This window comes from Arvicanthis niloticus, chromosome 20 (genome assembly GCF_011762505.2).
Source record: "Arvicanthis niloticus isolate mArvNil1 chromosome 20, mArvNil1.pat.X, whole genome shotgun sequence".
NCBI lineage: Eukaryota > Metazoa > Chordata > Mammalia > Rodentia > Muridae > Arvicanthis > Arvicanthis niloticus.
This window is the reverse complement of record NC_047677.1, coordinates 27,713,340-27,982,121: the sequence shown is the minus strand read 5'-3', so window position 1 is coordinate 27,982,121 and position 268,782 is coordinate 27,713,340. Positions and strand designations below refer to the sequence as shown.

Below are 268,782 nucleotides of genomic sequence, written 5' to 3'. Positions count from 1 at the left end.
CTGGAACTTCTTGTTCTAATCCAGGAAATAATTGCTTTTTATTTATTTATTTATTTTTGAATTGCCATTTATTCCCGAAGTTGCCAAAATCATCACCAAGGATTCACCAGGGGCTCAAACACTGATGGGGGATGTCAGGAGTTTAGAGGGAGGTGGAATGGGTGGGGAAACCCCAGCTTTCCCTCCCCCATCTAATGTCACAGAAAAGAGTCCTCCTCTGGCCGGCTCCTCTCCCCATCCCCATGTTCAGTTTTTCTCAAGGGGAGGTGGGGTGGGGACTTGGGAAGAGGGTGTAGTGTGAGTGGGCCCCAGGAGGGGTAAGGGCATTGTGGGGAAGGGCCCCTCCATTTCACATGAACTCACAACACTGATCTCCCAGGGAGCAGAAATTGGGGAAGCCAGCTGAACCACGTCTCCTTCCTACCCTGGATTAATAATTGCTTTTAAATACACACACACACGTAATCATATTATACATATTAATATATAATAATTTTATAATAAGTATACAATATTGATATAGGTGATATATAATATAAAATTATATATAATTAGTAATATACAATATGATTATATATATATATATATATATATATATATATATATATATATATGAATGATATTGTAGGCTGGAGAAATGGCTCAGTGGTTAAGAACTCTGGCTGCTTTTGCAGAGAACCCAGGTTTACTTCCCAGATGTACACATAAAAAATAAATTTAAAAACCTTTTTTAAAAAAGCAAATAAAAAATAACCTCCCAGACTAAATCAATAGCCATCTGTGATTCTGTGCCCTTAACAGGGAGAATACATAGCCTAAGAATGAAGGAGCAGAAAGAAGACTTATTTGGATCATATGTAACTTGGGGAATTTGGGTTTTCCATTTCTGAAACTGTTTTTTTTTTTTTTTCCTTCAGATTTACATGTTACCATAGTTAACTTTGTCAACCTGACAAAGCCTAAGGGTCATCTGAGAAGAAAATCTCCATTGAGACATTGCCCAGATTATATTGAGCTGTGGGGGACTGTCTTGCTTATTAACTGATATAGAACATCCTCGTCCACTGTGGGTGGCATCATGACTAGGCAGGTGGTCCACAGCTATGAGAAAACTGGCCTGTGAGAGAGCCCGCAGTCAGCAATCCTTCATGCTTTCTACTTCAGACTCCTGTCAGGAGTTCCTGCTCGGACTCTGCTCAGTGATGGACTATGACCCAGAATGGTAGCCACTTCCTTTCCCCCTCAGAGTTGCTTCAGTCAGAATATTTTATACAACAGAAAGGAAACTAGAACAGATGTCATGGCTCCCTGGGTAACTGTTTCCACTAGGGTCCATTGTGAGAGTCCCACTGAACTCTAGACATGGCGTTTTAGCCATCTATGCCAAGGGATGAGAGTCTAAAACAGGACTGACCTTGGGAGTAATGGAGCTAACCACGAGACTGCTGCACAGCTGAGAAAAAGGACATGTGACACTCGGGTGACCTATGGAGGTTCCTCTTAATAGTTTTACCGTGTTTAACCAAGGATCAAACCGTCAGGAATAATATTTATGACCATTCACTATTTAGTGGTGCAAACACAAATAACTATAATATATTTTTATTATATGTGTTTTCCCCCCAAATCCACAATAATTATAACAGATCGCTAAGTCAGCAGAGAGAAGGGGTGAAAGAAGCTGTGTGTTGCTATTCTCTCAGTACATTGTCTTAGTATTTCAATCACTGTTAATTAATAAAGGGGCTGGAGAGATGGCTCAGCGGTTAAGGGCACTGAATGCTCTTCCAGAGGACTGGGGTTCAAATCCCAGGACCCACATGGCAGGTCACAACCATCTGTAATTCCAAGATCTGATATTCTCACACAGACATACATGCAGGCAAACCCACCAATGCACATAAAATAAAGGTAAATAGATTTAAAAAGATATTAATATAACTATATCTTTCGTTATTCTGCCTTTTGTCATCTATGGTGAACTAGGGTTTCTCAGTTTTTGTCATTATTGGCACTTTGAGAAGAATCTCTCTCTCTCTCTCTCTCTCTCTCTCTCTCTCTCTCTCTCTCTCTCTCTCTCTCTCTCTCTGTGGTTGAACTGGAAATTGAACTTAAGGCCCCATGTTTTCTATGCAGCCTACTGCCACTATGCTATTACCCTAAACCTTTGGACAGGATTTCTTTGTTGCAGGGGGATGCCCAGTTTATTGTGGATTTGTGGTGTGTGTGTCTGTGTGTGTGTGTATGTGTGTGTGTGTCTGTGTGTGTGTGTAATGTTTATTGTGGAATGGCCCCAATCTCTCTCCATGCGATGCTCAGTTGTTCCATTCCTCTAGATGTCAGAGAAAATACCTCCAAACACTTCCCAAACATTCGCTGGAGAGAAAAGTCTTGCCCTCTTTAGAACTGCTGTGTGGAGTTGATGATCCCTTAGGGCCCAATGGCTCATCAATAACATTGCAACCTTTACGATTGCTACCTATTGCATGAGTCATGAATGGTTTTTGGAAGATGGGCTCGGTGGCGCAGGCCGTTAATCCCAGCACTTCAGACGCAGAGGCAGGCGGGTTCCAGGCCAGTCTAGTCTAAAGAGGGAGTTCGAGGCCAGGCAGGGCTACACAGTGAGACTGTGTTTCAAAAATCAATCAATCAATAAGTACATAACAAGTAAATAAGAAAACAATAATCTACAGAAAATGAGACATTAGCAGCATAATCATTCATCCCTGATATAAAATTTCTTTTAAAAATATTTTCTTAATGTGTATGATGTTTTGCCTGCAAGCATGTATGTGTCCCTCCAGTGTACCCAGTACCCACAGAGGCCAAGGAGCACATTAGGTCCTTTGAAACTGGAGTTACAGACAGTTCTGTGTCACCATTTGTATAGTGGAACCAAAGTTGGGTCTTCTGCGAGAGCAGCAAAGGTTCTTAACTGTTGAGCCATCCCTCTAGCCTCTGATATGGACATTTTTATAGGGGAAATTAGCTCAGTGATTGATGTGAAACGCACCTTTTTTTTTTGGCTTGGATATTTGTGATTACTTGGTGTTTTGTCTTCATAAGGACAAATACTAATTAATCAACAATAAGAGCTCTTGGGAATTGAAGATATGGTGGCATATTTTCATTACTTATTGGAGTTTTTTTGGGGGGAGGGATGTTGGTTTCAAGGCAGGGTTTCTCTATGTTACAAGCTCTGGGTATCCTGGACTTATTTTGAATTTGAGGCTGGCCTCGAACTCAGGGATCCACCTGCCTTAGCCTCTTGAACACTGTGATTAAAGGTGTGTGCCACCATGTCTGGCCTTATTATTTATTACTACATAATTAATCACCTTAAAACTTTGTGGCGCTGGGCAGTGGTGGCACACGCCTTTAAGCCCAGCACTTGGGAGGCAGAGGCAGGCGGATTTCTGAGTTCAAGGCCAGCCTGGTCTACAGAGTGAGTTCCAGGACAGCCAGGGCTATACAGAGAAACCCTGTCTCGGAAAAACCAAAAAAAAAAAAAAAAAAAAAAAAAAAAAAACCTTTGTGGCTTATATATAGATTAACAAATTCCAGGCCAGCCAAGGCTAGATAATGAGACCCCACCCCCACCCCCCAAAAAACCAGAACCAAACAAAAACGCCAAACAAAACCAAAACCTTGGTGGCTTAAAACAATAAACATTTAAAAATTTTACAGTTTATGCTGGTCAGAAATTGAGAAGATTATGTGGAGATTCTATTCAGAGGGTCTTTTAAGAGAGATGGCTCAGTGGTTAAGAGCACTGGATACTCTTCCAGAAGACCTGATTCCTCATCAGGAACAGCTGCTTATGCCTTTCAAGATCAAGTAGTCTCCTTTGCTACATCATCTGCATCAGCTCAATTGGTTGAATTACATGCTGTTATTGCTGTGTTTCAAGCATTTCCAAATCAAACCATTAACATTTATACAGATAGCTCATATATAGCTCAATCTATCCCTCTGCTAGAAACTGCTGCACAAATAAAGCATTCCTCAGAAGCAGCTGATTTGTTTTTACAGTGCCAACAATTAATTTTGAGGAGAAGGTGTAAATTCTTTATAAGACACCTGAGAGCCCACACTGGGCTACCAGGTCCTCTCTCTGAGGGAAACACCAAGGCAGATCTAGCTACTGGTGTAGCTGCAGTGACTTTATCAGATCCATTATCTAACTTGGATCAGGCCATAAAGGCTCATGGGTTACATCACCTTAATTCTAAAACTTTAAAAGTTATGTTTAAAATTACCAGAGAACAAGCTAGACAAATTGTTAAACAATGTCAATCATGTGTTACACTTTTACCAGTTCCTCATTTGGGTGTAAATCCAAAGGGACTGATACCAAACAGTATCTGGCAAATGGAGGTTACTCATTATAATGAATTTGGCAATCAAAAATATATACATGTATATATAGATACATACAGTGGTTTCATTTATGCAACATTATAATCTGGAGAAACAAGCAAGCATGTGATCACTCATATGCTTGCTACAGTTGCTGTATTGGGTGTGCCTAAACAGATAAAGACTGACAATGGCCCAGGTTATACAAGCTCCAGTTTCTGCCAATTCTGTGAAAAATTAGGAATACTACATAAAACGGGTATTCCATATAATCCACAGGGCCAAGGTATGGTAGAAAGGGCGCATTGAACCATTAAATGTCAATTTGAAAAAATTAAAAAGGGTTAGAATGGTACCCTACCAAGGGATCCCCCAGAAATATCCTTCATTATATGCTCTTTATTTTAAATTTTTAAACTTTGGATTCTGAAGGAAAATCCACTGCAGATAGATTCTGGCATCCTGATACCAAAAAGAATTTTGCAACAGTCCTCTGGAAAGGCCCATTAACTGGAACCTGGAATGGGCCAGATCCAGTGCTTATCTGGGGAAGAGGTTCTGTCTGCATATATTCCCAAATTGCAGATGCCACACGCTGGCTGCCAGAGAGATTGATTAAACAAATAGACAACAATAACAAATCCAGGGAGGAGAAACCTCTTGAGAAGCATACTTTTTCCTTGCAAGAAACATGAAGATGCTTCTCAATTGCCTTCAAACTGGAACAGATCAACCAGCAAACCTGACTTGGGAAGTCCTCATTGTGGAAGGAGATATCACCACCCGTACCTCCAGGGTGGCTCTATTGGACTCGTGGTTCCACAACTTATGATTTAGTGAGGAACGTTGTTTAGACCCAGGAGAAAACCCACTACCACAGTCACTATAGTTGATTTTTGGGTTTGAGATTGACTAGAGCAGGAACAGGGATTTCCCTATTTGTTTTGTTAAGATCAAAGCTATGATCAGTTCTGTATTTCTATAGATTTAGATTCTGCTATAACACATTTGCAAACAGAATAGAAGAGGCTTATACTTTTTACTCCTCTGATAGAGGGAGTTATGTGTTGCCCTTAAAAAAGAGTGTTGCTGTTATACTGACTGTTCAGGCATTGTTAAGTCTCTTGTCTCTTGGGTCCATGCTGTTCAACAAACTGATGGCTTTTGTATGACAACAGATAGACGCTATTCAAATGAAACCCATATAGGTCCATTATTACAGGCTGGAAGTAGGGGATTGTAAAATCTCTGTCATCAAGACTAATGAGGATTATCCCCTAACTTACGCGCTAAGCCAGATAGTCAAAGATGGGTAAGAGAACACTTCAAGACCCTTGCCCCTAAAAAGGGAGGCCTCACCATTCTAAGACAGGAGCTCAACCAATGGCTGTTGAGTATCCAAAGACGGGAAAGGGAGGCTGGGGTCATTTGTTCCATCCTAAGACAGGCACAGTTTCCATAAGTTTTCACAGCCTTCCCTTTTGAAAAAAAAATTTAAAAAGGGGGAACTGTGGGGAGCCAACAGAAGGCGGCTATCATCCTTGCAGCTATCTTGAGCCATATACCCTGACAAGAGATTTGATTACATTAGCCTACAACAGCTGAGCACACTCTGATAACATCTTGTTTTAGATACCAAGGATTTTCCCTTGGGTGTGTGAGACTTAAAGGTGTGTGACTTAAGGGTGTGACTTAGAGATCAGATTTAGAGACAAGGCCTAAGGGCATGACTTAAAGGCGTGACTTAGAGGCGTGGCTTAGAAGTGAGACTTATAAAAGGTGAGAGGCAGATAGAAGAAATCAGTAGGAATTAGACACTTGAGTCTTGGCACTTGGAGGAAGAGCTTGGAATTAGACATTAAGCACTTAGCACTTGGAAGGAGTAACTTGGAACTTGGAGGCACTAGGGACTAGGAACTAGGGACTAGGAACTCAAGACTTGGGACTTGGACTAGGAAGAGACTGAAGAATAAACGGGATTGAATCACACTCTGTCTGATCTCCATTCTTCATATCTGTCCTCATTCTCTCTCTTGCTGAACCCCGACCTGCAGACTGGAGCTGCTTGGGGCAGTGCGGGCTAACAAGTTAATCCCCAAGGCTTTTGGCAGTGCAGGTCCCAACATTGACAGAACGGTCCGAGACATTTTGGCCCCCAAACGTGGGGTAGTGCAGTTCTCAACATTTTTGGCACCCACCACGGGGCAGCTCAGGCCGCAACAATTACTAGCATCCACATGGTGGCTCACAACTGTTTGTAACTCCAATTCCATGGGATCTGGCACCCTCACCCAGACCCACATACAGGTAAAACACCAAAGCACATAAAAATAAATATTTTTTAAAAAAAATACAGTTAGAATGTTCACCAGAGCTAGAGTTATCTGAAGACTTGACCATGGATGAAAAAGACTTTCCCTGTTGATATTCTCAAGTAGTTGGCAAGTTGGTACTACCATCTGTTTTCAGAGGAGACAGGAGATGACCCCCTCTGTGGGGCATGGGAGCTGATGTCTATAGAAGGAAGTGATCCAGGAGAAAGCAGGTCAGGAGCAGCTTGAGACAGCCACACCACATTATTCTGTTTGTCACACAAACCAATCAACACTAAAAGAGAAGAGAAGGCTCACTGAGAGCTATGCCAGACATTGGCTACCACTGAACAGTAACACACACACACACACACACACACACACACTCATCATCATGAAAAGTGGAACATGAGAAAACATGGTGGCTCATGATATAATCTTTGCATTCAAGGACTAATTCATGATCCAGGAGGATCATGAGTATAAGGTCAGCCTGAGATACGTACTAAGACCATTTCTGAGACAAAAAGAAAAACAAGGATAGGTGAGATAGCTCATCAGATAAAGGTGTTTGCTGACAAGCCTGAGCACCTGGGCTAAATTCCCAGAAGTGACATCTACAAATTCTGCTCTCCATGCACACAATGTAATATACACCTCCCAGAATAAAGAAACATGAAAGGTAAAAGGAAAATAACAAGAAACAGATAGTTAGAAGACAGGAAGGAAAGTAAAAATCCACTTAGGATGCTCAATCCAGGATTTCAAGAAATTCCAGGAAGAGGGCTGAGGATGTGGTTTGGTGGTACACTGTGTGATCGGGATCCACAAGGCTCTGGTTCAATCCTCAGCTCCACAAAGGGTCAAAGAAACCCAGGTAAAAACAGAGAGAGAGAGAAAAATCCTGGAACAAATCATCCAAGAAATTTAGAAAGACTGCAAGGTACACGGTCAATACAGAAAAGTTACACACATCATAATGAACAACTGAACATGAAAAATTTCAAGTTCTATTTTACAATACTGTTAAAAAAATACAGGCACGTAGAGATGAATTTAATAAAAATGTGTAACACTGGAAACCAGAAACACTGGTAAAGAACATTTAAAAAAAATCTAAAAGTTAGAAAAATGCACAATGTTCACAAATGGAAGACCCAAAATATATTCTACCTCCTTGAGTCTTTATGTGTTATGGATATTTTGCAGAACATATGTGGTGCCATGGAGACCAGAAGAGGGCATCAGATCCCCCTGGTAATGAGCCACTATTTGGGAGTCAAATCTCATTCCTCTGGAAGCACAGCCAGCAAGTGCTCTTGACTTAGCTGAGCCAGCCCCAATCGATAGATTTTTGACAAGCATACCACAACAGTTTACAGGGGAAAAGTATTTTGAGCAAATGGTGCTGGAACCAACAAACACAGTTAAGCTTTCAGATCTTAGCCTATGCACAATTGTTTCTCTCTTTTGTTTCTTTGTAACAGGGTCTCACCCTGGAGCCCAGGTCAACCAGGGGGCTAATTGGGTGATCTCCCGAGTCTTTTTATTTGTTTGTTTTTGTTTTGGTTTGGTTTTTCAAGACAGGGTTTCTCTGTATAGCCCTGGCTGTCCTGGAACTCACTCTGTAGACCAAGCTGGCCTCGAACTCTGAAATCCTCCTGCCTCTGCCTCCCAAGTGCTGGGATTAAAGGCGTGCGCCACCACTGCCCGGCTCCCGGAGTCTTTTTATTCATGGCGATTCTTCTACTTTTGTCTCCAGAGTGCTGGGATTCCAGCTGTGAACCTCTATGTTCGTCTTATCTTTATACAGTGGGTGATACTCCTTTGTCCATCTGCATCACAGATTTTTAATCAATAGTATTTTGAGCTCTAAACTCCCTTCTGTACCTATACTATTTTACCCTTTTGTAATTCTGGCATGTAACCCCTAGTACTGGGAAGGCTGAAGGTAGGACAGATGTGTTTCTTGACAGCCTTGGCTACATAGTATATTCTAGAGAAGCCTGGGACACCTAGTGAGACCCTGTCTCAACAATAAATACACACACACACACATTCATTCGTTCCAAAGCTCTCTGGCATAGCACTCTTTAAGCTTTGTTTTTAAATAGTATCATTTTAGGCTAGAGATTTCCCCTGCATGCATGCAGAAAGTGCAGTGTTCCATCTGCAGGCAACGCATAAAACCAGAAGTGACTCCTGAAATTCCAGCTTTGGGAAGGCACGTTGGAGGTGTTCACGCTCCACATGAGGCTACCCGAAGGACTCATTTCCAGTATTTCAATTCTGTCGCAGTTGGAGACCAAAGCCTTGTTTTAACCTTTAAATGTTTTAGACTTACAGATTTGACACTCGGCTTCCCAAATTGAGTTTTGTTATGATGGGACTGATGATTGGGGGGGGGGGGGTTGGGGGGAACAGGTCATGAATTTGAATGAAAGGTTCAGTTCCGAAGTCTTCGTAGTATTTGATTCATCCTCGGGTCTTCCAGGCCTCCACAACCCTCCACTTATAGTGCCTGGGTCAGAGTTCTAGGGACGCGTTTTGCATGCTTGCGAAACTTTTAGGAAGGGCTGTTACCGGGGAAGGAGGGAGGAACCGATTTGCGAGAGTCCTGCCTCTCCGGTTTGGAGGGATGGGTCACGAGCTATCGGTGAACTGCAAAGGATGTGCTCTAAAGATTAGCTTTTCTCCCTGTCAGTCTCTTCGGAGGCCAACAATTCTCTGGGCTGGGGCGGGAAACCACTTCAACCGAGATCAGGTGCAAAGGTCGGAAATGCAGCAAGCCTGCAAAGACACGCCTCCCGCACAAACCCTTGCTTCCTCACCCAGAGTCCCCCAAACTTCCCTAGGGAAAAGAAAACGGGCGTGCCGGGGGAGGAGCTCCACACTGCGTGCGTGGATAACCTGCGGTAGCTGAAGGGTTGAAGGACTAGGAAGACAGACTCTTGACCCCTCCCACCTTGCGTCACCCAAACAGACCACGCCCTCAACCGAAGGGCGGGCTGCCCCGCCCCTAAGCGGCCTTCCCGACGGGCGGGGCCTCTAGCGGGGCGGGGCTGGAGTAGGGGGAGGAAGAAGAGGAAAAGGAGTGGTCACGTGCGCCGGGTGGCCTATGGTCACGTGACGGGCGGCGGGGCGCAGGCACCCAGGCTGGGAGTTCTCCTGAGGGGAAGCGGAGTGAAGTGGGGGGACCAGGCGGCGGTGACAATGGTGAGTGCGCGGCGGCCTGCGAGGTCGTCTCTCGCGGGGCCGCGGGGCGCGCGGCGGGACTCCCAACGGCGGGCGCGGCGCCGAGCCTGCAGGGAAGGGGCACGGAGCGGTGAGGCCTGACGGCTGCCGGGTCCTGGCCAGGCCTGAGCACCTGCGGCCGGCGGCACTGCCCTGGCCATGTCAGAGCCTCTGCCCGCCTTCCTCGACCGGCTGTGGGGACCGTGGCTGGGCACCCGCAGCCCGCCCAGCCGGAGCCCCGCAGCTTCGCCTTCCAAGGTAGCCGAGGACAGTCGGTGCCCTATGTCTCCGTTCCGGACTCTGGCGAGACCTGCTCACCTTCCTCGTCCCGAGCTCGATAGAGTCCGCTTATTTTCTTTAAGCTGGAGGTGGAGACAATTCTGCGATTTCGTGACCCGGGTGGAGGCTTTTTGGCACTTGTAGAATAGGAGGGGAGGGGAGGGAAAAGGGTGTCGGAACCGAGACCCTCATTTATCCCCAGACACCGGTTTAAGCGCTTGGTTTCACTTCCTTCCCTAAGCGGTTTCTACAACTTAGCCCTTTGGGATGTTGCAGTGTCTTGGGAGCCCAGGGAAGGATGAAAATCACAGCTTTTAACCACACTTAATGGAAACACTGTTGGGCAAGCTACTGTTTAACTACGTGCCCGCAGTCTATAGATTGGAGCTCTTTTGACTCGTGCTATTTAGCATAAACTCCTTGAGAGCCTTCTGCGCGCTCCCCTTATACTACCTGCTCTTCCCAAGCTCACCACTTTTAATAAACTTCTTGAGACTTCTCAAGCTAGCCAGCCAGCCAGCTAGGTCTATTTTTAAAACGTTGCTTTGATTAAATAACTTTTAAGTCAGAAATCATGTTGCTTTCTCCACAGTTGGGGGGATGGGGAGAAGTTCATTCTGGGAACGTTGTCTTAAACACCTATTTTGGGTGAGTCCAGGGACAGATAAACAAGGCGAACTGCTTGCTCCCTTGCAGCTTAAAGGCTCAGGAGAGTTAAGCATTTGTTTAGATAAATTAGTTTAAGGTGGAAATAACTGAGAAGGAATCATTTGGCTGTTAGGGAGCTCTCCTTTCATTGCTTATAATTTGAAAAGAAAACTAAAACCTCTCTCTTACTCTTTGGTTACATTTGCAGTTAGTCCTAGTTAAGTTCAAGAGCAACTTTTTTTTATTTTTAAGGTATTTGTCGAAGCTTTTGTATGGACACACATGTATGCATGAGAATTTGCTGTTTCATTGTGTGTGGGCTCAAGTGAAATCATTGTGGAAGACTTGGCCCCTGAGCTCCTTTCTGGTTTTTTTTTTTTCTTATTGTAAAAATTCTTCATACATATTTTGATTATGTTTTTCCTTTCCCTCAAGTTCTGTTTCTTTACATCAAGCAGACTTAATACATTTTCTTAAGTGGTAGCCAAAAAGTTTGTTACATTTTTATGTATCCATGTGTAATTTTGCTGGATGGTAATGTTAAACAATGTATGTCTTGGCACCATGTGCTTGTTCGGTGCCTGAGAGGGCTTCAGGAAGGCCTCAGATCACCTGGAACTGTAGTTAAAGCCAGTTAGGAGCTGCCATGTGGATGCTGGCAATCTGAACCTGAGTCCTCTGGAAGAACAACCAGTGCTCCTAACCACTGAGCCATCTCTCCTACTCTATTATTGAAAAATATTGCAGAACTGTGTCTTCTTGTGTGTTTTGGCAGCTTTGGTGGCAATTTAATTGTGCTAAAATAGTATTTAATTTGTGACTTTACATGTAAAATTTCAAATTGGAAAAGACCATTCAGTGTGTTACATAGAGAATATATGTAGAAAAAAGTTGCTATATATCATTTTATATGTAAAACATCTTTTGTAGTTTCCAAGTCTTAATATTCCTTTAAGTAGCTTTTGGGGAGTATTCAATTGGGGGGAGAAATTAATTTTAATTTCATGCCTTTGGTTTGTAACTCAAATGAGCTAATGCTGAAACTATGGGGAGTCTGCTAGTTGCCTTTATTGAATGTATCTGACTTAGTTTTCCTGTTTAAAATAGGCAGCTGCTTGAGTATATTGCCTTCCCCCTCTTGTCAGTTCTTTCTCCCTTCCTCCCTTGCTGCCTCAGTGAGTTGCACATAGTGGAAATTACTAAATATCAAGTAGTCAATTTTGAGCTGCACATACATATCAATTTTTGGGCAAAATACACTATTTCATAATTTACTGTTTTTAAGGAGTTTCAACTTTTAAGACTTGGTGTATAGAAGGTAACTGGGACACAGGGCATAGTGTTAAACATTGCTGGGAGTTGGGACAATACGGATCTCAAATTTAAGGCCACCCTGGATAATGTAGACTCAGTGTCAAGCTGAAGGTAAGCGTCAGAGAGGGTGTTAATAGCTCAGTGGTAGAATACACTCAGGCCCTGGGTTCAGTTCTCAACGCCTCCTGGAAGCAACCCACAGCTGAGGGTCACATACTTGTCATTCTCTCTTTTCTAAATATTTAACTAATTACAAATTTTCCTGTTGAAATTAGCTTTCCAGTTAAAATTTGAGTTTGTTTGAAATGTTGCTTTAAAAAAGGATAAAAAATATTATTGCAGAAAGAAAATTTCTGTAGGTGTCTTTGGAGCATGTTAATTAAATACCCTAGATTCTAGTTAGTTATTTGAAATTGCCCCTTTTATGGGGCCTGGAGAGCTGCTCTCTGAGAGAGGACCTGGGTTCAATTCCCAGCACTCACACAGTGACTCACAGCCACCTGTGACTTCTGTTGTAAAAGATCTGATACCCTCTTTTGACCCCTATAGGGACCTAGCACACAAACGGCAAACAAATACACACTCAGGTAAAACATTCATATAATAAAAGATATACATAAATTTTAAAAAATTAGGGCTTATATGGGCTGATGAGATGGAGGTTCAGCAGTTCCAAGGCCTACGAGCAGACAGAGACCACATATATTAAAAGCAAATACATAAATAAATTTTTAAAAAGATAAAAAAAAAGAAATTGTCTCTTTTGTTAATATAGGAATAGTGAAAACAATTTGGTCATTGTGTCACCTGTGACCTACATAACCTTAGGAGGCTCCTTGGCTTGTTTACTGTCATTATCTGTCCTCCCTAGGACAGGGCTGGTGCTTAATGAGTCCCAGACTTAGACTTTGGTTTTCTGAGGAAGGGCTCATTCCACCAACAGGTACGGATTTCAGACCATTTTCTTGTGTGTAGTCACTTACTTTCTGTTACTAGAGTGGCACGTGTGACCTGAGCAGTAGCACTCTACAGGCATTTGAGGGCCTTGTAGAAAGTACTGTAAACTGTGTTCAGGCTCTTGTTGTCAGTGATGAGCAAAGATAAAATGTCTGTCCTCAGAGTGCACAGCTCAGACAGAGAGTCATATACTTCCTCAGCCTGTGAGAATAAAGTGGGGAGAATCCAGTTTGCATTAGGGTACAGGTAAAGCCCTTACAGAGGTGAGTCAGTCATCAAGGGGTTAGTGAGTCAGGTGACTCTCGGACAAGGGGGTACAGGCAAATCTGATGACTTCTGCACAAATTACTTCCATCATTTAAGGTTATTGTATCTGGAGAGCTGATATGTCTATCTGTAACCTACATCAAATAATATATTGTACATGTGTTTAAAGTAACATATTTGAAGTCAGTGTTACCTATATAGATTTTACATATTGGGGCTGGAGCAATGGCTCAGTTGTTAAGAGCACTGGCTACTTTCTCAGAGAACCCAGGTTCAATTCTTAGCACTTACATGATGGCTAACAACTGTTTATATAACTGTAGTCCCAGGGGATCTGATGCCTTCTGTGGGCTCTGCAGGCACTACGCATGTGTGTAGTGCACAGACTTATGTGCAGGCTAAAACACTCATTTATACACAATAAAATAAATGAAAAAATGTATAAATTGATGAGCTTTACCAAGTGAATGTCAAGAGCTCAGATACAATATTATTATTACATTAACACCTGGATAGGGCATGGTGGTGCTTGTCTTTACCACCAGCACTTAGGAGGCAGAGATAGGTAGGTCCCTGTGATTTTTGAGGCCAGCCTGTGCTATATGGTGAGACCCTGTCTCACAAGACCAATCTACATATCCCATATACTAGTACCTCAGCTTCAGAGTTCTTTGTTGTGTGCTTGTTCTGGTTTTAGACAAGGTCTTATTCTGTAGCCTAGGCTGTCCTGGAACTCACAGGATAGCCTAGTCTGCCTTGAGCTTTTGGTAAGCCACCTGCCTTGGCTTCTTAAGTGCTGAGATTGTAGTCATTCACCACCATGGCCAGATGCCAAACTACATTTTTTAAAAATTAATTAAATATTTACCATTATTTATTGTATGTGGGTGCTTGCCACACTGCATGTGTGGAGGTCAAAAGACAAATTGTGGGTGTGGGTTTTCTCCTTCTGTTATGGATTTTAGGGATTGAGCTCAGGCCATAAGTCTTGGTTCCAGGCACATAACTTAATGGTGCCTTCTCTCTGGCCCCAAACTACTCCCTAAAGTAGGTCCAGTTTACAAGCTTTCCAGCCTGTTGGAGTATTTAAAAGAAGTGGTCTGGTCAGGCGCGCGTGCGTGCGTGCGTCCCAGCGTCCCAATATTAGGGTTATGCACACAAGCAATCACACAGCCCTTTTTTTCTTTTCTTTTCTTTCTTTCTTTTTTTTTTTTTTTTTTAAATTCTCACATGGGTAACTGGGGATCTGAGCGCAGGTCTTTTCTCCAGCTCCTGACGTTTTTATACTTATGTATCAATATGTTTGTATTTAACTTGTTAATCCCCCTTTGTCATCATTCCCCTCCCTTTCTTGCCAGTTGTCCTCTGCTTTCATGACCCTTGTGTGCGTTCGCACACGCACACACGAGTTTGTATTATGTGTAGTTAAATAGAGATTCTATATATGAGAATTGCAGTACTTACCTTTTTGAGATTGTTTTACTTAACATGGTAATCAGATATGCATTTTTAAATGGTCTCTTTGGTTTTTGTGCAGAACAGAGTAGGAAGGGGGATGATACAGGTACTAGTGTGGAGGGGAGTGCCTGTGGGGCTAGCTGCTTGGAAGGTTGACGTTAGAGGACTGCTCGAGCTTTCTAGGAGCAGCACAGAAGAACCCCATCTAAAAGCACAGACACAGAAAGGATATAGGCCTGTGTGATGGGAAGCTGCCATCTTTATAGTTTAAAGACTAAAACATTGTCATTAGTGCTCATAGCATGTCATACCTGTGTTTAATATCAGAACTGTGACTGGGGTCTGGTCACTGTTGCTGTATTGCCAGCTAGTGTGCTTTGCCACTGGGAGGCAGTTATCTGAAATTACAGTGTATATATATTTTCTTTAGAAATATTTATGGGAATTTTATTAGCTTCTAATGTGAGTGCCAGGTTTACTCAAAAGTCTTACATGGTGTGACACATTCTGTCCAGACCTGATAGAGCAGAGGTTTTATGGCACTTAGCTCACTGTGATGACACTGCACTTGAAGGGGGGCGGAGGATGTAGTTTGGACTGTGAAAGATTTTCTCTGATGGAAGAGCCTCAAAAGGGTGTAATAAGATGCAGCTTTTCAAACTTGGATGTACAGAACTGAGTTCCTTCATTTTGGATGTTAGATTCTGATTATTATGTAGGTTGTGGAAATGGTTGAAGTTATAGCATGTTGAAGTTCTTTTTTTTTTATTTTGATAGTAAAAAATGTATAACTTGAAATCTATTCTCTGAATTGTGAATATGAGCCTCAGAATTAACTCTGTGTGTGCTGTGCTCAGTGAGAATGTTGCTTTAGTTTGCGGTTGTGCTGGGGATTGGATGTGTGTGCATGAGGCACACCCCTCAGTTCAATTTGGATATAGAATTTGGTAACTTTTTTATTTCTTGTAAACTCATATTAGTAATCTGCTTGGCTTTATGTTAAAAGTAATAAAGTTTGAATTTCAAAGTATAGTGACTGTCTACATATGATAATCATGAGTGTTTTTATTTTATTGCAGAGTTTTCTTGGAGGCTTTTTTGGTCCCATCTGTGAGATCGATGTTGCCCTTAATGATGGGGAGACCAGGAAAATGGCAGAAATGAAAACTGAGGATGGCAAAGTAGAAAAACACTATCTCTTCTATGATGGAGAATCTGTCTCAGGAAAGGTAAGCTTGTGTTTGAGAGTTTGTTTGACAGTTACTTAATTTTAGGATATTAGAATTAGTTATCAAAATAGTCTGTGTTGCATCTGAATTTGAATGGTTGTATTAGAAATAGAATTATTTCTGAAGGTCAACTAAAATCTTTGATGGATCTAAAACAGTAACAGAAGATTCTTTCCATGGAAGGGTTTTAGGAGGGGCAGAGTCTTTGAATTTCACAACATTTTTCGCTAATGACTGTATCTTAAGCTTTGGAGAATTTCTTTGACACAGAGTTGGAGAGCTGTGGAGTGGTTCTCTGGTGTGGCCTAGGATATAGCTTTCTCTTCTGTGCTGTCATTCTATGCCATTTGCTCTCTTCTCTTCATGCTGGCGGTGGGCCTCAGCACTTTAGGAATGTGTTGTATGGCTAGATACATTTATGATATCTTCTTCTGTAATGGTCACACCTCTCTTGCCCCTTCTTTACTCAATATTGTGTAAAATTCTTGTCTGCTTTCTTCTTGTCTCGGGTAGCCCAGCTTGGTCTCAAACTCCCTGTGTTTAACTTGTGGTCCTTCTCCTGTCCTCCACCTCTGAAATACTGGAGAACAGGGGTGCAGTACCATACCTGGCTAACCCTTAATTGTTTTAGATTTTCAGGAAAAAATTTGTAAAATACAAAGTTGTTTATATTGCCTCTTTTTCACCACACCCTCATATATAACATAACAATATAAAATTTGGCTATTATTATTATTACTATTATTATTATATTGAGTTAGGGTCATGTAGCTCAGGCTGACCTTAGACTGCAGTGATTTAGTCTTCCTGCTTCAGCCTCTCGAGTTCTGGAATCGAAAGCATGAACCACTATGTTCAGTTTAATTTGGCAGTAATTTAAAAGATTACTGAATTAAAGCCAGCCATGGTGGCATGTGTCCATAATCCTAGCGCTTGGGCAGTAGATGCAGGAGATGAGGAGTTTAGGGTCACCTTCAGCTACATAGGGAGCTCAAGGCCAACCTAGGTAACTTAAGACCCCATCTTTAAAAAGGAAAAAGCAAAGAATTGATGAACCAGTATTGGAAGATTGGTTCATAGCTTTAGTTGGGTTCATTCTTGCTGTTCCATGTTGTATAGATCTTGACAAACACGTACTGTTGTTATGTGTCCATCATTTGAACAGCATGCAGAATGGCTTGGTCATCCTACAGAGTGCCCTCTGCTTCATCTGTTCATGCCTCCCTGGCCTCTGTGCCCACACTGCGGTCTCCAGAGCTTGTGGCCACTGCTGATCTTTTACTCTGTGATTTGCCTTTTCTACAATGCCATGTAGTTGGAATTATGCATTAGGTAGCCTTTTTAGGTTAGTTTCTGTCGATTCGGTGTTCATCAGTATCTTTTTATGACTTACTAGCTCATTTGTCTTTAACACTAAGTAGTATTCTTTTGTACTGGCCATGCTTCATGTCTGTACTTTTCAGCATTTAGACTGCTGAAGAGGCCGGTGGGTTGATTCAACTTTGAGGCTACCCTAGGCTATATACACAGTGATTTCCAGGCTAGCCTGGGCTACAGAGCAAGACTCTCTCAAAATGTATATGTATGTCTTTTGTATGGATACCAACATATTTATTTCTTCCATTCACTTACTGAAGACTGTCTTGACTGTTTTCCAAGTTTTGCTCAGTTTGCAAAATTGACTTAATTGACTTTCTTATTGGTGTGTAGGACTTTTTATGTATTTTAAGATTTATTTGGTTTGTTTGTGAAATATGTGTGCGGGCATGCAGAGAGCACGTGGAGGTCAGTAGACAGCATTTTTGCATTTTGTTCTCCCCTCCACCTTGTTTTAGAGTCAGGGGCTTTTTCTTACCATCTTTGCTGCTGGCTGCATGTGTGAAGTCTAGCTGATTTTCCAGTTCCCACCTTCTATTCTGCTGTTACAGTGTGGGGCTACGATTACAGATAAGAGCCACATCTGGCTTTTTTACATGGGTTCTGGAACTTACATAGCAAGCACTTTTACCTGCTAAGCTACCTCACGGGCTTCTTTTTGTATGTTTTTGATGAGTGTCTTTTATAAAGGCTTGGTATGGTGGTACCCTGGGATTGTGAGTTTGACCCAGTCTGGGCTGCATTCTTATGTAGCCTGTCTAAAGAGAAAAAGGGTCCTATTTATTTAATTATAGAGTTGTCTTTCTTGCCTTTCTTTCTTCCTTTCATTGGTGTTTTTTGGTTTGTTTGATTGTTTGTTTTTTAAAGACAAGGGTTTTACTGTGTGACCTTTGTTGGACTGGAACTCAGTAAGTTAACCAGGCTATCCTCCTACTCATAGAGGTCTGCCCACCTCTGCCGCAACTCCCAAAGTGTTCAGGTTAAAGGTGTTCCAACACCATGCATGGTTTGTTTGCTTGGTTGGTTTTTATTCTGTCTATTTTTTTTTTTTTTGACCTGACTTTCCACTCAGTGTTTTCTTTCTGCCTCCTCATTAGTAGGTACCTGATGTTTCCCTTTTGTCCATTCACATCTGGTATGGACATTTTCCAGCTACAGCCAGTACACAGTTACCCTGTTCTCTGTCACCAGAGTTTTTACATCACATGTCCTGTCCTGGTCCTTAGTTCATTTAGAGTTGATTTTGCTTGTATTACATTGTAGAAGTCAAATGTGTCCCCACATGTGGATCTGTAATTAACCCGGGCATACATTGAACAAGTCATCCCTTCCTCTCATCGTGCTACAATGTCACCTTTGTCATAAAGCAAAGGTCATGTGGTCTATTCTGGCTTCCTTGTTCTGTTCTCGTGGCTTATTTGTGGCATGTACATCTTTCCTCATTCCTCTTAAATATTCTAATTAAGTTGTAATTCAGACACCATAAAACTGGCCCTAATGTAGGCCATTGCTGCTGACTGTATTTGCAGAGTTGTGTAGCCTTCACCACTGACTTCAGAACACTTATCCCTTGAACAGAACCCACCACCTGCAAGTCCCTCATCTTCAGATCTGCTGTGTTTCCTGTCTGGACATTGCCTATAAATGGAATCACACTGTGGCCTTCGAAGGTGGTTCCTTTCACCAGCGTTATCTTTTCAAGGCTTGGGTAGCTAGTATATTATCTCATTCTCTTAAGCTGTATTTTAAATTTTAAAATATTTTAGCTCCATTCAAGAAAGATCTCTTGTCCTCTTTTATAAAAGGCATTTGTTTTGCTTACCAGACATATTATTCCTAGATATTCTGAAGTCCTCTGTGGTCTTCAGATTAGTAACTTGTTGTATGGTTATTAAGAATGATTATTTATATGTTATTCTGACTTACAACAGGAACATTTTTGCCTATTTTAAATTTTGTTTTTGATGTTCTATTGAAAATATAGATAATAAGGATTTATAGGCATTTTTCATGTTAAAATTTTTAAGCCATTTATTTCATGTGGGGGTAGGGGAAAGTGCATGCCACAGCATGCGTATAGAGGTCATAGGTCAACTTGTGAAAGTTGGTTTTTCCTTCCATCATGGCAGGTTGTAGGGATCAAACTCAGGCTGACAATATTGGTGGCAAGCGCCTTCACTTAATGAACTATCTTGCCAACCCTGTTTTGTCATTTTTAACTGTACAGCCTAAAGGTATTACTTATGTTTTTTAATCTTAGCCACACTATATCTTCAAAGTTTTTATGTGACAAAACCTTTTGTCCTATTAGTATTCACTGCTCTTTCCCTAGTGACCTCTGATCTGCTTCCTGTGGCTTTACCTGCTCTAGCTATTTTGTATAAGTAGTTACATAATATTTGTCCTTTAATGACTGCATCACTGAGCATGTCATCAGGATCCCCCTACCCCATGTAATAACATGTGTTAGAAATCTATTTTATTCTGAATAATATTCCTGACATATCATGTCCAAATGGTAAAGGATATGCCAAGTTAGTTGTAGCTTACATTTGTAATTTCAGCACTCGAAAGACTGAGGCAGGAGAATTGCTACAAGCTCAGGACTAGCCTGAGTGTAACATAGTATCAGGACAGTGTGAGTTAGAGTGGAGGCCCTGCCCTGCCCTGCCTTCTCCTTGTAGCTGTGTACTTGGGAGCAGGGCTGCTGGTGTGCACCAACTCTGCCTCCCCTGGCGGGGCTGCCACCCCTATAGGGCAGCTACACCACTGCCTCCTCCAGCTCTGATGAGAACGCTAGTTTCCTCATATTTTTGATGACACTTGTATTCCTTTTTTCTATTATTATTTTTGAGACACAGTCTCTCGTAGCCCTAGCTGTCCTCAAACTCATTTCCATCCTCCTGCTTCCACCTTTCAAATGCTGGGATCACAGGTGTGCACCACCATAACTTCAAAAAATGTGAAGTTTTTCATATTGTGCTGCCAAGTGTGAAGTCTTTATCTCGTGGTTTTGAATTTCTTTTCTTTTTTGAGATGTGGTCTGTATAGCAGAGACTGACCTTGAACTGCTGGGTTTTTGGCTCCACCTCTTAAGTGCTGTGCTTATAGGTGGTTGCTACTGTGTCAGCTTTCCAGTTCTTGATGGCATCTCTGCAGCACAAAAATTTTAAATTTTGATGGAGTCCAGTTTATCTATTATTTTATTACCTGTGCTTCTGAGAAACCACAGCCTGAGTGAAGGTTGTGAAATTGCACTTGTGTCTTTTACTAAGGATGCTGTGGTGCACTCACTTGGGTCATTATCCATTTTGGTGTGAGGTAGCTGTTCTTTTGATGTTAATACCCCTTACCCCAGTACCACTTACAGAAAAGAGAACTGCTTCTTGGTTGCATTGTCTCGGTTCATTTGTGCATTTATACCTTTAAAATTGAAACACTCGATTAAAAAATTGGAGAGTTTTGAATCGATGCTAAAGTTCTTTTGTCTACAGCTTATTTTTTTGCCTCAGGCAACTAAATTTATTAGCAAGAAACTTTTTTGTCAGCCCAGTACTGACCAACAAAATACATTGTTAATAAAGGATAACAAATCTTCACTTAATTAATAAAACATCTTCAAGCAGTTATAACAAAAAATAAAGTTGGATTTCTGTTTAATTTAAAAGCCTCAAAAATAACAAGCAATATGTTTTTTAAAACATGTCATAGACACACTTGTCTATTATACAGTATACACTGTACACAATGGAGCTTGGGCAGGTAGGGTGCTGACGGCGTGAAGGGGTCAGGATGGACGGTGTTTTCATGTGAGTCCAGATTTGAGTTGAAATGTGTCATTTAGAAAAGAACTGTTAAAGTGAGAAAAAAACAAACAAACAAAAAAAGACCCTCCTATGCGCAGCATTGCCCACAAGCCCCTAAACTGAACGCACGTGAGGGGAGGCGACTAGCAAAGAAGGGAAGGGAGCAATTAAATAAATGTCTTTAAAGCACACACGTCCACAGTGTTCATCATCTGAAGTTGAGTATAAGGCAACGTTCTCCGTAGAAAAGAGGGAGGGGGAGTCCTCGGCGTCTGACCTTTCATAGGAAGTTGGAATGTCTGGAGGAGAGCCATGCAGGGCTGGGCAGTGGAGTGGAGGCAGCCTCCCACCTCCCCGGAGGTGGGTACAGGGCCCCAGGGTGTTCCTATCAGCCCAGGAGGAGTTAATTGATGGGGACAAGGAGGCATACAGCTTTTTTTTTTTTTTTATGTTCCATTCTGTATCCAGTATTCCAAATTTATAAAGAAAGGTAGGAAGTAACAACTCACTTTGAACCAAGACGCTCACTCTCCTTTATGAAGTTTTCAGGCACAGCTGTAAAAGGGAATGGCTTTTCCTTTGCATTAGTTTTATATGTAAAACCTTTCTTTTTTTAAAAAAAAAAAACAAAAAAACAACATGGTCTCTATGTAGTCCTGCCTGCCCCCAGAACCAGATATATATATGAGGCTTACCTTGAACTCAGAGATCTGCCTGCCTTTGCTTCAAAGATGTCAGGATTAAGGGTGTGCACTTAAAGACAATTCTTGTCAAAATAATTAGATATTGCAGTCAAAACTGTCAGTTCTATAAAAAAAAAAAGTGTCATAAGAGAAATTTGAGATTTTGTTAGATTTAATCAAGACAAAGCAATTATAATTACTATCATTGGCAATTGTTTCAAAGTGACATTATTATAACTTTTTGGTTTTTCTAGTGTGCTTTATTAGGGCATCTTTACTATTTTCTTTAGAAGAGGACTCGATGTTTGATGGTAGTAAAATACTTTGACCTGGTGGCTCTGGACTGCCCACACTGACCTGGTGGCTCTGGACTGCCCACACTGACCAGTGCTTTTTTCTTGTTGCATCAGTGAATAAGGTGTCTGTTTAGTCTGAGATTATAGTTATAGCTGAAATACTTAGGTGAGGGAAGTCTATCTAGTACCTGTCAGCAGTGTGGATATGGACTACCTTCTTCTGGCAGAACTTAGAAACTTGCTCTTAGATCAACACAATATTCAGTAACAAAATATATAAATGTTTTGCTGTCTTCCTGTGACACTGTAAACTGTATATGGTACATTGACACTATTTACTTGTACAGAATATCATATGCTGACATGTGAGCTTTGAGACTTCTTTATTGGTTTGAGGAAGTGTGTAAATAGACCTGTTTTCCCAACATTGGGTTTTCATCACTTTTTAAACATACAGCCTCACCTATTTCTACACAAAATCCTTATTCTCAGTAAAGGGGAAATACCAACTTTAAATTGCAGAGTAGTGGTGCACATCTTTAATCCAGCATGTGAGAGACAGAAGCAGGTGGATCTCTGTGAGTTCAAGGCCAACCTGTTCTACATAGTAAGTTTCAGGACACCTAGAACTACATAGTAGATGCTCCCCCCCCCCCCCCCCAATAGAGAACCTGGACAAATGCCCTTAACTGAGTGATTGGAATTAGCAGCACTAATGTTGAAATGAATCGACACAATGTAGCTAGGAATGGCAACACTTGTGACCCCAGCATCTGAGAGTCAGGGAAGTGTAAGGTTGTCCTTGGATTTACAGGGTGCTTAAGACCAGCCTGGACTATATGAGACTTTTCTCAAATAAACAAAAGCAGACATTATATGCTTCCTAATATGGATACACTGAGAAAAATACAACTTTATCTTTGTAATGTTCTTGCTAAAAATATAAGAGCAGAGTAGAGTCAGGAAGGATTCAGAGTTTGAAGTCGGTGTGGGCTTGTTGGAGTATCTAGTCTCCACACACTCCAGTGAGATAAACAGAGCAGCAGGGGGCTGTGGTGGTGGCCAGCTAGGGCAACTGCCTACACATTTCTTCCCACTCTGTCTCCCCTGCTGCCTCAAATCCAACTAATGCTACCACCAGAGTAGGTGATAGTGCCCTACAGTCAACAGCCAGTCTCCTCTCTTCTGCATATTTCCTGTTAGACTTAGGCCAAGAAGTATCTGTTTGCCTATCTTTTAAGTCCTATTCAGATGGCTACCAGAAGGTTAGTATTGGAAGAGGGAAACAGCTCTGCATCACTCTCTTAATCCCATGGCACATTTTCTTTCTTTCTTTTTCTTTGTTTTTTGTTTGTTTGTTTTTGTTTTTAGAGACAGGGTTTTCTGTGTAATAGCCCTAACTGTCCTGAAACTGTAGACCAGGTTGTCTTTGAACTCAGAGTTCCTCCTGCCTCTTTCTCCCCACTGTTGAGATTAAATGAGTGCACCACCCATGCCTGGTTAGCTGTAGAGATCCAACTACAGTTGATAGGCTGCATACACTTTTTTGTTTTGTTTTGTTTTCAGATTAAATATCAACGTTTAAGGGGCTGAAGGTATTTGTAGCTCAGTTGGTAGAGTGCTCACATGTACAAAGCCTTGGGTGCTTTAATCCATAGCACCACATAAATGGAACAAGGTGGGCACATGCCTGGAATCCCAGCACTTGGCCAGAGGCAGGAGAATCAGAAGGTGACAGTTATCCTTGGCTATATAGAAAGCTTGAGGGCAGCCTGCGTTAGAGACCCTGCCTTAAAAATAAACAGAGATTTAGAAGTTCAAGATTTCCACTTGGCAGGTACATTGACCTAAGAATTTTGAGATGGTGCAATTCAAAAGTAAGACTGGGATGGAGAGCTAGCTCAGTGGTTAGTGTGGGCCCTGGGCTCAGTTCTTAGTACTGAAATATGAATAAATGGGGTCATGAAAGTCAATCATACCTAAAATTAATTTAAATCTTAAGAAATTATATATTTTAACATGAATTATAAACTCAGGGTAATACATGCTGTTTTAACTTTTATTTAATTTTGTTTGTTTGTTTTTCTGAGGCTATGTCTTTTACTGACCTCAAACTCAATATGTAGCCCTGACTGGCTTCAAACTCATGATCATCTGTCTCAGGCTTCCAACCGATGATACAGATATGAGCCACTGTATTTGGTTTAATGAGCATTGTTTAAGGCTAGAGGTTATAGCAAGTATATTGTTCTTGGCTATTAAAAAAACCTGAAAATTATCTTTTAGGCTAATTCTTGGAATTAGTCACATTCACATTCAGTCAGCTATTAGTCCAAGAGCCGTTTCATTATCTGGCCAGGAAACACATACGGGGAGTTGGAGATTTCCTCTGTCTGTGAGGGGTTCCGTGTTAATAAAGCAGATGCATTCCTTGTTTGTGCAGTAATGAGTTCTTTACTGACTGCCTGTGCATTGCCCTCCCTGGTGCTGGGAGGTGTGACTTTTAACACCTCATGAACAAATGCCTCGTGTACTCACAGATTACATTCATCTGGAAGGAATCTGGTAGGCGCACTCCAAGGACTGTTAACATCTCTTACAATTTCATGTCTTGGCAGGTAAACCTAGCCTTTAAGCAGCCTGGAAAGAGGCTAGAGCACCAAGGAATTAGAATTGAATTTGTAGGTCAAATTGGTGAGTTTTAAAATAGTATTACTTTTTTCTTTGACTGAAGAGGGTTGGATTTGGCAGTTAAATAATTGAATTAGAGCTTAGCTTTATGAAAAGAAGAAACTGATTATATGTAATAAAAGAGGACCTAGTATAGTAAACCATGCATCTCAGGTGTATTTAATGATATGTGACTGGTTCTGCCTTTGTATTAGACTCTGCTAGTAAAAATTAAGCTATGTAAACTACCAGCCTTGAAAAATAATCATACTGTCTCCCATCTGCCTTCATTTTTCATCAGCCTCACTCACAACCACCACCTTCACCTCCATCTCATTCTCTGAATACCCATGGCATTTGTCTCCTGAGCTAGTGTCTGCCTGTAGCCAGACCCCCTCCTGAATAGAAAATTCCATATAAAGAGGAAAGGAATAATTTCTTCTTGGCTTAAATCAGATTGTGTACATTTCCATGTGGGAGATTCAGAGACACTCTCAAGTTAGCAGAAAGCAAAACTACATACACATCTTTTGATGTTGAAGAGTCAGGAAAGAAAGTATGTCATACTAAGACTCTCTGTAACAAGGTTTAAAAATCCAGCTGATTTTTATTGTATGTTTTTAAAGTACGAAAGCTGGAATGGTGGATATTTACATGTCTATTATGAATGAGATTGTACTCAGGGGCAAGTTACAGCAACTAACTAGCAGTTTTATTCTTTCGTGCAATGTCGCTTTATGAAGGAACATATGCTTCACTTAGGAAGGACAGCTATAGGAAAGGGATGAGAACCTTTCTGTCACAAGTTGTTACTGTGCCACAGTAGAGTTTATTAGTGCCCAAGTGGATGTAATGAGGGAATAAAATTGAGATCTTAGCCCTAGATTATTAAAGTAGAAGCGTATTTAACTAATTCTTTTTGTAAAAATTATTTGTTTAGGCGATAGAAGCTTGGGTTTCATTGAATTGGATATTAAATATAATTGGTCTTTTTGCTGTTTTAAATTTCTTAGAGCTTTTCAATGACAAGAGTAATACTCATGAATTTGTAAACCTAGTGAAAGAACTAGCCTTGCCTGGAGAACTGACTCAGAGCAGAAGCTATGACTTTGAATTTATGCAAGTTGAAAAGCCATATGAGTCATACATCGGTGCCAATGTCCGCCTGAGGTATGGGTGTGTGTGAGAGACTGCACAGAATCGAACCAGAAAACCATGCTGCTGCTGATGCCTTATACAAACTTGTAATTACAATTCTGGAATGGAAGGCTTAAAATTTAAAATATTCTGTTACAAGCTTTGTTTCACTTGACTGAGAATGATTGATTTGAAATAATCATGACTGTTAACATTACAAATTCAAAGATGTTTCAGTTTTATGATTCTGTTGTATGAATTTTATTATTATTAGTTACTTCAGATCCTTTGTTTCCTAATGATTCCCATTTAGCATGTGGTTAAGAGATATTAACCCAGAGGCTGAGTGGTCAGGGTACACAAGCAGAGGGCAGAGCTGAAGCAGGACTCCAGGTTTCTTTAACCTTTGCTCTTTTTATTTTGTGTGTGGGCACCTGTTGCCACAGTGCACATCTGAAGGTCACAAGACAACTTCCACCATATGTGGGTTCCAGGAGTTGAGCTAAGATTGCCAAGCTGGGCAGCATCCTATTGTCTAAATTCTCACTCTAGTTCTTTCCCTTAAGTTTTTATGCAGGAGGCCCTAGCTGCCTCCAAGACCAGCGTAAATATTTGAATCTTAATGTAGCAGGTCCAAGAGCCTTCTTTGTCTGTTTAATGTGGTGTTACTTATTTGGGATTGTGTTTGGCAGCACAAAAGCCTTGACAAGATTTGAAAAAATCTTGACACTCATGAGAGGCTTCCTAAACAGGGCCATTGATGGTAGTCCTCCAAGGTCATTCCAAAAGTATTTTTTTTGTAAAACTGAATTGTGTATTTTCTCAAGTTGGAGGCATTAAAAATAAAACAGAAACAAACGAAAACAAATAAACAAAATAACAACAACAACAAAAAAAAAAAAACCCAAACCATTGGGGAGCCAGAAGTGAGCATAGGTAGAGCACATGCTTAGACCACAGAAGCCTTGGGTTCATTCTCTTGTACAGAGCAGCCCAAATTAGAGTTCTTTATGAGAAAACAAATGGAGTCAGGTGACACCTGGAATCCCAGCAAGGGGAAAGCTGAGCTGGCTGACACTGGCTTGTTAAAGCACCTGAATTGAACACAGGAGGTTCACTCATCTTCTCTTTGCTTTTGTAGGTATTTTCTCAAGGTGACAATTGTGAGAAGGTTGACAGACTTAGTGAAAGAGTACGATCTTATTGTCCACCAGCTCGCCACCTACCCTGATGTCAACAACTCTATTAAAATGGAAGTGGGCATTGAAGACTGTCTGCACATAGAGTTTGAATATAATAAGTCCAAGTAAGTACTTGATGGTCACTTCTGTGTCCCTGTGACCAGCGCACCTGACAGACGGCTTAGACTAGTAAAGACTGCACACTTGTTTTCTGACCACTTAAGTGAAATGTGCATTGTTGAAAATTTAAGGTATATAAGAGTGAAAGGGGAAAATATGACATATTTGTTATCTTTACCAACCATTGAGCCACTATTAATGTCTTCTTGTGTATCTTCCCAGAGGTAAAAAGGTGTGTTAGATGTGCTTTTATATATTGTACTTTTAGAAAACAGTCTAATTTTGTTTATTGTATAATGCCTTGTTGTTGTTGTTGTTGTTGTTGTTAGTGGTGATGGTTTTCCGAGATAGGGTCTTTCTGTGTAACCATAGCTGTCCTGGAACTCACTATGTAGCCCAGACTGGCCTTGAACTCATAGAAATCCACCTGCCTCTTTTTTTGAATGCTGGAAATAAGGGTATACACCACTCCTTCTGGTCTTTTAAAATTGTATTACAGAAGCTGTGAAAGGCGGGAGGAGGCCAGGGCACATGAGTGCCGTAGTGAGCAACAGAAGACGTCTTCATTGACACATTGCCCCTCCAGTATTTTGATGGTTTGTTTTTTAAAGATTTATTTATTTATTTTCCATGAATATACTATAGCTGTCTTCAGACACGCCAGAAGAGGGCATTGGATCCCGTTACAGATGGTTGTGAGCCACCATGTGGTCCTGGGAAATGCAGGACCTCTAGAAGAGCAGTCAGTGCTCTTATCCATCGAGCCATCTCTCCACCCCTGGTTTGTTTGTTTTTGTTTTTAATGTAGGAGCGCTCTGTCTGTATTTACACTTGCATGACAGAAGAAGGTATCAGATCCCATTATAGATGAGCCACCATGTGGTTGCTGAGAATTGAACTCTAGACCTCTGAAAGAGCTACCAGTGCTCCTAACCACTGAGCCATCTCCCCAGCCCTAAGTTTGTATTTTAAGACAAAAGTTGTATAGTCCAAGCTGGCTTCAAACTCATAATGCTCCTGTCTCAACTGGGATTTTAGGCCTGGATCCACTATAGTCAGTGTTGTAGTAGTTGCTGACATGGTCTGATGTGCTTTATCAATACAGAGCTTTGCCGTTTCCATAGATTTATAATACCATCATAGCTAAAATATTAATAATTCCTTAGTATCAGTATGTCATCATGGTCAACATTCACATACTCCTACTTGTCACAGTCGTCATTGTTGTCTTCCTCCTCCTGGCCTCAAACTCACAGAAATCCACCTGTTTCTGCCTCCCAAGTGCTGGGATTTAAGGCATTCACCACCATGACCAACTCACATGGTTTGTTCACATCAGCATCCAAACACGAATACTCTTCAGTATGTCACATGTGGTCTGGGTTTGTTTTGTTTTATTTTGTTTTGAGACAGAGTTTCTTTGTGTATCCTGGCTGTCCTGGAACTTGCTCTGTAGACCAGGCTGGCCTCGAACGAAGAGATCTACCTGCCTCTGCCTCCTGAGTGTTGGGGCTAAAGGTGTGCGCCACCATGCCTATCTTTTTGTTAAAGAAGCAGTTGTGGTCTTCACCCTCTCCGTTTAGGTGATTTGTTTTTTCAAAGCAGCTGTTACTCCCAAGCTTGCATCACTGAAACTGTCCTACATATATGCCTTTGAAGTTGTCCATAAAATCATCAGGTAGTTTGGAACCTAAGAAGCTGTCATGGAAACCTTCCCTGAAATTTTTGTGTTATTCAGTGCATGGGTTCTTGTGTTAAGATCTAGTTCTGAGAGGAAGCAAAAATACTCCTGAGTATTGTAGGTATTCTCAAGTTTATGACATCATGTGTTCATGGTTTACTTACTGTTGGGGTCTGGGAATTGCCACACAGACCATGGCTCAGTTAAGCAAGTCTGAGACACCAGTCTCAGTTAAGCAAGAATAGTTATTGAATACACACTGTAATAGTGGACTTCCAGGTTCGCAAGAAGGAAAAACCTAACTGGCACGCACCAGTCTGCTCTCGGAGTAGACTTTCTATAGGAAAAAACAGGTTCAAAAGTTTAAAGGGCAAGGAGGGGCACAGGTGGCTCACTAGGAAAGTATTGTCAGCTCACCTTTAAGCTGGTTGGTCCTGAATATAAGGCAGTGGGGGGGGGGGGGTGGTGAACATGGGCATTCAGAACATTGAGATAACAGAGCAGGAGTCTCATAATCATAATCTTTGGGCTTATTAGTAGCATTATTCTGTGTCAGCCACAAAACCCACAGTGAGCTCATACATAGGTGCAGGAAGTGCTGCCCAGTGGTCAGCTCTGACTCAAGCTGTTTTAGACAGAACAATGTATATTGACCTCGGATTTGATGGGTCCTATGTAAAGCTTTGTAGAATTTTTTAAGATTAGCAAACCTCACACAGAACATTCAGAACATAAAGAACAAAACAGAGTATGTGGTGAGCATGTCCTTGAGCCACGTCAGTGACTGGCAGTCCTGTTACAGCAACAATATGAAATAGCTATAGCTAGTAGGCATGGAACGAAATGGCTACAAGCTATTTGGGGATGTGTGTGTCAGACCATAACATTTACTAAATACAGTGCAGCAGACTTAACCCCTGAGTATAGGCCCTGGATCTCTTTTTTTCTTGGCTAAATAATGGGTTCGATGTTCTGTTCAGCCCTTTTAACACTAATAATGCTGAGTCTAAGGGAGGGGTTTTAGTGCTGAAAAACATATTAGTATTTGTTAAATAGACATCAACATGAGGTCTTAATTGTCTATTCAGGTAAGTGTTTGAGTGCTCTGAGAACTAACTTTAAAGGGAGACAATTAATTGAGCTAATTAGTCTCTCAAGTATATTTGATAGTCAAGTAAAAGTTTGATTTCATATTTGCATAATACACTGATTAATACTGTTTTGAAAAAGGACATTAAGGGATGTAATAGTGTCAGTGGTATTTTGAGATAGTCATTTTCCTTGAGGTAATCCATTGAGCTAATCTATTACCCTTGCTGACTTGTCTCACTCTTTTGTTTTTGAAACTGATAATAGTATGTGACACATATTCTTTCCAAATAGGTATCATTTAAAGGATGTAATTGTTGGAAAAATTTACTTCTTATTAGTAAGAATAAAAATACAGCACATGGAGTTACAGCTGATCAAGAAAGAGATCACAGGAATTGGTAAGTTGAAGAAAAATTTTTAGTTAAAATTTCTTGTTAGTTGAAAATTTAGAAATCTTAGAATGTTAACATAAATTTGGAATTGACATTGGATATTATCTTTGCTAGTTAATGTTTTGCTGTAATTCAGTGCTTTTAAAGAACAGTTGTTGAGCTGAATAAGACTGGTAAGCCCGTGTAGCTTGAAGCCAGAGCACTACCTGAACCCAGGCATTGAGACCAACTTGATTCTTAGAGTAATTTTGTAATGGGTACTTGCAAACATCTGATTGTTTTTCTTTTAAAGACAAAGCATTGCTGGCTCTAACTTCTTGTCTGTTTCCAAATGCTGAGATGATAAAGAGGCTGAAAAAGAGGATCCTAGCCAGCCCCCGTCTTAGCAAACAAACAGAAGCAGCATGCATAGCACGTGCTCTGCTGCTGAACCGCACCCGTAGCCCTTGAGATAGGCTTGGGTTTTTTAGACTTAGAGTTGACTCGATGTTTAGATTTGAGTTAGAATTCCCTAGAGAGTTAATCCCGGAGCTTAGTGTGCACACCATTTAAGTGCTCATTCAGCTTGGTATTGTCCTAGTTAAAATTTCTATGGGAAAGTTCTTTGGAAATTTCAGAGGAAACCTTCATGTAGTGGTTAGTGGAGGTGTGAGTCACTACATTCTCTTTTAACATATAGTAGGACTGCTGGCAGGAGCTGTGTGAGGCTGACCCTGAGCTGGTGTGGCTATGGAGAGGCTGACGCATACAGGTGAGTGGTGAGTTCAGGAGTAGAGGAAAGATTAGGAAGGATGGCAGCGGAGAAAAGGCAGCACTGACGTAGTGTAGCTGAGAACAGGACACACTTGGCTTCTGGGAACAGTCAAGTGAACGCCATTCTCATTGTTATCCTAGGACCCAGCACTACAACAGAGACAGAAACAATCGCTAAGTATGAAATAATGGATGGAGCGCCAGTAAAAGGTAAATCAATCTCCTGATACAAGTCTTATTGTACTTCCCTGCTGGCTCTGGAACTTTCTCTATTGACCAGGCTGGCCTTGAACTGGTAGTGACCCTTCTACCTCTGCTTCCCAAGTGCCAAGATTACAGGTGTGCACCACTGCACCTGGTTTCATTTACCTAAATATATTTTTTATTTCATTTATTTTATTTTTTATGTGTATGGATGTTTTACTTGCATATATGTGTGTATCATGTGTGTGCCTGGTACCTGTGGAGGCCAGAAAAGGACATCAGATTCCCTGAAGTTGGAGTTACAGATGGTTGTAGATACTGGGGATCAAACCTGGATCCTTTGGAAGAGCAGCCAGTGTTCTTAAACCATTGAACTGGCTCTCCAGCCCCTAAAAATCTTGCATACATTATTTACTCATATGTGAGGAGGGACGTGCGTTTGCAAGCTGATATGCATGTGCCATGTGTACATGCACACATCACAGGACAATCTGTAGGAGATGGTTTTCTTCTGCTTCTCTGTCATCAGGCTTGGCGACAAGTGCTTTACCTGCTTAGCCTTCTTGAAGCCTTTGATTTACAACTTGTGTATGTGTGGATGGCAGTGTTTGTGGCCTTTGAACTGTTTATTTAATGTGAAGTGTAAATTATAGTGTAAAATATAGTGGCCAGACATAGTGGCACACACCTTTAATCCCAGTGCTCAGGAGCCAGCAGCAGGTAGATATTTGTGAATTCAAGGCCAGCCTGGTCCATATACAGAGTTCCAGGATAGTCAGGGCCACATAAAAAGATCCTGTCTCAAACAAACAAAAAGCAAAATACAAAAAATAGCTAAAACCAAGAAAAAGAAAAAAACTTCAATTTTTTTTTTCTTTCAGTGCTATAGTTTAAACCCAAGACCCTCATTGCAAGATCGACAAGCGCTGTACGACCGGGCTATCTATCTAGCTATCTTTTAGCTTTATTATGTGTGTGTGTGTTACTGCAGACACTTGTGCCATGGCTACATGTAGAGATGAGAGGACAACTTTCAGGGTTTGGTTGATTTTCTCCTTACCTTGGTTACATGGCTGGAGCTCAGGTCTGTCATGCTTGCCTGCCAGGCTGTCCTCTCACTCAGGTGCCATGCCTGCCAGGCCAGTCCGCCCTGCCCTCTCTCTAGCCCTTTTAATTTTGAGACACAGTCTTACTAAGTTAGTTGCCCAGGGAGTCAGTCATTTGTTGTTGTTTTACACAAGGTCAAATGGTCAAACTCACTGTGTAGCCAAGGATGACTTTGAAGTCCTGCTGCTCCTCCTCCACCCCCTGAGTGCTGGGATTGCAAGGGTGCACCACCATGAACTGCTTACATTACTTTTATTCTTTAGTGTGAGGCCAAGGAAGCCAGGATTCAGGTTGGTTTTTGTCAAGTTGCTACACACCTAGATACATTTGGAAGAGAAAAAAATATTTTTTTTTTCAGAACTGAGGACCGAACCCAGGGCCTTGCGCTTATAGGCAAGTGCTCTACCACTGAGCTAAATTCCCAACCCTGGGAAGAGAAAACCTTAATTGCAAAAAGGCCTTTGTAATTTTGGCTTGTCAGAAAGTCTTTTTTTGATGAGTGATTGGTGTGGAAAGGGCCGGCCCACTGTGGGTAGTGCCACCCCTTGGCAGGTGGTGGTCCTGGGATTTGTAAGAAAGCAAAGTGGAGCCAGCCATGGAGAGCAAGGGATAGTAAGTAGCATTCCTTTATGGTCTCTGCTTCTAGGCCTCTGCTGTGAGTTCCTCCCCTGGGTTCCCTCAGTGGTCTGTGATATGTAAACCAAGTCAGCCCTTCCTCCCTAAGCTGCTTTTGGCCTGATAATAGAGGACAACCTACGACACACTGTTTTTAGTTTTGTTTTTGTTTTCTGAGACAGGGTTTCTCTGTGTAGCCCTGGCTATACTGAAACTCACTCTGTAGACCAGGCTGGCCTCGAACTCAGAAATCTGCCTGCCTCTGCCTCCCAAGTGCTGGGATTAAAGGTGTGTGCCACCACCGCCCGGCTGACACACTGTTTTTAGGATTTCTTACTGTGTTATGAATTACTTCAAAAATGAGTTAGCATTTGTTGAGTGCCAGTTATGAGTAAGACATTGTAGTTTTTAGTGTCATGAAGTTCCTTACTATTCTTTGAACCATTTATACCTTATTTTTGAAATGAAGCTAAGTGCAGAGAACTGAAAACATTTGTTACAGCCTATAGTGAGCCACGGTAAAGTGGGCATTGTTACAGCCTATAGAGTGAGTCACAGTAGAGTGGGCATTTGGCCCAGGCCACACACATGCGCTTTTGTGCTATGCAATATCAGTTTGTAAAAATCCAGAAGCTTACATTTTTATGTAAAGCATAGACTTTATGTAAATGAAATCCCAGCCCTTAGGTTGCTGAAACAGAATGATTGCTGTGACTTCAAAGCCAACTTGGGCTGTAGTACTAGACTGCCTCAGAAACCCTTCAAAAAAACCCCTGGGGCCACACAGCTGGCTCATCAGGCAAAGGTGCCTTGGGGAGGGAGGGGCTCATGAAGGCTGCTCTTTCATCAGGATTTATGAGCAGGGAATGGCTGCTGGGGAGGGAGAAACATTTTCTTTAGTGGTGTAGTCACTGGTAAGGTGTCCATGTTTAGTGTAAACAGTGTTTGCCTATGCTCCTGAAAGTAACCCTAATTGAACACCTTGGTGTCCTGCCCTCTCACTGGAGTGTTCTCTCCCTCTCATTGGTGTGTACACACACACACACACACACACACACACACACACACACAAGATGAACAGAAGGGTGACTCACTGGGAAGAAGTGGATCTGCAGGGGTTGGGGGAGCAATAGGAGAGGGTGCTAGAGAGCAAACATGACAATGATCAATGCACAGTATATGCATCTGTGAAAGTGTTGAAATGGAACCCATCATAACTTATATATGCCAATTAAAATATTAAATACACATATGTGGCTGGGTATGGTGTTTTCATGGATTTTAACTCCAACATTTGGAAGGCAGAGACAGAAAAACGTAACAATTCAAGCCTAGTCTGTGCTATTTATGGAGACCCTATCTCAAAAAGGGGCCAGGAGAGAGAAAAAGAGGGGCAAAGGCAAGATGGGGAAAATAGAAGATATGATATTACATAACCTCAATTAACATTTCTCCCCCTGTATTGAAGATTGAGACTAGGGTCCTGAGCATACTAGGCAAGTGTTCTACCACTGAGCTATCTCTCCAGTCTATAGTCTTTTTATAATCCCCCCTCCCTCCCTTCCTCCCTCCCTCCCTTTCTCCCTCCTTCTCCCTCCCCCTCCCTCTCTCTCTCTCTCTCTCTCTCTCTCTCTCTCTCTCTCTCTCTCTCTCTCTTTCTTTCTTTCTGAGACAGGTTTCTCTGTGTATCCTTGGCTATTTTGGAACTCGCTATGTAGACCAGGCTAGCCTTGAATTCACAGAGATCAGCCTGCCTCTGCCTTCCAAGTGCTGGGATTAAAGGTACTTGTCACCAACGCCTGCCTCCAGTTCATAATCTTTTTAAATGTAGGGCTGATGAGATGGCTCAGCAGTTAAGAAGAGCATTGGCTGCTCTTCCAGAGATCCTGAGTTCAATTCCCAGCAACCACATGGTGGCTCTCAACCATCTGTAAAGAGATCTGATGCCCCTTCTGGCATGCAGGTGTACATGGAGCATAACACTCATACATTAAAAAAAAAAAAAGTACATAAATATATATAATCTTTGAAAATGAAGGAATGTCATTTGTTTTGTGTATGTTCATGTGCATGTGTATGTGTGTGTGCGTAAGTGTGTAAGCCAGAGTCAGCCATGGATATTGCACTTAAGGAGTACTATCTTGGTTTTTGAGACAGGGTCTCTTATTGGGACCTGGGGTTTGGTGCAAACTAGTAGGGAGTCCTGGGTTCCACCCACCTCTGGTTTCCCAGTGCTGGGATTAAAGTGCATGCTAGTAGGCCTGGCTTTTTACATGAGTACTGAGAATTGAGCTCAAATCCTCAGGCTTGTGCAGTAAGCGCTTTACCAGTTGAGTTGTTTCCCAGCCAAAATTATTTTGCTTTGGATGAATTAGTAATATATTTTATAGACATTATATACATTGATGAAATGATGGTAAAATTTTAAAGCAGAAATGTATCTACTTGTAAACATTTACTGGCTGGAACTGTTGTAGTTTCTATGCCTTTTAACCTCCCAGCATAGTCTACATAGACAACATGTGTCACTACAGGATGAGTGCTGTTGTCCCTGCCAGTTTCACAGATGAGAAACTTGAAACAGTGAATAAGCTTCACAAGCCAAGGACTGCTGACCAGGCCCAGGTTGCTCTAGGATAGTGCTTCTCAGTTTGACAGTTTCTTGAGAAATGCTATATTGTCTGCTGCTGGCACCTGGAGGTGTTTCGAGTGTGTAGAATTGTTCAACAAGGACATCTGTTCCCAGATGTCAGTAGTGACAGACTAGACACTGCTTATCCCAGTCACTGCCCATGACTTCTTAGTGCTAAGTTTTATGTGACTATATTTAATTAATTGAGAATTAAATGAAAATTGCTTTTCTTTCAGGAGAATCTATTCCGATAAGATTGTTCTTAGCAGGGTATGACCCAACCCCCACAATGAGAGATGTGAACAAGAAGTTTTCAGTAAGGTACTTTTTGAACCTCGTGCTTGTTGATGAGGAGGACCGAAGATACTTCAAGCAGCAGGTAGAGCTTCCCTTCTGGGGCAGGTCTGACAATGCCTTCTCTAAAGCTTGCTGTGCTGAGCAAGTGGGGTTCAAGTGTGAGTGGGAACATGGTTTGCCCCAGCCATTCCATGGACTAGAGATGAGTTATACTCTGTTAGCCCTTTTGTGTTTCTCCTGAACAAGTTTTTACCCCCTATAAAGACACCTGCTATTTATGGTATCAGGCAGTAAAGAACAGAGAATGGCTAAAAGTGAGCAGAAATGTTACCCCCACGATGATTAGTTTTAGGTACGTCTTGTATTGTCCCTTTGTCTGTTTTGGTGGTTCTGGGCTGGAATCTAGGCCCTGGGTAAGCCCTCCCTTGCTTCTGCTGTTGAGAGAGGTCTTACTCAGTTGCCCAGGCAGGCCTCGAATATTTACTTTTTCTACCATAGCACGAATCACCAGCCTTAGCATTTAAGAGTGTCTTGAATATGTTTTTATTATCAAAAAGTTCACTTCCTACCCCTGTTGCATCATTGTGTCCCAGAGCACCCCAATCCATTGACCTAAGGCTTTTACTTGCTAGGCTAGGACTCTGTGCTGAACTGAATCCTCAGCCCTCGGTGGTTTTTTGTTTTTTGGTTTGTTTGTTTGTTTGTTTTTTGTTTTTTTTTGTTTGTTTGTTTTTGTTTGTTTTTTTTAAGATTTATTTATTTTATGTATAGGAGTATACACTATAGCTGTCTTCAGACACACCAGAAGAGGACATCAGATTTCACTACAGATGGTTGTGAGCCATCATGTGGTTGCTGGGAATTGAACTCGGGACCTCTGGAAGAGCAGTCAGTGCTCTTAACCTCGGAGCCATCTCTCTAGCCCCCTTTTCTAGTTTTTTGAGACAGGGTCTTGCAGTGTATGTAGTTCAGGCTTACCTCAAATTTGCAATTCTCTTGCCTTGCTTCTTGCTGAGATTATAGGTACAAAGTATGTATGTCCCATGCCCAAGTATCAATTTTTCTAATGTCTTTAGTTGATAGATTTTTTTTTTGTTTTGTTTTTTTTGAGACAGGGTTTCTCTGTGTAGCCTTGGCTGTCCTGGAACTCACTCTGTAGACCAGGCTGGCCTCGAACTGCTGGGATTAAAGGCGTGCGCCACCACTGCCCAGCTTTAGTTGATAGATTTTTAAACTTGTCATTTTATCCTTAATAAGTAGTTGTTATGTCATTTTATCCTTAATAAGTAGTTGTTATGTCTTTTAGAACACTCAGTCCTGATACTTTTTATTAAGTGTAATATAAAACTTTTTATCTCTTGAGAATTAAATAGCCTTTGTGCATCTTGAGTAGGACTAGTTAGGATGGTCACCTACAGTGTAAAGTGGGTTAATAAGAGAATCAGTTAAGTGTCCCATAGCCAAGTTAGAAATTAACCTGTGCTAGCTAGGCTTGAGCCACCAGGAGGCATGGGGATCACAGAGTCTGAGATAGTCTGGGCTGCATAGCAAGACCTGGTCCCATAAAGACTACAGGGCTGGAGAAGCGGCTCACCAGCTAAGTACACTTGGGCTTGCAGAGAACCCAGGCTTGGTTCCTAGTACCCAGGCTGTGCTCACAAAGCTACACTAGGTACCGAGTACAGACACACATGCACACACACCACACACACACCACACCACACACACATCATACACACATGCAGACACACACATACATACCACACGTGCACACACCACACACACACACAGACACACATGTACATACCACACACACACTTGAAAACACACACATACCGCAGACACACGCACACCACACATACACACTACACATACACACCACACACCCACCACACACCCAAAATAAAACAAATACATTGAAACAAGCAAGAATCCCAATCAGTTATGACTTGAAGCAGGAATTTAGAAGAATAGAAATTTGGGGTTGATAGACAGGTCTATGACGACTGGGAAGTGGTGTAGGAGAAGAGGCAGTGGCAGTTTATTTGGCATGCATCAGAGCAGAGAATAACTCAGTTTGGGAGAGGCATTTAGGGAAGGAAGGGAGGTAGTATCTGTAAATTAGTGTAAGGAATGGCGGGCAAGGTATGGCAGGCCTCATATGTTTGGAAATTCATCCTGGAAGTAGTGGAAACTATCAAAGAGCAATACAAACAGCGCTTACCAACCAAGCAGTGAGGGTCCGGTAAGATGGCACACTGGCAGGGCAGAGGTGCTTCCTGCCCACCCAGAAGACCTGAGCTCATTCCCCAGAGCTGCCAGGTGAAGGAAAGAACCAGCTCCAGAAGTTGTCCTGTAGCCTCACACGCATGCTGTGGCATGAGTGCATACACCGACACATGAAATGTACACATTAATACACGTAACCTGCCAGTGATGTGAAGGGTGAACTAGAAATGCGTTTTTACAACAAAAGCTGAGTCCCAGGAAGCATGCTCAGTGCTCTGTGGCCACGAAGGGCATGACCTTGGATGAAAGCAGTGGGGCCCCACTGATTGGGGGCTTTTCTAGAGCACCGCTAGGATTTGTGGGGGTTGACTATGAGTATGGAGAGAGTGAAATGGCCACTCAGAAGGCTGGAGGCTTTCCTGCAGAGGAATGGGGATTGTTTTACAGCTTAAAGTTGAATTTGTAGCCAGTACCTTCATGGTGAACATCTAAGACATACCAGAGAACTCCATTTCTGTCTTGCATTTCCACAGGAGATCATCCTGTGGAGAAAAGCACCGGAGAAACTGAGAAAACAGAGGACAAACTTTCACCAGCGATTTGAATCTCCAGAATCGCAGGCATCTGCGGAACAGCCTGAGATGTAAGCGGATGGATGGGACGGAGCAGCAAGTACAGGAACCGGGCCAAGAAGAGCAGCTCAGCTGGTTAAAGACGGTCGCAGCGTGGGGATGTCCCAACTCCATGTCTGCTAGTCTTCCTTATCCTAGAGTGCTGCGTTTATTTTACAGTATGATTAAAGGTTCTTTGTGTATATACATTTTAAAAAGTGCTTCTTGGAAACACTGGAGAATTCCTAAGCTGCCTTTTTTGTTTTCTTTTTTACTGCACACTGATAAGCACTCAGAAGCATAAACATTAAGGATTTTCATGTGAGTAGACTGGTATTTGTAATTTTGCTTTCATTATGCATAATGTTGAAAATCCTTTTCTCTGTTTTCATGCTAATGATTACCTCTTATTCTATATGTGCAAAAAATTAAATATTTTTGTTCAAGTAAAATGAGAAAACCTGAGCAGCCCTTATGTCCTGCACAGTTTTAAGGCACGGCTCCTCAGTATTTTTGAGAATTGTGTTTATTTTTACATGTGTATCAGAAACCAACCTGGTGTTACATGGTAGATGCTTCTGGATCTACCATTTCACAGCCTCTTGAACTTTAATCTTTGGGGTCTCTGAGGTATGAAAATATTTCACCGCAGAGATTACATGGTATGTCATGGTGGCCCTCTTGCCCCTTATGAACCACTTTTGCTATTAGTCTCTGTATCATCATGTAGGTTCTGCAGTGTGGAGTTGACACGTTGGCATTTTAGAACTTGTTAACCCTGTATCATTTTTTCCCATAAAGACTTTGAAACATGTCTATATATTTTAATTTAAGGACTCTTTCCCACGTGTATGCAAATAGTCACCTAGCAATGAGAGAGGTGGGAGAACAGCCGAAGCGTCTACAGTCTCTGCAGCCGGACGGTTTCCTGTTAACTGGAACATTGGCTAGTTCAAACTTAACTTCATCTAGTCTGTTTAAAAAACCAAACCAAACCAAACAAAACAAAAACACTAAATTCACACCATTCTCTGAAGAAGGCCGCAGTCCGCTGAGCACAGACACACTACTGAGGCACATGGGGCAGGAGGAAGCCTGCGGTGGGGGCCACTGTCGATCAGGGCTTGTTGGTTTCTGAACCGGTTGGTATTCTTTGATACACCTCAGTACAGGTTCGTCAGTTAACCTTACTTTCTAGGAAGCTGAACAGCCCAACTTACGTTTCCTTAAACCTATTTTTTACCATGACGGCACTTTGATAAAATGGCCAGCAACCAGCCCTGGCCAAAGGTTCCACGTACCATGTCCTGGAGCAGCTATTGTAAGTGTGGATTTCTAAGACTGGCCATGTTTTCCTTCATGTAAGTGCCTGTTCAGAGTTTCAAAGTTTCAAAATGCCAAATATTTTCATGGTCACTTGCATGTATAATCTAGGAAATATTCAAAGAGATTTTGAAAAACAATTGTATTTAACCAGCCTCAAGTTGTGCAACTATGATATATAAAATAAATAATTTGAAACAGAAACTAAGCTTGTAGTTTAAGTAAAATGACTTTATCCTCAAATCTTGTTATTGTCCAATGGTTAGGAAGACACAGTCACAACAGTGAGTTTTTATAAACAGTACTACCTTCAGGTTTGTTAAGTTTTGTTTTTTTTATATTTTATTTATTTCATGTGTATTGCTGTTTTGCCTGCAAGTATGTCTGTGCAGACATGTGGGCAGTGCCCAAGGAGGGCAGAAGAAGGCATTAGATCTCTGCAGCCAAAGTCACAGACGGTTGTGAGCAGCCATGGGGTGCGGGGAACAGAACCAAGGTAGCCAGTGCAGTTGACCACTGAACCATCTTTGGGTTCACCAGCTTCAGTTTTAAGTAGTTATATGATGCTTTTAATTAATTTGCTTTAAACTCATATAAAATGCTTATTCACTCTACTTGAGACTTTTCTGGTGCATAATGAACTTAAAATTTGGGGATTTCAGTCAAAACTTGTTAAATAAAAAATAGTTAACTGTAGGCTAAATCTGTCTGACCACTGCATAGTATAGTGTCACAGAAGTTCTCAATCTTCGTCACATGTCAGATCACTTCAGGAGCTTTAGAAAGGTAGTCACACCTAGATCTCTCCTAGACAGTAAAATCAGACTCTCCCGGATGCTGTGCTGCATACTTGTAGTCCCAGCACTCGTGATACAGAGGCAGGGGGACTACCACAAGTTCAAGGACAGCCAGTAGCACATAGTGGGTTCCAGGTTAGATAGGGCTGTGTAATGAGACCCCAATCTTAAAAAGATTTTTTTCGTGTCTTGGGGCATCAACATAAAAACAGCATTATCCAGGGTTGATGAGACACTGACCTGGTCTCTTGTTTGTTTAGGATGGTCTCTACAGCTAGGTCTGGTCTCAAATCCACTATATAGCTGAGGAGGATGACCTTAAAGTACATTTTTTAAAAAATTAAGTGTTTTGAAGTGCAGGCTAGCTTTGAACTTCTTACATACCAGGATGATCTGTAACTTGTGATCCTTGTCTCTCCCTCCCCGTCTTATAGGCATGCACCACCATGCCTGGTTTACATGGTGCTTAAACTTCATGACCCACAGGCTTTGAGCATGCTAAGCAAGCACTCTGTCAACGGAGGGTAGTTCTAATGTCCCTCTACCTATACTGACCAATGGCCAGTATAAGGTTTGTTTATGTTGGCTGACTGCTGATCACTGATGAAAGCATCCTCCAGTGGCTTCTGCCTCTGTGGGAACTTTACAGATTTAAATTTTTCAGCCTTATGAAAAAGCATAGTGAGGAAAACATGCACTTTTTTTTTTTTTTTTTTAAGACTTGTATGTTCTGCCGGGCAGTGGTGGCACATGCCTTTGATCCTTGCACTTGGGAGGCAGAGGCAGGTGGATTTCTGAGTTCGAGGCCAGCCTGGTCTACAGAGTGAGTTCCAGGACAGCCAGAGCTACACAGAGAAACCCTGTCTCAAAAAAAAAGAAAAGACTTGTATGTTCTGAAAATCTTAGTACTTGGCTTCTTACATCATGGCCAGATTCCACACTGCAAAACACGGCTTCAGCCCTAGACATCCTACTCCATGCGCCTTGCTGTGTCCCACCCTTGCTCCACTCAGATTCTACTAAGGCTGTCCTGGGAACCTTGGGGTTTTGTTTGCTTGGTTGGTTGGGTTTAGACTCAGCTTGTCTAGACCAGGTTGGCCTCGACTCAGACATACTCTTGCCTCAAAGGTGTGCACCACCACCATGTGACTTTTTTTTTTGTCTGATTTTTTTAAGTTCAGCATTGGGGAAGGTGGATGAGTAGACAGAAAGGAGGAAGGGGGGAAGGATGTGGAGTTACTTGGGGAGGAGTTGGGGTAGCCTGGGAGTAGGGTGAGAATTGTAAGACAGGGAGAAAATCTTGTTTCCAAAGGGGTTACTCCAAACTAGGAGAGTGGGGTAGTGTTGGAGGGCACAGATTTTGAACCAGGCATGGGGATTTTGTATAACAGTTAGACAATGGTCAATATAAGGAAACAGATGGAGGTGTTCTCGGATCCCTGTGGCCTTAGCCAGATGGCTTGTGCAGTGGTAGGGGTCCAGGGAGCCTGCTGCTAGCCAGCTTACTCACAAAACACAGTTTTTCCTTAATGAGGGTAACACTGTAATTGTCCCTAAAACTGTGGGGAAATTTAATATTGCATTGTAGGGGAGATTTGGTTGAAACAGTTGGTCCCCATTGTGGAGAAAAGTTTAGGTAACTCCGGGAAGCAAAGGGTCAAAGGGACCAGACTGGAGAAGGCAACATTGAAGATGAAGCGACCTTCCAGGGAGATCATTGAGTCAAGGACAGGGAAGAGGAGATAGGTCCAGGAGTGTACTTGCTCATATGACTGGAGAACTCTTGTCTTAGGAAGGAAAGGGAGGGCAGGCTTACAGACAAAAGACAAAGAGGACTGAACTTACTGCAGCTGTATTATCCCAAGGAAGGGATTAACACTGTTGAGGTAACAGGTGAAGAGGGGAAGGGGTTGCTCCCTGAAAAGCCAGGCCCTGTACCCTAGGTTGGTTTCTGGTTGTCACTAAGTCAAAGACCAGCTCTCCTATCCTTGAGACAGACAACAAGAGGACTAGTGTCTACTTCTTCTCCCCTTCTCTCTCTGTCTGAAAGCCCTCCATCCCTCAATGGTGACTTCCCTGGCTTTGGTCCTCCAGGCCAGTGAACTCGCCCAAGAGCAGCTTCCCAATAAACCTGCCCTTACTATAATCTAACCTGGCTTGATTTGGCTTATTTCACTGGCAGAGAAATAACCTATCAGAACTAAGGCAATCGATTTATCAGACTGGGAGGGTCTTCAGAAAACGGCAGTTCAGCTAGATATGGTGATGTATGCTTTAATCCTAGCACTTGGCAGAGGCAGACAGGATCTCTGTGAGTTTGAAGCCAGCTCGATCTACAAAGTAACAAAGTGAGTTCCAGGAGAGCCAGAGCTACACAAGAGAACCCTGCCAACAACAACAAAGCCTAAACAAAAAGAAGAGAAAAAAGAAAGACAGGTTATGAGTTTTTCAGTTGTAAAGGTCGATGGTTGAGAAGAGCATTAACAAAGACCATCACGGTTCACCGAGGTCTCTGCTCTGTTCCCTTGTAAAGGAACAGCTTTGTGGAGGGTTAGGCAGGAAAAGGTTTGGGCAGGATTCTTCCCTGTAGTGAGTCCGGTAGCAGGTTCAAGGTGGGTAAATGAGAGAAGCAGAGGGTTCAGGATGGATGGGCTGTCCTAGAATTTAAAGGTAGGATCTGAGTACTGGAATATGGGTGTGGTTCTGCTTCTTCAGGACTCTGGTGGATAAGGTAGAGCCTGGTTACAAAACCAGGTAGTAAAGACTGAGAAGCTGAAGGCAGGGTGGAGCTTATCTCGGGGTTAGGGGGGTGGCAAGTTTTTATTTTATTTTTTTGCTTTTAGATTTACCTTTATTATTTTATGTGTATGAGTGTTTTGTCTTCATGGGTGTCTGTGTACCACAGGTACTGGTGCTTGAGAGTGTGGTGAGCCTCTATGTGGGAAGCAAACCTGGGTTCTTTTCAACAAGTGCTCTTAACCACTGAGCCAACTCTCCAGCCCAACGACAATTTTTTAAACGTTTATTTATTTTTATTTTATGTACATTGGTGCTTTGACTGCAGGTCTGTGTGAGGCTGTACATGACTTAGACAGTTGTGAGCTTGAGTCCTCTACAAAAGCAGCCAGTGCTCTTACCCACTGAACCATCTCTCCTGCCCAACGTCAAATTCTTAACCCAGGGGTTAGGCTGGGACCCATGCATTGTAAAGCCTCCCCCCCAGGCTGGGACCCATGCATTGTAAAGCCTCCCCCCCACCCCCCAACCGGATGGTGCCAAAACCGAGTTCCGGGTGGCCACAGCCTTCTGAACAACCACCAGGCACTTGAGCCATGACTTTACATGGGGAAAAAAGCCAGCTCTTGTCTGACACATAACCTTCCTCCCTTTGCCCAGGACTTAAGAACTGTTTATCATGGGTCCCTGGCCCAAGAGCTGCACCAATAAACCTGACCCTGTTCGTTGCTAATTCGGTCTGATCACTTGTTTTTGCCCATAAGCCTCTCACTAAGGACGGTTCTCAAGGAGGTCCACCCATGTAACAATATTATTACTGCAGACCCTGCGGATAGAATAAGTGCATTTGATATTGAAGGACCCTTTGGAGGGTCAATTTTAGAGAAGGCAGGCCATTCGAGTTCAGAGTCCGAACTTTGGGGGTTTTGACTCACAACCGGATGGTTTTGGAGCTTTGACTTCGAAGCCAAAAATCCCACAGTTCATTTTCTGAAATCAGAAAACTTGTCAAGAGGGGATAGAGACTTAAGAGGATTGACTGATGGTGCGGGTTGTAACGAGGACCAAGCTAATAACAAGACACAGAACAAACGAAGTTGTCACTGAGTCCAATTTTCTAAAAATCGAATGGCTCTTGGACTCAGATGGTGTTGGGGACGACTCGGCAGAGGGCTGAGGGAATGTCGCAGCAAACAGCTTCCCTCCTAGTGTCTGGCCGGCCCAGAACAGAATGGGCACTCCCAGACAGAACCGGCAACTCGGTTACCTTGCAACTCCGGTGAGACCGATCGCTGTAGTAGACAGGAATAAGATTAACCTTTAACCAGGTACACAGAACATACGTTTGCCTTGTGGTTGTGACTTTCGAGTTGCGAGGAGTACAAACTGCTCACATGAACTGAGTCCTGTAGCTCATGGTGGAGCACATGCCTGGCATGCTCATGGTCCCTACATCTAGTCCTAGTACCAAGGAGAGAAGCACGTGTATTTACACACGTGTCATATAAGGACCAATTATAGTACAACCAAACTCCTCTGCAACCCGTCTTGATCTGTTACAGGTCAAGCTATGTCCTCCAACGTTATCCTATTAGGAAACGAAAGATATTAATACAGCAACCTTCTTGGAAATGCGCTTTAGCGTTTTAAAGCCACATGATGCAGGATACTGGCTCACTGAATAGGACAGTTTGGTCACATGATGACGCTTGCAAGGTTCCCCTCGGCGCATCTGTAACATCCCTAAAGATGCCTGATTACTTTCCCTTCTTTCGAGAAAGATGCTGCCGATTGCCGCAGAAAGAGTGAGAGGATGGAAGCTTATTTCTGCCAGTGTAACCTACAGAGGCCATTCTTCCCTGAAGAGAGTGCCTTCCAGCCCTTCCATCTCCTTTTCATTCAGGCTCACGCGGGGACAACCCCATGGTTGCTCTGGGTCCTTGCGCTTCGCGGTCGCTGTCGTTTACGTCACTGAGCGGCGCCAGTCGCCGGGTTTTCCCCCCCGGCTCGTTTTGAGCCACGGCCTCGATGTCCTTGCCTCGGTGTGCCCTGCTGTGGGCTCGGCTCCCGGCGGGGCGCGGGGTTGGGTCCCGGGCGGCTCCTTGTTCCGCCCTTCGCGTTCTCGTGGGGTCGTTCCCCGGGGCTTCAGGACACGTTCCCTGCCTGGCCGCCTCCTCCTCTGCCTCTGGTGGCTCCAAAGCCCCGAACACGTCCTTGTTCGTGCCGCTGACAGTGAAACCTCAGGGTCCCAGCGCCGATGGCGACGTAGGCGCCGAGCTAACTCGGCCTCTAGACAAGAGTGAGTGCTGGAATCTCACGGCAAAGAGGCAGGGTCTGCAGCCGGGGCCTGCAGAGTGCAGTGTCTCTTCTTTCGAGCCCTCAGCACGCGGGCCTAATTCTTATTTAATCCCTTCTATAGTAACATTGACTCTTCTCTTGGGTCGATGTGGTTAAGAAATAGTTTTGTCCTTAAGTGGTGCGCCGCTTGTGCTCCTAGAGTCCTCAGAGGGCATGGAGGGATTAAACAGTGAGGACTTTGCCATTGACTGGAAGTGGATGTCTAACTATGTTAAGATTCCCTCTGGTTGCCAAGACAACGGGTCTCGGATCCTGATTTCCCAATAAATTTTCTCTCGAGGCAGACCTAAACTTAAATAAAGATAAAAACTGATAAAACTGTCTTTGCCAAAAAGTAGTATCGTCCCGGGTTCCAGAGACAATAAAACAACCTTAACATCACTGGGTTGAAGCGGGTTTTGTTTTACCCGGATTTGGGTGAATTTGACAAGCTTGTAAATGTTTTCATTGGGAGGGTGAAAGGTGTCTTTCAACCAAATGACATTCTTAAAGACTGCAAAAAACCACAGTTTTAGGCACAAGCTGTCTGGGATCTTCAGCAAGAGCTTCCTGGTGCTTCAGCAAGCAAAATTGATGCTTCCTATTGTGACTTTAAAATATAAGCCTCATGTTGGAAGTCTGAGGCAGAGGATAGCAAATTCAATACCAGCCTGGGCTACAAAATGAGTTCAAAACTAGCTAGGGCAACTTAAGAGAGGTCCGATTTAAAAATAAAAAGTTATACAGGGTTTCTCTGTGTGGCTTTGGCTGTCCTGGAACGCGCTCTGTAGACCAGGCTGGCCTCTGCCTCCCGAGTCTTGGGATCAATGGCACCTCCAGGCTGCAGAGTGTGCATGTGTGTGTGTGTTTAATGTGCTTGAGGATATAGCCCTGGGATACATGTCTTGCCAAGCATGTGCTGTGCCTGGGTTCATTCCCCAGTTCTGTATAATCAACTAATTAACAAAATAGTACTCCTTTTCTTTCTCCTTCCTTTCCCTCTACCTTTTCCCTCCTCAAAATAAACCCAAGCTGTTCTCAGATTGGAGATTGTCATTAATCACTGCACAGGCTACCGTGACTAACACTGCTCTTAGTCGTGAGTTACAGCTGCCGCTGATACAGGATTCATCTCTTCTTGGAAGTGATGGTTACTCTGGGAGCTTTGGGCACAGGTGGAGGTTTGACGGTGACTCTGTGGAGCTGGTTCTCTCCTTGTGTGTCTGTGGTCTGTCAGGATAGTGCGTTGCTGTACTCTGTCATTTTTCTTACTTCATTGCACTTCGAGAGTGCATAGCTCAAAGCTTCACACTTGAAGCAGTCCTGAGGCTGCGGCCTTTCGTGTTATGACCTCAAATTCCTTTTGTAGATTTGTCTAAATTGGAAAACAAATGTTAAAACTTTGATATTTCTCCTTTAGACGAAGTAAAGAAGATCTTAGACAGATTTTATAAGAGGCAAGAAATTCAAAAGCTGAGTGCTGACTATGGACTTGATGGTAAGGCTGACAACTTTTTTGAAAATTTAACAGTTTTTTTTTTATCATTTTATATGTGTGAGTGTTTTTCCTTCATGTATGTTTATAGCTAATTTTGTGCAGTGCCCATGGAAGAGGGTATTAGATTCCCCTGGAATTGGAGTTAGAGATGGTTGTGAGCCACCACGTGGATGCTGAGAATGGAGCTTGGTTTCCATGGAAGAGTAGCCAGTGTTCTTAACCACTGAGCTCTCTCTGCATCTTTGCCAGTAACATCTTCATAGAACCATTGCATTTTGCTTTGCACTTTGTTATGTGTACTGTAGTCTGAAGAAAGGTCTCTCTCCTTGCCCTCTGGGGGACCCACAAGCCCAGCTTGCAAGCCAGACTACATAGTACAGGAGCTGCATGTTCAGCCTGCTTACTGTCCTGTGTAGTTTCAGTTTTAGCTCAGCTTGTGAAAAACCATTTGTGCCACCAAAACGCTGATAGGGGCTGGAGTCTGCTGTGGCATTTGTTGTATGCTTTAACAGTGAGAGCAGAAGTAAAGACTAAGCCGTGTATGCTTTGATTTTGTGTTTCCACAGCTCGCCTCTTCCACCAAGCTTTCATAAGCTTCAGAAATTACATTATGCAGTCTCATTCTCTGGATGTGGACATTCACATTGTCTTGAATGATATCTGCTTCAGTGCAGGCAAGTGCTGAGAGGGGTTTTAAAGGAATTTATTTTGTGTGTGTGAGAGAGGGAGAGAGGCTGATTGAGTTGGGAGGGGGAAGAAGTGAGGGAGAAGAGAAGAGGAGCATGCGTGCATGCCGTGACACTCCTTTGGAGGTCAGAGGACAACTGGGAGGCTGTTCTTCCAGTTGTAGGTGTCAGGGATGGGATGACACTACCTTTCCTTGCTGAGCATCATCACTGGCCTGCTGAGAGGATTTTAACTCTTTTTACTTTATGTGTATGGGTGTTCTGCTTGCACATATGTCTGTGCGCCACATGCAGGAGATGCCTGCAGAGGCTAGAGGAAGGAACCAGATCCCCTGGAACCAGAGTTATAGATGGTTGTGAGCTGCCATATGGGTGCTGGGAATCAAACCTGGGTCCTCTGGAAGAGCAACTAGTGCTTTGACCACCGGGCCATCTCTCCAGCCCACTGTGAGGAGTTTTTAAAGAAATGATTGTGTGTGTCCTCACGTACACACCTTGCGTGAGTGCATGTGTGTATATGTTTTGTATGTGTTCCTGTGTGTTCCTTTGGGTGCACATGCAGAGATAGAGGAAGTCAGCAGCAGGGTCCTGCTCTACCACTGGCTCTCACTAATCCTGGAGCTGGGCTGGTGGCCAGCAAGCCTCTAAAATCCTCCTGTCTCCCTGCCCCTTCCCCTTCCAAAGCTGGGGTTAAAGATGTGCTGGCAGCCTCACCCAGCTTTTTAGGTGTGTGCTGGGAACTGAACTCAGGTCCTTGTGCTTGCACAGGGAACACTCATGTTCTCTGAGCCCTCTCAAGCCCTGACAATTCTTGGAATATTAGTGAGTGTGCTTTCTGTTGTTCACGTTTCTTTCTCTCGCCGTCAGGGCTTCCTTGCTTTCGAGTAGGTCCTGGCAGTGTACTCTAAATAAGTCACTGTGCCTTTCATCAGCTCTCTCCATTAGTTAGTAAGTCTTACATGGACAGTCTTTGATCCATCATTCTCTGTTAGCACAGTGAACAGCGTGAATGGAATAGAATTAGCACATGGTGCCTTTCATCTGTTGCTACCATTGGCTTCTGTCTCCTTCATAAAGTTTTTGTCCTAAACTAAAAACAAAGCAGTAGGCATGGTAGCTCACTTAGTCCTATCCCTCTGGAGGCTGAGGCAGGATTTCTTTGAGTTCCAGGCCAGCCTGAGCTATAGTGTGGCCCTGTCTTAAAACAGAAACAAAGTAGGAACATTATTGTTTGGCTTCCATGGGTATCCTGGTACCTTAATTATAGTGTTAAATGTGTTTGACACTTAGACCTTTGGCTTGTGCCAGGCACTGAAGGAGAACCTGATACACAGCCAAATGAGATAGATATACGCCACTGTTCTCTCAGCCACTCAAGGTGTGGAGAAAACTTAGTTGCTTCTCTGTGGTCCTTGAAATTAAAAAAAAAAAAAAAAAAAAAAAAAAGTCACTGAGTTGGGGTGGGGTAGCTCAGGGTTTGACTATGGGCTTAGTCTGCACAAATTCCTGGGTTCAAGCCCCAACAGCAACACTACCCAAAACATTTCACAAAAAGAAGTTCCCATCTCTCTAATGTATGTCCAGGCTGGTTTATTTACTTCCTGCTGTGTTAGCCTTTATGTGTTTACACTGGAGCTCAGAGCCTGATGGTTGGCAGCTACTGTTCTGTTTTGCCAGAAATGGGAGGTTTGGAGAAGGAAGGAGTAGAAAGTGGGGTCGTCAGGAAAGATGAGTCCTCTTGCTCCAGGATTACTCTATAGTCCTGGCAGCACACAGCTTCCCTCACTCAGAAGAAATGGTTTCCATAGCACGGGGGTCTGAACTGGGAGGATTGCAGGTTTGCGGTTTGGTTACGGGCATCCCACAGAGTGAGCATGCTGATGTGCTGTGCTGTCTTACAGCTCATGTGGACGACCTGTTTCCATTTTTCTTGAGACATGCCAAACAGATATTTCCTGTATTGGAATGCAAGGATGATCTACGTAAAATCAGTGACTTGAGGATACCACCCAACTGGTTAGTTCTTGTATTTACTGATAAGAAATGTCCTAATTTGGGGGAAACGAATGCTGATGCTTTTATTGTATACTAGATAACAAATTATAGATTCGAAATTTTGTTTTCCCAAAGACAAAACAAAATAACCAAGGAATTATTCTATCAGACATTTTACTGGTGTGTTCCTTTCATCCTGTTGGAGCGTGGGTTAAGGTTTTCTTCGGGTAGATTTCTGATGGAGCTGTTTTTCAAGATTGTCCTAAGTTGTAGTTCTGATACCTTAGCTGACTTAGATGTTAATCATTCTTTCCCCATGGCTGGAGCTGCAGCATCTCATAGCACTGTGGTACCTTTGAGATCTCTGCCCAAATCCTGTGTGCTGTTCTCTAGGCCCTGCCAGTTCTAACCTTACATAGGTCTAGCCCAGCCCTTGGCCAAAACTCCACAGAACACCCCCCCCCCCCCACACACACACACACAGTGACTTGGGGACTCTGCTTTCTTCACCTTTTCTGCCCCTTCACATTCAGCCATTTAAATTCCAGCTGCTTCGATTCAGATTGGAGAGTCTGCTCAGTCGATAGAGCGTTGTCTCGCAGGGACTTGATCCCTAGTACAGCATGACACAGGCATGGTGATGTGTGCCTTCAATGTCAGCATGTGGGGAGGAGAGCCAGATGCTTAAGAAACCAAAGATGCTGTTTGTGGAGGCACACACTTTAGTCCCCGCACTCAGGAGGCAGAGGAAGGAGGAGTTTTTTTTTTTTTTTTGGTTTTGGTTTTGGTTTTTCGAGACAGGGTTTCTCTGTGTAGCCCTGGCTGTCCTGGAGCTCAGCTCACTCTGTAGACCAGGCTAGCCTCCAACTCAGAAATCTGCCTGCCTCTGCCTCCCAAGTGCTGGGATTAAAGGCGTGCGCCACCACCACCCAGTGGGGAAAGAGGAGTTCTATGAGTTCAAGGCCAGCCTGGTCTATATAGAAAGTTCCAAGATAGCCAGGGCTACATAGAGAGGCCCTGTCTCAAAAAACAACAACGACAGCAGCAACAAACTACAGAAGAAAGAAGAAAGAATTATTCTTGTCTATATAGTAAGTTGGAGGCCAGCCTAGGGTACATGAAAGCCTGTCTTGAAAAACAAAATTTAAATTGAGCTACTTCAGTAAGACCATCTCCAGTGCTCCCTCCTGGAGAAGTTAGTCCTCGCTGCCTGTTGTCTCTGTCCTACACAGTTGCTGCAGTAGTTTGCTCAGTTTTGAGTTTGCATATGGTGTAGGGTATTCGTATGAGGTATTCATATGTAGGGTTTGCATATGAGGTAATCTCCTCAGCAGACAGCCCAGGTGGCCAAAAGCAGAGGCTCGGTTGCTGTATTTATTGGCACTGAAATCACAAAGCCTGGGCATATTTGCTTTGGGGTCTTTGGGTTTAGAGTTTTGGGAGTGATGAGTTTAAATCCATTAACACTGGAGATATCCAAAGCATTTATTGCATTTGAGGTTCCTGTCCTCCAGTAAAAGACTGTCTGCTGCAGTGGATTATGGGGCTAATAGAACTGGGCTCTTTGCCTGCTCATATTTTAGGTACCCAGAAGCCAGAGCCATCCGGCGGAAGATAATATTCCACTCAGGTCCCACCAACAGTGGGAAGACTTACCATGCAATCCAGAGATACCTGACAGCGGCCTCCGGCGTGTACTGCGGCCCTCTGAAACTGCTGGCACATGAGATCTTTGAGAAGAGCAATGCTGCTGTCAGTACACTACAGGGTATTTGCTCATTTCCCCGGTAACTTCTCTCTCTTGGGGTGAAGGCACACACTTTCTGTGGGGAAGGAATGCACAGTCCCTCGCTGTTGGCAGAAATGCCTGTTTCTGTGCGCAGGGAAGCCGTCGTCAGGTGTGAGAGAGAGGTGATGGTGCACACACGGCTGTGGAAGGAGGAGATGTGACAAGGCCTGGGATCCCAGCATGTGGAGCATGGGGGCAGGCCTGGGCTACTGTCTCAGAAAACAAAACAAGATCATCCAAAGGGGAAAACAGCAAGACCTAGTTCAGAGAATGAAATGAAGTATTACTGAATATTTTCTGTAGTGAGAATTGCAGAAAATCATGTGATGCCTGCTGTCAAACTTATGTGCTTCATTTCTCTGTCTTTTTTTTTTTTTTTAATTTATTTATTTTATATATGTGAGTACACTGTAGTTGTCTTCAGACACTCCAGGAAAGGGCATTAGATCCCATTACAGATGGTTGTGAGCCACCATGTGGTCCTGGGAATTGAACTCAGGACCTCTGGAAGAGCAGTCAGTGCTCTTAACCACTGAGCCATCTCTCCAGCACCTATCTTTCTTAGAATAGCGTTTGTTTGCCTTTTCAAGATAAAAGGCACGAATTAGTTGGAAGGCCCTCTGAACTGCTCCTCGGTTACATGGTGCTCTGCCAGGATGCGTATTACCAGTCTCTGTGGTCAGATTTTGGTGTGGGAAGCTGGAACTTGATCAGGATGAGAGCCACATTTCAAAACTGGGCTGAAGGCTTTTGGTCTGAGGCAGTGTGTTAGTAAACGGGCTGTCTGTCCTTGTGTAGCACAGCACAGTAGGACGTTTTCCAGTCTGCTCGTTTCTTACACATAATTCCTTATTCATACATTGTGGGTGTTTTTCTTTAGAACAAAGACCTGGTTTTTTGTTTTGTTTTTTTGTTTGTTAACATAACTATATCAAATTTATCTGAAAGGATATTTAATTGATATCTACTATTATTTACTACTTAATTCATATTCAAATTCAAGTTTTGTTGGGCCAAAGAAAACAACTGCACTGGTTAAGAGTACTTGCTACTCTTTGAGAATCCATGTAGGGTAGCTCACAAAGTGCTCTGATCCAGCTCCAGGGACCCAGCATCCTCTCCCAGCCTTTATGGGTACCACGCACATACACATACATAAAGTATAAAATACTGTAAAATGTTTGGTGTGCACTTGTCAGCTAGAAGCCTCCCTGCTCCCTCCTAGGATGCCATCTAAGTCCCCACATGCTGTGACCATTTCATTAGTTTACACTCATCTCAGAATTCCTTAGTCTGTCTTCGTCTCTTGTAACCTTTTCTTTTTTAAATACTGTAGGTTACTTGTGGGCTAGACTTTCTCAGATTGAGCACAAAACACCTTCATTCTGGAAAGCCCTGCATTCCTGTCTGAGTACCCCAGTGTACCATACCAGTGATGTTGCTTCTTCTGAGGGAGGTCAACTGAGGTCATTTTTGTCTTTGGCTTCACTCAGAGTGTTATTCTTGAGTATGGAAACAGTTTATGCTGGCTGGATTAACTCCATCAGTGCTGAAGTGTACAGAGAAGTTGAAAGATGGTAGAGTGGAAAGAGAAAGTTCAGTGGTAGAGCACCTGCCTGTCTCGAGCAAAGCCCTGGGTTACTACCCACCACTGCAAAGGAAACGAGCCAGATCCAGAGCCAGAACTATTAGCTGGACGACATGATGCATGTCTATAATCCCAGAACCTCAGAATTCTTCCTCTTCTGAGGATCAGAAGTTCAAATCATGGATGGTTATATAGTTAGTTTGAGGCCAGTCTGGGCTACATGAGTCTCTGTTCAAGAAACAGAGGAACCACTACGGTTTCTCTGCTGAGGGTTCTAATTGGACATTTCTCCAGATTTATCTAACAACAAAGTAGCTGAGTGTGAAGGCTGTGAGTATATAAGGAAAAACATTGGTCATATTTGATTCAGTTATTTGAATAAGTTTAATAGTAATGGAATGAAGCCTTCTCAGTCCTTAGCTTTTTTTTTGTTACCATTTTCAAGTCAGATGTAAGTTGGTTTCTTTTTGTCATTCCAGGGTGTGCCGTGTGACTTGGTGACAGGTGAAGAGCGGCTGACAGTTGAGCCTGAGGGGAAACAAGCTACCCATGTCTCCTGTACTGTGGAGATGTGCAGTGTTTCAACTCCTTGTATGTATATGTTGTTCAGAAGACTAGGCTTTGGAGGGTTTCAGTGTAGTTAAACACGGTATAGGACTTTATGGTGAAAAGGTGAAACATCCAGGAGACAATAGGACACTAAATACTTAGCCCTTTACAGAAAGCCTGGCTGTGTTTGTCCTTTGTCTTGGATGAAACAATCCCAGTGCTTTAACCCTAGCATTGAACAGAGGCAGGTGGGTTTCTGAATTCCAGTGCAGCTAGGGCTACATAGTGAGAAAATAAAAGTCAGACATAGTCTACTTAGAATGTATATCATATATACATTTATGACTATAGGTTTAGCCATGTAAACTGTTACATAATATTTTTTATGACAAAAATGTTTCATTCCCCTGCTAAGGAATATTTAGGTTGTTTACATTCTATAGTGGGTTGGGACTGTAGCTCAGTGGTAGAGCACTTGCCTTGCAAGTATTCAGCCCTAGGTTCAGTCCTCAGTGCTGGAAAAAAAGATCTGTATTATACATGGTGCATTAGTGAACTTCTGGCTTCATTTTTGAAAATATTGAAGTGTAAGTAAACAAAGAAAACAAATATATGTAATTTTCCAATCCCACCTGTCCCCAAACAATGACTTTTAATTAATTCCTTATATTTTCCTAACTTTGTGTGCTAGTATTCATTCAGGTTTTGATACTTACATGTAGGGTCTGCACTCAGGGGAGTATGTTAAATAGTAAGGATTGTATGGTTTCTACTAACAGTTTGCTTTTGTTTTAAAAATCAACTTTTCAAATAGTTTTAAATGTTTCTGGGTGTTATAAAAGTCATACAGTAAGTATTACAATGCAAATAGCACACAGAAGCCAAAATGTTCTCTGCTTCCTGCTTTTTAGCCTATTTGTCTTGACATGATGAGTACATTTTAATCTGGTTTTCAATATAAATTAGCTGTCTTTGATGTTCTCAGTTCCTTGGTATTTTAAAGATGGAAATGAAAATATGACTTCCAGAAATAGTGTAACATGGTTACAAGTGTTGGGGCCTTAGAAAGCAAGCTGAGGGGTTGCTTTGCTCCCTATGTGATGGGCTGAGCATGAGCAGAGCCCGGCCTGGGGGGTCCTCTCATCCACTGTGCTTGCTGCGCTTGAGGCAGTCTCAAGGAACACTTTTTGAGACTATGTAGCCTTGGCTGGTCTAGAACTTGCTATATGGACCAGGCTGGTGTCAGCCTCAGAGATCTGTCTGCCTCTGCCTGGCTACTGTTGGGATCAAAGAAATACACTACCACACTGGACTGAGATTTATTTTAAGGAGTGTGTGTGCGCGCGCACATGTATGTGTCCTTAGAGTTCAGAAGAGGACATCAGACGTAGGTCCTCCAAGCGTGCCCTCTGTTACCCATCAAGCTGGAGAATGACGATGTTGTTTCTGGTAGACGGAGTCAGCCGGGTGTGTGTGAGGTTACAGAGATGCACTGGAGGAGAGTGCTTGGAGTGTGGAGTGTGGTGTTGACAGCTAGGTAGATGGAATTTGAATCTCATCCCTATTTGTCTGGGCCTCAGTTTACTTTCCTGTCAATAACCTCAGCCTCAATACTTCTAATTATGTTACACTATAGCTACTACTTAGAACACACCACTTAGAGCAAGCCTATTAGAAAAGACACACCTAGTAAGCCCTGGTAATGACACCTAGTAAGCCCCGGTGATGAGGAGTTGGTGTTGGAGTTGAAGTGACTTTTACTCATGGTCACTCTTTTGTTCTAAGATGAAGTGGCTGTGATAGATGAAATCCAGATGATTCGAGACCCAGCCAGAGGATGGGCTTGGACCAGAGCACTGCTAGGTGAGTGGTCGTCTGCTTCAGCCAGCTGCTGCTTCTCTTCTCCAGAAAGGTTCACTGAAAAGTCACAAGTATAAGCTTACATTATTTTAATAATAAAAACTAAAGTTAGCATAACCAAATGACTAAAGTAGAAATGTTTGAGTCTGTGAAGATGTAACCCAGTGGTAGAGCACTCTCTTAGCATGGGAAGGCCCTGGGCTTAATCCTTAGCACCAAAAAATAAATCTAAAAAAATAAAAAGTTTGGGGTTGGGCACGTAGCTCATTAGTAGAGCACTTTCCAGCAGTCCATGCATGAACCTCTGGGTCTGACTCCCAGAACCACATACACAGGGCGTGGTGAGATGAATATTCCAAGTGCTGTCTCAGCACTGGGGAGGAGGAAGCAGGACCACCAGGAATGAGAGGATTATCGTGGACTCCACAGCTAGTTCCAGAGCCAACCCAGGCTACCTTAAGATTCTGCCTCAAAAGGAAACTGGAAAGAAGGTGTGTCTAGCCATAGTTGCAGTTACTGCTGATGTCTGATATGGTCCATGTCAGCCGTAGTTACAGTTGTTGATGTCTGATACGGTTCGTGTCAGCTTTTTTATGCACATGGTGTTTGAAGGACTTAGAACTACGTGTTTGCTCCTTTGCAGTTCTGTTGTTTCATAGGTATCGTTCCATTCTGTAGACGAATCCTTGAGGGAACTGTCCACTGAAAAGCACTACAGCAGTCTGTCTCATGGGCTGAAACATTCTCCCCTTTACCAACAGTGCTATAGTAGGAATTATTGGTAGATGTAGCTTTTCACTTTTGGTTTATTTTTAATAGTTTTGTAGGATGGGGTCCAAGAATAGTAATTCTTGCAGTTCACAGGCATGAATGAATGTGTATTGCCTGATTTTTTGAAGTGATTCTTTTTTTTCTTTTCCTCCCCCTGACTTCTTTCTTCCTTCCTTTCCGCCACCCCCACCCCCAAACAGGGATTCCCTATGTAGCCCAGGCTGACTTTGACCTCTGGGTCTCCATGCCCCAGCCTCTAAAGTGTTAGGGTTATAGGCTAGTCCCACCACACCTGGCTTGAAATGAGATTTGATTCAGCACTCTGTAATAGGGCGGGTGTTTTCAGATCAAAAACAAATGGCTGAGACCAGAGTTTGCCTGTTAGACAGCGTGTGAAAATGGATCTGCTCTGGCTGAGGAGCTTGGAGCCTCTTTGCTTCTAGCCCCATGCTACTGCTTATAGCACCTCGGCTTCCATAGAGTTCTGATTTAAAAAACACAGGCCTATGACTGACACCCATCACTAAGCATCACAGTGCCGGCATCCAGTCCTCCTTGGCCTCACCCTACAGTGGTGTCAGCTGTGTTCAGAGCAAGTTACGGGCCAGTGAATTGGTAAAGCTGGGCTCCACCTTTACCCATTCAAGAAGGCTTGAGTCAGAGAGTCAGAGACAGGGCAATGTAACCCCTCTGTGCATCCACAGGACTCTGTGCTGAGGAGGTCCATTTGTGCGGAGAGTCTGCTGCTATTGACCTGGTCACTGAGCTCCTGTACACCACTGGGGAGGAGGTGGAGGTAAGACATGTCCCTTCATTCTCTGGGGCTGTGCCTGTGTACTGACTTGTGAGCTCTAGCCTGGCACCGTCAGAACTTAGCTGTGGAGGGAGCACGGGAGGAACAAAGTACTGCATGTGTGTGGAGCTGGCATAAGGAGACCCCTATTTGCATGCTATCTAAAAGAGTGGTTTTATTTTTTAAGGCAGATTGAAAACAGAGAGCTTAGCAAAAAGGAAATCCTTATTTTCTTATAGCTGACTGGCTCTGTGTGTGCGTGTATTTGAGCTTCATGTGGGAGATAGTTTATTTTCCTTGTTTATTCCTTGTTTGTTTGTTTGTTTGTTTGTTTGGGGGGTGAGGCTGCTTGATTGTTTTTTGAGATGTGGTCTCACTGTACCCCAGGCTGTTTTCAAATTCATGGCAGTCTCCTGCACTGCCTCCTGAGTACTGGGATTACGGGCGTGAACTGAGTACTGGGATTACGGACTCTCGTTTTCACAAAAACCTTATGTCTACTTACTTATTTGTGCTGCTGGGAATCGAACCAAGGGCCTTAAGCATGCTCTGCCACTGAGCTCCATCCACAGCTCACAGGTGTCATCAGAACTACGTAGGCGAGGCTGTTGAGTCTGAAGCCCAGCTTGAGTCTGTCGTGTTCTCGGTCTTGGATGGCTCTGTTGGAGCTTTTGGTGTTTATCTGATTGTCAGATCTAGTTTACATCTCTTTTGCAGATATGAAGTTGCAGTTAAGAAACTGGTTCCTTCTAAAAACTGTCCTTATTTTGCCTTCCCAGAATTCCTTAATAAGACAGTAAAATTGTACATTGCTTTTCTCAGTGCTATGACAAGGTAAACGAAGTCGTTGTGAAAGGAAGGAAGGTGGGAAGGAAAGAAGGGAAGAAAGGGACAGCAGGCTTCTTTGGCTCACAGTTAGAGACAGAGAGCGGCTAACGCGGCTGCGTGGCTAGCTTTGCTTTTTATTCTCTCTTACCCCAGCCATGGGGTGTTACCACCCACATTTTAGGTGGGTCTCCTGCTGTTACACCCTTTAGGAAAGATTCTCATAAAGCACATCCAGAGATGTGTTTCCATGGTGATTCTGATCCAGTCTGCCTGACAGTGAAGATTAGCTTTTACAGAAATGAAGGAATGTCTTAAGTTGACCTATTACAATCTCACGCTCTACTTTGAGGGAGATTGAATAGAATGCATGGGAGAAATTCTGGATTCAAATCTTGGACTTTGCTGTGTTGGGCCCTGTCTGCAGCAAACCACAGAAGGCTAAAAAGATGAACTCCGGCCTCATCCTTTATTGGACTATTTTACTCTGCCATAAAATGAAAATATCAGTTAATAATCTTTTTGAAGCTGCTACTTTGTCCTGAATTAGTGTATGTTAAAGTTCTTTAAGAATGTCAGCACAGTGATTCTAACTCAGGAGAACCAAGAGTTGACAGGTAACACAGCATCCGAATGAAGGTTTCTGGTGCTGCTCCTGAAAGCTGCTGCTTAACTGACCGTTGGCCCAGGGGACGGCCTGCCCCGCAAGCTTTTCTCTGAGCAGTCCCTGGTACTGACTTGAGGAAGCTACTTTTCCATGTATGTCTTCATTGCAGGTTCAGAAGTATGAGAGGCTTACCCCCATTTCTGTGCTGGATCGTGCACTGGAGTCTTTAGACAACCTTCGGCCTGGGGACTGCATTGTCTGCTTTAGCAAGAATGACATTTATTCTGTGAGCCGACAGATTGAAATTCGGGGACTGGAGTCGGCGGTGATATATGGCAGCCTGCCACCTGGTAATCACTGACTGACACTGACTGACGTCTCACCTTTGCCATTTAGGTTGAGATGTGTATAGAGAGCACAGTAAGAAAAAATAAAATTAATGTGAACTATTCCTTCCAGGGACCAAGCTTGCTCAAGCAAAAAAGTTTAATGACCCCAACGATCCCTGCAAAATCCTGGTGGCTACAGATGCGATTGGCATGGGGCTGAATTTGTAAGTAATTTGTGTGTAATGAACAGTGGGTTGGGTGGCAGGCAGGGGGTTGTTGTTTTCACTTTTCTACTTGGTTAGGATGGAGACAATGATGTAGATTTGAGCGTTATCTTCTCACACATCTTGGGAAACAAAAGAGAATGTCACAGCCCTGGGGTTTGCAGTGCCCCCTCTACAGGGCAGACCAGTTGCCTTTGTTTTGTTTTGGGTTTCTTAGTCAGCAAGTGCCAGCGCCTCCTGTTGTAGTTCTCACTGTCTCTAGGTAGTGAAAGTGGCCAGACTGTTAAGACTCAAAACACTTGTGTGCCTGGCTTGGGCCAAGCCGCCCAGGCTCACCCTGCCTTAGCTCAGTATGGAGCCCACACTGACTCTGAGCTCTTGGCCGTCACTTGTCTTTTTAGTTTGTTTTGATTTTTTTTAAAAGTAATAATTTTTTTTTAATTCTATGTATTTAAATTCTGAGTATTTTTCCTATATGTTATGTCCATGTACCACATGTGTGCAGTTCTGAGGGGGACAGACCTCTAGAACTGGAGTCCAGGTCACTGTGAGCCACCGTGTGGGTGCTGGAAACTGAACTCAAGTCCTCTGTAAGAGCAGCCAGTTCTCCTAAACTGAGCCGTCACCCCGGTTGGTATCACTGCATGGCTCCAACTAGCTTCAGACTGTGGGTTCAGACAGTGTTTCTGCTTCAGCTTCTTAAGTATCTGGGACTCAGATATGCTGCCGTACTCAGCACAGCTAACCTGTGACACAGTATGGGAGAACTTGGTTTGGTGTCATTTTCTTTAGCTTAATAATTCCAATATCTTACAATTGGCCTTCTCAGAGGGTGATTCTTAGTAAATATACACAAGTTCAGCCATCTTGCTTCTGAGCTGGGCATTGTAGCAGATGCCTGTAACCCTAACCCCTGTTAGGCCTAGGTAGGAAAGCTACAAGTTCAAGAGGTCTGTACACTGAGCTGCAAGCCAACCAGGGCTACAGATGAGACTCAGTCTTTAAAGAGCAAAAAAAAAAGTAAAAAAAATTCACAGCAAGCCTCTTATTTAATTTAATTTATTTATTTTTAATTTTATTAGCCAGACTTGGCCTATAAATACTGTAGCCCAGTCTACCCTCAGACACACACACACACACAACAGTCCTCCTGACTCAGCTTCCTGGGTTCAAGGATTATAGGTGTGAGCCACAGTGCCTGCCTTTTTCCCATTAAGAAAAAAGTTAGCCAGGTGTGGTGGCATACCTATACTCACAGGGTAAGGAAAGGGAGGCAGAGGCAGGTGAGTCCGAGGCCACTGTGGCTCCTGGAGAGTCAGGGCTACGTAGTGAACCCTGTCTCAAAAAAAAATTATATATATGTGTGTGTGTGTGTGTATGTATGTATGTATGTATGTATGTATGTATGTATGTATGTATGTATGTATTTGTCTGATGTATTTCTGTAGAACACTTGTGCCTGGTGCCATTGGGAGATATCATATCCCCCGGGACTTGAGTCTCAAGTGGTCATGAGCCATCGTCATGTGGATGCTGGGAATAGAACTCGGGTCTCCTGGGTGAGCAGCCAGTGCTCCTGACTGCTGAGCCATCTCTCCAGCCCCACTCCCTCCTTTTTTTGAATAGTTGCAAGATTAGATGACAGCCTAACTGAGAGTTGGACTGAGTATGTCTGTAACGACTGATAACCCAAGTGACAGGGCTGTGTATAGTCTGTGGGGTCACTTTTATTTCTATTTCAGGAGCATAAGGAGAATTATTTTTTACTCCCTTATAAAGCCCACCATCAATGAAAAGGGAGAGAAGGAGCTGGAGCCCATCACCACCTCCCAAGCCCTGCAGATCGCTGGCAGAGCCGGCAGATTCAGCTCACACTTTAAAGAGGGGGAGGTTACCACAATGCACAGAGACGACTTGGCTTTATTGAAGGAGATTTTGAATAGACCTGTGGATCCTATACAGGTGAGGCTTAGCATATCACTGCTGCTGCTGCTGCTGCCGCTGCGTGCAGGATGGACATTCCTTCCCTAGTCACTTTCCTCAAATGCCCAAGGGCTGCTTGAGCTAGGGAACCATGACAAGAAAGCTCTCCTTGAGCCAGAGAGATGCCTCAGGAGTTGAGAGGGCCTGAGATGGCTTCCCAGCACCCATGCCAGCAGCCCATAACCACCTGTAACTCCAGCTTCAGGAACCATCTGCACCTACCACACCCCCGCTCAACACCCACTCAACACTGCCATCCACCTACGTAAATTAAAAGTAAATAAATAGGAGGCTTTTCTCTGTTGTTTTAGAGAGACATTGATACCTCTTAGAGAATTGTGTACAAATGAAAGCTCCAGATTCAACAGGTTTAGTTGGCCTGATTCTCCTTGCTGTGGGTACATAGAGTCATGTCAGTAAAGTGGAAAACTTACAGAAGCTTGACTAGAGAAGAATTTTAGCACTGGGTATACAGTCGCAAGCAAGTAAGAACTGACTTAAATAGGTGGTTACTGGATCATTTTAAAGCAAGCGAACTTAAGAGTTTCAGGTTTCTAGAGATCTACTTTAGTGGTTTATTTCGTAGTCAGATGATGTAAGGGAAAGTGTATGTGAAGTAATGGGGTGGAGGCTGCTGACATGATGCTGGCTGGGGGAGGGGGAGGGGTACAGGTGGGTTCCTTGCTAGCAACTGTGTAGATTATTGTCAGCCCTTCTCTGCTGTGTACCTCTGTTCTAGCCTACACATGACTTTAGGGATACATCCTTTGATTCCTCTTCCCCCACCTTTCTCTCTCGCCCCTTCTCATACTTAGCTGTGGCCATTGCTTACTTCTGCAGTATGGAAAGCCAGCTGGTCTCCAGAGAAGATGCTTTCTCATGTCCTCTCAGCCACGTAGAAGGCTTTCCTTGTCCAGTTTTATTCAGTGGAGAGAATTACAAATTAGAAACTTGTTTCATTTTTGGCATTCTGTTAGATCATGATATACTCTAGAAAGTATCAAAGAGCTACTGTGGTTAAATGATCCTCTCAGCGTTTCTATTGCAGGAAGTGGTTGAAACTGTCATGTAGTTTTTCTTTGTATTACTGAAATTCTCGGCATGGGACTAGTTTGTTAAGAACTTAGCCTAACGCAGGATGCATTTGGAAAGAAGAAAATCTTTTTGAAAAAAATGAGGGGACTAAGCTGGCGCTCGTGTTGTCCTCCTTGCCCAGGCCGCCGGTCTCCACCCGACTGCTGAGCAGATCGAGATGTTTGCCTACCATCTCCCCGAGACGACGCTGTCCAATCTCATTGTAAGCGGACTCTTTCTGGGTTTTCCCTGTTGACATGCCATGTCAGTGCTGGCTCACTGCGTGGACAGGGGTCTGCCTTTCTGCATTTGCCACTCATGAAGTGTACATTGCTGGTGAAATCTTCCTGCATCAGGGTGTGCAGGGTGTGTCAGCGCACACCTGTGGGCCCAGCTCTCAGGATGATGAGGCTGGAGGCCCTAGAGTTGGAGGCTTAGTGAGCCTCTGTTTCAAAAAGAAATTCAGGTTAGGAAGAAGGTGGGAGAAGTGCCTTAGCTTTAGAGAGCAGTGAATGAAGCACACCTCTCCTGAGGTCTGCTAGGGATTACAGAGGTTGTCCATCGTGGACTTGAGTTCCTTTTTCCTACCCACTCGGATATCCATCCAATAATTTCATGTATATTTCACCCCCAGGATATTTTTGTAGACTTTGCACAAGTTGATGGGCAGTACTTTGTCTGCAATATGGATGATTTTAAGTTCTCTGCAGAGCTGATCCAGCATATTCCACTCAGTCTCCGGGTGAGGTATGTGTTCTGCACAGCCCCCATCAATAAGAAACAGCCTTTTGTCTGCTCGTCGTTGTTACAGGTATGTCTTCAGCTCCGTGCTATTTTGAGTTGCTCCCAGTTGATCTACTTTCCTCCAAACAGCATGCTCAGAAGAGTACCCTAAATATGAGAGACTTTGTGAGAACTTAAACATAAACTGGCTTGGTAATTTTTGAAGGATAACCTGGCTTTGTATTTGGGCCTGGATGGGATGGTGTCGCCATTGTAAACTGAGACATGCAGTTAAGTAAGCGCTTGAGGGGTTAGGGCTTGGAGGTAGCGGTAGACTGTTTCCTTAATGCAAGGGCTGCACCTCTTCCTGCTCAGCCATTTGCGCTGCGCTGTGGTGTGACTTGTGGAAAGCACAGAAGAGAAGAGAGCGAACTGTATGGGGCCCTTGCATGCCTGGAGCTGCATGCTGGTCTTCTCGCCTCATGCCGCTAAACTCAGGCCTTTTCACTGGACTTGTGCCATTTCTACCATAGGCCTTAGCATTCTGTGTATCAGTTCTATTTGAATTAAATTCATTAGTGAATTTACCTTTTAAGTTACTGTAAAATTGAATAAATGATACACAAATACACAAATGCCAAATTAAAGCATTACAGATAGGTTAATTATAATCTGCCATCCCCAACTGTTAGAGTTTGTTTCACATGGCGTCTGCCTGCATTCATGAACCTGTAGGAATTACAGTTTTGTTTTGTGGATGTTTTTCTATAAATGTTAAATGAATTATTCTGCAGCTTTCTTCCTTTTTCCTTAACAGTGTGTCTTAGAGGTCCGTGTTTAGGTATTTTCCTGCAAGTATGTTATTAGTGGGAGACCCAGGATAAGGGTGGGAGTTGTGGGGCAGTCAGCCTTCATATACTGCATGCTCACATGACTGCAGCTGGTTCCTGTGGCCTTGGTTCTGTTTATACCATTCCTTAGGCAAAAATGAAGCAGGAGCCTCTGCCAGGAGGGAGGGCCTGAGAAGTGGGCGAGTCAGCAACTGCTTAGGTCTTGTGTTAAAAGCCTTGAACGTGAAGTACAGAGAGGTTCTTATTCTGGTGTCTCATCTGTCCCGAGCTGTAAGGAGCTCAGTCTTGCTGATGGCTTCTCGTACCATCCGGGACAGTGGTTTTGGGAAATCAGTTAGATTCTGGGGACCAAACTGAGGTCATCAGACTTAACAGCAGATGCCTTTACCTTTAAACAAACATTTTAAGCTTAACATGGTGACACACCCTCATAACCCCAGCGCTCAGAAGGCAGAAGCAAGAGAGTCAGGAATTCAAGGCCTCTCTTGGTTAGACAGCAATTTTGAGGCCTGCTTGGCTTATATAAGACCTTGTCTCAACTAAATAAATCCTTATAAAGTATTAACTTTTTTAAAGGAATTATTTATTTATTTTATACATGTGAGTACACTGCAGCTGTCTTCAGACACACCAGAAGAGGGCATCAGATCCCATTACAAATGGTTGTGAGCCATCATGTGGTTGCTGGGAATTGAACTCAGGACCTCTGGAAGAGCAGCCAGTGCTCTTAACCGCTGAGCCATCTCTCCAGCCTCCTATTAAATGTTTTTTTAAATATAGTAGGAAAGTATTAAGCAGCAATGAAACCAGCCTGTCTTTTGAAACAAGCATAGTTTACAAGTTACACTTCCTTTTTCTTTCTAATTACAGACCTAAGAGGGTTCTGGTTATTTTACCAAACTTTCTTCTTTCCTCTCAGTTTGCCAGGCAGTACAGCAGGAATGAGCCCCTGACCTTTGCATGGCTACGCCGGTACATCAAGTGGCCTCTGCATCCGCCTAAGAATATTAAAGACCTCATGGATCTTGAAGCTGTCCATGACGTCTTTGATCTTTACCTGTGGCTAAGGTACCAACTCTTTCTTTTCTATACTCACAGTTTCCTAACTCAGGGCAAATTAAAGGTTGTGGGAGTGGTCTTCTGTTCTTTCAAGCTAGAGGGATACTTAGTGAGTAGTCTGTATTATATTTTCCATAAGGTACTTGAGTCTTGTTTATACTCATGCCTGAAAAGACTTCAAGAGTCTCTAAGATAGCCTGATGAAAGAGTGTCCTCAACCCAAAGGCTTTGGCATACCTTGAGAGCTAGCTGGTTAGAAGAAAAGAACTTCAGCTCCATTTAGACGTAAATTCTGCATTAAACAAAATGATCACTCTGTTTGTGTGCGTGTGCGTGTGCGTGTATGTGTGTACGTACATGTGTGTACATGTTTGTATGATGTGGATGGATGAGACTGCACGTACCAGGGTGCATTTTGTTTCAGTGGAGGCCAACTTTGTGGAGTTGGTTCTTTACTTGCGTATTTTCTGTGGTCTGTGGCTCTCTCTCAGGTCAGCGGCTCTGTGACGCAGTCAACGCTATCTTCTGAGCCATCTCAGCCAGCTCAGATCCTGCATTTTCACAGGGCTTCCAGCCTGTTAACCTGTGCATTAATGATTGAGAAGCAGTCCCTGCGGTGGAGTATGTTAGAATCCCCTCAGGTGGGGTTCGGACACTGTCTCAGGAACGTGGGCAGAGATAAAGGCTGCACAAAGGCACTGCGTTAATAGAAAAGGAACGTAAAGATGGCTGTCGTCAGAGTGTGCATAGGTTGTTACAGGTGGCTCAGCTGTTGCTCTAATGCTCTCTTTTTTCTTTTCCAGCTACCGATTTATTGATATGTTTCCAGACTCCAGCCTTGTTCGATGTCTCCAGAAAGAACTGGATGTCATTATCCAAGAAGGCGTGCATAACATCACCAAGCTGATTAAAATCTCGGAGTCACACAAGCTTCTGAATCTGGAGAGCTTACCATTGGGGAGCCAGTCACGTTTGTCAGGAGCCTCCAAGAGCCCAGCGAGAAGAACACGGGGCACCAAAAGTGCAGGGAACAAAGCTACAGAGCCACCCAGCCCCAGTGACAATGAGCTGCCCCTTGCCTCTCGACTGGTACAGCAAGGACTCCTCACTGCAGACATGCTGAAGCAGCTCCAGAAGGAATGGCTAACACAGCAACCAGAGCATGGCAGAGAGAAAGTGGGGACACGGAGGAAGAAGAAGGACCCCAATGCTGATTAGGTTTTTTAATTTTGCAAATAAAAATCAATTTAAGTCCTTATGCACATGGCATTTATTGCCTGTGGCAGGATTATAACCAACTTGCACTATGTTTTTTTTGGTTTTTTGTTTTTAATTGCACAAAAAGTAAATTCCTAAAGCTACTTAAATTACTTATAACAGCCTTTAAAATAGAGTGTCTTTGAGGTGTTACTGGTTTTTGTAATGGCCATTTGTAGAGTAGCCCAAGACACTGCTGTTTGAAATTCCTCATGGCCTGCCATCAGTTAGGGAGTTGTTCGCCTGTTGAGGATGTCAAGGATGGAATTCTTTGGCATACAGTGCTGTCAGTTACACCCACTACCAGAGATTGTTCTAGAAGCTGGACATACACACTAAACAAGATGGGGTACAGCTCGACAGAGCAAGGACACTTATCTCTAGTGCACTGCGTGTAGCCACAGTGTGGACTGGAGTGGAAGCTTCTGTGTAGGAAATGGGTGATGGCAAAGTCAACTCCAGGAAGGGGTACCAAGGGGCAGCAAGATTACAGGAAGAGGCGCTCTAAGTCAACCATGTCTAAAGGCCAGTTTGTTGCATAGTGGTCTTCATTTGTCTTGGTTAAGAATGTAGTTAAAAGAAATGTAAGCATGAGCTTCGGAGTCGGACAGACATGGTTCTGCCTTGTTCTGCCTTTATCAGCCTATGCTTGTGAGTGGGCAGTCTCAGAGTCGTCAGAAGCTAAGTAATGGCAGGTTGCTGAGTCCCAATCTGCCCACCCCAAGTACTTCCTAATTGAGCCTGAAGGTTTGGGTCATTCTGGCTGACACTGGAACTCTCAGATCATTCTGAAAATTTAGCCAGTTTCCTGAGCATGTGCCAGATTGAATCTGACCCCAGAGTATAGGCTTGGGGGAACAGCCAGATGTGCCGTGGTAGTCGTGTCTGTCAGCTTTCCTTAGGGATTCTGAGTCGGGGGGCCTTTCGTTTCCCTGAGATGGCAGTGTTCATCTCCATTCTCATCTTCATGAGCACAGAGGCTACAGGGCAGCATTGTTCTCTGTGCCTGTGGGTGAAGGAATGAGACACCTAGGAGATCTGGGCAGCTCTGCTCTCTAGGATCAGCTTTTCTCTGTGACTGACATGTGCAGTCATTCTTGGCTGTGTGGTCTCATGGAATTCCCATGAACTGAGGCAGACGGGCTTTTACAGATGACAGCTCTGATGGGCGGTGGAGGTCAGGGGCTGTCAGGGATTTGCCCCTTTTTCCTTCTCAGGGACAGGAGGGCCTGTGGCTTAGCAGAAGACACTGGAGGTGTTGGATATCAAGGCACACAAACGGAAACTGATTGGAGTGGCCCTGGGTCCCTTTCAGAGAGCTTAAACTGTCACCATGAGAGCACCTTGGTCTTGTTAGAGTGTGAAGTGTCACCTTTTTGTGGGCTTGTGGTAATTCCCATGTGGGCATTTTATTTTAATTGTGACTGTGTCCTTTGCCAGATTTCAATTCTGTGGCCAGGGGGCCCTTCCCTGTGGCCTTGGAATTCAGTCCTGGATTTTCTTCTGTTCCTTTTTCTTGGTCGGAGGTTTTGTTTGTTTGTGTTTGTTTTTGTTTTGGGATTTTTGTTTTGTTTGTTTGGTTGGTTGGTTGACTAGTTTGGTTTGGTTTTGAGGCAGCTTTTAATTTTGGCTGTGTAGACCCAGCTGGCCTCTGACTCAGAGACTGACCTGCCTCTGGCTCCTGGGTATCAGGATTAAAGCCGTGGCTGCTGCTGCTCCTCTTCGCACTCCTGTTTGAAAGCCTTCTCCCACCTGCTTCCTGAGCTGTGTCAGGGCCTTCTTGCCAGCTTCATGGGGACATGGTATATGCAGGCCCTTTCCTACCGTGACCCTAACCCATCTGTCTGTCAGTCTAACTTTCTGTCTCTGTCTGACTGTCTATCAGCCTACCTATCTACAAAGTTTTTCTATATAGCCCTGGCTATCCTGGAACTCCTTATGGAGGCCAGTATGGCCTCAGTTGGAATTCTGCCTCTTGAGTGTTGGGATTAGAGGTATGCACCACCATGCTCCAAACTTATGTTAAGGTCCTTTTACCAGCATTCTTTCGTTTCTGTCCTCCTGAGTTTTTAATTTTGATTTTGGTTTTTAAAATTCTACTTGTTTATTTTATGTGTACGGATATTCTGCTTGCACATATGTCTTTGTAATACGTACATGCCTGCTGCCCTCAGAGTCCAGAAGAGGGCACCAGAATTCCTGGGATTTCCTGGACCTAGAGGTTCCTGGAACTAGTCTGCGAGCTGCCATGTGGATGCTGGGAATCGAACCTGGGTCCTCTAGAAGAGCACAATGCTTGTCAGCCTTGGGTCATTTCTCCAGCCCTGTGCTCTTGGGTCTCTGCCATGTCTAAGCAGAAGTCTCATTTGTTTTTATAATTGGTTGTCTTCTGCCTTATGAATCTCATTTCCGCATTTCCTCTTGTGGCTTGTCTCTCTGTCATCTGTTTTCAGGTGTTGTGCTGTAATCTGAAAAGAGCAGTGCATTAAAGCATTCCTTGTCTGTTAGGTGAGCAGCAAGTCTGTAGACCATGGCAGGTGGCATTCCTCAGAAAGCTGCTGGACATTGGCTTCGCTTGTGCTAGCCTCTGAAGACAAAGTCACTGTCCTGGTGTTCCTCATTGCTTTCCCTTGTATGGACATTTGTTCTCACACATTCTTGTGCAAACACAGTAACAGGAATTGTTGTTGTTCTTTTTGAGAAGGTCTCTGTGTAGCCCTGGCTGGCTGGAACTGGCTGTGTAGACCAGTCTGGCCTCAACTTGTACATATCGACCTACCTCTGCCTTTTGAGTGCTAGGACTAAAGTCATGTACCACCCTACCCAGCCAGTAGCAACATTTTGACAACATTCCTAACTGTGCCTAACTGTAATGGAACAGGTCCCTTCTCATGGTTTATGACTATGTTTTACTGAATGGATGAAAAAGGCTACACTCATTTTCTTTTCCTCTGGGACCAAGTGGGAGGAGACGCAGTAGGAATTTTAGGAGGGTCCCTAGCTGTGAGAAGAGTTCAGTAGGTGATGATGTTAGTGTGCCCAGTGAAGCCCACCGGCCTTTTGTGTGCGCTCTAATTCACCTTCACTGTCAGGGTGACCAGCAGGGTGGTTGTGAATCTGTGAGCTTGGCCTTTCACCTTGAGGGAAGGGAGAGCCAAGGGGAGAGGCTAGGGCCCATGCACTTTCCACTGCTCTCTGGGCCTGGGGCTGCATTTCCAGACAAATCCCCAGATTTCCCTGTGCTCTGGTGCAGGACTGCTTGTGTTGGAATTTCTGTTCCACCAAATACCAGTGGGAGTCTGGGGCTCTGCCCCTCCCTCCATCTGTAAAGAGGAGAGTGTGGTGTTGCTGTGGGGATTAATACTGCAAGGAAGGCACCTTGTAAGTTCCACATGCTTTCTGAGTAAATAGGAAGTATTTATTGGGCTGTCTAGACCTCCTGCCAGGCTCCCTGCCAGGCTCAGGACCTGAAGGAGAGCAGATGTTGCTATGGGCTTAGATGAGGCCATAATGGATTGAAGCAGAGCTCTATGGGAAAGAGAGAGAGAGAGAGAGAGAGAGAGAGAGAGAGAGAGAGAGAGAGAGAGAGAGAGAGAGAGAGAGAGAGAGAGACAGAGACAGAGAGAGACAGAGAGAGAGAGAGAGAGAGAGAGAGAGAGAGAGAGAGAGAGAGAGAGTTTGTATAGAGGGCTTCTCTTGCTGTGTTGGTTGAGGTCCTGGTGCTTGTGTACGGTCCAAGTGGGCGATCCGTATTAGCTATTACAACAGTGACAATACTCACGTGTCCTTAAGCAAAGCCCATGACTTCGCACCCAGACATTCTGGGCTGGCTACACAGCTTTAAGAAGGGTAAAACATACCAAGGGATAGTCTGTGAGAAAATGGCAAGCCAGTTGTTTTATCTTGCGACCCTAAAGCGGTCTGGGTCTGTCCAGATGATTCTGGATGCACGTGACTAATAGTTATTAAGCCTCGGGTTGCTGGGGTAACGCACACCTGAAGGGTAAACGCTCCTGTGCTTAACACACAGTACACTCCAACACGAAAGCCTTTGCTCTCCTTTGCCTCTGAAATCTCATAGGCAGGCTGCCTGCCTGCCGCCTCCTCACTCACTCACTCACTCACTCACTCACTCCCAGGCTACTGGAGACTGCAGAGATCTTTGATTGTGGTTGCTTTCCTTCTGCTCACTCCTTGTCATAATCTCACATCCCAGCCTGGAGTGGATGACTCGGTGCACAGGCGCTTGAGAGGGAATTAAGTTACCAGTATGGTTCTTGGACAGGCAGGCTGCCCAGGATGTTGTCTGAGACCATTCCTGCAGTCCTGAGAACCAGCAGTTCTGCATTTCTGGAACTGAGCTGAAACTGAAGGTTAACCTTTTGTTTGCTTGTGCGATAAGCAAAGGAGATAAAAGTCATAGTCTGGGGGTAAACAGATGGAATGGGTCGAGGTTTCTCCATCGGGGAGGCTCTTACCGTCTGTGGAAAGTATGTAATCATTTCATTAAGACTGGCCTAAGGCAGACTTCCGGTGCTTTCTGAAGCGGTAGCTGAGAAAGAAAGGTCCCTGACCAGACAGTGGTTAGTCATTGCTTTCATCGATAAGAGTGTGCAGCAAAAGAGCAGACAGAGCTCAGGCTATAGGCTGACCAGAATGACACAGCTTATTCAGAGGCCACCTGGTCAGTGGAAGACAGGAGACACTGGGGTGCCCATAGCCATCCAGTCCGCTGTGAATTTTACAGTGTGTTTTCTTAGTGTTTGGAAGAGTAGAATCGGGAATTTGTTTTCCAAGAAGCCCCCTTCCCTATTGGGTAGGGTCTATTGAAGAGCTGCCTGTGCTTAGCTGAAACTTCAACCTAGCAGAGTCTTCGTAATTCCCACGTGAGCACTGGGTGGAAGGAGACATGTTGGAGACTTGGCATTGAGCACTGGTCATGAGCTGGGCTCTAGGATCATAATTTCTGGCGTTGCTTCCTGGCTGAAGCGTTCGCAACCGTGATTTCAAGGAAGTCACTAAGCCTTTCAGGGCCGGCTTTCTGATCTATAAGATGGGACGAATAAAGTCCCTGACCAGACAGACCATGGCAGTGGCTGCTAATGCTAGCCTCACTGAATTCCCTAACCAGCCAGTGGCTGGGAAGATAGCAAAGGGTTTTGTCCTCACATGGCAGAAGGCTCACATCACGCATGATGAGGCTGGTGGCAAGAAAACCAGGTGTCTCAATGGCAGCACACCCTTCCTGCCCAGCACTTCCAGCAGGTCCTGGTGGCTTCCATTCTTTCTTAAGAATAGAACACACACACACACACCAGCCCCAAGCTACTCTGACATAAAAGCTGTCTGGCTTACCACTGTGGCATATTGATTGGTTTTCATTAGCGTATCTACCACAGTAGAGGGATTGTCTCAGCCTTTTTTTTTTTTTTTTTTTTTTTTTTTTTTTTGGAATTTGCAGGACCAGGAGATTTCTCAGCCTTAGGTTAAAATGGTGCCTCAGAAGCCAGGCAGTAGTGGCACACACCTTTAATCCCAGCACTCAGGAGGCAGAGGCAAGCAGGTCTCTGAGTTCGAGGCCAGCCTGGTCTACAGAACAATTCCGGGCCAGCCAAGGCTACACAGAGAAAAAAACAAAAACAAAAACAAAAAAACAGAAAAAAAGAAGGTGCCTTGGGAGACCGGGAGTCTACATTTCTGTTGTCTTGCTGAGAAGAGAGGAATCCTGGAACTGGGATTTAGTTCTTAAGGTGGCTTTGTTTTGCCCCCCAACTTCTCACAAGATTTTCCTTGGCTGAGTGGGCTTGGAGCACAGGCCTGAGCGTGTCACTTAGCAACAAGATCTTTGTGGTGTCCAGTTCTCAAATAGTCAAGTAACCCGTCAATCCCCAGCCTCCAGCTCTGCTTGCCTACAGCTCCCACCAGAGCCTCTTGTTAGACAATTGAGTGTGTGGCAGAGGGAGGGACCAAAGACAGGCGAAGTTTAATCATTGAACCGAGCAGCTGGAAGTATTTAGTCCAAGCACCCACCTCCCTGCCCGAACTAGAGGCGTGCAGCACTCAGCAGTGTACGGGAGGCTCAGCCTGTCTGGGAACAACCAAACTCGGGAACATGTTTGCAGTACACTTGCTGGCGTTTTACTTCACCAAGCTGAAGGAGGACCAGATTAAGAAGGTAAGGACTCTGGAGCTGAGGTGTCTGGCCCAGTCTATACTGACAGACCCAACAGATTCCCTCTCAACAGCAAAAGGGATTAAGGCACTGCAGGGTGGGGGACGGTTCTAGTGGTAGAGTGCTTGCAGAGCTTTTGTGAAGTCCTGGGTTCAAGCCCCAGCATGGAAAGGAAAAAGTATTTAAGAGGCTTTATTGGAAAAGATACCAGGAGCCAATACCAGTGAACGTCTCAGCAAGGAAGAGGTAGTGAGTGTCCCACGTCCCTTAATGTCCCGTGTCCTGGCTTTCAGTCAGAGCCTCTTGGCAAATAAGGGATATTGGAAGTCTTCAGAAAGTTCCAGTAACTTTGTGCCCATTCAGGACCATTTAGGGGTGAAGCCACAATGAAGGTGAGCCGTTTATAGAGAATCCAAACTTATAAAAGTGCATCTGATTATTCGCCTGTTTGAAATCACATAAAAATAAAGGCACCAAGAGAAACATGGGGTTTATTTTATTATTTTGAGACAGGGTCTTATTATATGGCCCATGCTGGTCTGGGACTACAGCCTCAGTCTCCCAGTTGTAATTTTTAGCATGTCCTATTGTCCTAGTGAGGATTTTTTGACTACTTTGCCCCAGCCACAAAATCAGGATGGGCTATAATTGACTGATGAGACCAGGATTCTCTCCTGGCAGCAAAAATGCCAGCCTGTGTCCCTGGTCACACTCACTGGCTGCTAACAGCTACAAAGAGGAGGCATGTAGCATCTCCATAGACAATAGAAGTCCTCCAGGCAACCAGACTCTGCCAAGGGCACCCGGGCACTAACAGTGAACTGAAATTGGCAGATGCCTCCTCTAGCCTTCAGAATTAGAAAGAGGAAGTGTGCCCTCTTGTAGCCCTTCTGTGCTAGTGGGTAGACATCCCCTATCTAGAGTCAGCGAGACCCAGGGCAAGCCGAAGAGTAGAAACCTATCTGCTTTAACTTTCATTCTGCCATTTGTTCACTAAATTCCCAGAGCCCCCTCTGCTGACTGCTTGGGGGGTTTAAAGTTCTCTGCAGCCCTGATTCAGAACGCATTGCTCTTTCTACCTGCTGGGCAAAGAGGCCAGCCCTAAGGGAGTTCTTTGAGACTGAAACCTTTAGTTTGCAGTTATTTTATTTCTCTGACTCTGTGGCCTTTTGTTCTAGCCTGGGATAACGCTGGAGCATGTTTGTCCACCACCCCAGGAACAGGCTCAAACAATGTATCCCAGAGCCTCTGGAAGAAGGGCCAGCCTTAGTCAATACCTGGGTTGAGTTCCTATCCTCACTGTGAAAAGCAAGGAAGTCAGGAATCCCCAGAAGCCACCCTAATCAAGGGCCCAACAGGTCCCTTGGGCTTGTGAGTAGACTGGTTTGTAACCAGTCTGAATCACAGCTTGGAGGACATTCCTCCACAGGTAGAAAACTGCTTGTCAAAAGGTGCGCTGTCTGAGTGGTAATTCAGTGGTTCCTGTCTGACAGTTTACACACTTCCTGCCCTTGGAGTTGTCAAGGTCCAAGGGACATGCTTGCCTTCAAAGATTACTCTTTAGACCCTTACTCCATGTTTAGAAATCTCAGAATGACAGGAAGACAAAAAGAAGGCCACTGTCTGACATTCATTTCCTGTTCAATATATTGATGTATTTGACCTATGGGTAATGCTGGGTTGCACCTGGTCATTGACTCTTACAGATGGTTCATTCATAAGAACAGGGCAGATTACTCTCTCTCTCTCTCTCTCTCTCTGTCTCTCTCTCTCTCTCTCTCTCTCTCTCTCTCTCTCTCTCTCTCTCTGTGTGTGTGTGTTTTCACAGTTTAGTATGTCAACATTGCAAAACTATGGAGATGTTAACTTGAGCCCACCTTTAATTTCCCTCAAGTCCCGAGCCCTCGTGTGTGCTCTGTAGGCAGCCTTGCGCTCTGCTGACGGTGTGCTGCTGTTACGGTTAGGCTGGCACGCACTCGGCATGGCCCTGATTGCCTCTACATATGTCTCCATTATCTCCACGATTAACTTCCTCGAGTCACAACAAGTAAGTGTGCCCTATGGCATCTCACTTTATCCCTCTTGTTGGTTATTAGGAAGAGTTCAAAACACTCTTTCCAACAACTAAACTATTACTATATTAAAACAGTAATACTCAGGTTCTCCCCTGAAATGACTTCCTGATTTAACCCAGCATACAAACCAAATTTCCTCAATGGGGAAAAAAAAAATTGCTACAATAGACAGCGGCATATATTTATTATTCTCCCTCCTTGGGATCGTTTTCTGAGAATAAATTTCAGAAGTGAAATCAGTAGGCCAAAGTGTGGAACCCGTTTTACGACTCAGTTCGTAGTCTGAGACCTTTGGACTGAGCGATCCTTCAGGTCCCTTCAGACTCCTTCCTTCTATGACTGAGCAGCCTTGAGCTTCAAGGCTTGCTATCTGACCCTCTAAACCTTGCCAGATCGTCTGTTCTCTTTTGGTTGGGAGACTCTAAGGAAGTGGGCTTGCGCTCCTGCCACTCACGTCCTTGTGCCTGGGACATGCGTCCTGCTCACACATGCTCCAAATCACCCGTCTGGATTGAAAATGGTGCTTTTTCATTTTTTGTCCCAACATGTCTCAGGCTCCTCCCAACTACTTTGCATCTTTAGGAAGATACAAAGAATAAAACAATGCCCCACCCCACCCCCAAGATGACATTCTTCCCTGACTAGCGCTCACCTGAAAGAGCAACTCAAGATGCTGACTGATGGTTAGTTGGCAGCTCACCTGTGACCCCTGCCTGCCCTGTCGGACACAGATGGCAGTCTGTGGGTGTCTGGAGAAGTTCTTTATGCTCAGGCTGAGCAGTGGATTCAGGCTCTGTCTGGCGTCTCTAGCAGGACAGTAAAGGATCAGGCTGAGTCCCCAAATAGGACACTCCATCCTTTCTCTGCCCTCATTACTTGGGTCACGTCCTTTCTGCCCAGTTTTCTCCATATGTGCAAGTTTGTGCCAACCAATTAGTCATCAGCTGCCGAGCAGGAAGACCTAATGAAGCCTGACCTGGTTACATCCGATCTTCTCAGATGCACTCAAAGCTCAATTGTCCTCTGTTTGTTGGTGGGCCTCTGATAGTTTTCTGGCCTCTCTCTGCCCTTCTCCCCAGGCCCCAGAGTCAGGGGGCCATTTCTCCATCTTGGGTCTCTGAGGCCTAGCTGAAGAAGACAAAGGTGATGTAAGAAAGGCCTGTGCTTTTGGTGCAGGAGCTTGTGGGTGTGCCTATGGAGTGCGGTAGTCCTGACCTGTTGAGGCTCTGATCCCTGCCTGCTTCATCTTCAGCCACAGACTGAGATTTGGCCTTATCTGGCCACCTTACAGGGTCATGGAGGGTAATGGGGCGAGGTCCACAAAGATGCTTTGAAGAATACAACATGTGTTCTCTGATTTGGATACTGTTCTTCCTCCAAGAGTGTGCCTGGACTCAGGCCTCCTTGGGATCCCCATGGGAGGAGATGATATCAAATAAATGTAGCAGGCTGTTTTCCTCACCTATCTATAATCCATCCTCATGAGTTTGAGAATCCAGACAGGCATCAGCAACTGACTGAGATACTTTCCTGCCATTCCTAATCTGTCATGTTACCATCAATGGGACAGAATTCTTCACAGAGATTTTTATAACTCCCCATATTTCTGAGCAGTGGTCCTCTGCCTCTATCCTGGTTACTTAAATGACATCTCATTTTCAATGACAATTTGACATGGTTGGCTTTTCTGGCTTGAGGCCTCCCATAGCCCAGGCTGACCTTGGCCTCCCTCTGTAGCCAAGGATGATTTTGAGTTCCTGATCCTCCTGCCTCCACCGCTGATGTGCTAGAATCACAGAAATGGGTCACCAGGCCAGGCTTTGATGTGACTTTAAAAATTAGACTTAGAGAACCTCTGTCTCAAAAAGCAAAACAAAACAAAACATCTGCATCAGGATCACGGCACTACCTTGCTCAAACTGTAATAGAGATGCAGAGAAGGATTGCAATTGGAAATCAAATTTTCTTCTAAGCTAACTAGCAGCCAATGAACAAAGGGCAATGTGTTTGGATATGTTGGTTGGGTGGAAAAAAGCTTCCGCCATAAGGCATGGCAATGCAAACCTACAATCCACCCAGGAGACAAAGGCAGAAGCATCACTAGTTTGGGGGCCACCTGGGCAACTTAGCAAGTTGTAGGCTACCCTGGTTTACATGGCTATGTAGTGAGACCCTGTCTCAAACAACAGCAAAAGCAAAACAAAATCAGACAAAGAGAAAAGTGTAGGTACCTGAGATTTGAGGTATGGCTAATCTTCACAGTGGAGAGAGAGCAGTACATGGCAACTCCCCACCTTGCCGCTCCTCCATAGAACTGGGAGTTCACAACCTCAGCTGGGAGGGCAAGCAAGCACCTGCAGCAGCCAAGCCTAGCCAACCTGACATCTGTTCCAGGTTGACAGGTTCCTGTATCATATGCGGCTCTCAGATGAGACCCTTGTGGACATCATGACACGGTTCCAGGCTGAGATGGAGAAAGGCTTAGGGAAGGACACCAACCCCACTGCCTCAGTGAAGATGCTGCCCACATTCGTCAGGGCCATTCCAGATGGCTCAGGTAAGCGGGGCTCAGGCTGACTGAGACCCCCTTCCCTCCCTTCCCATACCGGCTCCTTAGCTGCTGAGTCCCTGTTGCTTGCCTCCGTCCCTTTCCAACCTCTCACCTCCCTCTACCTCAGTCCCACTAACTGAACACTTTTGGGGTTCACATCAGAGGCCCTCAGATTTCCCTCTGCCCACAGCATCCTCGCTCATTCTGTTTGCACCCCTGCTTTGGAGTCCCCCCCCCACCCCGTTCTTGCACCTTTATTTTCCAGGTGCAGCCCAGAGATCACCCACTGCCTCTCTCTAGGAAGCCCCATACTAGGATAGGGATTTGATGCTTGTTAGAACCCTTGCCACAGTTGTGGGTGACAGTCTCCAGAAGCCAGGGCTTAGTTACCACACTGTTCTGAGCATTTACTAAATACTAGCCCCTGACACGGGTGTTGAATGATTGCTATGTGGCCTTTTCTCCTGGGCCTTTAGATCCCAGGCTAGAAACAGTAAGTACTGAAAGGACCTGTGCAGGGAAGGAATAATAAGTGGCCATCCAAGAAATCTGGGCTCCAGGCCCAGCTCTGCCACACCTTAGAGACTTCAGGCAGCCATTAGCCTCGCTTCTTCATCTGTCAAATGGGAGAAGGTGGCCCATCCATATACTAGTCTGGGTATCAAACCCAGGGCCTTGGCCATGCTCTTGGCAATGCTAGACAGATCCCTATGGCTGAGCCACACTCTCAGCTCCTATGTATCGGGTTACTGTTGCTGCTCTAGGAACTCTGAAATAGTCCACCCAGGCCCAGATGATGACCCCAAGTCTCCACTAGGACCTGGGTTCCATGTTTACCTCAGCAAAAGATCTGTCCACCCATGGTGGCTTCTAAACACAGTCCCTGGAGACTCTGGTAACATTCCCGTAGATATCATGGGTTAACACACTACTCATTCTGCTGTAGTTCACAAAGACAGAAGTTTGAAATAGGTCTCACTCAGCTAAACTTAAGTTGTCAGCAGGGCTGTATTCTTTCTGGAGACTCTGGAGGCAGTTAAGGGAAGACTGGTTTCTTGCCTTTTCCAGCATCTAGAAGCACCCACGTTCCTTGCCCAGCTTGTTTTCATCCTCAAGCCAACAGTGTATCTTCAGATCTTTCTCCAACTCTGGCCCTCTGCCTCTCTCTTCCAAATCTGAAGGCCCTGTGATTACATCAGGCCCACTGAGCTAACCCAGGCTAATCTCCCAACGTAAAGGTCAGCTGATTCTGAGTCTGCCTGCAACCTACAACCTTGATTCACCTTTGCCATGTGCCCCCATATAGACATATGACCCAGAGGTCAGGATGTGAGCCTCTGGGAAGGAGAGGGGCATTATTTGGCCCACCACCATAGTCTAGTGCTCTCTTGAAGGATTTCTGAGTTCCCACCCAGCTTACCAACTTCAGTCCTGGTAAAGCCATAAGATAAAAAAGAAGTGCTGTTTTTGGGGGGTTTTTTTGTTTTTTGTTTTTGTTTTTTTGTTTTTTTCTTGAGCACACAGTGTAGAATGCTAAGGTCTCTCCAGCATGTGTCACATCATGGGGTGACAGCTGTTGCTGGGTCTGACTAGCAAGCAAGAGGCTTCCCCAGTTTGGGGGCATCAATGCTCAAAGCCTTAGAGCTATTGAAGGAACAAAGACTGAAGCTTGGGGTACACATAGGGGACCTCCAATTGGATTAACAGGATTCTGGGGACCAATGCTTGGGGGAGGCAGGCATTCATCCTTCCTCGCAGACGGGTGCTTGTGGGTAATGTACTACCTAGAAAAACATGTGATTTGAAGAGGTGTAACCCTACTCTGAAATCTGGGCACTGCAGCTGACACTAGAAGAGCGTGCTTCAGGGACTGTGGTCCTTGACAGGTCGTCCGGGGCCATCTGACCCCTGAGTCATGGGGTGTGTGTGGGGTGGTGAAGAGCACCAGGTCTAAGTCCTCCTAACCTGTGCTGGGCGTGGCTCCAAAGCAAGGGAAAGTGGCCTTGGGTAGTCTGGTGGCTGTGGGGCTGCTTCCTAAAGTTTAGAGATCACACTCTCAAATTTTACATCTTCGTTCTCTTCGATCCAGGACACATACCTGACATCACTATCCTCTGATAGCCTCTTACTACACGATACAGGGCCATGCACGATACAGGGCACCTAGGTCCCCCGGGGCCCACGGTCTCTAATAGTCAGAATGCCTTTAGCAACCCCTAGGACCACTGAACATGGCACCAGTTTGTAGGTGTCAGTGGAAGAGCCAAGGGACTTGCTGCTTCCCATGAAGACTGGCTTTTCAAACATGTTGAATCAAACAACAGGGCCACAGGAGGAAGCTTGCAGTCTCGTCAATGTGCCCACGAGCACAGGGGCCATGTGCAACATGGAACTCTGGGCCCCTTAGTCAGGAAGCTAACACGGACCTTTCTTTATTAAGACCAAGGACTAAGAGTGAGGGCTTTGTAGCTAGAGTCTGTCTCCTTCCCAGCCACCAGGCAGTGCAAGGGCGACACCCATCTCAGATTGTAATGGGACGATTCTTTGTTCCTACAAAGCAGGCTCTCTCCTTGACCTCTGTCTCCACCCTTTGGTGGGCATCAGGGTGAGTCCTAAAGCCCGATGTACTCATACAGACCAGGGTGACAAGCCCCGGGGCCACAGGACCTGGGTTTTATATTTGCTGTGGTAGAAGATTCAAATGCACCAGGGCAATTCCTAGACATGGTTTCCACATCTTCTTCTGGGGAATATGGGTCTCCAGTAATCTCTGTATTTGGTCTCCAGGTGCCCGTAGGAGACACTGTACTAGGAGGTAGGAAAAAAGTTGAGGTATATGCCCCAGCAGTGACTTAGGGAATGTTAGGTTTCAAATCTGGGACAAATGGCTGAGTGCCATGTTAAATGGGCTAGCCACCAGGTTCCCCAGGTATCCCTCAGTCCCCACCTGTCTCAGGGCCCTCCTGGCTGACATATCCAACCCCCTACCCCAAACTCTCCAGCCCAGGGGGCTGAGCTGCTCTTTCCTGTATAATTCAACATTTTTGGTTACCTACCCTCTTTGTGCCTTTGGGTCTCCAGGCTGCTGCACCTGGTTCTCCTCTCTTCCCCTCTCCCTCCTCCTGTCCTTCTCCCACACAGTGCAGCTTAGGGTCATGTCCACTCTGGACTCTCCCGTTATCTACAATAAACCTTCCTCACCATCCCTAGAGCAGCCATGACTTTTCCTTTTTATTTATTTATTTTATTCAGGGAAGAGAACCCTTGTTCCTCCTCACCTTGGGTGGTTTTCTCTTGTGCATGTTTGTGTGCGTGTTGGTGCACATGTACATGAGTATGGGTGTGTGTATATGTGAGTGTGGAGGTCAGGGGTTACTATCAGAGATTTCCTCATTAGCTTCTCCCCTGTATTTGTCTCTTGCTGAACCTAGTGTTCACTGATTGGCTAGAACAGATGGCTGCCAAACCTAGGGGATCCTCCTCTCTGCCTTCCCAGTGATGGGACATGCACCACAGTGACTAGCCAGTAGGTTCTGGGAATTGAACTTAGATCCCTAGGTTTATGCAGCAATCCCTTAATTTACCAACGGCCTTCTCGGTAGCTCCTGCAGAGGAAGGCCAAATTTTCTTAATAATTGCTGTGAAAGGCTCTCCTTACCATGCTCTCCTGTCCTGCCTGGGCAGGGCCTCCCTCCCCCAGGGTCCAGGAAGTCATTCCTCCGAGATTAGAGTCACACCACATGGAAGGGATCATACCACATGGTTTCCATTGAGTCACACCGCTGAGCTGAGGGAGGTGTTTGCACAGTGATAAGGGAGGAAACTAACCAGTTCTCAGCTGGCTACCTCGAATCCCTGCAGTGGGACAGCACCCGCTGGCAGGAGGCCTTTTTCAAAACTCTCAATCAGATTTGCCCTTGCCTTCTTTAAACTCTCTCCATGGCTCCTTCTCACCGGTCAGTGATTCAATCCCATCCCCCGCTGGGACACACTCTCCTCTCTGCCTGACTCCCTCTGTGGGGAACTAGGGGTTTCTCACCTTTCTTGTGGGACCCTACTCCCATACTCCACTCCTCCCCCTGCCCTCCCTGCAGATGCCCCCCCCCACCCCCCCAAGCAGAACATTTGTCTGATTCAGCACTGTACTTCTGATAAGCTCCTCAGGGGTCTGTCATCTTTTCTCCCTGGCACCTGGCACTGATTATGGAGTAAGTACTCCGTGAATATTTGCATGACTCCCCCCTCCCCACAGCTCCCCCCTCCCGCCAGAATAACCAGAGTGAGAGCCTGGATAAGTGCATAGGATTTTGTGCCTGGATTCCTTGGCCCAGTAATAAACCTTAAGCCACTCCCTTGGGCTTTGTTCAGTGCTAATCTAGAGAGATAATCTCTACTTGCTTCCACTGAAACAGAATTCCAACTGGCTGGGTCTATAAATGATTGACATCTTAGCTAGCCATGGGGTGTGCTCAGGAATGCAGAGTTCCAGGCCCTTCCACTGACTCAGCCGGCTAGGTTCCCAGAGAGGTACATGTGTGACAGTTTGCACAGCACTGTTCTGGTCAGTCAAGCATCAGCCTTCTAACTCTTGGATTGCTAGAACAGAGAAACCTCTGGAACATAGCCCGGGTGTGTTTGTTGTGTAAAGACTGAGACAGAAGCACACAGATCTCAGGGAAATCCTAAAGCAGGGCCCTCTGTGCACTCAGCTTTGGGGGAACTGGGCCTGGGGACCTCCTCCCTCTGTCTTCTGCTTTTGCTGTCCACTAGAGATGTTCTTGGGCGTCACCTGTCATGGCTCAAGAGCGGCAATAGAGTGTCCAGCTGACCCTCACTATACAGGAGACGGAGGTTGCCTTGTTGTGACGTCAGACCCTGCTATTGGGGTTTGCAGGCATGGATTTCTTTTCTGTGTGCACACCTGGCCTATGAAACCACCCTGCAGGCAGATAGTTCTTTATAAACACATCTAGTGTTAGGAGGTGAACTTCCCATACATGTGACTGGCATCAAAGTGCAAGCAAATGGTCTTGCTCTCTGTGTGTGTGTGGGGGGGGGGAAGTCATGCAAATATTCACGGAGCACTTACTCCATAATCAGTGCCAGGTGCCAGGGAGAAAAGATGACAGGGTGTGAGACCCCTGAGGAGCCAGTGCAAGGGTCCTGCATAGGTGTCATCAGTGTGTGGTGCCTCTCCCAGTACATGCATCATTCTGTGTCTCCTTTTGTAGCATCCTTCTTGGGCTAGGCTGGGTGCAAGAGCATCTGCTCCTATTGGAGAAATTATGAGCCCCTACCCCTAAATTAAGTATCCTTGGCATCCTAATGTCAACCATCTGGTCCCTGCTGCTGTTCCCTCTGGAATGTTTTCCTCCAATGGCTGGGGCTTGTAGGAGGCTGGCTTCTCTTTGCTGTACCCTTCTCTGGCTCATGTCAGTGATTGGTGCAACAGCTTTCTTCCTGGATGCAGCATCTGGGTATAGGCTTTGCTCTTGAGGCATGTTCTCAGACACACACCCCTCGCTCACAAGATGGGGTCACATGTGTCTTTTCTCAGCGAGCTTGCTCATCCTCTCCAGCGTGACCAAGTGGAACAGAATCAGGCAGACCCGGGCTCACATTCCAGCTCTGCCCACTCCTGTGTGGAGCAGACTGAAGACCATACTCCCCAACCCTCAGGCTAGTGGGATGATGATACCAATCCATAGGGGGAGTGACACTGGACAGCACTTGCTGTATGTCTGGCTTTTCACCACAGGAGAATCTTCACAGAACGGTGACTGTTTTCATTTCTCGTAGAAAACGGGGAATTCCTTTCCCTGGATCTCGGAGGATCCAAGTTTCGGGTCTTGAAGGTGCAAGTCTCCCAAGAGGGCAAGCAAAATGTCCAGATGGAGAGCCAGTTCTACCCAATGCCCAATGAAATCACCCGCGGGAATGGCACGGAGGTACTGGCAGGAGGGACAGGCCTGGGTACCAGCCACGAGAGGTGGCACCTAAGCCCTGTGCCTGTGTTCTCTCTGGCAGCTCTTTGACTACGTAGCCGACTGTCTAGCAGATTTCATGAAGACCAAAAATCTGACACATAAGAAGCTGCCTCTAGGTTTCACCTTTTCTTTTCCCTGCAGACAGAATAAGTTGGAGGAGGTAAGACGAGAGGGTGGGAGCGTGTGGATGCATGCAAGAAGCAGCATGAAATTCTGCTCTGCTGGTCTTTCTGCCTTCTGCTAATGTGAGACAGAACAGGGTGACATGGACCCATGATTTCTGTGCTTCACGTGCACAGCATGAAGCGGGGGTGGAGGGGATGCTTTAGGTGGGTCTCAGGAGGGCTCAATGGGTCCTAAGTGCACATCTCAAGGCTGCCTGGAGATGCAGTGCTGGCCTCAGAGTCACGGATATCCCCCTGCCTCTGCCTCCTGGCACCTAAAGTTGGAAGCCATTTCATTTCTTCTGATGTTGCCTGAGCCTATGAAGGCAGGAGTGGCCAGCAGTGGCCTCAAGGTGGCAGTATGGCACAAAAAACCAGCTGTGGGTCTGAGTTCTGCGGTGGGTCCCATTGGAGCTCCTGGAGTATTTTCCTGTCTATTCTTCATTCATAATTTAGGGGACTAGAAGAGGGGTGTCTGGGGAGTTTGTGGGCTTGGGCTTAGCTGCTCCAGATTGGGTGGGTGGAGTTGAACAAGTCTGTTAGTCTCCAAGTTCTCTTCTCATCTGGGAAGAAAAAAAGCCTGTAATTCCTTGTGAATTCAGATGAGAAATGCCATTTATAAGTAATGATTGTTTATTCAACTTGAGAACCATTTTTCCATGTTGAAATTAAGTTCTGCAGGAAGTCCTTATAAGGTAGCACCAAGCTAGTTCTGGGGGACCTACAATTTGTGCATTCTATACACACCACCCCAGGTGTGTATAGAATATACACGTATACACCTACACTTACCCCAGGGTGTGAGAGGAGGGGTCACAGGAGTCATTCTCTTATCAGCTCCCTGTGCAGCTGGAGGTGGGGGAGGGGAAGTGTGCAAGTGCGCATGTGGGTTCTATTATATTAATAAGAAACTCTTGGCTCTCGTGTGTTGTGAGTCAGAGTTCAGGCTCTTCCACGTTTGTGTTTCTGGTGACAGAGATAAGGAGTAAAAAGGGCTGGTGAGATGGCTCAGCGGTTAAGAGCACTGACTGCTCTTCTAGAGGTCCTGAGTTCAAATCCCAGCAACCACATGGTGGCTCACAACCATCCGTAATGAGATCTGATGCCCTCTTATGGGTGTCTGAAGACAGCTACAGTGTACTTACATATAATAAATAAATAAATAAGAACCTTTGGGCCAGAGCGAGCGGGACCATAGTAAATGGGAGGGGGGGAGAGAAGGGAAAGGTATTTCTGTTCCTAAAATATTTCCCCAAGGCAACATTTAAAAAAAAATCTCTTTGTAAGAGATGGAATCAACCCAAATGTCTTTCAGCTGATGAGCAGATTAAGGAAGGGGACCCTGTACAGTGGAAGGGGACCCCTGTACAGTGGAATACTATCCCGCCATCAAAAGGAAGCCATTCTGTCATCTGTGGGAATGTGTGGGAATATTCAATTCAGTGAAATAAGTCAGGCACAGAGGACAAACTACTCGTCTCTCATTTTGTTGTTGTTTTCATTTTGCTTTCTCAAGACAGGGTTTCTCTGTGTTGTAGCCCTGACCATCCTGGAACTCACTCTGTAGACCAGGCAGGCTCACAGACATCCATCTGCCTCTACCTCTCTGCCTCTGCCCCTCTGCCCCTCTGCCTCCCAGGTCTTGTTCTTGCAATCTAGATAAGTCTCATTACAAAAAACTGTATGTAGTTTTTGTACAGGTTGCCCCAATTGGATCGCTCTGAACCTGTCTTCCATACTCCTTAAATCCATGCAATTATCAGGCGTCAATTAGAAACAAAATCAAACCCCAAATAATCAGAGTGATTGGACAGAGAGAGCAGAGCCCGTGGGGCTCAGAGCCACGGCTGTCTGCCTGCTGCAGCGCAGCCTGAACACCTCCCCCAGTACACTGACTGGAAGCATCCTCACAGGGCTTCCTGCTTTCGTGGACCAAGAAGTTCAAAGCCCGGGGAGTTCAGGACACAGACGTGGTGAGCCGCCTGGCAACCGCCATGAAAAAGCACAAGGTAAGGGGTTCACTTTGGTGTGAAGCCTCCTAGTCCTCGACTCCCTGGGCTTGGGGGCCCTTGTAGTGCATCCTCCTGGAAGGGGTCCCCTTTGTAGTGAAGATGAGCCCAGGCCTTCTGGAGAACCACAAGAGGCAGACAACTGTTTTATTTCCTGGATCCCCAGATGTCACAACCTGCCTTGGTTGGAAGGTTGACCTGAGCTGAGGCTGTGTCTAAGCCCTGCCTTGCCTCCTCTTTAGGCTGGGGTGTAATGGTGAAATCACATGCACATGCTTTGGGGACAATTCTAGTTAACCAACCAGCCAGCACACAGATTCCCAAGAGCCTGAAGAACGCTGTTCACAGCTGCCTACGCTTGCTTTTTGACAATATTTTACAATCATTTATATAGCAGCGAAAGTAAGAGAGAGAAAAAGAATCCCAAACACTTAAAAGCTGAACTGCCGCCTGATGGGAAGAGGGGCTGTTCTTACCGTTCTTGGCTGAGCTGGTGGACGCACCTCTAGAATGGGGGCTGGTGTGCCACATGGAACTCTGATCCCCTGACCCCAAAGGAAGACTTTGATGTGTCACCGTCCAATCCTTTCTTCTCAGTTTAAAACAGGTCTGAGGGAACTGTGAGGTAATGACTGGCAGGAGTAGGAAACCCATGTGGGACAGATGGGTTTTGGTCAAGGCCGTGCTTGCTGCCTGTCAGGGCCCCGTGGACTAGGAATAACATATTTTCTCTTAGAAATAACCATTATTCCCAGGACACATATGTTTTTCATTATCTCCCTGAGGGGTAAATGCCAGGGGTTGCCCATAGAGTCCCCTTCACAGAAGTCATTCCCTCAATGCAGAAGCACAAGCTCCTCGCTCCTCCCCTAGACTCTGAACCTTCACAAAGTCTGTTTCTTGCAGTCAGTGTCTAGCGATGCTGTTCCCTGTTTGGGGGGTGGGGGTGGGGAGAGTATAGCTTCCCACCACTGATACCCATGAGGCCTTCTGTTCACCAGGACCTGGACGTGGACATCCTGGCCTTGGTTAATGACACTGTGGGGACCATGATGACTTGTGCTTATGATGATCCCAACTGTGAAGTCGGCGTTATCATTGGTAAGTCAGTGGACTTAGAGGTGGGAGGGGGACGAGGTTGGGGCTGAGTTTGAGTAAAACCTAAACAAGTATGAAGAGTGCTGCCACTTTTCTGCAGAACAACATGGGGAGATGAGAAACCCGCATCTATATCATCCTCCCTCCCTCTGTCCTCCCTCTGCCTATCCATCCTCCCTCCCTTCCTCCCTCCCTCCATCCTCCCTCCCTCCCTCCTCCCTGCCTCTGTCTATCCATCCTCCCTCCCTCCATCTTCCCTCCCTCCATCCTCCCTCCCTTCATCCTCCCTCCCTCCTCCCTGCCTCTATCCATCCTCCTTCCATCCTCCCTCCATCCTCCCTCCATCCTCCCTCCATCCTCCCTCCCTCCCTCCTCCCTGCCTCTATCCATCCTCCTTCCATCCTCCCTCCATCCTCCCTCCATCCTCCCTCCATCCTCCCTCCCTCCCTCCTCCCTGCCTCTGTCTATCCATCCTCCCTCCCTCCATCCTCCCTCCCTTCATCCTCCCTCCCTCCTCCCTGCCTCTATACATCCTCCTTCCATCCTCCTTCTATCCTCCTGCCATCCTCCTGCCATCCTCCCTCCATCCTCCCTCCATCCTCCCCCCTCCTGTTGTAAAAACTATTTAATAAACCCTGGCGCAGGGCTCCTTCCCACCTTAAATGTTTATGTTCCTAGATGAAGCCACACACACCTTTATATGTTAATAAGCCTGCACAGCACAGTAGCTGAGCAACTGCCTGCCATCCATGCTGTTAGACTCTACCTTCCCATCAGTAACCCCAAATTATTATTTACTATTTACTATGTTCCATTTGGGCTGCCCTTAACCCAATTGGGCAGCCTTCTGGGCCATGCTCTCCTGGCCCTTAAACCAAGGTGACTCTCCTTGCTTCTCTAGCCTGGAAAGCTAAACCCCGCCTATGTCTCTTCTCCCCAGCCATTGGCTGCTGGCATCTTTATTTACCAATCAGAATTAACTGGGGGCGGGGTTCCTCAGGCTATATGCAAACTACATCCAAATCTTGGAGCCCAGCACTTAGCAGTACAATAAACAGTAAAGACAAAACCTCAACACCTCTCTTGTGTTCATACTCCCTCCCTCCATCTTCCATCCATCTGTCCATCCGTCTGTCCATCCATCCATCCATCCGTCTGTCCATCCTCCTCTCTCTCTTCTTCCCTCCCTCCTCCCTCTATCCTCATTCATCTTCACCCCTTTTCTTCCTCCATCCATTCTCTCTCTCCCCATCTCCATCCCCTGCTTCCTCCTTCCCTCTCTCATCTCTTCATGCTGTGATGTGCTGGCTCTGTGCTCAGTGCTGGCTCACAGCGAACCTCCCTGGACTCTCCTGTCTGTGTCTGTTGAGAAGTGCAGCTGAAGCTGGACTTAATAGTGCCCATCTGTAATTCTGGCCTTCATGGGTTGGAGGCAGGAAGACTGCTTTAACTTTGATGCCAGCCTGTGCTACTTAGTGAGTTTCAGGCTAGCCTGTGTTTAAGACTAAGCTCCCATCTTGGGCTGCAACTGAGACTGATTCCTAGGACAAGGGTAGAAGTAGACAACCTGTCCAGAGGCCACTGAACTCTTGGCAGAGGTGCAGAGAGAGCCTGACACAGGAATGTTAGAGGCCGCAGGTGTCCAGCAGCTGGGGGAGCCTATGAGAAGGCAGTTGGGGGCATGATATATTCAAGTAATATTTTGAGACAGGGTTTTATCTGTAGACCAGACTGGCCTTGAACTCACTATCCTCCTGCCTGGATTACATGGGTGTGGGGTGTGTGTGTGTGTGTGTGTGTGTGTGTGTGTTGGAGGGGTGCATGCCAGTGTGTGCCACCATTCCTGGCTCCTAGGCTGATCTCAGATAGCCATATCTCTGTCTCCCATTCCTCTGCTAGGGCTAGAGGGTACTTTCTGATTTTCTAAAAGGGGTTCCTTGGCCTGGTTTTCCTAAGCCGGGTGGGGGTGGGATTTGACCACTTGAGCAGCTTTAAGCTCCTACTGTTTCCAGGACCCCCACTTCACACTGAGACAGGCACATGCCAATCATGGCATCACCTGCTATTGTCCCATCTGTCTGTCTCTGGTCCGATCTCCAGGAACAGGCACCAACGCGTGCTACATGGAGGACATGAGTAACATCGACCTTGTGGAAGGGGACGAGGGAAGGATGTGTATCAACACGGAGTGGGGGGCCTTCGGGGACGATGGGGCTTTGGAGGACATCCGCACCGAGTTTGACAGAGAGCTGGACCTGGGCTCACTCAACCCCGGGAAGCAGCTGTAAGTGCTCCTTTGTTAGCATCCGGGTATCAGCACCTGGCAGTCCCTCGCTCACTCAGGCTCTCTCTGTACCCCAGAAGGTCAGTCCCCCGCAGCGAGTCTGTCCCCCTAGGTCCTAACCACAATTCTCACGCAGTCCATAGTTCTGGGATATGCGTGCGCATCCAAGGTTCTACTGATAAGGCTGAGAACCAAATGCCATGCTTCTGTCTTGGAGTATGTAGGTGAGTGGGCACTGAGGGAAGCCAGGCACAGAAAACGCAGGACTCTGCCCATGGCTTCCTGTGTGTGCTTCCCTGGGGCTCCCCAGCCACCTCAGGGGCATATGCACGACAGCCTCTGTTTGGCCACGCCCCTCTGAGCTTCAGCCAATGGCCTGCAGACCAGCTGATCTGGCGCCTGCTGCTGCTCTTGTCTCCTGCTGAGGTTCCTCCAGGCTGGCGACACAGCTGGCTTTGCTGTCTTTCCTACAGGTTGTGCCTTCTGCACCCTTTGCAGCTCTTCAAGTTTGCCCGGGCCTGGCCCGATCCCCGCACATAGCTCCTTCCCCGTCACTATGAGACGTTACAAGCCAAGGCAGGGATGCTCACTGGACTATGGGTTTCCACTTATCTCTGCTTCACTCGAAAGAATTCCCACTTTATCCAACCTGAATTTCATTTGCTTGTCTTCTATGTCTTCAATATTTAAGATGATTATTTTTGAAAAAAAAATTAGTTTTTATTTGTGTGTGTATATATGTACAACATGTGTACACGTGCACACATGCAGGGGTAAATGCAGGTGCCCACAGAGGCCAGAAGATGGCATTGGACGGGCCCTCTCCCCAGAGCTGGAGTTACAGGTGCTTGTGAGCTATCTGATGTTGGTGCCGGGAACTAAATTGAAGCTTTCTTGCCTCTTCAGGTCCTTTGGAAGAGCAACAAGTGCTCTTAACCACTGAGCCATCTCTCCAGCCCCAATGGAGTTTTTATATTGCAATATATAAGTCTGGTTAGAACAGATAGTTCTGGAAATTGCATCTTTCTGTATTTGAAGACTAACAATTATATTACTGTTCAGCCCAGGAAACAGTTAGTCCAGTGTAGAGGCTCAGAGGCGAGGGCCACCTCCTGGGGTCTCCCATCTGTGTCATGGTGTGCCTTCTCGGGGTTCTCCAAGCTTCATATCAGCTTTCCATTAGCGCAACAGATGTCTAAGCTAGTCAGCTTGTGAAGGTTCACCGGGCTCACAGTTTGAGAAGTTCCTCACCTACCTACTCCAAGAGCAGAAGTGTGACATCTGGATCACAGCCTTATGACCAGCTGGCGTCATTGCTTTTGGGCCCGTGGCCAGGCAACATGTTGTGGTGGATATATGTGGTGGAGGAAACCATTTGCCTCGTGGCTGGGTGTGACACAGAGAGAGGGCTGGGGTCCCACTCTCTTCTTTAGGAATATGTCCCCAATGGTGGGTGAGGTGCCACCACCTTCTGAATATAGGCTAAGGAGCAGGCCTTTGACCAATCAGCCTTCAGTGGACACTCCAGACTGAAATCTTAGCATCCGGGTTCTCTGAGACAGAAGCTCAATGTGGGGGGTTAGAAGCACCCGGGTCTTTGTTCTGATGTCACATGATGGTCGAGTGAACTTAGGAAAATAGAAGTCAGAAACACTGTGGTTCCTCGAGGCCGAAATAGGAATGACTCCCCCAGGCAATGGTGTTTGGAAGCTCGCACTGCTTAGTTTGAGGTGTCGCTCGCACTGACCCGTTCATCTCATCTCAGGTTCGAGAAGATGATCAGCGGGCTGTACATGGGGGAGCTGGTCAGGCTCATCTTGCTGAAGATGGCCAAAGTCGGTCTCCTGTTTGGGGGCGCAAAATCCTCCGCTCTCCTTACGAAGGGCAAGATTGAAACACAGCACGTGGCTGCCATGGAGATGTAAGCTGCTGAGCTGTCCCTTCTTCTTGTCTCTGTGGAGGGCTGGGGTGTCCCCCTCCTTCTTGTCTCTGTGGAGGGCTGAGGTGTCCCCCTCCTTGTCTCTGTGGAGGGCTGGGGTGTTCCCCTCCTTCTTGTCTCTGTGGAAGACTGGGGTGTCCCCCCTCCTTGTCTCTGTGGAGGGCTGGGGTGTCCCATTCCTTCTTGCCTCTGTAGAGGGCTGGGGCATCTCCTGTTCCCTGACTCTGCAGAGGGCTGGGGTTGGTGGCCACAGGGCCCTGTACTCAGGTGATTGAGCAGCAGTGGGGACCAGACCTTCTTCCCTCACAGGGAGTTTCAGTCCTGGGCTTGGCTTCAGACAAGCTAGAAGTCTCTGCTGTGGCTCAGTGTCACACCCTTGTGGGTCACTAGCCAGGGACTGCACTGGCAGAAAGCCACCTACTTGCCACGACTCCTGCCTTTTTCCTCCCTTGACTGCTGACTAGTAATAATCTGGGGGGGGGGGGGGAGGGTATCACAGATCCCTTGGGAAACTCAAGTCAAGTCCTGGATTCTTATCCCAAGTTGCGCATTTGCATATAGTTTTGCTTATGATATGGTGGTACCCTTGTACCCTGTGTGGTGCAGAGTTCCTCAGCCCTGCTGTAAAACCTGAGTCTTTTCGATGGTCTCCCAGCATGGCTGCCTTCAGATCTGCTGACTTGAGTCTTTATACCCAAAGCCCCGCAATGGTGTGATGAAGGAGCTCAACTCAATCAGGTCAGAAACCTGCTCCTCAGGCATGGAACCCCCAGCCCTGCCCTGAACTCTGCAGTCAGTCTAATGTGCAGAGTCCACGTCTGCCCAGAGCTTGGCAGGGATGAACCCTGAGCGGCAGTAGAATGTGGGGTGCTTAAAAGTGTGGCCTCTGAAATTTAACTGCTGGAGTCCAGGCCTGCAGCTCCAGGCCTGAGGAGCTTTGTGAGCAGAGAAAAGCCACTCAACCCCTGCCTCAGCCCTCTCACCTGCACCCTCTTCTAAGAAGTCCTTCCCTCAGGGTTCTTGTGAGCATCGGATGAGTTGGCTTGGGTGCCAGAGCCTTAGCAGGTGCCCGCTGTGCGGTGGCACATGGCAGCAGCTCTATCCACTGCTGATACTGTCTTCGACTATACTGTGTGCTCGTGAGATGGTGCACATCATCCCGAGAGCACACGTCCCAGGAGGATACCCACAGCATGGAGAAGTGTGGGCCTCTCATTCTTGTTCCCTGGCTAGGAGTAAAGAAGGCCTGGCCAACACGAGAGAGATCCTGGTGGATTTGGGCCTGGATCCCTCTGAGTCAGACTGCATCGCTGTCCAGCATGTATGCACCATCGTCTCTTTCCGATCGGCCAATCTCTGCGCGGCCGCTCTGGCAGCCATCCTGACTCGCCTCCGAGAGAACAAGAAGCTGGCCCGGCTCCGCACCACAGTGGGCATGGATGGAACCCTCTACAAAACACACCCTCAGTAAGTGCCAACCACCAACCTGTATCCCGGTGCTCAGACGCCCCTGGAGCTGAGTCTTGGTGCTCCTTCAGGTCTATGCTACGTATCTGTGCAGTTGGAATCAGCTCCCTGTCGCTACTTCTAAGATTTCAAGGGAAGACTGAAAAAAAATCTGCATTTACACAACTAGCCAGGTGCTTTGGGGAATCACCTGTAGAGAGGTGGGCTGTTAGCTGGATGTGCTGGTGCAGACTAGTAATTACAGAGCTCAGAGGAGCTGACTGGAGGCAGGTTCTCTATTGTGGATAAGGGCAGAGCAATGCAGATTTCCACTCTAAGGAGGCAGGCAGGAAGAAAGCAAGCTTGAGGTCAGTCTGGGCTACGCAGCAAGACCTATCTCAAAAAAAAAAAAATCTGTTAAAGCTATTGCCTAATTGGAAAGACCCTCTATCTATCTATCTATCTATCTATCTATCTATCTATCAATCAATCATCCATTCATCCATCCATCTACCCATCCATCCATCCATCCACCCACCCATCCATCTATCTGTCTATGCATGGATTTGTGTGTTCATTCATTCATCTCCTGTGTCCATCTCCCCGTCTGCCTGCCTATTTGTGTATCTATTTATATGTCTTCCTACCTTTCCGAAGTCTGTCGTCTTTCTAGCCATCTTTCTCTCCACTATCTAGGTAATCCCCACGGCATAGCAATACTGAAAAGTCAGAGATACCCGTCATTGATGGGGAAAATCAGTGATGGCAGAGGTCGCCAGATCCCGCTAGGAGGACATAGGGAAATGAAAATCCCTCAGGGGGATTCAGAGAGAAAGACTCATTAGCTAGCAGAGGCTGCACTGGAAGCCAGGCGTGTACAGCCTAGAAGGGGCTGATTGAGCACATCCTTCCTCACGGACAGAGGTGACATCTACCATCACATTGTTCATTCATGCCCTCTAGGCTGAAACATCAGCACTTCCTTTAGCTTCCAAAGTGTCCTTCCGACTGTCCTAGTCCATTCACACACTGTCCAACAAGCAGGACCCTCCCGGGACCTATCACCCACTAGCCCTGTGTCCATTCTCACTGGCCAGACCTAGCTGAAAAGACTGCTCTCTATTTGACTGCCTCCTCTACTTCCAGGTACCCCAAACGCCTACACAAGGTGGTGAGGAGACTGGTCCCAAACTGTGATGTCCGCTTCCTCCTGTCAGAGAGCGGAAGCACCAAGGGGGCCGCCATGGTGACCGCAGTGGCCTCTCGGGTGCAGGCCCAGCGTAAGCAGATCGACAAGGTGCTGGCTTTGTTCCAGTTGACCCCAGAGCAACTCCTGGGTGTGCGGGACAAGATGCGGACTGAACTAGAGTACGGGCTGAAGAAAAAGACCCACGCTCTGGCTACCGTGAAGATGCTTCCCACCTATGTCTATGGGATGCCGGATGGCACAGGTGGGTTGGTGGGTTGGTACAGGCACCTGCTCTATAGGGGTGTGCAGGGCTCCTGTCTACACTGTTCAAATGCAGAGACTGTTAGAGCCTTAGATGATGAGAAGGGGTAGTTGGAAGAGACTACATGACTTGGTTAAACTTTGCACAGGTCTCTGTATCTGTGTGTGTCTGTGTCTGCATGTCTGTATGTGTCTATTTGTGTATGTATATGTATGTGTCTGTGTGTATGTGTATATCTGTATGTGTATATGTCTCTCTGTGTGACCTCTCTGTATGTCTCTGTGTGCATGAGTGCATGTGTCTGTATATGTGTATATGAGTATATATGTGTGTGCCTGTGTGTCTGTGTATGTCTCTGTGTGTGAGTGTATGTTGCTGTGTGTGTTCGTATATATGTGTGTATATGAGTGTATATGTCTATGCGTGTGTCTGCATGTTTGTGTATGTCCTTGTGTATCTCTATGTATGTATGTATGTATGTATGTTTGTTTGTTTGTCTGTGTCTGTGTGTGTATGTGTGTATATGTGTGTATGTATGTGCCTGTGTGTTTATATGTCTCTGTGTGTATGTTTGTATACTTATGTCTGTGTGAATGTGTGTATATGTGTGTTTTCTTGCTGTGGGTAATAATAGGAACAGACCTCCTGCTGTGAGCCAGCAGATGTCCCTATGCTGCCCCGACCCTCCCTCTGGACACTTGGGCTTCTGTGGGTCTTCAGGGCTCCTCTGGCTAGCACTCTTCTGGGGTTTGGGTTCCACTTGCTCCTCACTGTTTCAGCCATGATTGTTCTTCTTTTCTTCTTCTTCCTTCTCCTCTTCCTCCTCCTCCTCTTCTTCCTCTTCCTCCTCCTTCTTCTTCTTCCTCTTCCCCTTCCTCCTCTTCTTCCTCCCCCTCTTCCTCCTTCTTCTTTTTCTTCCTCCTCTTCCTTCTCCTCCTCCTTCTTTGTGTTCCTCTCCCGGAAGCAGCAGCTACATGTCGGGCTCTGTTCTAGGCACAGCAGTAGAGCAGAGTCCCTGTGCTTATGAGTGGAGCTTAGACGGGTGGACAAACGTTAAAAGTGTAAATGACACAAGATACCAGGAAAGGACAGGCACTAGGAAGAAAACTAGAGATGGCTGGAATGATGTCTTTGGCAATTCTGAGAAATAGAAAGAGCAGTCTGGTCAGAAGCGAGTGGGTGAACGGAGGACAATGAGAGACTCTGTGTAGACCAGGCTCTGATGCTGAGGGGTGGGAGTGGGGAGGGAGGCCCTGCAGTTAGGAACCTACATGGTTCCATGACACAGGGCTGGAGATGCTTTTCCAGCCAGAGGACGTGGGGAAGAGAGAACAGGAACTGGCTTATACCCGGCCAATGAGATGCCTCAAAGTATAAAGCTGCTTCCCGTGTAAGCCTAGAAGTACAGGCTCATGCTTATGGTGAAAGATTCCCCTGAACTGTTTCAGCAGGATGAAAATGCTTTCCAGAGTCCCCTGCACTCAGGTTAGCCAGCCAGGATTCCCTATTTAAGGCCCCCTGAGTGTCAGGTTCAACATATTATGTCCTATACCAGAAGCTTAGGTCAGTAAGGTTTAGAGCTAGAAGAACCTTGAAGGCTCAACCTCCTCCCTCTGTAGACATGGAAGGAGGCCCAGGATGAGAGCTGTTTCTCAGAAGCAATGGGCGGTGCTTGGGTCTTGGGGAAATGAGGGCTAAGAAAAATGCTCTGGCCTAAGACAGGTTCAAGGTACCTCTGGGACCTGAAGCTTCTTAGGTCTAGGGGGCCAGAGCAGAGGCTCTCTTCTTCTGGGTTTGATCCTCTGTTCTTCCTCCAAGTGCCCAGCAGGGGCCCCTGCTCAGCATGTGTGGGTGGAATGCAGCCTCCACTCTCTCTCCCACAGAGAAAGGCAAGTTCCTTGCCCTGGATTTGGGAGGAACTAACTTCCGAGTCCTCCTGGTAAAGATCAGACGGAGGTCGGTGCGGATGTACAACAAGATCTTCGCCATCCCTCTGGAGATCATGCAGGGCACTGGCGAGGAGGTGAGTGTTTGGGCCGGGTGCCAGCCGCTGCCCCCATTGGTGCACACCTCGCATCAGAGCACACCTCGCATGAGCGCCGCGCTCTCTCTCCTGCAGCTCTTTGACCACATCGTACAGTGTATCGCTGACTTCCTGGACTATATGGGCCTCAAGGGCGCCCAGCTGCCTTTGGGCTTCACGTTCTCCTTCCCCTGCAGACAAACATGCATCGACAAGGTAAGATGGCCTTGCTAGGCACACAGCCCGGAGGCTGCTCTCACCCGGGGCGATTTCAAGGTTCCTCTGTATCTGTGTTCACATTGGGTTTTGTTTCTGAGACAGGGCCTCAAATACCAATTTGATGTAGCCAAGGATCACCATGAGTTTCTGGTCTTAACTGCTTTCACCTTCTGTGTCCTGAGGTAGCAGGCCTGCATCACCAGCCCAGCATGTGTCCCCAGCATAGGACACACACTAGGCAATCACTTTACTGACTGAGCCAGACTGAACTACTCCACCAGGCCACTGTTCACACACCTGGGAACACGTGGTGTAGCTGGACTTAACCATTTAAAGAGTTTTCTGTTTACCAAATTTCATTTCTCCTTATTTTGAAATTTGCAAAGAATTAATTCCTTGGTATCTTCAGGGGGTTGGGTACAGGGCTCCCCACAGGTACCACAACCTATGTTGCTCAAGTTCATTCTACAGAACGGTGTAGTGTCTGCACAGACCCTGTGCACACCCTCCTGAATATGGGAAGTCATCTCTAGATTACTTCCCACAGTGTAAATGCCAAGGGGGCATCGGGAAAGGATGAGAAGAGGGGCCTGGGGCATCAGGACAGCTGCCAGTTCTTTTTCTGAATACTTTTAAATTACTTTTGTTTGCTCATTTTTGAGTCTCTGTCTGAATTTTCATCTGCCACACATGTGTGCAGTGCCTGTGGAAGCCAGAGGAAGACATCAGATCCCCCGGAACTGGAGCTGCAAGGTAGTTGTGAGCCACCATGTTGGTACTGAGAACTGAACCTGGGTCCTCTGTAAGAGCAGCCTGTGCTCCTAACTGCTGAGCCATCTCTCCAGCCCATCCACAGTTGGTTGGATCTAGGGAGAGGGCCCTCTCAGATGTGGCCTAGTATTCATGGAGGGACACATGTGTGACACTATTAGAAAAGACGGATGCAGTCATTTTATGGAGGGGTTTGAGAAGGTAATGGCCAGTGAAGGCTGATTAGAATGGGGCAATTCTTTTTATGTGCTCTGAACAGCACATGTGATCAGGGAGATGCCGAAGTTGTAGGGTTTTTATTGTCTGATGAAAGAAAGCTCACCCATGCAACCTAAGAAATGTGTTTCTCAAACTGTCCTATGGCACATGCTTGTAACACACCAGCATTTGAGGGATGGAGGCAGGGGGATCAAGAGTTGAAGGCCATCTTTGGCTGTGTAGGGAGTTCAGTGCCAGCCTGTGTTACAGGATATCCTGCCCTCACTAGTGATGATGAAGAGAAGGAGGAAGAAGAAGAAGAGGAAGAAGAGGAAGAAGAGGAGGAAGAGGAAGAGGAAGAAGAGGAGGAAGAGGAAGAAGAGAAGGAGAGGAAGAAGAGGAGGAAGGGAAGAGGAAGAGGAGGAGGAAAAAGAAGAGGAGGAAGGGGAGGAGGAAGAGGAGGAAGAAGAGGAAGAAGAGAAGAGGAAGAGGATGAGGAGGAGGAAGAGGAAGGGAAGAGGAAGAGGAGGAGGAAAAAGAAGAGGAGGAAGGGGAGGAAGAAGAGGGAAAAGGAGGAGGTTGAATACCCCACAGCATCCACAGAGCTACTTCTGTGCTAGACACTGCTTTGTGCTCTTCATGAGCTTTGCTTGGGGTTGGGGAAAGAACTGGACAACCGCAGACCCTGATGGGAATTGTCAGATTTCTCATTTATTGGTTGTGTGACCTCGGATGCATTCTTTAACCTCTCTGTAGTTTGGTTTCCTCTTTTTTTTTTTTTTTTTAATAAATGAGGCTGGGCTGGAGAGATGAATCCACAGTTCATAGCGTTTACTATTCCTGCAAAGGACTCAGGTTCAGTTCCCAGCCTGGTGCCTCACGTTCATCTGGAATTTCAGTCCCAGAACATGTGACACCCTCTTCTGAAATTGATGCGTGCACACACGTGGTGCACATAAACTCAGACAGGTGCATGCAGGTGTGCCCATGCATGAGTGTGTGCGTGCATGTGCACGCACACACACAAACACACACAGGCTTAAAAATAAATAATTCTTTATAAAGTGAGGGTGGAATTTCTGCTTACTTTGTAGGTGTGTCTGTGGGTTTTTAAATTTCTGCGTAACTATATGTGGCTATTTTGTTCAGTGATAGGATATAGCGAATTCACATTACTGATCTAAGAGGCTCTCCATAGTGTGTCACTAAGCAAGGAAAACAAATGGTGGTAATTTACACAAAATATAAATGTCTAAATTTATATTTTATGTGAAATATAAATGTAATTATATTTATATGTGAAATAAAAGTTTATTTCAAAGTTTAAGGAGGAGAAGAAAAAGGGTTTAGAGGGATTATCCTTGGACTCATGGTAGCCACTGCTCTTCATGTGATGGGGAGCCTGGGGGGGTATTTTTATCAGTAATGTTTTAGTTTGGTTTTTTTTTTTTTGTTTTTTAAACTAATGCACTCACACAATTGCTACCATTAAGAGTAAACAGACAAGCTGGAGTGATGGCTCAGTGGTTAAGAGCACTGACTGCTCTTCCTGAGGTCCCAAGTTCAGTTCTCAGCAACCACATGGTGGCTCACAACCATCTGTAATGGGATCTGATGCCTTCTTCTGACGTGTCTGAAGACAGCAACAGTGTACTCACATATATTAAATAACTAACTAAATAAATAAATAAATCTTAAACCCCCCCCCCCCCCCGCAAAGGAGTAAACAGACTAAGCCTGGCAGTGGTGGCACACACCTTTAATCCCAGTATTTGAAAGGCAGAGGCAGGTGAATATCTCTGAGTTCGAGGCCAGGCTGGTCTATAGAGTGAGTTCCAGGACATCCAAGGCTATATAGAGAAACCCTGTCTTGAAAAACAAAAACCAAACCAAACAAAAACAAAAAAAGTAGGTTTCTTCTTTACCTGTGTGTTAATGGCTTTTATTTAAAAATGTGTGACAAACACAGTTTTCCAGTGTTCCATGTTTCTTGACACAGTGTGGTGGTTCTGGTTTGTAATAGCATTGATAATGATGGATAAGACAGTATGTCTTCTCAAGATTGCTGGGGTGGAGGGGCAGGGTAGCTCATTACACTGTGTAACGGTGCTGAGTCTGACGGTTTCTAGTTCAACCTCTTGAGAACACCTCCATCTGTCGTGGGCTGTCATTAACAGTGGGATGCTCTGACCCCAGACTCTGATTCTGTGTAGCAGTGACAGGAACACACCTGAGTCTTGGAGACCATGCAGAGCTGCAGAGAGCCCTTTTGGCAGGGGCCATGTTGGGAGAGTGGAGGTAGAACCAAACCAAGAACAAACAGGTTCTATCAGTGACCAGACTCCAAACCTCGTGCCTGTTGGCTCTGGGGTGCTCTGTCTTTCCAAGAACGGCTCCCCAAGTGAAGTATTCCCCTTCTTTGTTTCAGGGGACTCTAGTAGGGTGGACCAAAGGCTTCAAGGCCACCGACTGTGAAGGGGAGGACGTGGTGGACATGCTCAGAGAAGCCATCAAGAGGAGAAACGTAGGTTATGGTTGGGAGGCTCGTGTTGGACCTGTCCTCTTCCCCTGCCCTGCCCCTCCCACATTCTGATTCAGGACAGTGGTTTCCTTCCTTTGCAGGAGTTTGACCTGGACATAGTTGCGATTGTGAATGACACGGTGGGGACCATGATGACCTGTGGCTATGAGGATCCCAGGTGTGAGATTGGCTTGATTGCAGGTACGTGTTCAGGCATGGTGGCCCAGAAAGTGGCCTGGTCCCCTCGGACTCTCCTGGGGTTGCTGCTCTGTTGCCAGGAAGTGATTCAGTCTGGGGACCTAGGTCAGCTCATTCCCAGGCTCCTTCTCACCAAGGCTGTGAGCCAAGGTCCTTCTCTTCATTGAGGAAGGGGAAGATACACTAAGAAGGAGTTTTCCTTTTCTTCATTTTTTTTCCCTTCATGTTTTGGATGTTTCCACAGATGTATATTGTGGTTTTCTACTTCTTACCTGTGGTGTCCAGGCACCGAACAGGGAAAGCTTGAGCAGAAATGAGTCCACATCTTCCCTTGGTGTGTCTGGGCCCCTGTACACACCAGGCAGGAAAGGATGAAACCAAGTCTGAAACACTTGGGTCAGCAGGACCTGGGTCTAGCAGGGGATGCTGGGAGGAAGGGGCTTTCCTCTGGAGATCTCAGTGTCACATATGTTCAATGGTCAGCTCTCTCAGACACTATTCAAAGAAACAGCTTCTGCTTGTACACTTTATACGAGGTGAACCCAGGGCTATACAGTTTTGGGGAAAGAGGTGAGAAGCTCCAGGCTAGACAAAGGTCATTGGCTGAAGGCTAAGGTACTGAGATGCCTCATTAGCACGGGGAGGCATTCCAGGGGTCTCAGGTACAGGACTACGTGACATTCCTTAGATAGTGTGTGTGGGCTCCGGGGTCCCCCAGAGAAGAGGAAGCCCCACTGACAAAAGGAGTCCACCATCTTGCACTGAGCTCAAGGCTGTGCAGTGATGTCAGACTTCGACCTCAGTAGCAGGGTTTCCCGACAGTGTATAATGTGTTGTAATTAATGGTCGCCTCCCATTACTGTGCCTCCCCTTGCTTACACTCCCTTCTTTCAACTTATGGTTCAGGGGCCAGGTGTTGAAGAAGGAAGGAGGCCACTGTTGGACATGGTGGCCTGGGGCTGCGGAGCTGGGTTCTGACTCTGGCTCTGCTGCTGCTGCTGCTGGGGATGATGATGATAGACGTGATGAGGATGATGATGACACTGATGGTGATGATGATAAGGATGATGATAACGAGGATACTGATGATGATAGGCAAGATGGGCATGATGATAATGGTGATGAGGATGATGATGCTACTGCTGGGGAGGATGCTGATGCTGGGGATGCTGATGCTAGGAAGGATGGAGGTGGTGCTGCTGCTTGTAGTGATGGCGACGATGACTCTGACCACAATGGGTTTGATGGGGGTGATAGGGCAGATGGTGATGGTGATGATGATGATGGAGAGGCTGCTGCTGCTGAGGATAGCAAGAATCATTCATACTTGACAGAGCGAATACACAGATGTCGCCTTATTTTTTTTTTTTTTTCTTTTTAACAATTCCATAGGGCACTTGTTCAAGACTGGCCAGCTGAATAGAAAGCTGGAATCCCGTCCAAGCTCTGTCTCGGACCTCAGACACCAACTTATTTATGGCATTAGGCCTAGAGTTGTCTTTGAGGACTGAAGTCCCTTCATGATTCCTTCCAGGGACAGGAAGCAACGTGTGCTACATGGAGGAAATGAGGAACATTGAGCTGGTGGATGGGGACGAAGGCCGGATGTGCGTCAACACGGAGTGGGGTGGGTTTGGTGACAACGGCTGCATCGATGACATCCGCACTCAGTATGATAAGGAGGTGGATGAGGGCTCCCTGAACGCCGGCAAGCAGAGGTGAGAAGGCCAGGTGGGGTGTGTGTCATGTGTGAAGGAAGCATGTAGGTGTGATCCTGTAGTATGTATGTGTCATGTGTGAAGGGGTTACATGTAGGTGTGATCCCATGGGGTGTGTGTGTCATGTGTGAAGGGACTACATGTAGGTGTGATCCCATGGTGTGTGTGTGTGATGTGTGAAGGGACTACATGTAGGTGTGATCTCATGGGCTTTTCTTCAACCCCCTTCCTTCCAAGCAACACCGGGACATTTCTATGCCTGCTTCACCCCCCTTTAGCTCCCAAGTAAATGACAAGGAGGGAGACCTAATCCATTATTAACAAGCTGCATGCACAGCATCCGCTCATCTATTCTAGCCCTCATTGGCTGCTTACTTCCCAGCTTCGTGGTCCTTTACCCGCACTCTGAGTCTTCCCTGGCTCACTCTGTTCCATGTGTGCCCTCAGATGACTCACGGGATGGCCTCATGGTGGTCCTCCTGGTCCATCTCCTTCTCCTCTTCCTCCTTATGGTTACTCTCTCGGCGAGACCTCATGGAAAATCCTCCTGCTCTCTTTTCTCCTCTTCCTCCTTCTCTCTTCTCTTTTTGCTTGGAACCCCTGATTGGGGTCAGAAGTCCTGCCCTGTGCTCTCCTGCCTAGCTACAGACTGAATAAGTTCTTTATTAATCAATCAGGGGTGGTGGAAAAGAATTTTTACACATCATTGAGACAGGAGATGCTCCAAATAACAGGCCAATGACAATGTCAGGACTGCCACTAGATCTCTGGGCACAGCAATCAGCATCTGAATAGAGTGGACAAACCATGCCCCAGCAGAAGCCATTTTGCCAAACCCAGGGAGCAGGTCTGTTGTGGTGGCATCAACCTGATGTCCATGCTTATTATACCTCTGAACCAGATACCAGAACAGGGAATAAAAGGCCACCTTGATGTTTCCGACAGGAGAGAAAGGGTCTTTTTTCTAATTACCATAAGGTACATTGAAGGCTCGTGGGCTCTGGAAGCCAGCCAGAAGCTGTCAGAATGTCTGCTTGCAGACTGACTGGGTACTATGGAGGCGGGGTGTGGTGACCTAGCAGGCCATAACATGGGCTTTACTAAGTCCCATTTAGAGGTCAAGGTCCTTGGCCTTTTAAGGTCAATGAATTCTAAGGGGTGGGAAAGCCATCCCCAGGATGAATGGGAAGGCATCAACATGGTATCACATCTTGTCATGGACCATAAGCCTTTGTGAGGTAAGCTGCAATTACCGACTACTGAAAAGACAGAAAATAACGAAAGGTTCTAGACACCTTACGGTAGATTTCCAGCTGCATTCTGCCACATACTAGAAGAGAGGCCTAGACTGAGGTGAAGCTAGTGTGTGAGGCCCTGGTAGTGATTCCAGGCCTTTCCCCTGGAACAGGGTTAGGAAAGTGGTCTGCAAATGGCCAGAGCGTGTTTTAGATCGTGTGAGACGCGTCCCAGTTAAGCTGGGTTTATAGTATATAAACCGAGGGGAAGCAGAGATTTATCATGATGGCAGATAAACAGGTGGAGGTTGAGCACATCAGAAATGTGCTAAGACTGGGCTCAAGTCGGGGACTGCTGAGCTGAGAACATTGTCTAGGCAGAGGCTAGGACAAGGACCAGATGGGTACTGGTGGTCCCTCACCCTCTTTGGCAATCTTCCTTCCTGGCTGGCAGAGGTGCTGTTGTAACCCAGATGAGCCCATTGTTCTAAATCAAAGGACCTCAGGCTGAGGCTGGGCTCAGTCGAGAGTTCTGGGGTCGTGTGCACAAGGCCTGGGGCTCCGTTCTCATTCCTGCATTAGAAAGGGCTTGACCACCTTATCTCTGAATGCCAGTTGAGTGCTTCAGGTCTTCTCCCGGGAAGTTTCTGGGTCTTAGTTCTGTGTCTATCTGCTGTGGCTTGTATTTCTGGACTGAGAGTTTAATGGAGCGAGTCTGGAATGTTGAATGAAATGAGAGCAAGCCGGCTCGAGGGGTGGGGGAGGGGAGGCTTGTATCATAGATATGAGGGGAGAGTAACCAGAAACATCTGGAAGAGTCCAGAGCAGGGAGAGAAAGTAGTAGACTAAACATGGTGAGTGGAATGAACTGAGCCATGAGAGGAGAGAAAAGAGAGGAGAGCAAGAGGGGAAGAGAAGAGAGAGCAAAGACGAGGACCAAGAGAGGGGACTCAGAGCCATGAGGAGAGGATCAAGAGAGTATGTGGCCAAAATGGCCAGGTTATATGGGATGAAAAACTGGGGAAAGGAAAGTCCATGGGCTGGAGAGGTTTAGGGGAAGGGGCCTGCTTAGCAGAGCTGAGACTGGCCAGGAGGCCAGCACATGCGTTAGTGTAGGCACCATGGTTAGCCACTGGTCCTGAGTTTGGACGCCTTCCGTAATGCTGTCTGTCCGTGTCTTCCTGCTGGTTCCTCGCACAGCTGTGGTGTGAGGTCGGCATTCAGATGACAGTGAACTTGTGTTTCCATTCACCTCAGAGGCTGGCGGGAGTCCAGCTCCCCAGCACAGCACAGTGGCAGCAGGATTCTGTACATCGAGCCTTCTCAGCGCTGGCTGCTTCCTAACCCCCTTCCTCTCTTGCTGCATATCCTTACGGAGAACGGTGGAAAGGGGAAAAGGATTAATGGGTTTTTTTTAGCACCTCTTGAGTGTTGGTAGCTTGTTGTGATCACTGGTGGACAGATGTCTTCAAAGGCAAAGTTGATGTCCTGGTGTCTAAGGCAAAACCAAAACCCAAGTGGAGGAGATACTTAGCAGCTCAGGCAGGTAGCTCGAGGTCGGGGAGGGTTGATGCTGGGGCCAGGCAAGGGGTGACCCTGCCTCCTGAAGTCCTTAGAATCTTGCTTTGCTCTCAGTTTACAGATGATACAGTTAACAGTACGGGCTCATACCACGTGATGGGATGCAGGATGCGGGGCTTTGCTTCCAGGAGGCTCTGAGGCCTATCTCTCTCTCTTTACCCTGTTCCCTGTATTATGTTTCTTTGACCACTGCAGAGAGAGCCTCTGAGGCCACTGTGAACCATGAACTTCACTTGCCAGTGGCATCCTCAGAGAGCACTTTTCTGTCCTCACCGGTCTTTATCCCCTCTTCCCCAAACAGATACGAGAAAATGACCAGTGGGATGTACCTGGGGGAGATTGTGAGGCGGATCCTGATCGACCTCACCCGGCAGGGGCTCCTCTTCCGAGGGCAGATTTCAGAACGACTCCGGACCAGGGGTATCTTTGAAACCAAATTCCTGTCCCAGATTGAAAGGTGATGTATGACCAAACTTACTTGCTTTGTGTGGGACGCTGGGGGACGGGGTTGGCTGTCGTTCCCCACAAGGGGTGGGAAGATTTGAGACTGGAAAATGAAAGCAAGCCTGGGGATATGGCTCAGTGGGTAGGGTGCCTGCCTAGCATGTGTGAAGCCCCAGGTTTGATCCCCGGCATGTTCATAAAGCAGGTGTGGGGGTTTGCACCTCTTATCTCGGTACTCAGGGGGTGGAGGTGGGAGGACCAAGATCAGTGCTGGCTACATGGTGAGTTCGAAGCCATCCTGAAGTATGTGAAACCCTGGAGAGAGAAACAGAGAGAGAGAGTGGGTAGGAAGACTCCAGTAGCCATTGGGTCGCTCGTGGCCACCCCACTGTCCATCTACCTGCATCCAATTCCAGCCCAGGGGAGAGCATCCTGCATGGGGATAGATTAGCCCCTGGTCACTTAATTGAAAGGACTGGGTTCTCTACCAAGGTTCCCGAAGGATAGCACAGGAATTAATTTAGGCTAAAAGTTATCCCTCCTCTAGTTTGAAAAGATGGTGTACCTGTGACAAAGAAATATCTGGAAAAGGAAATCACTCATATGCTTATTACCGAATACAGCTACTTTGAGTTTTGCGTATTTTGTCCCCTCTTGAGTTCTTCAATGTATGCAAGCTTATTTGATACATGCCATCATATTACATATAATTTACATATTATTTATTCAGCATTTAGTCATAGAAATTTTCACTTACAGTGCTAGGCTGTTTATTTGTTTGTTTTTAGACAGGGTCTGATATAGCCTAGGTGGCCTCAAAGTTGCAACGTAGCTGAGGCTTGCCTCTACCTCCCAAGTGCTGGGGTTCCAGTGTCTGCACCGTGCCTGCCTTCTGTTTCTTGTTTTATTATTTCTTATGGAAGATCTTAAACCTGAAACAGACCCAGTGTCGCATCGTTGCTCCTCACAAGGGTCAGCTCCTCACCAAACTTCATTCGTCCCACACTCCCACAGGCTCGGCCTCTGGCTAGGTTAATCTAGAACCGAGCCCACACCTTATGTTAGCTCATTTATAAATATTTCAAGGTGAGGCTCTAAAATAAGAGCTCTTTAAAAAAAAAAAAATCATAACCAACTACCATTATCATTCCCCAAACAGTGAATGTTAACCCTAGTGTCAGAAATACCTTTGAGTTGTTTCTTGGACTGCCAGACAAACACAAGCACAGCCATGTAGTTGTTCGGGATACGTTAGTAGGCAAGCAGGGCCCTTCTGTTTGATTGGCGTGTCTAAAGTACGTTTGACTCTGTGGGCTTCCTCTCTCTTCCCTGCTTCTCTTAACTGCACAGCTGCTGAGAAAACTGCATTTCATCCTTCGACTTTCCTGTATTCCAGACTTAAATGCTTATGACAGCGTTCAAGTCTCTCCTTTGTCTCTCGGATCTTCTGGAAAGCTTGCATTTACCCTGGATCCCTGATCAGATTCATTGTTGGATTTCTGTCTGTCTGTCCTTTTTCTATATTGTCACAGCTCATCAATGCATATGGTGACAATCTCGTGTTGCCGACACTGGTTAGAATATTCCTTTAGCAGCTTGCTAGTGTAATGATCATTCTGAAGCACTGTATACAACTTCCCCGTTACTATACTATAATTTACTAAATTTCCCCTAAGTATGTGATGCCAAGGTTATAATTTATGAATTTTTGTTATTCTAAGACACACCATAATAGTTACTCTTTTAACACACAGTCGTTTGCATCTTATGAATTATTTACTTGGGAACATTTGACAAATGGAGTACTTCCCTGAGGGTGCACTGCTTTTTTGGAAAGTGGCTTCTGAGGCTGGGGATGTGGCTCAGTTGCTATGCTCCCCTGGCATGTACAAAGCCTATAGTTCAAATCCCCAGCACGGCATAAGCCAGGTCTGGCGGTGCATGTGTGTAACCTTAGTACAAGAGGCAAAGAAAGAGAGGTTTAAGGTTATCTTTGGTCATATAATGAGTTCCAGGGCAGCCTGGGCTCTATGAGACCCTGTCCAAAACACAAACAAAGAAAACAAACAAATACACAAAATAGTGCTTTGTATTTCCAATGCCGCCAGTTATGTAGATATGCTGGTTCCTCCCAATCTGTGTTCAATCACTGAACTTTATTAGTCTTTCTGATTAGATGGTTTTGAGTAAAAAAGTCCTCTTAGGGCCAGTAATGGACATAAAGAGAGACAGAGTCAGGTATGGTGGTACATACCTCTTATCTAAGTCCTAGGGAGGCAGAGACAGGAGGATTTCTTTGGGCTACATAGGGAGTGCCAGGCAAGCCAGGGCTTCATAACAAGACTTTATTCCAGAAATACAATTAAGCAAACAACAACAGAAACCAAATACGTCAGTGTGTGGCTCACTTTCCCAGTGAGGTCAGAGCATTCACAGAGGAGCCCCTGTTGTTTGTGCTGTCTGGAGAGCTGGCTGCAGAAGGTAGAGTCACTGTAAAATCAGGGCCTAGAAAGACAGGGCTCAGGAGTTGAGAGCAGTGGCTGACTTTGCGGAGGAACTGGGTTCGGTTCCCAGCATCTCTGTGGCTGCCCACGACTGCATGGAACTCCAATTCCAGGGGATGTGGTGCCCTCTTCTGGCCTCTGCAGGTGAAAGTCATTCACACAGTGCAAGCAAAATACTCATACACATAAACAAAACCAATAAATCTTTAAAAAGAAGAGGAGGAGGTGAAGGAAGAGGAGGAGGGGGAGGAGTCGTCACTATCGGTCTGGCATGCTAAGGAGCAGGTGTAATGGGTGGATCCTCTGAGAACAGCTTCTCCCTCAGTCAGCCTGACTTGCCTGTGCCTGTGTCCTGTGTCCCCTCAGCTCAAACAAGTCTTTCCTGGAAGCCAAGTATGATGGTCACCTGTATCTCAGCACTGAGCTGAGGCAGGAGAGTTGAAAGCCAGTCTGGGCTTCAAAGGAAGATCCTGGGAGATGGAGGGGAGAAGGGAGAGAGGCCAAGAGTTCACTTTCGCTGTTGGTGGAGTCCTTGCCTGGCATGCAGGAAGCCCTGGGTTCAATTCCTAGCATCACAAGATAAATAGAAATTTAAAAATAAGTGAAAGGAAGAAAATAAGAAGCTCCCATGACCCAACCAGTGTCTCAGGAGCTGTCTGTCCTTCCTATGACCTGACCAATGTCTTGGGAGCTGTCTGTCCTTCTGCCTTCCTAGGCAGCGACCAACATTAAAACACACTCACTGAGACAAGAAATAAAACCCAAACAAACATGGTCACCCCAAGACAAACAGCACACAGTGCTGTATCACCCCCATCTCTGCAGTCACAGTATAAAATGGCTTCATCTTAGGGCCGCAGATCTGTAGCCATTTGTAGCCTGGCCAGCCCACTGTGTGATCCCTGCTTCCAAGGAGACTTGTCTGCCATTCTTTTGAGGGCTCATCAAGAGTGCAACCTCACAGGCTCAGAGCTCAGAGCTCAGTGCAGGTTGCCTTCGCTTATCACTGGCTCTCTGTGACTTAACTGGGGTCTAGACTTGAAGCCAGCTTGTCCCTGTGGTGCCATTTCTCTGTATATGTTTATGGTCCTATCAGGTTCCCATTCTTTTTGTTTGTTTGTTTGTTTTTGTTTTTCAAGATAGAGTTTTTCTCTCTGTGTAGCCCTGGCTGCCCTGGAACTCACTTGTAGACCAGGCTGGTCTCGAACTCAGAGATCTGCCTGCCTCTGCCTCTGCCTCCAAAGTGCTGGGATCAAAGGTGTGTGCCATTACCACCTGGCTGGTTCCCATTCTTTACAAAAAACCAACAAAACAACAACAACAAAAACCCTATTTTTGAGAATTTCATATATACATGTAATTTATTTTGATCAAACCCACCCCCATTCCTCCCCACCAATTCCTACCTCACCCCCTCCCACACTGTTCCCTCCCCAGTACCATGAATTCTTGTTAAGAAAACCTATGGGGTGGATCTCATGCTGCCTGTATGTACATGACTGTACGGCCATGTGCAGAAGCACAGGCAGCCTCCCAGGGCCCTCATCCCTGAAGAAATCTCTCTCAAGCCGGCTCTCCATTTCCCAGTAGCCATCAGTCACCCACAGTTGTGTCTCTCTGGGTTAAGAGTTCACATCCTTCAAGTCATCATGTGCCATCTATTCCTTTGAGTACACAGCCAGTGCCTTCAGACAGAAGAGGGCATCGGATCCCATTATAGATGGCCATGAGCCACCATGTGGTTGCTGGGAATTGAACCTAGGACCTCTGGAACAGCAATCAGTGCTCCTAACCTCTGAGCCATCTCCCCAGCCCACCATATATTCCTTTAGTCACTTGATCATTGAATATCCCAGCCCTGCACAGGTTTTGTCTTCAAAGAGCATATATTCCTCTGGGTTGACAGCACATACCTCGAATCCTACCTACCACTGGGGAAGTAGAGGCAGGAAGATTATCATGAATTTTATAGTGATCTGCAGAGTGAATGCCAGGCCAGACAGAGGCTACACAGCAAGAAACAAAACTCAGAATGATAGAAATAGTAACAAGAGGAAAATGGACTCCAGAACTGGGAGACAGTGCTTTAGGGGAGTGCTAAGTTCCTGTGAGACTTTTGTCTAAAAGGATAGATATCCCTTGTACCTTGGACCTCAGACTGGGAAATAGGCATCTGGTACATTGGCCGCTGAACCTAATATTAACTCCCAATGAGATGGGCAAAATGTGCTCTTACGTCTTGCTGTTTGAAGACAGTAGGACTTCCTAGGGTGAGGACTTTTCCTATGTCTTTGACATTCTGCACCCCCAGCCATTGACAGGGCTCTTCAGGCTCTGGATCACACGAAGCAGGTACAGGAGGCAGCTACTAATGTTCTGGCCTGTTTGTCCGCAGTGACCGGCTGGCCCTCCTGCAGGTCAGGAGGATCCTGCAGCAGCTGGGCCTGGACAGCACGTGTGAAGACAGTATAGTGGTGAAGGAGGTGTGCGGGGCTGTGTCTCGGAGGGCTGCCCAGATGTGCGGCGCCGGCATGGCTGCCATCGTGGAGAAGAGGAGGGAAGACCAGGGCCTGCAGCACTTCAAGGTCACTGTGGGCGTGGATGGCACTCTGTACAAGCTGCACCCACAGTGAGTCCCCGAGACCGGCGTGGGAACCGGGACACAAGCATGGGAACCGGGACAAAGGGCAGGCAAGTGGGTGGCCCCAGCTAGACCCACACAGACTCTTCATCTTCATAGTGGGAAGATGTGGGATGGTGACTGGGCGTGGTAGAGCCCACTGCTGCCGAGGCTGATGCAAGGGCTGGTGCTCCTGCTTCCTGGTTGTCCATGTAAGGCTAGGAGTCAGCCTTTAAACTCCAGCCAGGTCAACAGCAGGGGGCCTCTGCCCCTCAGGGTGTGATGCATGGAGATTAAATGGGCACCACCCAGCAGAAACCAGGTGGCACAGGACCAGTTTTTGCCTGCTTTGAGCTTCAACTCTTTTTCTATAGAATGGAGAAAAAAAATCATAGTCCTCATAGGGTGTCATGAGGCTAAAGTCTAATAGCTTCAGTAATGAAAGCTATTACTTGCTTTTAGGGGTGGGAGGGAGGTTGGTTTTTTCGAGACAGGGTTTCTCTGTGTAGCCCTGGCTGTCCTGGAGCTCACTCTGTAGACCAGGCTGGCCTCGAACTCACAGAGATCAGCCTGCCTCTGCCTTCCAAGGCTGGGATTAAAGCTGTACCACCCCTACCCAGCAGAAGCTATTATTTTCTCCAATGCTTCCCATCTTTTGGTGACAAGGAGATGTGGAACAAGATTTTAAAATTCCTGTGGCGCTTGATCTCTGCCTTACGGCTTCTTTTCTTTGTCCCTTGGGTGACACACATTTTGGGGTTTGGTTTCTACAAATATAGCCTTTTAAATATCTTTACATTTGTTTTGTATATACATACATACATATGCATATATGTGTATCTATGTACATAAGTGGATACATAGGCATTAGCTCTCTTCTATCAGCACATGAAACCCACCCAGGAATCGAACTCAGGTCATCAGGCCTGGTGGCAAGCACCTCTGAGCCATCTCACCAGCTCCAAATCTCTTACTTGAACTAAGATTTGAACAAAGGCTAGAAAGAAACCATAAGTACTGACACCTCAGGGCAGTGGTGGTGCACGCCTTTGATCCCAGCACTTGAGAGGCAGAGGCAGGGGGATCTCTTAAGTTTGAGGCCAGCCTTATTTATAGAGTGAGTTCCAGAACAGTCAGGGCTACACAGAAGAACAAACCAAAAAGCACTGACAGTTTGATGGAGCCCACTCCCAACAAAAGCCCTAAAACTAGGAATGGAGGGAGTCTCCCTAAATTGGTCCTGTGAGAATCCTACAGTTAGCGCCATACTTGACCCACGGGAGTAGGGTTTTTGCTCTGAAAATTTGGTCACAATGGTATAGTCACTACAAGGGCTGATGTCCCGTCTTCTGCTTTGTCCCAGCTTCTCTCGGATACTGCAGGAGACAGTGAAAGAGCTGGCCCCTCAATGCGATGTGACGTTCATGTTGTCAGAAGACGGCAGTGGGAAGGGAGCAGCTCTGATCACAGCTGTAGCCAAGAGGTTACAGCAGCCACGGAAGGACAACTAGGTGGCTCAGCCGGGTGATGACCAGAGACCACCAGACAACCTCCTGGCTGACCTTTCTCTCTCAGTAACTCTACGAATCCTGGTGCTGGCTTGGCAGTGACACTCGGTGACACCTCCATTTGGCATATTTTAGCCAAAGATGGGCTGACTTTCAAAATCAAAGGATCTGGCCCCAAAGATCCCTTTTTGGCAAGTCTTTCACTCGAGCTGTGAGCATTCAGTAGTATCAGCTCTCGGGGTTGCTGGATTAAGCTGGCTTTAAGCTACCTCTGTAACCCTATAGGGATCTAGGTTAACATGGCCTCACTTGTCATGTTGGCTTTATAGGCACCAGGGTTTTTTTTTGGGGGTGGGGGGTGGGACAAGGGCTTTGGCACCTGCTTCTCTGAGTGTGGAGGAGCCCACTGCCCTGGAGCCAGGAGGAAGCTCACCCACTTCAGGACACTCTGTGAGCACCTGGGGTGTCATCCCCCATGTGTGTGTTGTGGGGTAGGACACCATTCCAGGTACTGTTTTTCATTCATGTGACACAGTAGGTGTCACTGATGTCTGCATTTGTTTCAAGGACCGTTAGGTATATGGAATATGGTCCATGAATAAAAGAAACTTGGGTTTCCAGGAACCTTGGCGTGAAGTATTGAGCTTTCTCCCGAGAGGCTTGTTGGCATCTCCATGTCCCATCAAGGCGGGGATAAGGGTCTGTAGAGTCTAGTCCAGACTTCCTACCTACAGAAGACCTATGGAACTGATTATCCAAATTTCACTTGATTGAAGTCAGGTACGTCCCATGACTGAGCAATGGCCATGTGACCTGACAGTGCTTGCTCTTAAACTGGGAACTGGTGTCAGCTGGGAAGTGTGTGTGTGTGTGTGTGTGTATGTGTGTGTGTGTGTGTGTGTGTGTGTGTGTGTGTGTGTGTGTGTTATGCCCATGTACATGGAGGCCAGAGGACACCTCTATGTCACCCTCTTCTTAGGCTCCTTCAGTGGTTAGGCTAGGCAGGCTGTCTAGCAAGTCCTAGGCATCCTCCTGTCTCCTCCTCCCACCATTAGAATTGCAGGCACACCAACCCACCAGGCAGGTAACCTTATCTGTGACTGTGACTCAGTCCTGATGAGACAAGCACTTTCCTATCTCAGAAGCCCCAGAGTCCTTTCTCCTCCTCTGCAGCTCTCTTTTTCCCTGAAGCAGGTTCCTTCTGTCCACCTACCTACTGGGGAACTATCTGGAGCCCTACCTCCCTTTCCCTTCACTCCCAGCTCTTCCCTGAAATGTGTGCACTTTCTGTCTTGTCCCCTGACTCTGTGGACTCCTTAGCTGGTTTGGGAGATTGTAAACTTGCTGCCAAATGCATCTTTTTTTTTAAAAAAATTATTATTATTAATTCTTTTTGAGACATGTCTTCTGTGTAGTCCTGGCCGTCCTGGAACTCATTCTGTAGACCAAGCTGACCTCAAACCAAGCTGACCTCGGACTCGCAGAGATGCGCCTGCCTCTGCCTCCCGAGTACTGAGATTAAAGGCGTGGACCACCACCAATAGTCTGGATATATCTTTTTTTTAATTGTCAGAAGGAACCCAGGTCTGTATCACCTTGTTTAAATACTTAAAGGAGGAATATGGTTTTAAAGCTTTCTAAGAAGTTTTTCTGTGGGGGAGGGGGGAGGAATGGCAACTCATTCTCATGGGAAACAAAGGGAGAATATTGCAAGGTCCAGGTGGATTTGATGTGTTTGACTTGACACACTGTTTTAACCCCATATTGTTGCCCCTTCCTGAGAGGATGGCTCCCTGGGCTGAGGGTGGTCACATGCTGAGGCAGTCTGTGGAGGCAGACAGAACCAAAGAGGCAGGTCCCAGAGGGGGACTGGCAGCCAGGGCTAGGGCCAGATGAGGGAACTGAAGGGGCCTCTGCAATGCTTTTTGAAACAGTCGGTGAACTGTAGTTCTGTGAGCAGGTCCTAGATGGCACCGTCAACCTTTCCTGTGGTTTAAAGCTATGCCTCTCTGGAGAAGTGTTACAGGATTTATGAGATTTATTTTTATATTTGGATATAATGTTTCTTTGGGGAAGTCTCTTCCTTTTCCCCCTATTTCCCCTCCTCCTTAAAAAAGATTTATTTCTATGTTATGCATATGAATGTTTTGCACGCATGTGTGTTTATCCACTGTGTGCATGCCTGGTACCCACAAGGCCAGAAGCTGGAGTTACAGATGGTTGTGAGCTGCCATGTGGGCACTGGGAATGAAATTTGTGCTCTATGAAGGAGCAGCCACTGCTCTTAGCCAGAGCTATCTTTCCAGCCCCTTCCTTTGGTTTTTAAGTTTTCACCTTTTTATTTGTGTGTACATGCATGTGTATGTGCGTATATGTGTATGCGTGTGCGTGTGTGTGTATAGGTTGGAGGGCATCTTTCTGGAATCAGTTCTCTTTTCTTCCATGTAGGATCTGGGACTGAACTCAGGTTCAGCTTGGTGGTGAGCACTCCTAATGGCTGAGCTCCCTCATGGTCACTTTCTGTCGTCTTTCTGAGACAGTCAGGGTTGTCCTGGAACTGTGTTAGTTCTCCTGTGTCACCTCCCAACCTTCCTGGGCCCTGAAGAAATATCACTAGGCTTTGTCGGATATTTTCCAGTGCATTTATTTTTATTTTACACACTGCGTGTGTGAAGGAGTTGGATCCCCTGGTACAGGAGTTACAAACAGCTGTGAACCACCGTGCGGGTGCTGGGAATTAACCTGCGTCCCCTGGAAGACCAGCCAGTGCTTGAACTGCTGAGCCACTTCCCCAGCCCACGAGGTTTTGTCTTTATTAGCTGGGAACATGGCTATCCTTGTAACCTCTCCTCAGTTCTCCTTCCTGGGTACCACACCCTCAGCTCTCTATCCCACTTCCCTCTGAATCTGCAGCATCCTTTTGGGATAGATGATCTGGCCCACAGGTTTAGCCTGTTGTCCCATCATGGTCTCTCAGCACATGTCAGCAGGTTTGAGGAGGTTATCCAGCCTTCTTGCCTAGTTCTGATCTCTTATAAGGAAAAGGAGTCCCAAGGTATCTAGGTTGTCCCCTTAGCCACTGTAACCAGTTGATGACATCATAGAGTTTGAACCGGAACCGGAACTCCAGAGAAGGCAAACATCCATTTCATTACCGAAGGAGTCCCTGAAACACCTGGGACCATGGGGGGTCCCCCTCTTCTCATGGCTTGCTAGGTTAGACCAACAACTACATCAAGGTAAACTGTCTTTGGGAGAACTCATTGTCTGTCTCCTTTAGAAGATGAACTGGGGATATACCTCCATCGGTAGAGAACCTGCCTAGCATGTACAAAGTCATGACTTTGGTCCCTAGCACCACATAAACTCAGAATGGTGATGCTTGTCCTCCAATTCCCTCCCTCAGGAGGATAATTCATCCTTGGCTATAAATGAATTAAAAACCAGCCTCAATACATATAATCCCATTCCATATAAAATGAAAATAGCCTTGGCATTGTGGAGACAGAAGCAGGTAGATCTCTGTGAATTTGAGGCCAGCCTGGGCTACGTAATGAGGTTCAGTCTCAGCAATCAAAGAAGCGAGTGTTCTTTTCTACATTTTAGAGCCTGGACTTCCTTTCTCTTGGTGCCCTTTATAGAACGAGCTGATGGGTAAAAATGTGAGAGGTAGGTTTCTCCATCACCTGGTTTTCCAGAACAAGTGGCCTGATTCACTGTCCCGTTCAGAAACAATTCCCTTCTGTCCCCGGGGCAAGAAAGGATCTCACTGGGAATGAGGGCTGGGTTCTCTGTGCTCCCGGTGGTCCCCAGAGCCTGCTGCCGCAGTGGGCGGTGTGCAGTTCTCTGAAGGAACCAATGAGTGGAAGGGAGCCTGGCAAATGAATGAATTCACGGCTTCTATCTGACTCTCTCCATTCATCTGTCTCACCCAGTGGGACCCAAACTTCACACACACAGAAGGTCCTCTAGAGGGCATGGCTCAATTGGTGCCGAGTCCTATTGTAGGCACTGAAGACCCAAGGGGATATGATGATGCCATTGTACCGTGTTAGAGTTCACAGGAAAGAGAAAAGCAAGTTTGTATCCGTAAGGCAACAGGAAGAACCAGGTGGAAGCGGAGTGTTGCCTCCTTCCTTTAGATCTGAGGAGTGTATCCTCCTGTGCACATGCGCACTGTGGGCCATTGGGGTAAGAGCCTGAAAGGAATCTTTTCTGAGAAAAGTATTAAGTGTGTGGCATGCATAGGATTACTAAGGGCATTATAAAATTGCTCTTAGGAAGCAGCTCTAAGGCTGGGGAGGCATGCCTGTAATTCTCACGCTTGGGAGGCTGAGACTAAGGTCACAAGTTCAAGGTTAGTCTGGGCCACATGGGGAGTCTAGCCTAGACTACATAGTAAGGCTAGCCTAGACTACATAGTGAGCATCTGTCTCAAACTCCTACTATACCTGACCAAAAGGAGAAAGTGATAATAGTCATACCTATAATTATTAATTCATTATATAACAAGCACCAACAGAACCTAATAGCAATCGTAGTTTTGAGGCTCTCATGAGTGTAAACCTCATTTTGAGACATTTACAACAATCTCAATAAAAATATCTGTAGCTTCTGGGCCAGTGTGATGGCTCAGTGGGTTAAGGCACTGTGGCTAAGCTTGGCCACCTGAACTTGATCCCCGGGACCCACGTGGTGGAAGAAGAGAACTGACCCCAAAAGTTGTCCTCTGACCTCCACATGCATGAGGGGACATTGCTACCCACCCCTTAAACATAAAAATAAAATAAAAAAAAAATCTATGGTTTCTATTGACAACCAAGGTGCAGGTCCCATAGACACCACCATGGTTCTCGCCTCTAGAAACATTTAGAAATTCTTCTTTGTCTGTGATAGTTCATAATGTAAGATGTGATGCCTCTATATTTCTTGCTAGTGGCCGAAGCTCTTCATTTTTGCAGGCTATGAGGAATGTATGATATTTCATTCAAATAGCTTCAACCTCTGTCTTCTTGTCTTCCTGGCGCCTGATATCAGCTCTTGTGCTTCTGCCTTTCCTGCTGTCTAACTTTAAATTCTTGTATTTATTTTGCCTTCTTGTCCACTTACTGGGGGCCAGTGGAATCTTCTAGCTCCTTCCTGGGTCTTAATTCTAATCAATGGTTATTTATCTATCTATCCCATGTTTGATCTTCTATAGTCTAAACAATATCCTTTACAATATTAATAATTCTTTAAAAATTTCATCCAGTATATTTTGACCCTATTCATTCCAACTGGGAATTTATGAGCACAGTGGTTCTGCAAACAGCATCTTTTTTTGTTTTGGTTTTTTTTGTTGTTGTTGTTTTTTCAAGACAGGGTTTCTTTGTATATCCTTGGCTGTCCTGGAACTCACTCTGCAGACCAGGCTGGCCTCAAACTCAGAAATCCGCCTGCCTCTGCCTCCCAAGTGCTGGGATTAAAGGCATGCGCCACCACCGCCCGGCGCAAACAGCATCTTTTAAAGAAAAAAAAAAGTTTCTGAAGCCAAGTAGAGTGGTCCACATCTGTAATCTTGGTACTTGGAAACTGGAGACAGGGGACTCAGGTGTTCAAAGCCAGCCTCAGGTAAAGAGTGAGTTTGACATCATCCTGGGCTATGTGAGACTCTGTCTCAAAAAAATTTTTTTCTTAAAAATTAAAATTTGAAGTCTAATTTATTATTCTGTGTTTTCATATTCTATCCGAAAGAAGAAAATACCATCAAAATGGTTCCATGTTTATATTATTTTTCAATGAGCAATTTCTCATGTTCTTATTTATTATTTCTTAGTGACCTATTTTATGAATCCCACATGTGATATTTCTAGTTCTTTCTCTGACTCCAGCTCTTACTTTGCATATACACCTTCCTCCTCCTCACTCTCTCAAGTGTCTCTGCTGTCCCTCTTTGACACCCTTGGTCGGCCTGTGCTGGTTTCTGCTGGAAGTCACATGTTTCCCAGTTTGTTGGCATTCTTTTTGGGTAGCTTTTTTCCTCGGATGTCTGGTGACTTTTGTCCTGTAAGCTTTTCACCCACGAGTCACCCACTGCTCTATCCTGGAATGTTCTGGCTCAGGGCTACTTTAGTCTGAATCATTCTGATAAAATGAGAAAGGAGAGGTAACCTTGAAAGCAGAGTCCTAGCCACCCCAAGTCCTCAGGGAAGCCCTCCTGCCAACCCTCCTAGCCTTGTCTACTTGACATGAATTAGAGCCATTCAGGAGGAAGAAACTTCAACTGAGGAATTGCCTCTATCGGGTGGGCTGGTAGGTAGGTCTGCAGGGCCTTATCTTAATTAATGATTGACATGAGGACCCAGATCATTGTGGACAGTGCCACCCCTGGGCTGGTGGTCTTTGGTTGTATAAGAATGCCAGCTGAGCAAGCCCTAAGGAGCAAGCCAGGATGCAGTATCCTTCCAAGGTCTGAACAGTTCCTGCCTTGATTTCCTCCTAACTTCCCTTGATGGGGTGGTGATGGACCATGTCCTGAATGGAAGCCAGATAAGCCCCTGCCTTCTCACCCCAAGTCACTTTAGGTCATGGTGTCTATCACAGTGATACAAAGACAACTGGGACAAGCCTCAGGACCCCAGGCAGGCTTTTAGGAGTTGGCTGTCAGTGTGTTTGGAATCAATAGCAATGGGAGGGTATAGCACTGTCAAGGCTGCTCACCCCAAGGGGCTGGTGAGTGAGTGGGTTAGCCTCTGCAAGCCTACTAGCTTTCTCAGCTCGCTGCCTACCAGAGTCTCGCTGTGCTCAGTACCTACCCACTGTCACCTGTGCTGGCCTTGAAGCCTGAAGGTTCTCTCAACAGGAAAGGGGCAGACAGCAATTGTCTCAAGTCCCACATGCAGAGATGCAGAGCTAATTCACTGTGGGGATGAGGGCATGCTAGACCATCAGTGTCTGCCGAGCATAGGATACCCCCAGCCCAGAAGCAAAATTTCAATCTACCTCCATGATTTTTTACCTGCAAAAAAGACCATTTTGCAGGGTACAATTGGTACACAGAGAGAGGACTTTATTTTCCACACTGTCCTTCTTGGCTTGCTAATAAGCCTTACTATCAACCACACACACACACACACACACACACACACACACACACACACCTGCACATAAGCAGATGTGCAGCTTGGTCTTCATGTGGGTCCCCTAACAGCTGGTGCGGGTACTGTCCCTGACTCTGTCGCTTACCTGTGGATCTGTCCCCTAACTTCCTTGTCTGTCCTCAATGGGAGAGGATGCTCCTAACCCTTTAGTGACTTGATGTGCCAGGGTGGAGTAATACCCAGAGAGGGCTCCCCCTCTTCAAATAAGGAGGGGAGGAGAGATGAGGGGAGGATCTGTGTGAGGGGGTGGTGGGAGGAAGAGGGGGGGCTGATACTGGGATATAAAGTAAATTTTTAAAAAGTTTTTAAAACCTCTATTTTTCTTATCAGAACAGCATGGCTAACCATTAGGGTGCGTGCTGATTATTTTGCATTTATATAACCCCTTATAAGTAGAGATATAACCCTGTTTTCCAGGTATCTCAATACTGATGAAAATCATTTACATTATAGTTAACTGTAGAGGGGAATAGTGGACACTGGGGTGAGCCTGGTACGGGCTTAAAGCAGAGAGCATATGGACAGTTCCTGGGGAAACCAACAGGTCTTTCATTCACGCCCCAGGTCAGATCCAGCATCTTCTTGGAGCCAACCCACCACCAGTCTAACACCCAGAACACCCGTCACTCACATCATGGCTGCCTTGAGTATTTTGTCTTTAATCTGCTTTGTATGAAGTTCTGTGAGGGCCCTCTGGTTCTGCTCTGGCCGTCTTCTGACTTTTCCCAGCCTTTCCTTCTGGTGCCTGGAACCCGGAACGCAACAGCAGCTGCAACCGATGCTGAGCCAGATCAGAAATCCACCTTCTCTGTCCGAGACAAATGAAGCAACATGGTCAGTCTCTGGCCTTGATTCTAGTCTGTCTTGGTCTCTGCGTGTGCTTCTGAGCTCAGGGGGTGCCTGAGGGTGAGGCATTGAGATGAAAGCTTGGATCTGAACTGTCAGACAGTGTCTGGGATTGTGCACAAAAGGGAATTGAATTGTAGATCAGCTGGGAAGCCAGTGAGACAGCCACAGGGCCCTCGGCCTCCGGGGCTGGACGCCTGTGGGAGCACATAGCTGGCATTTTTTTTAAAGCGTGAGATTAGGAAGTCTTTTGCTTCCTCTGCGAAGAGCTTGAATTCAATGACTTGAGGTAGGATGAGAGGTTTGGGTTTTGCTTTGTTTTGGTGAAAGCAAAGCAGATTTGGCTTGACTGCTCTGAGGCTCTGGGGAGATACAGGCTCTGTCTGGTGCTGGATGGAGCAGGTTTGAGAGCAGGTGATTACTGGTTGGCGATGGCATGAGCGTGGAAGAACCCACAACGGCAGTTTTGGAAGAGGGGGTTCCTACTGGACTCTCCAGACACCATCTTGATTTGAGAAGCCTCCAAGCACCGTTTCATAGTAAGTTCTGAAGTTTGCCTCTGGCCAGTGCTGTATCAGGAACGCTTAAGGCAGTGGTTCTCAACCTGTGGGTCTCGAGGTCTTTTTAACAGGATGAAAGACCCTTTCACAGGGGGTTACATAACAGATATCCTGCAGGTATTTATATGATGATTCCTGACAGTATCATTGAAAATGGTTTTGTGGCTGGGGGTCACCACAACATGAGAAACTGTATTAAAGGGTTGTAGCATTAGGAAGGTTGAGAACCACTGCCTTAGGGGGCTGGCGTCTCCTCCAGAGGGTGGCACCCAGAGAGTCCCCACAGGGCTGCCACTGAGAGGGTGAAGCTGAGAGGGAGGCCTGTCCTGGGAATCTTATGGAGCTTCAGGCAGGCTCTCTCTGGTATGAGATACTCTCCACCTCTGGCTCATGTCTCAGACGACATCCAATGAGATGGCCATGTGGGTAAGTGTGCTTGCAGACAAGCCTGATGACCTGAGTTTGATCCCTGGAGCCCACGTGGTAGAAGGAGAGAGCCCACTCCCATAAGTTGTCTTTTGACTTTCACATGCACACTGAGTGCAAGTACACACATGTGCATGTGTGTTCACACGTGTACACACATGTGCATGTGTTCTCACATGTACATACTTGTAAACACACACACACATACACACACACACACACACACACACACTAATGCCAAAGCCAAAGAAATTTAAATTTACAAACTCTCCTTGAGGCCAGGTTCTGGTGGTACTCCTTTAATTCCAACACTCGAGAATCAGTGGCAGGCAGATCTCTCTGAGTTTGGGGCCAGCCTGGTCTACATAGTGAGTTCCAGGACAGCCAGGACTAACCAGAGAAACACTGTCTTGTCTTGAAAAAAAAAAAATCTCCTTGACTTAAACTTGCATGCAGTCCTGACATCTTTTTATTCTATTCTGTTGTCTCCACGCTGTGTCTGTGCTGCAGATGCAGGGGACAGAAGACAATTTGAATACATTCTTTCCTTCCACCACATGAGTTCTGATTCCTTATCTACTGAGCCATCTTGCCAGCCCTAGGGAGAAATTTTTTAAAAGATTTTTAAAAAATTTTATGTGTTTGGGTGTTTTGCCTTCATATATGCCCATGTACCATATGCATGCAGTATCTGTACAGGTTAGAAAAGAATGGTTTTTTTGGTTTTGGTTTTGGTTTGTTTTAATCAAGATTCACCTGGCCCCGGCCTCAAAGGCCTCTGAGGAAAACTTTGGCCCTGTTCCAGTTGCCTCCTCCAGGGAGCCTTGCAGGATTAGCGTGGGGCTCCCTAGTTTCTTCACAACAGCTACCACTTGTAGTTGGTCCCTGTGGCTTATGGGATTTCTTCGCCTCTCTCCTCCTGCAGACTCTAAACTCTATGAAAACGTGACTTTAGAAAAGCAGAGAAGTGGGGTGGCTGGGGAAGAACGGGGTCACCCCAGACCAATGTAGAACAGAATGAGATAACAGTAGCTCTCGTCCCCACTGGGGAGGGGGGTAAGGCAGAAGCAGGAAGGAGGAGCCCGAGACACTTACTGGAGCATCTTGTTCACCTGACTCCCTGAGCTCGCTCTCTCTCTCTCTTGCCAACCATGACTTTATGGCTCCATTATGTCCATTAACCCAGGCAGTTAAAAACAAAACAACCCATCTTTGTGTGAGCAGTGGGAGTGGAAGCCACACATGTCTGGGCCATGGGTGGAGGTCAGAGGACAATTGCAGCCCTCATCTCTCATCTCTTTGTCACTGTGAACTGCAGGCCAGGAGGCCCAGGGACTTCTGGGTCTTCTTGTATCTTGGTTTCCATCCCACCGTGGGATGGTCACTATTGTGTGGGTCGTGTACAAAGCTCTGCTCTGGGGATCCCAACCTAGTCCTAATGCTTATGTGATAATTGCTTAGCCACCTCCCCAGCCCAAACCCGAACATTCCTTTACAGGCTTTGGGGGCTGGGGATATAGCTCAATTGGTACAAACCCCTCGTATGTTTGTTGTCCAGTACACGGGAGGTAGAGGCAGGAGGAACCTAAGTTCAAGGTTATCCTTGATGGCAAAGTGAGTTCAAGGCCACACTGGTTATCTTGGTCACTGTTTTATTGCTGTGAAGAGACACCATGACTAAGGAAATACTTACAAGAGAAAACATTTGATTGAGGTTAGCTTACAGTTTAAGGGGTAAGTCTATTATTATCATGGCAGAGGGCATGGCAGCATGCAGGCATGGTGATGAGCTGAGAGCATTACATCCTGATCTGGAAGGGGGGAGAGAGAGAGAGAGAGAGAGAGAGAGAGAGAGAGAGAGAGAGCATTTGGGCCTGGCATGCGCTTTTGAAACCTCAAAGGCACCCCCAGAGACATCTTTCTTCCAATAAGGCCACACAGCCTAATCCTTCTAATCCTTTCAAATAGCTTCACTCCCTGGTGACCAAGCATTCAACTACATGAGCCTCTGGGGTCTGTTCTTATTCAAAATACCACATTCTGCTCCCTGGCCCCCATAGGCTTGTAGCCATAACATAACGAAAAATGCATCCAGTTCAACTTCCAAAGTCCCCATAGTCTATCACAGTCTCAACCAGGTTTAAAGGCTCCAAGTTCAAAGTCTTTTCTGAGACTGATGGTGATCTCTTAACTGTAATCCCCAGTAAAATAATAAAGCAGGTCATATACTGCCAACACACAATGGCACAGGAAATGCATTACCGTTTTGTAAGAGAAGAAAGGGAGATGGTGAGGAAGTGCTGGATCAAAGCAAGACAGAAAAAAAAAACCCAGCTTCAAAGTCTGTGTCTCCATGTTGGATGCCAATGCACTTTCAGTTTCGTTGACTTTACTACTTCTCTGTCTTGGGCTATTTTCACTCCGTTAGCAGCTTTTGTTGGCAGGTGTCTCCTGACTCTGGCATCTCCAACATCTTGGGGTCTCCGAGGCAATCCAGGATTTACCTTCACAGCTTCCCACAATGCCTCTCTGGGCCTCCATGCAGGGGCACCCCTGACACATGACTGGCCTCAGGGATTTTCCTTGCTCTTGGAGGGAGATTCCACAACCCTTTCTTCTCTCTTTGATGCTAAAGCCAGAACCACATGGCTGAAGCTGCCAAGTTCTGCTGCTCGCTGGGGTTGGAACCCAGACCCCTTGTTCAATTACATCTTCACTGGAGTTCTGCTATTGATGGTTTTCTTCAGTGCCTATGCTTTTCCAAATTCCTTTTCACAGGTTGGAAACTTCAGCTGGGTGGAGTCTTGCCCGAGGTCACCACACATGCATTATATTTACATCCATTGGGCTTTTTTTTTTTTTTTTTTTTTTTTTTTTTTTTTGGTTTTTCGAGACAGGGTTTCTCTGTGTAGTCCTGGCTGTCCTGGAACTCACTCTGTAGACCAGGCTGGCCTCGAACTCAGAAATCCGCCTGCCTCTGCCTCCCAAGTGCTGGGATTAAAGGCGTGCGCCACCACCGCCCGGTTGGGCTTTTCATTAAACTTTATTTCTTTGCACACTGGATTCAGCTCCATTACATTTCCTGGTGGTCCTTTTCGCCTCAAACTGTACATTTTGTATTCATTCCGTCCCTCCCCCTCCCCACCCCACCCTCTGCTTCAATTTAGCCTCAGGCAGATTTTTTTTTTTAGGACAAGGGCAAAAAGGATCTTCATTCTTAGCCAAAATATCACAAGGCCACTAATAATTTTCCCCTCTGAAACCTCTTAAGCTGGGCCCACAATGCTCTACTGTTTTTGTTTCTCCTAGGATGTCCCCATCCCCTTACAAAGTGTTCAGCTACTTTTCTAGTCCAAAGTCTCAATGACTTCCATATTTCTTCCACAAACGACATGGTCAGGCCTGTCGCAGCAATGCCCCACTCCTTGGTACCAACGTCTGTCTTGGTCACCATTCTATTGCTTTGAAGAGACAAGACCAGGGCAACTCTTATAAAATGAAGCATTTAACTGGGGGCTTGTTTACAGTTTGAGGCTTAGTCCATTATCATTGAAAAAAGAAATAGAGAAAGAAAGGACATGACTGTCCTAGATATGGTGGAGGAGAAAGTTTACTGTAGATCAAAGGAAGAGTGTGGGCAGAGGCAGGGACATCTGGGAGGGTCCAGAGTGGGCATGACCAGACTGAGCTGGACCATGTGTGGGAGGAAAAAGGACAGGGAGAGAGGGAAACCAGGTGCAGCAGCAGAAAGAGCAAAAATACCACAGGAGCTGGTAACCAAGATGGCTGGATTATATAGAGAAGAGCCTCTAGGGGGAGGGGCAGCCCAAGCCCTGGGCTGGAGAATTTGAGGATGGGGTAGGGGATGGGGTATGCCAGCCATACTCTATAACAGGTAGGGGCAGAGGGATGCTGGGAGAACATGGCAGCTTAGCCATTTGTCCCAGGGTTTCAGATTTAACAGCAGAGAGTATGACAGCACTAGGCAGGGGTGGTATTGAAGACCTAGCTGAGAGCAGCAACCTGATCCATAGGCACAGAGAGAGAGGCGGGGGATGGGGAGAGGGAGAGCCTGGGCCTGTCCTGGGCTTTCAAAATGTCAAAGCCCACCCCTGGTTACACATTTCCTCCAACAAGCCCACACCTCCTAATCCTTCTAACCCTTCCAAACAATGCTACTCCCAGTGACTAAGCATTCAAATATATGAGCCTACCAAGGGCATTCTTATCAAAGAGCCATACTGGACTGTGTGAGATTCCCCATCTCAAAACAGACAAATACAAATAAGACCTCAGTAAGTCTTATTTGCTATGAGCTTCTCACCAGCTCTGAGCCTCAGTCCCTGCACCCCTAGAGGGAAGAATTAGAGAGGAAGGGACTGAGTTCTTCCATGAACAAGTGAATTGATTTCTCTGAGCTCCAGCTTCCCCATGGGAGAATGATCCTCGGGTCCCCATGGTATTGAGAAGCTTCTGGGCAGCCATGGAAGCCATCCTTAGTGTAGTTCCTGGCATCCCTTATTGTCACCTTCATGGTTAATGTCACCATCAGCATTGTCCCTACTCTCTTACCCAAGATTTTTGTGAGGCTCCAGTAGAACAGGTGACCTCATGTCTATCCAGGTACAGTGGACATGTTGTATCATCTATTCTCCGAATATAAGGACATCAATATCCGGAGAGGACAAAGGGCAAGGCCATGTGATACCCAGGACCAATGCTCTCCTTTCCATAGGATGCTGAGTGTCCCAACCTGACTCTTCTGTCTCTTTCTGTTCTCAGGACTCCAACCCACCAGCTAAAGACCGTTCCTCAGATACCTGGGAAGGTAGAACTCACTCTGGTCCTACGTACTTTTCCATCAAGAATTCATCCTCACCCTGCAAGGATGGCAAATGTTGTCCTTTGGGGAAAATGGGAGTGAACTCAAGTGAGGATCGTCAGAGGTGATTCAGGTTCTCCTAAGGCAAGTGCACAGGGACCTGGGCTCAGATTGTACACCACAGTGGGCTTTAAAAGCTCCTGTGAGCCGGGCGTTGGTGGCGCATGCCTTTAATCCCAGCACTTAGGAGGCAGAGGCAGGCAGATTTCTGAGTTCGAGGCCAGCCTGGTCTACAGAGTGAGTTCCAGGACAGCCAGGGCTATACAGAGAAACCCTGTCTCAAAAAAACAGAAAAAAAAAAAACCCTCCTGTGACTTTCTGCCTCAGTCAGCTTCCTGGGTTCAATAAGATGAATTGAGAGAGACCCAAACCTCATTCCACTGAGGCTGCCTGGAGAGGGGCACTTTCCCAAGGTGACAAAGTAATTTGAAAAGGACTTATCTCACTATGGTTAAATATCTGGCATGAGGAGGCTAATGCCATTTTTATATGATTTTTGACGGGTAGATATTGTACATTGATCACAAGTGGACAACCTGGGAAAATACCCCATATCTTGGTTAGGGTTTTACTGCTGTGAACAGACACTATAACCGAGGCAATTCTTATAAAGGACAACGTTTAATTGGGGCTGGCTTACAGGTTCAGAGGTTCAGTCCATTATCATCATGGCAGGAAGCATGGCAGCATCCAGGCAGGCATGGGGCTGGAGAAGGAGCTGAGAGTTCTACACCTTGATCCACAAGCAGCCAGAAGGAGACTGTGTGCCACACTGGGCTGAGCTTGAGCATAGGAGACCTCAAAGCCTGCCCTAACAGTGACACACTTCCTCTAACAAGGCCATACCCACTCCAACAAGGCCACACCTCCTAATAGTGCCACTCTCTATGGGCCAAGCATTCAAATACAAGTCTATGGGGGCCACACCTATTCAAACCACCACACCCCAGTACCCATTTGCTCCTTTTTTGTATGTGTTGTACGTGCATGTTTCTGTGTGTGCAGGTGCACATGTGTGCCTGAGTGTATGCGTGTGTGTGTGTGTGTGTGTGTGTGTATGTGTGTGTGTGTAGGCCCAAAGACAACCTCAGGTATTATTCCTCAGAAGCCGTCTACCTTATGTTTTGAGAGACTTTCTCCCTGGGATCTGAGCTCACCAATCAGGTGAAGCTGGCTGGTCAGCAAGCCCCAGGGATCTACCTGCTTCTACCTCTCCAGCTCTGACTTTGCAAGCATGGGCTATCATGCCTGGCTTTTTTTTTTTTTTTTTTTTTTTTGAGTCCTGGAGATCAAAGTGATGTCATCTGTTTGCAAAGCAAACATTTTACCAACTGACTCCTTAGCTGCTCTCCTAGCTGACTTCAGATACAGTATCTCACTATGTAATCTGGGCTGTTCTCAGATCCACCATCCTCCTGCCTCTGCCTCCTCGCTGGTGTGTACTACCACCACACCTGGTTTGTCTTTCCCTGGCAGGTCAGTGTCTTAGTCCCCGCCCCCTCCTACTGTGATAGACTACACTGACAAAAACAACTTAAAAGGAAAAATGGCTCATTCTGGCTCACGGTTCAGGCAAGGGCATCGCTGTAGCAGGAGCCTGAAGCAGCTGATCACATCCCATCTTCATCAGGAAGCAGAAGCCGATAAATGTGTGCTGCTCTTAGCTTGATCTCTCTGTGTTATACAGTCCAGGATCCGTGCCAGAACCTGCCTACAGTTCAGATGAGTCTTTCTGTATCAATTCATTTATGATCGTCCCCCACAGGCATGCCCAGAAGCCCATCTCTCAGGTGCTTCTGGATCCTTCCAACTTGACAGTTAACACTCAGTGTCTGCCCTGATGCAGTGCTGTAGAGGAACAAAGACCGTAACAGTGAGTGGCAAGTCAGGGTGGGGCAATCCTATAACCCCAGACACTCACAAAGCTGAGGCACACAAGTCAACTGGATTCACCTGAAAGGGGGGCTGGGAATGAAAGGGGAAGGGCGGTGAGAAGAGATGAGGCCAAAACAAAGTTCTCTGATCAAGGCCCAAAGCTTTAATGTTCAGCTCTCAATTTAAAGGGGAAGACCCAACCCACAACCCCTCCTGGTTTCAGATGGGTGGGATAATCCATAGTCCATTCCAGGTCACGGCCGGAGATGTCTCAAGGCAAGCCCAGGGGCAGTTCTGCTGTGTTCTGGGCAGCCAAGGTGGGTAACTCCACCTAGATCCCGTCACTTGACCTTGCTGTGGCAACCAAGGTCTCTCAGTCCAGCCCCCTTTCAAATCTCAGTTTTGCTTTGTAACGTCTGTTTGAGCTTGGGAAACTGACCTCCGGGGGAGACAGTACAAGGATTGCTGTGAACGAATGCTTTCAGCTCTCTGTTAATTAGTGAGAGCAGGTTCCCAACACAAGGGAAGCCAGAGCTGGCAAGGAATGAGGAGCCCGGTCACCAGCAAACCTAGAATGGACCATGGGCTTTGGTGTAACCGGCACGGTGAGAAATCAGAAGCAACAGATTCACATCCTGATCCAAGAAATGAAACTTCTCATCTGAAACTCACAATGGTGCCTGGGCTGGAATTTTTGGGAAGATACACACTTGACTTATACAGTTGGCTTTGATTCTGTTGCTAGGAAGATAGTTCTAGACACCTTCACAGTCCCAGAGAGGATCCGGGGCTTGCAGGGCACTTGAAGTGATGGAGAATTCCACACCCAACAGGAACTGCCCACACAGATGGAACTGCATAGCCCAGCTCAGCCCAAGCTGCCAGCATGGTGGGCCACAGATACACTCCTTATTTCTGCAATCTCCTAGGGGAGACCTACCATCATGAAGCCTCCAACAGATACCCGGAGCTCCGTCCCCTCCCCCGCTCATCTCCTGGTAACAGTTGGTGGTTGGCAGAGGATGATAGAGGACCAAGCATCATCTTCTAGTTTCCCCATCAGCTGCACCAGTGGGATGGGGAACACCACTTCCCTCTAGGATGCTACATGGTCCAGGACCGACTGGGAAAGCTGCCCATGAGCCACGAAGGCAGTCAGGTGTGTGTGGGGGAGGGGGGGCGGTGTCTCTGTTTATAAGCCTATCTGGTAGAGAAAGAATGGCATTTTCTCATAATGACAAAGCTAAACTATACACGATACTGGATGTGGTGGCTTGTGCCTGTAATCCCAGCACTTTGGAGGCTGAGGCAGGAGCATTGTCCTGAGTTTGACACTGTTACGGTTTAAATAGTAAGTTTCAGGCCAGTCTGGACTACAGAGGAAAATACTCAAAAATAAAAACAAAACAATGAACGACAAAAACTCATAAAATTATCCCGAGCGTGGTGGCACCATAGTCTTGGCACTGGGAGGCTAAGGCACAAGAGTTGCCATGAGATCTGGGCCAGCACATGTTCGTGGGTTTGGCTCAGTCTCTGCTCTGGGCTGTGTCAGCTACTGGGTCTCAACAGCACAGGCTGCTGGATCCTTTGAGGCCACAGCAGTACCTCTGTGGAGAAAGCTGAAGTGAGGACCTGACAAAGCTTCACTGAAAGCTTGTCTTAAAATATTCCTGTGCTCTCAGCCCCTAGATCATGCATTTTAATTATTTTGAGGTTATGTACATTAAAGTCTAGAAGAGGCCAGATAACTGTTCTTGGGCTGGGGAATGTACTGCTGATGGCTTAAGTTTCTCCAGGGGATGATGGGTATTTCCTTTTATGTGCAAGCATGTGTGTGTGTGTGTGTGTGTGTGTGCGCGCGCGCGCGTGCACGCACGCGCACGTGTACATTGGGGTGGGGTACAGGTACGTATATATGCACAGAGGCTAGAAGAGAATGGTGGGTACCCTCATCTATCACCCTCTGCCTTACTCCATTGAGATGCATCTCTCACTGAACCTAGAACAAGGCTGGGAGCCAGCAAGGGACAGGGGTCTGGCTAATCCTCTCTGAGAGATGTAGGGCTACAGGCATGTGGTTTACACCTGTCCTTTTTATGTGGGTGCTGGGATTTGAACCTGCATGCTTATACTTGTGATTAAATATTTGTCCCCACTGAGCCACCCCTTTAACTCCATAACAGGCATTGTCTAGGATTAGATATCGGTGATGTTCATGTGCTGTCAACAACCAGTCTTTAAATCTTCCAGGGATAAGCTGGGGGCTTAGGCGTTGAGTTTCAAGTTTTAAAATGTATATACATTTAACTTTGATGATTAAATAAATCAATATTGCTGTTATATGGAGCAGCTCCTCAAAGTTACAGTTGAGAGTTGTTGTATAAAATTAGCAGTTGAGAGTTATTTATTCATTTGGCAGTGTTGAGGACTGAACCTAGAGCCTTTGGTGCCTGTAAGTCACATTCTGCCACTGAGCTACTCTCAGTGAGTCCTGTTGGGTAAAATGGAGAAACTCACAAAGGGGCTCGAGAGGTGGCTCAGCAGTTAAAAGCACTAGCTGCTCTTCCGGAGGACCCTGGTTCTATCCCCAGCACTCACATGGCACTAACATGTAACTTCAGTCTCAGGGAACCCAACACCCTCTAAAAGTCTTCTCTGGCATTTCTTACGTGTGATGCACAGACATACATCCAGGCAAAACATCCATACAGATGAAAACAGAACAGAGCAGAGAGGAGCAGGGTAGAGACAAGGAAGCAAGCAGCCAGCCCAGACCAGCACAGAGGGCGCCATGTCAGCATTCAAAGATTATGTTTATGCCCACCCCACTGGAAAGACAGAAGCAGATGCTAAGGGGGATAAGTCAAGGATTGCCACAGAAACACTGCATAATTGTCTGCTAGGCCAGCTCCCCCAGAGCCAGAACTGAGCCTGAAACACCCCTGCAAAAAAAAGAGATGACTTCCCAGAGGAAGTCATGTAGGCAAGATGGGACCATCCCTACAGACAATGAAGATGCTGAAACAGACCAGGGATAGAGAGATGAAGGTGCCAGGAAACACTCTCCTCCTCCTCACCTCTTCTTCCTCCTCCTCTTCCTCTTCCTTTTCCTCTTGTTCCTCTTCCTCCTCCTCCTCTTCTTCTTCCTCTCTCTTTCTCTCACTCTGTGTGTGTATGTGTGTACAGTCTGATAATGTGCACATCTGACTATATTTATCATGTTTTATTTAAAAAGGGGGGTGGTGGTGAGATGGCTCAGTGGTTAAGAGCACTGACTGCTCTTTCAGAGGTCCTGAGTTCAATTCCCAGCAACCACATGGTGGCTCACAACCAGGTATAATGGAATCTGATGCCCTCTTCTGGTAAACATCATAAATAAATCTTTTTTAAAAATACAGAATTTCATTTAAAATGGTAAATAAAAGGTCATATATAAATAAAAGTTCCTGCCAGGCTGTGGTGCTGCATGCCTTTAATCACAGCACTCAGGAGGCAGAGGCAGGCAGATCTCTGTGAGTTCAAGGCCTGCCTGGTCTACAGAGCAAGTTCCAGGATAGCCAGGGCTACACAGAGAAAACCTGTCTCCAAAACCAACCAACCAAACAAGACAAAGTTCTTTCACTGCCTTGAAGCTTACCTGAGTAGGCAGTGCTTCCACTTCAGCTTCTCATGGCTTGTCCAGTCAGTCCACAAATAACAGGGAACACTCACTGGGTATGAACCAGACACTGGTATCGTTTATGAACAACCCCTCGGCTTCGTGATTGTGCCCATTTCATAGCTAAGGGAACTGCAGCTTCATTGAGAAGCCTTCCCAGGCAGGGTGTGGTGGATCTTTAATCCCAGCACTCAGGAGGCAGAAGCAGGTGGATCTCTGTGAGTTTTAGAACAGCCTGGTCTACATAGCTCCAGGATAGCCAGGGCTGCATAGTGAGACCCTCTCAAGATCTTGACTCTTCCCAGGTCAAAGCTAGTAAAAGGCCAAGTAGGGCTTCAAGCTACATATCCCTGCCTTGCACCTGAGCTTCATCTTGAAGCTACATCCAGCACTTTACTACGTGAGGCATACAGCCTTCTCACCCCCACTAAACATGGGCATCAATACGCAAGCAATCCAGGTACTACTGAGCGTCAGTGCCCCACAGAATACAAGTGTCAATTCCATTTCCTTTCGTACAGAGACCTTCGAGTGGAGAGATTAAGTAGAGATAGCTAATCAAAATCTGATGCTGTAAACAAATATCAAGAATGAAAATCAGCCATTTGGTCTGTGCCCGTGTACCGTGCTCCAGCAGAACTCTCCACTGCCAACCTTTGTGCCTCGGGCCAGCTGCCTGGCATTGTACCCATGTTTGAAAGCCTGGGTTCTTGGCTTTTCCAGTTGCAATAGGAAAGAGGGGGCTCTTTTGAGGTAGCTTCAGCGTTCCAGTTGTTAGGCAGAGCACAGAACAGTCGGGAGCTGAGTCGGGAGTCTTCGAGATTGGACAAAGAGGCCACCAGTCTTGACTAATTGGGTAGGATTCACCTCTCAGCTCTATTGATGTCAAATTGACAAACTATATACACTTAAGGTATTATGTGTACAAACACACACACCACACACAGACACACACCACATCAAGCTAAGGAACACAGGCACTGTCTTGGCTACTCCTTAGCAAATTTCAATTACTCGGTATATTTAGCCTTTACCATGGTCTACATCAGGAGAGAGAGGGAGAGAGAGAGAGAGAGAGAGAGAGAGAGAGAGAGAGAGAGAGAATGATTTCAGTATTCCATGGAAAAAAGGGTAAATTTAAAAATATTTTACAGCCGGTGAGACGGTTTAGTAGGGAATGTTGCTTGCTGCCAAGCCTGAATCCCTGAGTTCAATCCCCAGTAGTACCTACATGGCAGAAGTGGAAACCCACCTCAACCAGTGCTGAGGTTTTGCACACAAACAGAACCAATGAAAAACAGAGAACACTGTAGCATGTCTCTCTTTTTATGCTGTTGATGTATGTAGGTATCTGGTGAGAAACGCAAAGGAGGAGACATACCTAAAGTGATGGACACTATTTGTGCAGAAGTGTGATTTCAAGTTCTTAAAAAAAAAAAAAACCTTTATGCTGGGTGGTGGTGGCATACGCCTTTAATCCCAGCACTTGGGAGGCAGAGGCAGGCAGATTTCTGAGTTCGAGGCCAGCCTGGTCTACAGAGTGAGCTCCAGGACAGCCAGGGCTACACAGAGAAACCCTGTCTCAAAAAACCAAAAAAAAAAAAAAAAAAAAAAAAAAAAACCAAAAAACAAAAACAACAACAAAAAAAACCCTTACTTTGTATCCTTGGACTTTAAAATGAGCACCACACACTTGTTTTTAGAATTGAGAGTCTCCGTACCATAGTTCAAGCTAACCCAGCAAGGGCAAACAGAAAGCAGGATGAAGGTGACTCTTCTGAAAAGATGGCCTTTGGAAGGTGCCTTGGGTCCTCTCCAGGTCAGCTTCCTGGAAGCACATGGCTTCTACCTCCAGTGGAGAGTCTAGGAAGTGCTTCCAGAATAATGCTCTGCTAGAAACCTTGTGTTGGGCTTATGGCTTATGGCTCGTGGATCCTTCCAGAAACTACACTCCATCTGGGGTCAGTCCTCAGTATCAGGGTATTGAGCTCCTCAGCTGGTGAGGAGGGAATGGTGTTGCAGAGACTCTGACCAGCCTCTTCTAAACTTTCTCTAGGATCAGGAGACCCAGCTTCTGAGGACAAAAGACCCCTGAGAGAACAGCGTAGCCAGCACCACTACATTATGGGACAGAACTGCCAGCGAGGACAGGTAACCGCCCCCCACCCCCATCCCCCAGGATCTCACATATTCCAGGTTGGCCTCATGTAGCCAGGGAGGACCTAGAAGTCCTGCTGCCCCTCTGTCCACCTCGATAGTGTTGGGATGACAGGCATACACTACCATATCCAGTCGACGTAGTTCTGGGGGTTGAGCCCAGGTCCTCTCATGTGCTAGGCTAAGCCCTCTGTCAACTGAATCATATGCCCAGTTTCCGACAGCCTCTGAGAGGGTCCTATATACCATTCCTGACTCAGCCTATTCCCTCAGGGTGCTGCCTTGGGGTCCAGCTCAGACCTAAGACATAGCAAGAACATCACAGGGTGGGCAGGAGCCTTCCATCTGGCCCCTGGCTCTCTCTCAGTACACGTTAATTTCTCAATCAGACCTATGGTTTCTACCCAAGGGGAGCCTTGCAACTTCTTGGCTAGTCGCTTCTTGTAAAGTTATACTACATAGTACCACGCATAGACTATAAGCAAGAATCTGGCTTTGCTCTCTAAAGGAAGCCCCTTGGGCTGAATTCCCCTAAATGTTTTGCCCATTCTGACATTGAAGAATGTCTTCCTGAACACTGGGAGCACCACCTCAGAAAATGTGGCTAGCACAGACTGTATATCTGTGAGTAGCTGGTCCATCTGAAATCCATCTTGCTGCACATGGGCCATAGTTGTTTCTTTTAAGGGGTAGGGGAACTCGTGGGTGTAAACCCAAGGACAGATGCAGGCCTGGCACTTGTTACATGCTTCCAGGGCCAGGACTCCCTCAGAGCTATAGGAGTAAACTTGGGGGGGGCATGTTTATCCTAACTAGCCTTAAGAATCAGGGAGAAGAGCGTAGGGTGCTGATCTGGACCAGAGATGAGAGGTTTAGGCATGGAGGGGCCTAAAAAGTCCCTTCGCCCTGGGGAGAATAGTGTAAATGCCACCTTTTGTCCACTCCGAAAGAGCCTTTGAAAAGTATGGCCTAGATGTGCTTTCCTTCCCTCAGAGGCTTTCAGAACATTGGATTTGTGTCTTCTTCCCTCCCCGAATTTATTCCCTCTTTGAGACAAGTTCTCACTATAATAGCTTAGGCTGGCCTTGAACCCTCAATCTCCTGTTTCCCCCTCCCAAACAGTAAAATTACCACAGTGAGCTTATAATATGCTGGGGATTGAACCCAGAGCTCCACGAATGCTGAGCTGGCACCGTAAGCAGCTCCTCCTTCCTCTTTCTAACTCCTGAGTAGAAGCTCTCCAGCCCATTTTCGATTGTTGAGCCTAAAGCACCTGTGTGGGTTACATTGGAACTCAGTAATCACAAAAGACATCAGTATGAAGAGCCCCTGTGACCTCCGGACCTCTGAAGCCACCCCACCCCCGCTTTGTCTTCTCTATTCCTCAGCCAGTATGGAAAATAGTGTCTCCTGCTCTGGGAAAGGAAGAGGGTTTCCAAACCACGAGGTTTATTTGGGATGTCACTGCCCCCTCTCCTACCCCCTTCCTGTGCCCTGTCTGGCTTTGCCAGCCCCAGGCAGAATGCCACCAAGAGTTTATAAAGCAATCTAGGCCTGCCTTGGCGAGGTGGCACAAAGCAGCCAGTGTCACAGGCACCATGTGGTAGTCAGGAGGCTTGGACACTTGTCTGGAATACGGTGTCAACCCATGGGTCTAACCTTGGTCTCTGTGGTACTTGGAGTTCAGAGAGACACGTGGACTCCAGGGTCTTAGATTCAAGATTGAGAACCAGGCGTTAGAAGGCGGTACATCCTTCAGGGAGCCCCAGAGAAGCTTCGGTTTTTACCAGCCTCTGTTAGTTGATGAACTATTCTGAGGCTGTTCCCTTTGCACACGCAATCCCAACTGGTCTCTGCATTTGTGGTTCTTGTATCCGTGGGTTCTGCCAGTCGTGGGTTGAATCCTCAAGAAAAAAGAATTATGTCTGTCAAGGATGGTACAGACTTCTTGTCTTGCCACGCCTTAAATAGGGCATTAGAATGGCTTCTGGCACTGTGACTTACATCCTAAGCACCCAGGGGCGACTGAAAGTCCATGGAAGGGGCTGAGGACACGGCTCAGTAGCTAACTAAAAAATGCTTGCTGTACCAGCTTGAGGACCTGGGTTCTGGTCCCTAACACCCACATAAACTCTGAGTGTGCAATGTGCATTTGAAACCCCTGTGCAGGGATAGGGTGGGGGCGGAGTGGAGACAGACAGATTCCCAAAGGCTCAGTGGCCAGATAACTGAGCTGAATTTATCTGTGACAAGTTCAATAAGAGACTGTCTAAAAGAGAGAGGAAGAGAGAGAGAGAGAGAAAGAGAGAGAGAGAGAGAGAGAGAGAGAGAGAGAGAGAGAGAGGGCTGGTGAGGTGAGATGGCTAAAGGTGCTTCTAGCAACTGGGGTTCAATCTCCAGGACACGTGTATAAAGGTGGATTGGATGGAAGGGGACTTGACCTCATGAAGTGATCCTCTCATACCCACATGAGCGCTATGGCCACCCCTCCCCTGCCCCAATAATCGAAGCAAATGAAGTAATGAGAGATTGAGAAAAAGTCACCCAACATCTGGCCTCCATTACACGTATGCATAGATGCACACACCCACACGTACACATACACAACCATGCAATTCTACAGAGTGGGGTACAGGTCACTGCAGATACTATACCATTCTGCAAAGGGACCTTGAAGGACTATGGGTTTTGGTCTCCAAGGTGAGGCCATCCCCTCTACACAGCCATAGGAAGGAAAAACTATATGCTCCGTGTTGGCTCCTTACGTGGGTTTACGTGTCTCAAAAGGCCCAGTGAAGTAGTAACATTCCCATTTCATTGGTGGGGGAACTGAGGCTTTGGGAAGTTTAGTTACATGCCCAGCTTACATAGCTGGCCAATTGCAGATCCCAGATGGTCCACGGGGGTCTCTGTCCCTCCTCCAGTCACTCTGTCATCACTCTATCAAACTCAAGGCTGCAGGTACAGTTTGCTCCTCCATTCCTGTCTCCCTGATGCCATACACACTGCGGGTTGTCGCAGCTGAGACACACTGTACTCTGGGTAGTAGGTTTCCACTTGTGGCTTAAGGAAAGACCAAACCATGTAGCCCCATCAGGACAGCTTTCTCCATGACTGCCGTCCAGATAGTCTTTCCCATTGTCACCTTAGTCTTAATTCTCATGAAGCCTCTCAAGTATCTGTAAAGCTTCCTCCGAGCCCCTTCAATATGAAGTTTGCTCTGACAGGGTATCAGATATTAGATAGCCTATTAGATATTAGACAGCCTGGGCCTTGGGTATGTGTCAAGCTCGTGCGGATGGTTCTGACAGTCTGTAGTGTAGCTCCCCCAACCCTTTGTTAAAACCATGATGTCTTTGGGGTTTCTTTAATCTGGAACCCTCTTGGAAGAGGGCCTAGTGTTACACTATGAGAAGTGCTGAAAAGAAAGCCCTTGTGCTCCAGGGGCCACAGATACATGGGCAACCCCTGAGTTTTACAGAGCGAGCTGTGTGCCTTTGGCGGGTTGTGTCTTAGTCAGGGTTTCTTTTCTTTTTTTTTTTTTTTTTTTTTTTTTTTTTCTTTTTTTCTTTTTTTTTTTTTTTTTTTTTGTTTTGTTTTGTTTTTCGAGACAGGGTTTCTCTGTATAGCCCTGGCTGTCCTGGAACTCACTCTGTAGACCAGGCTGGCCTCGAACTCAGAAATCCACCTGCCTCTGCCTCCCAAGTGCTGGGATTAAATTAGTCAGGGTTTCTATTCCTGCACAAACATCATGACCAAGAAGTAAGTTGGGGAGGTAAGGGTTTATTCAGCTTACACTTCCACATTGCTGTTTATCACCAAAGGAAGTCAGGGCTGGAACTCAAGCAGGTCAGGAAGCAGGAGCTGATGCAGAGGCCATGGAGGGTTGTTACTTACTGGTTTGCTTCCCCTGGCTTGCTCAGCTTGCTTTCTTATAGAATCCAGGATCCCCAGCCCAGGGATGGCACCACCCACAATGGGTAGGACCTTCCACCCTTGCTCACTAATTGAGAAAATGCCTTACAGCTGGATCTCATGGAGGCATTCTCTCAAGGGAGGCTCCTTTCTCTGAGATAACTTCAGCTTGTGTTAAGTTGCCACACAAACCCAGGCAGTACAAGTGCTACATAGCCTTCCAGGAGACTGGAAGCTCCTCCTTATAAAAGAAGGCCGTCCCTTCTCATCTATCGTGAACTGGGAGGGAGCCCACAAGATGGCTCGGTGGGTAATGGCATCCAGGGCCAAGCCTACAGATCTGAGTTTGACTCCTGGCACCACACGGTAGAAGGGAGCAACTGACTCGTGTAACTTGTCCTCTGTCCTCTGCATGCCGTGGCCTATGTGCCCCTTCCCCCTGGGACAGTAGTGCTATAAATGAATGCAATTATGTTTGCAGGGTTGGGGGAAAGAATAGAAACCATGCCAGTGATCTTCCATTGCTGTGACCAAATACCTGGCAAGCAACAACCTGAGGGAAGAAAGGTTATTCTGCCTCGAAGCTGAGGGGAGCTGATCCACAGTGCGGTGCGGGAGGGAGCACGCAAGCAGCCAAGACTCCTTGCTTCCTCAGGAAGCAGTGAGTAGACAGGAAGTGGGGTCAGGCTAGAACTCCCCAAGTTCTGGCCCTAGTGATCATTTCCTCCAGAGAGGCTCACTTCCGAAAGGTTCCACAGCTTTCCAAAATGTAGCCATGGGGTGTGGGGGTGGGGATGGGGAAGGGGAAGGTGGGTTGTGGGGAATCAGAGGAGCCTCTGGTGACACTTCACATTCAAGACTCATCAGGAACTAACAGTGGAGCCAGGTCCGGAGCCAGGCCCAAGGACAGGAGGCCCTTTCATGGGCTGCTCTGAGAGGCCAGTGGCTACATCTCCAATCTCTTAGAGCTGTGTTTTCTATACCAGTCAGCACGCCTGTCTTAGTGGCCAGTCCCTAGTGGCCTGCTAGCTCCCTAATAACAGGGTAACGGGGACTGAGACACTCTTATTCTCCATTAGTCTTTTTTTTTTTTTTAAGACTTATTTTGTGTACAAATGTTCTGCTGCTCGTGTGTTTGAGAGCCACGCTCGGGAGAGGGTGTCAGATCCCCCAGAACCAAAATTAGAGACAGTCTGTGATCCACCACATGGATGCTGGGAACTGAACCATCCTCCTCTGTTAAACAAGTGCTCTCAACCACGGAGCCATCTCTCCAGCCCCTGTTCCTCTTTGAACTCCTGGTGTCTTTGTGAGGACCTGATAAGTCTTCATTTGAATAAATTCATGAATGGAAAATGTCTCCATCACTGCCTTTCTCCCGAAGAGTCATTAGTCCTGTTTGCACTGGCTCCTGCTGATTGCTTCTCTTCTCTGACTTTGATCAGCTACCCCCATCAATCTATGTGGACACAGGTTGTCAAGCCACCTTTGTGACTGTCTTGTTTTGTCTTTAAGGCTGTAGATATTGAACCACGCATACGACCCCCTCTCACAGAGGATAAGGTAAGAAGTCTAAATGTGGGTTTTTTTGTTTGTTTGGCTGGTTGGTGAGTCGTTTCTTTCAGGAGCATTTTTGTGTGTATGAAAGATATTATGTGGCTATTCTGTTCCCTCTGGGGATTCGGATGATTTTAAACCACTGGGCAGCCCCACAGTGGATTCCCCTGGGTTGGGGGCTGTGTTTACTTTCAAGCTGCTCCTCTCTGGGCCCAGATTTCAACATAGCAGGGTACAGTGAGAGAGCCTTTTTAAGGAGGCTCCTTTCAGGCCCATGGAAGCTAAAAAACATCTGAGCTGAACACAGGGCCCTGCCTTGGCATGGGCATAATGACCGGGGAGCCAAAGGTGAGACACCGGGGTCTCCTCCACGTTTCCAACTGTATAGACCTTAGAGCCCATCCCCTTTGTCCTTCATTACAGACGAGTGTCAAGCCTTTCTTACCCACAGAGGCAGACTTATTTCACAGGACCCCGAATCAGAGTTTTCTGTGACACCCCCTCCCATTCCCCAAGCAGGCACCTTAAAGTGTTTTAAGGCCAGAAGGTGGGGAATCGGGTCTATAGTCTTGGTACTTAGGAAGCAGAAACCAGGGTTGGGGTGGGTGGGGGTGGGGTGGCTACAAATGTAAAGCCAGCCAGGCTACAAAATAAGACTTTGTTTCTACAAAGAAAACAACAAGAAGACAATGCAGTAGATAGACTCCATCATGATTTGCACCATGTGAAGGTTACGGTAAGGCTTTAGTAACAGACCTGCTGTAAGGGGGCGGTGGCGCCCAGACTTGGCACAGCCCTCAGCTAAGTCAGGAGAAGTAGCATAACTTTGAGGCCACACTGAGCTACCTAATGAGAGCCAGGCACGCATACACACACAGACACACAGATACACACACACACACACACACACACACACCACAAAAAACAAAATGAAACAAACCAAAAAAGTTAGAAAGCATTAGCTTACTAAGTCTGTTTTTGTTTTATTTCTTTTTTTTCCTTTCTTTTTTCTTTTCTTTCTTTCTTTCTTTCTTTCTTTTTTTTTTTTTTTTTGGAGACAGAGTTTCTCTGTGTAGCTCAGGCTGTCCTAGAACTCACTCTATAGACCAGGCTGGCCTTGAAACTTAGAGATCTGACTGCCTTTGCAGATTTTTTGTTGTCATTGTTGGTTTTTGACTGTGTAGTTCTGGCTGGCTAGCCTGAAACAGTATAGGTCAGGTTGGTCTCAAACTCACAAAGCTCTTTCTGCCTCTACCTCCCAAGTGCTGGAAGAGGGAAATGTGGGCAGAGTGGAGAGGAAAGGGTATGGGTTTTAAAACCTCAAAGCCACACCTCCTCCAACAAGGCCACACCTCCTAATCCAAACAATTCCCAAACAATTCCACCAACTGGGGACCAAACATTCAAACATATGAGTCCATGGGGGCCAATTTCACCCAAATCACCAAATCCATCTGCCTTTGATACTGGATTTCTTATGTCCCAAACCAGGAGACAATACATTTATGTTGTTAAACCACCCAGTCTGTGGCATTTCATTATGGCAGCTATACCAAAAATTGAATTAACTCTCCAAAGTGGAAAAAAGCCAAATATTCATCTGTCCTTGAAAGGATAAATAAGTTGTGGTATGTCCACACAATGGAATGTTATTTGGCAATAAAACTACAAAGTTCAGATGCACGGGCATGTGACAGAGATAAACCTTAGAATTACGCCCAGTGAGAGAAACCAATCACAAAACACCACATATTATATTGTTCCATTTATATAAAATATCCAGAAGAGGCAAAGATGTGAGCTTAACAAATGCTTGCCGACGACCCATGCATATAGAAATTTGCATGCTGATAGCTACCAGAAAGAGGGAGAGAGGAAATGTTCTAAGGTCGACCGTGGGTGAGGATCTCCTTGCTCAGAGATTGTATCACACACCATTGGTGAATTAGCCGTGTTAAGCTGCCTGCCTCTAGTCCCAGCTCTTAGGAGGCTAAGGCAGGGAGATCCCTTGAGCCCAAGAGTTTGAAGCTAGGCTGGAAAACCTGGCAAGTCCTTAAAGAACAAAAAACAAAAGCAAAAACAACAACAACAACACACACACACAAATAAATCTGTTTTTAAAAAAGGATTTATTTATTTATTTTATATATATGAGTACACTATAGCTGTCTTCAGACACACCAGAAGAGGGCATCAGATTCAATTTATTACAGATGGTTGTGAGCCACCATGTGGTTGCTGGGAATTGAACTTGGGACCTCTGGAAGAGCGGCCAGTGCTCCTAACTGCTGAGCCATCTCTCCAGCCCACAAATAAACCTTAAAACAACAATCACGAGATATGTTCATCGTGAGTTAAGATCACCTGTTACTCTCACAGAGGACCACATAGTAGCTCAGAAAACATCTGAACTCCAGGTCTAGGGATGCAAAGCCTTTGTCTGGCCTCTCCAAGCACTGTATACTCACTGTAATATGTGAGTTTACATCTCAATAAAACATACCTTCACAAAGTCCCAGGGCTTGGAGGCCCAGGCAGGAAGATTGTGAGTTCAAGTCCAATCTGGGCTACATAGTCAAACCATATCCCCAAAAGGAAACCTCTCCTTTAAGGATTCCCTAAGAAAGTACTACAAACTTACAAGAACTAAAAAAATCCACAAGATCAGTTTTCCAAACAAGGCCTCAGGTTCCTTCACAGAGATCTTCTGAGGAGACAGTTTAACCCTTTGTGGGCCAGACTGCAGAAGGCAGCCTGAGAGATGAGGTTGGGAGTTGGTATGGTTTGGTTGATTTCCTTTGTTCTGGATGGATTTGGTGACAGGTGAGACACATGGTCTGTAGAACAGAAGGTACCTGGGGACAAGGCTTGAGTTTCCAGCTTGGGTGACAGGGAGTATGTTCTGCTTGGGCACCCTTGCCCACACTCTGGCATGGCTTCTCTCTCTTTTTGTTCTGCCCAAACATCACACCCTCAGGGATGCCTTCCTGTCCACCCTGCTTGAGATGACTCCCTGGACCCCTTGGTGGCTTAGCCTCTATACTGGCTAGGAATGAGTGAGTTTGGCTATTTGTAATAGAAAACCCTCAAATAGCCACAATTTTGGCTACAAGGCAATTCCATTTTTCTCTTTATTTTGGAAATCTGGAGAGAGGAGGTGTGGGGCTGGGGCTGGTACAGGATGCCTTGCTGACTCTGCATGGCATGGGGACACTGGCACCTGTTTTAATTTGGTGCTTTATCCTGTCTGGCCGCCACACCCACGGTGATTTTTACAATCCATGGAGCTGGGAGGAAGAAAACAGGAAGAACATTCTAGGGAAAGTGGCACAAACACTGTTACCAGAAGTGACCAGGAGAGACTCCAACTTCCATCCCTTTATCTGCCTGGTTGGAGATTGGTCACATGGCCCGGTAGCTGCAGAGGAGAGCTGGAAATACGATCCTTATCCAGGGCTGCTGGTGGTGGTGATGGTGGCTGAATTCAGCTAAAAACAGAAACATTGATTAGTCAGACCAAAGGAGAAGTGGTTATCATGGGATGTGGCCAGGCTAGTGACACCGCGCTGGCGCCTGCGTGATACATATTCAAGTAGGGTTTGTTCGATGTCTGTCTTCTTAAATGTGGCCAGACACGGTGTCTTGTCCATTGCTACATTTGGGGTGACTGGGGAAATACAGAGTAGAGAGTGCCTCATAATTATTGAGGTGAAAAAAAATGACGCTGCGGGGACTTGAGAAATAGAAGGGTTCTTTTTCTGTTCTACATTTGGCTTTCCGAGATGGAGTTTAGACATGTAGCCCAGGCTGGCCTTGATGTGCCTGATTGTGGCACCCAAGTGCTGGGATTACAGGCGTGAGCCCCCTGAGCTGACACAAGCATATTAAATAGCAAATGACCACAGTAGAAGGCACTGTGTTTCCAGTGTCTGGGGGGGGGGGGAGGGTTGGATGCTCTGAGGAGCTGGAAGTGGGTGTCAGGAGCTTGGGAGTCATGTGGAGGCTGAAAGGCTTGAGGAGAGTGACTCTTCAAGGTATTTGCTTTGAAATAGGCCTCCAGAGGGTAAGATGGGTCGATGTGTAGAAGTGGTTTCCAAACCCCCTGCATTGACTCCTGTTTGTGGTCCTTAAACCTCACATGAATACCACAGCACGTCCATGATCACACACACACACACACACACACACACACACACACACACACACACACGAATGAATGAATGAATGAATGAATGAATGAAACGTTTAAAAATACACGCCTTTTTTATTTTTGAGATTGGGTCTCACTACATAGTCCTGGCTGGCATAGAACTTGCTATGTGGACCAGGCTGACTTTAAATTTGGGGTGATCTCCTGCCTCTGCCTCCTAAGTTTTGGATACAGCAAGGCTTTTGTTGTTTTATTTTGTGTTTTTGAGACAGGGTTTCTCTGTGTAGCCCTGGATTTCTTGAATGAGCTCAGTAGCCCAGGCTGGCCTCCAACTCAGAGATCTGCCTGCCTCTGCCTCCCAAGTGCTGGGATTAAAGGCGTGCGCCACCACTGCCTGGCTCAACATCACTTTTAAACATGGGTGCTTCCTTCTACAAACTAACTCTACCTTCATCATTTTGGATTATGTACTAAGGGTGTGTCTGTATTCCAGCCAGAGGGATTAAAGGTGTGTATGAAAGGCTGAGCCACACTCTAACTAGAAACCATTTTTTCCCCAGAAATAACACAATATCAAGGTTCAAAAAGTTATCAAATATCCAACAACACACTACCACTGCCCAGCACAGCAGGCTTCTTAGGCTTTTCCCTTGTGACCCATTTTTGCTTAAGAATTTTTTTTATATGACTCTGAGTACATAGGTATATAGGGTAGTGTACAAATCAAATATTTACTGATAACAAATCATAATCTACTTTAAAATGATTCATATATATATATATATATATATATATATATATATATATATTTCATTTTTACTATGGAGTTTCACTGTGTAGCCATTGTTGCCCTGAAACTTGCTGTGTAGACCAGGCTGGCCTCAAACTCACAGGAATCCTCTTGAGTGCTCAAATTAAAGACATGTACTACTGTAACTTTTAGATTACATTACCAATTATTGTGTGATGAGGGGAACGGTGGTGTGCACGTGTGCATGTATGGAGGTCAGACAACTTTGACAGTAGGTTCTCCACGCTGGGTTCCAAGGGTGGAACTCTGGTTCTCAGGCTTACAAGGCAACAGAGCCATCTTGCCAGCTCTGCTAGGCCTACCCTCTTACTACCTATTAAAGATGAAAGCAATCTGGCTGCTAAAGAGATGGGTGTATTTATTTTTCCATAAAGAATTAAACCTGGCACGAATATTTCATCCTGAACGACATACCGAGTGTTTACAGTCTTTTTTAGAGTCGATGGCTGTTCAGTTTTATAAACATCAATGCTGAAAAAACCACTTCCCATAAATACACAGGACAAGACGGCAGAAGCACATTCAGAGCCATTTCAGAAATCGTTAGAAATTCTGTCCTAATCCTGAGCTAAAATCTGCCTAACGATTTTTAAATTGCTCAATAGCAATTTTTTTTTTTTTTTTTTTCTGAGACAGGGTTTCACTGTGTAGCCCTGGCTGTCCTGGAACTTACATATGTAGACCAGGCTGTCTGTGTAGTCACAGAAATCCTCCTGCCTCTGTTTCTCAAGGGCTGGAATTAAAGGTGTGTACTACCATACCCTGCTATCAAGTGGCAGTTTTTAAAACCCAACTTTCTCGAGCACAGGTAGTCTGCGGAGGTTGCTCCTTTGATAAATGCTGACAAATGATGTCCAGAAAACATTAAAGTCTTTGTTTTCTATAACTATACCATTGGAACTCTCGGAGCTAAAACACTGAAGTTTATCACACACACACACACACACACACACACACACACACACACACACACACACACACGATGCTAAGCACATGTGCTGTCAGTGCACCCCAAAGAGTTCAGAATACCTGACAGGTGGCAAGTCCCATCTAGGTCTTAACCTGTTCTTACCATGAAGCCAATTGTGTTTACTTTAAAAGTAATTTATGGCCAGGCGGTGGTGGCCCACGCCTTTAATCCCAGCACTTGGGAGGCAGAGGCAGGCAGATTTCTGAGTTCAAGGCCAGCCTGGTCTACAGAGTGAGTTCCAGGACAGCCAGGGTTACACACAGAAACCCTGTCTCAAACAAAACAAAACAAACAAACAAACAAAACAAAAGTAATTTATGGCTGCATAAGATAAGATTTATGGCTCCATAAGATGGTGAGCACCTTTAATCCCAGCATTTGGGAGGCAGAGGTAGATGCATCCTTGTGTTTGGAAGACAACTTGGTCTACAGAGTGAGTTCCAAGCCAGCCAAGGCTACATGGTGAGACCCTGTCTCAAAAACAAAGTAAAACACCCCTTCTCAACAGAAAATAATTTCCAGCCCTTGGGATTCAGAGGTAGGCAGATTTCTGTGACTATGTAGATAGTCTGGTCTACATAGTGAGTTCCGGGACAGCCAGGGCTGTATAAAGAAATCATTAAAAAAAAAAATTACTATTTATTAACAATAAACAAAGTGACTAACCTTTACTTCTCTGAATTCAAATATCTTTTCCTTTAAGAAATTAGGTGGTAAAAAATAACTTTAAAAAGGTCTTTTCTTAGCAAAATACCAAGTGAGTACTTAATTTGTGGTTGCTTGCATATTAGATCACTCTGAACTCTCCTCCCCAGGAGCCCTGACTGGGCATGGATTTGGACCGTGTGTGTAAGCACTTGCAAGTATATTTTGGCACTAAATCAAAGGCCGTGGGTGGAGGCAGACCCTTGCTGGCTCTGTGAAGGTGGCCGAGCATGGGGGCTGGGCAAGTGTCCTGTAAAGCCATGGTGGTCAGGATGGGCACTTGTAATTGCTCTGGGCCGGCAAGATAAGAGCTTCCTTGTTCAGGAAGAGTCCTTGCTTGAGATAAAGAACAGGTGCTTAAAAGTGGTGCCGCAGGCCTTCAGTTTAACCCTCCCTCTCCCAGGCCTTCCTCAGCCCCCTTGGGGCAGAAGTTGAGGATGTCAGAGTCTAGCTTTCTCTGAGTAGTGATAAAACCAAGTCAGAGAGCCAAGAAGGCTAACAGGAGCCATTATGATACCTGAGGGGCAGGTGTTTGGGGGGAAACAGTAGAGAGATTGCCAGGGTAACCATGGTACAAAATTCTCTTGCAAAACTTAAATTTGGCATCCCCATTTTCTTCTTGCTTGATCCCAACCCTGGCTCTAATGCCCGAAGTCCATGGCTTGTTAAACCCACCCATTAAGATGGAGGCAATGCTTTTACAGGTATCGCTGGTATGTCCATCAGTGGAGAGAGAGAAGAGAGAGAGAGAGAGAGAGAGAGAGAGAGAGAGAGAGAGAGAGAGAGAGACTGTGTGTGTGTGTGTGTGTGTGTGTGTGTGTGTGGTGTTGTGTGGGCTAGAGCTGGCTACAGGTGCCTGCCTTGGGTTGAAGAAGGTAGTGGCTGCTCTCAAGCCTAGCCCAACACTCTCTACATAATTATCAACATGGGTGGCTAGACCCTGGCTGTCAGAAATGATGGGTTTTACGGTAAAGTATAACCGTGGTTAAGTGTTGGCCGGTATTTATAAAACAACTAGTTGGGCCAAACAAGACATTATAGAGTCTAATCTTAGTGGTTGTAAGTGTATTGATCCTGTTAGCATGTTAGAAGATGGAACTTTGGGCCAGTCAGAGGAAAAGCAGCTAAGAATGTAATTTTATCAGTCCAGTAGCTAGCTCTGGGTGGCGCCTTGAAGTGCTGGTAGCTTTTGGAGCAAAGCTGATTAGAGGTTGCAGTGAACTTTCACCCTGTGGTACTTGGCATCAGAAAGCCCCATACAGGCTGCGAAGAGCACCACTTGGTGCTTCATGATGGAGGTCTCTTCATCCCCATGGAAATCCAGGGTCTGAATCAGCAGTTCTCATTGGGCAAGTTGCAAACCAGGTTGCATATCACTGAGGTATCAGCTCAGGAACTCTGCGGGACAGCTGGGGCCATGTCTTCTCTTCACTGCGAGACCTTCAGTCTACAGCTCTCTCTCTCTCTCTCTCTCTCTCTCTCTCTCTCTCTCTCTCTCTCTCTCCTCTCATTGACTGATTAAGTGTGGGTAATGATATTTGTTCTTGTAACCTCTCCAGGCTGTTATCGGGAGAAATGAGCCAATCCATGAGAAACTGCTTTGTAAACCTGTGACGTTATGTAAACATGATCATTGGGAGGAGTGTGCTCCCTCTGGTGCCAGAGGTTCAGCCCGTCTGTTGGAGATCACTGTGGAAGAATCCCCAGGACTGTGGGGCTGACAGGAATGAATTAGATGTCCTAAGCATTCAGTCTGCATTGTCTTCAGGGCAGGTGTGTTTGAAGCCACGGCAGCCTGAACAATATTTGGTCCTTCCCAGGAGAGACACAGTGAATGAACTGAGAGTTCAAGGGACTCATGGGAAAGATGAAGCTTGCCCAGAAGGGGAAAAACCTTGAGCCCTCTCTGGGCTGAGGTCTTCCCGTGAGTCCGGGAGTAATCAAGGCAGCTAAACTGAGGTTTAAGACTTGTGTAGTATGGCCTGTGGTGAAACTCCATTGCTACAGTACTCACTGCCGACCAGCAGGCACAAAGCCCTCAGTTTAACTCCAAGTATATGTTATGTGTGGCACTGTGTACCCGTGATCTAAGCACTCCACAGATAGAGACCAAAGTTGAAGAACGTCCCTAGCTATATTGAGAGTTCAGGCCAGTTTGGGCTACATGGGACATTACTGAAAAGAAAGGGAACACGGGGTAGGGTAGTAAAGGGGGAAAAGACAAAACTGACATGAATAATCAAGAACCATGCATGGTGTGGGCACGTGGGAGGCAGAGGCCAGCCTGCTCTACAGAGTGAGTTCCAGGACAGCCAGGGCTATATAGACCATGTCTTGAAAAACGAACCAAACAACCAAACAAAAATAACTCATGCATGAGTCCTGGAGAGAGGACTCAGTGGTTAAAAACTGCTGTTTGCTCTAGCAGAGGACCTGGGTTTAATTCCCAGCACCCACATGGTGGCTCATAAACATCGGTAACTCCAGTTCCAGGGGATATGATTTTGTCTTCTGATGTCCTTGAGCACCAGGAAATGCATGGTACACACACACTACACACACACACACACACACACACACACACTCTCTCTCTCTCTTTCTCTCTCTCTATATATATGCAAAATATTCATATAAAAACTTTAAACAATTAAAAATAAAATTTTAAAAAATTTAAAAAATAAAAATTAAATTAAAAATAAAAATTAAAATATTTTAATAAAAATATTAAAAATAAATAAGTAATGCACACCCTTAATCCCAGCACTTGCTAAGCAGAGGTAGGCAGATCTCTGTGGGTTCAAGGCCAGCCTGATCTGTATAGAGAGTTCCAGGACTGCCAGAGCTACATAGGAAACCCTGTTTCAAAAACAAACTAACAAAAAACCCACCAAGAAACATTCATGAGGTGGTCTAGGGTTCAACAGAGAGCAGACACACAACACAGCCATAGTGCTGGCTCTGGTTGAGAGCAGATAAGAGCAGGCTTCCAGGAGACAGCCGCCCATATCAGGGAGGCAGTCTTGACTCAGAGTTGCTTATCTGGCCCAGGCTGCCTGAGGTGGTAGGGTAGGATGGACAGAGGGCTGGCTAGGCATCAGGACTGGGGTTGAGTCCCGGCTCCACATTCTACCACAACCTGCCACTGGGCAAGATGGCCCACCAGCTGTGCATCCTTGTCTGTAGAGAACAGCCCTGGTCTCTATTTGCATGGACTCCGAACACTGTCCGAGCGTGCCCTGTGGAGGTGCTGGGGCCTGGGAGGCCAGGGTGAGTGGCTAAGGTCAGGGGAGACCAGCTTGGGAAGGAAGGCCAGATGTGCCTTTCTGAGGTGAAGTTGGAACTTGAATAGGTGAAGGTTAGGCGAGCAAGGCGGTATGAGCAGAGCCACAATGGAATGGGCCTGTGGGGTTTGAGGACAGTGAGAAATAGCCCTACTGTGGCCAGGGGCCAGAGAAGAGATGCGCTCAAAGAGTCAGGTCAGCTACAGGGTCAACCGTGTTTAAATTGGCTCCATCAGGATGCAGGGCCCAGAAGGTACTGCAGGCAGAGGTGTAACATATTTGAGGTAGCTTTTCAGTGAGACTGTCCTGGCCTGCAGCTCGGAATGGCTTGGATGGCGGGTAGCCAACAACCAGAAAGCCAGCTTAAATGTTCTTGTCATACTTCTAGCTAAACAGGAGAAAAACTGGGGTGGGGGTGGTGTTGGGAGGGGCAGTGAGTCTTATTTAGAGATGTGTATTAGGCCTTGGTGCCTGGATATGTGTGTGTGTGTGTGTGTGTGTGTGTGTGTGTGTGTGTGTACTGAGTCACCTTGGTATAGGGGTTGGGGAAAGGTCAGCAGAGGTCCCTACCTGCCTACAAGCTTGGCCAGCTTTTTCCCAACTCTGGTTTGTTGGGTAAGGGTTGTAGGGGGACAGACTGTAGTGACGGCTGAAGGCTGGGTGAGGTGACTATGAGCCTGACACTGGGGGCAGAAAGGTAGCCCATTCAACCTACAGAGCTCTGAGAAAACAAAACAACCCTCCATCCTCAAAAACTTCCCAAGCCTTGAGAGCTGGCTGACAGAAGTACATTTGCAGATTCAAATGCAGCTTATAAGAACCATTTTGTCCTGACATTGGCGGCCATGTTAGTAGCGTGTGTGTGTGTGTGTGTGTGTGTGTGTGTGTGTGTTAGTTTGAGATTTATGTGGGCTTCAAATGCTAATTTTTTTGAGGGGAGATTCTATTAGGAAAATATTTTAAATATAATAGGTCCTCCCTGGGCCTGGAAATGCGAAATACAGGTGACAGGCCCCCAAACTTTAACCCATAGATGCCCAAGTTCATTCCATGAGAGTACTTCCCACTTAATATGTTAGACACAAGTGTTTATGCTCTTTCACAGAAATCATGGGGTCTAGGCATCAGTAGCTACAGTACCCATCTTATGGATAAAGAAAGAGACCCTGAGACACAGGACACATCTGCACCTGCCATTAGGCAAGGTAGGAAATGTGTTCTGGATAGAGGCCTCGGGTCTACCACCTCCTTCTCAGTGAGCAGTGGTGGCTGGAAGGGCCCCTGGGATACTTAAAGGGTGTCCTGGGCATGGGTATCTTTGCCCCATAGATGCTAGGCCTAGCCAGGGCTCCTAGCCCCCCCAGGTGTGGGGTAGAAGTTGGACACTAGCCGGGCGGTGGTGGCGCACGCCTTTAATCCCAGCACTTGGGAGGCAGAGACAGGCGGATTTCTGAGTTCGAGGCCAGCCTGGTCTACAGAGTGAGTTCCAGGACAGCCAGGAATAAACAGAGAAACCCTTTCCCGAAAAACCAAAAAAAAAAAAAAAAAAAAAAAAAAAAGTTGGACACTATAGTCACCTCAGGGCATGTATTGCAGCCCTGGTCTTTGGAACATGGCCTGCAACAGAAGCTGAAGGAAGAGAAGCTGCCGTCAGGTCACCAGCGCTGAAGCTAAGCAAACCCGGCTCTTCCCCTGAGCAGCAACTGTAAAGTGTTGCCTCAGGTTCCTCACCTGTAGAATCAGAGTGGTAGTTACTTCTGTATGTCTGAGTTCTTACATGTTATAAGGTACAAACACAATTTCCCCTCAATCCCCGCCCTGAACAGTACCTCCAACCTCCCAGGACCTGGATGCCCAAGCGCCAGAGAAGGGTGGAAGGATCAGGACAGGTTGGGAATAGGCCCACATTCCACATGGGGGCCATGAATTCTTATATGATGTCACAGGAGCAGGCAGGCGGCTTGGGTTTAGTTATGTGAAGTCTGACAGTTTGGGATGCAGAACTGGTGGGCCATAGTGGGACGCTGGAGCATCATCCTGAGATTCTGGATCCTTTAGTGCAGGCAGGCACAGGGACCCAGTGCAAGATCAGTGAAACCGCCTAGTTTCGGCTTCCGCTCTCTTTCCACGCCCACTTGTGTGCTTCCCCAACAGTGTAGATGGGAGGGGTGGGGGACAGCCCTAATCTCCGAGGAAGGGGTGTGGCCCCGTTCGCGATCTCCAGTTTGTGGTGTCCTGGATCTGTCTTCTGGTCCCCTCCAGATCGTGTCCCACACCCACCCGCTCAGGCATGGCACTGTGCCACCACGCGTGACCGTGCGCTCCTTACGTGGGGGACGTGCAGGGTGCTGCCTCCTTTCCGGCGCGGGAGGGAGCGGCCGTCACTCTCCGGCTCTGGCTAGGAAGCCCCAGCCATGGCGCTGCAGAGGCGCCTTGCAGCCAATGGGGACTGAGGAGGTGGGCCGGTTGGCGGTTGTCACCCTCCAGGGGACTGGAGCTCGGAGGTCTGGAGAGAGCAGGCAGATGCCCCGCCCAGGGACTGAGGGGGAGGAGCCAAGGGAGGAGGAGGTGGAGTCGCCTATCCGCCGCCGAAGGACCACTGCTCACCGGGGCTACTGAGGAACCACTGGCCCCACATCTGCTTCTCCGCATCCCCCACCGTCAACATGATCGCCGCGCAACTACTGGCCTATTACTTCACCGAGCTGAAGGATGACCAGATCAAAAAGGTGAGCCCGGCCGGCGCCGCCCTGGCCACAGCCTTGCATTCCCGCATCCGCTCGCCACCGCCTGCATCCTCCCCCGGCCTCTCCCAGGCAGCATCTAGTTGGACTACAGGGTGCAAGCGACAGGCCTCGTGCTAGGATTCACCCGGGCATTGTCGGCATGCGGGCGTGCTTGTGCTTTGAGGAGCTGGGCGGCCAGTTGAAGACCCCCCTCCCTCTTCCCATGGCTGCAGTGTCCTTGAAAAGGACCATGGATGTCAGATGGGTACCCGCACTCAGTGCGGGACTGGGACCTGGCTGGGTGGGGACCAGCGGGCCTGTCTCTAAGGCCTGTTTTGAAAGGTCCACGCGCCGTGGGCGGGGAAGGTGTGATCACTGAGATATGCTGGGGAGGTGAGTGAGCAGCTGGCGGGTGTGCTGGCTGAAAGCCAGGCATCCCATATTTGGGGTTCCCATTTGGAGAATGCGATGCCCTTCTGAAATTGTCACTGGGCTCCCCCAGCTGTTGCAGCTGTTCCTTACTCTGAGGACGGGGTGACCCGCCTGGCTTTCCGGTGCGGGGAGGGGAGCAGAGGCCACCGGAAACTTTGCTCATAGGCCTCAGGTCTGGTACCGCATGTCTGAATGGAATTTTTTATTCCTCCGAAGCTGTAATTTCCAGGCAGCCTTAGCCCAGGAGCTCAAATAAGACACTTTAGTCACTTGAAGAGCTCGGAGGGGTTGGCATGCGTTCCTTGTGACTTGTGTGTTCTTGCACATGGACGCTGGATCCTAGGGGTGATGTTTGTCTAGTGTGAAGTGCCTTCTTCTGGTGGTTCTTAAAGATGTACCTCACTTTTCTGCCACAGTAAGACAGACAGGATGATTTTCCTGAAATAGACTAAGGCAGTCAGGGAAACATCCAGGACATTTTTATTCGTGCTATAGGTATGCCTTACCTACCCTAGGGTAGGGAGTAGTATCACCAACCTGACTGAAACTGGGACAAGGAGTACTATCTACAGGTGAGAGGCAGCGGTGACTAGGCTCTGTCCTTTCCCACCTGAGACTTCTCATTCTGCACCGTGGGAAGCAGTCTTACTAGGGACTATGACCTCCTGAAGGTCACCCAGATGGTGAGAGGTGGAGCCAGGGCGGGGCTCCGACCTCCTCCCACTCAAGAACTTGACCAGGACTCCCCCTGGATATCAGCTGAAGGGGAGGTGCTGAGAGACCGGCTGTTGGAGATACTGCTTCCATCCTGGATCTCAGTCTGCATGGGGACCAGGAGTAGGGTGCTGAGGGGATGGGATCTGGGAACTTGCCACAGGCTAGGGTTGTCATGCCTCAGGCTATGCTGTCAACGCCTCGGGCCCTTCCCCCCCCCCCACCACCACCACAGGGAGCTATGCATTGCTGAGTTTCTTCCATGGCGGTGGACATTGCTGATGCTTATTCCATGGAAAGGGAAGAGAAGTCCTAGCAGGGCAGAGTGCACTTAGAATAGGCCTCCCGAATCAAGAGTTCACTGCTCTCCTACTCTAGATACCCTCTGTGGCTCAGGCGTAAATTCCGGGTGGAGGCCCAATGACCTTGTAAAAGCCACCTGTGTGGCTGCCTGCTGCCTGGCTGCTCTGTTACACGGTGCCGGGTGGCCTCCATCCGGTGGCTGAGTTGGACTAAGATTCGGATTACAAGTGGCCTGATTCACCTCTAGCCCATTGATCTCCCAGGCCCTGCGGGCATCTGAGCAGGGAGTCAAATGGTGCCTAACTAAAGCCATCACTCTCAGATTGGGATATCCCCTCCCCGCACCTCTATCCGAGAGCCCTGCCGGGAGGAAGGTCCTGAGGTTGAAACTTTTCACCTTGTTTGTGTAGGAGAGTCTTAAAAACAAGAGCTCCCAGCAGGGTGGGTGGCTGTGGCTCAAGCTTTTGGGAGGCAGAGGAGAGGCAGGTGGATCTCTGTGAGTTCAAGGCCAGTTTGGTCCCTAGAGCAATTCTAGGATAGCCCGGACTACACAGAGAAACCCTGTCTTGAACCTCCCACGCTCCAAAAACAAAACAAAAACCCAGTAACAACAAAACCAACCAATAACAAAAAAACCCCACCAAGCAAACAAACAAAAACTCAAAACAAGAGCTCCCTCTTGATCCTCACTCAGAACGGGATCAGCTTCTTAGATTTCTAGGAGATCACGGCTACCTGTATAGTGGTCTGCCGTCTGTGGGTGTGGTCCATGGAAGGATCGGTGGACACACAGTGGTCACTTGCTCCCATGAGTCAGTGAGTCAGTTTATTAGCTCCCTGTCCTTCCCACCCCATTTCTGTTATGAGAAAGGCTGGGCCCTGTGGTGCTACCCTAAAGGGAACCCAGTGGAGACTCTCCTAAGTGTGGGCAGCCATGATGATTCAGTCCTCCAGCCTTAGGCAGCCCGTGGGACTCTGGAGACATGCTTCTGGTAATATACAGGACCTTGCTCTCTGCTAGGAGGAAGGAAATTGGATCTTGTTGGGGGAAGGTTTTCAGGGTTGCCCAGAATACAAAGGCACCTAGGAGACAGTTTTATTTCCCTCCACTGTCTGGGAGCCCACAGTAATCCTTGAGAACAGTAGCCTTGAGAACGTGTCCTGGGCAGAAACGAATGAAGCTCACAGCTCTGTACTTCCGGCTGCTTATGCACAGTGCTGGCTATGAAAAGGGAAAAAAGAGGACCTGGTGGACAGAAGCATAAAACACACATTTTCCTTCACTCAGGTTTTTAAGAGGATGAATATTGCATGCATCTTTGTGACTGCTTCCATTCACCAGATGCCAGACATCCTGCAGTTTGGCTTGGGGAAGTGGGGGGAGCCTTTATTCCGCAAGTGGCTTTTAACACGCCTTGCATAGCCCTGCCCCCTCCATTGTGTGTCACCAAGAGGGACCTGGAGGGTAGAGTATATCCTTGTATGCTGCCTGTTTATTCAGGAAAATGAAGGGCTGGAGAGTTGCCTCTGTGGTTAAGACTGCCTACTGTTCTTGCAGAGGTCTGCAAGTTCAGTTCCCACACCCCCTTCAGGTGGCTTGCAACCACTTGTAACTTCAGCTCCAAAAGGGAGTGTCTTTCTGGGCTCCTTGAGTGGGGCACATACAGACATAATTTAGAAAAGACCAGATGCGGTATGTTTTTAATCTCAGCACTTGGGAAGCAGTGGTAGAAAAAAAAATAATATAGAAAGAAAAATGGAGTCAGGGGTGGTAGAAATAAGAAGGACCAGATGTCTTTCTCCCTAGGCTTGCCAGAGCAGTGAACAGCAAACACCCAGTGGACTCTCTCTGTCTGGATCTCCATAGCCATATACAACCTGCATTGACAGGGAACAAACGGGATTTGTCCAGTGGCCTGGCCCAGGAATGCCAGGTAGAGCAAAGGAAAGGCCTTGGGTGACTTTTTTTTTTTTTTTTTTTTTTTTTTTTTTTTGGTTTTTTCGAGACAGGGTTTCTCTGTATAGCCCTGGCTGTCCTGGAGCTCACTCTATAGACCAGGCTGGCCTCGAACTCAGAAATCCACCTGCCTCTGCCTCCCAAGCGCTGGGATTAAAGGCGTGCGCCACCACTGCCCGGCTAAAATTGAATTTTAAAAAGAATTTTATGGCTGAGCAGTGGTGTTGCATGCCTTTAATCCCAACACTTGGGAGGCAGAAGAGGCGGATCTCAGAGTTCAAGGCCAGCCTGGTCTACAGAGCTAGTAGGACAGCCAGGGCTACATTGAGAAACCTTGGCTCACAAAAACCAACAAACCAAACAAGAACAACTTTAAAAAGAGAGAGAGAGAAGCAAATTATGTTGCACGCAAAGCTAGTACCTTGTTCTGTCATATTTTTTTGTCTCTCCACCATAGGCATCCAGTTTCTTCCCTAGAGCCCTTCATTCACAGGAAGGTTCATGAGAGAACCTTGTGAGGAGTAGACCAGGCCAGTGGCTGGCAGTGAGGGGCCTCCTCATCTGACCATGCCTCATGGTGCCGCCTCCCACACTCCTGCTGTTCTTTGGAGGGGGGAAATCATGGACAGCCTTCTCCTTGAAAGACTGGGCCTGCGTGTGTGTCCATCTGCACCCAGGGTTTCCTGGCTGGTAGAGTTAGTCTCTGGAGCCAGCTCTGTGTACGCCTGAGGAGGAACTGAGAGATCTTTCAACCGAGAGGCAGCCATTCTCAAACAGGTCCAGGGCTGTGTAAACCAAGCACTAGGAGTGAACCTGAGGAAGGGTAGACATTGGTTTAGGGAAAGGAGGACAAGTGCCCACCATCTTCCAGGTCAATGAACTGCACCAGTGGGACCTGAGGACGCTACCAACTGTGTTATTATGTATACAAATATCTGACTATTTCATATTATGTGTGTGTGTCTGTAGATTTTACTTTTACCAGCAGTCAGGTTTTTTTTATTTCTAGAAAAGAAGCTTGTTATCAGCTTCGAAAGGTAGAGTCCAGTGGACAGCAGCCATTCTGTAGCTTGGGTTCCTTGTTTTAATAGTTTCTTAGCTCTGAGCATCCTGAAATACCTTGTGTCACTCGAGATGTCACTTAAATACAACCGAGAGGCCACGCCACGGATGTTTCAAACGTAAATATGTTATATGTATATATGCATTCATTAGTTCTTTTGGAAGCCTCAGGAGAGGCCCGTGGCTGTGACTCAGTAGTAGAGCCTTTTCCTGGCCTGTGCCAGAGCCTCCCTTCAATTCCCCATCACTGCCAAGCTACAGGCGAATCCTTAGCCAGGCTGTGGGGTAGGAGTTGTCACTGTGCTTCAAGGCCACTCCCTCCTTTGGGCAGTCCTATGCGCTGCAGGAGGAGGGGCTTTCTGCAGGAGGAGGGGCTTTTAATTCCTATTCAGAAACCACCCCACTGGGTCGCTGTAAGTTTATGAATGGAACCCAGAAAGCTTTCTCCTCTTTTAGGAGAAAAACTCAGTGTTGTCAATTTTGATGGCTTATCTCGGAACCTGTATCTTAACTCCCTGCCCTCTCGTATAATAAATGTAAATCATTCTTATTAGGAAATATTCGAGGCACATAAACCTACAGAAGCTCGTGTGACTTAATAAACATAAACATGTACTTACCCCTCACCCTGACAAGTTGGCTCGTTCTTTCCTGTTCTTGAGATGCTATCTGCTGTCTGAGTGATATATATATATATATATATATATGTATGAATGTATTCTTTTTAAAAAATGTTATTTCATGCATACGAGTGTTTCTGCCTACATACACGTATGCACACTGTATGTGTGCTTGATGCCTGAGGAGGGTCAGAAGAGGGTGTCAGATCCCCCTGGCATTGGAGTTACAGATGGTTATGAGCCACCATGAGCATGCTGGGAACTGAACTTGAACAGCGAGTGCTCTTAACCATGTATCCGCCTCTTCAGACTTCCCGATTTTTCATTTTATTTTATGGGTGTGTATGTTTTGTCTGCGTGTAACGCATGTGCATTAGATCCTCCTTGGCGCTGAAGTTAGAGGTGATTATGAGGTCCAGTTACAGGTCCCTTGTGGGTGCTGGACCAAACCCGTGTCTTTTGGAAGAGAAGCAAGCCCTCTTAGTGGCTGAGCCATCTCCCCAGCTCCGCTGTCCAGAACGTGATATTTCCGTAGATGTTTTTACACTTGTACCATATATATCCATAAACAGCGACTAGTACCATAAATGCAGGCACGTCTCCTGAACTCAAGCAGCACTTGAGCCTTTGATTTGTGTGATTTTGATTTTTGTTTATAAGTGGTGTTCCCCTGTGTGTACCCTGCCGAATTCTTTTCAGCGGCTCCACATTCTGTTTGGTGGGGGGAACTTTTTTCATGTTGCTGTATGGACTTTATTCATTTAAACGGCTCTGTGTTCATGCATGCTTCTCTAGAGCCAATCCAGCCATTCTTTCGACAGCTGCTTGAGTGTCTCGTTTTTTTTTTGTTTGTTTGTTTGTTTGTTTGTTTTTCAGATAACGCTTTCAGCATGAGCTTCTTTCACCTCCCTAAGCTCCGGAGCCAGCTTCTGTAGACTCTGAAATGCCTTGTCACCTCCACGTTGCCAAACTGTTGGCCCTGATGGTCGTGCCTTATCACATCCCCATCAGAATGTGGGCATTCACTGGTCATGCCAACTTTGGTATCCGTCAAACGTTTACAGATAATTTACTTTAGTTTAGTTTTGTTTTGATGTGGCATTTAATTGTTTTATTTGCTTGTGTGTTTGCAGTACCACACTGTGTGGGGTCAGGTTACCTTAGTGACTTCTCTCCATCCACCACGAGCCTTTGGGAAGGGAACTCAGGTTGGCAAGGTTTGCGTGGTAAGCATTTTTAGCTACGGAGCCATCTCTAGGTCATTAATCCTTTACGTATTTGGTATTTGTGGCAGAGCATGTCAAGTGGCTTCCATTCCCGGCTCTGGGAGAAATTAGCCGGTTTCCTAATTTACCTTATCAAGTGGCTTCGGTTGGTCACAGTGAACTTGACAGCTCCAGGTGTGATTTAAGTGCAACTCCCATCTGCTGAAGCTGAGCCTTCTGTATGGGTCTGGGTGGCTGCAGAGCTCCGCCTCCACCCCCCCCCCCACCCCCCCCCCCCCCCCGTCCCTCTGTGGATCAGCCCGTGGTAGAGTAGGCTTATCTGTCTCCTAAACGTGCCCAGCCCTCTTCAGACAGACTTTAAGTCAACAGCCTGTCCCTGCCTATCTTCCGTAAAAGGAGAGGGTGGATGTTCCCTGTGCTTCAGGGAAAACCCGAACAGTGAATCTTGAAGCCCAGCCTTTTGCAAACAGTAACTGAGCATGCCCAGTGAGGGCAGGGAGAGAGAAAAAAAAAAAAAAAAAAAAAAAGAGTCAGCGCAGGCTCAGTGCAGTCCATGCGCGGACTCTTGGCTCCAGAATCTAAAACCTGCAGGGAAACTCCCTCTGAGATGGGCAGCCGTGGGGTAGGGCGCGGCTGAGTCACGCAGTGCCTGCTACACGCTGTCTTTTTTTTCTTTGACTTTGATTTTTATTTTTTGGTATGCGTGTGTGCACATTTGCATGCATGCGGATACTTGTGCGTACCTCTGTGCGTGGAGGCCAGAGGCTGTGTCATCCACAGCTGCTCTCTCTTATTTTTTGAGCCGGGGCCTCTCACTGAACCCGGAGCTCACCCATTCAGCTGGTCTGGCAGGATCCACCTGTCACTGCTCCCCTAGTGTTGGAGTTACAGATGGTGCTGCTGTGCCCAGCTCTGATGTGGAAGTTGGGGATCCAACCCAGGCCCTCATGCTTGTCCACTCTGAGAGCCATTTTTCAGCCTTGATTCTTCTATATAACTCTAGCTAGCCCGGAATTCATTACGTAGCTCAGCCTGGCCTCGAACTCATAATCCTCCTTGTTCAACTTCCCAAATGCTGGGATTATAGGTTTACCCCACTGCTGCTTCCATTTCAGAGGGAGTTTCCCTCCAAGTTTTAGATTCTGGAGCCAAGAGTCAGCATGGACTGCACTAAGCCTGTACTGACTTTTTTTTTTTTTTTTTTTCTGTCCGCACTGGGCATGTTCAGTTACTGTTTGCAAAGGGCTGGGCTTCAATCCCAAATGCTGGGATTATAGGTTTGCTTCTTAGCTTCAGAGAAGGCATAGGGTAGCATTTCCTGGGATTTTGATTAACTCACTGCCCCTGCCATGTTTGTCTGTCCTTTTGCCAATTGATGAGTATCTGAGATAGATTCCCTTTTGGCTGTCATCTGAACGCCGCAGTGAACATTCGTGCACACATTTTTCTCGTGGACGTTTGTGTCTATGTGTCTCTTGTCTGTATGTGAGGGAACACAGATGTTTTTGTGAGACCCTGGGAGGAGGACACCTTTGTGTAGAAATGAGGGAACTGAGGACCCCCCTCCAAGTGGTGAAGCCTTGTTACCGGCAGGTGTGTCACTAGCAACAGATCCGACTTAGAATTATACCCAATGCTTTCCTGCTGCAGCTTAGGGAAACAGACCCAAAGGAAGAAAGGAAAGATGAGAGAGGCAGGAATGGCTTGGGGCCACCCAGGCTCCCTCCTCCTCAGTGCCAGCTCCACTCTGCACCCTGTGCTTGTGATCTGGTCTCTCTCTGTCTCTCTTCTCTCTCTGTCTCTGTCTCTGTCTGTCTCTGTCTGTCTGTCTGTCTCTATCTCTGTCTCTGTCTGTCTCTCTCTGTCTCTCTCTCTCTCTCTGTCTCTCTCTCTCTGTCTCTATCTCTCTCTCACACACAGAGCTATGGATGCCTTCCATTTGGAAAGGAAACTGATCCAGTAAGTCCGTGTACATGGATGTGTCCCATTGCAACTGATGATCCTTGCCTGACCTAAGCCACCGTTGACTCCATTACTTGGTTGACACAAACAGATTGTCTTTAGCAGCATTGCTTGCCCCAGACCTCGGTTCTCTCATGGTCCCTGGCATCTGCCAGGACCCATTCCAGATGGGTGGGGTGAGTGAAATTGGAAGACCCAGGCCTCCGTTATAATAAAGACACAGCTCCCCTTGGCAAGCCATTTTGTTCGACTTTCGAAATGCTTGGTTAAACGAGATGCTTGGTTTTGTTGAGTCCTTCCAGTGAGCTTAAAACGTTTCTTTCTGCATTTGACATCGGGTGCAAAGGAGGTCCTAGAAGTAGCGTCAGTGTAATCTTGGTGGACTGGTGCCGGGACCCAGGCATCTCTGACATTATGGGAGACTCTCTGGAGCTGGACCAGAACTTTGGTCCAGGACTTCAGCCTCACAGGGCCTCTGATGGGGCTCAGGGCAAGCTGTCCCAAAATATGGGCTGAAAACAAGAAGGATTTTTTTCTGGCATTCCATCAAAGGAAGAGACCCCCACCACACCTCCTCTCCAAACGCAGATAAATAGGAGAGTCTGAGCAAACAGACCTGTAGTTGTTCCCTAGTTTATTATGTTGAGTCTTGCCAGGTGGCCTGGCCTGCATGCTGGGATGGCAGGCCTCAGCCACAGCATCCAGCTCAAAAGCTCCCGAGTGATGAGGAAGCTGAGTCTTTAGAAACAAGGACATAGATACATCAACCCACCCCGTCTTCACAGCTTTCACGGTGCCACTTAATGACCCCATTGTGCGTGGGGAAAACTGCAGGCCTCACACACAGGGAAATTGTCTCAGCTCCAAGGGCAACACGGGCAAACAGCAATAAACTCAGTCACCTTCCTCACAGCCCTGGTCAGGAGGATCAGGATAATACCCTGAGATAAGGCTCAAGGTCTCCCGCTGCCGAGGGTGACCTTGGCACCTATTAACAAGTCTTGTTCGGGGACAGTGGTCAAGACCTTGCCCAGGAAGAGAGCAAAACTGTCACATTGAACCAACTAAAAATACAGGAGGCTGTGTGCCCGCCAAGAAAGACAGTGTCCCTGGAATGTGGTGGGGCAGGAACAGCAGGCTCACTCCTTACTCCTGTGTCCTGTGGCTAGCTGGGGAGGGAACCAGCCTCCAGCCACCCAGTCCTCAGAGTCGTAGGTGCCTAAGACAGAGGTGACACCTGAGGTGAGGACACTCTCAGTGTACTGCAGCTCAGGGAGGTGGTGAGGCCAGAAACTGAAAAGCCCTAAGTCAGCCCTTGGGGGACCAAGTCACTCCCTGTCTCCATCTGTTATGACACTTGCAGACACAGGGACGCCTCAGAGTGTAGGCATTTAAGATACATATCAGAGCCTTTATCTGAACATTGTCTGGGGAACATGGACACTCACTGGGACCATGGATTAGAAACCAAGGCAGATGTCACCCGGGATCCTGGCTTGGGGACCTGAGCTCTGACCTAGGAAGTCATAGACCCTCACCTAGTTGCTTAAAGTTCCCAAGGTGGGCTGGCGGGGCCTCTGTGTGTGTGTGTGTTCTGGGTGAGCCACAATAACCCCACCTGGTATTTGTGTCATCTCTAAGTTTTCCAAGCCTGCCCACGGTTGTTCTCAAATGTGATTAGTGGATAGGTAACAAGGCAGGAATCACTGACCTCATGTGGACAGAGAGGGAAACTGAGGCTCAGAGAGCTTGATAGCTTTCTAACAGCGCTGTCAGCCTGGGCTTTCCTATCCAATTCCAGGCTATCCTGAGCAGCCACGAGCCAAGACCTTCTCTTAGAAAGCAAAGCCCCCAAACAAGCAACGATGGGGCTGGAGAAGTGGCTCAGTGCTTAGGGAGTGAGCTGGTGTTACTCTTTCAGAGGGCCCGAGTTTAGTTCCCAGCCCTGTGCCAGGGTGCCCACAAACGCCTGTAACTCCAGCCCCAGGGCGTCTGGTGTCCTCTTCTGGACTCATCCACTCTAACACAGGTCTAAAAGCAAGTAAGAATCAGTGGTGTGGGGAGATGCTATGCAAGCAGGGGAAGCTGAGTTTGGGTCCCCAGAACCCACCTAAAAGCCAGGTACAGGGGCTAGAAGAGATGGCTAGATGGCTTAGTGGACAAAAGCACTTGTTGCTCTCGCAGAGAACACGAGTTTGGTTTCCAGAACCCACCATGATGGTTTACAAACATCTGTTAGAGCAGTGGCTCTCAACCTGTGGGCCATGACCCCTTGGGTGGGGTCTTACGACCCTTTCGCAGGAGCTGAATATCAGCTGTCCTGTACATCAGCTCTTTCCATTAAGATTCATAACAGCAGCAAAACTGCATTTAATGAAGCAGCAACAAAAATAATTTTATGGTTGGGGGGGGGGGGTTCCCCACAGCAGGCGGAACTGTATTAAAGGGTTGTAGCATCAGGAGGGTTGAGAACCGCTGCTCTACAAGATCTGACACCTCTGCCTTCTGCGAGCCTGAGGCACGTCCACGGCACATACAACAACCAGCCTAGCTGAACTAGTGAGCTCCAGGTTCAGCCCGAGACTTTGTCTAAAGAAACCAGAAAGCCAGATGTGGCGGCCTTTGTGTCTGACCCCCAGCTGACAGAAGCAAGAGGATCTCTGAGTCTGGTCTACAGAGGGAGTTCCAGCACAGCCAGGGCCACTCAGAGGAACCCTGTCCCTTCCCGCCCCACTAAAAAAAACACAACACCACCAAAAATTAAAAATAAAAAGTAGAAAGATATCAGCCTCTGACTTCCACGTGTATGCACATGTAGGTGAATAGGAACAGGTACACAACGCATACACACACACACATACAACCACAACCACACCCACACCAAAAAATGGGAGAACATCTTTTCCTCTTGTTGTGGATGGAATTGTATGAAGAGTCCTTGGGGCTTAATCCATGTTCACTGAGGCAGAAGGAATAGTCTGGATGCATAAGAAGCCCTGTGCTGGAGAGCGGTGTGTGAGCCTGTGAGAAGAGCAAGGATCTTTGTTTTGTAGTTTTGCCTTGGAGACAGTTGAGGTCTTTGAGGAACCTCTGCAAGGAATTCAATTTCCGGACTCCTGTTCCTCCGTGACTTGCAGACTGCTCAGTACCCTCTTAGAGGAACAGGAGAATCTGATTAGCTTTAGGGCCCCCCGGTGTTCCTGCTGGGCCTCAGCCAATTAAGGGAGATATATGAAGGGACAGAGCGGGTTAGCACTCAGAGAGGATTAGGGGATGTGACAGAGGTGCTGGACCGTTTGGGGAAAAGGAGACAGCAGGCCTTATCTGAGCCAGCGCACCCTCAGAGACTTCCTTGAACTAGGCTTCACCAGAAGCCACCCCGCCCAGCTGAGGAGCCACATAGTGGCACCAGCCTGAGGACTTGGGGGACACACAGAGGGTCCAAGACAAGGCACCTGTGCCTCAGGCATTAGCAGTCCAGCAGAGGTGTGGATTATGCATGCGTTCCTGTGGCATTGGGAAAGACACACACCATGACGCGTGCACTGGGGACAGCTGACTTCTGTATAGAGGACACCTAAGGCTAGGGGATGCTGAAGAGAGGGACAGACGGCGGCGTGAGGCCGAACGGATCATGGCATGTCCTGTGCAGAAGGTGAGTTTGCAGATGGCTTGAAGGAACGGGAAGCAAGGGGCTCTCTTTGGCATTGGTGATCTTGGAACTCAGAGGCAAACAGGTGTCTGTGAGTTCAAAGCCAGCCTGATCTACGTAGCAAGTTTCAGGCCAGCTAGGGCTCTTCCACAGTGAGACCCCATCTCAAAAGAACAAAAGCAGAACTCACAGAGGCCACTGGGTGGAGACTCCACGGAAGAAATTTGATGCCTTCAAAGCATGACAGTATTGGGAGTTATGGCTGTTCTAGAACCTCAAAAGGATTGTAGATGCTACCCCCAATCCCCGAAGCTAACTGCATCCCTACTCAGAAACTGGCTACCATGGGCAGGGAAGAGACCAGTTTCCTACACGGCTGGCCGCCATCTGCAGCAGTGAGGTGGGGCTGGCAGCTGGGGCAGCCACGTGCATTAGGAGGTAGGCTGGGAGATACTGGTCTGTCCCTGAGATGCCACCAACTGCAGCAGAGAGTCTGGGAGGCCTGGGCCTTTCAGCTTTGCTATAACTTCTGAACAGTGTCCCCATGATGACTGGGAAAGGAATGGATACATAGGCAGCCAGCCCCTGCTGGAAAGTGATCTGGGTGAGTCTCCTGGAATATTTCATAGGTGTGGTGTGTGTCCCGTTCTTGAAGACAGCTGTGAATACAGTCCAAGATAAATAGTTACTTACAACATTATGGATATAGTTGTTTTTTTTTTTTTTAGACAGGGTTTCTCTGTGTAGCCCTGGCCAACCTGGAACTCACTCTACAGACCAGGCTGGCCTCGAACTCACAGACATCAGCCTGCCTCTGCTTCCCAAGTGCTAGGATTAAAGGAGTGTGCCACCATTGCCCACCCCCCCCTTTTTTTTTTTTTTGCTTTTTAAAAGGAAAACTTGATTTGGGTTTCAGTTTTGAGACAGGGTCTCAGCATCTCTGGCTGTCTTGGATCTCACTCTGTAGACCAGGCTAAAACCAGCTATCCTCCTGCCTCTGCCTTCTGAATGAGTGGGGGGAGTAAAGGCATACACCACCACAGTGGGCTCACAAGCAGGAATTTTGTAGATGGCATCGTGCCATAATGTCAGAAGGTTGGATGCATCTGGTTTAGAGGGAGGAACATAAGACTGACCTATATAGCTTTTCCTTGGGGCATTGGCATGACCGTGTTCTATGTTCTTCAGGCAGTATGGGGTGAAGCAGCTTGTGAAAGGCCTTGCCCAGTGGAGACGTAGATCAAGGTCACTGAATATACCCATAGGTGAGCATGGTAGAAAGGTTGAGGGGCCGCCAGGAACACGAAGCCAAGAGTAACCCATGAGCTGACGTCATCCTATCCTTTATCTTGTGTTCATCCAGCCTACATCCCTAGTAGAGTTCAAGTGTGACTCAAGGAGATCTTAGAAGCAGTTCACAGAGGAGAGAGGAGGGTGGAGTTAGGGAGCCAGCGTTGTGATGGATTTCCAGTTTTGTAAAGCCAGTGTCTGTGAAGCCAGATGGGAAAGCACTCTAAGGAGAGAGAGCCCTACAAGCAAGGATGTCTCCGGGTGGGAAAGAACTCATCCTTTTTACTCTGGTGCACAAGAGCACATTTGACTAGTCAGAAAAAAAAAAATAAGTGCATATTTTTTCTTTCTGTCTGATGGTTCACCCATCCATCTACTGACCTATCTTGAGACGAGAGTCTTGTGTAGTCCAGGGTGGCCCTGCAATCTGTGTAGCCAAGGATGACCTTGAACTTCTGATCCTCATACCCCCAGCCTCCTGAGTGCTGGGGTGACGTGAGGCGCCCAGCTTGTTACTGCTGTTTTTAATTAATTAATTACATCCCAACTGCAGTCTCTCCTCCCTCCCACTCCTTCGTTTCTCTTCAGAAAAGGCCTTCCATGGTTATCAACCAACCATGGCATATCAAGTTGCAGTAAGATTAGACACATCCTCGCCTATGAAGGCTGGATGAGGTAACCCAGTAGGAGGAACGGGTCCCAAAGGCAGGCAACAGAGTCAGGGATGGCCCTTGCAACCATTGTTAGGAGTGCTACAAAAGACCAAGTTACACAACTGTAGCCTATGTGTGGTGGTCCCATGCAGGCTCCCTGTTGGTGGTACTGTCTCACCATAGGCCCTGGTTGGTTGATTCTGTATGTAGGTTTTCTTGTGATGTCCTTCGCCCTTCTGGCTCCCACAATCCTTCCTCCTTCCAGGGTTATTTCCTGAGCTCTGCCTAGTGTTTGGCTGTGCGTCTCTGCATCTGTTTCATCAGCTGCTGGGTGAAGCTTCTCTGATGACAACTGGGCTAGGCATCGATCTATGAGTATAGCAGAATGTCACTAGGAATCTGAATCACTCCATTGACTTTTTGAAAAAAAATTTGTCAATCATGTTTGGTTTTATTCTAGGTCACTAGGCTTTTTCCAGTCTCCGGGTCCTGGCTCTCCAGGCAGTGTCAGGGTGGGCTCCCTCTCATGGCGTGGGTCTCAAGCCAGTCATTGGTTGGCCAATCCTGCCTGTGATGCCTCATCTACCTCCCTTTCTCTGTGAGATTCATGTGTCCCTCCATGGGCTCTCTTTGCTACTTAGCTTCTGTGGGTCTGTGGTTTGCAGCATGGCTATCCTGTACTTTATGACTAATGTCCACTTATCAGTGAGTACATACTACGTTTGTCTTTCTGGGCCTTGTTACCTCATTCAGGATGATATTTTCTAGTTCCATGCATTTGCCTGCGAAATTCATATGTCACTGTTTTTAAACTGCTGAGTAATATTCCACTGTGTAAGTGAACCACATTTTCTTTATCCATTCTTCAGTTGAGGGACATCTGGGTTGTTTCCAGTTTCTGGCTATGACGAAGAAAGCTGCTATGAACATAGTTTGAGCGAGGATCCTTGTGGTATGGTGGAGCATCCTTCGGGATGCCTAGGAGTAGCATAGCTGGGTGTTGAGGTAGATCAATTCCCAGTTTTCCGGGAAGCCATCATATTGACTTCCAAAGTGGCTGTACAGGTTTGCACTCAACAATCAAAACCGCAAGTGGTCTGGGGGCTTTGGGTGGGGCCTGTCATTTACACATCGCCACCTTGTAGTTTTCAATTAAGTGGGTTAATACTGGAATACTTACTGCTTTTGCAGAGACCCAGGTTCCATTCCCAGCACCTACACAGTGGCTCCATGGTACCCAGTACTGCCTTCTGGCTTCCATGAGTACCAGGCAGGCATGGAGTGCATGAGATATACATGTGGGCCCCATACATGTAAAATAAAGGTAATTTATTTTCTAATAAAACGGGTTAATATAATTTGTAATAAAACCATCCTTAAGGTATTTCTTAAGAACTAAAGGAGTTGAGAGACCACATGATTACGTCACTCGGGAATGGGGAAAGAAATGCTTAGTTCACTGTTAGTGCGTGACTAAAACCTTGATCTTGCATCTGTTAAATCAAAGTATTGGCCTCATCTCAGCAGCGAGAAAGAGCAGAGGGGAGGAAGATTATGGTAGGTGCTTAATCCGAACCCAGCTGTTCTTTCTAATACATGAGAAAGGAAGGGGGGGGGGAAGCCCCAAGTAGGGGTTATCCTATTGTGATGGTTTGAATATGCTTGGCTCAGGAAGTGGCACTATTAGGAGGTGTGGCCTTGTTGGAGTAGGTGTGGCCTTGTTGGAGTAGGTGTGTCACTGTGGGTGTGGGCTTTAAGACCCTCACTCACCCTAGCTGCCTGGAAGCCAGTATTCTGCTACCTGCCTTCAGATGAAGATGTAGAACTCTCAGCTCCTCCTGCACCATGCCTGCCTGGATGCTGCCATGTTCCTGCCTTGATGATAATGGACTGAACCTTTGAACCTGTAAGCCAGCCCCAATTAAATGCTGTCCTTTATCAGACTTGGCCCTGGTCATGGTGTCTGTTCACAGCAGTGAAACCCTAAGACACCTTTCTAGAGTCCAGATGCTGCCCCACTTAGAAGCCCTGTGACTTTGTGGAGCCTCGTTGGCTCTGTTTCCTCTCCTCTAACATGGCGACAGTGGCCTCTCCCGGTGGCTTTGCCTATCAAAGTGGCAGGGAGAAAACCAACCAGTATATATACTGAAGCCCTGCTTCATGTCTGGCACTTGGTGTTTGTCTCGATTCCGCTCTGGCTCAGGTGAAAGTCCTGTATGTAAACGACAGAGCTCCTCTGCAAGGGTTAGTGACCCTTCGTGACCTTAGTCAGCACCCCCCCCCCCCCGGTCCCCATGTCAGTCACTTGGAAAAGGGCAGTGAGCCTGTGTTGACATCCCTGCCACACGTGTGCCCACTTCTTAGCCCTTTGCTCCCCGCTGCCCAGGTTTTCTCTATCAGGTGCCGGGTTTGGAAGTCTTCATTTAGAATCTGTCCTGAGTAGTTTCAGGCACCTGTTGCTTTGCCTAATTCTTTCTCTTTCTTTCCTTCCTTCCTTCCTTCCTTCCTTCCTTCCTTCCTTCCTTCCTTCTCTTTCTTCCTTCCTTTCTTTCTTTCTTTCTTTCTTATCTCTGAGTCTCAGATAGCTCAGGATGACCTTGAACTCCCTATGTAGATGACAGTGACCTTGAACTTTTGTGTGTGTGTGTGTGTGTGTGTGTGTGTGTACACATATGGCTAGCTAGTCAGTGAGTTCATTGGAGCCACCTGCCTCAGCTCCCAGCCACCACCTCCCAACACTGGGATTAGAGGGATGTATAGAATACGTAGGAGTCTGACACGGGTGCTGGGGATTTGAACTCAGGTCCTCCTGTTTTCATGGCAAGTGCTCTTCCCCAGTGCACAAGGCTGGCCTCACACTTGCAATCCTCCTGCCTCAGCCTCCCAAGTGCCAGTATGAAGGGCGTGTGTCACCACTCCCAGCCCTCTCATTCTCAATTCCCATGGAGAGGTGGACGGGAGAGTTGAAATTTTACACGACCATGCCCTTTCCATAGAAAGCAAAAGTGCCTACCTTGCCGGTGGTTACTGGCACTCCTGTCCTGACCGGCCTGCTTACTTGGGCATGTCTAGTCTTGAAATGTTTTTTTGTGCTTGTCCTTTTGGGATCAGGAGTGTGGGACTGGGGTCAGGCACACCATGTGGGTAAATAGGGCCCAGTGCCAGGCTACCAGCTCTTTCATTGGACAAAGGGCTTGTGGCCAGGGGACTTGGCAAGGTGACATTCTCTCCGCTGACGGCATCTGCTGCCTCAGCCCGAGTCCATCTGTGCAGGGCGCTGAGCTTCAAGGCTCTCTCCGTCCACACTGAGGAACAGTGAGGGCTAACTCACGGATAGGGCTAGTCCCACATAGGGTGGTGGCATGGACCCTGGAGGCTTATCTGGCTCGGGCAAGAGCTACAGGCCTGGCTTGGCACAGGGTACCCATGTCCCTGTTCATCTGAGTAGATCCCTGTAGAGTTACGTGATGCCCCATGTACCAGAGCGAGCATGTGATAGCCTAGAGCTTCTATCATAGCTCTTGGGAGTCCCTGTCCTAAGGTAAGGTGCTGCAAAGACAGAGTTGTGAGAGAAACACCTGATGCGCTGCGCTAAGCACTCCCCGTGATCAATTATAAGACACAGTTGGAGGGGTAGGACAGAGCCTGTGGTCACCAGTGCCTGGCCAGCGCACCAAGGCAGCAGCGGACGGGAGCAGAATCCCAGTAGAAGGGGTGTGTGTGTGTGTATGTGTATGAAATTGTCAGTGATTGAGTATATGATTGTGAGTATGTGTGTGTATGTGTGTGGTGTGTGATTGTGATTGAGTATATGATTGTGAGTGTGTGTGTGTGTGAGAGTATGAATGTGGGTGTGTGGGTGAGTGTGGGTATGAGTATATGTGTGTGTGGTATGTGATTGTCTATGGGTATGATTGTGAGTATGTGTGAGTGTGTGTATGAGTGTGTATGTATGTATGTGGTATGTGATTGTGATTGAGTATATGATTTTGAGTGTGTATATGTGTGAATGTGTATGTGCATGTGTGTGAGAGTGTATGAGTGTGGGCATGTGGGTGAGTGTGTATATAAATGTGCATGTATGTGGGTGAGTGTGTATGAGTATGTGTGGCATGTGATTGTGATTAAGTATACAATTATGAGTGTGTATGTGTGTGTTTGAGTATGTGTATGTATGTGAGTGTGTATGAGTGTGTATGAATGTGTGTGAGTATGTGTGTGTCTGTGTGTACCTATGTGTGTATTTGGGGGAGAAGGGACTATCTAGAGTTCTCTACTGACTCACCTAACCCGCTGCCTCATTCACCTGCTGCCGCACCTCCTGAGCCGATGGACTGAATCCCTGTTGTGTGAGCCAGGATGAACCTCTCTTTCCATTAAAGCAAGCACAGCATCTGGAGAAGGGAAGGGCAGGAGCAGACAGGCGTGGGGTCCGTAACTGTCGTGGCCGGGGTGAAGATGTGGTAAAGGGAGACATTGCCCTCCTGTGGTCTACTATCTGTGGAATTGAAATTTCCTCTATCTCACAGTGGTAAAGGAAAAGGCTGGAGCCCTCGTACCAGCCGGAGGAGGGGCTTGTCTCCTGGGGTGGGACTTCATCTGGTGCTGACAACTTGCAGAACCCAGCAGGGTCTAGGAACGGAACCAATGATGGGCATGGTGGGAAAGACCACGCTTGACGGCGACTGCTTTTTACCCTCTATTTCAAGTTGAGTCGTCTTAATTCTTGTCTGTTTGATTGGCCTACTGGGGACAGGTGACCAAGCCTCGTTGGTTAAGGCAGCTAGAACTCCAGTTACACCAGTTTCTAGTTTCCATGCCTCTTCTGAGAGGGCTTCTGTCCCATGGTGACTCTTAGACCTGAGCAGGAGGGAAGGGTCCCCAACCTGCCTTTTCATATGAACGTTTTTGCTCTCTGTGGGCCCGGATCAACTTAAAATGCTGGGGTTCATGATTATAGCATCTGTACGGAGATAAACTTCCAGTTAGGAGCCAGGCTACCTGGGGAGCTTCAGAGTCTTGCCTTTTCTAGAACCTTCTCCCTACCCAGATGGAAGATCTCAACAGCTCTCCTTAGGTAGGCCCTCAAGGGTCAGGGCTGGTTGCAGGGTGAACTAAGCTTAGCCGTGCTAGTGAAAGACCACGCTCCCCTGGCTGTGGTCTTTGGATCCTTTAGCTACCTGTGGCCCCACTCCTGCAGCTGTAAAACAGGGATTAAGGGTGGTTCCCGACAAGGTCTTTTGGAAGGGTAAATGACACACTGGACATGAAAGTGCTTGGTTTATGGAAACCCACACTAAGATTACAGGAGGGTTCCAACAACCAGCAACATCTGAGCTGTTCCTCTGCCAGACACTTGCAAAGCTCCATTCAACAAACTTCCTGTCCCTGGGGGCACCCGCACTGTGTCAGAAGGGATGGGTGTCACAGACAGTCAGGACGCTGTGTGAGAAGGGTGGCATACCAGAAGGCTGGGATGGCTGTGTGACTTATTCTTGGAGGCCAGGTCCCTACTGACTGCAGATGTCTTCTGGCTCCTCTGGAAGCTCTGCCATCTCCTTGGGTCTTCTCCGATGCTCTCGGGTTCACCATGTGTTGGGATCAGGTCTGTATTTGTTGGCATGGCTCTTGGGACCCTCTGTGATGCAGCCACTGGATAGCTCTCTTGGCTCCTTCATTTCTTGAGCTCTCAGCTCCATCCACACTGAACTGATTTCCAGACACCTTTGGCCACACACGCACCTGCCTACGCCTGGACACACTTTCTGATGTCATCCCCAACCCCTCGGACTCCTCTAGCACACTGGTATTGTGACCTTTGATGACGCCCCCAGACTAAGGCCCCCATGCCTACGCCGGAGATGCCAGCCTTGGGGTAGAACACTGTGTGTCTCCACCCAGGGCTGTGCTTCTGGCAATTTCTATCCTCCTCTGTGTGGTGTCTGTGTGGTGTCCTTCATGTGGCTTGTCATGAAGGAGAAAGAAAAGACTGACTAGATGACGATGGGGACCGGGGACAGTGATATCCTCTGGTCACAGAGGACTAGTAGACTCCTAGCACCATGGTTATCTATGCAACAGGAGACAGCAGGACCTGGAGATCAGAGCAAATATGCAGAAGTGACCTAGCCTGGGGACTCTGTCCTTAGGGCAGGACATTTCCAGCCATTCTGAACAGTGAGTACAGGGTATTATTCTGCTCAGCCAATCAACATCAAGGTCTTGTCAGTGTTACTGGGTCATAAATCTGACTGCATACTGGGAGCCTTCTGTGTGCAAAGGGGTCACTGGGGAAACAGAGGCAAACAGAGCACAGATACCGCGGAAGGCAAGTGCAGGAAGTTGTGATGTGTATGTTGTAGGCTTGGCATCATGGGAAGGGTTATCTACCCCCTTGGAGGACTTGGATGACTTCAAGAGAAAGACTTCACATTACCTGGAACTTGAGGGGCTGGGAAGGGTTGGATAGCCGGGGAAGAGAAGGAAGGCATTTCATTCAGGTGGGGGTAACCACCTGAATGGTGGCCTGAGGCACAGCCATAAGCGATGTAGGGATTGTGCTTGGGCTAGTGCAGAGAGCAAGGAGTCTGGCTGTTGAGAGTGGGTGCCTCTGGGGTGGGGAGGCAGCTCAGGGGAAGGGAGGGAGGGAGGGCACCGACCAGGCCTGTCCTGTGAGAGAGACTCACGACAGTGGGCAGAGTGGAAGGACCGATGGAAGATGGTACCGGAAACATCAGCATTACTAGCTCATGGTTAGCCAGGTTTCCTAAGTAGTGGAGAAGAGCCAGGAGAGTAACAGTGACCCCCTCCCCCCCCCAAAAAAAAATGCCACTGGACACCACAAGACAGAGCCACAAGAACAGGTGTGTCTAGCTCATGGTTGAGCACAGAGAAGGGACTGTTCCACTGAGCTATGCCACCAGCTCCCTCGTAAATGCCTTATTTGGTTTGAGATACGGTCTCTCTCATGAGCCCATGGAGCCAAAGATGCCCTGAGCTCCTCATCCTCCTGCCTCCAGCTTCCTAGTGCTGGCATTACAAGCGTGTGCTGTCAGACCCAGGTTTGACCCAGGGCCACACACACGCTGGGCAAGCATTCTGCCAACTGAGGAATACATGCCCCGTCCCCGCCCTTCCTTCCTCCCAGTGAAACACTTTCTGAGAGAATGGGTGTGGGGCCCCTAGGCTGATACCATCCAATCTGAAGCTGGGGTTTAATGCTTCCCCTTGGGGCCAGCTGCCTGTGCTATCTGAATGGTTCTAGATCTTTCACTTACTACTCTACCTTCTTAGGGATTACATGTGGGACTAGAGAGATGACTCAGCACTGAGGAGTGCTTGTTACTCTTGTAGAGGACCTGGGTTCGAGTCCCAGGACCCACATGGTGGCTTACAGCCATCTATAACGCCAGTTCCAGGAGATGCGGCACCTTCTTCTGGCCTCTGCATGTGCCAGGCACACACACAGCACACTTAATGCACGTGTAGACAAAAACACTTATACACATAAAATAAAAATAAAGCTTTTAGAGAAGGTTATGTGCCCAAAGAAGCCCATTGACATTGCTGCCTCATCCATTCTTTCATTTTATTGATCTGTTTTTTTTGATAGTCTTGTTATATATAGTCCAGGCTGGCCTTGAACTTGTGATCCTCCTGCCTCAGCCTCCTGAGTGCTGGCATTATTTACCACCATGCCTGGTTAAGTCCTATTTATTTCAACTGAAGAAACAGAAATCCACACACACCTCTTAGACAACAGGGCTCAGACCTGAAGCTAGGTGGCTGGCTCTAGAACCCGTGTGTCCTTAACTTGTATGGCTTTGCCAACCTTGATGAACCAGCCACCTCGAAGAGATGGAGGGACGCTGAAGGTGCTGGGAGGGAACCTGCCTGTATCATGCATCTCCTTGGGGGTTGAACAACACTTAGCATGTGGTATTGCAGGATTGGAACAGGCCTTGGGGTTGTCTTGTTTGCTTTGTAGGTGGGGAAGGGGGCAGCAGCATTTGTGGACCAGCTCTGGGTGGCACGGTTGGGGGAGTCGACAGCCTCCTCTGGTGCAATGTTCCCTCCAGGCTGCTCTAGTGTGTCGACCATCCAGGCCACCAGTTTCTTGTCCTGTCATGCCCATCCAGGCTGGAGCTGAGCGGAACTCCCCTTGAACTCAGCCTTATTCTTCTCCCTTCTTGTCCTCCCCCAGATTGATAAGTATCTGTATGCCATGCGGCTCTCCGATGAAATTCTGATAGATATCCTGACACGATTCAAGAAAGAGATGAAGAATGGCCTCTCCCGGGATTATAATCCAACAGCCTCGGTCAAGATGCTGCCGACCTTCGTCCGGTCCATTCCGGACGGCTCAGGTGAGTCTCTGAGAGATCCGGGAGGTCGGGCTCTGTGAGCTGAGTGCTCGGTGAGACCTGTTTTCCCAACAGAAGAGTTCATTTGCCTGTGTTACATGTTCACGATTCTATCCATTGATCCAATTTACCCTCTGTCTTTCTATCCACCTACCCACCCACCTACCCATCTACCCATCCACCCATCCACCCACCCACCCACCCACCTACCCATCTACCCATCCACCTACCCATCCACCCACCTACCCACCCACCCACCTACCCATCTACTTATCCACCCACCTACCCACCCACCCACCCACCTACCCACCTACCCACCCACCCATCTACCTACCCACCCACCCACCTACCCACCCACCCATCTACCCACCCACCCACCCACCTACCCATCTACCCACCCACCCATCCACCTACCCATCCACCCACCTACCCACCCATTCACTTACCCATTCACCTACCCTCCCACTCACCCACCCACTTACCTACCCAATCATCTACCCACCCCACTCACTTACCCACTAACCCACCCATTTACTCACCCAACCAACCACCCACCAAATTACCCACCCACTTACCTACACATCCACCCGCCCATTTACCCACCCACTTACTCCCTTGTTCCCCCACTGATTCAATTATCCCTCCATCCACACATCAACCCATGTGTTGTGTGTCTGCTGGGCATTTACCATGCGCTAGGCACCGCTAACACCTCACTGGACAATGCTGACCTACCTACCCTCAGGACTATGTGACACTGGGAAAGTTCAGCACTTAGGGGTTTATTTACAGTTGCCGTGTAGGTCATCTTCATCTCTACAGTAAACCAAGGGTTTGTTCTGGGAGAGTCCCAAGCACCAGGTCATCTTTCCTTGGTGTTCCAAATAAGTAGCGTTCCTAGTGGCTAGGTGGGTCTTGGGCTCAGAGGTGGGACATTCAAGTCCTCATTTGGACAAATCCCCTACCCAGTAAGTTAAAGTAGCCCCAAGAATTCTCCCCTTTATCTGCCATGTGTGGCTCCTGCCTGCTGCCGGAGTTGAAGGACTTCCCAAGGACTGACATTATTGCTCTCCTGGTATTGATATATCTGCTCCTCACTGCCTAGTGGAAGCTGGGAGGGCCTGCCTTCATTTGCTCACTGGCAGCTATTTTGCCCCGCCAAGTCATAGTTAACTACCAGTTTGCAAAGGTGGATGCTGAAACCACCCAGCACTAGAAGGAGGGTTCACCCACCATGTGCCACAATGCGAGCTTCGTTCCAGGAAGTCAAGTTTCTTTTTGAGTTTACACCAATGGGCGTGGTCTACACACTTCTGAGATTTCATTCCTGCTCTGGAGATCTGGATTTCCAGTCTGGTCTATCGATTTTCAGACACAACTCCTGTGCTGATCCCAGCAAAGGGGCAGTGTTTTCCAGCAGCGAGCAAGTGCTGGGCTTGCTGTGTGTGCAATATGGCTGGAGCCAGAATAGTCCTGGCTACACCTGGCCTTGGGAATGTCCTCAATGAGTCTTGGGCCCGGTTACCACTTGGTGCCGTTCGCCGTTTTGTAGCTGGGATCCACCGTCAGCACACAGCTGTCTCTGTCTCTGATGTCTCTTTGTTCAAGAATTGAACTGGCTCCACTCAGGACCTGTTCAGGGGTTGGTTCTGAGTTCAGCTTTTGAAATGGTTCTGGCTGGCCGAATGACCCTGGCTGCTGTGCCCCGAGTGTGTTCCGGTGCCTGCGGCTAGGGACGGGAGCCCCTTGTGTTCACTCTCACAGCCCTGGATGGAGCACAAGCAGGCAAAGACTCTGTCCCGTGTCTGAGCTGAGGTCAGCCGTGCCTTTGGCAGCTGAGTCAGGAGGGAGTGGCGAGTGAGTTGGGCTTGGGAACTTGGATGGTGACCGGGAGCCTGTGTGACCAGGAAGGAGGAGCTGGGAGTGAGAAAGAGGAAGTTCTTTCTGAATTTGCAGCTCCCACCAGCTCCCTCCCAGAATCCTTAGATCAAGCCATGGCCCCGCCCCCGCCGTGGCCCCGCCCCCGCCGTGGCCCCACCCCCATCTTTCCCACCATCCATTTCCAGGGTTGAGGGTCTCAAAGTGGGACAGTAGTAACCTTGACACTTTTCCCCTCAGATATGCTTTCAGACCAGGCCCACACATTCAGGAAATGCCTAGTTCTCTAGTTCTCTCTTGCAGACAACCCCTCCCCAACCCTACCCTCCACCCCACCCCCCAGGTAGATACTAAAGCCCCCAGGCAGTCCAGCTCTAGCGGATCTGTTTGTTTAGCATAGCCACTTTCCCCAATCAGCTTCCATGTCTCATTTATCTGGAATCTCTTATTCTTAAAAAGCCTCTGAAATCTGCATTGTTTTCTATAGCGTTCCCGTTGGTGCCCTACCCCCTTTCTTTCTGTTATTCGTACCTCATAATCAGCCCATTGGCATTTTTTTCTTCGTTAATGTTTCATCAGAGAATGGTGTGTCTCATAATCAGCGGTATCTTAACTGTGATGACTCAGGTAGCTATGCACCCGTGTCGGGACACAGCCATGTCGGGACACAGTTGCAGGGTCTGAGGAATCTGAGCCAGCAGCCTGGGCCTTCGGCCTCCTCTGGCCCCTGCCTGCTTCCTCTGGTGCTGATAGGATCAATTCTGATCTGAGGAGTACAGATCAGTATTAATAAGAAAGAGAGAGAGAAAAGGAGGAGGTGAAGCCAAAGACTTGAGAAACAATGACCATTGGGGCCTCTGGGTTCTTGTCACTTGTTCTAAGGCATGCCAGCCATATTGGGTTAGGGCCCACACTGGTGTTCTTATCTTTACCAGATCACAAAGAGCCTGTTACCAGATAAGGTCCCACCCACAGGTTGGCAGTACTGACCCCTGGATACAAATATTCATAAGGTTGTGTACCTTTGGGTTTTTTTTTTTTTTTTCTCAAAGACAGGTAGGTAGGTTGATCCGTCTGTCTGTCTGTCTGTCTGTCTGTCTATCTATCCTATCATCCATTCATCCATCTATCCATCTGGAACTCACAGAGATCTACCTGCTTCTGCCTCTTAAGTGCTGGGATTAAAGGTGTGAAGGGTTTGTTTGTTTGTTTGTTTTTTCCATACGTATGTTTTGCCTGCATGTATGTGTTTATGGACTCCATGTGCTTGGGCCCTCTGAAGTCAGAAGAGGGCATCGGATGTCCTGCAACTGGAGTTATGGATGGTTACGAGTCATCAGGTGGGTGCTGGGACAGAACCTGGGTTCTCTGTGAGAGCAGCCGCTGCCCTTGACCACCAAGCCGCTTCTGGTTAGCCTCCTTTGGATGTGTTTTTAATGGACAGTATTCCCCAAGAAGTTTCTCCATTGACTCTCATCCCCCTGCCCCATTTAGTGCTAAAGCTATTGTAGGTCTTGGTTAGCCTAGGGGCTACGGGATGCTATACATTCTTGGATGTTTGTTTCCCTGTCATGGGTTTCTTTCTCTCTTTCTTTCCTTCCTTCCTTCCTTCCTTCCTTCCTTCCTTTCTTCTTTCCTTCTTTCTTTCTTTTTTTTTTTTTTGACTCCTGTAGTCCTAGGAGGAACTCTTTCTGTAGACCAGGCTGGCCTTGAACTCACAGAGATCTGCCTACCCCTGCCTCAAGTGCTGGAATTGAAGGTGAGGACCACCACATGCTTTCATGGCTGCTTCTGGTGGAGTTTAGGATAAAGATTGTCATTGGAGCTGGCTTGCCGGTAGCTCACTCCCAGAGCAGGGCGCTTCATGAAGGCAGTTTCTGTTTGTCTTGTATTCCAGCACAGGCCGGGGCTCAGAGGCACCTGGCCTCTGTGTTTGCTTTCCATTATTTTCTGGTGATAATGACCGTCATTAGAAGGGCAGAGAGGTGCCGGGCCCTTCAGAGCTTTGCTTAATGAGCTGCCTCTTGAAGAGCAGCTCCCTCCCTGCAGCAGTATGGGAAATGCTGGGGGGGGGGGGGTTGCGGGGAGAGGCAAATTTGAAACTAAAGACACAAAGAGGAAGTTGGACAGAAGCCTGCTAAAGCTGAACTCTTAAGAGGAGGTAAAGAGAAATAAAATCCAAACTAGTGGAGAAGTCTCCAGCACTTTGACTCTAGTTCAGCATGATCTAAGAGAACTTACTTCAGTCTCAGCCTCCCTTTGCCTCTTCTGTAAAATGGGTGCAAGGGAGTCTGATTACACATACTTAGGATTCCAGCCTTTGGGAAAGCTGAGGCAGGAGAAATGCCATGAGTCCCTCTGTTTAAAAAAAAAAAAATGATGGAGGAGCTGGAGATGGCTTAGCAGTTAAGAGCACTGACTGCTCTTCCAGAGGTCCTCAGTTCAATTCCCAGCAACCACATGGTGGCTCACAACCATCTGTAACGGGATCCAATGCCCTCTTCTGGTGTGTCTGAAAACAGCGATGGCATACTTATAATATACATAATAAATCTTTAAAAAAAATTTTTTTGAATAAACTGGATAACACAATAAACAGAAAAGGGAGGGCATGGTTCTCCCTGCTCTGACTGCTATAAAAGGCAGGATTAAGTGGAAGGGCCTGTAGGGCACTGTAAGAAGCATAGCGAGTTCCATCAGCATCGGACATACACTCTATAGTTCCTTGGGAGGGCCTTGCTGTAGGCCCTCAGCTATGGGACCCCATCCTGGGGCTGTGTGAGCCCAGCTCTGGGAAGAATGAAGAGGGCTTTCAAGCTCACTGGTGTTGCTGATGTTGTGGAAGGAGACAGAAGGGGAAACACAGCCAACGCTCTCTCACCCCCATCCTTTCCCAACCAGCTGCATAAGTCAGGGCGAGCCCGAAATGGACCTGCTGGTGTTCCATCAGTCCGTCATATGAGCATCAGGAAGTGCAGGTGTTGGACTTAAAGATCCAAAACCAAGGGATGTGCTCCCCCATGGACGGGACTCGCTGCAATAACACGAGGTTTAATGATAAACTGATGCTTCTGCATGTAGGCAAGAAGAACCCCGAACTGAAGTTAGGGGCAGTTTATATACAGAGTTTACAAGGACAGTTAATTACTTCTTGGACAATATAAAAAAAGATTTCAAACAGCCATTCCTAGGCCTGGTTTCCATGCCTAGGCTCGGTTTCTAAGTAACTCAAATTTACACCTTTATCTTTATAGCAGAGAAGGTTCGTTTAAGTGGCTCTGTTTACCCAGGTGTACTGTGTTAAGGGCTCATCTTTCCTCTGGAATGTTTGTTCGAGTCTTTGGAATGTGTTCCTCCCGGGAATGTGTGCCTGGGGGGGGGGGGGCAGCTAATATTTGAGTGTAAACTGAAACTCAAAACCTAAGAATCCTTTAAGTTCATGCTGTGACCTGAAATTACATTCCTATACAGGCAGGAAGATCAGAAGTTCAAGGTCACCTTCAGCTGTATAGCAACTTCAAGACAAGGCAGTGTTGTGTGTGACCTTGTCAGAGAGGACAGGATGGATGGATGGATGGATGGATGGATGGATGGATGGATGGATGGATGGATGAAGTGGGTAGGCAGGCAGGCAGGCAGGCTGGTACGTGCCTGTAATCCAGCTACGTAAGGATACTGAGTTTGACCCAAGTAAATGCCAGGCATCCAGCAGAGCTTACCAAATGCCCTGTGGCACTTACCTGAAGTAATTTCTCTATGTCCCTGACCTGGCAGACTATGAGAACAAGCAGACCTTGTGACTGACCGAGGCAGTTCCTGCTGAGCCAGCTCATACACTCAGCTTGTCTGCTGTCTGCAGACTCCCCGCTGCAAGGGGAACAGGTGAAATCACCCTGTCTCAAACTTGCTTACCACTTATGAAGTTGGAGATGACTTGTAGACATTAAAAAAAAAAAAACAAAAAACAAAAAACAAAAAACAACCAACCAACCAACCAACCAACCAAACCAACCTAATGAGCATTGAGTATTTTTGAGACTGTGAGAGGGAGGGGACCCCTGGCCACTGGTGGGACCGTTTGCTTGGAGCTTCCTTCCCTTCTCTGTGGCATTGACATAAGATTTTTTTTTTTTTTAAATCATTTTTGGGCTGTAAAAGTGATTTTCAAATAGGGGTGGCAACTGTTTCTTCTCGGCCACCACACAAAACACTGAAGGTGGAGCTGGAGACACCACAGATAGAGAGAACTCTGCTTCAAGAGAGACCCCTTTGACTCTCAGCAGCCACTGGTCAGGTACCCAGGTGCCTTTCAAATCCACCATTTCCTTCACTGTCACCCAGATGGTTTTCTTTCTTTCTTTTTCTTTCTTTTTTTCTTTTACTCTGTCCTGGCCATTGTCATGGTCATTCTTTATTTTTTTTAAAAAGATTTAATTTATTTATTTTATGTATATGAGTACACTGTCACTCTCTCTTAGACATGCTGAAAGAAGGCATTGGCTCCCACACCAGATGGTTGTGAGCCACCATGTGGTTACTGGGAACTGAACTCAGGATCTCTGGAAAAGCAGTCAGTATTCTTAACCACTAAGCCATCTCTCCAGAGGCATAATTTTGGTTTTGTTTCTATTTTTTCTTTTCTTTTCTCTTCTCTTCTTTTCTTTTCTTTTCTTTTCTCTTCTCTTCTCTTCTTTTCTTTTCTCTTCTCTTCTCTTCTCTTCTTTTCTTTTTTTGAGACGGGGTTTCTCTGTGTAGCTCTGGCTGTTCTGGAATTTACCTGCCTGCCTCTGCCTCCCAAGTGCTGAGATTAAAGGCATGCGCCACCACTGCCCAGCTGTCATCCTTTCTGATCCCGTTTGAGCTCCCTGGAACCGTCCGTGCTGGCCCAATCCTGTTTCAAAGGCTGAGTGGACATTGTAGATGCAGGACAGGGTGGGATAGGTCAGCCCAGGGTGCTGGACTTCTCAGCCACCATTGGAGCTTTGGTGACAGGAGACATATTTTCTTTTATTCATCTGACTACGAGACCTAGTTGGCAACTAAAAATTTTCCCAGTTACAAACGTTTATAATGAATCAAATATAAATATATATCCACTGTATAAAAGAGAATACTATATTTTTGGTGGGAAAGAGAAATTACTTCAAAAGTAAAAATAAAGCCAGGTATGGTGGTGCATAAACTTAAACCCAGCTCTTGGGAGGCAGAGGCAGGTGAATGTCTGAGTTTGAGGCCAGCCTGGTCTACATAGAGAGTTCCTGGCCAGCCAGGGTTAAAGAGCCTGTTTCAGAACAAAAGAAAGTAAAACCCAAAACAAATGTACAGGCAGACAGAGACACAGTTTCATGTCCCGGTGACTTCTGGCAGGGATGCCAAAGCTATTCAGCAAGGGACAAGGGTCCCTTCATCCGGCGGTAGCAGGAAGCTGAATGTCCACAAAGAACGGCGTTGTGTCCTTACCACATACCCTGTACAAAACATTAACTCCAAGTAGATCAGAGACCTAAGTGGAAGAGCTGGTGCCATCAAACTCCTGAAAGAAAAACAGATGTGACCGTTTTGACCTTGCACTTGGCGGTTGGAATCTTATTCCCAGCACAGCACTAAACAGCAAAGCCAGAAACACGGCGCTTGGTGAGACCGTGAAGCCCAATGGGCAGCACCACAAAAAAAGTAAACAGAAAAATTAAAGGTGTTAGTGCTTCTTTACTGTTACTAAATTTATAACTTAGATGTATTTATTATTATGGAAGAGGGATCAAATGTAGGTTTCAGCTTTACTCGTTGAGCCGGCTGCCTGGCCCCAACACATCCGGCATTTAACTACCCCCCCCACCCTTATTTTGATACCATTGAAGGGTATAGATGAGCAAAAAGTAGATGGACAAGTGTACCAACACCGGCCTTCATGAGAGAGATGCAAGAATCGGTGAAAAATGACCTCACACACGTGTTACTGAAGACGTGGACAGACTTGTGGTTTCTTCCATCATGGATAGTGACAGAAAGTGGTACAGCCACTTTGTCAGGCTACGTTTCTACAACCTAACCATGTTTTACCAGGCAGTGTGACTCACGAATACACTTGAGAGAAAGGGAAGACGCTTGTCCACACACAAACGTGTGTGCCAGTGTGCCTAGCAGTGGTTTTTAAAATTAATTAATTAATTAATTAATTAAGTCACTTTACAAACTGTGGTCCCCCTTTCCCCAGTCTGGCTTTTCCCTTCACCTCTGAGAAGGGGGAGGTCCTCTCTGGGTACCAACCCATCTTGGTACCTCAAGTCACTGCAGGACTAGGTACATCCTCTCCCACTGAGGCCAGACAAGGTGTTGGTTCAGTCTCCGTGAGCCCCCAAGGGTCCAGGTTAGTCGACTCTGTTGTTCTTCTGTTGAGTCCCTGTTCCCTCCTGGTTCCTCAATTCTTCCCCCACCCCTGCGACAAGACCTCCCGAGCTCCGTCTAACGTTTGGCTGTTGGTTTCTGCCTCTGTTTCCGGTCAGCTGCTGGGCGGAGCCTCTCAGAGGACAGTCATGCTAGGTTCCTGTCTGTGAATCCAGGCTGACAGACACAGACAGCCTGAGGCTCCAAGGAAGCTGAAGGAGGAAGACAGGCCTGCAGTGTGTCCCTGTAGATCCTCTGAGGACGGCTCATTCCTAGCAGTGTTAATCATAGTAGCCTGAAGTGCAAACAGCCCATGTTAAGGAAGGAATGTGTGAAGCGTGGTTCATGCAGACAATGGGATACCAAAAAGAATAAAACAATATGATGTAGAAGCAGGTTAGAAACATTTTGTTAAGTGAAAAAAATCCAGTCACAAGGGACCATTTCTGTTTTAATATCCAGAAAAGAGTTTTCAAAATCCATTTATCCATCCGTCTGTCCGTCCGTCCATCTATATCTATCTATTTATTGTTTATGGTGCTATGGATGAACCCCAGGGCTTCACATTTCCTAAGCCAGCACTTTACCACTGAGCTACATCCCCAACCTTTGGAATTTTAAAATATAATTAAAAAAAAAAAAACTCTTTCTTTAGATATTATTATTTACACCACCCACTTTTGACACAAGTTTTTACTGTGTAGCCTGCTGCCCAGGTTAGCCTCAAACTCTCAATCTTGTCTTAGCCTAAGTGCTAGGTTGGTAGGCACGCACCATCATACTTGGCTTGGACCGTATATATATACACCTTGAATGAATGGTTTGTTTGTCATGTGACTCAGATTGCAGGTTGTGTGTGGGTAATCCTTTTCAGGGGAGGCGCCACCTGGGTGATATTGATAGTCATGGAGATGGGGGCTACTGGGATTTAGGGAGGCAAGGGTGGCTGTCACTCCTTGCACAGGCTGCAACGTGGATGAACCCTGGGGACATTGCACTCAGTGAAAGGCGCCAGCTGCAGAGACAGTTGTCTGCCTGATTCCGCCTATATGAAAAGTGTCCACATCTCTGAGATGAAAGAGGGGGTTGCTAGGGATGGGAGGGGCTGAGGAATTACGGCTTAATGGTTACCAAGTCATGTTGGGGTGATAGAAGTCGTGACAGGAGCTGTGTACTCAACATATGGCCCCAGCATTGTTTCTCATTTTGTTTATCTTACAATAACAATGAAAACACAATCCAAGGAGTGACTGGAGCTTTGGACAAGCAGCGATTGGTGTCTGAGCCAACATGGAAGGAACCCAGGGTATAGGATGCACTTCAGCACAGGCTTCTCCCGTGCTGAAATTCTGTTCAGGCCGGCCGTGGTGGCATATACCTTTAATCCTTGTAATTAGGAAGCTCAGGCAGTAGGGTCGGAAGACTGAGGTCATCCTCTGCTACATAGTGATGTTGAGGCTAGCCTGGGCTACATGAGAGCCCTCTCTTCCTCATCTTCATCAAAATAAAAAGCTAGTGTTGTGTGGTCCTTATTTATGGGTAGCAAGGCAGAAGGTGGGATAGAGCTATGTGCCTTGTTTGATGCCTCTTCCTCCTCAGTGTGGGACTAGAGTCGTCACAGCAGGTGCTGTATGGCAGGGTGGCGGTGGGGAAGCAGGCAGGGCCAGATCCAGAGAGTGGGTACTCCCAGCAGCCTTCTCACCCTTGAATCTGACATCTGCTTTTCTCCCTCATCAGAAAAGGGGGATTTCATTGCCCTGGATCTCGGTGGGTCTTCCTTTCGAATCCTGCGGGTGCAGGTGAACCACGAGAAGAGCCAGAACGTCAGCATGGAGTCTGAGGCCTACGACACCCCAGAGAACATCGTGCATGGCAGTGGAAGCCAGGTGGGTCCCTGTCCTCCTCATCCTCTTCCGGCCAGCTAGAATCCCTTGGAGTACCTGCAAGGGCCAGACTTCTGCAAGCTGCCATCCTGGGCCCTGGCAGGACTCACTGGAGGTCTGACATAGAATATCAGTTGTACAGGACTCCCAGTGGAGGGATGAGGTGGCTGTGGGGGCTGGGTTATGCCTGAAGAGGCAAATGCCACCTGGTGAAACTAGGGCTCTGTGAGTGGGTGAAGGCTGTGGGGAGAGAGGTCCTGTGGCATTGTTGAAAGTTCTTTTGTTCCCAAGGGAGCCTGGGTTGCGTCTTCAGCACAGGGTTGGCCCGCCCTTTGGGTAGAAATGCTCCTTTGTCAGGTCACTGGCTTCTGCACCCACTCACTGGGGACCAGGCCCTGAGGAGAGGCTCTCAGCTTAGGAGAGCAGCAGCTCCGAGCTCTGATAGAATGGTGTGCACACGCCCTCGGCTTAGCAACCAGAGGCTGCAGACTTTGCTTTTGAAATGACTCCTCCTCCTCCTCATGTTCATATCCATAGTTTCCCCCTCCTGACCCCAGCCCTTGAGCAGGGCCATCCTCCCTGTCCAAAGGACATGCGCATACCTGCAGAGAGTTTGTTTTGTGACGTGGGGTGGGTCCCTATCTCCCCAGGACCCTGGGACTAAGGTTTAGGCAATACCCTCGGGTTTTATTTTATATGTGGGTCCCCTGAGACTATAACATGGGGGTGCTCCATTCCTCTTATGGATGGACATATAAGCTTGTGCCCCTCCCATGCTCCACGGTAGGGCCATGGTCTTCATACTAGTGAAAGGTTGCCAGATTTCTGCAAGGGAATGTGTGTGTTCATGGTGAGGTTCCTCAAGTTCTTCAGAGAAAGCAATGGTTTTGGGACAGACTGAGGTGGGGCCCATCTCTATAGGATTCTATCTGTTGCCTTAAGTCACTGTGGATGAGGGTTAGAGCAACCCACCTGGATAAGAGCGACTCCTGGCCTTAAACTCTGCTCCTTGGATTCAGAGTTTTCTGGAGTACATCTCAGCGTGGAAAGAAGCCCTGTGTCTAGAGTGGGCAAGCCACCTTACAGCTAGCCACAGAGGCAAGTGAACTGCTCATTAGATAGTCCTGTTTCCATCACTAGGCATCAGAGACTGGTCCCTTCCCCCCAATGCTACTGCGTGAGGGAGGGAGACCTGTCACCCACTCTCCCATTGTCCACTGCGTGGCCTCTTCATGGAAGTGGCCAGCAGCGGGCTTGGCAGACCTTGTTCCATGTAACAAGTACTGGCTTGTCACTGTTCCTTGTGGTTGGTCTTTGGGTTGAGCCACCGCCAAGACTGTCAGTGTGCAAACATTCCTTGTGTCCCTTGGCTTGGCCTTTTAGGTGCAGGACTTGTTTAGGGGGTATCTCCGTTCCAGGGTCCCCTTCTCCAGGGTATTCCCAGGATCATCTCACTCCCGTCCCTGTTTGTTCTTTTGCCCCTTCTAAGTCATCCAAGAAGACGATGGTGGTGCGTTGATGCTTGTCCTGCGTGATGGCCGATGAATAAGCGCTTTATATTTAGTGACCCGTTTAATCACCGTGGCAACCCTGTGGCATTTTACCATGTCCATCTCACATGCAGGAAAGCTGTTTAGTAGCTGCCAAATTCTGAGTTCCTGAGGTGGGCTCACACTAGGAATTACAGTTTCCGCTGCAAGGACTTTTTCTTTTCAAATTACTTATTTATTTTGAAACAAGGTTTTATTATGTAGCTCTGGCTGTCCTGGAACTCACTTTGAGAGATCAGGCTGACCTCAAACTTGTAGAGACACACCTCCCCCCTCCCCCACCTCTGCTTCTCACTTCTCACTGCTGAGGTTAAAGGTGTGAATTACTACAGCCAGCAAAACTTTTTATAAAGTGTATTACCTGTGGCTTGTGTGACTGTATACTATGTGTACGTAGGTGCCCTAAGAGGCCAGAAGAAGGTACTGGGTCCCCTGGAATTAGTGTTGTGAGCCTCCTGATATAGGCCAACCAAATATGGGTGCTTTGGAAGAGCAGCAAGTGTTCACAACCCCTGAACCTCCTCTCCCTAGTCCCGTTTCTTAGATTTTTTTTTTTAAATTTCTTTTTCTTTTTTTTTTTTTTTAAAGTGATTTAATTATTTTATGTATATGAGTACACCATTGCCCTCTTCAGACACACCAGAAGAGGGCATCAGATTCCTGGTGGTTGTGAGCCACCACATGGTTGCTGGGAATTGAACTCAGGACCTCTGGAAGAGCAGTCAGTGCTCTTAACCGCTAAGCCATCTCTCCAGCCCCCTTTCTTAGATTTTTGATGATGAGAAACTGTGGCTGTGGATAGGAGCTTAGGTCAGGGTATGAGGGAAGCAAGGCAGGATTCTGGACAGGGATGGACCCGGAACGTCTCCCGCGGCATTCTGGAGTTAGCAGTCAGCTGGTATCAAGTGGCCCATCTCCTGAGCTCTCTGACCCACCTCTTCCATGGTGACCCAGGTCCTCATGTTACCCGTGGAGCTGCTCAGAATCGTAGCCCATGAACAACGAAGTCTCAAGGGTCTGGATTGTATGGGATCCTCACCCTTTGTGATGTGTAGGTATTTCAAAGCTGATCTTAAACCTCTCTCCTGAAACACTGTTAAACGTATGAACTGATGCTATCTGTATTCACCCTACAGACCCCACCTCTCCCAGTCTCTCTCCTTCTCCCCTCTCCACCACATGGTATCTCAAGGGTCTCCTACAATTTTTAAGCTTTATAGTTTTAGAAGCTGCATGCAGCACTGTTAAAACAGAGCTTAAGTGACCAGGGAGACAGCTCAGCAGGAACGAACTTGCTGCACAAACCGTGAGGACCACAGTTCGGATCCCTGTACTCACGTAAAAAGCTGGCTGTGGATGCCCAAATGACTGGAACCCTAATACCATCAGATAACGGAGACCGGGAGATGACCTGAGCTTGCTGGTCACCAGCCAGCTCCAGATTCAGTGAGAAGCCTTGTCTCTGGGTAAGAAAGCAGAGAGCGACAGAGGGGGATACTTGACAGTGATACTTTCCTCTGGCCTCGTTTATGAGCACCAGGACACACACACACACACACACACACACACACACACACCACTTAGTTTTGAAGATTTTAAATACTACTTAAAGGGGTTTTTTTTGGGGGGGGGGTCGCGGTTCTTTTGGTCATTATTTACCCTGCTAGTCCGAGGGATTGAGTCTGTATTTGTGTGTGTATGTGTGTGTTTGTGTGTGTGTAGCATGTGTATTGTACAAGTTGTGTGGGTGGACGCTCATACGCATGCATGCCCGCCGGAGAGCACAGCATGGAGGTCAGAGGTTGATATCAGGTAATCTTTCCTCCAACACTCTCTACGTTTCTTTGAGACAGATCTATCATCGAACCCGAAGTTCACTGACAGGCTGCGCAGTGAGCTGTCCCCATCTCTTCTCTTCCTCCTCAGCACCAGGGCTGTAGTCTGCTACCCCGACTGGTTGCGCATGCGTGTTCTCAGGATCCGAACTCAGGTCCTTGCGCTTGCATGGAAGGCACTTTACCAACGGTGCCATCTTCCCACCCCCTTAAAAAAACTGACTTTTCTTGTGTGTGTGCGTGTGTGTGTATGTGTGTGTGTGTGTGTGTGTGTGTGTATGTATGTAGGTGCACACATGCCACAGCGTGCGTATGTGGAGGTCAGAGGACAACTTGTGAGAGTTGGATCTTCCCTCCCACCATGTGGGTCCTAAGCATTGAACTCAAGGCTGTCAGGCTTGGTGGGAAGTTGCTCATTCATCTCATTTGGCCCTAAAGTGTTTCGTTTGTAATTTATTTACTTTAGCTCAGGCTGGCCTGGAACTTTGCTGTATAGTCCAGACTGGCCCACTATCCTGTTCTTGCCTCCTCAGTGTGAGATTAGATGTGTGGGTCATTACATCAAGCTTCTGCGTCTATTGGAAAATAATGAGCATGTTGTCAAGGTGATGAGGATTCATTCATTCATTCACTCATTTTGTGGTACTGGGTATTGAATCCCAGGCAGTGAGGATGCTACCATTCAGTGGGATGCAAGCATTCTACCACTGAGCCACATCCCAACCTCATGTCTCAGGTCTTATTTTAGAAGACAGGGCCTCTATAAGATGCCCAGGCTGGCCTGGAACTCTGGAACCTCCTCCCCCAGCCTCTCGAGCGCTAAGACTATAGGTGTGTATAGAAGTACACCCAGGACAGCTTGGCCTGCTGAGCCGCCACGGGGAGATGCATTTGGCTCAGGTTCAGGTGCCGGCTGTGGGCTCCTGGCGTGGCCCTATTGCCGCAGCCAGCCATTTCAGGCCCCACACCCTGTCTTTCCTGTGTAGCCGCTCTTCCTTCCTTCTGCTCACTTACAGCAGGAGTGCCCAGAGTCTGAGGTGCAGATGGCATATAAGGCTCAGGGACTGACTTAGTAATGGGTTTGTATCAGTCTGAAGTAGGTCACAGGAAGCTTAGCCTGGCTTCTCCAGGGAAGGTGGTCACATGTCCCTTCAGTCAGAGATACGTAGCCTGAGTAATAGTGACTCAGGACCGAGGCGCCCAAGTCGGAATAAACCGGGCATCCCCCCAACCCCAGCAATGAGTCAGGTCCCCTCTAAAGCTGGCTCAAGGTGACTATGGCTTGGCACTTTGACACCGTTCTCCTCAGTCTGTGTTTTAGAAGTCACGAGACTGTCCTCAGCGTACATGTAGAATCCAGGGAGCCAGGCTTCTGCGTTCTTCCCAGTGGATTCCTGCGGTGTGTGTATACCTCACGAGTCAGAGGCAGCAAGCTTGCTCAGCAACGCCGGAAGTCCGCTGTGGGATATTCATAGCACGCACGGCATATTCATGCAATAGTACAGTGTGGACCACAGACTGTCCTTAAAGATACAGGGACGATGACACATAACAGACAGCAGAGAGCACAGGCAGCTCCATTTCCACTTACACCCACAAGTGTTCGAAACTGGGGTGCCAGGAGTGACCCCAGACCCATCTGGGATTGTGTTGTTGTTATTAATACAGGGTTTCACTCCATAGCCCAGCTTGGCCTTGAACTCAGGGCAATCCACTTGCCTCAACTCTCAAGTGCAGGGAATTCTAGACATGAGCTGCCGGTGTCTAGCCTAGCTCATGTCTAGACTGTCACGTGGGTCCCGGGAGATCAGACAAAGGTGTTGTAGTTAGACAGGTGCTGTACCCCGAGCCTTGCCTGGAGCCCCACCTGTTCTTCTTGATGTCGGTATTGGCAGGTGCAGAACCATGTGACCTTCACGCCCAGGATCCATGCATTTTTAGTGGGTGTTCATCTTTCCTTCAGTCGGTAAAGCCATGTACAGTGCTTTGATGGTTCAGTCACGGAGCTGCCCCAAGGATTTCCTAGGATTTCCTGGGTCATTGCTGGGAGCGGCCAGGTCGTCCTCCTGGATAGCTGAGCGATGGCCAGTGTGTCATGGAAGACTCTCTGTCGACTCTCTGTGTTTCTGCGTTTCCCTCCATGACTGGATGACCAGTGTCCTGACCTCCGAGGGCTCAGTTCCTTTGGAGGGCTGGAGGTGTCCTGTGAGAGGCTGTGCTAGCTGCCACACGTGCACCTCTCCTGCCCCCAACCTGACGTCCCTCCCTCCTCTGTATTTTCTAGCTTTTTGATCATGTTGCTGAGTGCCTGGGAAACTTCATGGAGAAAAGGAAGATCAAGGACAAGAATTTACCAGTGGGATTCACATTTTCCTTTCCCTGCCGGCAATCCAAAATAGACGAGGTAAGGATGCCTTGAAGGTGACTGGCTTCAGAAGACGGTGGACGCTCTCGAGTTTCCCCTTGCTTATGGGTGATCCCCTGCCTCTTGGATTTGAAATCATTTGTCAAAGTTAACCTGAGGTTGTGGTGCCATGCTTCTTCCCCTTCCGTTCACCTACCACCCCCAACCCCTGACCTCTTCTGAGGCAGGGTCTTAATGTAGCCCAGGCTACCCTCTGGGTGGATGACTTTGAACTCATGCTCTCCCTCCCTTTACCTTCACAGCGCTGGGATTACAGATGTGCACACTGGACAAGTGCTCTGCTGGCTGAGCCGTGTCCCCAGCCTATTCGGGGGTTTTTTCTGTTGTTGTTGTTTTTGTTTTTTGAGACAGGATTTCTCTGTGTAGCCCTGGCTGTCCTGGAACTCACTCTGTAGACCAGGTTGGCCTTGAACTCACGAAATCCTCCAGCCTCTGCCTCACAAGTGCTGGGATTAAAGGTGTGTGCCACCACTGCCCAGCATTTTGTTTTTCTATTACTTTAGCTGATGGTATATTTTTAGAGCCCAGTTCCTTGCAGCCCCTACATAGAAGAAGACATTGATGAAGCTCTCACAAATGAGCAAGTAAAGGGAGTTAGACGAGGCCTAATGGCTACGGTCAGAAGTGGGACGTTCTTCATTGGGGTTGAGGTGTGTGTTCACCTGGAAGCCACATGGTGACCCAAGAGTCTGGACAGGTGCCATACCTCAGAAATCAGGCTGTCTTCGGCCTCAGGAGAAGCCTTGGTTTCCCTTGCTGAGCTCCCCGGTGACTGACACGTCACAGAGTCTTTCTTATTTGCTGTTTTTGTTCATCCCTGCATCTGTTTGGCAAAGATGAGTTCAGCTCTGTCATGTGGTGCACCTGCGCCTCGGAGAGCTACAAAGCTGTATAGTAAATATGGAATAGACTGTTCCTTTTCTGTATGGAGAGACAGAACAACCACCACCACCCACCACACACACACACACACACACACACACACACACCTGTGGATAAACAAACCCCAGGAATACTAATAGTAAATACTGAGGCCCCAGCCAGCCCTTAACTGTGTCTTCACATGCACTTCACAGCTCATGCATGGTCAGATCCTCTATGAGTTAAGTTCTTCTGAGTCCCACTTCCTGATGGAGACTGAGGCTGTCCTGCCCAGGAGACAGCAGAGCATGTGTTAGCACACTAGTCCACTTTACCGCAGGACCTTTGTTGATAGGGTCCATGCCGCTGCTGATGCTGCCTCCCTCAATGCTGGCGGCTGCACATTTGCTTGACTTGCAGAATCAGCAAGACAGGTTTGGAGAGCCCGGTAGATGAAGCCCCTCGTTTTAGGATAGACAGCAGAGGTCTCCATGGGATGATAGATTGATTATTCATGATAGAACCTCGAGCACTGATCCAGGTCTCACCTCGCATGTTAGGCCCCCTCCTTTGAGTACCTCTAAGATGTTTCTGTCCCAGACTTTCTGGAACTTGGGTAGTCCCAGCTAGACTCTCAAGATATCCAGCAGTTCGATACCTTCAAGGTGTTCAGGTCAGTTGGTCCTCTACCTCTTCCAGCCCTTCCTGAATGTCTGCCATTGTGTTATGGTAGTTGGGGAGAAGGGTCCCAAGTCCCAGAAGATATCTAAAACTGTAATCATGCTGAACTATGTATTATATGTTTTTTCCTATACATTCACACCCACAATAAAGTTCAGTTTGTACATTGTCTTAGTCTTAGGGTTTTACTACTGTGAACAGACACCATGACCAAGGCAACTCTTAATAAGGACAACATTTAATTGGGGCTGGCTTACAGGTTCAGAGGTTCAGTCCATTATCATCAAGGTGGGAGCATGGCAGCATCCAGGCAGGCATGGTGGAGGAGGAGCTGAGAGTTCTACCTCTTCATCTGAAAGCTGCTAGCAGATTATTGGCTTCCAGGCAGCTAGGATGAGGGTCTTAAAGCCCACACCCACAGTGACACACCTACTCTAACAGGGCCACACCTCCTAATAGTGCCACTCCCTGGGCTGAGCCTATACAAACCATCACAACATTAAGCACATTAAGAGATCAATAACCATAACTAATGGTGGATAAATTCTGTTTACTATAATAAGAGTTACGTGAAGATATGTTTACGTGAAGACATGTTCTGAAAATACCAAATTGCTGGGCGGGGATGTGACTTCGTTCAGTGCTTGCCTAGCATGCACAAAGATCCCCAACTCGACGGAACCCTGGGTATGATGGCGCATGCTTGTAAACCCAACAGAGCCATAACCCAGCACTCGGGAGGTGGAGGCAGGAGGCTCAAACTCAAGGTCATCCTCAGCTACATAGCAAGTTCAAAGCCAAAGTTAGACACGTGAGACCCTGTCTCCAAGTCAGTTAACTGTTCAAGACGTGGCAGTTGATGTAGTAACGGAGATGGTCACTAAGTGAGCAGTGAGTTGGCTAAGTGTTTAATCTGAACTGGGCCAGGCCCTGAGAGAAATGGCTAGGGATATGGCCTGGCCTCCGGAAAGCACATCCTCCTGCAGAATGGAGCCTATGGGATGGAAGGAATTCGGGGAGGGGCATTGTGGGCAGCAGAGGAGTCAAAAGTGTGGTTCTTACCTACCAACTGGGAACCCCTTCAGGGAAGAGTTCAAAGCTGGGACCTCCATTGCCCAAATCCAGATCAACTCCAATATTCTCCGTGTGCAAAGTGCCCCTCAGTGCAATGGGAGAACACCCTACCAGGAAGTGGGAGGGAGCCTGGAGAAAGGACTGGGTATCTGGCCACCCAAGTCCACTTTCTTCCCACAATACCATGTTTGATTGTTTCGCCGGGGGCCCGAGGGGAAGAAAGCAGTGCCCAGGGACATTTCCAGTGCTGGCCTTAGTCACAGTTGCTCCAGAGTGAAGAAGGATCGCAGACTCAACAAGGGTTCACCCCCTCCTGAACAGTGTTCACATCTCTCAGAGTGAGGCTAGGCCCCTCTTCTTTTTGTATTAACCCTCTGGAGACTGGCAGGGCCTGCGAGCCATCATCCCAACCTGCTGTGTCTATGGCAACCTTCCTGACTGAGAAGAGAGCAACAAATGTTTTGTTATCTTTTTTTAAGGCCATGTGTGCAACCATTAAAGTAATACAAAATGTAATGTAAAATCTAAGTCTCGACCTATGCGATTTAGGCTTGTCAGCGGTTCTCCTTAGCTGCTCTCCCAGAGGATCTGGGTTCAATTCCCAGCACCCACATGATGGCTCACAACTGACTGTAACTCCAGTTCCAGTCAACACTCCAGATCCATCCAACACTCTCACACAGACATACATACAGGCAAAACCACTAATGCACATAAAAATAATAATAAATCATTAAAAGAAAACGTTTCCTCAGTATCCATTAAGTAGATAGACAGACAAATCCGATTCTATATCCATTGTGACCTGGTAGACGCCATTTGTCACTGAGGGTGTCTGCTTTGTCCTTGTCCTGGAGTAGCCCCGGGAAGCCTTGGAGCAGCCCCGGGAAGCCTTGGAGCACCAAGGCGCTCTGTCTTCAATCCACTTTTCCACTGTCTTTCATAGGCTATACTGATCACATGGACAAAGCGGTTCAAAGCCAGTGGCGTGGAAGGGACGGATGTGGTCAAGCTGCTGAATAAAGCCATTAAGAAGCGAGGGGTAATTTCTTTTGCGTTGTGCAGTGTCCCGTATTGGGGGGAATCTCCATCTTAAAATGGTTTTAGGTTCACGTTGTCAGGTGTGGAAGGCACAGAAGTGCGGTGGTCTTAATACCCTAGGAAGGAACAAGAATTCCCAGCCTAGGGAGTAGGTCAGATGTGAGTCTGCATCTGAGACCATCCCCACGTAATCCGCAGGGATTAGAGGAAAGAGCTGCTTTGCGCATGCGCATGCGTGGGATTCTTCCGGCTCTCCTTTGGAAGCTTGCCCAGGAATGTAGCACCATGAGTAAAATCCACTCCCCGAAGAATCCTAAACCAGATAATTAAGGGGACCTTGCAGTTTCCTTAATGTAATCACTGCTGCCTAATCCAATTAATTGAGTCCTCACCGCAGTGAAGCCTCCGCCACCCATTAGCATGGTGGCGTGTGAGAACTGGAGCATGCCTGGTTGGGATTTCTGCACCCATGTGGGAGCTGATGGCGAACTTCTCTTCCTTATCGGTCCCCAGGACTATGACGCTAATATTGTAGCTGTGGTGAATGACACGGTGGGGACCATGATGACCTGCGGCTATGATGATCAACAGTGTGAAGTCGGCCTGATCATTGGTAGGGTGCTCCCCCTGCCCCCCTCCCCGCCAGCTTCTTGCTTTGCTCAGCCCATAAGGCGCCCTTCCTTGCCATGTGTTGGTCACAGCTTCCCACACTGTCTCTCCCAGGCACTGGCACCAATGCTTGCTACATGGAGGAACTGCGACACATCGACCTGGTGGAAGGGGATGAGGGCAGGATGTGTATTAATACGGAATGGGGAGCCTTTGGGGACGATGGGTCCCTGGAAGACATCCGAACTGAGTTTGACAGAGAGTTAGACCGGGGATCTCTCAACCCTGGGAAGCAACTGTGAGTGAATTTTCTCTTCTGGCTACATATTCTGACTTAGGAGGCATTGAGCCAAACAAAGACTGGGGGAGTAGGAAGGGAAAACCATAAAACCAGGTGACACAAGCGCTGTTACTCAACAGGGTTTTTTTGTTTGTTTTGTTTGTTTTGTTTTGTTTTTTTCCACACTGGGTGAAACCCAGGGCCTCAGCCATGCTAGACAAATACTCTACTACTGCCATATCTCCAGCCTTTAAAATGCTTTTATTTTGAAATAAGGCTGGTCTCGAACTTACAATCCTCCAGTCTCTACCTCCTGGGTAGATAACAGGCCTGTACTACCAGTCTGCTTCAGCTGTGCATGACTGGACTAGGCTTCTCGCTTGGACAGATGCATGGCTGTGGAGTTCATTCCTTGAACTCCAAGGCAAGATGCCTTGGCCGGTAAAGTCTCTTAGCGGGAAAGCCTGGCAACTCAAGCTTGTGCCCTGGATCCCACATTAAGGTAGCAGGAGAGACCCGAGACTTTTGTTTTCTGAGACACATACACAACAATAACAACAATGATAATAATAATTGTCGTAGTAGTAAGTAATAATAAGAACAATGATACTATTATCATTAATTATTATTATTAATTATTAATCATTATTAATAATGATAATATTTTTAAAAATTTTGGGATGAGCGATGGCTTTATGGTCGAGCACACACTTGACTGCTCTTCCAGAGGATCTGGTTTCAATTCCCAACATTCATACAGCAGCTAACAACCATCCATAGCTCCAGTTCCGGGGGATCTGACTCCATTTTCTGATCTCCATGGGCACTAAGCACACGCTTAGTACACAGATATACAGTCAGGCAAAACCTCCATAAGTGTAAATTAATAGAACAACTAAAGCTATTAAATAACATTCTTTCTAATTAGTCACCTTACTGTTGGGACTAGGGATGTAGCTTAGCTGGCAGAGTCGCCTGCCAGGCATGTCCGAGACTCCATCCCTCGTGTGGGTGCGATGACACATAATACTGTATTCCTATCGTTAGTAGGTGATAGCAGAGGGTCAGAAGCCCAAGGTCACCCTGTGTTCCATAGCATACTCAAGGACAGCCGAGGCTATGTGAGACCCCCATCTCAAACGCACAAATAAATAGCTTGGGAAACACCAGACACAGGCAAATGACCTAAACACTCAGTAGCTAGATTTCACGGTCATGACCTGTACGAGCCCGTGCCCTCTGAGGAGCCTTGAAGGAAGGCCTTGTCTTACTGTCACACGGATGAGAAGACACGGTGCAATGTTAAAAGAAGCAATATGAGCCGGGCAGTGGTGGCACACGCCTTTAATCCCAGCACTTGGGAGGCAGAGGCAGGCGGATTTCTGAGTTCGAGGCCAGCCTGGTCTACAGAGTGAGTTCCAGGACAGCCAGGGCTACACAGAGAAACCCTGTCTCGAAAAACAAAAAACAAAAAACAAAAAAAAAAAAAAAAAAAGAAGAAGAAGAAGAAGAAGAAGAAGAAGCGATATGAGCCAGGCAGTCAGGCCCTGCTTGCCTTGTGCCAGCTTGGGGATTCCAGCCTAGACTCCACGGGGCACTTACCACAGGAGCCTGAGCAGGAGCCACAGACGGGTCTTCCTGCCAGGGAGCATCCACTCTCTAGATCTGGGTGAGCCTGCCTGGGCCAGTCAGAAACAGGAATTATAAAGGGCTGTGTTTGAAAGCAGGCTTGTGCTGTGCCGACAGGCCAGGGCTGGACTGCTCCTGGCCCGGCAGCATCTTTGGCTGCTGGCTAGCTCTGCCCAGAACACATTGTTTTGCTGTGTCACTGCCAGCTCTGGGAGTGCCAGCTAACCAGCCACCCTCAAGAGGAAGCCTCTGCTCTGCCTTGCTTAGGGGTTCCTTCCGGTCCCCGATCAGCCATACTTGGACCTAAATCTGACTCAACTATGGTATTAGGTCCCAGCAGCCCCTGGACTGAGTCTTCAGCTTGGCATGGGTTAATTAGCATTCACAGGCTCCTCTAAGGTGTTTAGACCCAAAGAGGTGTGGCTTCAGATATGGAGTCACACCTCACACCGAATTCACTGTGGGATTGGCTCATCTCTGCGCCCAGAGTACTGGGGTGAGCTGATTGGCCATCATCTACTCAAAACCCTCCCCTGGTCATTAGGGTTAGGTCAGTGGCAAAGGATACAATGAGGGGCTGGAGATGTCAGCGGAGTTGGCACAACCTTTGCCTAGCATGCTCACAGCTCTGAGTTGGAGCCCCCGGTGCTGTATAAGCCAGACCTCAGAGCACACACCCATAATCCCGACCCTCAGGAAGTAGAGACAGGAGAATCAGAAATTCACGGTCATTCATCCTCGGCTCTGTATCAAATTTAAGAGCAGCCGGGCTTTGTGGACATTTGTCACGAAAAAGAAAAAAAAAAAAAAAAAACAAAATACAAAACCCATCAGACATAGAGACAAGTTGATCGTATTAGCTCTGAGCTAGTTACCAGCTCCAGGTCTCATCTGTACCCCTACAGTGAAGATTTAGGGCTCCAGAGCTGAAGGGACTGATAACCAAACTCAGATCCACTGTCTGTGTTCTCCCCTGCATAGGTGAATTGACCTCTCTGAGCCCCGACTTCTTCCTGTAGTATGATCTCTAGGTCCCCTGCTGATGGGAGCTTCCAGGCGGCCATGCACTGAGGTCCCTACCTCATGACACCTCTCATCTCCGTCTTCATCATCTCTGACTTCACTATCATCAACCTCCAAGGCTGCCACCCACACTTGTACAGGGGCTGGAGAGACGGCTCAGCAGCTAAGAGTATATACTGCTTTTGCGGAGGTCCTGAGTTCATGTCCCAGGACCCATGTCAGGCGGCTTGCAACCGTCCTTTGTGGTCACATATGCTCCGGTGCACAGACAACGCACAGGACATAATTTTTAAATATTTGTCTTAGTAAGAAAAAAAATGTACAAGTAGCCCCCTTCCCCCCATGGGAAACAGCTTTGTCCATCTTCTCAAAGAGGACATTTTCCCTCTTGTGAGCTGGGTACTTCCTGGTTACCTGTATCTCTCCATCCCTGATGGGTCTGTGATGGACAGATAAGAATGACAGTCCTGTGTCATTCAGTCATGTAAGAGATGACCCTTCACACTTGTGGCGCCTAATCTAAATCCTAACTTCCCCCCCCCCCCGCCTCCAGGCAGCCTTCCTTGCCTGTCCCCACTCTGCAGTGTCCACTTGGGTGTCCACCCTGTCCAGAATCGGCATCCCTGTCCCCCTCCTTGTTGGTCTTGCTGACCGCAGTGACTGGGAGCTTGAGAGACAGAGGCAGCGGGGTCCCCTCTGCTCTTCTGCCGTCCCCTCCTTGAATGTTGACACTAATGCCTGTGGCGTTTGCTCCTGCAGGTTTGAGAAGATGGTGAGTGGCTTGTACTTAGGGGAGCTGGTCCGGCTGATCCTGGTGAAGATGGCCAAGGAAGGCCTCTTGTTTGAAGGGCGCATTACTCCAGAGCTGCTCACGAGGGGCAAGTTCAACACCAACGACGTGTCCGCCATTGAAAAGTAGGTGCCGGCCAGGCAGTGGTGCCGCACGCCTTTAATCCCAGCACTTGGGAGGCAGAGGCAAGCGGATTTCTGAGTTCGAGGCCAGCCTGGTCTACAGAGTGAGTTCCAGGATAGCCAGGACTACACAGAGAAACCCTGTCTCAAAAAAAAAACCAAAAAAAAAAAAAAAAAAAAAAAAAAAAAAAAAAAGAAAAGTAGGTGCCATCCGGAGGCTTGGAAGGAAGGCGGGGGCTTGGAGACTTAAACACAGGGCAGGTGGGAGGGGAGGGATGGGGGTGGGGGAGGGCGGGGGCAGGAGGTGCTTCTTTTCCCCATGCTCCAGGCCACCTGGGCCCATCTTCCCTCGCCCTCAGATGACCACTCCAGCTGGTCTCCCTGCCTGCACTTTCTGGTCATTAAGAACAGCCTAGGGGGCTAGAGAGATGGCCTAGCATGTTCAGTCCCCAGCACACACATGGCAGCTTGCAATGATCTGTCTCTATTTCCAGGGGACCAACACTTTCCCCTGGCCGATGCAGGCACCAGGAATGCATGTGGTACACACAAAATACCCAAGGGCACAAAAATAAATAGATCTTAAGAAGAAAAGGATTTTGTACAAGCGTTTTATGGATGATTTTCTTGTGCAGTTTTCAAAAAAACAGTCCCCTCAGTCACCCTCACACACCATACACAAATATACATACCCAGAGCACACTACACATACATCACACACAAACACACACACCTCTGGGTAAAAGCTGGGTCCAGGAAGCAGATGACTCCAGTGTTGAGCAAGGGGCCGACCAAACCTGGGCCTGGATTCTTAGAATTCTCTCTTGTTATATCATGGTCATTCCCAAATGGTGTTCTAGGAAACCGAGAGGTGTCTAGTCAATGACTGGATGGTCCTGTGGGAAATAATAGTTTATAATATTCATTAATTAGAACACTAAAGAAACCTGACCACTGATTAACCCATCATTCCCCAAAACCTCCCCCAGCTTCCACATGTTCTCCTAAAATATTTGAGAAACATTTAAGTTTGAGAAATACTTGTTAATAGATAAAGAAATGTCCAGGCAGCATCCTGCCCTCTGGCATCCCATAGGATACTCAGAAGCTACCATCTTGACTCTGAGGTGCACAGTATGGTGCAGCCCTAAGTGAGCCCTGTGCTGTGAGTGGCTCCTGTGTCCCAGCGGGTTCTAGACCTGCTTCAGGAGGCAGCTCTCTGCCCTGTGCCATTGGTCCCGCATGAGTCAACCCACAGTGTGCCCTGTGGTCCTGGGTATTTACATCAGGCCAGTGGGGCTTCACTTCGTCTCTGACAGTTATACGCACAGCCCTCGCTGTGGCTAAAGAGGCTGCCGGAAGCTAAGAGCTTTCATGGACTTATTCTCTGCCCAAGCTGGGTGTTGGAGTTTGTTATGGGGTCATTCTCCTTCAGCCTCAGTCCTGAGATATTCTCTCTCTCTCTCTCTCTCTCTCTCTCTCTCTCGGTGTGTGTGTGTGTTTGTGTTGTAACTTAACTTTATAGTAATTGGCAAAGTCAGGAAAATGCCTGCCTTCTTCATCTTGGCCTGTTTCTGCCACTGGGTGTTTGGTTTCTGAGAACCATAACTACAGTGCAAGGGGGTAGGGGACAGAGACAGACAGACAGACAGACAGACAGACAGACAGACAGACAGACAGAAGAAATATTTTTAAGACTAACCATGTATAACAACAATAGAAACATACAATACCTCTGAATGAAACCAACAAAAGATACACAGGACGTGTAGGCAGAAAATTAGAATTTTACAGACAACATTGGTATGTATGCAGAAGGTTAAAAAAACAAACCTCTTTCTTCACCTGCTCACCAGGCCACATGTGTGATCTCCCATTTCCCAGGCCTGGCATGACACACCCGACACACCCGGCCGAGACAAGAGTCCCACCTCAGGTGGTGGATTCTGCCTTCCCCAGCTCTGCTCCCCAGTTCTTCTGGTGCTCACCACAGCCTGGCGTGAGCCTGAACTCTTCAATTCTGATCTCTCTCTCTCTCTCTCTCTCTCTCTCTCTCTCTCTCTCTCTCTCTCTCTCTCTCTCTCTCTCATACACACTTCCCAGGGATAAGGAAGGTATTCAAAATGCCAAGGAAATCTTGACCCGCTTGGGAGTGGAGCCATCTGACAATGACTGTGTATCAGTCCAGCACGTATGCACGATCGTCTCCTTCCGATCAGCCAACCTAGTGGCTGCCACGCTCGGTGCCGTCTTGAACCGCCTTCGGGACAACAAGGGCACCCCCAGGCTGCGGACCACGGTTGGTGTGGATGGTTCTCTCTACAAGATGCACCCACAGTGAGTCCAGCCTGCGTTTACACATCCTCCCACCCCTGGTCTGAGGCCAAGGTCCTTCTCCAGAAGGCAGACTTGCATGTCCAGGGTATGGTTTGGAAAGATAAGACACTGCCTGGTTCTGGGAAGCAAGGCTAGAAGTTGCTCATCTGGGATGCCTCACCCCCAGTGCCTTCTCACATGTTGCTTCTGCAGTCCGATTTGATCTTATCTCCCAAGGTGAGATAGAAGTTTCTCCAGACAGGAACGTGAAACGTAGTATGTCTACAGCCAGACTGCGTTATATCAATTTATTCCATTAGAACTGGAACTTGGTCATAGGTGTTCTGCTTTTTTTTTTTTTTTTTTTTTTTTTTTTTTTGGTGGTGGTGGTTGTTGTTGCTGTTGTCATTGAGACAGTGTCTGATGTAGCCCAGGCTGGCCCCAAATTTGCTGTATAGCAGAGGCTGGCCTTGAACTCCTGATCTTCTGGCCTCTGCTTCCAGGATGCTAGGATTGTAGGTGCGTGCTGCCATGACTGGTCACATCCATTGTTTCAGAAGCTTCCGATATAATCCGACAGCCTCAGACACTGCTGCTTAGAATGGGCATATGTCTGCTCTTGCAGTCTGAGAGCCAGAGTCATCAGCAGTGATCCCTACAGACAGGGAGAGGCTTGTCTACCGAGCTGCCTTCTTGCTTGCTGATGGTGCTGGCCCATCTGAGCTTCAGGAGTCTCCTTGGCCATTGACAATGTGGCTGAAAGCAAATCCTAAGTCTTTGCTGAGGTTTAATGATCTCTGCCCATGGCATTGGTTTTCATGGGAGTGCAAGACTGAAGCTTGTAGCTGCAGACTCTTGGCCTTCACACTGGGGATGTTTGCACAAATGCATTGAAGTAGTTCCCGGATGCCGAGAGGCTCGAATTAGGCTAGTTGGGTGATGCCAACTTTCAAGTTCACAGGTTTGTTTGTTTTTTCCCCCATATTTTATTTGAAAGAGAAAATTAACCATTCTTTTCTTTATCCTTTCCTTTTCTTTTTGGTCCCCTTACGAAGCAGACTCTCATTATGTTGGGCAAGTTGTCCCCGAACTTGTAGGCTTCAAGTAATCCTTTTGCCTCAGCTGTTGAGTAGCTGGGACTACGGGTCTAGGCGACTGCATGCAGCTTTTTCTGTGGCATTCTTGGCTATTTTGTTTTTTAAAACAAAAAAGCCTAAAGGCTTATAATGTCATGTTGAAACTTTGTTAGGGCTCTGCATGGTGGCTCATTCCTTTAATTCCAGCACTTGGAAGGCAGAGGCAGGTGGATCCTTGTGAATTTGAGGCTAGCCTGGTGTAACTAGTGAGGCTCTTGTCTAAAACAACAAACAAAAGAAAACATCTTTAGGCAGTAAATAAAATACACACAACACCAGGTCTATCGTCATAGCTCCTCTTCAGTGTACATCCTGGTGGTGCTAGGGGCGTCCATGCTGGACAGCATGCTGGTGGTGTTGGCGGGTTTCCATGCTCCAAAACTACTTCTGTTTGCACTTTCTTTTAATAACGTATTCTTATTTTACATGCATTAGTGTTTTGCCTACACCTTTGTCTGTTGAATCTCCTGGCATTGTAGTTCCAGGCAGTTGCTGGGAATTGAACTGGGGCCTGCTGGTTAGCAAGTCTAGCCTGTTGGTGAGCTCTAGATTCAGGAGAGGCCCTATCTTTAAAAATAAGATGGAGAGCGATTAAGGAAGACCCCTGAGGTTAACCCCTGGCCTCCACGCATGTGCTCACACGTGTATACCTACTACTGCGTAGTCATCCAGGAGCGCATGCTCAAAAACAAAAAAACTTGAATCAGGTGTTTCCTCCTTTCAGAATTACTGGCGTTTCAAAAAGAAGTCATTCTTAACCTGTTCCTTGGAGACAATGACTGTGGGTCTTTTGGGGAAATGCCCCCCCCCCCCCCCCCCCCCCCCCCGTTTCTTTTGGCCTATGGCCATCTATACTGGAGACTACAAGCTCTGGGTCTCACACTGGCCTAAGCTTTTCTTCTAGAGAAGAGGAAGAGCCAAATGAAAAACAAACAACTACCCCCCCCGACCCCCCCCCCAAAAAAAAAACCAAACAAGGGGTTATTGAGCCCTGCCTCCTGTTAATCCCCGCGTTGGTCCCTCACTAACCTCCTCATTAAACCTGTTCATTTCCCAGCACCCTACCCTCAGCCAGATGCTTAGTCCAAGGTCAGTACTAGTTCAGGGTCACCTGCTGTAGAAGCAGGAGCTCAGGGATCTCCCTTGTTCTTAGATCTGCCTCTGACGCGTTTACCTTTGGCCCCTGTGGTACTGTATATAATACAGCTGAGGACAGAAACACTCCCAATGGCTCCCCCTTTTGATCATTTGAAGCAAAGTCTTTTTTTTTTTTTTTTTTTTTTTTAAAGTTGGTTATCTTATTTATTTACATTTCAAATGTTGTCCACAGCCCCTCCTTCCTGGTCTCCCCTTCGCAAGCTCCCTCTTCCCATCCCCCCTCCCTTGAGGCAAAGTCTTGCTATGTAGCTCCAGCTGGCTTAGAACTATGAAGCTCAGGTTGGTCTGGTTAGCAAAAGTGACCCTGCCTCATGGATAAAATGGTTTAGGCCCTCGAATTTTTTTGTAGGTAATAACCATAAAATGACGAGCTCCTGCCTTTTTTGTTGCTATTGTTATAAGCAGTTTTGGAATTTTTTTTTTTTTTTTTTTGGTATTTTATGCATCGTTTCTATAGTATGCACATACAGGCTGCATAAACAAAGAGCAGTAACAGAATGGAGTCAAAGAATTCTGACCGGAGAGTTCGAAGCCGTCCCCAGGAGGTAGCGAGGTCCGCTATTGCGGCTCACCCAGTGCCACCTTCTCCCCTCAGGTATTCCCGGCGATTCCACAAGACCCTGAGGCGCCTGGTGCCTGACTCCGATGTCCGGTTTCTCCTCTCGGAGAGTGGCAGCGGCAAGGGGGCCGCCATGGTGACCGCTGTAGCCTACCGCCTGGCGGAGCAGCACCGGCAGATTGAGGAAACCCTGGCCCACTTCCGCCTCACCAAGCAGGCGCTGATGGAGGTGAAGAAGAAGCTGCGAATCGAGATGGAAATGGGGCTGAAGAAAGAGACCCACAGCAGAGCCACCGTCAAAATGCTGCCTTCTTTTGTCCGGAGCATCCCGGATGGGACTGGTGAGGGCCTGTTGGGGGGCCCACATCTGTCCAGGAAGTGGTGGGGTGCAACAGGGAGGGGTAGGAGACATATTAGAACTGTCTTGAGGATGTTGTTGGGAATCTTACCTGACCCAGTGCAATGTGTATGTGTGGTGGGGGAAGGCTTAGAGCACTTCAGTTTCCCTAGTGGGACTTTCCAGGCTAGTGCTCTCTGTACAACCATATTAGAGATGGAAAATGGGAAGCTGGCATGGCAGTGCACACCTGTACTCTGAGCACTTAGGAGGCTCTAGAGTTTGAGGCCAGCCTCAGCTACATTGTGAGTTCGAGGCCAGCCTGGGCTATGTGAGATGAACCAACAGAAGAATTCACAGTTCTCATCTTTTAAGTAGTGTCAGGGTATGCATGAGGGAGACAGACCTGGGGCTTGGTATAAGTGGGCAGGTAGGAGAAGCACCCTGCCTCTCACTGAGGCTTATTCCATGGCGACACCAAAGAGATTCTTAGGTGGGTCCTCAGAATAATGAGTGTCTGGGACAGAAAACACACCTTCGACTCCTTAAGCGTCTGCTCGGTGAGGCGGAAGTGGACCAAGGTTTTTTCAAATTTAGTGGTTTAAATCAACCACTGTTCACTATTGCCCACGAGTCAGTGGATCAGCTGTGTGAATTCGCTAATCCAGGCCAGGGTCTGCTGATCTCTGCTGGGGGTCAGCTGAGAAGCCAACTGTACACCCAGTACAGGGTGGCTCGCCATGGATTTCCCACCCGTGGGTCACTGTGCCCTACTACTGGATAGAAGCAGAATCTGAAGGCCAAGGCCAGAGCTGGTCCAGCTTTGCCCATGCCACTCCTTTTGGGTCCCAGAATCCAAAAAGAAGAGAAGCAGGTTCTTCCATTTTTTCCCCCCAGTGGCCAGAACCATATACCCAAGCTGAATGGTGGCACACACCTTTAATCTCAGCACTCAGGAGGCAGAGGCAGGTGGATCTCTGAGTTCGAGGTCAGCTTGGTCTACAGAATGAGTTCTGGGACAGCCACAGCTACACAGAGAAACCCTGTCTCAAAACAACAACAACAATAACAGTAACAGTAACAACAAAAACAACCATACACCCACCACATTGGAAAGGAGGAAGTGGGGCTGTGGTCATTTTTAGACTCACACATTGATACAAATTAAGCATTTTATACGAGGGTCACTAAGATGAAGATATTATTGTCAGGCTTTTAAGTGACAGTGAAGTTAATTGTGACTAGTGGTGCCCTCCTGGGGCCACCGCTCTGATGCCAGCCCAGCTTGTGACTCAAGAGTCTAGACCACGCTATATACCACAGGGACCATGCACAGCAGTCTCCGTAATGCCGGCTGGGGGCGGGCTAGGGGTTACGGGCCACCAAGATGCACTCAGCCGCTTGAGGCTTTCTCTGTGCTCTTCCATGTGACAGAGAATGGTGACTTCCTGGCCCTGGATCTTGGAGGAACGAATTTCCGAGTCCTACTAGTAAAGATCCGGAGTGGGAAGAAGAGAACGGTGGAGATGCATAATAAGATCTACTCCATTCCCCTGGAGATCATGCAGGGCACCGGGGACGAGGTAAGGAGGGCCCAGTGGCACTGAGGGTCATGAGATAACCCGTATCTGCCACGTTACACTGTAGCCCTGTGGCCCCAAAGCATCGGGCCCTTTGAGCCTGTGATACTCCAGTGACTGGGAAGTTCCTAAAGAAAGGGCGTGTGTGTGTGTGTGTGTGTGTGTGTGTGTGTGTGTGTGTTTGTGTTTTCATGCTAAAAGTGTGAAACCAAAGACAGCCTGGTCAATCCACTCCTTTTCTCTTAAAGCTGTTTGACCACATTGTCTCCTGTATCTCTGACTTCCTGGACTACATGGGGATCAAAGGCCCCCGGATGCCTCTGGGCTTCACCTTCTCATTTCCCTGCAAGCAGACGAGCCTGGATTGCGTGAGTCTCTTTCCTGTGGAGCTGACAGTGTTGAGTTCATGGGGCGAGGGTTCTCTCCCACCTCAGTGGCATTCCTAGATGTCTAAGACAGCCTTACATGTCTCTTGGGTCACCCTCTCCAGAACATCCCTAAGACTCTACTCCTCAGCCATTGTTGAAGAGGCCATCTTACTAGGTGGTGGCGGCAGTGCACACTGTTAATCCCAGCACTTGGGAGGCAGAGGCAGGCACATCTCTGAGTTTGAAGCCAGCCTGGTCTACAGAGTAAGTTCTAGGACAGCCAGGGCTACACAGAGAAACTGTCTCAAGAAGCCAAAACAAACAAAAAACAGAGCCATGACTTTTGAGAACCTTTAGGGCCTCCGGGCACAAAGAGTGACCTTCATTTTAGAACTTTGCACACTTCTTAGTAACTCGCCACCTCTTCGCTTCTTTCCTTCCTCCTCAATCCCATTTTTTCCCCTACCCCTTTATCCTAGGCCAGTTTCCAACTTGGCTCTGTAGCCACGGCTTTCTCTTCTGACACCACTGCATCTACTTCCTTAGATGTTGGCATTGTGGCTGTGTGGGACCGCACCAGGTTTTTGTGTACTGGAGTGGCACCCAGAGCTTCGCCCATGCCAGGCAAGCACTCTGCCAGCCTCAGCCCTTGGCTTTCCGTTTGGCTGCTTGTACAGCCAGGTGCTGGGTGCCCCTAGGCCCTGGCATGGTGCCCTGTTAGGATAGAACTTTTGTGAATGCTTGCTCAATCCATGGGATGAAAAGGGTCCCAGGTGGGGCATGGGTTTCCCCCACCCCCGGAACTAAGGTGTGAGTACAGGTGTGGGTACAGGTGGAGGTTTACTGTTAGGTTTCAACCCAGGATAAGTCTCACTTTGTACCTGTGGCTCCTCCCACACTTCTCTGCCCACCCCCTACCCTGAATCTCCTGGGGGCTGGGCTTCCGCTCCCCCTCCCGAGGCCTTATCCCAAAATATCTCGGTTCTTTTGGTTATGCCAGGCTCCTTTTTTGGTTGGCAACCCCTCTCTTGCTCTCCCTCCCCGTCTCTCCTCTCTCGGTCTATGTCTGCCTGCCATGTTCAGCCTGGGCTCTTCTCTCTGGTTTTTCCGTATGTCTACAACAAAACTCATCTCCACACTTTAGGAGTGGGCATATCCTCCTTCTCTTACTTCCTTTTTTCCATCCAGTTACAATCTCTGTCCTTAGGGGTCTCTCTCCTATGCCAGTGCTGGAGTCAGAGGCACGCACTAGCACTCTGCTGCTGTGTGGGAGGGGCCAGGCGTGGGTGGGCATATTGTGTACAGAGAGGGAGAATGTGATGCCCAATCCTTGAGGGAGGAGCCAGCCTGTCTGGAAGATATGCAGGCAGCCCTGCATGGTGCAAGTGGAGACATGGCCAGGGAGGGGTCTGAGGGGATGACAGTTTAAGGCCTGATTGGCAGCCTGGGGAGAGCTAAGTAAGGTGATGTCATCAGAAAAACTCCAGTCTAAGGAGGTTGACTACAGCCATAAAACGGGGATTAAATAATTCCAGACAAGCAACATCAAAAGGAGGGAAGTGCACACATACACACATACACACATACACGGACACATGGACACATGTACGCTCACATACAAACACACACGGACACACACATGAACACACACAGACACAAACATGCGCACACACGAACACACACATGAACACACATGGACACAAATACAGACACGTGCACACACACAAACACACACGGACACACATGAATACACACATGGTCACATGCGCACACATGAACACACACAAACATGGACACCTGCGCACATACACAAACACACGGGGACACATACGTGAGCACACACAAACACAGACAGATGCGCACACACATAGACATGGCACACACATCTAACATCAGTTGAGTCTCTCTAAACATTTTTTTAAAGGCTGGGCCTTAAGTTGCACAGGCTGGGAATCTGTTACAGATTCCTTGTATAGCCAAGGATGGCCCATCATCTCTAATCCTCCTGCTTCTACCTCCCACGGATTGGGATTTTGAGTGCCTACGATCATACCTGATTTGTGCGGTGCTGGGGATCAAAGCCAGGGCTCTGTGTACTCTGGGCGAGCCTTCTACTAACTGAGCTGCACCTCTGGTCCTCAACTCTTGTATATTGCAGCTTTTGTTTATTGCAGGTCTGATTTTTTTTTCATAAGGTCTCATTATATAGCTCAGGCTAGCCTATAACTTAACTATGTGCCCCAGGTTGGTCTTAAACTAACAGATGATCTCTTGCTTCCGCCTCTCAAGTGCTGAGATTCCAGGTATGGGACACACACACACACATACACACAGGGCATTTTCCCCAGCATCTTATAACTTCAGACCTGTGAAGCTTAAAGTCTACCTATAAAGTAACAGTGTTACTGCAATTTTGCATTCCTTTAAACAAGTCCACAGCCAACCTTATGGGCCTGCCTCCATTTCTCCATCTGTGAAGTGGGCTTAGAAAGCAGATGTCTGTGAAGATGGGAGGAGGGGGCTAGCCCACAGGAGTCCACTCATGCTTTCTTGTACTGAATGTGATGTTGTCGCAGCATCTAAACACACAACACACAGCCTCTGTGGTTATTGCCTGGGAGGTAGGGTATGACATTCTCCTGACTGAAGAGTGACCTGAAGGTTACTTATCTAAACTCTGGGTGCCTTTCCTGTTTTAGGGAATCTTGATCACCTGGACAAAGGGTTTCAAAGCCACTGACTGTGTGGGTCAAGATGTAGCCACTTTACTGAAGGAGGCGGTAAAAAGGAGAGAGGTAACTTAATATTTTTAAAATAATATTTACCTTGCATGGGGGGATGTTATAAAAATTAAGCTTGCTTTTTTTTTTGTGAAGAATTGGAACACCACAGAAGCATGGAATTTGGAAGTCTCCCCCACCCTGCCCCTGCCCCCGCCACCTGCCCCAGTCACTGCCAGCATCCAAGTGACACTTGTCAGTTTTGTATCGTTAAGGGATAATATGGGGCTGGTGAGATGGCTCGGCAGCCTGCCACCAAGCCTGAGTTTGGTTCCTAGGACCCACATGGTGGGGGAGAGGATCCTCTCCTGTGGTTTATCCTTTGGCCTGTACACATGTGCTGTGTGCTGTGTATGTACGCACATGCACGTGCGCGCACACACACTAAATCAGTGTGAAAAGGACGGTACACTCAAGGAGAGGTAAAATCATGACTCCTAGGGATGGAAAGTTCCTGACAGCCCATACAGCCAGGGACTGCCAGGGGTTTCAGAGAGCAGGCATCCATCCAACATGGATGGCCCTGTTGGTGGGAATAGACTTAGAGACAGTGTTGTACTCTGTGTCAAATTGCAGCGCACAGTCAGGAAACCAACCCCGCTTCCCATAAGCATGCAGTCCAGAACATGGACTGGCAAGATTCAAGCCAGGCCCAGCTGGCCCCTCCCTGCATCCGTGTCTCCTTCTTTTCAAAGGAATTTGACCTGGATGTGGTGGCTGTGGTCAACGACACCGTGGGCACCATGATGACCTGTGCTTACGAAGAACCCACCTGTGAAATTGGACTCATTGTGGGTAAGTCCTATCAAAGGGTCTCTTCTCCAGGACCGGAGCGCTGGCGTTTCCTCTTTTGTAGAAACCCAGCAGCTCAGTCGTTAATGGGGGAATGGTTGATCTGTGGGTACCATTTTTACTCCCCGCCTCTAGAATTCTGTGTGGAGGCAGGCTACACCCCAGGATGTCACACATTCATTAGGATTGAACCGTCGGTCAGTGAGCTCTCCAGGAACAAGGCACAAAAAAGCTCATGTGTCCTGGGTAGATGGAGTGGGGTGCCCGGAACCAGACCATGTGCAAGAACCTAAAGGCTGCAGACTCTAGGGTTAAAAGGGAACTAGAGACCGTCTCCACTCCCGACCAAGTTCTCGCTGGGAAGGGCTAGTGTGCTCTTGGACACCATTCACTGTCTAAGTGACCCCAGCCCTGGAGGTTTTTTCTTGCATTCCAAACATGTCAGAGGTCTACACCTCAAGAGGATTAAACTCTGTGTGTGTGTGTGTGTGTGTGTGTGTGTGTGTGTGTGTGTGTGTGTACAGTGTGCCTGCATGTGCCACATCATGCCTATGGTGGTCCAAGAACAACCTTGGATTTTGGCCCTTACCTCCACCTGATGATATAATAATATAGCCTAACAGAAGCAACCTGGGGAGAAAGGGTTTATTTTAGCTGCCAGTTCCAGGGTACAAATAGGCAAGAACTTGAGACGACTAGTCACAACATATCCATACTCAAGAGTAGATGGAAATAAATGTACAGATTTACTTCTGCTCTTAACCAGTTCAGGAGGACCCTTGCCTAGGGGATGGTGCCACCCACAGTGGGCTGGGTCTTCAACTAACATAAGATGTTCATTCTACCCAGTACAGACAGTCCCTCATTGAGACTCTCTTCCCAGGTGATTCTAGGTTGTGTCAAGTTGACAGTTAAAGTTAAGCACTGCACTCCCCAAACACTTTGTCAGTCACTAATACCTGCAAGCCCTGCTAGGACATCTCAAAACATCACCCCTGCCTCAAGAACATTTCCAGCATCTGAAGGTTTGGGATGGGACTCACACAGGCTGCTCTCCGGGTCTCAGGAAAAGCTTTTGTATTTGTTATTAAGCCACTTGAAACAACTGTTGAAACAGAAAATCAGGAAGCACATCCAGTTGAAAGGGATTCAGCTTCGCCCGGAGGTGTTATTCATTTCTTCCTTTTGGCAAAGCATCCTCCACCCAGCCCAACCTTTCACTGTGAATGGGCTTAGGTGGAAACTGCAAATCCACCATGACTGGGCATATTCTCTCAGAGGCTAGGCCTCACCTTCCTGCCTGGGAGCTCAAACCTTCTGAGAGGAGCTGGCGCCAGGATTCAGCCAGCTTTTTCTTGCCTCCATCAACCGACCTCTTTGTTTAGAATTCTCATGGCCAGGGAATACAGTTTACATGTTTTGGCTTTCTTTGCATCTTCTATTTCCGGGGCTCCTTTTTCTCTCCTCTTTGTACTTTGGGTAGAAGGGAACTGAGAAACCAGAAACAATCCAGTGGGAAGGGTAGAGTGGAAAGCCATACCCTTGAATTGAGGGAAAGCCCACTCACATCCCTGCAGGCTTTGCTATGGCGTGTGCAGCTGATAGTAGCAACGTCCCTGGGAGCCTCACTGCAGACCCCTAAGTCAGACATGGCCGCTCTAGGGTATGGTTCCCGAGAAGGGCTTTATTGTAGAGATGAGGGAGACTTCAGCCAGAGGCATCTGGAAGTGGCCAGACTGAGCAGGGCTCGCAGAATAAAGATTGAGCCATTTTGTGTCCATAGTCCCTTGTGGGCTAAAAGGGCACCAACTTGTGTTCCTTCCCAGTCTTGGGGGATATTGAACAAGATACTCTCTAGGGAAGTCAAGCATTTGGAAGCCAGAGGCTTCCTGGCATCCACACACCATCCAGAAGAATTCCTCTTGTCTTAGAAGTAGCAGATATTCTATAGTGTCAATGTGCTGTTTGGTTTTATGTTTTAGGTCAATTTGACACAAGCTAGAGGCATCAGAGGATGGGAACCTCAACCTGGAAAAAGACCCTGTAAGATCAGGCTGGAGGCAAGCCTGCAGGGGCATTTTCTTAGTGATTGATGGGGGAAGGTCCAGCCCATTGTGGGTGGAGCCATCCCTGGGCTGGTGGTCCTGGTTTCTATAAGACAGGCTGAGCAAGCCATGGGGAGCAAGGCAGTAAGCAGCACCCCTCCATGGCCTCTGCATCAGCTCCTACCTCCGGGTTTCTGACTTGTTTGCATTCCTGTCCCAACTTCCCTCAGTGATGAACAGTGATGTGAAAGCATAAGCCGAATAAACCCTTTCTTCACCCAGTTGCTTTGGTGGTGGTGTTTCAGCACAGCAATGGTGACCCTAACTGAGAGACAGTCTGGGGTACCAGCAAGGCAAGGAGCCACTGCTTAGAGTGGGATGTATCCCCAGCACTCAGAAGTTTGCTGACTAGATGTAGTCATGGCAAGTGAATGGGCAACGTAGGAAAGTAGACAGTCCTCTGGCTACTCTGTGTGTGTGTGTGTGTGTGTGTGTGTGTGTGTGTGTGTGTGTGTGTGTGTGTTTGTGTGTACACGTGCGCACGCACACACATGTGTGGAGTAGCAATACATTCCTTTGTTGTAAGAACATGTATCAACATAAATACAGCCCTGTCTGAAGAGGCCAACAGGTTAGGCTTTAGGCAAAATGTAAATTAATCAAAGTTGGGCCTCATGGGAGGTGGACTTGGACACTTGAGGATTGCTACAGGTTCAAGGCCAGCCTAGTCAACATGGTAAGTACCTGGCCAGCTAGGGTTACATAGAGAGACCATGGGGTTGGTTTGTTTGTTTTAAAGATAACTCGATCCATTCCTCTTTATTGTTTATCTTAGATTTGCCATTTAAATGTAAGTTTTCCTAGAAACAATGGGAAAACCAAATGTTTTGTTCTATTTCAAGAAATTCACCCAGCTGGATGGTAGTGGCCCTCGCCTTTAATCCCAGCACTTGGGAGGCAGAGGGAGGTGGATCTCTCTGTGAGTTCGAGTCCAGCCTGGTCTCCAAATCAAGTTCCAGGACAGCCGAGGCTGCACAGAGAAACCTTGTCTCAAAAACAAACAACAACAACATAAAACAACTGAAACTATAGGGCTGGAGAGATGGCTTAGTGGTTATAAGCATTGGCCGCCCTTCCATAGGACCAGAGTTCAGTTCCCAGAACCCACATGGCAGCTCACAACTGTCTATAACTGAAATTCCAGGGAATCAACCTGCTTACCCAGATATAGGGCAAACACCAAATGTACATTTTAAAGAGGGAGAGAGGAAGACAGAGGATGTGAGAGAGAGAGAGAGAGAGAGAGAGAGAGAGAGAGAGAGAGAGAGAGATATTGAGTGAGTAATGGTGGTGCATACCTTTAATCCCAGCACTCAGAAGACAGAGGCAGCAGATTTCTGAGTTCGAGGCTAGCCTGGTTTACAGAGTGAATTCCAATACAGCCAGGGCTACACAGAGAAACCCTGTCTCAAAAACCAAACATATATACATATATATACACACACACACATATATATACATATGTATATATATATCTCACACATATACACACTGGTGAGGGCTGGGGATGTAGTTCAGTTGATAGAATGCAAGTAACCCAGTCCCTTCTTGCCAAGGATCAAGGATCGTTGTGGAAGATGGGGCAGAAGATTATAAAAGCCAGGGGTGATTGGCCAGTCTAGAAAAACAGCCTTTTGCACACCTGACAGGGGAGTTGCACACATGAAATCAGAGGCTCTGACAGCAGGAAGAGCCTGTGTAAGATCAAGGCTGACAAAGTCCCTGCATAGATGAGGGGGAGAAGGGTCATGATCGCACCCTGGCTGAGGAGCAACCGGCACCTGATGGCTGCTGGGGGAAGGAGAGTCGGTTTTTCCCTTTCCTCTGGAGATGTGGACCCTGAACACCTCCCTGTGCTCCAGTATCCTAACCACATGCAGGCAGCACTAACTGCTCGGTGGGTGTGTTTAGAGGGGACCATGCAGAGGGAAAAAGTGGTAGAGGATGGGGGAGGGACTGGAGGGGAAGGGGTACAGTTATTCCAATTTGTGCGTGTGTGTGTGTGTGTGTGTGTGTGTGTGTGTGTGTGTGTGTGTACAACTAATTTAAAAATTGTAAGCAACCCTTGCCCTGCACATCAGAGCTCCTGGTGTGAAGACCCCCGGTGTGAACCCCTCCCTGTGTGAAGTCCCACCCTGCCCCGCCCCACCCCCACCTCATCCTTTACTTCTGCACCTGTGTTTTAGGGACTGGCAGTAATGCCTGCTACATGGAAGAGATGAAGAATGTGGAGATGGTGGAAGGGACCCAGGGCCAGATGTGCATCAATATGGAGTGGGGTGCCTTTGGTGACAACGGGTGTCTGGACGACATCAGAACAGACTTTGACAAAGTGGTGGACGAATATTCTCTAAACGCTGGGAAACAAAGGTAATCAGCCTGCTGGGCGCCAGTGAGGAGGTTGGCTGCAGTCTATGGCTGCACAGGGGCTTAGAAACCCATCCCCTTTGGTGTATAATTGGGTTTTTGATTTCTGGCATGGGATAGGGCTATTCCTAGAAGTGACTGTGACAGTGGACACTCTGCCTAGTTTGCCCTTTGGGGTCTGGAAGAGTTTAGCCATGCCCCAAAGGTCTCTTACCTTTGAGGACTTGCTTCTCACTGCAAGATCTTGCGCCCCCTTCTGGCTGCTCCAAGTTTTGCAACTCAGGTCACAAATTGGTTCTGAAAGGGCAGTGTCCACTCAGAAATGAGGTGACTGTCCCGGTCTCCCAAGAATAAGGTTCTTGTTCACTGGCCTAGCCAGGACGGTATGGTCCAAGTTATGTCCTTTGGAAAATAAATTGGCTGAAGTTTAATCTTGAAGATGTTGCGGGCTCACCCTGACTTGCCCCACGCTGTGTTTAATTGGAATTCTGTTAATGACAAAACCATCAAAAACCAACCAACCAAAACCACCAATATATGAATACAAAAATCAAAGAACTTTCTCTCTGCGCATTTAAGACTCCACTGAGATTTTTGCTTAGTCTGGAACTGCTGAGGGCCTTGGACTGTCTTAGGCTGTGATCTCGGTGAGACACCCACTCACCAGGAGTCACTGTGGTGGTGACGAGAGAGAGAGAGGGAGCCTGTGTGTGTTCTGTTGTAGAAGGGTGAAGTGTGAGAGAGCCTGGAACAGGAAGAACGCCAGACTGGGGTGACCCTCTCTGAAGTGTGGCTTGTGACTGAGAGCTGAGTGGAATGGACCAGGCAAAGATGACAGACAAGGCCACCTAGCATGGCTTTCTGTAACTGCAGGAGGCATCGGTGTGGGGAGGGTGGAGGACTTCTTAGCCCCTGTCAGCCTGCTCCGGGTAGCACAGGACAGGCATGTGACCGAGATGATACCCTTGACGGGCGGCATAGGTCCGGAGTGACTGTTGGACCATGGGCGAGAGGTCCCCCTGCTCAGTGCCCTCCCCTCTTCTCCACTCAGGTTTGAGAAGATGATCAGTGGGATGTACCTGGGTGAGATCGTCCGCAACATCCTGATTGACTTCACCAAGAAAGGCTTCCTCTTCCGGGGACAGATCTCTGAGCCTCTCAAGACCCGAGGCATCTTTGAGACCAAGTTTCTCTCTCAGATTGAGAGGTGAGTAGGGAGGGAGGTTTTGGGCACCATCCAAACCTTTCAGCAAACTCCAAACTCATGTTTAGAGTACTTCACTTAGCATAGTATTTTTGAGGTTCATCCACTTTGGGTCTTCCCTTTTTTAGGGCTGAGTAATATTCCACTGGATGCATCTCTCACATTTTGTTTTCCTGCTTCTGCTACTGTCTGGCAGAGGGTTAGGAGTTACAGGCCCAACTCTTCTACATACTGAATTTGGGGCTAGCCTTGGCTATTTGAGATCTTGTCTCAAATGCAGACCAAGGTGGTGATTTTGTACATGCAGTGTGTATACAATACATATCACGTAAGTCCTTGAGAAAGGCTAGCCAATCTTAGCTCTTTCAGTTTACTGGGAGAAGGGAAAGCCTTGGGTAGTTCATATGATGCTTAAACAAGGGGACAAAGGCCATCATGGCTGACAGAATAATGCATATTAAGCTGAGGTATGGTGACAAATGGCATTAAAGAAAAAGAGATTACTCCGTGTGTGTGTGTGTGTGTGTGTGTGTGTGTGTGTGTGTTCTTTTAACTTAATTTATTTAGAAGGGGAATAAATCCCCAAGATGTCATTCACAGACAAGCCAAGTGCTTCAGGCCCGTCCTTTATTCCAAGGGTTCTATGGGCCCACTCCATCCAGCTCACTGGCCCTTGTCCTCTCCCACAGTGACCGATTAGCGCTGCTTCAGGTGCGGGCCATCCTTCAGCAGCTGGGTCTGAACAGCACGTGCGACGACAGTATCCTGGTCAAGATGGTGTGTGGGGTGGTGTCCAAGAGGGCGGCTCAGCTATGTGGCGCCGGCATGGCAGCCGTGGTGGAAAAGATCCGAGAGAACAGAGGCCTCGACCACCTGAATGTAACCGTGGGTGTGGACGGGACGCTGTACAAACTCCATCCACAGTGAGTAATGGCTTCGTCCTGCCCGGGGAGTTGGTTGGGGGTTACAGGGTGTTGACACAGTTCCTCACAGAAGCATAGCTGCCTGAGGCATTTAGGCACAGGAGCCTGAGACCAGGAATAGCTCTAGTATTTGAAGGGACTTTGGGAAAACAGAGAAGGCCTTCAACTGGGCCAGCTCACACTGACATGGGGTGGCCCTCCGAGGTGTGTATATGTTTGTGTAATAGTGTGTGCATTGGCCAGCTGTACTTGGTAAAAGGAAATTTAGAACCAAGGAGGTGAGCTGTTGTCTGGCAGGAGTAGCATAGGCCCAGGCTCTGTGGCAGGGAGAGACCTTTTTTATCAGAGTCTTAAACCCTGTACTTGAACCCACGGTGTGTTCCAAAGCTGGGGTCTTAGGGACAGTGACCATGTCTGGACAGAAGCCCTGTGTATTAGTTAGCCTTCTATGGAGGAAGGGGCCCGATAGAATGAATCTATATTAAAAGTAGATTCCTCTGCCCAGCTAGTCCAACAATGGCTGCCTCCCAACAGAAAGGCCAAGAATCTGATAGTTGTTCAGTCCAGGAGGCTGGACGTCTCAGCTGGTCTTCAGTCTCCATTGGAATCCTGAAGTAGTCATCTTGGATACCAGTGAAGGGATGCCTCAGCAATAGGGTAGATGAACTTGCCAATGGGAGTAGGGGAGAGGGAAGGCAAAAAGCAAAAGCTTCCTTCCATATATGTCCTTTTATGTGGGCTGGGTGAATCTTCCCTGCCCGCTCAGATCATCCAGGCAAGAAAAATCCGGCACACGTGTGTCCGGCAGTACGACATAAGCCAGGCAGCTGAGGGAGTTTGAAGCTGCTCTGGACTGCCATACCTCATAGATTCCGGCTCCTACCTGGACTAGAAATTATGTGTAGCAAGTATCACATATCTGTCCTAGCCACTTTATGATAGAATTTTTATAAAAATTTTTTGTTGTTGTATATTTTTGAGGCAGAGTCATGTAGCTCAGGCTAGCCTCAAACTTAATATATAGCTGAGGGTTCATCTTACATTTATGATCTTCCTTGCTTCCTCAGTGCTGGGAGTCAGATTCAGGACACTTAGGCAGGCGCTCTACCAGCCAAAGTAATCAAAGGAGTGAGCTGGGTTTGCAGCCCATTCTCACCCTTTCTCTAGCACGTCTAATTTCAGTCAACCCTGGTCCTCGAGCCTCATCTTCCTCTGACCTTCTCCCCCCCGTCTTTCGCCTTTTCAGCTTCTCCAGAATCATGCACCAAACTGTGAAGGAACTGTCACCAAAGTGTACCGTGTCCTTCCTCCTGTCTGAAGATGGCAGCGGCAAGGGGGCTGCCCTCATCACAGCTGTGGGCGTGCGGCTCAGAGGAGACCCTATGAACGCCTAAGAGCCAGGATCCTCCCAGCCCCCAGCCCGCCACCCTTCCAGCACTCCTCTCTAGAACCGACGACCACACCCCAGTGTTCCACCCAGCAAGCCCTGCTGGGAGACCCAGCGCCCGGCACCCACTCTGCCGCAGAGGGAGGAAGGGGACCGCAGTAACGGAGCATCATGTAGAATACCACCCAGAGCGCGTGCTGTTGATCTGATCTCTCGCCTGGACCCTTCACCCCTGCCCCGCCACTCTGCATGATTCAAGTTCGACCTGGCCATGCATTGCTCATGCGTGAACGTAGCGGCACCCACGTCGACCACAGACGTCCAGCCAGGAAAGAGCCCCCTTCTTGGACTCGTCTTCTGGGCCCTTCCAAGCCCATCCGTGGAGTCACCTCCCTCCCCCTCCGTGTGAAGTGTGTTATCACCAGCAGACACTGCCGGACTCCTGCCCACAGGGGCGTGGCCTGAAGGGCGAGCGTAGACATGGCACTGCTGATCCCTTCCGCTCCCAGCACCCGCCGCAGCCCGCCATCCCATCATCTGGATGTATCGACGCCACTGAATTGTGTACCGTGTCTGTCCGTGGAGCCTGTCCTAGTCACATTATTGAAAGTCTTGCATTTTGTCCTGTCTCGTGGTGGTGGGGGTTGGGAATGGTAGGGGCGCGCTTAGGTGGGCAGTCCCGTGGGAAAACATCTTGTTTCCATCTTGCTAGAAGGAACCAACCCACAAAACAACACCATCACTGGAATCTCCCATTGCTTTAGTGAGCCATTGTACGTCTAGTAAACTTTGTACTGATTCAAAAGTCGGAGTGGTGTTTCCTTGGGGTGGGGGTTGGGGCGGGGCCTTAGCGTATGGTGACAGCCAGACGGAGGATTTTATGGACTCCTGGGTTGGGGAGAAAGCGTAAAAGCTTCACAGGTGTGCCTATAATCCCGGCACTTGGGAAACAGGGGCTGAGTTCAAGACCCTCCTTGGCTACATAGTTTCAGACAGGCCTAGCCAACAAGAGAGCCCATGCCAACTGAAATGAAGCAATAAAAATAAGTCTCCAGGCCCCAGAATTGGTTCAAACTTCAAATGTCATGCAAGTAGCCTTTGGCCTGACGTCCAGCACCTGCCTTGTGCTTACATCCTAAGCCCCAACCTCACAGCCTGGAAATAACTGTCTGTCCTCTTTGCTTGTTGGGGAGCAGTGAACTTGACCTTCTGGGGGTGGTGGGGTCAGTGAGAAGACAATACAGCCTTTTGTAACAAGAGTGTTTGGAGAGTTGTCCAGGGGTTTTCCCTTTCGGTTCCTTTTAGATATCTACTTTCATGCCTTCTCCCCGGCAATGTCTTCTGGGAACTAGAAGCCACCATTTCAGGGAGCCTGCCTTCCCTTTCCCTGCCTGCCTATGTTCCTTTAAGGCCCTTCCTGTCCTTTCTTCTCAGAGATTGACAGATGCTGAGAGGGGCAGCTTAGGGGGAAATGGACTGTGTGTGGGTGTGTGACAGACAGACAGGCAAGCAGACAGAATACTCCCAGGAGGCAGACTTCCTGAAGCCAGTTCAGGGGAAGCTGCAGTAAAATTCCGAGAGACGCTGCCATCTGCAGGACCCCCTTCAGTCCCATGCAGAACCATGGGACTGAAGGAGTGAAGAGAAGCACAGGCCATTACAGTAAGGTGAGTGTAGGCCAGCCTAGAGTGACCATCCGACTCGGTGGCAGTTGGGTAAACAAAGCCTCTAGTTATTTAGTTGTTGAAACAGAACTCGCCAATTGTACAAAGCCAGGCATTCATATTCTTTGGAAGCCCATAACCCTGAGGAAGACCGTCAGTTGCCTTTTGTGGTGATTTGTATATGCTCAGGCCAGGGAGTGGCACTATTAGAAGGCATGGCCCTGTTGGAGTAGGTGTGTCACTGTGGGTGTGGGCTTTAAGACCCTCATCCTAGCTGCCTGGAAGCCAGTATTCTGCTAGCAGCCTTCAGATGAAGATGTAGGACTCTCAGTTCCTCCTGCACCATGCCTGCCTGGATGCTGCCATGTTCCTGCCTTGATGATAATGGACTGAACCTCTGAACCTGTAAGCCAGCCCCAGTTAAATGTTGTCCTTATAAGAGTGGCCTTGGTCATGGTGTCTGTTCACACAGTAAAACCCTAACTGAGGCACCTTTCGAGCTCTGCCCTTGGGTCATTCCTTCAGGAAGTTTCTGGCTGTCCAGAGAGAGAGCATACCTTCAAGGTGCCCTTCAGGATGCCCCTCCCTTGGGCAGTGCTCAGTAATTGGTCGGTATGTTGTGTGTTCTTTTTCCTTTCCCTTTCCTGGTGGAGTTTACAACACGCTGAGGTTATCAAGTCTAGAACAACTGGTCTAGGGTCTTGCCTGGCTCAGCCACCAGATTCTTGCAAAAAAAAAAAAAAAAAAAAAAAAAAAAATTTTTTTTTTTTAAGACAGGGTCTCATTATGCAGTTCTGGCTGTCCTAGAATTCACTCTGTAGACCAGGCTGGCCTTGAACTCACAGACCTGCCTCTGCCTCCCGAGTGCTGGGATTAAAAGAATAACTCTACCACAACCAGCTTCTGCAATTCTCTATGAATATCTGGGACTGTCAGGGGGTCACCTGCCGGACCTCCAAGGGCTCCGGTATTGCACCACCATGTGTTCCGACAGCCATCTTTAACCTCTGGAGAAAGGTAATATCAGATTCATTTTCTCCCTGGTAAATGGCCATCCGCTGAGAGTAATTAAAATTTGGTCTTGGCTTTCCTGAAGCCCCCAGAAATACAATAAATAAAGGGCTTTTCCTATCAGTGATCTACGGTGTCAATGGCATTCCTGGATGGATCCCTCAAAGGGACATCCTGGGCTCCTGTGGAAGCTTGAGCCTTGAGTCTTGGCCTGGCCATGTAGTGGTCAGGACCAATGGCTACTGCCTTTTCCGTTGTCCTCTTTTCCATTGAGGTCAAGGTCCATCCAAGATAAGTATACCTTTCTTCTGGGCCACCGCGCAAAGACTGATTAATAACGGTCTACATCATTTCCAAACCCGTGGGTTGAGACTCCTTTGGTAAATCTCTATCCCCCAAAATGTTTGCATTACAATTCACATGACAGTAGCAAAATTACAGGCAGGAAGTAGCCATGAAAATAAATTTGTGGTTGGGGCTCACCACAACATGAGGGGCTGTATTAAAGGGTTAAAGCATTAGGAAGGTTGAGAACCACTGGTTTAGACATGCCTTAGGCCTGTTCATATTGGTCAGGATAGGTAGCAAAACTACCTTAATTCTGGCTTTATTATTTTTTTTCTTTGGTTTGAGACATGGTCTCACTAAGTAGCTCTGTCTGGCTTGAAACCCACTATATAGAACAGGCTGGTCTTGAACTCCTGGAGATCCATCTGACTCTGTCTCCCAAGTGCTGGGACTAAAAGTATGCATCACCTCACCTGGCTCTCCCTGATTCTTTTTTTGATTATCTTTAAGTTCTGCTAATGAACAGGCTCTGTGAACCTGTATGGGTCCTAAATCTCCCATCTGCAAGGAAAACATCTCTAGAGCCCCTGGGCATGGCTGGGCATGGCTGGGGTGCCTTAGGTTCAACTCCTCAAGGGTCTCCAGAATATGGTGGGCAGGTTTCTGGGGGAGCCAAAGCTGAACCCCAGGCTGTCAAAGAAACAGGATCTAGGTGACAATTGTAGACCAACTCTGAGTGGTCTCAGAGGTATAAGAAGAGTTGGACATAAGGAACCTTAGATTATTCTCTCCTGCAGAGCTGAGAACAACAGTATTATAAGTAGCCTTTCATCCCAGGGCAGCTGGATCTCTATGAGTTCGAGGCCAGCCTGGCCTACATAGAGAGTTCTAGACCAGCCAGAGCGATGTAGTAAGACCCTGTCTCAAAAACAAACATCCCAAGACCAGTATTATAATTAAGGTCTCCTGAGGTGGTCATCTTTTAGTCACCCAAGGTCATCTTTTAGTCACTTCCTGATAAAATTTGGGACTTTTGAGTCTAAGGGTCTAAGTCTGCCCTGTGTTTGGGAGGGAAGGCAGCCCAGTAGCGATTTTGGAGGAATCACAGGATCAGTTTGTCCCCTGTGAGATGAGATCGAGTCAGAAAGGGAGAAGTCTTTCATCATCAGATTTACCCTCCACCCCGCTTCATCCCGCTGTCCACCTGGATGGGAAGGGGTAGCCTGTTAGCAGAGAGCAGCTAATGCTGTCGAGACCGTCCAGAGGAGCAGCCAGGCTCAGAAGTAGGATCCCGAACCTGTTCGTGGCTCAGTGCCCTGCCTTCTTGTTTCCTCCAAGATATTTGATGTCACCAGTCCTCAAAAAACACTTGATGTTGCCCCAAGAGCCACTTCCCAGGCTCCAAGAGGCACCAGAAGGTCTGTGGCTCCCTGAGAAGGTGGCTCTGTAGAAGCCTTACATGATTCTGGAGCCCACGATCATTCACTCAAGCCCACACAGCTGGAGACAAGAAGCAGAAAGAATGAGACAGGCTCAGGGTCTAGCCCATGACCCCAAAGGAAGTACAGGGGCCAATATTCATCTGCCTTGTTCTGGGATCCATCCTCCCACTAACTAGGAAATTTGTATCATTTGCAGAGACCCCAGAGAAACCATGAGAACGACATACTTTCTAATTCCAAGATGGAAAAGGCAGGGCACAGTCACAATCAGATATAGCCTGGTCACATAAATAGTTCTTACAGAACCTCTGCTTTTCTCTGGACCTTCATGAGCCGGGCCGTACGAGCCCACTATGAGCCACCATGAGCAGGCAGGACTGGTCCCCCTCACAAGCTTGCCTCTGCTGTCCGTCACATCCCTTCCGGTCCCCAGATGAACAGGCTGGAAGATTGGGGAGACAGCTCCTGACACACCTGTCATTTATCCTTGAGTCTTGTGTTCACTCAACTGAAACGGGATCCTGGAACCTTTCAGATTTGCCTAGTAAGGTTTCAGACACTGGCCAGGGAGCAGAGGGGACTGAGGTCAGGCCACCACCACCTACCTGTCCATTTGTTCAACACCACCAACAGCAGCAGCAAAACCAGGCTATCTTCCCTGGTACAACTGACCCACAACCAGGAGACCCAAGCCTTCAGCAACAAGTAGCCTCCTGTAACTGCCAGGTCCATCTCTTAACCAAAGGAAGCAAGAATCAAGGAGACCCAACCACACTGGGAACCCAGAAGGCAGCGGTTTTACTGCGGACCCTTCTAGACTAAACCTCTTCTTTTTAGCCTGACCCTACAGGAATGGGTGGTCTTTACAACACTTCATGCGCCCCCTTCTGAGGTAGTCCTTGAAAGTACTTCTTCCTTTATTGGCAACAGTTGGCAGCAATTGAGACACACTTAGGAAACACTGGAGGCCTGCAAACAGACTACCTATTAAGTTCTGCTAAGGAAAAAAAAAAAAAAAAGCACCCATCAACTCCTAGCATGCTAATATCCGTTCACAGCTGTGGAGACTTTTGTGCTGTGTTAGGGTTGGTAATTCACAGAGTAAAATGAAATCAAAAGTGGGGTTTCCCAGGGTGCAGTGGGAGTAGAAACGAAAGCAGGCAGCGAGAACAGAGAAGAGTAGGCTTAGAGACGTAGAGAGGAAACACAGGCACCAGTGTGTTAACTTACCCCAGGCTGACAGCAGCAGCAGGTCGATTCTGGGCGGTGGCAGATTTCTAGCAATGCAAATGGAACCAGGCTCTCCTGTACACTTGGCTAAGCCTTCTATAGTGGAGTCCTACCACAGTCTCACCCCACACCAGTATTTTGTACCCTTTCCTGCTGCCTTAGTCACTGTTCTGTTGCCGTGAAGACACACCATGAGCAAGGCAGCTTGTAGAAGGCATTTGATTGGGAGCTGGCTTACAGTTCCAGATGGTGAGTCCATGACCATCATGGTAGGGAGATGGCTGCCTGCAGGCACAGTGCTGGAGCTGAGAGCTTTATATTTTGATATGACCGCAGGGAGGGAAGGGAAGAAGAGAGAGAGGGGGAAGGAGAGGGAGGGTGAGTGGGAAAGGGGAGGGGGAAGGGAAGAGGGAGAGAAAGAAAAAGGGAGGAAGGAAGGGGGGAAGGAGAGGGAGGGTGAGTGGGAAAGGGGAGGGGGAAGGGAAGAGGGAGAGAAAGAAAGAGGGAGGAAGGAAGGGAAGAAGGAAGGGAGAGAGAAAGAGGGAGAGCGAGAGAGAGAGAGAGAGAGAGAGAGAGAGACAGAGAGAGACAGAGACAGAGAGACAGAGAGAGAGACAGAGAGAGAGGAGACTGGGCCCCATGTGAGCTCTTGAAACATCAATGCCCACTCCCAGTGACACACCTCCTCCAGCAAGGCCACGCCTCTTAATCCTTCTTAAAGAGTCCACCAACTGGGAAACAAACATTCAAAGAGAGGAGACTATGAGGGCCATTCTTTTTCAAACCACCACACTTCCCCATCAGCCTGAAGACCTTCAGAGCCCAATGTATAGGCCAGCTTGTGCTGGAGAAGGGCCCCGCCACAGCAGCAGGAGCCATGTGGGTTCTGGACAAGCATCCAAAGCCCCTCAGTGGTCCCAGCTCTCAACAAAGCTTTCCTACCTGGAGACAAATACCCCACCCTATTGCCAAAGCCCGTCAGGAGCCATGCTCATTTGAATTCTAAGCATATTCCACTTTGAACTCAAGGAAAGCTTAGAAAACCTGAGGGTTTGCCTACATGCTAAAACCCTCAAGTCTTCAATCCCCTGGGCAAACAATCCCTAGGTGCTTACACTTGGCTATTCACAGCTCAGGGCCCAAAGGGCCAGGTGTGGGTAGAGGCGTGGCTTCCCCATGGACCTTCTCCAGTGTTCTGAAAGGAAGGATAAGCAATTCCTTAGGGGGTGGGTTCACAGAGTCTCCTCCTTACTCTCAGCATGAGTGGGACCTGGCTGGGTCTAGCCCAGGTGGAATTAAGGGCCTCTCTGGGAATGAGTCCCTGGAGTACCCTGGAGCCCAAGTCCTTTTCTATGTTCAGTCAGATTTGCTGGTTATCTTAGTTACGGTTTTACTGCTGTGAGCAGACACCATGACCAAGGCAACTCTTGTAAGGACAACATTTAATTGGGACTGGCTTACAGGTTCGGAGGTTCAGTCCATTATCATCAAGGTGGGAACATGGCAGCATCCTGGCAGGCGTGGTGCAGGAGGAGCTGAGAGTTCTACATCTTCATCTGAAGGCTTCTAGGAGTCAGGTCTTGAAGCCCACACCCACAGTGACACACCCACTCTAACAACGCCACACCTAACAGTGCCACTCCCCTGGCCAAGGGAATACAAACCATCACACTGGCCTCAGGAGATCCTGAGAAACTCACAGGATGCTGACAGTAGTTGCCTGGGTTCTTTCTGAGCTCATTTCTTTGGACAGACTAAGATTTCAATGTCTAAAGAATTGGGCATCCTCAAAGATTGAAACCAAGCCCCAAGGGAAGTGAATGTTGCCTCTGTGGGAGCAGAGGGGCCGGAAGGGTGGGTGGCTGCTAAACCGGACGCTGGCTTGGCTATTTCATAGGCCCTGGGTCTTCCTCTCCCCTACTGGTCCTGTTTAGAGACTCTTCCCCATGCCTCTGTGCCCTTTCCCCATCAATGTGTTCCGGGAATAAGAAGCCACCATCTCCACTTTCCTCCCTGAGGCTCCTCAGCTAATTGTCAACTTGTCACCACAACCAGCAATAAACATTATCTTCTTTGTGGAAAAAAAAAAAAAAAAAAAAAAGAAGCCACCATCTCAGAGAGCTACCCATGCTCCTCTGAGTCCAACCCCTTCTCACTGTGTAGCCCCTCCCATGCTCCCCTCATCTCAGGAGGCCTTCCCTCCCTCTCCTCGACCTCTAGACATGATGAGGCATACCCTTTACCCCAGCACATGAACTTGGAGACAGTCCAAAGAGACTGCCGGGGCCCCTCTCCAGACTGGGGAATCTTAGCCCCTGCCTCGACCATTTACCCATCCTAGCTCTGCGGTCTGGAGTTCATTCCCACCCTTTGGTGGATTTCCAAACAGTCTGTGATGTCACGGTCACCACTGCAGCTCTAAATGACATCCGAGCCCTTTATTGGGGACACTGGCACCATGAACTCTGGGAGAGCTCAGATGACATTAAACTTTGAATACATGCTCACAGCTTCTTTGGTTTTCAGAGGGTACTGGGCAGGCAGCAAATGAGTCACCACCGAGCTGGGAGAGGGGCAGCCCTGGAGCAGCCTGGGCAGGGCATCCTTAGAGCTGGGACCATCAGGATGCTCTGCCTGCCAGCTCCTTGCTGCAGAACTGAGGGCGGGAGCCATGTTCCTGACTTGTAGGTGGCTTTTGTGTCTTAACAGCGGACATGGTGTGAAGCACTGTGGTTACTATTTATTGAGCGTTAAGTTGAATGTGGCCTGTTGGTTTGAAGGCATCACTTCCACGGAGCCTCAGGGCGATCCTGCCATCATCAAGTGGGGAGGAGGCGGGAGTGACTTCATCTCAGCTGAAGTTACTATGGACTGTTAACTGCTCTCTGCTCTGGGCTGGGTGCTGAGAGCTTTTAGATCTTAAGGCAGAGAAGCCCTGGATCCATTCACAGCCAAATGGGAAACTTCTTCTTTCCTGGGTTATCTTTGGTGAGGAGGCAGTGTCAAGGTTGTTCCCAGCTCTGGCCTAACTAGTGTCTCTAAGCATTTTCATGAACCAAATTTCGGAGCCTGGAGCTTCTGTGTGTGTGCATGTGCGTGTATATGTATATGATGTATATGTGTGTATGTATGTATATATATGTGTGTGTATGTATGTATATGTGTGTATGTGTATATATGTGTGTGTGTATATGTACATATAGGTGTGTGTGTATATATATGTATGTGTGTATGTATATGTGTATATATGTGTATATGTATATATATGTGTGTGTATGTGTGTGTATATATATGTGTGTGTATGTGTGTGTATATATGTGTGTGTATGTTTATATATATGTGTGTATGTATATATATGTGTGTGTATATGTTTGTATGTATGTATATGTGTGTGTATGTGTGTTTATATATATGTGTGTGTATGTGTGTATATATGTGTATGTATGTATATATGTGTATATGTGTGTATGTATATGTGTATGTATATGTGTGTATGTATATATGCATGTTTGCATGTGTGTATATATGTATGTGTGTATGTATATGTATGAGTATATGTATATATGTGTGTGTATGTGTGTATGTATATGTGTGTATGTATATATATATATGTGTGTGTGTGTGTGCATATATATACATATATGCATGTGTATGTGTGTGTGTGTGTGTGTGTATTTGGATCTCAGGCTTTATTCGAAAAACCTGACAACTGTGTTCCAGAGTGAAGCAGCTGGGTTTCCCTTAGGCGCTGGTCCTCGGCAGGCTGCCACAGTCCCCACCTTTTCCTGTGAGCCTAACATTAGAACTATTGCTGTCTTTCCTTTTAACATTGTATATGTGTGCACATGTGTATGTGTGTGCATACATGTGCAAGTGTACATGCACACACACTTGCATACACACACTTGAGGTCAGAGGACAGCTTGCAGGAGTTGGTTCTTTCCTTCCGTGTGGGTTCCAGGAACTGCACTTAGGTCAGAGAGTAGTTTCACCACCTCACCGAGCCTTCTGGCCATCCTCTGCTGCCTTTCTCATTGCAACTGCAGTTTTCTTCCCTGGGATCCAGTTTCCCCACCCCTCTCTATACTCCAGAGAGACATCTCACTTTGCAGCTCCCAGATGCGCCAAGTGTTGGTTCCCAGTCTTCCTGGCTCTTTCCTCCATCACTGGAACGCCTATGCTATGATGGGTGTCTGGGCTCCGAGCTCTTTGTATCAGCACTGCCTGTGGAGCTCCGGGCACCATCTTGTTTTTTTTTTTTTTTTTTCTATCAGTGTGTTGAAGAATGGGGTGTGGGACAAGCTATTATGTAAGGGCTTTTCCATCAGCTGCTTCTCAAAGGGGGCTAAGCCTGGGCCCTACAGACAGGCTCAAGACTTCAGGGTCCAGCAGGCTCCCCATCCTGGGGACTCCCAACCTGCCCATTGGTAGCTTCAGAGTGGGTCATGTCCCCCGTCATAAACAAAGTCTCCTTGGTGTGATACCGGTTGACTCTCCTAGAGACGGATGGAGTGTGGGTCAGCTCCAGCCTGTCTTCCTCAGTTGGTGTCACCCAGGGGCAGCACCGGAAAGCAAGCCGGAATCCAGAGCGAAACCTGAAGGGTGTAGAGAGTCACTTTAAGCAAGGGAGCTAGGGGTACAGGAGCCGTCGGCCGGCCATGTGGCTGCTCTAGGCCCCAGGAGACTAGCTCTCTTGCAAAGGAGCCTCACTTTGAAGACTCTACCAACAACTCGGGGCTGTGTGAGAGATGCACACTTGAATGGATTTAGTTTTTTGGAACAGCCAGAGGGGGAAGGGAGAGAGAAATCAAAGTGTATTACAAAGGCACCATGTGACTTAACTGGCTTCCAACAGAGAGGAATCTTAGAAAGAACTGGGGCTCAGGGCCATGTGTGTGGAGTAGGGAACCGCCCTGAGGAACTACTTCAAAGAAAGGCTGGCACATGAGAGCTACCAAGTATGGGTGTATTTGCTCAGCAGATAAACAGCCCTCACTCAAGCCCGGTGTAGGCCTGTAACCTCAGCTCCTCAGAGAACAAGGAAGGAGCAAGGCACAGTTAAAGGATGAGGCTCGCCTGGGCAGCTTAGGGAGAGCATATTTCAAAACTGGGAAGTTGCTCATTAGTAGAGCATTTACCCAGCATGCCCTGGGTTCAGCATTTGCCCAGCATGCCCTGGGTTCAATCCCCAGTACTGGGAGGACCAAAAACAAAAAAACAGGAAAAAAATCCCACCCTTCCCCATGGCGCCATGGACTCCTTTATATCTGAGGTAGTGAGGATGATTTTGAACTTTTGATCTTTCAGAGTGCCTGGATTGCAGGTGCGCACTTCCCTAAGCTTGCCCAGTTTAGGGAGGTCAAACCTGAAGCTTCGTGCCTGCCAGGCAAGCACCAGTCAACTATACCATACCTGCTTTAACCTGATTTTTTTTTTAACATGTATGGGTGCTTTCCCTGCGTGTATGTCTGTGTGACATATGCATGCATTGCCCAAGGTGGCCAGAAGAAGTCACTCGATCCCTTGGGACTGGAGTTACAGGTGATTGTGAGCCATTATGTGGGTGCTGGGATTCGAACCAGGCTACTCAGGAAGAGCTGTCAGTGCCCTTAAGCTGAGCCATTTGTCCAGCCAATCCTTTTGAAAGTCAGAGCCATTTGTCCAGCCAATCCTTTTGAAAGTCAGAGAGAGTGCCTGTCTCCCAGGTCTCCCTGGCTCAAAGCCTTGCACAGCGCTCCCTGTAGGAGAGCTCTTGACCTCAGGGCTGTTGGTCCCCTCTGCAGGGAACTCTTGCCCAGGCTGCAGGGCAGTCAGTCGCTCCAGCTTTTGCTCAACTGTAAACTGCACAAGAACAGTGCCTAAGACCATCAGCACTTCTCACCATCACACGTTATGTTTCTCTACTACATTATGTCTGTCTCCTCCCACCCAGGCTGTCAGTGCTTGCAAAAAACCATATAACTATATATAATATTAACATTATATATTAATATTTCATATAATTTTAATAAATATAAGTGTTATATAATATAGTATAAAATATATATGATATATTGTGTATAATATAGTATAGTATATCTATACTATATTATATACTATATAATATCATATATAATGTATTATATAATAGTATATATACTATATAATATGTATTATATAATAGTATATATACTATATAATATGTATCATATAATAGTATATATTATATATAAACTATATAATATATTATACAATAGTATATATTATATATACAATATGGTACATATGTATATATGCATATACATATATGCATATATCTTTGCTTCTGCTTACTCCTTAACCCCTGGGGCTTGAAAAGTCCTGGGCACACATAGCCACTTGTGAGCATTTTCTGGACTGAGAGTCCAGACTTCTATGTGTTGTCACAGAACAACACTTCAGGGTCTTGCAGCATTGAATGTTGTGCAGTGTCCAAGAACTGTGTGACAGGGTGACAGAAGAGAGGCAGGCACACAGACACGGGATGCTGGTAGTCTCTCCCTGATGTGTGACAGGTTGGTCCCCAGGCTCTCACATTGATCTGAACAAGTGTGAGAGGAATCAGCTGGGAAGCATTGAAGATACAGGAAATTCCAAATCCTATATCCATTGCCTAGGGTTAGGACTGTCTTCTCTTCTTAGGCTCAGTTTTTCTATCTGTACAATGGGAGACCCCCTTTTCTCTCTTATTCACTTCCCTCTGGGGAACTAAAGATTCCAGTAAACACTCACAAAGCCTGGCCCAGGTGGATGGGTCAGCCGAGCAACAAAGAACCCGGTTGTGTTACATGGAGTCTGGATGCCTGTGTAAATGGCTGGTACAAGTTATGTTATGAACAAAGAGGGCCCAGCATGTCAATGCTGCTTACACCCATCAGACTGCAGCTGACTCAGTGTCTCCCTCTTGTGGCCTCTCTCCTGCCCCAACCCAGGCTGAAAGGCTCACTCTGTGCACAGGGATCCTGAGACTTGAATTCAGCCTGGCTCACTACCTCTTCCCTAACCAAGAGTCCCAGAGCTGGTACTAGCATATCTCAGACTCCAGGACCCCAGAAGCACAAGAGCCAGGAGTGAGATCCCAGCCTTTCCTCCGCCGGTCACCTGCTGGGGTTTGGGGCAAAAAATACACTGCCAGTTGCCAGTCCTGCCCCCAGCCTCTTTAGATCAGGCACATTCTTAGGAGGAAGCACTTTAAATGAGCTGCTGAGATGGCTCAGTGGGAAAGGCCATTTGCTGTAAGCCTGGCAACCCAAATTCTATCTCAGAGACCTACATGGTAGAAAGAGAGAGGCAACTGCTACAAATTGTCCTCTGACCCCCACCCTCAACATGTGCCGTGGCACACACTCATTTGCATATGTGTGTGCGCGCGCGCGCACACACACACACACAAAAGAAGAAAAAGCCATCTCAGAGGTAGTCTTACCCAACCTGGCTCTTTCTCCCTCCCATTCTGTTCTTCTGCCTCTCCTTATTCTCTCCTTCCCTCTGTTTCCTGATTCTACCCTCTGCCTTCTCCCTTGTCCCCAATGCAGACCCCAGAAGAGACAAGGACAGACACAGGCAGTATGGCTCAGCAAAGGACAAGGCTTTGGGAAGGAGATGGGACTCGCGATAGATCTGGGCCAAAGAGAGGGTGATGCTGTGGGCTAACCTGGAGGCAGCGTTCCTATGTGGTGCCAGGGGCAGCCTCAGGCTCTGGCAGGAGCTAGAGTGGAGGTCCCTCCCCATGCAGGAGAGTCCCTGTGGGCGGAGGGCACAGCCAGGGTGGGACTCACCTGTGGTTAAGGCAGCAATAAATGATGGGGTTGTACATGGTGGAGCTCATGGCGAGCCAGAAGAGCGCCAGGTAGACCTGCTGGATAAACTTGTGGTAGTAGATGTCCTCTTGGAAGGTTCCCAGGATGAAGTAGAGGTGGTAGGGTAGCCAGCAGATGGCAAATGTCAACACCACCAGTACCATGGCCTTCACAAACTGGTCAGGGAGAGACTCTGGTCAAACCTTGGCATCTGAATCTCAAGCCTTAACCCTCCTAGAACTGGTGTGGGGTACCCTTCACCCCAACTTTGACAGCTTTCTGCCGTCAGACGCCATCCACCTCTCTAGCCTCCATCCCCTAGAATGTGTATTTGGCACATGCCCCGGAGCCCACCTCACGGTATGGCCACGGGAAGGTTTGTCCTTCTACTGACATCCTCCCGTGTAGCAGCCCAGATCTGTGGTCCAGTCTCCCATAAGGTGTCCGGGATTCTTTTCTCTTGGAACACCTCTCTGTCTGGCCTTCTCTCTTAGGTCCAGGCTCTGGGACCCAAGCCACCCTTCCCTGGGACCTTTGTCTGCTTTAGCCCTTCTATCTGTGTAAGCGGTGAAGTCCCAACCTGATAGCCCATTCTCTGCCTGGAGGCCAGGTTCCTGAGCCCTCCCCAGCTCATTGCATGCCTGGCATCTGCAGGCACTTTCCAGCGTTGCCTGAGGACCAGAAAGCAAGCTGGAGATAGCAACTGGAGACCAACTTCCCAGTAGGTGGGACACCTGGGTGACATCCCTACCAGCTATAACGAGAACTCTTAGAACATGGAAAGATCAGTCCAGCATTGGTCTCCAGATCGCTAAAACTGTGCGTGGTTCCTATATAGATTTTCTGAGATGCCCAGTGACCTGGGTTGTGTGCTCCCTAGCACCCCCTAGCGGGTGGGTTCTGGGTCCTGATGGCTCCCTGGAGCCCGTTCCTGCACCCCATCCCACCCAAGTGTCCCACCTTCTTCTTGGCCTGCAGATGGCGCAGATTGGCTCCATGGGCCTGGTGTCTGGGTACCGCGCGTTTCCACAGTGTGAGGCCGATGACGCTGTAAGCCACGAACATCACTACTAGAGGCAGGAAGTAGACGAGGACAAACACCACCAGATGATACCTGGAGGGAAAGCGGAGGACGTGGGTGGGCAGTGGGTGGCCGGATCCACCACTACTCATCCGTGATATAATTAAGGTCCCAGAACCCCACACACCCACCTTGCAGCCCCACCCTGGAGTTCGGTTTAAAGAAAAATTAAGGCAACATTTGCTAGCGTATATGCTAACGCTGGGCTTTCCTTGCAAAAAGTAACCAGCATCAGCCAGTTCTTCCGTGGTATGGAAAAGGCTAAAGGCGGGGAAAGCTAACCAAATGTTATGTTTGTTTAACATATAAAATATAACACCACACCAGTGAGACAGTGGGAATCAGGGCTTGCCGGCCTGAGTTGGATCTTTGGAAACCACATGTAGATCAGACAGCGGCCATAGCATGCACACAGTTCTGTCTTGGTCATGTTTTAATAGAAAAAAAAACATATGTATGTGTGTATATATATATATATATATATATATATATATATATATATATATGATGTATGTGTATGTGTATATGATGTATATGTATATGATGTGTGTATAAATGTGTGTATAAATAAAATGTTTGTTTAATATATATATATATGTTTGTATAAAATTGGGCATGCTGAGTATGGTGACACATGCCTGTGATCTCAACAGTCCAAGTAAAGAGGCAGGAGGATGGGTGTTCAGGGTTAATCCTCCATTCACAGTGAATTAGAGGCCAGCCTGAGATACAGAAGACCTTGTTTAGATAAATACCACTAAGCACAAAGGTTAACATTCCCGCCATTGTTCACAATATACATTTTTCCCCCAGAATCATCTCTGTGTACTGGTATGTTGTGTGTGCAGGGATGGATAGGTGTGCACATGAATATATACTTATATTAAGTAGGTAGGTCATATATGATATTATATGTATAGAATTACAGGAGCCACACTATAGAAAAGGCTTTATCCAGAGATGGGCAGTGGAGAATCCACACTGATAGCTCCCATGTCTTTTGCTTCCTTCCTCTCAACACTGGGTATGTGGCTGTGTCAGCAAATACCTCCGAGCCAGGCCCACATACCACTGCACCTGCTGAGACCCAATACACTGGGTTGTATTGAAGTTCATCGCCTCCTTTGGGGAAGACGCTGTGCAGGAGGCATGTCACTGGCTCCATTTCTGAGGGTGCCATGGCTTCCTGGATAAGCCACAAGATTCCTTCTGTCTCCTAGGTAGGCCTACTGCGGGTGGGAGGGAATCCTTGGAACATCAAGGAATGGACCTGAGCCCCACTCCACCATGTGACTTCTTAAAAAAAAGCATGTGTATGTGTGTGTGACATGCATGTGTGTATGTGTATCTGCATGTGGATAAGTGTGTGTGTGTGCGCGCGCGCGCGCGCGCCACAGGCTGATATGGAATGTCTTCCTCAATGTCTCTCTCCCTAATATTTTGAGGCAGGGTCTCTCATTTGAACCCAGGGCTCTCTGACTTGGCTAGTCCAGCTGACCTTTGCTCTATATCACAAACCCCACTTCCTGAGTACTGAGATCATAGGGGAGCTGCCATGGCTGCCTGGCATTGACCTCCCAACAGACCACACACACATTCTCTAAGAGGTACACATATCCATCACTATCCCCCACACAGACGCTACATGTGTGCAGAGCATGTGCAAGGCATGCAGAGCTACATACTCCACCTGTAGATGCACACACTGATGCTCCAACTTACTGAGGTGGCAGACCAACTGAGCAACTGGATGGAGGCATAGTTGCCAGCATCTGCTTCCCCCGCCTCACGCCCCTGCCTCAGCACTCACTGACCCTGCTGACTGGGGCACAGCTTGTAATATACTTTCTCCCCCATCAAGATGGAAGACTACAATACATATGGTGGTCACAGCGACTTGTAAGGAGGCAGGAGGATCAGAGTTTGAGGCCAGTGTAGGCTGTGTAAGACTGACCCAAAAATCAAATAAGAGGTTGGGATGGAACTTAGTTTATAGGATGCTTGCCTGGCACACACTGGCCCTCAGTTCCACCCCAGGTACCATGAAAAGCAGGTGTAGTAGTGACAAGGACAGTACTGTCTAAAATTAAATAAATAAAATATCAATTTAATATAAATATTAAATCAATACAAATAGTATATTTATTATAACAATTATATCATACATCATAAATATTATAATTAATATTTATATTAACTTAATGAATATTATAATATTTATTATCACAATTACACTATAAATTATAAATATTATAATTGATATTTATATTAAATTAATATAAATATTTAAATTAAATAAAATGATTTCATGACAATGAAATCAATTAAAAATAGAATGTTCTGTAACACTCAAAGAATTAAAAGAGTCTGCATCTACAAAGTGCTTACAACGGGCCTGGTACTCGGCATAGCTTTTAGGATGGACGGTCCCTAACTTCTTTTCTGATTCAATGACTGACTTTCTGTTGATGGAAATGTAAGGAGGCATTCAGCAGAAGCTACACCTTAAATTCTTACCTTTCTGCTTGCTCTCAAGAAGCTGGGCAGAGGCAGTGAGCTGTGGCTCCCAGTCAGCCACCAGTCAGTTACGAGGGCATTACCCACTTACAATGGGTTTGTTGGGCTGCAGCCTCATTGTTAGTTTTTGCTGTTTTGTTTTTAAATATGGCTTTGTGTAGCCCCAGGCTTAACTTGACCTGAGCAGGTTCTGTAGCTGAGGATGGCTTTGAATTTATGGTCCTCTTTCTCTACCTCTCAAATGCCCGGATTACAGGTGCACGGAGGCACACTCAGCTTGTGTGGTGCTAGGAATCGAACTAAAGGTTTTCTGGATGCTAGATAAGCAATCTGAAGAGATGGCTCAGCGGTTAAGAGCACCGGCTGGTCTTCCAGAGGTCCTGAGTTCAATTCCCAGCAAGCACATGGTGGCTCACAACCATCTGTAATGGGATCAGATGCCCTCTTCTGGTGTGTCTGCACTCACTTGATCACATATATAGCTGCATATCCCTAGGCATACACTACACATAGACACCAGCCAACATACAGGTACATGTACCCTGGGGCGGGGCTTACAGTAGGAGCATCTTGCCTCCGTTGTCGTTGGGCCAGGCCACCACACACTTGGTGGCCCCCTGGTCCACAGTGATGGTGGAGTAGAAGCATTGTGGGGAGGCGAGAGCCAGGGCTACCAGCCAGATGCCAGCGATAACCGCCTTGGTGCTGGGGGCCGAGAGCCGTGGCTGGAAGGGATGGACGATGGCCATGTACCTAGAAGCAGAGGACAACATCAGCAGCCGGCATCCTCACGGCAGATACCCCCTCCTCATCTTCCTGCCCAGGCTCATGCCCTCCAGCTCTTGTCCATACAGCTGCCCTGTATGCGGATGCCAATCTGCAGAGGAATGGGGAGGTAGTCAGGAGGTGGTGACTGTCCCCAGCCACAGCACACTAGTAACCCAGAATCTAGCCCAGGTACCCAGCACACTGCCTCCCTCTGGGTGTGGACAAGTCCTTGGACAGCCACACTGTGATCCAAACTGGAAAAGGATACAGTCCAACATTAGCTTGAAGCTCAGCCCGACTGGAGCATCTATACCCTCAGCTCAAAGCCAGAGATCCTGAATGGCATTCAGCATGGTATAACCATTTCCCAGACATAGATCAAACCAGCAACACACATGGTCCTATAGGGTAACCACCCTATATCGAACTAAAGGTTTTCTGGATGCTAGATAAGCAATCTGAAGAGATGGCTCAGCGGTTAAGAGCACCGGCTGGTCTTCCAGAGGTCCTGAGTTCAATTCCCAGCAAGCACATGGTGGCTCACAACCATCTGTAATGGGATCCGATGCCCTCTTCTGGTGTGTCTGAAGACAGCAACAGTATATTCATATACATAAAATAAATAAATAGAAAAATCTTTTTAAAAAAGAAAGAAAGCAGGCTGAGAAAGCCATAGGAAGCAAGTCAGGAAGCAGCATTTCTCTATGGCTTCTGATGACTTTCTCTCAGTGGAGGACCAAGAAGCATAAAATGACATAAACCCTTTCCTTCCCACGCTGCTTTTGGTCATGATACCTTATCACAGCAATGAGAGCCTTAACTAAGAAGCCCTGGATCGGCTAACATGGCCCTCTGTGAGCCTTTCCTTCTTCCCTTCCTGGGGTTCCTTCTTCCTCTCTGTACTGACTAAAGTCACAGGCCACCTTCTTGATGAAGTTGTCTAGAGCAGGCTCAGCTGCTGTCCCTCTGGGGTTGGAGGTTGCTATGGGGACTTGAGCTGTACTTGTTGAGCCCTGAGCCTGTCCATGCCCAGTGGCCTTGACAGTGAGCATCATCACCATGGGTCCAGGGTCAAGGGTCAAGGGTCAAGGGTCATGAGCCCTTCCTTTCAGAGGTGAGCTTGAACTTTGAGACAAGGCTGGGACCACAGTCTGTGACATTGAATTGTACACTTTCCCTATTTGCTGAAGCAGAGGCGTCCCCACCAAAGCATCCTGTACGTTAAGATTGAGCCCCTAGAACATTATCATCTTATCTGCTGCTTGGGATATTGGTCCTCTAGAATTCTCCAGATGAACCCTGATCTCCTACTCATCTTTGCTTGGATCCCAACCCCCCAACAAGACCCACCCTGAGGCCCATGGCATCCTGTAACTCGGAGGTTCTCAACCTGGGGGTTGTGACCCCCTTTGGCAGCCCTCACTCTAAAAATATTTACATTAAATTCATAACAGTAGCAAATTACAGTTGCGAAGCAGCAATGAAAGCAATTTCATGGTGGTGGTGGGGGGTCACCACCACAACACAAGCAACTGTGTTAAAAGGTTACAGCACTAGGAAGGTTGAGAACCACTGCATGTAACCTGCCCCTCTTCGGCACACATATCTTGGTGCCTGGAGATTCTTTCCCTTTAGCTATTTGTTCACAACACTCATGATCTCAAAATACAACTTACAATTTCTTTATTTGATGGGCAGCGGTGGTGTGCACCTTTAACAGAAACAGGTGGATCTCTTAGTTCGAGGACAGCCTCGTCTACAAATCAAGTTCCACAACAGCCAGGGCTACACAGAGAAACTCTGTTTCAAAAAACCAAACCAAACCAAACCACACCAAACCAAACCAAACCAAGCCAAAACCACCACCACCACCAAAATATTTGTAGGCTTAGGATTTAAATTGTTACTGTGATAGGAACATTTACGTTGGGTTTTCACCATCTAAAACCCAGAGCAATAGTTATCAGGCAGATACTAAGTATATATTTGTTGAGTAAAGAAATGGAGAAAGGGGCCAATAACATGGCTGAGAAGATAAAGGCGCTTGCTGCCAAGCCTGAGAACCTGAGTTCAAAGATCCAGAACCAACAAAAGACTAGATCTCCCCTCCCTCAAAAAGACTAAAAAGATATGAGTCCTGCAAGTTGTTCTCTGACCTTCCCAGGTATACTATGACAATGTGCGTGTGCTAGCATGTGCATACACCCCCCCAACAAATAAATATAATAGCAATTTTAAAAAGGGGAAGAATGATGAGCCTCCGCTGCCGTCAGCCTGATCAGAGCCCCTCCTCTGAACTACCAGTCATTAGCCTACTGCCTGACTCCCAGGCTCCCAGGCTCTCACAGAGCCTTCTGCCACTGAGCCTCCCACCGAAGTGCAGGCTCTGTAAGTCCATGTGCTAAAGTTGCCCTCACCCCTGGAAGTTCCCCAGCCCCTGGACCTGTGCCCCACACAGAGGAAACACCCTAAATTTGTTGCCTAACTGAGTAAAAATGCGTAGAGGAATTCACACAGACCCAAGGAGGAAGGAAGGATGTTCAGTGGGCACCAGCCTGATTTTTGAAAGACTTCCCGAGTCCACCACCCAGAGGGCTGTGTTTCAGGCCCCTGGCTCTACCCTAACTCCATGACTGACCTTAAATCCTACTTATCTTGATTCCTCGGGGAGCTTGTGTGTGAAGTTAGAAGCTGGGTCCACATGGATGGTGTTGGAACTCTTTTGCTTGTGTCAACTGGCTATGTTGCTTAGGACGATTCTGGCCACTCTGACCCTCCTCCTGCTACCTCAGAGTGTGGAGATTACTGGAATACACCACCCTCTTAAACCTAATTTATGCAGCGCTGGGGCTCAAACCCAGCTGAGCAAGCACTCTGCCAATGGAGTCACGTTAGAGTCACATTCACAGCCCCAAACTGAAATTTTCATTTCGAATGAATAGAAAACATTGTCCAAGAACTCCATTAAAAAAAAAATCTATAGTTCAGCGGTGAGAGGCTGTGGGTGAAGGTTTCTGGGGAAGTTACAGGAGGTGGAATTCTGGAAGACAGGAAGGATCACACCTATCTAACAGAACTATGTGCCAGAAGGTCTCACGGCCCTGTCTCCCTGCACCTCGTTTGTCTTTGTCTCTCCTCATCCTATTGCCTCTCTGTCAGATTCCTGCTTCCCCCTCTTATCCCAGCCCTGCCTGTTCCAGAAGTTCTCACTAAAGAAGGTGGTCTTCCTTCACCCCATCTTCGGCCCACTCCTTAAAGATCGCTGTTGGCGACCCCCTTCCCTGGCTGGGATTATAAAAAAAAAAAAAATCAGCATTGTTATAACTTAGATGCAACACTCTAACTTCATGCAGCATCCCACCTTTTCCTATATATAAAAGCAACATGTGCAATTTCCCCATACGACAAGAGCAAGATAAGGAGACCCGCACTTCAAAAGTCTCGGGTGAAGCCATTCTGTGTCTAATCTGGTGCTCCCTGCTTTGGCTCCGCATCTCTTTGTCTTCTTGCTATGAACCAAAACTTAAGTACGCAATTCCCTGGGATGGGCCCCCATCAAGACACCCGCCCCCTTCCCCAACGCCCACTCTTGCCTGTCGGCAGCGATGGCCGTCATTGAGTAGATACTGACGAACATGGCTGTGACGGGAAAGAGGTTCTGGAAATAGCAGAAGGCGCGGCCGAAGTACCAGATGTTGTGACTGGCATAGATGAAGTTGAAGGTCGCGTTGAAGGCTGCCATGCAGAGGTCTGCCAAGGCCAGGTTGATGATGAAATAGTTGGTGACTGTGCGCATCCTCTCGTGGGCCAGAATGATCCAGATGACTGTAGCGTTGCCTGTTACAGCCACCAGCACCAGGGCCAGGTAGGCTGTGGCCCACAGCGCCAGCTGCCAGGCAGGCATGGAGAAGGCTGTAACACCCGTGGAGTTGCCCTCAAGGCCGGATAAGACGCTGGTGTCGGTAACACTGGCACGGCCCCCCATGACTGATTCTGGGCCTGGAACACAGGGTCTGGCCCTGCCGTTCCCTCTCGAATTGCCACAGAAGAGAATTCCTCTTGGGTGTGTAGATTTACGGGGGTGAGAGAGGACGATCCAAAAGCAGACACGTGTAGCCAGAGGACCACGCCTACAGCTCAAGCAAAAGTGAGTCAGGCTGAGCAGAAAGCAAGGTCCCAGGCAAACTGTTCAAGCATCTCATGGAGATAGAGAACTCAAACTCCAGTCTCGGAGCAGGAGGCATCCTGATAACATGTTGGTTCCGATCTTCCACACCAGAGTCAAAAGGCTGAGGAGAGTCAGAGAAAAGATGTGTCCAGCAACAGGCATTCAGGATGTTGGTATCAAGAACTTTGAATTTAGATCTCTTTTAATGCTATTCAGGGTACATCCCAGATGAGGGATGTGCACGGTGTGCCAAGTCTGTGGGTCCTGTAAGTCCACTGTGCCGCTGTCTGGTCTCCAAGCTTTGTAGAGCAAGCTCCCAATGCTGGCAGCCCTCGGCTGCTCCCAGCTCCTCCCTGAAGGGCAGGCAAGGGCCTTGGCAGAGGTGCTGCCTGCTCCCGCCCTCCTTCCACCCCCTGCTTGGATGGCTGGGCCTTGTCTCTTGAAAGATTTAGGACCTGCTGGGAAGCAGAGGAAACCTTGGGGAGCGAGGCATAGCCTGGATGGGGGTTGCATAGAGGGTCTAAACCTCAGTATTTGCCAGGCAGGAACTGCTGGGGCACGCTGGCATTTGCATTTGGGCATTTGGGAACCAGAAGGACTCAGGCTGGCTTTGGAATCCTGGGGAAGTCATTCACTCTGCTTGAAAAAGAAATCCCTTGGGGTACAGAGTGATTTGATGGGGTGATGAGGTAAGTGATGAGGGCTGGGTTCTGAGCCTCTGGTGCTACCCCTTACCTGCTCTCTGACTAGACAATCCTGGCCATTTCTCATCATCTCAAGCCTCAGCTTCCTTGGGTGTAAAATTAGAAATTGAACTTGGACAAATGGTTAAATATCTCTCTCTCTCTCTCTCTCTCTCTCTCTCTCTCTCTCTCTCTCTCTGTCTCTCTGAGACATGGTCTCATGTAACTCAGGACAATTTCAAATTTGCCATTAGTTCACAATGACCTGAACTTCTGATCCTCATGTGCCTGCCTTCCAAATGCTGGAATTTGAGCCCTGCGCTGCCAGGCTTGGGTTAAGCAGTACTGGAGACTCCTGCATGCTCGGCAGGCACACCATGAGCTGGGCTACACCTCCAGTTCTGAGCTCTATAGTGGGGAAAAGACAGCGATACACACTAAGATACAAACAATGCTAAGCCTCACATCCTCAGGCACTTTTCTTTCATTCTCTTGTTTGGTTTTTCTTTTCTTTCTTTCTTTTCTTTTTTGTTTTTTTTTTGTTTTTGTTTTGTTTTGTTTTGTTTTGTTTTGTTTCGAGACAGGGTTTCTCTGTGTAGTCCTGGCTGTCCTGGAACTCACTCTGTAGACCAGGCTGGCCTCGAACTCAGAAATCCACCTGCCTCTGCCTCCCAAGTGCTGGGATTAAAGGCGTGTGCCACCACCGCCCGGCCTTGTTTGTTTTTTCAAGACAGGGTTTCTCTGTATAGCCCTGGCTATCCTGGAACTTGCGCTGTAGACCAGGCTGGCCTTGAACCCAGATCCACCTGCCTCTGTCTCCCCAGTGCTAGGATTAAAAGTGTGAAGCACTACCACCATCCAGCTCAAAGCAGTTATTATCGTGAATTTCCTGAGCTCAACAATACCCTAGTATCTGTTATTTGCTGTCCTAGCTACGCTGATGTGCAATGTCTAGAATAGGGGACGCAGCTTTTGACTTTGAAGAAGGGGTCCTTCTAGGGCTCCTTGTCTTCACTGGGATGAGCTAGAGCGATCTGAATCCCCTGAGCCTAATACAGACCTGGCCACATCTTTGCCAGGTCACGAAGTCCTGCTTCCTCTGTTGGATGGGCCACCATGTTTTGAGGTTGGTCTCTTACCCAGAGGGTCTCTGTCTTTGGTCACTTGGTGGCAGCAGCTGCGTCCAATCAACCCTCTTTCTGTCCTGGGCTTGTCTGGCCTCTGTCCTAGAGGCAAAGTATGTAGCAGTAAGAGCGGAAACCATTTTCTCCTTGCTAGCCCGTTCTCCTGCATTCAGGCAGCTGCACTTGGTTGAACTTTGGGCCAACACCCCAGTGTAGAGTTGGGGTGCCTGAGAGAGTATCAGCAGCTTCAGAAGCCCAGAATAGCACATCTCCGCCCCTGCCACTCCGTTGTGTATGTAAAGGGGATTATACTTGGGAGCTACTAAATCTGAGTTTTTATTTCCTCCTTAAATCATAAATTCTTGCAGCTTCCAACAATGTGCCAGAAGGAGGCTCAGGATAGAAGAGGTGGGCGCCCCGGGACAAAGAGTGGCTGGTGGTCAGTTGTGCTACTTAGGGGTGGGACCCTGGAGTCCATGGCTGGACAATGGTCTTCTTTTGTTTTTTCAAGACAGGATTTCTCTGTGTATCCCTGGGTGTCCTGGAACTCGCCCTGTAGACCAGGCTGGCTTCGAACTCACAGAGATCCACTTTCCTCTGCCTCCTGAGTGCTGGGATTAATAGTGTGTGCCGTCAGCCTGGACAATGGTCTTAAAGGCCAGTCTTCATTAAGAGGTTCTTTAAACTACTCGCTGTTGTTGGGACAGCAAAATGGGAAGGTTACGCCAGGCACGGGGCACATTGCATGATGAATAGGTGTTAAAGACATCCTTGGCTACATAGCCTGTTCAAGGCTAGCCTGGACTACAGGAGACCAAGTCACAGGTAATGGTCTGAGGGAAATATCCTTAAAAGCATGAGGGCCTGTGGTTCTCCATGCTAATGAGATATCCAAATCATTCAGCCAATGAACTTCCCTTCCTGGGCATTCCTTCCGGCAAAGGTATTCAATCCCTGGTTCACCCTGAATTAAAGTGTATGCATTCATATCCACCATCAAATAAACCAGTATGAACAAGCAAGGATCACCACAAGGAAGGCCTTCATCTAATAGAGCGGCTGCCTGAATCTCCGGGGAACTGCACTCACTAGGAATCAGACTGGGTCCGCCCCGCCCTACCAGGGCTCTGCCTCCTGTCTCTGCCTGGCACACAGAGAGAGAAGGATAGACCCCTGCTCCCCAATTCCGACTCCCTCCCGCTTCGAACTTTGCCCTGCCTGCCTTCTCCTGGCACCAGCACCAGGGCTCAGCATGGCAGACCAGCATTTGGTGGGGAAGGAGACAGTAGTGGAGGAAGATACTCAGGCCCGAGGGCAACTGCCTTCCCATGGGGGGGAGGGGTGAAAGTGGATCTATACCACAGGATGTGGATCGTCCCCCAAAACCAGACCATTGACAAGGCAGCTCTCTGTAGCCGAGGGGAGGCGCGCAGGGCTGTCAGCTAATCACTGTCCCACAGACACAGCAGAATGCTGGCTGGGGTGGGGGTGGGGCAGAAGGACAGGACCTCATGGCAAAATGTCAGTCATGCCCTTTAGATGGGGCATGCACTCACAAGAGTGCCTTGCTGGTTTGTGTCATTGTGGCTCTAGAGAAGCCTGGAGAGTGTAGCTAAGAGTTTGTCTTAGTCGGTTTTCAGTTATGGCAAAAACCTGGGCAGTTTATGGGTGGGTAGGGAGAGACAATTTAGACAGCTCAATTTTAAAGGCTCAAAATTCATGGCATCAGTTCTGGGAAGGATCCCGCTACATTTGGGACAGGCAGAGATAAGAAGCCAGAGACACTGGGAATGAGCCAGTCTTGCCTCTTTGTAATAAAAAACCCTCCCTGGAGAGCTGCCAGGACCCCATAAGAGTGTCATTAATCCCTTCCAAGGGTGGCTAGCTCCCCAGTGGACTAATCAATTCTCAACCGGCTTCATATCTTAATGGACAACCTCCAGTCAACATCATTGCCCTGGGAACCAATCTTCCAGTACAAGAACACTAAAACCATATCAAACCCATGGTTGGGCTGGAGAGATGGCTCAGTGGTTAAGAGCACCAACTGTTCTTCCAGAGGTCCTGAGTTCAATTCCCAGCAACCACATGGTGGCTCACAACCATCTGTAATGGGATCTGATGCCCTCTTCTGGTGTGTCTGAAGTGTATACGACAGTGTACTCATTATATATATCATATATATATATATATATATATATATATATATATATCATATACATATCATTATATATATGATATATGACAATATATCATATATAATATATACAACAGTATATCATATATAATATATATGTTTATATATATTATATATATTATATATATAATATATATGTTTATATATATTATATATATTATATATATAATATATATGTTTATATATAATATATACAACAGTATATTATATATAATATATATTTATATATATGTTATATATAATATATCATATATAATATATATGTTTATATATATATATATTTATAAAACCCATAGTCAAAGAAGGAATGATTTTTCAGGGAGTTTGGAGCATAAAAGGGTGTGAATAGCCAAATGGTAGCAGTACACACTTTTAATCCCAGTGACTCTGCAGGCAGAGGCAGGTGGATTTCTATGAGTTTGAGGCCAGCCGGGTCTACAGGGTGAGTTCTAGGACAGCCAAGGCTACATAGAAAAGCCTTGTCTTGAAGAAAACAAACACAAACAACAAAATAAAACAACGAAAAGCAAATGTGAATGAAGATAATGGAAAAAATAGGAAAGTTTACGAAGCCTTGTGGCCTACGGGTCCTCCATACCAGTGAGGGGTGTCTTTTATTTACTTCTCCCTATGTAGCCCAGGCTTTGCCTGGGACTCATAAGTGTAGCCCAGGCTGGCCTCAGACTTGGCATTCTCTCCACCTCTGCCCCCAGAGCATTGGATTCACAGGTATGACCCCCATCAAACCTGGCTTAAGAGATGCCTTTAGAAGTTGACCAGCTGTGTGTTTTCCCTGGAGACTATGCTGGGTCACATCTTCTGTGGGACATTAGTGTCAGTTACCACCGGCCATCTTGTCACCACGGTGTGATGACGGGGGTGGGGTGGGAATTGGGGGGGTGGGAGGGGAATGGGATGGGGGATGGGGGACCTAGACTGTACAAAATAGGGACAAGAAGGACAACTTGGGAGCAACATTTGGGATGCAAATAATCAATTAATGTAAGTAAATTAATTAGTGTAATTAATTAATGTGAATAAAATAATTTAAAATATTTTTTTAAAAAGAACAGCTTGGCGAGCCTTTTTTATACTCCACAAACGCAGTCTACAGGATCAAGTTTGCTGCCTGTTGGTGACAAATGTACTTTGGATCACAATCCTTGGAGGTGGAGGCAGGAGGACCAGGACTTCAAGGTGACCTTGGGCTACATGAGACGCTGCCTCAGTAAGACAAAGATCACCCGAGACTTTGCCCTTAATGTCTAGGAATTTTTTTTTAAAGCCCCCTCCTGCCGGGCGGTGGTGGCGCATGCCTTTAATCCCAGCACTTGGGAGGCAGAGGCAGGCGGATTTCTGAGTTCAAGGCCAGCCTGGTCTACAGAGTGAGTGCCAGGACAGCCAGGGCTACACAGAGAAACCCTGTCTCAAAAAACCAAAAAAAAAAAAAAAAAAAAAAAAAAGCCCCCTCCTTTCATGAAGGTGATAGCAGGCTGTCTTTGTTAGTTTTCTTTGCAGCGATAAAATACCATGACCAAGGCAGCTTATAAAAGAGAATATTCAGTTTGGATTATCGTTTCACCATGACAGAGGAAAGAAGGAACAGCTAAAAACTCACATCTTGATCCACAACCATGTCACAGGGAGGGCAAGCACTGAGCAGCACCCGTCTTTGAAACCTCAAAGGAAAGCCCGCATCAGGTGACACACCTCCTCCGATCCTTCCCACACGGTTCCACCAACAGGAACCAAGTATTCAAGCATGTGAGCCTATGCATCTGTTCTTAGTCCCCACACAGGCAACAGCTCGGCTTTCCTTCTTCTCTGAGATTCGGCATTTGGTGGAATAGAAAGCTGAGGACTGCATGGCTTCCTCAATCAGCTTCCTGATGGGTCCGTGAGATTCCAAAGCCCAGAGCCCTGGTCCAGTCTTTCATACAGAGAAGAGCAGCGAGCACTGTAGACGGGAAGACTACCCAGGTCCTACTACTGGGGAGCTACCCCCTGTCTTACATGGCCTCCACGGGTCTGAAGTTCAAGGTCACCCTCAGCTACATTACGAGTAAGTAAAACACCAAAACGAACACAGCCTTGTCTCTGTAGCAGACTAACAGGGTACCAGAGGCAGGTGTGGGGGTCTGTAGCATTCTTGGGTTATAGATCGTAGACGGCTCCTTTCTGTCTGCAAATGATAGGACCCCAGGATGGTTCTTCTGGGAGGTGAGCTGTGTGCCCCATTGGCAGCGAGGAAATCAATGGCCCAGACATTTAAGCTGAGAGATGGAGAGCCCATTCCTGCCAAGATTGCAGGCTTCTTGTTGACATCTTCTCTAAACACAGAGAGCGTGCTGGGGGCAGTGCCGCACCCTAAAAGCTTGAAGTTTATCTAGACAGAGGAGAGAGGCCAGAGTGTTTACATCTTCTGAGCGGCTGGTATACACAGAGCTCAGAGGCTTTTAGCTCACACCCAGCCCCGGGCTCTCACAGAATCTGCCCATCTATGGCAGGCAGGGCAGGAAGTGGTGGACAGCCCCACCCCCTCCCTGAGTAAGGAGCAGGGGTTCATCCCTGAGCCAGCTTGGGTATCTTAGAGGGGACTTGGCATCTACTCAGGATATCAGCCAATGGGATGAGGCGGGCTGGCTGAGGTGAGAAATAGGTCTGCCACAGTCTGCCAAGTGGCTCCAACTCCTCCCCATCCTCTCCCCTGCCAGGACTTGTGCAGGTGGCTAGTTGACCAAGTGCTTGGACAGTCGGCTCAGTGCTAGGAGAAAGAAGGGTTATGTCTCTGTCTTTATAAGGTCCTCAGTCAAGACGAGGAGCCAAGAGCCAGGCTGGCAGCAGGAACTCCCCAGAGCTTTCTGTTGAGTTCTTGACTCAAGCCTTGAGCTTCAGAGGCAGAAGGGACCTCTAGTGGCTTTGGGCAGTGAAGAAGGACCAGAAAAGGACACGTGGGAATGAGCTCTCATCCTGAGAGAGGTTGGGGCAGTCCTAGCTGGATCTCTAATTGGAAAGGACCATAAACCTCAGCTCCCAACTCCTGGGTGCTTCTGTTTCTTTACTCACTGAAAGTCGGCAGGCGGCTTCATCCTAGCTGTGGGCTCCATCCCACTGGGCTGGCATGGGTTCCGACTTCATTAACCCCAGGGTCACTCTCCCTAGCTCATGAAGCTGTGTACAATGCCAAGGCTTGTGGGGTGGTGCCTGCATGGCCACTGAGATTTCTCAGGCCCCTGTTCTGCAGGATTCCAGAAAATGGCGGTGGGGGAGGGGGAGCGCTGTTTCTGAGAGAAGCCTGGGGCCCAGGAATTTGGGGGCTCATCTGGGGAGTGAGAACTGAAGGCAGAGCCCTGCCTTGTGGTCATTTCTTCCAGCTCCCCTCAGGGAGAGGACACCAACTTTCCTGGGCCTCACCACGAAGCCTACCTTTGGGGAAACTCATCTTTCTTCCTTCAAACCCTTTATTCTCTTGGGGGAGGGAGATTTCTTCAGGGCACACAGACTTTATCTTCAAGGAGTCTTAGGAAGTGAAAAAAAAAAAAATGCATTCCATCCCTCCAACGTAGGGGAGAAAGGCCAGGAGAAACAAAAGCTGATTTCCACATTAAAGCAACCAGGAGTCCATGGGCCAATGAGGACCTGCGATCTAGCACTTGGGAGGTGGAGACAGGGTTAAAGGTCAGGCTGCATGGCAAGTTTAAGGCAGGCTGTGATGCACAGAGACTGCCTCCTAAATATAAAATAAAATAAAATCAGAATATCCGCCTCCTGCCTCAGAGAGAAAGTTGGCTGGGGACCAGGGCAATGGGGAGAACTTTGGATAGGTTTTTTTTTTTTTTTGGGGGGGGACACTTAGTCAGAAGTCAGCCCATGGTCCTTCAAAGACCCCTCAAAAACCTCCTCAAGACTGTACCAACTCCAACTATTTTGCCAAATGGCCTTTTTGCTGTTGCGGTTTTGGTGGTGTTGGGGTGAAGGGGGGGCCCTCATGGGTGCTGTAAGCCCTCCACCCCCACCCACCCCTGAGCTGTGTTTGCCTTTAATTTTTGCATTTTTTTTATTGTATTTGTTTGTTTTGTGTTGGGGGATGTGTTGTGTGTGTGGAGGTCAGAGGCTAACTTTGGGGACTTGGTTCTTTTTCTACTAGGCAGGACCTAGGGATCAAACTCAGGTCATCGGGCTTAATGACAAACACGGCAGAGCCATTGTGACGGTTCCACTTATTTTTCTGTTCTTCGTATGTTCATGTGTGTGCCCCTTGTGTGGAGGAGGCACTCAGTGCCTTCCCTAAGGAACCATCCGCTGAGTTTTGGTTAAGAAACCAGGGTTCTCACTGGGACCTGGTTGGTCCTGCCAACTAGGCTAAGGTATCTGGCCAGCAAGCCTTAGGAATCCTGCAGCCTTTGCCTTCAAAGCATGGGGAGTACAAGCATGGGCACCCCAGGCCTAGCTTTTTACCTCCATTCTGGGGAATAAACTCAGGTTCTTGTGCTTTGGCAGTGAACCCTGATTCTTACGCAGCTCTTAAGCAGTGAGTGAGTACTCTACAGACTAAGATACCTTCCCAGTTCTTCATTAAAAGCAAACCAATTTGAGACAGGGTCTCACTAACTTGCCCAGGTTGGCTCTGAATTTGTGATCCTGCTGCCTCAGCCCCTGAAGTGACTGGAGTTACAGCTAGGCATCACAGGGTCCAGCTCAAATGGCTTTCTATTTTTGTTGTTGTTGTTGTTTTTTTTTTGTTTGTTGTTGTTTTTTTTTTTTTTTTTTGAGACAGGGTTTCTCTGTATAGCCCTGGCTGTCCTGGAACTCACTTTGTAGACCAGGCTGGCCTCGAACTCAGAAATCCACCTGCCTCTGCCTCCCAAGTGCTGGGATTAAAGGCATGCACCATCACTGCCCGGCTCAAATGGCTTTCCTGACCACTGTTATTGACTTAAGGGTGGCCCACACAAGATCACTTAAATCAGTGGTTCTCAACCTTCCTAATGCTGTGACCCTTAAATACGGATCCTCATGTTGTGGTGACCCTCAACCATAAAATTCTTTTTGTTGTAGTGTGAATATCTGTGTTTTCTGACGGTCTTAGGTGAACCCTGTGAAAGGGTCATTCAACCACCCCAAAGGGGTTGAGACCCACAGATTGCTGACTTAAATTTTTACTGACCTCATAGGAGGGGAGCATAGGCTAGTGCCATCATGGCTTGACTGTGCTGGGAATTTATACCAGAGCGGCCCTCACAGTTCACATTTGGGTTCCTCGGGTCTCCTGAAGTGACCTCTTGCAGCTGGGAGCCTAGAAATGCCTCCCAAAGAGACAGTGAGGAACGAAAGTGCTGTGTGTCTTTAGTGCATGTCAAATCCCATCTAATCCCTGTCATTGTTATAAATAACTTCACATATTAAAAAAAAAAAAATCCTTGGACCAGGTCCCTTCTCTCTCCACCCAGGCCAGCCTCTGCTGTGAGACCTGACCTCAAATACACAGTTACTTTCTGAGCTTTGAAATCCTCTCCCTGGAGTCTACCCAGTCACTACTGTGACTGTCGCCGCTATGACATGCTACTGTCTACTGTCTACTGTCTGCTGTCTACTGTCTACTGTCTACTGTCAAAGGTGGATCTGCGTCTTTTTATTTTATGTGACTGTGGAGGGTTAGGGGATGGATACACATGCATGTGGATGCTCCTTGAAACCAGAAAAGGGCATCAAATCCCTTGGAACTGGAGTTACAGACAGTTGTGAGCCACCATGTAGTGCTGGGAACAGAACCTAGATCCTCTGAAAGAGCAGCCTATGCTCTTAAGCGCAGAACCGTTTCTCCAGCCTGTCCACCTTGATTTTTGATGCTGTGTCTCTTACTGAGCCTGGAGCTCATCAACTTGGTTGGCAGGCCAATGAATCACTCTGCCTGTGCTCTCCAGACCCCTGGCCCAGGAGTTAAGGGTGTACATTACCACATCTGTCTTGTATGTGGCTTCCGGGGATCCAAACTCAGGTCCTCAAGATTGCACCGCAGTTCTCTACTGACTTAGCCATCACCCCTGTAGGCTTAGATTTTTCAAAACCTACTTTAATGATGGTTCTTAAATGCTTCAACCTCCCCTCTAGCCCACCACTCACCAGAAGTAGTGGAAAAGAAAGGTTAACAGGGCAAAGGGGGATGCAGACCTGTTTAGAGACGGTTCTTTGGGAGCTATTCCAATCTTTATTGCCAGCAGTTCAACATGACTCAGCAAAACACCAACATGACTCAGCAGCTGTAGTCCAGCCCGCTCAGCTCTGCCAATCAGCTCACATCCAAGGAAGCTCAAGAAGCCACCAGAATATCACAAGAAATTCTTTGGCGAGTTACTCTCGAAGAAGTCACAACTAGTGAAGAACAGCAATGCCAGGCAAGGAGAACATGATTAACTAGTGAAGCAGAGCAAGGTGAACCAATGCCAGAGACTCCGCCCACTGCCTGCAAGGGGGGGGGGGTCATATTTACATTCTTTTTAAGCATCATGCATCCTCTCAGGTGTCTGCTTCAGCAAAACATTCTCTCACCTGTGTCTACTTCAGCAAAACATCCTTTCACCTATCTGCCCCAGCAGAACATCATATGTTGTAATTGAGTTTCCAAAGAAACCAGAAATTTCCACTTCACGCCACAGCACGTCCACGCTGAGGAAAATTAAATGAACTGTCCAAGGTGGGATAGTCAAAGCCTCACACACTCTCCCTTCTCTTCCCACTGACTCCTCAGAGGCTGGGAGTTTCTCCTGAATGTCCCAAGAGTAGGAAGTCTCCCCACAGACACTACCTATGCGTGCACTCATTAATCCTTGAATACTAATGGATGCCACAACTTCCAGAAAACCTTCAAATTCTTTCTGTTGGCCACTCAGTAGCCCTTGCATGTGTCCTGCCCCCAGCTGTCCTTTTTTTTTTTTTTTTCTTGTGTGAGGGGCACAGGCGGTCAGTCTTGTAATGCTACTGTGGCCACTGATAAAAGACACAAAGCCATTCAGAGTTTCCCAGCTGGGCCAGGAGGCTGAGGTTCAGGCAAGGCATGCACTGACCGAGACTGGACTGTTCAGGGCTTTCGGCTTAACACAGAGAGTGCTGCGGAGACCCTTAATCACTGTTGCAGCTGAGCACCAAGGGGAAGCCTCGTCTTTCTCATCCCTGATTCTCCCTTTCGCCCTCTTTCTCGTCGGTGCCTCCGTGCCTCCCTCTTTCCCTCCTGCCTCCTGTAATGGTTTGGAACTGTACCTCCAATCTCTGTAATACACAGATAGTGCCACTAGAGGGCAGACACATACCATGAGTCGGCCCAAAAGGTGCGAGCCAACACGTCTGGATCTGTGACTACAAGGCTTTAAGAAGCCTCTCCATTAGCCGGTGGTGGCAGGAGAGGTGGCTGTGGCTTCCGTACGTGCAGCAGTTTATATTTTCGCCCACCAACCTCTCTCCATAGCCACTCCCGTGCCCTAATGAGGCCAAGTGGCTCCTGAACTCTGCAGCACGTAGGAATGAGGTGGGGGCGCGTCAACTCAGATGCCCATCGCACACCTGAAACCAATGGAATCGGGGTGCCTGGGGCGGGTGCCAGGTGCAGGGCGTTTGAAAGGGCCCCAGATGGCTGCAGCGTGAGGCCGAATTCAGACACAAGCTTGAGACCAGACTCTCCTCAAAGCCTTTACACCTGGGATGCTCCAGCCCATCTGTCAGGCTCTTGTGTAACATGGCTGCTTTTCCTAGAATTCAAAGAATTAACTGAAGGCTCGGGCTGCCTACACACCCACTCTCCAGTCCTGCCTTTGTCAACAGACGCCCAGCAGGTTCTGTTCGCCACAGCTTGAATACAGCAGCTTTCCAGAGGTAGAGGTTACTTTAAAAACAAAGATTTACTACTGGGCATGGTAGCGCACACCTTGAATCCCAGCACTCCGAGGCAAAGGCAGGCGGATCTCGATGAATCCGAGGCCAGCCTGGTCTACTGAGTTCCCGGATAGTCAGGGCTATACATAGTGAGACCGTGGGTGGGAGGGTGGAGGTGAGGAGACACTTCCTTCTGGTGTACACCTTCCATCCCAGCACTGAGGAGGCAAAGGCAGGCAGATCTCTATGAGTTTGAGGCCAGACGAGGGCACACAGTGAGATTCTGCTGTCTGTGTGTGGTTATGTGTGCGTGTGTGCAGGAGCCCTCAGAAGCCAGAGGCTTTGGATCCTTCTGCGCCTGGAGTTGCAGGAGGTTACGAACCGCCTAAAGTGGATGTTAGGAACTGAACTCAGGACGTCAGCAAGAGCAATGAGTGTCCTTAACTGCTGAGGTGTCTCTGCAGCCGCAGAGGTAGTTTTTAACCCCTGAACTGTGTTCAAAATTCTGCCTTTTGTTGTTGTTGCAGTTCATCTGTTTAGAGCGGTGTTTCTCAACCTGCGGGTCTCAACCCCTTTGGGGGACTCCCTTAATTACCATCTGTGCATCAGATATTTATATTATGATCCACAACCTAGCAAAATTATAGTTATGAGGTAGCAACAAAAATCATTTCATGGTTGGGGGTCACCACAACATGAGGAACTGTATTAAAGGGTCAAAGCATCAGGAAGGTTGAGAACTGCTGGTTTTGGGGGTTTCCATAGCAACACATTTTTTTTTCCTTTCCGTGTGGATTTAACTGTCAGCATCTCTGTTTTCAGTACACTCAAAGCCATTTTGTTCTCTTTTCTACTTGGAATTTCCAAAGTCTGGCTCACAACAATCCAGCTACAGAGAACACGGCAACAGTTAGGATTTATTTATTTATTTATTTATTTATTTATTTATGTTTTTTGAGTCAGAGTTTCATTGTGTAGCCCAGGCTACCCTCACAAACTTTTTTTTTTTTTTTCTGAGTCAAGATCTCAAGGCCTAAGCTGGCTTCAAATATGCTAGGTAGCCAAGCATGATCCTCCTGCCTCAGCCTTGGCTAGGATTGCCGACATGCCATGCCATACTTGGCCTCTGCCCTGATTCAAGTTTTGTTTGGTCCAGAACCTTTCTGGAAAGTTCTTAGGTTACAGGGTTCTGTCTGAGGTGTTGGATTCAGGTGAACTAGATCCTGGTAACACGCAGACTCTTATATGCAAATTAGTTCCTCTCCATTCAAGGAAAGTTCTCTGACGTCTACATTTGAGTTAAAAATGAAATACTAACCTTTGCCTGGCAATCATTTCTCCAGGGACCTGGTTCTTCCCACTAGAAGAGAGCAGAGTTTAAAAAAAATAGTTATAATAAAGAACTTGCAAAGCAAAAAAGATCACACACCAAATTCAACCCACCCAAAGTTTGCTATACTTCAGTGAACTTCGAACTAGTGTGAAGTTGTGAAGCTTCACACTGGATTCACACTTTCACTATCGGACGTATTTTAGGCACAGACACGACAGAGTTGGAACTAAAGAGCAAAAACAACAACAGAAACCCAATTAGCTTTTTATTTCCTTTTTTGTCTTTTTTAAAGATTTACTTATTTTGTATATTTATATGAGCACACTGTCGCTGTCTTCAGACACACCAGAAGAGGGCATCAGATCCCATTACAGATGGTTGTGAGCCACCATGTGGTTGCTGGGAATTGAACTCAGGACCTCTGGAAGTGCAGTCAGTGCTCTTAACCACTGAGCCACCTCTCCAGCCCCCCATCTGCTTTACATCTTCTTTCATGACTCCTGCCCCTCTCTATCTGTGTTCAGTCCTTCCTCGGCACCTAACATTTTCCCTTTTTATTTTCCTTTCTTCCTGCTGAGAAGCTGAACCCCAGTCCTAAAGGATGCTTTCCTAGGGCCGGGGAAGATGGCTCAGTGGTTGAACACTTGCTGTCCTTACAGAGAACCTGGGTTCAGGTTAACTCCAGTTCAAGAGGATCCAACGCCCCCTTCTGGCTTCCTTGAGTATCGCACATATATGCTGTACTTACACGAAGGCAGGATATTCATATGCATAAAATAAAATTAGGGGCTGGAGAGGTGGCTCAGTGGTTAAGAACACTGGCTACTCTTCCAGAGGACCTGGGTTGGATTCCCAGCACCTACATGGCAGCTTACAACTGGCTGTGGTCCAATTCCAGGGAATCTGATGCCCTCTTCTGGCCTCTGTGGGCAGCAAGCAAGCAAACAAGTAATATTCAGACATACATGCAAGTAAAGTACTCATACACATGAATAAAAATAGAGGATATTTAAAATAAATACATACATAAATATTTTAAAATGTTTTTCTTCATTGAAAAGAACTTTTTCTTGCTAAATTTCTATAATCATTTCTTCTCATACTAGGCATTTTTTTTTCAGGCACAAAAACCAGAATTTGAGTTAAAAAATACCCTTTCTATTCATCTCTGCTTTGCCTTTTATCTCTTATTCTTCCATTCTGAGGTCTCTTCTTTGTGGTATTGCTGTAGGTCGTGAGCTTTCTCTCTCACTTCCTCTTCTAGGGCACCAAGTGAAACTTTTGTACATTTACCTTTTTAATGTGTGTGTGTGTGTGTGTGTGTGTGTGTGTGTGCACGTGTGCTTGTGTGTGTCTGTGCTTATGTGCATGCTTGCATATGTGTACATGTGTGTGTTTGCATATGTGTGCATGAATGTGTGTGTTTTCTTGTGCATGTGTGCCTGCCTATGTTTTCATGTGTATGCATTTGCATGTATGTTTGCAAATCTGTGTGTATGTATGTGCATATATGTGTATATTTGCTTGTGCATGTGTTTTCATGTGTGTGCATTTGCATGTCTGTGTGCATGTATGTTTGCATACCTCTGTGTGTGTGTGCATGTATGTGCATGTATGTGTTTTCATGAGCATGTGTGTGCCTGTGTTTCATGTATGTGCATTTGCATGTATGTTTGCATATCTGTTTGTGTGTGTGTGCATGTGCATGCCTGTGTTTTCATGTGTGTGCATCTGCATGTATGTTTGCATATCTGTTTGTGTGTGTGAATGTATGTGCATGTATGTGTGTATTTGCATGTGCTTCTGTGCGTGCCTGTATTTTCATGTGTGTGCGTTTGCATGTCTGTGTGCATGTGTGTTTGTGTATCTCTCTGTGTGTATCCCCTCATGCCACTTCCAGGAATTGGTTCTCTCATTCTACCACGTAAGATCTGAGAATGTAACTCAAGTTGTCCAGCTTCACAGCAAGCACCCCAACCACCTGAGCAATCTTGTTAGCCCCAGACCAAGGCTAAATTCTCAGTACTGACTGCCCTCTATTGGACTCTGGGTCACCACCAAGAAATAGGAATCCCTTCTGCCTTGAAAACCTCACACTTTCCCTCCTGGTTCTTGCCCTTGGTATGGAGGTGAGGAACGGATGTTCTCAGACTCAGTTGTCCCTATGATCCAGGCTTGATCCTCCTGGCAGGTGACGAGGGATAAGGGGCGCATGCAGCCCAGACTCAATCATGGGAACAGGCAGGATCCATTTGAGACACATTTGTAAAAGTTACATTTTTGCTCCATAGCTGGATATTTCTGTGTCAGTGGATATTGTGAGTCCAGGTGTGACTTCCACACAGGCTGCCACTGGCCTGGACTTTTCCAGAGTGCTTGCACTGAATTAGGTTGGTGGCCCAGTTGTAATGACACTTTGTATCCCTGTACTTGGGAGGCTGATCCAAGAGAGTTATCAGGGGCAGCTTGGGCTACATAATAAAAAATATGAATATAATATCCATAATGAATATATACATATATACATAAATAATATATATGTATATATACATACATATATGAATATACATATATAATGAATATATATACATATATACATAATGAAATACATATATGTATATATACAACATGTATGCATATACATAATGAATATATACATATATACATAATGAAATATATGTATATATACACATACATAATGAATATACATATACATAATGAATATACATATACATAATGAATATATACATATATATAATAAAATACATATCTATCTATCTATCTACCTATCTATGTATGGTCACTCATTTGTCATCTCATCTTAGCACTTGGGAGGCAAAAGCACCAGCTCAATCGCATGACGAGTTTGATGCTAGCCTGGTTCATTCAGCCCTGTCTGAAAAAATACACACAGGGCTGCCAAGATGGCTCAGTGGACAATGGTGCTTGCCACCAAGCATAACCACCTGAATTTGATCTTGAGAACCCACATGGTGGAAGGAGAGAACCTCTTCCTGTAAGGCAGAGATAGGTGGATCTCTGAGTTCAAGGCCAGCCTGGTCTATAGGGCAAGTTTCAGGCTAGCCAGGGCTCAAAGGGAAACCCTGTCTTGTAAAACAAAACCAAACAAAACCAACCAACCAACCAACTAAACAAACAAACAAAAATTGTGTCTCATGTTAAGGGTGCATTTGTTTCTTGCAACTTTTCAACCTAGTATCATTGCTACCATTTTGATGTTTGTACAAAGACAAAACCTGCTTAGTGAGTTCATTTCTCTGAACCCTATCCCTATGGCTTGCACAAGGGCACACTGGGCTTTATCTACCATAGAAGACCTACCTGTTGGGTATTTAATGTGAGCCAGTTCAGTGCGAAAGAAATCACACTGCTCTTGTTGCCTAGGGCCACCCACAGCTCTGGAGGAGACTCTCTGTTGGTTTCCATGGACACTGGATTCACACGCATAAGCCACATAAAGTCATACACATATGCACATCGTTTTTTAAAAGAAAAATAAAATCTTCTTTAATATGAGCCACACTGGTGTGGCAGCCTGCATCTATTGCCCTGTCTATGCTGACAGCCAGGGTAGGAGGGTTGCAGGAGTTTGAAGCCATCCTAGATAGCAACACAAGTGTCTGGGTTCTTTGTTTGGTTGTTTTGGTTTGAAAACATGAGAACAGTGACATTAGAAGCAATTTGGTTTGGTTTTTTTGTGAAAGTGTAACACTGGAGGGAGGCTTGATGTTTTACCAAAGGAAATCGACAGTGCTCTCTACTTAGCAGGTAGCTCACGACACTCTGAAGCACTAAATAGCAAGGTCACTGAGTGTCACAGTTTGAATATGCTTGGCCCAGGGAGTGGCACTATTTGGGGGTGTGGCCTTGTTGAAGTAGGTGTGTCACTGTGGGCATGAATTTAAGACCCTCATCCTAAGTTCCTGGGAGTCAGTCTTCCACTAGCCGCCTTCAGATGAAGATCTCAGCTCCTCCTGCACCATGCCTGCCTGGATGCTGCCATGCTCCCACCTTGATGATAATGGACAGAACCTCTGAACCTGTAAGCCAGCCCCAGTTAAATGTTGTCCTTTATAAGACTTGCCTTGGTCACGGTGTCTGCTCACAGCAGTAAAACCCTAAGACACTGAACCTCCTTCTCTAACACTTTTTCGGCCACTCCCTGGGACACTCCAGTGAAGTGAGGTTCTCTGCAGTCATGGAGGAAAAGGTTGGGTCATTTGTCAGAGAGGGAGCAAAAATATGTTGCTTTCTGTGGACAGGGAAGCTTGGGGCAGCCATGGGGTGAGTGTCAGGGTGGTGAAGGCTAACCCAGGTTCCAGGCCCGGGAGATTTCTGAAGGTCTATGTGATTGTATGGGAGGGAGGCTCCAGGTCTAAGCCTTCTCTTCAGTCAGAGTCTGTCTTGTTCACCTCACAAAGGTTTGGTGCTATCTCATAACAGGGAAGAAAAAAAAAACCACCATGACCATGTAGTCTCTCCTGTTAATAAGAGAAAATTCAAGTTTGTTAAAGGAAGGGCCTTCTGTTTTTTCTGAGCAGGGTCCCGAGGGATTATTTCTTGAGACAGAAAAGTAGACGCTGGGAAACGGAGAAGAGGACATTGAAATGCCCTGAGAGAAAAGACAGGAAGTAGAGAAAGGAGACAGAGAGGCTTCCTGCACAGGATTGACCTCTCCAATGACCCAGGGAGGTTTCCATTGTCTCAGCGGCTAGATCTCTGGTGCAAGCTTAGGAAGGACCCAGCTTTGTGGCTTGCTGTGGGTGGGGCTGCCAGGAGTCAGTCTGAATGGCCCTGGGAACAGCTCACTGGCCACTTACGTTTAGTAAGCATTTCCATGGCCCACCTCTACATGGCCCAGCACCAGGCAGGGAGCACGCGTGGTGGTAATGTAGCCATGAGACAGTCTTTCTTGTCACTCTTTCCAACCATCCAGTAGGCACAATGACCTGGCACAATTAATCTAGAGGTGAGCAGGATGCTGCTTTACTCATGGTGAAAGCCTACCACCAAGGCCTGCTGGGGCCTTACAACCCAGCACATGACAGAACACTGGCTTGTCACTTTCCCTGGCCCAGGCTGACCCATCCATCCATGTATGTTTTCTTGGTGCAAGATGTTCTGCCCTTCTGCTCAGGTTCTTCAGGAGCAGATTGAGACCCTGATGTGAACTGGAAGTAGGTATCATTTAATTTTATTTTAAATTTTTAAATTATATTTACACATGCACTTATGTGTGCAGGCATGTAGGCCAGAAGTCAACTTCTGGGAGTCAGCGCACTCTTCCTACCATGCGGGTCTCAGGGATGTCTCTCAGGCCATCAGGCTTGGTAGCAAGTGCCTTTACCCACCAAGCCATCTTGCCACGCCTAGCAACTACTGTTTGAGGATTTGTCCTCCAGAATTCACGTGTGGGAAACTTCATCCCCAAATTCCCCATGTTAATGGTAATTGGGAAGTGAGTCCTTTGGGAGGTCATCAGGACCAGATGAGGTCACGGGGAGGCTCCCTTAATGGTATTAGTGGCTTTGTTTATTTGTATTCTGGGGACAGGATCTTGATGTAGTTGGCCTGGAACTCGCTCTATAGCCAAGCATGACTGAGTTATTCTGATGCTTCTGCTTCTACCTCCTCAGTGCTGGAATTACACCTCTTGTCACCAAGCACCTAGTGTAGCACTGGGGACTGACCCCAGACCTTGCATTCGTGTAAGGCAAACTCCCTGCTAACTGAGCTATGTCCTAGCCCTCGTTAGAGACTTTATAATGCTGGTGCAGATGTGGGGTGGGAGGAAAGAGAGTTTGGACATGTGGTACCCTACTGGATTATGATGCAAGAATGCCCAACGAATGCCAAGCAGAGGTGGCACTGTGTTCTCAGACTTCCCAGTCCTTAAATAAATGCCAGTGCTTTATGAAGTAGTGTCTTAGGGATTCACTGCAGTGAACAGACACCATGACCAAAGCAACTCTTATAAGGACAACATTTCAGAGGCAGAGGCAGGTGGATTTCTGAGTTCGAGGCCAGCCTGGTCTACAGAGTGAGTTCCAGGACAGCCAGGGCTATACAGAGAAACCTGTCAAAAAAAAAAAAAAAAAAAAAAAAAAAAAAAAAAAAAAGGGACAACATTTCATTGGGGCTGGCTTACACGTTCATAAATTCAGTCCATTATCATCAAGGCTGGAGCATGGTAGCATCCAGACAGGCATGGTGCAGGAGGAGCTGAGAGTTCTCCATCTTCATCTGAAGGCTGCTAACAGAATACTGGCTTCCAGGCAGCTAGGGTGAGGGTCTTAAATGCATGCCCACAGTGACACACTTACTCCAACAAGGCCACGACTACTCCAACAGGGCCACACCTTCTAATAGTGCCATTCTCTTGTGTCAAGTATATACAAGCCATCACAATTAGCTTGCCTCTGTTTTTTACTTACCGTACTAGAAGACAAACTGATACTAGACCATCAGACTGCCAGGGGAGCCTAGTGAGATTCCCTGAGCCTTCCCTTTCTAGTAGCACCCAGCTTTTCCTGGAAACAGCTGCTCTGCCCCCACTGCAAGGAATAGGGTACCAGGCATTTCCTGTGTGAGCCACACAAGCCACGCCCAACCTTCTGTCAGTCAAAAACACAAGCCATGCCCAACCTTCTATCAGTCAAAATACCCAGACTGCTTTCCCAGAATTCCAGGTTGGGGCCCCAACAAGGCCATCTCTGGCTGGTGGCTGCTTCTGAGACCCTCTGCCACCAAAGCCACAGGACCAGCCTGAATGGCATATTCTCAGCCTGTCGGCCCTTGGCACTAGCCTCTTCGGGGAAGAATCTATGACCTAACTAAAACATACACAATGAATAAAACCAGGCATTTGCTGAACAACAACAGGCTGATCAGTATATTAAAATACTCAACCTCACCAGCCATCAGGGGAATGAAATAAAAATAGGAGTATTTTCTTTTAAAAAGACATTTTAGGGGGTTGGGGAGATGGTTTGGCTATTGGGAGTATACTGCTCCTGCAGAGGGCCTGTGTTTGGTTCCCAGCACACACTTGTTAGCTCCAACTCCAGGGCTCCCCACACGCTCTTCTGGAGTCCATGGGCACCTGCACTCACATATACGCATGCTACCCCTGGGCAGGAGTCGTGGGAGGTGTAAGGGAAGGAATGGAATGTGACTTGGAGCCAGCCAGTAAGCAGCCTTCTTCCACAGCTTGCACTTCACTTCCTGCATCCAGGTTCCTGCTCGGTTTAGTTGCTGCTTTGGCTTCAGTAGCATCCCTCAGTGGTGGGATGTAATGGGGGCAGGAAGCCAAGTAAACCTTTTCCATCCCTAATTGCTTTTGGCCTGCGTGGTGGTTTGAATAAGAATGGCCCCCACAGGCCCATACATTTGAATGCTTGGTCACCAGAGAGTGGCACTACTTGAGAAGGATTAGGAGGTGTGGCCTTGTTGAAGGAAGTGTGTCACTGGGGGTGGGCCTGGAGGTTTCCAAAGACCCTTTCTCTCCCTCTCCCCTGTGGATCCTGTTGTCTGTAGAACTTTCAGCTACTTCTCCAGCACCATGTCTGCTTGTGTGAGTCCACGCTACCCACCATGATGATAATGGACTAAACCTTTGAAACTTTAGGCAAGCCCCAATTAAATGCTTTCTTTTGTAAGAGTTACTGTGGTCACAGAGTCTCTTCACAGCAATAGAACACGGACCAAGACAGTTCCTATATTTTTACATCAATGAAAAGCCAACTAAAACCTGTAGTGTAAAACCACCACACCAGAGTCGGAGGCAGAGGATTGTGAGTTTCAAGAGCTATATAGAAACCCCCCCCCCCGCCCCATCCCCGAAAATACAAAATGACAGCTAAACACCAGGCACACACTTATGATTCCAGAAGATGTCGGGAGGAGGATTACAAGTTCAAGGTCATTGCATCAGTGGTGGCACACACCTTTAATCCAGGCCACCCCTTCTGCTGGAGACCTACATAAGGACATTGGAAGAAGGAAGATTCTCTCTTCTTCACCTGCTTGCCTTGTGGGACTGAGCAACTGTCTGGACTGGGACTTCCATTCACAGCTGCTGCTGACCATTGTTGGGGAGTTGGACTAGAGACCGTGTGTCATCAACACATTCCCTAACTATATAGAGACTACTCATAAGTTCTGTGACTCTAGAGAACCCTGACTAGTACAGATACTTTACGGTTGGCATGATAAAATACCTTGAGCAAAAGGATCTCACTGAGAAAAGCGCTTATTTGGGCTCTAGTTTCAGAGGGGTAAAAGTCCATTATGGTGCCAAGCAGTGGTGGCTACAGCACTTGGGAGGCAGATCTCTGTGGGTCTGAGGCTAGCCTGGTCTACAGAGTGAATTCCAGGACAGCCAGGGCCATACAGAGTGTGGTCTTTCAATCCCTGAACCAGAAAGAGTCCATCCTAGCAGAAAGGCACATCACAAAGGCAGAAGCATAGTGCTGGGAACAGGAAGCCGAGAACGGACATCTCTAACCGCCCGCAGGAAGCAAGGGCGGTGAACTGGAATCGCAGTGAGCCCTGAACTCTCAAAGCCCATCCAGCAAGGGTGTCCTTCCCACAACATTCCCAGAAGAGTCCACATCAATTGGGGACCAAGTGTTCAAAACCCCGACCCTATGGAGGACATTTCTCATCAAAACCACCATGGTCAACTAGATGAAGGCCAGTCTGAGTGACATGAGACCAGGTCTCACCCAGGACACATTCTCCAAGCACCCTGAGCTGTCTAAGGATGGGAAATCAGGATGGCTGGCTTCCTTGGTTCTTCAAGGATTCTCTCACGTTTACACACATAGTCCCATATTCCAGAAAACTCCTCAGCCCAGAAAACTCATATGGTGTGTTTGGAGCAGTGTCCATTTAGAAATAATTTCTTAATCCATGGATCCACCTTCAAGTCCAGGCAAAACAGCCACCCTGGACAGAAGGATAGGAAAGGATGCAACATTGGAGGTTCTAGAGGAAGAAGGTAAGCAGGAAATCCAGCCCCCTGTGTGATCTATCCCTGTGTAATCTAAGGGGGTGTCTATCCCAGCTTGCTCTGGAGGGAGCTGGCTGCTGTTTGGAGCTGGAGGACAGACTCATGGCCAGTCGGGATGGTATGAAACCCAAACCTCACACTATCTTTAGCAACATGTGGTCTCAGGATTGTGTCACATGACTGAAAAGACTTCCTGATGAAAATGTCCCAAAGACTGTACACATGTACCTGGGGCCCAGGATGGGAAACCAAGAAAAAGATTGGATGTCTGGTCTGGAGAAACCCCTCCTGAACTTCTCCAAACCACTCTTCCTTTCAGAGAAGTGTGGCCCAGAAGTTTTGTTTTGTTTTGCTGTTGTTTTACAACAAAAGCTAATTCTGAGATTCTAAATCAATCACTGTCATCACCACCACCACATAACTTTAATTTTTTTCAGTGTCTATCTTTAATGATGGGTCTTAAACACTTTAGCCTCCCTTGTAACCCACCACCCACGAGAGGTAGTGGGAAAGAAAGGACACAGGGGAAGTGGACCTGTTCAGAAAGGTTCTTTGGAACAACTCCCGTCTGTGTTGTGTGGAAATCGGCAGTTCAGTTCACAGGTGAGCAGGCAGCAGGAGCTTGATCCGCTCACAAACATTTCACGTTCAGTTTGATAGAGTCAGGATAGCAAGCACGAATCAGCAGCAGTGGCACTGCCTACAGAGACAGCCAGGCCTCAGTCTTGGCTTGAGTCAGCAGGAGGAACCAGGAGGAACACCAGGAGTAGTTCCTGGCTGTGCCTCTTTCAGGGAAGCAAAGATCAGCGAAGACTCGAGACCCACAAGCGTTGCACATCGAGCCGCACCAGCAAGCCAGGCTCAGCTCCCATTAGTGCCCCTCAAGTCCTATTTATACCCTGCAAACATCTCGTGTCTTCCACGGGTCTTCCCTCCACGGGTCTTGCCTCAGCACGTGCGTCTGTCTCAGCTGACATCACTCTGCCAATCAGCCCAAGTCCACAGAAGTTAGAAGAAACTGCAGCACACCACCAGAAGTTTTTGTTTGTTTGTTTTTGTTGGTTTTTGTTGCAAAAGAGCTTTGTGCGATGTTTTGAGTAAGTTCGCGATTTCCTACTGGGCCAAATTCACAACTACCCTGGGGTGTGCGGGGCCTGCAAGCTAGAAATAGGCCAATTCAACCACTGGGCCCCATTTTCAGCCTCCACCTCAGCTCCTCCCTTATCACTGGACCTTCCCAGCTGTCTTCTGAATGGCAGGTTAAACTCTGTGCAAGTCTCCACATAAACCTTACTAGTGGCCTGCGCTATAACGGGAAGTAAACGGAGTCTCTGGTTTGGTTTGCCTTCAACAGCTAGATAGAATTGCTGTCATTTGCACAGTTGAGAAAGATAAGAGTTCCTTTCCGGTCACTGGCCCGCCCTCTCCGGCTCTCCCGGAAGCTTGTGTGCGTGCCCTTGCCCTCGGACCAGCTGTTTCTCTGAGGGACTACGCTCTTTATGTCATTAGCATACACCTCTGCATCTGAGGTTAACCTCTTCTGTGCTTTTGCAACATGTTCAACAAATTCCCACATCTCCGACTCCTCAACAGGACGACGGGGATTTGACGAAGGAATCTAAGGTTGTCTGGGCTGAAAAGAAACGGTCCGACCTCATTGTTTCAGAGATGGGGAAACAGAGGTGCAGAGTCCTGGGTCCAGTTGTATAGCTGCAGACTTACACAAGGACACCAGCTACATAGAGTCCTCACGTCCTTCTCTTTCCACAACCGTAGCCATTACTGACAAGGGTAGTTTCCCTCTAAATGTTCCTGCCAAGTTATCATGAAGAGAAATCTCAGCACGCCTTCTGAGGTCCGGTACAGATAGTGACAATGCAAACCTTTATGAGTGAGTAGCCACAAAACCGGTTCCTGTAACTTCAGTAAAATCACTTAAGACTCGACCGTCCATCCTTGCAGGACGGGCCTGCTCAAGGACATTCTAGAGACAGGATTCAGGTAACTGACAGCTGTGTGTCCCCTCAAGGATTTAGCCCAGTGTGCTGTCTCTATGAGGATGACCTCCGGAAAGTTTTTACTCTGTTTGGACAAGGAAGGGCGGGTGGGGTCTAAGTTAATTTACCCAGTCTATGCTTAATTTGTGTGTGTATGTGTGTGTGTGTGTTGTGTGTGTATGCTTTATAGTGAGATATTTCTAAAAAACAAAACAAAAAAGTACCATCCCTGAAAGATGGCTCAGGTTCAAGATGGCTTCTAGTTCTTGCAGAAGACCTAAGTACTCATGTCTGTTGGCTTACCTGTACCTCCAGCTCCAAGAAATCCAACATTTCTTCTGGATCCAACCAAGAGCACCCCCACACTCACAGCATTCAGCCTCAGTCTCTCTCTCTCTCTCTCTCTCTCTCTCTCTCTCTCTCTCTCTCTCTCTCTGGTTTTTTCCTGAGACAGGGTTTCTCTGTGTAGCCCTGGCTGTCCTGGAACTCACTCTGTAGACCAGGCTGGCCTCAAACTCAGAAATCCACCTGCCTCTGCCTCCCAAGTGCTGGGATTAAAGGTGTGTGCCACCATCGCCTGGCCTCAGCCTCTCTCTCTCTCTCTCTCTCTCTCTCTCTCTCTCTCTCTCTCTCTCTCTCTCTCTCCTGCTTTTCAGGCTCTACGCTAAGCTGGGCTAGGCGGGAGACAGGAAACCAACAGAAGACAGCTGGGAACATTTAGCAAGGAAAGCTGATTCAGAGCCACCTGTGGCCCAGGCTGCCAAGGCAAGACTGGAGGCAGGTCAGGGCCTGGCTGACTGAGTAGTGACTGGGTTTGAAGATGGGCCTAGAAGAGGATTTCCTGGGAAAAGAACTTCGGGGAGCAGAGATGGGGGCCAAAAGGGAACTTCCATGGTCAGCTGGTTAAAAGGCCGGGGACAGGATCAGTCTCCGGAAGACTGCTGCTCCAATGGTGACCCTGCACTGGTGACCTTCCAGGATGTGACCATCACTCTTACACACTCGAATGTTTTTGTTTTGTGTTTTATCCAGAGTTTCACACATAGCCTTGGCTGGCCTGAAACTTGCTTTGTAGACCAGGCTGCCCTCAAACTCAGAGATCCCCTTGCTTCTGTCTCCTGGGTGCTCGCTAGGATGTAACTGCAATGAAAACACACTTGGCATTTTTTTTTGTTTGTTTTGTTTTGCTTTGTTTGTTTGTTTGTTTGTTTTCGAGACAGGATCTCACTGTGTAGCTCTGGATGTCCTGGGACTCACAGTGTAGACCAGATTACTCGCATAGATCCCTCTGTCTCTGCCTTCTCCATTGCTGTCAGTCCCTACCCCTTTCTCGCAGTATTCATTCACACCGTGGAAAGCTAGCTTTATTTTTGACGGTGCTTAGGAACCTAGGCTCTTAGGCATGCCCTCTATCACTGAACTACAGTGCGAGCGCCCGGAAGCCTGTTTTCAAATATGGAACTGGGCGCGCTCGCCCTTACTCCTACGCCTCTGCAGGCCACACGCTCCCACGCCGGGATTCGGAGCGTGGACGTCTATGCCCGGGAGCGCTCCTTCTTCCATTCTTGCCCCCTCCGCTCGCCCGGTCGGCTGTACATCTACAGCAGAAGCCACGCCCCCCGGGTCGAAGCCACGCCCCGACACCCGACACGCCCCCGACACGCCTCCTCGCGTCCATTGGCCGCCGGCATTGTCCGCTCCCTGGCCCGAGCGGTGATTGCGGCGCGCCCGTGTCAGTCCCGGGAGAGAGCGCGGGCGGCGGGCCAGGCCGCGGGACAGCCGCAGGTGGGGCCTGGAGCGGTGGCCGCGTCCAGGCAGCCCCGCAGCCCCGCGCGGGAGCCAAGATGCCTCGCGGGGACTCGGAGCAGGTGCGCTACTGCGCGCGCTTCTCCTATCTTTGGCTCAAGTTCTCTCTCATCGTCTACTCCACTGTGTTCTGGGTGAGTGATGGAGCTGGGGTCGGGGTGGGGTATGGGACGGTCCACACTCCCTCGATGGCCCCCTACACTCGATCCAGGGTTGGATCCAGCTTCAGCCACTCAGGGAGGCCTCCGGTAGTGCGCGACGGCTTCTCGCACCACTTCCCCGGGAACCGGGATACCGTGGCGGCCCCAGCTCAGCTCGGTTTCAGCAGCGTTAGAGCCGGTTGTCCACAGGACGCCACTTTGTTCACCTGTGCTGCTGAGCACACCTGATGGGGTCCGGCTCGCCAGCCGTGTCTGCTGTGCATCCTCTGGCTGCTCTGTAGGGCGTGTGTACGATGTTGGCTGCGTCCACCACGCCTTCAGGGTGAGGTGGTCAGCTGTTGTGCTTGTGGCCACCTGGATTCCAAGTCTGGCCCCTATGGCTACTTGCTGTGCCTTTTATCTCTGGCCAAGATGTGTCTTTTGGGCGTCTTGCTTTCTTCCTTGATGGACGGAGATGCTCATGCCTTCTTGTTAGAGTGGGGCATTCCACTAGACAACCTGGCGGCTCCTGGGTGGTGTAGCTATTTCCACGAGTTCTGGCATTGCCCACGGAGGATCAGGATGGCATTGGTTGCACACAACCAGGCTTTCATTACTACCCGCCACTTCCTAGCTGAGTGAACTGGGGAAGTTCCTTCATTTCTCTGACCATAGCTTTCTCATCTGTAGTTGGAGACAGTAATTATTAAACATTTGGATGGTTGTGAAAATAAAATGAGGCAGGGCAAGACGAGACCACAGAGAGCTTTAAAAAAAAAAAAAAGGAGATAGTAATATAATTGTTATATTATAAAAACAATAACAGTGAATAATAATTATTACTATTTATTGTTATTACTATCGGGTTTTTTTTTTTTTTTTTTTTTTTTTTTTTTTTTTTGAGACAGGGCCTCTTTATGTACCTGCCTCTGTCACCCAAGTGCTGCCATTAAAGGCGTGTGACACCACACCTATTATTATTGTTGTTGCTATTACTGTCACAGGGTCTTACTGTAGCTTAGTCTAGCTGCTGCTGCTGGTGGTAGTGGTGTGTGTGTTTGCTTATTTGTTTTTGAGGTAGCATCTATGGATTTCTGGCTGGCCTAGAACTCACTAACTAGCCCAGGCTAATCTTGAACTCATAGTGATCCTCCTGCCTTAGCATTCCAAGTATTGGAATTACAGTTGTAAGATACCATGTCTGGCACCATTAGTGTTATTATGGGCAAGGAATCTTTGCCCGTGAATGGTATAAGCTCAAAGGTCCCAAGGGATATCCTCCCCTCTCTCCCACCCCCTCCCCTCCACTTTAGGACAGGGTCTCATGTCATCTAGGCTGGTCCCAAACTCACTGTGTACCTGACGATGGCCTTGAACTTTGGATCTTCTTGTTTCTGCCTCCCACACACTGGGCACTGGGATCACACTGGTGTGCCATTACCCCTGGCTTATCAGGGCATTTTAGAATAACTGGACTTCAGTCTAGACATGAGGCTATCTTTCCACAGGTTAGCCCTATGCTCACCTCTCCAGAAGTGTGTACGTAGGTAGGCTTGTCCAGAGATACCAAAGAGTCCCCTGAAAATAAGACCCTCCCTTCCTCTTTCCCTCCCTCCCTCCCTCCTTCCTTCCTTCCCTCCCTCCCCCTATTTTCTCTTTGTCTTTCTTCACCTCTTCCCCAGCTTCTTATTGCATTTCTTCTGTGTGCAGGAACTGCTAGGCTGGCCATCAAGACTGCCTTTGAATGGGACCCCTTTGCAAGGCGACCCTACTGGCAGTCAGTAGATTTTGATTCTATTCCTGCTATGTCCAAGACTCATTGGCATAGTGTAGGCAAATGATATCTCTGTTTTGGGTCTCATAACTGTTGGTTCTAGCCTTTGGCTAGCTTCCAGCCCAGTTCTCCGACTCCAGGTACCCTGAAAGAAAGATAAGCAGCGTTGCTAGGCTCCCGAGAGTGAAGGGTGGGGCAGAGACGTGGGGTATGAGTTGCAGGGCGTCTGAAGGTTCAGGCAGACGATTTGAGCTATAACTCAGAGGCTCTCACCCAAAGTTACATCAGAATTAACTGGGAGGTTTCCAACACCACAGATGCCTGTGCCTTGGCACACATGCTTGTTGCAGTGTACCTGAGCTCCTCATACAGCTGCAAGTGTGAGCCAGGGCTGAAAACTGCCTGCACTGGCTGGGCCTGGGAGATCACAGTGGTTCTTCTCAGTTTTGTCCTGCCTATAAGTCAGAGACAAAAGGGATGGTTGAAGATGAGGGTGGAAAGGGAGGAGTCCCATTCCCTCTCCCTCCTCGCCTTCAGTGTGTAACACGTTGACTCTTAATGCCTTCTTTTTCCACCTGTAAAATGGGAATGTGTTATACTCTACCTTGCACCCTCACAGCATCCCTTTTTAGGACTAGTGATGAGAGAGAATGAGGGAAGAGCTGAGTGAAGATAAACTCTGGCAGGACCAAACACAGTTATGTGAAATCAAAAGAGCTTGTAAGGCCAAAGTCACGGCCCCTTGTGGCGCCCCTTGCGGCGCCCACTGCCGCTCCCGTAGATGCCTGCATTGACTCTTGCTCCTGCTTTTCTGGAGGCTGAACAGGACCCAGAACTTGGAACCTTTCCTCTTCAGCCAACCGAGCCTGCTGTGTACCAACCCAGCCATCCCTGGCAGTGTTTCTGCTTTAAAAAAAAAAAAAAAAAAAAAATTCTTCCTACCCAGGCCAAGAACTCAGCTGTAAGCAAGGCTGTTGGGGCGGCTCCAGGTACCAGAGTGTGACTGCAGGGTGACAGCGGTGGCTGCTGCCGCCGGTTAAGTAATTTGTCTGGATTGAGTTTACTGCTAATTGAAAACCATTTACAGAAAAACCCATTATCTGGATGCCATCTCCTGCCTCACCCCTGGCAAGAAGACAGGTCGGGGCAAGGGTGACTCACTTTACCAACTCGAAGTGTGAGTGGTTGCAGGGCGGCGGTGGACCTTTGTTCCCAGCACTTGAGCGGCAGAAACAGGTGGCTCTCTCTCTCTCTGTGAGTTCGAGGCCAGCCTGGGCTACACAGGGAAATCCGAGAGAGAGAGAGAGAGAGAGAGAGAGAGAGAGAGAGAGAGAGAGAGAGAAAGAAAGAAAGAAATATTGAGAGATTTTACCACCACGAACCTTCTGTCAGGCTCTTTTAGCTCTGGTCCCTGAATTTTTTTTCTTTTTGTTTTTTTTTTTTTGCTCTTAAATAGAATTTATTTGTTTTTATTTAATGTATAAGTACTTTGCCTATGCCGGGCGTTGGTGGCGCACGCCTTTAATCCCAGCACTTGGGAGGCAGAGGCAGGTGGATTTCTGAGTTCGAGGCCAGCCTGGTCTACAGAGTGAGTTCCAGGACAGCCAGGGCTATACAGAGAAACCCTGTCTCGAAAAACCAAAAACCAAAAACCAAACAAAAAAAAGTACTTTGCCTACATGGAAGTGGTATTAAGTGCTTTTTAAAAATAGTGTCAACTACTCATTCATTTAAAGTTATTATCTTACTATATGGATTATACGCACATATACAGAGATCAGAGGACACTTCAGGAACAGATCATTCTCTCTTCCACTCTGGGCTCTGGGGGATCGAACTCAGATCGTCAGGAGTAAGTGGCAATCACTTTTATCTGCTGAGCCATCTTGCGGGCCCTTGTTGACTCTTTGTCTCCTGAATGTCTTTAGAGATGAGGACCTTGGTGGAAGATCAGAGCTGCTTCTTTGCTGTTGCGCGGTGGAGTCCCACACACACTCTGGATGTCATCCCTTGTCCCACGAGTGTTTGCAAACGTTTCCCCTCATGTGCATGTTGTCTCTTCATACTGCAAATCTTTGCTTTACTGCGTGGAAACTTTTAAGGACAATGTGAGTGCTTTATGAATTTTCGTGTTGTCTGCAGTGGCAGTGGTGGCAGCGGTGGCCTTTCTAAGCCTGCCCACATTGCTCCAATTTTGTCCGTGTCCTATTGATGCCAGCAAAGCTTTTGTATTTAAACCATAATAGGTAAGGGGAAAGAAGGGGGCTGCATCTGGGCTGAGATGCAAGAAGACTCACTTGCCTAGCATGAGCAGCCCCTGGGTTTGATCCCCATCCCAGAGGGAAAACCATCAGTTGTTTCTCTATCGACACCCCGTGTCTCCCACTCTGCAGTCCTCTCTGCATGGGCTTTTACAGGGCTATGGCCACTCTTCCCAACCACTTGTATGTAATTCTGTGCATGTGTGGCTTGGCCAGGGGTGGTCTGTGTGTGTGTGTGTGTGTGTGTGTGTGTGTGTGTAGATGGGTGGAGTATATAGATGAGGAGGTACTAGGGAAGT

General features: G+C 47.3%; 6 protein-coding genes across 13 annotated transcripts in view; 5 read left to right on the top strand and 1 right to left on the bottom strand.

The window, feature by feature from the left end:
- The first annotated feature begins 9,721 nt into the window (after positions 1-9,721).
- Positions 9,722-40,467, top strand: Vps26a (VPS26 retromer complex component A). Of its 2 annotated transcripts, XM_034524420.2 has the most exons (9): positions 9,744-9,887; positions 15,908-16,057; positions 24,838-24,913; positions 25,903-26,059; positions 27,168-27,332; positions 30,392-30,498; positions 31,387-31,455; positions 36,040-36,182; positions 38,863-40,467. In XM_034524420.2, exons 1-9 carry the CDS (start codon positions 9,885-9,887, stop codon positions 38,974-38,976), a joined length of 984 nt encoding a protein of 327 aa, XP_034380311.1. In that variant the 5' UTR covers positions 9,744-9,884; the 3' UTR covers positions 38,977-40,467. The 2 variants fall into 2 exon arrangements, with proteins under 2 accessions (XP_034380312.1, XP_034380311.1); XM_034524421.2 differs by lacking the exon at positions 24,838-24,913 and having other exon boundaries at positions 9,722-9,887.
- Positions 40,468-45,760: 5,293 nt separating this feature from the next.
- Positions 45,761-66,635, top strand: Supv3l1 (Suv3 like RNA helicase). Of its 2 annotated transcripts, XM_034524686.2 has the most exons (15): positions 45,761-46,095; positions 47,554-47,631; positions 48,198-48,305; positions 50,219-50,333; positions 51,896-52,064; positions 54,169-54,280; positions 56,024-56,101; positions 57,574-57,665; positions 59,264-59,444; positions 59,554-59,647; positions 61,390-61,609; positions 62,847-62,927; positions 63,339-63,515; positions 65,198-65,346; positions 66,141-66,635. In XM_034524686.2, the coding sequence occupies exons 1-15, from the start codon at positions 45,825-45,827 to the stop codon at positions 66,553-66,555; spliced, it is 2,340 nt and encodes a 779-aa protein (XP_034380577.1). In that variant the 5' UTR covers positions 45,761-45,824; the 3' UTR covers positions 66,556-66,635. The 2 variants fall into 2 exon arrangements, with proteins under 2 accessions (XP_034380577.1, XP_034380579.2); XM_034524688.2 differs by lacking the exons at positions 45,761-46,095; positions 47,554-47,631; positions 48,198-48,305; positions 50,219-50,333 and having other exon boundaries at positions 52,057-52,080.
- Positions 66,636-72,456: 5,821 nt separating this feature from the next.
- Positions 72,457-112,171, top strand: Hkdc1 (hexokinase domain containing 1). Its single transcript, XM_034524280.2, has 18 exons — positions 72,457-72,769; positions 77,236-77,398; positions 83,192-83,340; positions 83,420-83,539; positions 85,457-85,552; positions 86,554-86,653; positions 88,751-88,934; positions 90,700-90,855; positions 92,107-92,340; positions 93,466-93,770; positions 95,654-95,793; positions 95,890-96,009; positions 99,410-99,505; positions 99,604-99,703; positions 101,235-101,418; positions 104,536-104,691; positions 109,578-109,811; positions 111,166-112,171. Exons 1-18 carry the CDS (start codon positions 72,707-72,709, stop codon positions 111,311-111,313), a joined length of 2,748 nt encoding a protein of 915 aa, XP_034380171.1. The 5' UTR covers positions 72,457-72,706; the 3' UTR covers positions 111,314-112,171.
- A 2,267-nt stretch (positions 112,172-114,438) lies between these two features.
- Positions 114,439-217,087, top strand: Hk1 (hexokinase 1). 6 transcript variants are annotated; one of them, XM_076916535.1, is made up of 21 exons: positions 114,439-114,549; positions 125,064-125,247; positions 132,756-132,850; positions 138,287-138,334; positions 173,046-173,208; positions 183,205-183,353; positions 189,020-189,139; positions 192,723-192,818; positions 193,331-193,430; positions 193,541-193,724; positions 197,118-197,273; positions 199,374-199,607; positions 202,476-202,780; positions 204,211-204,359; positions 204,605-204,724; positions 207,424-207,519; positions 208,200-208,299; positions 212,588-212,771; positions 213,820-213,975; positions 214,662-214,895; positions 216,142-217,087. In XM_076916535.1, exons 3-21 carry the CDS (start codon positions 132,824-132,826, stop codon positions 216,287-216,289), a joined length of 2,769 nt encoding a protein of 922 aa, XP_076772650.1. In that variant the 5' UTR covers positions 114,439-114,549; positions 125,064-125,247; positions 132,756-132,823; the 3' UTR covers positions 216,290-217,087. The 6 variants fall into 6 exon arrangements, with proteins under 6 accessions (XP_076772650.1, XP_076772651.1, XP_076772649.1 ...); XM_076916536.1 differs by lacking the exon at positions 114,439-114,549 and adding an exon at positions 119,014-119,283; XM_076916534.1 differs by lacking the exons at positions 114,439-114,549; positions 125,064-125,247 and adding an exon at positions 128,032-128,197.
- Positions 217,088-224,341: 7,254 nt separating this feature from the next.
- Tacr2 (tachykinin receptor 2) lies at positions 224,342-238,284 on the bottom strand. The gene is made up of 5 exons (XM_034524568.3): positions 237,694-238,284; positions 233,891-234,085; positions 230,695-230,848; positions 229,714-229,910; positions 224,342-226,512 (listed from the first exon to the last, which is right to left on the bottom strand). The coding sequence occupies exons 1-5, from the start codon at positions 238,083-238,085 to the stop codon at positions 226,296-226,298; spliced, it is 1,155 nt and encodes a 384-aa protein (XP_034380459.1). The 5' UTR covers positions 238,086-238,284; the 3' UTR covers positions 224,342-226,295.
- A 25,932-nt stretch (positions 238,285-264,216) lies between these two features.
- Tspan15 (tetraspanin 15) overlaps positions 264,217-268,782 on the top strand; it is a 45,296-nt gene continuing 40,730 nt past the window's right edge. The window contains exon 1 of the mRNA XM_034524284.2: positions 264,217-264,442. Within this exon, the coding sequence (XP_034380175.1) occupies positions 264,347-264,442 (96 nt within the window). The 5' untranslated portion in view covers positions 264,217-264,346. The remainder of the gene's footprint in view (positions 264,443-268,782) is intronic.

Bases quoted from the DNA above. Each gene is read 5' to 3' on its own strand.
- Tacr2 (XM_034524568.3), bottom strand. From the start codon at position 238,085: ATGGGGGGCCGTGCCAGTGTTACCGACACCAGCGTCTTATCCGGCCTT. The intron at 234,086-237,693 runs GCAAGAGTGGGC...CTCTGCTTCTAG, and splicing joins ACGGCCATCGCTGCCGACAG to GTACATGGCCATCGTCCATC. The intron at 230,849-233,890 runs GTAAGCCCCGCC...CTTTCCCTCCAG, and splicing joins GGAGGCAAGATGCTCCTACT to GTATCATCTGGTGGTGTTTG.
- Hk1 (XM_076916534.1), top strand. From the start codon at position 128,140: ATGCTACATGGTCCAGGACCGACTGGGAAAGCTGCCCATGAGCCACGA. The intron at 199,608-202,475 runs GTGAGTCCAGCC...TTCTCCCCTCAG, and splicing joins CTCTACAAGATGCACCCACA to GTATTCCCGGCGATTCCACA. The intron at 214,896-216,141 runs GTGAGTAATGGC...TCGCCTTTTCAG, and splicing joins CTGTACAAACTCCATCCACA to CTTCTCCAGAATCATGCACC.
- Hkdc1 (XM_034524280.2), top strand. From the start codon at position 72,707: ATGTTTGCAGTACACTTGCTGGCGTTTTACTTCACCAAGCTGAAGGAG. The intron at 83,341-83,419 runs GTACTGGCAGGA...TCTCTCTGGCAG, and splicing joins CCCGCGGGAATGGCACGGAG to CTCTTTGACTACGTAGCCGA. The intron at 92,341-93,465 runs GTAAGTGCCAAC...CTCTACTTCCAG, and splicing joins CTCTACAAAACACACCCTCA to GTACCCCAAACGCCTACACA.
- Supv3l1 (XM_034524686.2), top strand. From the start codon at position 45,825: ATGTCCTTGCCTCGGTGTGCCCTGCTGTGGGCTCGGCTCCCGGCGGGG. The intron at 47,632-48,197 runs GTAAGGCTGACA...GTGTTTCCACAG, and splicing joins TGCTGACTATGGACTTGATG to CTCGCCTCTTCCACCAAGCT. The intron at 54,281-56,023 runs GTATGTATATGT...TTTTGTTCTAAG, and splicing joins GTGCAGTGTTTCAACTCCTT to ATGAAGTGGCTGTGATAGAT.
- Vps26a (XM_034524420.2), top strand. The intron at 30,499-31,386 runs GTAAGTTGAAGA...TTGTTATCCTAG, and splicing joins GAAAGAGATCACAGGAATTG to GACCCAGCACTACAACAGAG. The intron at 36,183-38,862 runs GTAGAGCTTCCC...GCATTTCCACAG, and splicing joins GAAGATACTTCAAGCAGCAG to GAGATCATCCTGTGGAGAAA.